Source organism: Lepidothrix coronata, unplaced genomic scaffold, assembly GCF_001604755.1.
Source record: "Lepidothrix coronata isolate B3197 unplaced genomic scaffold, Lepidothrix_coronata-1.0 Scaffold0, whole genome shotgun sequence".
In the NCBI taxonomy this organism is placed as follows: Eukaryota; Metazoa; Chordata; class Aves; order Passeriformes; family Pipridae; genus Lepidothrix; species Lepidothrix coronata.
In genome coordinates this window covers 9,937,032-10,172,832 of record NW_016690180.1, presented here as the reverse complement: position 1 = coordinate 10,172,832, position 235,801 = coordinate 9,937,032, and the positions used below count along the sequence as shown (strand labels likewise).

Here is a 235,801-nt window from a genome sequence, read left to right as displayed (position 1 = left end):
AATGAAGAAATGCCTTTTACATCTGCCCATCCCTATTCATCACTATTGGTCCCCTTTTCCTTCCTTGCAAAAAAAGATAAACTCATGTCCAGGACAAAGTGTAAGATGGTTTGTTCTGCTGAATTGGAGGAGTTACAAGATTTCACAGAAAACCCCTTCACACCAGAGTCCTTGTCTACAGGTTCCTCTGTTGTCATGCAAGCTGGATAAGCCTGCCCCCCCCCAGCTTTTTTTTCTTCAACAGACACAAAAGCCTTTGCCCTTCTGGCAGAGTCATACCTCTCACTTCTCCATCCAACAGCAGGCAAGCCAATTTCTTCATTTTCTTCTCACAATCCTTCAAGAAACAACAAAACTATGCTAGCACATAAAGAGACTGCAGGTGACAACAGACTTGGTCCAGAAGTTAGATCCCTCCTCAGCAGCTCTCTAAGGCATATATTCTGTACTTTCCCTGAAAAGGTTTTTTAATTCTTGAGGATGGAGACCAGTGACAAAAAGAGGTGTTTGGGAGGTGGCCTGTGCCTTTCCCTCAGCACCCCATAGATCTGAGGAAGTACATCTCTACCAGTGTAAAAGTACTAGTGAGTCACTGTCTTGATATCCTTTGAACTGACTGACGTCTCTCTTCTCTTTTCCCCCCCTCCCCCCACCTCCCCGCTCCTTACCCTCCTCCAGCTTAAGAGTGGCTAGTGCTCCTGACCTGATTTGGAGCAGTCTGTTATTTTGTTTCACAAGAAACAGCCTATCTAAGGTAAACTCTTCCAGCCGTCCCAGAGTAGACGTGAATGTCTTCCCAACACAGCACTTGGGAAGAGGCACAGTGTTGTACTAGAGAGTGTATTACAAGAGTCAAGTGCTGCTATTTAAGTCTCACAACCAGTAGTTTAAATCACATGGCTCATCTTGTTTTGTCTTGTGCCTGTTAACCTGAGGGAAGCATTCACTGGATGAAAATGTAAGTAGGTATGTAAGTCCCTATCATGGATCATCCAAGTACTACATCAAAATTAGAATTTATTATTATTAGCTATTACAAGTATTATGCTAAAACATTGCACAGAATGAGGTCCTCTTGAAATGTATATTTTACCTCTCTGGATAAAAGCACTAATCCTAAGAATGCTTAAGTCAACAAAACAAAGACAGAAAAGAAGGAGGAATTGTTCTCTTCTACAGGACTAGAAAGATCAATTTTTCCTGCCTAGACAGTAAAAAGCATGGACTGCTAACATCACCAAAGAAAGCATTTAAGGGAAGGAGACACATGCCAATTGCCCAGGTGCCAATATACTGTCTTTCTTATCCATTGAGACAAGCCTTGCAAGCTTTCATATCTTTAAAACCAGATATCATTTCACTGGAAACTAAGAGATCCTTGACAACAATGCCTGCCTTTCTTTTGAAAAGAGAAAGGATTCGCTCTCTGTTTGTCCTACTTCTACTGTGAAACAAAGCATGTTATCACTGTGCCTCTGATAGATACATCACCATTTGGGTGGACATGATTTTGCAGAGGAATGAAGTGAAGAGTCATAAGCATCCTGCCAGACAGATCTGAAATCAAGAAAACCATGGCCACACTCTTCAGAACTGAGACTCAAGACAAGCCTTCGAAGCTACATTTTAGCAGTTTAACACTTCTACCTACAGACTTCCAGAAGAGTCATTGCATTCTGTAGAGCTTGTTCTTTACATGCTGGTGAACTTGGCTGTAGTTCAGAGCAATTGCAGAGTCACTGCTAGCAGTCAATACACGCAAAGTCAGTCCTTGGCAGAGCAGCCCCTTTTCTCAGCCTGACCCTTTTAACTGCATTGCTTCTGTTACCCCTTTCCAGCTGGTCTTCATCACAGGTCAGACCCTGAGTTCACATCCTTCAACATGTCTCCACCTCAGCAGCCCTTAATTATTACATCTCCTAGCCAAAACATACGCTTCTCGTGGACATGGGAATATAAGAACATAACTTTTCCAACCTTTACATGAAGTAAAGAAAGATTTGGGGTTTTTTCCCCTATTTCCCAACTCAGCTCTGAGCTGCTTTGAATTTCTTTCACTTTCCAGACTCCTGCTTGACATTTGAGATATCAGCCTAGAACTCCTCGCCCATGGACCTGGAGAGCAGCTGCTGACAGGCAGGTGTTGAGTGTGACTGGACTTGGACTGCCCCACATGCTGGGCTGCAGAGTCACCAAAACTCACCAAGATTCCTCACATAAGTATTTCAATTAACCTGGCTGCAGTTCAGAAACAAACACATCTCTCTTCCTGCTCAAATCTTTTATGGACCCAGACCTTCTATAAAAGCACTCACTTGCCTGGCCTATTGATCCCTCTGATCTTCTAACTAAAGGTTGGGGTACTCTCATGCAGGAATTGCTGCTGTGCTCCAGAAAATTTACCAGAAGAGAAGGGGGTATGTTACTGTCTTACACAGATCCCAGATGCCCACTGTCCCTACAGTGGACTCACATGTTTGTCATGTTTTATGTTTGGTATCTTGTGACACAGTGTACAGGTTCTGGCTGGGATGAAGTTAGTTTTCTCCATAGCGCCTGTCATAATACTGTGGTTTGGATCTGTGACAAAAGCAGGGTTAGAGTTAGGATTTGGAGAGCCACAATCCTACAGCTCCAGGGACACATTTGTTCTCTCCATAGTTTTCTCATCTGGGCCTCAACCTCAGCCCAGAGCTGCCTTTAACCCTTAGGGTTGAGAGCCACAAAGCTTACAGCTCCAAGGACACTCACAGCAGGAGGCATGCCAAAGGGAGCGTGGCACCACACCAACATTCTCAAGTGTAGTCCTAGCAACCCTTCAAGGATGCTGCATTTCTGTGTAAGTCAGCCTCTCGAGCACACTGCTATGGTAAAACTGAGCTGTCTAACTTCAGAATTTACCTCCAGCAGGATTTACCCCCAGGCCAGCAGAGGTACTTACAGTAAGTCAGCACAGTTTTCTCAAATACTTTCCACTCACTGTAGGGTAAATGCAAATGGGCAGTTACCAGGAGAATGGTGACATCCAGTAATAGATTCCTGTGGCTCCAGCACCTGCATTGCTGCCGACGGAAAGGAATACACCCAGACAGCAATTCAGTAGGAAAAACACACGCGGCAACTTTATTTACATTAAGCTTAGATTTATATTCTTTTTCTCTGTCCACGCGCAAGCATATTATATTTCATTGGTCAGGTACTTCTGTTCACGCGCCTAAACTCGTCTTTTGATAGGTGGTTGACAGTTCTTCGCGTGCTGGCAAATCTCAAAAACAGCACCTGATATTTACAGCAGTTTTCCTCCTTTTCTACTTTCCCATCCTAGATTGTTTACATTCTTTACAACTTCAGGGCTGCAACTGTTCAAATTCAAGGCCTACCAACCAGTTGTTTCCCACACACCACCATATACCTGCATCCTGCTGCCCTTGGCACCGTCAGCCAGCTATGGACAATAATTGCTTGTTTTGAAGGTAGAGAGTAGGGAATTAAGGAGGTTTCCAGGAATGGGTTTGGAATCCTTCTTTTGGGAAGTGAGTCATTATAAGAAATTTAAGAAAGGCACAGTGTGTTTGCTAGGCAGGTGTGGACACTGCAGAGAAGATGTGGACTTGGAGTGCCTCAGGGATCGGATTTTGGCAGGGCATTAGGAAAATTATTTTCTGAAGAATAGTTTACAACCTCAGCTTCCATTTCAGGAGCTCTGCATTGTCTAAGGCCAGCTTTGCCTCCTTCACTACAGGCTTGTTATAGGTGCTTTTATTAGGAGATCCTCTGAACTCAGGAACATCCCTTACCTATAGGTCTAGTTCTTCCTTATGTAAACCTTCAACTGGAACATGGTGAGAAGTTAAGTACTGACACCAAGTCCTATTAAGAGAAAGAAATCTGCCAAAAGATCATACATATAGCAAAGATTCCTCAGTACACACTTTCTAGATTAAACATCTGAGCAAAACCTTTATCCATCCACAGTGTTGAATACCACAAGTACTACTATTACATTTGGACTGTGCAGAAAGTTTACAAGTATGTCCAGTCACTTTTTCAAGTGAGTTTCAATTTTATTGCAGTAGTAGGAATGAATTAGGTTAAATGTGCTAGGTACACCTATCTGCTCTGAAGAAAGATGTTCCAGAGACTTCATCTTTGCAAGGAGGTACATGGAGACTGCGTAAGACCCAGCATCCACTTTTTATGTAACTTTCTGGAGACAGACATCTTTATGCAACAGTAGCAGTTGTTTAGCAGTGTCATACTGTTACACTTACTGTTAACTTTAAAAGTAATGTATTGATAGATTTGGCAGATTCCCCCATAGAAACACTCCTCACTTCCTGTATGCTGCTCATGGCATGCAGAGACTAAAATTACACTTGCACAACTGTTTGCCATCCTCTCAGAGGAGCTGCATGCCATCTCTCCTGCATATCCAGCATGGACCATTAGCATTAGACCTGTTCATTCAAGTTCCTTTGGTATCCTTGCATCTTACAGTGCATGAAGAGTTGATCATAAAAGGAAAGATAGTGAAAGATACTATATATAAAATATTTCAGGCCATTTATAGCTTGCTTATAGGTGTCAGAGACTGTTTTCAGCTACAGTAAAGGAGAAAAAAGAAATAAATGATATTGTCATTTACTGTGAACCTTCCCCCTGTCTTCCTTGAAAATCTTTGGGTTTGAACAATGTGTACTGCTCTTCCCTTTACTGTGAATCACAGGATCATGGGACACTTCAGGTTGCAACAGCTCTCAGCGTATCTCTGGACCAACCTCCTGCTCAAAGCATGATCAGCTACAAGATCAGCCCAGGTTGCTCAAGGCTTTATTCTGTCTGGACACATCCTAGCTTTGGCCATAAAATACAAAACCCTCCGTGTATCCTGTTTTTTTCTTCACTAAGTCTCGTTACAGGTTGAACTAGTGTGACAACTCATCTTGAGTCTTTTATGGCCATATTTCAAAGATTAAGCTGTAAGCATCTTTCCCAAGGAGTTCATTGTAAACTGAATAATGTTGATGAAGAGATCTCAGTTCAAAAGCGTATGTGTACAACCACTTGATGTGAATGATTCCACACTAACTTACAGTGCAAGAGATCTAAAATTAATTTAAATGTGCTTGAAATCAGGCAGGCACTTATAAATTTGGCTGCACTGGGGTCCAAATCGTTCTGAAACAGGATGGAAAACTAAAGGAAGAAAGTCATCAAAACCAAACAGACTGCAGACATTCAGCTGACTCTTTTGTTCAGTATTTGCATTGTTTGAAAGACAACTGTGAAGCATCTCGCTTATCCACAAGGCTCCCATCCGGCTGTTTACCAGTAAAATCTGAAAGGCTGTTTGGAGTCCACGTGATTTCTAGTATTTTGAGCAGGTTTGGTTTTGTTTCCTTGTTCAGACATGTTCTAGTCCAAAGATATTGTGCGCAGAAACTGTCAGGTCATGAATAAAAGATAAAAAGCCCACTATTTTTTAACCAGCTTCATTGGACTGGTTCAGGGGTTGGTTCGAACCGCAGAGATACAATCAGCAGACAGGAGACTTTCATGATGGTTTTATAATCATACTGAAAATTTAAAAATAAGTGTTTAATGATTTTGTTGAGTATCAAAACCATTGTATACTTCATGCAACACACAGACATCAGGGTCTAATGATCAGGAGCGGTCAGGCACATAACTGTAGACATGGGCATTTGGGATGAGCGGAGCCCAGGGGCTGGGCTGATGGTGGAGGAGAAACCTGTTGCCCCGGGAGATGCCAGCTGCTTGCCCACGCTGCCGGCTTGCTTCTAGCACTTTCTCCACATCAACGTCGGGGGGCCGGGGTCCACTCGCCGCCGGCCGCACCCCGCTCCCTCGGAGGTGACCCGGCTCCCGCACCCCGGCCGGGCTGCCCCCGGCCCCGCACACCGCGGGCCTTCCGCGCCCCCCGCCCCGGCCGTGCCCTGCTCCTCCCTCTCCCCCCGCGGCCGCGCGCAGTGGGCCAGCCCGCCCCTATATAAGAGCCGGGTGGGCGGCTCCGCGCCCCAGCATCGCCAGCGGCTCGGCAGCGCAACTGCCGCGGGGACATCGTCGTGCTTGGGGCGCAGCCTGCCTTCTTCCCGGCTCCCTGCCGCCCTGCAGCCATGGCCTGGCAGCCGATGGAGATCAACCCCGAGGTGCGCGAGGGGCGGCGGAGACGGGGCTGGGACTGCGGGGCGGGTGGTGGGGCGCCGTCTCTCACTGGCACTCACGCTTCTCCCCCCGCATTGTCTTCCAGATGCTGAACAAAGTGAGTTGCCGCCGCCGCAGGACTATCGCGGGCGGGCGGGTGCCGCCCCTTCTTTCTCCATCCCTCGGCATCCCGCCCTCCCTGTGCGGAGCGGTACCGCTGCGCGGGGCGCGGCCGCACCTGCGGAGCGGCGCCTGCCTCCATCCCTTGGCATCTAGTCCTGCTGGGGAGCGGCCGCACCTGCGGAGCGCCGCCTGCCTCCATCCCTCGGCATCCCGCCCTGCCGGGATGGGCGCGGAGCGGCTCCGCTGCGCGGGGCGCGGCCGCACCTGCGGAGCGGCGCCTGCCTCCATCCCTCGGCATTCCGCCCTGCTGGGGAGCGGCCGCACCTGCGGAGCGGCGCCTGCCTCCATCNCGCCTGCCTCCATCCCTCGGCATTCCGCCCTGCTGGGGAGCGGCCGCACCTGCGGAGCGGCGCCTGCCTCCATCCCTCGGCATCCCGCCCTGCCGGGATGGGCGCGGAGCGGCTCCGCTGCGCGGGGCGCGGCCGCACCTGCGGAGCGGCGCTGAGCCCGCGCCCTCGGCAGGGGGCGCCGCGCGTTGTGCTGTGTCACCGGGCGCGGCGGGGCGGGGACGGGGGTGTCGCGGCCGGGCCACCTCTCTCTGTGCCCCGTGCAGGTGCTGTCCCGCCTCGGGGTGGGTCCCGGCTGGCGCTTTGTGGACGTGCTGGGCTTCGAGGATGAGTCGCTTCGCGCCGTGCCGACCCCGGCCTGCGCGCTGCTGCTGCTGTTCCCGCTCACCGAGCAGGTGGGTGTCCCCTCCCGCGCGGGGGAAGGGAGGGGACTGGCCGCGGGTAGCACTGGCTGCTGCCAGGAGTGTGTCTGTGTCATCCACTCAAGCATCAGATGGTTGGGTGTAGATGGGGCTTGCGCTGGGGCTTTAGGTGGACAATGTTGTGCATGGCTCCCGTCTCCAAATTGCCTGAACTATAATGAACTGAGCAACAAAACAAGGCCTCTTATTCTATCCCAATGCTCCTGTGAGACTGCTTTTGTATATCAGACTGAGGAAAAAACATGACCGATCTTGAGCATGAAGAATAGCAATTCCTTTACTGTGCTGACTCATTGGATCTAGAAAGGCCTAAACTACTTCTCTATGGTTAATATATTCAGTCCACTTGATGCTAAGGAAGTGAATCAGAAGATGGGCTTTGAAATAAAGTATATTTAACAGGTTCTTTAAATGAAGGATTATAACATTTCAGTACTAATGGATCTTAGTTGTTTATACATTGTTCTGGTGGGAAGAGGTTCACGAAGGGGAGTAACCTGAAGGTCCAAAGGCACATTATTGCAGAGACATGTCAGTAGTCTTGTTTAGTGAACCAAAGCAATTGAGGGATGATATCGAAGAGCCTATGGTTCCCCACCCCAAGCGATTTCCAGTGTACAGAACAGATGAAGGGCTAAGTACAGTACCTTTGGATATGACTGAGTCACGCAGGTAGTCCATTAAGTGTTGGCCTGAATCCAGTTTAGACATGGTGCTTACTGGACCTATGCCACAAAGATGACTTTCTTGTCCAGTCTTGGTATTGATTCTCCTGCACAACTTATCTGTAGTTTACACAATAAAAAGATACAACTGTAATGAAATGCTTAAAACAGTTACACGTTTACAGCATGAGAACTTCAGGAAGCAACAGACTGAGAAAATAAAGGATCAAGAAATCAGTTCCAAGGTGTATTTCCTGAAGCAAACAGTCAGCAATTCCTGTGGGACAATTGGTCTGATACATGCAGTTGCTAATAACAAGGACAAAGTGAAGCTTGGTGAGTATGAATGTTCTGAAATGCTTGAATTTCCACTTTTACGACAGAAGATTGAATGCATGTGGGCTATTGGGAGGCATGGGGCTTTCATTCAAGGCAAGTTAAGACATGCCATACTGCTTCAGTTGGTAAGTGGGTCTTTCAGCTCTTGGAGGGGGGGCATGTGGACTCAACCTTTGACTTGTGTTTGGTAGCTGCAGAGGTATTGTCCTAGTGAGCAATGCAAGAAGAAAAGGGCACATAGTAGGACTGACCAAAGTCTGTCTGTAATCAGGAAGTACTGTGTTCAGAAGTAGTTGTTGACATTGGTCTTGATGTCAACTGAAGAGATGGAGTTCTTCATGCCACCTATGTCTAATGTAAATAAATGTGCTCAGAGTAGCCTGTAAATCAGTTTAAAACATGTTTTCTTTTTTCTGGAGAAGTTGTAGAGATAATAAGTGTCTGTAATTAGACTTTTCCTGCTGAGATAATAGTTTTGATGGTTTGCTTCCTATAGAAAAGGATTATTTTGTTGTTCAAAGACTGGAGATCTGCAAAATACAACTATCATTATTCCAAGAGAACTTGAACCCTTTGTGTGGTGTGGGATTTTGTCTTATACAAAGAAAACACATGCAGAAGGCATAGTGAACATATGAGCATAGTTTTGCTTCTTGAAAAGATTCTCTGTAATAACACACTCTAGATGAGTGAAGCAATGATGCAGCACATCTTTCATGGAAGACCAGAACTTAGTGCATATTTGTACTGCACTACTAATTTATGTCCTGGAAAACCAAAGTAATCCCACAATGAGCAAGTGCTGCCTTCATTTGAAGGCAGTGAGACAATTTCATCTACCCATATTCTGTTACTCGATACTTATGTGTCCTTACAGCTGGCACCTTTCTTGAATTTCTTCAAAACAGGACTGAACCCTTCTGCCAAATGTGCAGTGGGAAAATCAGAAAAGCTACATCCCATTTGAAAGTGACTTTCAAGACAACCATCCAGAGTACCCTGAAGTGCTACACTCTAGTTGTGTAGATTGTTACTAATAGCTTCTGGATAAATAGCTTACTTCAAGTGGTAGTTAATAATAAGCTTGTGTAGGAGATAGTTACAGGCTGAATGCAATGAGTTGTAGTTGGTGCAACAAGCCCACAAGATTACTGTGGGCTGCATCTCAACTGTGACCAATGCTTTACACATACTGAATAAAATTTTTGATTATCTTTTGCAGATGAGGGGTCTGCCCTGAAGAAGTTTCTTGATGAAACAGCTGATTTGTCTCCTGAAGAGAGAGCTAAGCATTTTGCAAATAATAAGGTATATAAACTATGCAAACTGCTGACAGCTACCAGCACTTAAGGATGTAGTAACCTGTATCTGCTTTATCTTAAGGCTATACAAGAAGTCCACAATTCGGTTGCACAAGAAGGACAATGTCGGGTAAGATGTGAATGTGTAAAATATTGGGGGAAGAGATTAACAAAGGTAGTAGAGCAATAAAATTTTTTTTTATCTGTCAGATGGCTGTTATATTTCATGAAGACAGAGAAATGAGTGACTCGTGGATGACTACTTGTTCAGGGTTTCTTCCTTAAATATAGATTGAAAATTTGGGTCCAGATCCAGATTGAAAACGTGACTCTGCATTAGGATTTCGGGTGCATGACCTTGTAGAGGTCTTGCCACAGATCTCTTCAGCTGAACTTAAGTTTTCAGTCCTTTGCTACTGCTCTGTTGTTGTCTATTTTGTTCTGTAGTCACATGTAGGGTTTGCAGCACTAGCTTCAGCCTAACAAATGTGTCTAATGGTATCTCCAAATGTAACTAATGGTATCTTCTAAGGTTGAGGACAACAGTTTGAACTTCCACTTCATCCTGTTTGTCAATGTGGATGGACACCTGTACGAATTGGGTAAGATCCTGCTAACTCTGCAGTTGGACTGGGCCTACTTCAGGCTTCACAGCAGCGTTGGGGGCTTAGGCAAGATACTCAGTGCTGCTTAAATTGTTTGCTGAGGCTCTCAGAGCCAATACACAGTTTGTACCTTCACTCGAACATTTTAGCTGATGGTGGGTTGCACTCAATTCTTTTGTAAAGCATGTCTTTGCTGGTAGAGCTGAGAATACTCAGTCCCCATCTCAGACTATGTATTGACAATTTGTTCTGACTTCCCAAATATGTATCATCACATGTGTACTTGTTTGGGCCCGCTGTGCTCAGTGCTGCTAATTCTGAAATACTAAGTGTACTGAGTGATAAGGCTTTCTTTCACAGATGGCCGTATGCCATTTCCTGTAAACCATGGCACAAGCTCGGATGACTTGCTGTTGAAGGTAAGACTTCTCCCTTGCTGCTTGTTTCCCTGAAAGCAAGGCCTATAAAAGGGTGAGAAGTGTGCATTTGGTGTATAGTGGCCTGTACCTACTTGCTCTACAAGTCTGTGCTTCTTAAATCTACCAAATTTACAACTACTAAATGTATTGTCCGCCAGAGCTAGATACCTCTTAAATGTATTTATCCACTGGTGCTATAAAGACCTTGTAACTTAGTTGGTGGGACTCAGAGAGGAACAGCAATGACTTGTTCTCTATAGCAAGTCCATTTTCTTAGTCTAAACAGCTGCCTTTTTTTATCCCTAAGGATTCTGCTAAGATCTGCAGACAATTTACAGAACGTGAAAAAGGAGAAGTTCGTTTTTCTGCTGTGGCTTTCTGCAAGTCTGCCTGAGACTCTGAAGAGATGCAAGGAAAACAGTCTAATAGCACACTAGTAAATGCAGTTTAAATTCCAGTGCTTCAGTACTTGTTAAACACCGCTGTTCTGGTAACTATTTCCACCTTTTGCTATACACAAGAGCAACATCAGCTGAGCTTATGTTAAAGGATGAGCTCAAGTTTTAATGTGAACAATTTGGACACATCAGATATCTTTAGACTCTTTTTTCACATGTTAAGTAGAAAATGCTTAACAGGGCTTGTTTGATCTGTGTCATGTTAATTGAGTTGTTGGTTGATATTTCCTTGTCCTTGATGAGAATAAAATGTTCTGCTGGATAAATGGACTAAATTGATCACTAGCTTTCTCTAAAAGAAGTTGTGTGACATTCTCTGTAAACCTTGTTTTCAAAAGACCCTGAAAGATCTCCTCTAAGCAAAAAGTTAATGTTGGCCTCAGGGTAGCAGGACAGTTGATTTTTCTAGGTCTTGAAAGCCTTCAAGGATGAAGGATGTGTTCCAGTGCTGTACTACTGTTCTAGTAAAGTTCTTCCTAATGTCCAGTTTGAAGCTCTTAAGCTGCAATCTGCCACCCTGAATGCATTTATTTTTAGAGGGGTAAGGTGTGATAAATGAACACTCAAATGGCACCTTAATGTGGTCTATATTAGTGCTACAAGCAACAGAATGCCCACTGAGTCAGCTGATGTTGTTTCCTTACAGGAGACAGTATTAGAACAGCTATTCTCCCTATCTGTAGCTAAAACAAATCTGCTGGCAAACACAGAAAAAAATCCTTGGCTACCCCGTGTGCTTACTAACTTGTGGTTGTTACAAAGACCTTGAAAGGGGCTATACTTCTCTGTCCCTTCCAAAATTACCTGAAAAGGAGAAACCCACACTACACAAATTTCTAATAGCAAGATGAATTTTTGGGTTTAAGGGAAAGAGATTTAAACTTTATTACATACTCCTTGGCCTCAGTTGTGACCTGTGGAAACTGTTTTTACCTGAGTGTAGTTGCTGTTTGCTGCTGTTGCGGTTCCTTGCTGATACTTCTGGTAGCTGCAAGAAGGGATAAAACACCCTTCAACCCTTATTTCTAATGCATGAGGTCCCAGTCTGTCCCTGCCAGCCATGTTGTATGGTGCTGGGTAACAGTCTTAGATGGCTGCTGGTGCTCTGTATGCTGCAAGCTGTTCTGGCTTCCAGGCTTTTTTGAAGGGTAAGTAAAGCTGTGTGGGGGCTGAAGTTGCTTTGTATTGGGCCTTGTTACTGCTCATATAATTAATTACCTGATAGCTGAAGCTAGCAGAGGGTTACAATACATTTTAATTCAAAGTCTAAGGCTTTGCTCAAGCTCAGAGTACTTCAATTCTGAACATTAGTGTCTTTTGGTTTCTGTTAGCAGAGAGGTGAAAGCTGAGAAAAGGTCTGTTACATTTCATTGCTCTCTACAACAGCATCTTCTGCCTGTTAGTGGAAGTTGTTGTAGGGTGAAAGGAGGCCTCCTGGGGTATCTCTGCTGCAGCCTTCTGTGCCAGCACAGACTCGGGACTCAGGCTGCTTAGCAACAAAACCTTCAAGAGAAGAAACGGCATAAGCACAGGAGAGTGGAAAGAGCAATAAAAACCAGATACTGACAGAGGAGGGGTATGAGAGCAGAGCCTGGTGAGCTGTATGCCATAACCTGTGGCAGTGTGCTTTAAAGCCACAGAGGACCCTTTCTTTCCCTTAAGGCCATTATGAGGGTATCTGCTGTAACTGCCCATGTAGAGTTACACGGGTGATTAGTCAGTGCTGAAGCAACCTGAAAATGCCTTTGAGATACTACTGTATTTTTTATAGTGATTGCAGCATTCAAATATTTTGGGGTTTTGTTTTTTCTTTTTCTTTCTTTTTGTTTTAATTAGCAATATAAATGGTGCTATGTAAGTTAATTTAGTGTTTCATAAACTTTTTTTCTCTCTTTTGCTCAAGTTTCTGAGTTAAGAATCTACTAAGAGGCAACATTTTAATGATTTTGGCCTCATGAAGAAACAAGAAAAGGATCGTGACAGACTGTTCTAATTTTCTCACATTCTGGTCCAAGGTACAGTTTGAAAGGATGAAAATAAAGAGAACAACTAAGGAATGAATCTTATCCATCCACTTATGTATAACAACCCTAGCAAGACTGTTTTCCCCTTTAGAAATGACCCCAGGGGTCTGCCAAACAGCTGGGCTTTACTTTAAAACACTCTAGGTTCTAAAAAGAGGAAGATAAGTTACTGGGGATCTTGGGAGTTGGGATAGAATTGCTCCAGATGAAGGGGTTTTCAAACAATGGGTAAGGATCTATAAGCTGAATAGATGGAAGATTTTGCAATAATAACAATGCAACTGTTCCAAATGTGTTACTGCATTCACAAGGAAAGTCACAATACATAGAAGCGTGTAGGTGGCAATTTAAAACCATATTGAATAAGTCATAGACAGAAAACAAGGAAGATGTTTTAAAGTCATATTAGGTGTGTACGATCTCAAAATAAATGTGGGGCATTTGCATATTTTCCAGCTAATTTTACCTACTTGGCAGTTTTTGAATTTTAATTTTTGCCCATTGTTTCACACTTTGGTAGAAATGTTTGAGTGAATGTGAGACACTGCCAGTCACTGGACACTGGGAGCACTGCCCCACACCACACCCCAGAGCCCCTAACCCAGCTCCAGAATGGCTGGCACACTGGAAGCCCCATCTGGGGGTGGGGGGTGGCCACAGGGGGACAGAGCAAATAAAACCAGCATCATGCAGCTATTGTGTGGTTGCACCCTACCTTCTGGACATGTGGAAGCTGGACTTGCATGAGACACAAGGTGGTAGCTAAAATTCTTTTTCTGTCTTTACTTCTTCTCTTAATCTCCTTTCTTGATATTTTTGGTAACTTACAAGGTTGGATTTTGCTAAGTTTTATGGGTTAGCATGTGCTAAGTAATTGCTTTGTGAAATGCTTTATTTTGTTTGAATGTTGCCCTTTAAACTTTTGCCAAGTTCCCTTATTTTCTAAAGTTTACCAGTAAAAGCGTGTTATTTCACCTCCCGAGAAACATGTTCAGCATCTTTTCCTGTGAGCTCTCCTAAGGTATTAAAAGAACTGAAGGCCCTTTTAATAAATTCAGCAGGTGAATTTTTTTAAGCCTTGTATATTTTTAAAATAAAACTCCTTCAGTGAGCTCACAGCTCGAGGCCTGGGGTCTTACAGCCAAGAGGTATAAATGTCTGTAGGCTATTGTAGAGTGTTATGTATCAAAACGTTGTTTTCATGAGAAGATGTTCTTTCATAAATTAGTATTTTCTATTGGTCACATTCTCTCTAAAGTGCAGCTCTTTATGTTTCTTGTCTCTCCTTATTTTCTCCTCTTTATTCTTAAATCTGTAGTTCCACATGGAACTCTTATCTTTCCTTGATTTCCTGTGCATCCTTCTTAAGTAAATTAGTTGTTTTGACCCTTTCTAATTCTTATCTAAAGCTCTATATTTTTTCCCAAATTTATCCCTGTCTCAGGTAGGATTTCAGGTTTATCTGTTTAGGCCTGCACATTGGTAATTTAGAACTGTATCCAGGGTTGACTGTGTGCAATCTTGTAATTTTTGTAAGTCTTCTTTGCTCTGTTGAAAACTGTAGTCAACCTATTCTGTAGGTGGCAGCATTGGGAAACTTTGAGCAACAAGTCCAACAGCAGAACAGATCCAGAAGCGATCTCATTTTTTAAATCCACAATTTTTAAATCTACTGCTTTCAGTGAGACCACTCACATGCTTAAGCACACTTCTGATGTGGCCAAATAGCCAATCCTTATTTTAGTCAAAATTTAGAAATAGTGTAATGTCCAAAGCCTCTTACACATTTGAATAGCCTTTGGCTCAGATCCCCAGTTTACTTGAAGCTGATACAGCACCACACCACCTCTTTGTCCGGTATACACTGCTGTACAATATACGCACTACTATTTCCATGCTAAATAGAATACTTTTTTGGGAGAAAAAGGAACAAAAGTGTGAGACTAACTCCAACAGTGTCCTGCCTTTGACGTACAGACCAGCTTATCAATCTCTAAATAATCAAGATGGAGAAGTAATTAGCTGAAAAAGGAACTAGACACACTAGTATCCTCTGCCTTTGATACAAAGGCAGTGGGGAGCTCTATGGGTCAGTGCTGGGCAGTGGGAGGAAACAGACACTGCAATAAACTTTTAAAGTCACGGGATCTCTCTCCTGGTGCTGCCAACAACCAGGAAGAGGCTGATGACAGAACTTCAGCTCAGTGAGACCAAATGGGAACAAACAAGAACTGGGAAAAATGCATCCAGAAGTGGAGTACTAGCATTTAAGTTCCTTTGTGACCAAAGGAATTAAAGTATCACTTGCATTTTGTAATTTTTAAATTCTTGCACAGAATGATATTAAGTTACAAGGAGCGGTTGACATTCCAAATGCTTTGAACCCAAGAAACCTCAACAGATGAGAGGATGGATCTAGAAGAAACCTCATGGAGTTCAAGGTGGTGAGGTGCAGAGCTTGGCACCTGGCTGGAGCCACCACAGGGCCGGGAGGTGATGGGATGAGTTGCAGCCCTGCTGCAACCTGGGGGTTATAGCAGGTGCCAAATTGAATATAAGACCACGTATTGAGTGCTCTCTTTGTGAATAAGGAAATGTTGGGAGTTACATTGGGAGGAGCAAGATCAGCAGATGGAGGGAAATTATTATCCATTATTAATTGGTCCTGGTGAGGCTGCACTTGGAATAGCAGTTCAGTTCTGGGTCTCCCCACCCAGTCCAAGAAGGATGTGGAGGAATCTGGAGAGGGTCTAGCAGCAGGTTACAGAGGTAGAGAGCATGTGGCCTACAAGGAGAGGCTCACGGAGCTAGGTGTTTATAGTCTGGTATAGAGGAGACTAAGGCAGGATCTAATTGTAGGCTACAACTACTTCAAGGGCAGTTGCAAAGATAACAAAGCCATACTTTTTCTTGGTAGTAGGAGATGGTATATTAAAGGGCAGTAACTGGAAATTGCATCTTGGAAGGTTCAATTCGGGACATTTGGAAACTAGAAGAGTACTTCTTCATGGAAGCGTGATATATTGGAACGAGTCATCAGAGAAACGGGAGCATCTCCATCCTTGGAAGTTTGTAAGGGACCAGAATTTAACAACCAGCTTTTGTTAAGCTACCTGAGGTCACCTATTACATATGAAAAATTAAAGCAGCAATCAGTGTTGCTCCAGGCTTGGGAACTGAGATCTGTGCTCCTTGACAAGGAGCTAATTGTGAATCTCCTCTCTGTGCCTTGTGCGGGGGAGCTGTTTCCCCCAGGAAGAGCTGGAGGCTGATGTTGCTGACTGCTGCTTTTCTTCCCAGGCTGGGGTGGAAGGACAAGCATGGCTGCAGAAACAGCAGCTGATGCATCTAGGAGGAGGTGCAGGTTTTGTCACTGATGGGAAGGTTGTCACTTCACAGAGAAAGAAGAAACCAGAGGCCAAGGGAAGATCTGAGGGAGCTCTTCCATGGTCAATAAATCCCTGAGGATGTGTGTAACATCTCCATGGGTACCCTAGTGGGAAAAAGAGCAGTGAGTGATAGGGCAAATGGAAAAAAGAGAGAACTCCTGCGTGTTTTTCAATTATCATCTTTCCAGCACTACCATGAACAACATAAGACTGTTTAGTGGAAGTTTCCCAACCCCTTAAAGAATTCTGTGTCAAAAATGTGTGCTAGATGAAGCTCAATGCACAAGTAATGAGCTATGTAGAACTGATTTGAAACTTTCTTATGTACTTTTTCCCTAGATGAGTTTCACATGTGGTTAGATGATATTGCAAGGCCTGCAGCAACATATAAAAAGTGAGATCTGAATGACATTGGAGGAACAAGACTGAGCAAAGGTATTTCAGTTGCTTTAGCATTTCAAACAGGGTACCATAAAAAACAAGTTCCATTGCTTAAGAACACTCAATACCATACTGAGAGGTATTATTACTTACAATACTGTAGCCAGACTGAATTGCATTTTCTTTTCAAGTCTTTACACATGTGCATGCTAACATCTTAGCAGAACTGCTGCTACTCTTAGTGTGAGGAGGGTGTGAGAAGTGAAGCTTTACTATCCCCATTTTGCAAGTAAGGAATGGAGACATGGGTTCCCTCATTTGCCTAAGGGGATACTTGAAACTGATGGCAGAGTTGGAATTAAAACTAAGTTTATAACTACATATGGATTGTGGGGTTTTTGGTTTTGGTTGGTTTGGGGGGGTTTTGGGTGTTTTTTTGCAGGCAGAGTTTTTATATTTACGCTATGCTGGCTTTGGGCCTGAGTTAATACATCCACCCTCTTAGCTCAGCTAATTAGCTAAAGCTCAGTGCTGACTTGGAGAACAGTCAGGTGAACTCATGTCTGTCTGCAAAAGAGGGTCTGTATTGACATATAGTCCCCAGAGTCCCCTTCTAATGCCTGCAGATATTTCTCCAGTAGACTTCCATTGCATCAACATTCAAGAAATACTGCTTTCTCCCTCTTCTTCCCCTTCCCATCCCACAAATATGTTTAGCAACACGGGGAAGTTGAGGATTATGCATAAACCTAAATTGCAGATGATTACAGAAAAAAGAGTGGTTGCAGTATTCAGGCTTTCTGACATACAGAAGAGTCAGGTGGCAAGGCTGTGGCCATGTTCCTGATGGTTTCATGGAATGCTGTGAAGAAGTATTGATGAAGGAACAAGATGGTTCAGGAAAAAATATAATTATTTGGCTAGCTTGGTATTTCTCTGACCTTACCAACCATTCTTTCTCCTTTCACTGAACAATGGCCCTGACGGTCAAGTTGTATCAATAAACAACATCTTTCTCAGGATCAATTCTTACCGAACAATGTGAGAGAAGGGGTTAGATACTGGATGGTTATTTTTTCCCTACTTCAGAAAGCAGCTGTTGGAGGTCTTTGAGGTAGCCCGATGCTGCGTATGGAATTGGACATGATCTTCCCTAAATACATAGTTCAGAACTTGGTTTTCAATTTTCATGACCCTCTGAGAACAAGTCATAAAGTAATCCCTGCTGCATGTTAGAGATAATGGACACAGGCAGCAGTGACAACAAACTTTCCTGTAAAACATCATGCAAATCTTTTCTCTAAGGTGGCAAAATTCTCTGGTTTGAATCAGTCTGATGCACGTTCATGGCCCTGGATCAGGCTATGAGGGTTTAGGCAAGCTGTTGCTCTTTGAGAAAGTGCAGTGTTTCAGGGCAATGAGAAACTGCTGGTTAAGCAGATGCGGATCTTGTACAACATGTTTTACAGAAGTTGCTTCGTTTCTAGTGCCTGTATGCCACAGCTGCTGCAGGGATCCATGTCAGTCAGGTGATGGACTTTAATCCTCTGCTTAACTGCAGTGTGGATGTGTATAGTTCACAACTGTCGCTCCTGAGGCTTGTAATAGGGGAGAGTCCCAGGAAAGCCGGGACTGCTGCCTGTCTTCCTTCAAGGAATATGCTTGCTATGTTGTAGCCTGAGAATCACACACTCATTGACAGACTGAAAAGATGTGTGAAGAAATTAGCTTAAAATCTCTTTAATTTTCAAAACTTGAGATATTTTTCCCACCAGCCTCAACCAATATGCAAGCAGGGTTTTTTTATCTTATAATTTACCTGGCATTTTTGAAAGGAAAATCCACAAGTGCACTTGAGTTGCTGCACAGTGCAATGAAAAGGAAAAAAATTGAAACATTAGCTCCACAGGAACACTGTTTTTGTTACTGACCCATTTGATACAAGCATGTCAGGAAATGTCCATTAGATTCGGTGGGGCAGGGAAAAGTTCTTTGGTCAAATATGCTAGGTAAATTCAGCTCCTGGGCTGAACAGGAGAACTTATTTTTATTTTCTCTGTACCACTCGGGGTCTGATTTTGCAGAGCACCTCAGCTCATGGTTAGTCCGTGATTTCAACTAAAATCAAACCTTCAGTTAGGCTCGAACACATGGTTGAAATTATGTATAGGCTGAAGTGATTTCCTTAGTCAGACACTTGATGATATTTCCACATCTGTTTAGACTCAGAGCCTGAACCCATCACATTAGGAGGGCAAAAGTCCATTTACTTTTAAGCGGAAGCCCCTTACTTGGTATTTTTCACTCTGGACTGGACAGGGAATTAGCAAACTGCCAATCCTTCTTACAAAATTATACCAATTCTACTACATTGAGTAGGACAGCTTTCCTTAGAATGATTTAACTTTTCCAAGATTTCATATCCTCACTCATCAGACTCCATTTACCACAGGAAATTAGAGTTAAGCTGTACGAAGACTTTCCCTGACTAAATCCAATGTTTATAAATTATAACCAGGCAGAAAATGTGAATCTCAACAATGTAACTATAGTCTGAAGTGTAAGCATTCACAAGTTCAACTTCTTTCCCAAATATTTTTTACTGCAGCAGTAACATGAGTTTGTATAAATAAAGTATAGATTTTTAGCATATTTGCAGACTGCAATATAATAGATAACGTTTGTGTGTATTAAAAGAGCACAGACCTGTGTGGGCTGTCTCTGCCTTCATTTTTAGACAGGAGATTTTTGGACTTTTCAAACAGTGACCACCAACAGAGCAACTTCCTTCTGTTCAGGGTTTTGGTTTTGTGTTTGGGGTTTTTTGGTTTGTTTGGATTTTTTTTTTCCATAAGAATGCTGCTGGAATGCTTCTTAAGAAATAAGTTCTATAAAGCTTCTTAAGAAATAAAAGAATAACAAGTTGGATATGCTTTATCCAGTCCCACATTATTCTTTATGTTTATGCAAGATCTCAATATTTGTCCTTCTAGTCCTTCAGCAGTCAGATCAAGGTATACTTCTTATTACATCCATGTAATAACCTCATACATACAATATAGACCAACAGGTGAAGAAAAGGCTCTCTCCAGAGAACAGAGAATATCTAGCAGCACTGAGGGCCAGAACCGGTCATACACTTCTTTAGATTTTCTTGTGCTGTCCTCAACAAATCACTGACTGGACCCAGATTTGTTATTTTCTCTTATGTACATAACAGATTTAATACCTTATCCACATTGTGTAAAATATGCAACATCCAACATGGATCATCATAATATATATCACAATAGTATCATGGATCATCATAATATAGAGAGTTATTTATAAAACTTTAAATAAGAAATCATAAAACCTAAATGCAGTCAATACATCCTGCATGGTAATTCTTTAAAATGCTTGAAGTAGAGCTACTGCTCACAAACATATTCATGTGTAAGAGGCAGAGGATTAGGAACAAAAATAAGATCAATTACTGCATTGAATTTAAGGAAGTTTATCATACACTGATTTCTGGAATCCACTACGTTTTAAATTTTAGGGTTTGCATTTCTAGGATATAAATTAGGCTCTTAGTACCTAAACTTTGTGCAAAGAGACTGGCTTTAAATATCATAGAATCATCATAGAATTGTAGAATGGCTTGGGTTGGAAGGGGACCTTGAAGATCACCTAGTTCCAATCCACCTGCTGTGGGCAAGAACACCTTCAACTAGTCCAGGTTGCTCAGAGCCCCATCCAACCTGGCCTTGAACATCTCCAGGAATGGGGCATCCACAATTTCCCTGGGCAACCTGTTCCAGTGCCTCACCACCCTCACAGTAAAGAATTTTTTCTTTATATCTAATCTAAACCTATCCTCTTTCAATTTAAACCCATTCCCCCTTGTCCTGTCACGTACATGCTCTTCTAAATAATCTTGCCCCATTTTTCCTGTAAGTTCCCTTCAGGTACTGGAAGGCCACAATTAGGTCAGCCCGCCGGCTTCTCTTTTCCAGGCTGAACAATCCCAATTCTCTCAGCCTTTCCTCAGAGGTGAGGTGCTCCATCCCTCTGATCAACTTGGTGGCCCTCCTTTGGAATCGCTCCAACAGGTCAGTGTCCTTAACTATATTTTGTTGAACAACTTTTCATGGATGACTGCAAGCAACCCCTTCAGGTATCACCCTACAACACTGCCAATGTCACTTAATAAAATCAACAGTGGTGAATATGTGAAGTGTGGAGTATAAATTAGGGAACTTCAATGCCAGGTTTATGCTTGGCCATAGCGGAATGAGTGGCTAGCCCCCGACCTTAATTGTACACAGAACCAAAACAGACAAACCAGGCATGATGCTTAGTATTCCCATTTAGGATCAGCTTTAAAAAGGAAAATAGCTCCACTGTGCATCAACAAATTCAGCTTAATTGAAAATGTTAGCACCCAGGAGAATTCTGGCCCGTGACCTAGATAACACAGAAGCAAACCATCGTGTGACGGCATCTCTTTAGCAAATGTGGTACTGCAGTCAGCAGTCTGCAAAAATACTCATTTTCAAAACAAGGTTTCAGTGAAGCTTTCAGAATGACTTCTGTTTCAGGAGGGAAACACAGATGCAGAAACTGGAAAAGGCTTTCAACACCTGTTTGTTTATTTATTTATATTCATTCTCATCTGAGGCAAAATAAATGTTTGTGCATATTTTACTTGCAAATAAAGCATGAACAGTGAAATCCATAACAACACAAAAGGGTACGCAGTGGTATCCTTTAAGCTTGGCCCAGTGTATATAAGATAACTAGGTGGAGGAAACATCTGCAAATATTAATATGCATATACTTTGTAAGCTGTGAAAAGAAATAAATCATTCATAATGTAGAAAAGTGCTCTGAAACTCATGTCATTTCTTGTAGGGAATTATAGTTGACCTTTCTGCATTTAAAAAGGAAAGGACACCAGAAATTATTAGAATGGAATACTGGAAAAGGCTCCCAAACTACAGCCAGGGCATGCTTATGGTATTCAAATATACAACTGCAGCCCACAGTACAGAAGGCCAGGCCTCTCATGTCATGTCTCATTTAAAATTGTAGCTAATCTGGAATATGTTCAGAGTCTAGAGTGGTCTTTTCATATAGAAAATGTACTGTATTCTAACATACAGATTTTGTACTTGAACTGGTAATGCGTTTCACTTATGTCTTGTGGCCCAGATGTGCTTGTTTTAGTACATCTCTAAGTGTGCTAGTCTGGGAAGCCTTCAGGGTGAGACACAACAGATGGACAGAAGCAGCCCAGGTCTGCATTTCTTCGAAGCAGCCACACAGCATGAGCTATGCTGGAGCTTAACTGGCATGCAATGATGAGGGGATTGTTTCCTAGAATAGTCCTTGTCCTAAGATATCCTCTCTATTTCCACTGTACCTCAAAGTGTGACAGTTTCTCTCCATCGTGCAAAAAAATACCTCTGCCCAAGAGACTCCATCAATTCATCATCATGCCCTTATTCTCATGGAGTATGATCTTACTCTGTGCTACTTTCTACAGCCTGGTGGGCATTTAGAAAAAGGAAGTATTCACTGAGGTGACAGGCAAAGGAAAGTGTCAGTGTTGAAAGAACTACAGTGTTGAAAGAAAAACTGTTTCTGAAATGGCAGCAGCTCATCTCAGCTAGTCAGACTTTGGTTTTAACAGTGATTTTTTTACCTACTTGGATCAAGCAGCATAAACATTACTCCTGTTGGAAGAAAAATTTTAATTCTCCCTGCTCATTAAAAATATTTCCCCCAAACTTGTGTCTAAGGCTTTTGAAAAGATAACACAGCATTTTTCATGAATACCAAATAAATGTGAAGAGCAGTTTTCACTAGTGAAAGACTTTACACTGTTTCTTTTAAAGATGGCTGTGAATTTTTTCCTTTATGTTTTTTGTTTTCATCTTCTCAGATTTGTTTTTGCAAGTAGGTTTTTGCCAGTGTTGAAAATGGATGCACATTGCTGTAGGTAGACACAAGAAATTCAGTTGAACAGTGAAGCCTCGTCTCTTCAGGGTAATAAACCAAACTCCTAAGGCAGCTGAATTTGGTGGCAAAACACCCAGTGATGGTACATGGTAGCACACTAGATGCTGGATCTTCTTTTACTCACCTAACAAAATCTACAGACTTATAAGAGGCAGAAAGCCATTACTGTCCAAAGCAATGGGGATGCTCAGTGATAAGCCACAGTGATGTGGCCAACTGGTAGAAAAAAGCAGGAGGGCTGGGCCGGTCAGACCAGGTCACCGGAGTTTTACATTAAATGCCCTGCTCTGCCACCAGCCTTCTTGAGCAAACTCTTCAGAGCAAAGCTCCACTCCCACACACTTCATCACTCAGGGAAACCTCAGCCTTCAGTTAGGCAGCATGATCCTTACAAAATCAATGGGAGGAACAAGGAGCTTATGGCTGGGGAACACAGAGCTGGAAAACAACAGAGTGGGACATTGCTTAAACCAGCTGGTGGGAAATACTGAGTCTAGGCACAGGTTTACTCCAAATGGAGTTAAACATGTTGTGATGGTAAGAAGGAGGCATTTATCCCTGCTTAATACTCTTCAAGTGAATATTCTCCTAATGTGAGGTGCCCTTTTGAATGAGAGAAAAAGAAGAGGGCTGCCCTGGGTTATGTCACTTCCCTGGTTAGGCATTTTCTCCTGCTCTGCTGCCAAGACATACACTGAAGCCCCCTGCGTTTCATTAAGTTTAACTACTAAGTTATCTGACACTTCTTGCAGTGGTCCTCCACTTCCTTAGCAATGCACTGTCCCTGGAATAGGGACTTGAATATCTTTCACACCAGTTTCTAACCAGTTTCTTCATCATGAAGGCAACATCTTAACATCTTTCCTTGGCTTAATGTATATCCATTTTCTTTATGCAAAATATATTTCAAAGAGCTGTACAACTCACTCTACAATGTAACAACCTGCTGGCAGTATCCAGCTCCTAAAATACAGAAGCATCAGCTGCAGAAACAATAGCAAGCTGGAGGCAGACCCCGTCGTCCCAGTCAGACCCTTTCCCACTCAGTGATAACAGACATGCACTGAGAATTACAAGACTTTCCTCAATTCTGTCTTATGCAAAGCCTCACCCAAGAACCTTCATTAGCCTACTCGTTTGGCAAGGGTAAGCCCAAGTTTAAGAGTGCTCTTGTCCCTAATTGAGACTACCAAGCAGCTCTGTGTTACCAGGAGATGGAGGCCCACCTGAAAAAAACAAATGCAAAACTGGGACAACACTGGCATTAAAATATGGCCTCAGAGAACTAGGGGGGAAAGCTGAACAAGTCTTCTGAGGATTTCAGTAGTACCTAAAGACTGAGTGCAGAGTCTCCTGTTGGATTTAATGTTCAGTTCCACCTAATGGTTAAAACAGTGACCTGGTTGCTGAAGGTAAAAAAATAAGGTTTTTGAAGGCAGTGACCTCAGTTTGCAGGCTGGTGCTGTGTTCCTTCTATAGATGGCACTGTAACTTACTGAATGCTTTGTTTCCCTGCCCGTAGCATTATGCCATCTCAAAAAAAGAACACTGAGGGTGAAAAAAACCCTCAAAACCATCATTAACACTTAGATGCACCTCAGATCACATATGTGATTTCTTGTCTCAAGAGCATTATAGCATTTTACAAGATCTGATCAAAAAGTGTCCTTGTGCAGGATCTGTGAATGGTCAATAGCATGACCTTGGGGTAGAAAGTCAGAGGAGACTAAATTTATAGTGATGTGCCTTTATATGTTGTACCAGCTTGCAGTGAGTTGAGGGGATGCCACACAGGCAGATGTGCTATCTTTACATTTAATACTCCTTGACAGATTTTTCTTCAGTGAATTTCTTCAATTGCTTTTGCATCCATATGAACTTTAAACATCCATAGCAAACCAGAAGGTCCTGGTTGAAACATAACTTCTGACTTTTTTCCAGAGTGAACATAAATCCAAATGCATTATAAGACATTTGAAGCAATTAATGTGCAAATGATTATCATTATAAGCAGGAGCTAACTAAAAACAACTGCTTACACATGACAAGTCATACATGATTTCCTCCATTATCTTTCTCTTTGCACGTAACTTCTTCACAATAAGGGCTCTTTTGTCTCAACACTGCCTTGTAAAAATGGCACTATCGGCATCCTTAGTGCTCATCAGTAGTTTAGCAAACATCAGTGTCAGTTAAACCAGGGAAAATACACCAGTTGAATGAACTCTGTGACCACAAAACATTTCTAAAAATATCTCTGAATGTAAACAACCTCCATAAAAATATCTGTTCATCAAATTTACAGGAGTATCAACAAAGTACCTTGGTTCAGAGTCAAAACACTTTATGAAATCCACAGGGACAGCCCAACAGCTTGGCTTCTCCTCAGGGCGTGGAGTTCACATTACAGCAAAGTAGGCTTTTTAAGTGTTACAGCTGCAGAGCTACCGCAGCACCAACTACCACATCACTGAAAGCAAAGTAAAAAGTAGTTAGTTACACGTCCTAGATCCTACACATCCAACACAACAATAAAAACACACCATTTCTTTTTAAACTCTAATAAAATGCATGCTTCTATCTATATAACACAACTCTTTCAATCATGCCCCCCCAATTTATGTTCTTTCTTCAATAACCTCAACACAAATATACATATTTATCTATATAAAAATTATAAAAGCAGTATCAAATTGTGTTTCCAATCCCAGATGCAACTTTAGTTGCATATGGAATTTTAGGATAAATTGTCATTATATACCTTCCTTTCTGACAGTTCTCCTGCTGTTATCACCCAGACTAGTAACTTGTAAATATCTATGAAAAAAATTAATCCTCCTATCTTTTGGAAATTTACAGCAGTATTCTTCATAATTAAATACACAGATAGTATACAGTGTATACAGTAACTGAGCCAGATTTATGATTATGAAGAATTAGGCCACAGTTTATACCTGATAAGCACAGTGTATTTATTTGGTGGAAGCAAAAGATTTATTATGTGTTTAAGCTTTCATTTCCTTATTTTTGTGCATGTTTTCTGTAAGGGATGTGTTAACTGTGTTACAATCACTTAAACAGGTTTGGAAAGTCAGCCCTAAGTTTCATAATAAGTCGCCATGTTGTAAACTGAAGGTATCTGTTAATCGTAAACATCTCCCTCCCTACTTCTGCATGGTGTTTCTGTAAGAAGAGATCAGTCAGGAGATGGCTTTTGTTTTATCACAAGCTTTTAAATGCAGAATGTTCCAATTAAGTCACTTCAATTCAGGCATAGAGGGCCAGAAGTTTAAGAGGGAGATAAGAGGTAGATCCGGGAAGTTAGGATGTCCTCTTGCCACTGTCCAGCCTCCTCTCTGGCATGGCTGCAGAAACCTCATCTCTCTCTCCTCCCTGGAGACAAACTGGGTTTCACAGTCATGAGCACTGAAAAATATAAATGTATTCAGAAAGTGTATGTGCTCTTGCCAAGTTCACAAGTGGGATGTAGCAGAATTAGTAAAAAACCAAAAAAGGTCCATATCCTACAGACAGAAAAGTAGATTCTATCCCTCCCTCACAGCTCCTTCTCACCTGCCCGAGGTGTCTTGACAGCTTTTTCTTTCCCCTGCATTGCTTCTGGAGGCCCCAGCACTTTCAAGCCCTCAGAAAATAGGAGCCATAGACTCTTTGCAACAAAGGAGCCCTAAGAAGTGGCAGGTTTAATGGAGCATATGTACAGCTCTTACACTTCTCCACAGCACCCCCAGCATGTGCTTATGAATACCATGACGGTTTCCAGCTGGCTTCTTCTATGCTGGGAATGCCTTCAGCCACTTTCAGCACTCTGTACTCAATAGTTTTCACAGCATTTCTGCAGCTGAAAAATTAACTGCTGTAGAAAGTGAAAGGGAAGACTGTAGCCACCTGATGATGCTGGGACATACCCAGAGATTGCCATAGCATGTGCCTTGAAGAACCACTGTTCCTTTAAGATGTCTTACTCTCCACACGAGATTCCATGCCTCCCTCCTCTAAGTTTAGATCATGAATACTTGAGTGCTATGTTGACACCAGCTACCTCAAAATACAATTAGTTTCATGTTAGAAGAGCTCCCACAGCTGATAGCCCAGCCAACCTGCACTGATGGAACATCTTCCAAGCTGTGGAGCCATTTGAGTGACTTCCCTTACACACTGGGATGGAGATCCCACAGGTCTTGATTGTCAGCAAGGCTTGAGAGTCTTTATTCCTGACAGGCTCGTGATTTCCCAGTTTCATTGAGGCATGTAAGATGTTGTCCAGTCTCACAAGGTGCTCCAGAGGCTGATCATCTCTTCCTGCACAATGATCTTTGCTACATTGTGCTTACAAAGTGGTCTATAAAGAGAAGGATTTGCAATGAAGCTTGACTGAACAGTCTGGAAGCAGTGCACAGACACATATTTTGCATCTTCTAATTCAGCACTGAAAACTGATTAAAAATACTCATTTTCAGAAAAACATCATTCTGCACACTGTCTAAAGTTAGCTGAAGGCCCCTTGTCCCTTAAAAGACCTTAATGCAGAAGTCTGTCAAATGATGAATTACCCTAGTGTTCCCTGTGCTGTCTGACCTGAGCTTACAGTCATGACTTCTAAAATGTTTCTTTAATGCTAATGCTCCAGTCTCTTAGAGACACACCATAATTTGATCTTTTCCTCACCTACAAGCAGGCTAAGCAAATATGGTGTCACTGGTGTCTAAGGACTGGAATTTTTTAAGGCATAGATGGGACTTGGGTGCTTGACACCACTAATTTGGATGAGATTTGAGCATCCAATTCCTTTAAAGTCTTATGAAAAATCCCTATCCAGTTTCCTAGGCCTGATTCATCAAGACAATGAGGATGCATTCAATGAATACTGTATTTCAAGAAGAAAAACCACTCAGAAAATATGGCCCTTTTAAAAAGCAATGATTAATGAAAAAACATAGGCATACCACAAAATGCTGGCTTGTATCAGCTACAAGTATGAGAATTCAGCAGCCCATGCCTGTCCTTTCCTCTGTCTAGATCGGGAGCTCCCGTGACAGACAATCCCACCAGCAGCCGAAAAGTGCCTGGGAATAAGAGTTAACACGTATCAGCAGGTATCAGTAACATGGATTATCAGAAAGTATTTTCTGTTCTCTTGAGTGATCAGTTGAGGTTTTCCTGACCTTTGGGCTTCTTTTGGAGGCCCACAGAGGAGTACTGCGGCCTCTAAACTGGGAAAAACTCCAGGCACTTTTGCTGGTCAGACAGAAAGACATAATTAAAGAAGTAATAATAAAAGAAAGTTATGAAAATAACTTTAAAGGAATTTTCCCTCCAATTTTGCTATTTTAAGGGCTGTGCTCATGAACCTTTTTGGCTGTACACTCAATAGCAGTGATTTTTTGGCAATCTTGTTAGCTCCACTTTCATATGTGTGGGCAGCCCTCATATAATAAATCATTTAGGAGTTCAGACAGTGATTCAACAAAGTGTAATATCCTTTTCTTCCTTGACAGCTTGTCAAAATGGACTATGGCCCAACAGGCAGACCTACGTCATTACATCCAGTCCTAAAGCAGGCTGGAAGAGAGCCAACTCTGCTCCAAAATGTCCTCCACAATACTTGGGCTTGAGCGAATAAGCCCAGTTTGTTAAGCCGCCAGAGTCAGTGGTACAGTAATGGTGCTACTGGTTTGGAGCTGGCTCATGTCTGACCAGCTGGGAGCTGAATGAACTTATGTCTGGGTTCAAAAGAGTAGAGTGGAAAACTTACATGAACCCTTCCAGCACTGAGAGGTACAGAAAGCCCTGATGGATTCACATTCTTGCAGGATAGGGTCTTCAACTTCAGAAAAGTTTCTGGGGATTTCAGTGAAGTTTGATCCCCAAGAGATCCAGAAGAAAGCAGAGGAAGTTATTCTCTTGAAGCACTGAAAGGTTTTAGGAAGGTCTAACAGATATTCATAGTACTGCTTGTTTCTTTATCAATAAGTGTCAGAAGAAGAATTCATATCGGTGGTCACACTTAGAGTTACATTTTCCGCCATCAGTTGCTCCAGTGAATGAGTTTTTAGCTGGTAAATGCATGTAAGTGGTGAAATAATATTGCCAAGACATATCAACTTTTTGGTACTTGCAGTTTAAGGAGTTATAAGGTTGCTGCTATCTGGGGAGATGTCCACTGCCCCTCCTAGCTCACAGTTATGTAGGCAAGGTTGCAAATGATACTCCATCCTTTGAAATGATTGGTAGAACAAAATAAAGAAAGCATAATAGACTTCATTTTGAGTTTAGATTGATGGTTGATTTTGACACTTTGACTCTTACAATTATGTGACCATCCATGTCTGTAATGGCATGGCAGATGCCATCTGTCCCAGAAATGGTACTTGTTGCTCCAAAGGACCTTCATAGTCTTTGATCAGTGTCTTGTTCTGCAAGGACTGTCATGCCATGGGAGATCACTGAGCAAAAGAGCCTGCCTTGGGAGAATAAACTCACTTACATCTTACACTACACTGCTTTCTCTTGCTTCTAGTTGAATATAATCCTCTGCTAAATATTATCCTTTAAAAATTCAAAGGAGAACAAAACCATCTCTAATATTCCTGCATCATGGAACTAAATGATAATGTTGTTAAATAAGGTATACTGTTGTCCTACTGCATGGAGGCAGTCTTTTATCATTTTTTCCCCTTGTTTTCTGCCCCTGCTTCTTTCTTTCCTTTCCATTTTCCACTTTTGGTTGCCTATATCCTTATCTCGAGTAAATGAATATTTCAGTTCACTATGAACCAGCTAATACTCCAAACAAATTTGGATGAAGCCCAGTGTTAATTACAGGTACAGATTTTCCCTCCACAGGGATATTAACTAAGAAAAGAAAAGGGAAGATACTGTTCACCAGTTCTTTGCTGGATGATGCAAGTCACTGCTAAAATTAAATGCTGAATGTGATGTAGCTTCTCCCAGATTTCTTAAGCTTTCACAAGCAGCTACCTAGCAAATCGCTGTTCTAACATCAGTGAGAGGGGCTTTTGCTATTGTTTTTTCCCATTTGATAAAAATAATTGTTATAGGTTAGAAATTCAGGAGAATTTTTTCTTTCCCCTGCCCCCCCACTGTAAGAAAGAGGGAGTTTGAATGGAAAGGGGGAAGGGAGTTAATTAGCCTTACAAAAGAACTAGCTAGCAAGGCCCCATTCCTCGCTGATGGCCCATCAGAGGCTGGGGGGAGAGGGGAGGAGTTTTGGGAGGGGGTGGCAGGCTCTACTCGGAGGGGAGAGATTCAGACTGCGGGGTTCTCTTTCGGGGACGGAGACAGGGTCTGTGTTCGGTGCATTTGGAGAGAAGGGCTGGAAGCCTGTCTTTCTGGCTTCCCGTCCTGGTCAGCCCTGACTGCTGGCTTCAACTTGCCCGCGAACCGTCTTTTGTCTCCAGCCCGGACCTGCTGCGTTTTCATCGGAGGGTCTCTGTGCTTGCTGGGAGAAAAGGAGGAGCTTTTGGGGCACCATCAACTGAGAACAACAGTCAGTCCTGTTGGGGGTGAACTGCTTTCCTTTCCCCTTCCTTCCATTGGGGGAAGGGTCCCCCATCTTTTCATCTTCTCCCGCGACCCGAGACCACCCCCCAGACCCCTCTCCCGCGGGGTGACCTCCAGTGATCCAACAGCGCCCCCTGCAGGCCAACACAGAGAACTGCAGGCCCTGCACCTCCAGCGATCCAACAGCGCCCCCTGCCGACCGTGATCAGAACTGCACTAAAGGACAGAGAAGTGTTCATTCAGACTTTCTCTTTTGTTTGAAGGGAACTTCTGGGTACAGAACTGTTGTTTAGCTGTTTTTTATGTTCTGTTACTGTTCTTGCCAATATACATATATCTTTTAATAAAGGGTTGTTATTTCTTCTTTTCTTCCACACTTCCTCGATTAAAGCCCCTTAATTTTTGAATTTACAATTGGTGAGAGAGAGGAGTTTGGTCTGTCTCATAACTCATGCTCTTTAACAAACATTCCAGTCTCTTCAAACTGAGACAATAATGTTTTTTGGTGAACTACATGGTTATGCCACCACTACATAACATTCGTTATACGCTAAAAAAATTAATAGAAGAACCCAGGAATTTACTTTGGAAGCTAGGACTTGTTTCCAAATAATCTTTTTTCCATATATAGTTTTTGATTTTCATCCCATTTTTCACCAGTTTGGCAAAAGTTTCTAACTGACTTTATTGCATTCTGTCACATACATGATAGCCTCTCTCTTCCCCTGAATACCACAATTCTATAGCACTTGTTTGAAGTTGCAGCTTGCTGCAAAGGTTTGTAGACCACTGAAATACTTGCTCTGGCTCTGTGTCTTTTCAGATACTGAGCCTAGACAGGCTCAGCTGCACTTATGGAACTTAGAGCTGGCATGGGCTCTCTGAGCATGTTAGCTGACTTAAAAGACTCCCTTCCTATGACACTATGAAAGAGGTGTTGAGGAACATCTCCCTGAGGGTACTAAAACCACGCTACCGTGTTCCTCACTGAGAAAAATTTGACTAACTCTGTGTGCTTGAAAATTTACTCTGGATGGCGAAATGGGGTAAGATGTATACTGGTTGGGTGGCAGCAGTGGAAGATGCTGCATTTAAATGAGCTGAGTGCAAAATCAGGTGGAAGATTATTGCAGATACAAACTAGAAGTGGAAAGTCCTGCTCTGGACAAGGCTGTGTTTGAAAGAACCCCCACTTTCACTTTGCGTCTTTAATGAAGTAGATTGTAAGAAAGTGAATGAAAAGCAGTCAAGCTCAGAAGAAATCTGTGGGGAAAATACCATTTTGAGCTCCTGTGCCACTTCCAGCTCAGCAGAGAAGTGAAGGCCATTGTTGTCTCTATATTAAAGAAACAAGACGTCATATTGGCAGGTACAAAAACCTATAAGCATCCGCTCCCTACCAGTGCACTTTTGTTTTAATGGGCTAAAAAGATCCTTGGTAACAGCTGGTGAAAAAGCCATTGTCCTGCCACATGGTTTTTACGGCTTGACCCGTCAATAGAATGATGCTGTGCAGCTCTGGGAGTAGAGGGCAAGGTGGAAGAGCCACACATTTCTTCAGAGTACTCTTTCCATTGCTGGTCTGTGCGTGTGGACACTTTCCTCTTGTAATCTGGTATATTATGGGAGACCTAGAAAAAACATGTATGGACCTGGACCTTGCGATGCTTGGTAGCTATGAACACAAAAGGAAAGAATGCTCTTTGGCCTGACAAGTTCACTGGTTTTGTGCCCAGATTTTTTATTTCCTTTACCTTGGTACCTATATATTTCTGGTTGCTTCACTTGCCTTTCACTGCTCCTCCACTTTTTTATGTTACTGCTCATTAGTCAACCCAATTTATGTCTTTTTAATCTTGTGTAACTTGTTATCAAGTACTTGTGATATTTCTCCATTCACTGGCCTTTTTTCTGCTTTTCTTTCCCAGTGGTTTTCATTATTTATATGTATTATGTTTTCTCTCCACCTACTCTGTTTGAACAAGAGGAAGTAAGAAGTACCTGAGACTGAAGAGACAGAGAATGGGGGTGAAAGACAGGAGATTATGGCAGGCTGGGACTAAGTAAAGCAGGCTGGTCAAGAAAAAAGAAATACTTGTTAAAGAGGAGGCTGGATATAGGAATTTCCTATACCAGAGGAAAGGCAGGTCTTGATGAGAACAATATAAAGAAGGAAGGAAATGGTTGTTTGGGTAAGTAGGAGTTTGACCGTGGCTGCAGATTAAAGGAGAAGCTGATCCAAGCTCTGTGCAATTAGCAGAGCTATCAGCCTGGGATCTGGAAGCCTCCAAGAGAGGCAGAAGGAAGTTTCAAACCAGAAAGGAAGGCCAGGCAGGAAAACCTCATAACCAAAGGCATAGTAGCACTTAAAATGAAGAGATATTGTCAGGGATTTGTTACACAGGGAACAGAGAGGATGGTGAAACCCCCCAAAATTATGCCTGTGACATTGAATATTTATATGCATTTATGCATCATGAGCTCTCATTTTGAATCATTCTGATTCATTAGGGTTATAGTTCATTAAATGAACTATATACTACACAACATGAGTAGTGGTATATCCAATCCTGGATAGTCAACAGCTTTTAAAATCTAAAAATTTAATCAAACACAAATACAGGAAAACAGGAAAGTGTCAAATGGTACTCAGCTACTAGATGACAATTGGCTGTACTAGCTTTCAAAAATCAGTACAAAAACCCAAAACAGACAAAAACTGCTTCTCAAAAGAGCTTCACATTCTTCCATGACAGGATGAGAAAGGATAATACTGCTTTCCTCCCAGGAAAGAGCAAATTCAAATGCTCCATCTACTCCTGTAATTCCCAGAACAACACAGAACATCAATGCCAACCCTGACAATATGTTGCTGAATGAGTGGTACCAGAGAGAAAGTGACTATGACAGAAGACAGTATGGCTGGGATAAACAAACAGGTGCTGTCAGCCAAATGCTGAACACTGCAAATGCACCACAGCAGATGCCCTGATTAAATAAAATGTGAAGTCACAACGTTTGTCTGAGTGATTGAATAAAATCAACATGCTTTCCTGGTCACAGATTCATTGATTTTTCATGAGAATTAAAAATAACTAAAGCTCATTTAAAGAGTCATTTTTCAAAATACGGATTTTTTACGTTTTGCTTTGGAGTGGATATCTTTACCAGCCTTCTGCATGGCTGCATGTCATTGAGAGCTGAACTGTCTTTGAGTCTAGTTTTATCAAGGAAGAAAATGCTAAACTCTAGGTAACAGTCTCGTCCGCCTTGATAAAGGCTGCTGTCAGGGCTCCTCCCATCTGCTCTCTCAGCTCACCTGTCAGCTCACTCTTTCACCATGAGAGGCTGTGAAAGTGCACAACCTGCCTTTGGTAGTCAGTAAAAAACCTCCAAATACTCTCCATCAGGATTAATACCTGTTGAAAAGTATTAATACCAATGTCTTTATGTCAGAGCTATCCAACTCCCACAGCATCCCCAGGCAGTCACACTGCTCTTTTTAACAGTGTGAGTTCCATGGCAGCTCAGATGGTGCAGCTCTGAAATAATCTGGAAGTTATACAGAGCTGTGCTGGATGTGCCTATCCCTACCTTATGCTTTAGAAAATGAAGGAATTCCAAGCAGAATTTTTACAGTAAGTACCACACAGCCTCAAGTTCTCAGTGTGGCATTCAGTGGCTTGTTAAATGTACAAAAAAGACAAGCAAAGCAAAGAAATGTATAAATATCCTTGAAAAAACAAGAAAGAAGATATTTAGCCAAAACAGTCCGCTTATGGCTCAGCTAAGATTTCTACAAGATCTGGCCCAGGACTGTGCAACATCCCAAAGTATGACCATTATGGTCTGGGGAAAAAAGAAGCGCTGCTCAGAGAATTTCAGCCAGAACTGGCAGATTGTGAAGGAGATAAGGAGACAGAAAAGCCCTGGTGCCAGCAGGATAACTTCCCTTCTTAACCAGCCCAGAGGCTTTGCTGGTTTAAGGCACATTTATAAAAGCTCAAAAAGAAAAGATTAATAAGCAAGGTAAAATAGAATAGAAATAGGGGATCCTTGGGTGTTTCACCCATTTGCTCTCTGTGCCATGCTTTTTGGTAAAAGTAATTTTTTTCAAATGGAGGATGCATTTGTGTCAAATTGGCTTTGAAGAAAAAGGTTTATCGTCAGGCTAATATAAGCAGAAAAAGTAGTGGGAGCACAAAGATGTCATCTAGGAACAGTTTTGTTGAGAACTTGTCTTGAACACCAGACCTGTTCATTCAAGGAGATAGATCATAGTGGCAGAAACTGTCCAGAACACAGTTTCCTTGATGCAAGCTGTTCATTGCTGCCATGGGGTAAGATCAGGCCTGCCATAACAGCAGTCAGGCCTTCTTAAACCTCTGTTCCTGCTACTCAAGAGGTTCTAATATTTTAAATGTTAGGTTGAAGACAAAAAGGAAGGGAAAGTTCCTCTTCCCAGCAGAGAAAACCAAACTGGGTAGAAGACCAAACCGATTAATACAGATTGAACCAACCCCCTACCTAAAACTGTATCTTCCTAAAAGCATCTATTTTTCCTTTTGTGCACAATAGCAGAAATATCCCTGACAACCAGAGAAGACCCTCTTTCTCTCCTTCTGCCTTCTCCTATAACCACTATATTACGCATTTTTCCACAGTTAGCTTACTTTTACATAGGCACAGTCTGCTTGTGGGAAGCTGCCTGCACCTGGACGCTGATACCTGCACCTCCATAGGTAACAGATGCAAGTACGTTGATAAGGATTGCTGACACTCTAGCTTGAGTTTTACTGGAAAGAAAAGCATAGAAGCTAAACTGAAGCATTCGTTTTAAAACAAGAGAGTTTTGCAGAGAGCTACAAGAAAAAAATCTCCTATTTTGTTGCTGCTATAAATTCCATCACTAAGTTTCTAGTAATGTTTCTGGTCGGGAGCAACAGAGCGACCTTGGCAAAACCTTTCTGGAGTTTCTAACATGCTTGTTTTCATATTTTGTCTCCTGTACCAGTTGCCAGGGTGGTTGTAATAGGGAAAGTAAAACCATTGAAAAACCTATGACTGCTATTCAAGGGACTTAGAGCAAGCCCTGAAACTCCCCAGGCAGATGGTGGTTTAAAAAAAAAAGCAAGCTGGGCTGATGCTAGAAGTGTGTTTCCATGGGAACAGGGAGGTAGGGATGCTGCCTTGTCCTTGACCAAATGGGAAGCTGGTTCAGGATTAGGATTAGGAAACAAGTGGCCAGATTCCTGCTGCCATTCAGGGTGTCTTTTGAACTCCTAAATGCATGACAGGGCTCTTTAAAGATTGCACTAACTCTATATCCATGTGTCTCTGTGAGGATTTAATAAATTTAAAAAGTCGTGTATGCTTGAATATAAGTGTGTGAATAGGAGTGTCCATAAGAGCACACTTTCTTTAGTGATCTATGAAAACTGACTGCATAAATGTGAAATGAATGTCCACCTTTCACTTTAAAATGAGGTCTGGGGTGGTGGTCTTTGTTTTGAACAGCTGCTTTGTGCAATATGATGCTTCCCCCAGCCCAATCCAGCTCTTCTAGTTCTCCGAGAGACGATGTTGAGATCACCAGACAGCAAAATCATACATTTGATTTTGCACAGTAATAAAAAATTAGGTAGGATGATTATTTTAAATTGTTAGTCTTCCACCGCCCCAGGAGAATAAACATAATTGTTGTCTGATAAACATCAAAGTTATTTAAATATTACAAGGATCAGAAAATAGCTTGTGTTAGCATAAGTATTTCAAACTACACTTATTTATCTTTAAATGTTTGAGATTAGATTACAATTCATCTAGATTTTGTCTTGTTGCAGTTCTCAGAAAAATTTCTATAAACCTGTTTTTAGGCCCTTTGTTACTCCCGCAAATTTGAAACAATAAACAAAGATCAAAACAAAAGATAGAGAACAATAAAGGCAAATTCCTAGGATATAGATTCCTGGGAAACAGAAAAAATAAATATATGCACTTTCATGCATATTTGAAGAGTTGGTATTTTTTTCTTGACTATAACAATAAACAAAATTCAAAATCCCAACTGAGGTGAATTCAGGCCTAAATTAAGGGCATGTTGAAAAGTAGATCCTACAGTTTGCTTCTCATCAAAATTTGTTGACAACTGAAAAAGCAGCCAGTTACGACCCCTTTCAAAAAGACCTTAGTAGTAGGAGATTAATGTTCGCACACCTGCATTTCCAGCACAGAGACACCTTTCTATGCTTGCATAAATATAAACAAGTAACTTTGGCTCATCTTTCCAATACTTATGAGTGGAGATTTTTAGGATTTGGCTTTTAAAAGGCCTGGTGAAAAAAATTCCTTCCGTTTCTAGAAACTTCTATGGTTAACCATAGCATCTGTTTGAGCTAGGACTATTCACACCATATAAGTTAGGCTCGTAAATCTCTGCAGGACAGGGTTGGATTTCTTCCTCTGCATATAAAGAAAAAATAAGAGGGTATTCACCCATGGTATATTTTTTTAAGCACACCTTGATGCCTGCTCCACTTTTGAAGGAAAACTAACGCCGTTCTGCTCTGTGCCGGCCCTCACGCATTTTTGCAAGCCCGGGTTGATGTCCGCAGTGCCGTGAGAGGCACCTGCCGTGCTTCACTCCCGGGGCAGAAGCCCCCGGCCCCCGAGCAGGTGGTTGAGGGTTGGCCGAGGAACAGCGCCCTTTCCCACCGCGGGGACTGGAGATTCTTGGGTGCTCCGTGCAGCAACACCGATTAATGAGGTGTTTAAGGCAGCAGCCGCAAACAGCGATTCGACGCGTGCGGCTCGGTGCCCTCTGGGACTGCGGGTGGGAGACTTGCCACCGGCTCCCCCCCGCCCCAGGAGCCTCCTCCCCAAGCAGGGGATGCCTTGCCATCACGGTCCCTGTCCCCCACCCGGGGTTCCCGACTCCCCGCCTGCCCCCCCGCCCCCCCGGTCCGCAGCGCCGCCCGCGATGCGATGCTCGCAGCGGGGAGGCGGCGGCGCGGGTATTTGCATGGGCTGAAGGCAAAGCGGCTTCGCCCGTGTGTTTTATTTTTAGCTGGCAGCTCAGGGCAGCGCAGCACAGCTCCGCCGGCGGGGCGGGCGGGGCGGCAGGCGAGGGAGGACCGAGCCGGCAGGGCGGGCGGGCGGACGGGGCACCGGCGGAGAGAGGTTACCGCAGGCGAGCGGCAGCCAGTCGGGCTGCGGAGCGCCGCCGCCCCCGGCTCCCGCCCCGGCGGCTGCGAGGCAGGGAGAGGCAAGGAGAAGCAGGGAGAGGCAAGGAGAGGTAGGGAGAGGCAGGCAGCGGCCTCCGGCGTTCCCCCGCTGCGGCCGCGGCTCACCCCGGGCCGGCGGCTCGGTGCTTGGCTTCTCCCACGCCGCAGCCGCGGCGCGCCGGGGCCCTGCAGATGGCCAGTCCTGGGCTGGAGCTGGGAGAGGTTCAGCCTCCTCCCGAGCCCCCCCAGCCTGAGCTGGCCTTCACCGAGGCTCAGAAGTGGATCGAGGTAAGCCCGCGGGATGGCAGGGATGACGGCGTCTGTCCCCATCGGGGACACTCCGCGAGACGACCCGGCGTCCTTCCCTCCCCCCAACCCGGGTCGCGGGGACTGTAGGCATTTTATCCCGCGCCGAGCTCCTTCCCGGCCTCCCTGCAGCTCTCTCCAGCTTTCCTCGCTGCGGGGAAAGCAGCCGGGGCTCACCGACGTGTTTAAGCCCCCGCGCACGGTGCGCGCCTTTGGATGGGCCCCTGCCCCCCTCCCGTCTCTTCCAAACTTAATCTGTTAATCGCATTTCCCCTCCCCGCCCCCGGCGTTGGGATGAACGGGCGGCTGTAAACAGGAGCCGGGCAGGTGCGCGGAGGTGCGGAGTGGGCGCTTCCCCGACCCCCAGGGTGCTCCCGGGGGCGGAGGGGCCCCCAGTCCTGCCGGGAAGCACCCGGCCCTGCGTCCCGCCGGCTTCCCGCGCCCGCGGGTGGCGGCGGCGGCCGCGCAGGTACCGCTCCGCAGTGCGCGGAGGGCGGGCCGACACCGCTGCGGGGCCGGGGACAGCCCTGCGGCCCTGCTCCCGTCCCTCAGACGAGCCAAAGAGAGAGATTTGGTCTCGCTCTTCAGGCAGGGCGGAAAAATAGATGTGCTTGCTGTTTGCTCCTGCCGTAAAACGCAAAGATGGGCAGGTGATGGGTGAAATTTAATAGTTAAATATTTTGGCATGTGACAATAGAGACACTTTTAATAGCTCTCAGTCTGATTACCAGTACAGAACACACATGAAGGTGGCATAAACCCAGAAACCAGCATAGCAGCTCCCTTCAGTTGCAGGCTTTGAATTTAATCTGCAGCTTTTAGAAAGCTTCAGTGGATTCTGGTTCCTGACACTGGTTAGGCAAATGGTTGCTAAAATGATTGTGATTTTAAGATTCCCTGAAGCTGTGTGATTTTCAGACTGTGATGGTTTACTCCAATATCAGCCAGAAAGGTAATGCTGTGTCAGACTTCAGGGAATTGGCCCGGACACAGTAATCTGGCTGGTGTAGGACTGGAGGCAAAGGAACAACAAGGAATGTGAAAAGAAGGGCTTTTGTGCCAAGGAAAGGTGAGTATGCAGCCTGGAAGAGGAAAAGTGCAGTGCACATAAACACCATTTGTCTCAGGAAGATGAATACCACATTTTCTGTATAGTCTTCTTTATGATAGTGGATCAAGGGAGACACATGTGACTCCATCGTATGTATGGTATAAAAGTGTTTTGTGACCATGAGTTCTGCTGAGTGCTAATGAAGCCAAGAACTCAATGGTGAAGCAGTTCTCTGTGGGTAATGAAGCTGTGACCGGTCACTTCAGGCATGATTATGATTAAAGGACTATAAATCTTCCTGTATAGAGCAGAAACTTTTGGGTCAGGCAGAAATTTCTCTCTTGGGTAGTTTAGCCCACAGTTCACTGTGACATGAAGTCTCGTGCCTGTATCTTGTGCTACCCAGGACCTGGTGAACAGAGCAGAAGGGCTCTTTAACCTCTTGTGTCCTCCATGCAGGCACAAGGGATCCATGTGTACAAAAGAAGTTGTCTATAACTTCTTGTGCTTCCTCCCCTTTTTAAACTTGCTTGATAGGTGGATGACAAACCTGTAATGTGCTGCTAATGTTGCCACTATTACCTTACGTGTTGGGAGCCTGGAGCATTACCATGGCTGTGGTGTGAGAGGGAAGCATCTGCCTTTCCAGCAGTGCCCAGAGTTGATGCTCCTATGACGAGAAATGAGGAAGAAGCTGCCAGTGAAGCAAATGTGGCTTAATTTGCCTAACATTATATTTCCTTTTAATCCCCGTTTGGCTTAAGCTCTGGAGCATGAGGGTTATTATCTCTTCGGAAAATCTGATCAGTATTCACTGTTCTAAGTCTGGATGATTTGGACTGAGTGAATTATGCTTGACATGTTAGTGCAAAATTATTGAAAAGCATCGTCAATCTTAAAAAGAAATTAAATAAAAAATTGAGGAATGATACAGGTATCAACATTCAGTGTGCCAAGCCCTGTTGATTTGGGTGAAAGCAGAAATGGGGGTCATGTTGTGTCTGGCTGCTAGATCCATCTGCTTCAGCTGGCTTTGTACTTGTCTCTCACCAATTTATTCTTTGGCCTAGAGATGTTAACAAATGTCCAGTGTGTTGTGTCTTCCAGCTCCCTTCTGACCATTTAAAATGATATCTCTCTCAAATGAAAATAAATCATTATGGTTGCAAGCAGTGCTGGTGGACCCATAGTAGGGAGAAGACAAGCTAGTGAGGATGTTAACAGGGTGAGACAGCTTAAAACCTGTCTTAAGCTGTAAAATAATGCCATACAAGGAAATTGAAGTAGAAATGGACAGATTGAAAACTCTGAGCTTGCTGTGCGTTTTTATTTTTGACAATTAAGTTGTGTGACTTGCTTGTTGAATTCTCATCTGGTTTAAATCCTTGCATGAGTCCTGTCACCATTGTGTAGGGCTGACAGGAATCCACCCTGCGGTCTGTAGTGCAATTCTCCTCTGGTGGGGCTGGAAAGGGAGGCTGTCCTCTTTTTACAGATAGAGAGACAAAACATGAAGTAATGAATGTTTAGATCTGCAAGGATCAAGGTACTTCCCTTCCTCTGGTCCAGAGGTCTTAGGGGTCTTGTGTTTGCTCCTTGGGTTTGTGACCTTTCACCAGAGCTTGTCTTCTGGGTGCCAGAAGCCTTCTTTTTCCTCTGCCAGCATTACTTTAATCTGGCTGCTACAGGGTAGGGTAGTCTAAGTTGCAGTGAAGTTTGGGTGGATCCTTGTAATAATCTTGTCTCTCCCTGGAGCTCTGACCTGACCCAGTAGCACTGAGAAGTGCCTGAGCAGGAAAAAAGGCCAGAGCTCTCTTACTGCCAAGGCTGTTTATATATTTAACAATCTGTGTTTTGCAAGAGAGTATTTTAAGTGGTGATAGATTTGGTCTCCTCTGTGTGTTGCAGAAGATGGGATTTTGGAATTCTGTGGTCTTTCAGCTTTGATCATGAGTCTACTTCAGAAAGGAAACCAGCATTTGGGCTTGCTTAATTTTGCATAAATATCAACTGTGCATCACACTGTGTAACAGTAAACCAGTCCTATCATTTTAATTTAGCTTGGCATGTGCTACTTAAATGAAGAATGCCCTCTTAGTGATAAAATGCACCATGTTAGTGGCACACAGAGGAATTAAAATAAAGGCACTGAATGAAAAACCCTGTGAGAGAGCTACATCAGTCTGCATTATTAAAGGTGTGGTATCTCATTTCAATTAAAGCATCTCAGTTTCACTGAAAGAATATATCAGCCTTGTAAAGCCTAGAAGGTTACAGAAAAATAACAAATCTAATTTAATCTAATGGCCTGTAATCTTAAAATGTTAAGGGTTCCCCTTATGTATGTTTAAACTAGAATAACTGATGGTAGAAAGACCATCTGTATAAACAGAGTTATTCTCGCCATAAAGATTCATAGGAGAGTAATACAGTAATAAAGTTGCATTTAATGCCAGTGTAATTCCTAAGGGTATTGTTATCTCCTCATCGCACCTCCTAGCCTTGCCTCATTAATATGCTTTCTCCTCATTGCCGAGACTTGGTTCAATTAGGGATGGCTTTTCCAAAGACTTATATTCCTTAGAAACTTTGCCAGCTGATAAGAATGCATTCTTTATAGTTGTGTGGTAATAATAAACAGGTCATGTTTTTCTGTCCTGTATGACCAGCATTTGACTTTGCTGTTCCCTCTAGATGTGTGGAGGCTAAACCCCATCAACTTCTAATAAGTATGCTCCTTTTTTCCTGTATATATTCTCTTCCTAAGGAGAAATTTATCAGCAGGAGAGGCTTGTTGGGTGTTTGTGGGTTATCTTCTTTTTTCCCTCTAGCAAAACACTTACCTCTGTTAGATTTCCGTATTGAAGGTGGCAGTTTTAAGTTGGTAACAGTGCTGCTGATTCTAGGAGAAGCCATGGAGCCGTGTGCATTCCTTAGTGTTTCTGGATGTGTCAAATCATACAGCAGAATATGCACGCCACTTCTGCTCCACCTTCTCTATGGAAGAGTAAGAGGGGCATAAATCCAGGAAATTGACTCAGGCAAATAAATGTCATGTGACTTGTCTTGTGCCACCAGTCTGGAAACAAGGTTTTTATAGAGTGTCTATCTTTGTTGCGGGTAAAGTGCTGGAGAGCTGAGGCTCCCACTGCAAAAATGTAACTTAAAGGCAGTTGAAGGTAGTTCATTGACAAAATCTTTCCTAAGTGGTGAAGAACTTTTTTGGAGTATTTGCAGTGGGGGCCTGGAACTTGAGTAATGCACAAGTTTGTTTGTATGACCTTCAGAATGTGGTATGACATTTGAGGAACATCAGTGATAAAGCTCTTTTGATGAAAAGTATTGGGTAAGTTAACTGATTCACTGAGTATGTGAGTGACCTGTGTCCCGTAGGAGTATTTCTATTTTCAAATATGTGTAGACAACTACTCTTCCTTTGCTGTGAAGCTGATTTTAAGATCCTTGAATAGGGGCTCCAGTTCCTTTGAACATTAATACAGTACTTAGAACAGTGGTGCCTCTAGCCAGATTGGGACGTTTGGGAGCCACTGCAGTCTTGCTGTTATTTGGATAGGAATGGATCAAATCCAACAAATATCCAACAAGCATTTCCAGAGAATTCAGTTTTGACTGCCTTATGAGTGTATTTGAATACAACTATTTAAGTGTAGAATGTTGCACCAAGCTCTAAAGACTGCATGGTTTTATTAACCAAGTATTGTAGAAAAGCTGTTGAATGAGTCTCCAACCAGTGTCTGCAGTTAAAATTTCTCAGCATTTAGCCTTTCTTTTCTTATTTTGTTCTTCTTCTACTGCTGGAAAAGTGTCTTACCTGTATACTTTACATAATGTAATGGGAATGAATTGATTAAAGTGAGCCAGTGTATTGTCAGACTAGAAGAAACCTATGCAGAAGGGTTAGACAAGTTGCCTGCTTTGTGGACAAGCTGAAGTGAATCCTTTCTGCAGTGTCTGTAAGGCCACCATGAAGAGTCAAAATGTGTGTGGATGGTGCCTGGTCCTAGATGGATGTGAATGCAAAATAACTTTACTGTGCTTATAGTGACTGGACTTGGACAGGAATTCTTCACTGCTATCTCTACATCTCCTCCTGGGCAGTATTTAGAGGCTGCAGGCAGGACAGATGGGATGCTCTTCATTCTGGCTAAGTTAGTCATTTCAGTGGAAAGAAAAACTAAATAGATTTAAAGAGGGTGGAAGAGGTCACCCAAACTCCCTGACCCTGTTTGGGAGGAGGGCAGGGAAATTTTTTCTGCTCTCAGTTGCCTGCTAGCCAACCTTCTGTCCTGTATACATGAACCCAGTTCCCTTATCATGAGATCCGTTTAAGCCAAGTAGCGCTTGGCTCTAGAGTAAGAATAATCAGAACAACAATACTATTGATAAAGGGATAATGTCAGGAAATGCAGGACTGAGCTCTTAATTGTCTTAAAACTGAGTTAATTTCTACTTTCAGTACCAACATTTTAAAATAAGAGAAATATCTGCCCTTAAGTCTGTGATGCCACTATGCAATTGATGGTGGAGGTCAGTTAGTGCAGATATATAACCTCATTACATTTGTTCCGCTAGTGTCAACTACATTTTTTAATTATTTTTTTTTTAAGGCAAGCATTGGTCCTCTAGAAAGGAAGGTGGAATCTGGAGAATAAATAGTAGGTTGATACAGCAGAATTGTTTTCTAGCTTCTAAAATGTGTTGGCTGATCTGGGAAGTGGTGTTTAATGACAGGTTATAAAAACTGCATTATCTTTTGTTTGGAAAATCTACCAGCCTAGAAGCTTTTCGTCCATGGATGTAAACTTCTGTGCATTGGTTCTCTGCAAACTTCCTAACAAGAACATTTTTTTAGTGATGTTTTGGGAAAAGCCATTTACAGGGGTGAAAATTTCACTTAAAAGGGCAGCTGCATGGGGGAAGATATGAACATTTTGGCATGCAGACTGTGAAGATCTAAGCTTTCCCCTCTTTCTCCTTCTAGGATATCATTTAAAGAAGAAAGTACTGTCTTCTCTTGCCTCGCTCAGTCTCTTAGATCACAATGAGTGCAACAGCTACCATGGCACTAGTACCATGACATCAAAATTGATCACTGAAACTTCTCCCAGCTATGTTAATCACTGTCTTGGGCCTGTGTCCTTGAAACAGCCTTGTCAGAATGTGAGGAACAGTAACATGCCCCAGCTTAAAATGAAGAAATCCATGCCTATTACTGCCTTTATTTTAGAAACAGCATAAATGTTGTTTACTCTCTGTACCTGGGACAGGGTGGGGAGTGACTGCTGGGGCAGCAGCTCTGCTGGAAAGGACCATGGGAACCTGTGGGACAACAGGCTGCGGTGTCCCAGCAGCAGGAGAGGTTACCCCTTGGTGATTTTCTGGAACAGGTAGTGATGGAAGTGCTTGTTTGCTTCTGCTTGGCACTTGCTATGTCACACCTGGAATACTGCATTCAATTTTGGGGCCCAGAGCATGGGGGGGACATTGGTAAGCTGGAGGGAACTGAGCAGAGAGTCCCCAGGCTGGATGGGGCTGGAGGACTTGCTGTGAGAGAGTGGGTGGTGCAGCTGGGCTTCTTCAGGAGAGGCGGATTTGTGGGGATATGGCAGCAGCCCCCCAGTATACCTGTGGGCAGGTTTTTGAGAAGACAGAGCAAGGCACTTCACAGAGGTATATGGCAGTAGAGTGAGATGGTTGTCATAAACTAAAATAGGAAAGGTTATGCCTTGGCATAAGGAAAAATTTCTTCGCTACAAGGCCAGTTGAACATTGGTACAGGTTGCCCAGAGAGGCTAGGAGAACACCATCCCTGGAATGCTTCATTCCTGTCTGGACAAAGCTGGGAATGGCCTGGTCAGACCCAAGAGCTGCCCTTGCATGGAGCTGGAGGTTGGAGGAAGAGCCTTCTGAGGTCCCTGCCAACTTGGTTATTCCATGCATCTATGACTGCTTGACAGTGAGTGAGTGAACATCACTTAATTTTATTTTTAATGCCACTTTATTGGTTGCTTGTATTATTGTAGCGCTGAAGAGCCTGTTTATATAAGCAAGATCCTTCTCTATACAAAAGCAAAACTCCTACGGCTTATGGCAGGCATCTTCAGGGTATGCTGCTGAGTTTCCTTTGTAGAAACTCCTCAAGGCAGTGTAAAATGTGTTTGGCTTCCAGTCTAACTATTTTTGCTAAACCTGTTTTATTTTAGAAATCTGTAAGTATGGCTGATTTCCTTGGCTTGGTGAATTTTTTTTGTTGTTACTTAATTCACTGTGCACTGCTATAATTGACCCATAAGGAATTTAAATTATTTCCCTTCCTTTTTAGATCTTGAGAAGATGACATCCAGGCTTAATTATTGAGAATTTAGATGCTAAGTCCTTAAGAAGCTTTTTGTTCGTGGTATTAGTTGTTTATAAGAATCCTTTACCTGGATAGTCACTGCACAGTTCTAATATAACTTGCTACTGTTAACTAGTTTGGGTTTTTTAAATTGTGTGTGTATATAATGATTATTGCTAGCAGTCCTTACCTTAGCAAAATGTCTAGCTTAACAATAGAGTTTAGTAATAGAGCTTGCATCTGATATTAAAATTGACTTAAAATAATCTAGTGAATTCTCGATTGGTGAGGAAAGAAGAAAATCTGCTTCATTTGCCTATTTTAAGAGAAACCCTATTTTGCTGGTTTTTGCTGTTCTGAGGGCTCATGCCTATTATTAAAGACAACTTCATGTTGAAATCAACTTTGACAAGCTAAGATTCTGAAAAATAATACTGCTGTGGCTTCTTGGCTCTGGTATCATTGTCAGTGATTCACAGAGCACTTCACAGGCTAAGGTAAAGTGTGGTGGAGGCAGAGGAAGCAGTTTTTTAATTCTGCTTTAAACAGATGGATGAGTAAGGTAAGAGAGAAATGCTCTTCATTAATTGCTCCTTCCTTCACAATCCGTGGTCTGTGATGGAAATATGACAGGGATTTCTGTGATGTGTGATCCCACAGTGAGTTTCAGGAAGAACATGAAAGGATGTCTTTTCCTTATGCTGTTCCAGCATCCGAATTCTCCCTACCTCCATCTGACCTTTCCACAGTCTTCAGAGGAACCCCAGCCCTCTGGTTATCTACAAGCTATATGGCCAGTGGCTGCATATACTCTATGTAATGTACAAAACCCAGGATTTCTCATCCTGATACTGTAAATACATTCCCTATTGTTTTCTTTCCCATAGGTGTTGGTAGATCTCCATACAGTGTTGCAGTTGTGAGCATCGAAGTTCCTGGCTGGATTGCAGTATCATTTAAAAGACAAATTAAACTGTTACCTGCCTGCTATTCCTTAGACAATACATTGCTGTGATTCAGGTTTTTCTCACCAACGTCGAGGACTTGAAATCTGTGAAAAGATTAATACACAAGGGTTCCCAAAATTTATTTTAGCTCTGATACATTCAGCAAAACGTGCAGGTCAAGGGCTTTAACATAGGGTATTTATAATGCCTCAATAGCACTGTGTCATGCGAATTCCCTTACATGGGATGGGACTCTTGGAAGGAGAATTTGTGAACTGAAGATGAAGAAAAGTGTGGTCTTCTACTTCTGGAACTTTGCATTTCCAGAGTGGCAGAAAAAAGCTCCAAATGGCCTTTCCACCAAAACCAGAAGACCAAGAAACTCAAATGAAGTTTGTGGTTCAAGATCAGGTCACAGACTGGCACAGAGAGTTGTAACTGTTGCTCTGACTTGAGAAGCACTGCCTTGCTTTTGTGTAAGCAGAGGCCAATGCCCATAAATAACTGATTTCACTTGGGAGCAGAATGCTTGCATGGCTACAGAGAACAGGAGGCTGAGGTTAAAAATTTCTTTGTGGTGCTTTTCAAGCACCGTTTTCCATGAAACGCACAGGGTTACTTTATGCTGTCATATCGCAGTGGAGATTTTGACTCCAGTGGAGTTTAGAGGTCCCAAATCCAAACCTATCACTTTAGTCTTCATCTGCTTATAAATATTTGAGGAGATTATGGAACTCATAATGATTTAATTTCTTGAATATCAGTGGTGCATGTTTTATACCTGATATGGGTGTACTGGACACTCCCTTCCAACTCCACTTCCAACAAACACTGAAAAGCTTTCATCAAAATGTCTACTTTATTAATCTAGAAAATTCTGAAATATATTTTTCTTAAGTCTGCTGTCAGAGAAGGGAAGTTTCAGTGCCTAAGGAAAAACACTGATGTCTTTTCCTCCCAGTTCTTTTTTTTGTAATTCTTTGATTTAAATATTAACTGCATGCCTTTGATGACAATTTTTCTTGTATTTTCCAAACTGTTTTTTTTCCAGTTTAAAAAGGAGCCATGGTGTGTTAGCGAAGGTCTGCTGTTTGTCAGTGAGCATTTTCTGACTGGGTTTGGGAAAAGGGACGGAGGAATGAGAAGAGGCAGAAGTGACTGCCTTGTCTCTGTCAGACTGGCGTGGGCAGGGATGCCCAGTGGTCCAGTGCGTTCAGCACTGAATCCCTTGGCTTTGTTTCTGTGCGATTGTTGTGATTCATTTCAGTGGGCTAATTCACATACATTGTTGCAACAAAAGCAATTCTGGAATTTTTTTCAGTCCAGAAGCATAAATGTAACTATGTAATCTAAACAGGAAAAAAGAAAATGATGACAACTATGTAAGTAGGGGGTTTTTTTTCTGTTTGTCCTTTTCCTGATTCTGATCAATTGTTTTTTAAAGCTGTAGTTTGAAAAAAGAAAGGTCCTGATTTGGGAGCATGCATGTACGATGTCTTGGCTTCTGCCGGTGTTTGGATTAATTAAAGATAGTGAAGAAAATAAACTGTTTTCCAGAAAAGATTATACTGGCAAGGAATAGGAGGTGTCATAATCAGCGAGTCATAAAGGTGAGTCTTGCCTGAGTTCAAAGAAATTATATAAAAGCTTAGCCTAACATCCTACCCCTCCCAAAACCAGTTTTTACTTCAACAAGGGGGACTTCAGTTTTGGAATAACATGGAAAAAAACAGTAAATCAACAAAGTTTAGGCGACTCAAATGATCCTTTATTAGAAACAGCTTGCCTCTTCTAAAGAGAAACAAAAGTACCCTCTAAACATTTTAATTATGAACATGCAGATCTTCAGTCTTGCTGGAGCCTTGTTTTCTCCTTCCATCAGATTAGTGCCACTCTGCCCACGTCGATTTGCTGCTGAGGGTGCTGGGCTGATGGGCACTTTCTGTCAGGGCAGGTACTACTTCCCACTGGTGGTGTGGACTGTAGGCAGTGCTACACTGTTCTCTCGGGATGGCCCAGGCACATGGCCACTGCTGAAAGCGGAGGTGGTGCCTGTTGTGTGGTGGCTTCAGCATAGGCAGCTGTTGCATTGCAGTTCCTGGTATCCAGAGCCTCTTAGATTGGCACAGCACAGCTGAGGGTGAGATATGTCCTGTGAGGAGATCAGCTTAAAGGGAGCAGAGGGTGTTAAAAATAAAGCTGGTGAAGCTGCAAAGTAATTTCTTCTCCCTTGCTTATCTTTCAATGATTATTTTCTCCTGGGAAGCAGTCCTCAGTTAGATTTGCAGGTGTTCATTTGCTATGGGTGCTCTTCAAAGATGAACATCAAACTGGATTTATTGCTGCCTCACATATGAAAGATGCACTGCAGCTGATGGGAGAACCTTCTTGGAATGTCCTAAACAGAAAAGGATCCTTATTTTTATTTAAAAAGGCAGCTCAGGAATAAATGCTTTGTTACTTCATTCCTTTCCCTCATTTTGCTTCTTATTAGTAGCTTCACGGGAGAAAGTAAGCAAAACTGTTAGAGATAGCTGTGGGATAACTTAATGAAAATTCACAGGGGTAGCTCTGAGGTGACGTTCCAGTATGATATAGTAAATAACTCATCTACTAGTGCTTGTGGGATTTTATCCGCTAATTTCCAGTCGTTGTAGTTCACTAGTGTCTCTGATGTTGCACTGCTGAATAATAGCTTTGATTCTTTACTTTTTATTTTTGGATTTCAACCAAGACTCTTGAGTGCATATTTTGGTTATAGGCAGATCTGATTTTTTTTTTTTTTTGGTTGTTTGATTGTTTGGGGGTTTTTTTTGGTTTTGGTGTTTGGGGTTTTTTTCTTTTTTTTTTCTTTTTGTTTTAAAATTGTCTGGAGAAAACTCGCATTTCAGCTTCCCACATTAAGGGCCTTGAAATCAATAGATCAAAGCCAATGCAGACTTCTTGGAAGTGATGCAATCTCAAACTGTGTTGAAAGCTTTTGTTCTTTGCCTTTTTCCTGTCTCTTGGTATCTCCCAAGAGAAGGAAGAGCATAAGGGGGGATCTCTGTGTTGGGAAAGGAAAATATCCCGTCATTCTATGCTTATAGTACCAGGGCTATGTGACTAGAAGGAGCAGATTTCTAGAAGTAGCAGTGATGGCAACCTTTGCACAGGATGAGGAGTTCCAATATGAAGCATCAAAATGACAGTTTCCCATGGGAAACTGTGCTCCAGTATAGCCAGGAAATAGGTGCTATTGGAAAAACTGCTGTTGGAGAAAGGGCTGTCAGTGTTAGGTATGGGCATGCAACATCAACCAGGTTGAAGTTTTCTTTTAGGATTGAGGAGGAAAAGTTGGGCATCTCATACACAAAAAAAGTGGAAGAGCAAAACATAAGCTCCTCTTTTTCTGTTTGGTGGAGAAAGAGAGTGCATTAGACTCAGAACAGTCTCTAGAACTGCTTTAGACTCAGAACTGCAATAGCATGCAAGCTGCAAGTGATTGGTGAAGCAGATGTGATAGAGTCGACAAAGTTGAGATGTCTGCACGTGTCCAAAACTCTTGCTGGTGCTCTGTTGAGGATAAACTTTCATTTCTTCAACAAAAAGCGAATTGGAAGAATGGCTCTTCTTACAATGTAGAAAGCTGCTCTGCTGGCAGGGGGAGAAGGTCACTCCAAATGTGCTCACTTGTGTCCTTTGTTGTCCAGAGGTGTATCATGGCAGATTTCCTTAGGACAGTGGCATGAGAGGAAAAGAGCTTCTGTTTGACAATTCCTCCACAACCAATTACATTATGGGTTGCCGTGAAAGTATTTTGTAAACAACTGAGCTCATCCTGAACTGAGCTTGTCCTACTCCTCAGAGCTATGATTTCTTCCTGGCAGAAGTCTAATGACCTGTTGGAGGGAAAGAGCATGTTTGGGAATTTCTAGAGTGTAGTAACTATAGCTCTTTCACTCCCAGTGCAGTGACAGAATATTTGGAATAATACAAGTAGGAGAATTACAACTTTGTTTTTGTTAATAAAGCAAAATGCCTCTTTCTTGCTCATCAACAACCTCTCTGACTTCAAATATGATTTTTTACTGAATGGCTTTGGACCATTTTACCTGCTGTTTGTGTGGGCAAGGTTGGGGATTTTTTTATCTGTAAGTGACTGTCCAGTAATCCATCTGTTATTGCACAGCAGTATGGGTAGCAAAAGGCACTCACTTGAGGCATCTGTCACATGGATGCTGCCAGCTGTCTGCATCCTATATGCCTTAAGGGCTTTAAATATCTTTATGTAAGATAATGATTATTGCAAGCTCACTTGAATAATTTTTGTGTGATTGGTCATCCATGCTCCTGGTGTCTTCATATCCTGGTGCAAATAGCTTCGAGGTTTTTCTCCTAAACTTGCACAGGAAAAAAGAAGTTAAATTTAGTTGAGAGAAGGAAAGAGATGAGGAGGAGCAGAGTGTGGATAAAGAGCTTCAAGAGAATACACCCTGTAACAGGCACTTCAGAGAATATGAGCTAGATCAGGCATTTCTAATCCACTGTGAAAATCTCTTTTTCCTCTGGGAAGTCCTGGTTGGAGTGGGGATTTCAGGCCTGATCATGATGCAGGGACGATGCAGCTCTTTCTACTGGAAATATTTGATAGCAGTTCTGACTAGAGTAAGCTGCTCAGTAAAGCTTAATAGAGCTTCTCTGGTACATTGTTTCTGTGAAGTTGTTTCTGTGAAGTTGTTTCTTCAACATTTCTGTGCTAGCATTTAGTATTCCTTTCCACCTCAGTAGAAAGTAAAGAAGCATGAGTACAGACAGGGATCAATTTACCAGATCATCTCTTTGGAAGACACTTGGACTTGACTCTCAAATTCATTCCAATTACCCTGCTGTGTTTCTGAAGAGAATAGTTGCTTCTTTCCCTCTCTAATTCTGTCTTTCTCCTGCATAAGTCTTGTTTTTCAGGTAGAAGGTAGAGGCAGATTTTAGTTAAACTGTGGTGTCAGCACCTGCTTTTGCTTTGAGGTTAGTCTGAACAGCTCTAGGCAGTTGTTCCTCTAGTCAACTTGAACAGCATTTTATCCTCACAGCTGTTTTGCTGACATTATTCCCAGTTAATTATTCACTGGGATTAAGAGCTTTCTGCAGCCAGAACTCTTTGCTGGGAGTGTGCTATCATTTGGCAGACCCATTAAATCAGTAATTCTACAGTGCTTAAAAATTTTAATTTGCCCCATATCCTTCATATTTGGAGTTCCAGCTTAATTGCCTTGTGGGCAAAGAGTAAAGATTTACTGTAAATACCCTCATTTTTCTACCTTTTCCCCTCCTCCACAATATTTTCAAGCCAAAACCTTAAGAACCACACTTTGCTAAGCTTTGCTTCTTCTTGAGGTACCACAGATACGATGTATGTGCTTGAGACTCTGTATACAACTGTTTCTTGAACACTGAGTGAAGTCTATAAGCAACAAGAAGGTCACTCACCATTTGTTTGCATTGTTCACTCCCTGAAGATGATTATTGTAATTTCCAGATTTGGCCCCATGGGTAACATGATCCTGGGAAGAGAGTTATTGTAATGGTGGTGATGCTGCCACTGGTGCTATGACCTGCCAGTGCTCGGTGGTACAGGTGGTGTCCTTTCAAACCGATGTCTTCCTCCTTCTTGTAGGCAACAGCAGTTCTTGCCAGCACAGCTGGGCTGGGTATAACTAGAGGAGAGTGCTTTGTGTTTTGGACACACCTGATGCTTGAATGGCCATTTCTCTCACTTCTCTGCTGCTTGGCAGTCACCTGTATGTATGTCACTTGTGTCTTATGCTTTGGGAGCTCCGGTTTTAAGCTAATGTGTAAGTGTTCCTCCTGTAATTAAAATCAGTTATATTTTAGATCTGTAGCATAGTTTATCCTGGCACTGGTCCAGGCTGGATGGAGAAGCTTTGTTCCCCTATGCAGGCTGTTTTACCGCTGCTAAGCAGGTAAAAGGAAGAACTCTGATTGGGGTGTGTGCTCTTGAAACATCTGTTTCTTTACTAATATGTTTCTCACTGTCATTGGATCTCGTGCATAATGAAGAGACTGTATTAGTCTCTCATGATCTGCATTTGATTTCAGTTCTAGTGCCACTTACACACTGAGTGTAGTTTGGTGTAGTTCTAGAAAGAATCATGATAACCTCTTAATTTTTATCACAATTTTTACCTTTTCCCTTGGCTCATTTTATTTCTCCTGCTACCAGAGTGCATTGAATGAATTTGATATGCTTCTGATGGGCAGTACTCTTGTGGGCTAACCATGGGCATGGAAGGACAAAAAGGAAGGAGGTTTTCATTATTAAAAAGAGCAAAGTCTTAAATAATTAAGGGCAAAAGAACTGATGTCCCTTTTTACAGGAGGTAAATTTCCAACACCCTGTTCAGCTGATGTGTGTTGTATTTTCAGACTTAACTGACTTTGGTTTAAGACACTACTAATTTCAAATACCAGCCCAATTTATATTTGGAAAATATTTGGCAAAGCAGGTGATTTCACGCGTATGATCTGGCACAACAGAATTCTGTCTCTGGAAGCATAGAATAATATTAAATAGTATTATGAAAGGATAAAATTCCTTGATAATATGTCTGTAATCAAAATGTTCATCTTCTTAAAACTCAAAACTATGAAAACTGACTAGCTTACTTTAATGTCATCAGCAGAAAGATTTACTAGCTAAGTTTTGAGAAATAATTTTTTCTTAAGTAGGAGAATCAATTTATGTGTCCATCTTTCCCTCAAAGACCAAATAATTTAAATCCCAATCCTTCTGTTTCTACTGTTGTCTGCTAGGCTACCCCAAGGATAGGTTTAGGGCCAAATTGCAGACCAAGCAGGTGATTCAGCTAAGCTTGTTGGAAGTGGGAGTGGAATATGGCTTTCTGGGCCTTTGTTGTTTGTGCAATTAAAGTAAAAACTGCCAGCCCTGCCCTACAAAGCCAAAGACAATTGGTGCCCAAAAGCCCACCAACTTGCTTCCATTTTCATTTTTATGAAGTAGCCTATAGAGATTCCTTTGTAATACTTCTGTTACTAATATTGCTTGGAGTTTGACAGCTTTTGAAAGTGGCCAAGACTGGATTCAAGACTGTAGCTCAAGATGATCTCTTTATTTAGTCCCTGCTTGGGAGATTTTGTAAGTTTGTGTCTTGAAAGACCATATTTTGTGTATTTCCACTGTTGATGTCTCATTTCTATATTGAATCCAGATGTTTACTAGTTTTGTTCTCTAGCACTGATTTTAGGGTAAGTTTTGTAACTTTAGATAGAGTGAATCCTTCTGGTTTCTTGGTAGTTGTTATATTAAGATTATACACCTGAATTTTTACAGGAGACTTATAATTTTACCTTAGAAATTTAGCATGCTAAGAGTAACTTGGTATTAGCCAGTTTGCTGTGTTTTGTTGTGGCTTTATGCTAGAGTAGCAAAAGTACATTATATAACCGAAATGGGAAACAAAATTATTTGCATTTTTTAAGTACACTGATGATTTTTTAAGAATCTATTATGATGGCTTCCTATACCATAGAGGTCAGTTGATATAATATTGCAGAGAGCTGAGGAAGGCTTTGTTTATTACTCCAAGAATACCTGACTTCCTACACCAATAGAGCTTTCATGTATACAGTACCAGAAAATCCAGCTTCACACCCTCATGAGCAGCAGAGATTGGAAAAAGACAAGTGAACACTAGTGCAAATGATAGTTTCCTGTATACATAAGATATGTGTGGGCTAATGCGGGAGTTTTAGCCTTCGCTAAAGCCCAGACAAACTCTTTGACTTGAGGACAGCACAACAAACCTTCCTCATTTGGACTTTTAAATTTTTTTCTTTACTGTTTTTCATTTCAACATTTACTTTGTCTGACTGTTCACTCTTTTGGCACTTCATCTCCTGGCCTCTACTTGCAGCATTTGTTAGACTGAATTGCATGTACAAACTTAAAAATGTTAAATTATGAAGAGGTGTGATGTGTTCTCCCTGGGAAAAGATAGATAGGTTTTTACTTTACTCATACAGTACCTAGCATCTCAGAGCCTGATTTCCCTGAAGACTGCTAAATGCAAGTGAAATAAGAATTATCTGAGTGATATGTTTCTGTCTTCAGTCTTGGAGAACGTGATGAAATTTGCAAGGTCAGGCCTGCTAAAATAATACAATAGTGTTGTTTCTGCAAGCTCAGTTCTCCTTCATGGGCATGCATATTAAATACATGGTCACTGCTGTGTTTCTTCTGAGTATCTCTTTAGTGCGCAGAATGAATAGCGCAGCTCTCAATGAACAGCTATTCAGTGTTTCATTTTCTCCTTACTGTTCAACATGCAGTCCTATGCCATGTTCTTTGTGTGTAGTTCAAATCAAATTCCAAGGACAGAATTACTTTCTCAGACTTTAGTGGTGCTCATCACTAAAGTATCTTTGCAAAAAAGTTCTTTGCAAACATGAATCTTATTTCATGCCTTCACTGTAAGTACCAGGACTGTGGTACAGAGAAATTGATTCAAGACTGTATGCTAATTTGAGACTCTTAAAACCTTGTATTCTTTGCCATGTACTTAGCATTCTGTAGCATTATAGAGGCACAGCTATGGCTCTCTTCCGTGTGCTGGGATGCCAGGCACTCATAGCAAATGAGCAACGTGTGACTACTAATCAACTATCAAAAGCTTGGTATCAGTGACTGGACTAGTAACACCACTGAGGACAGTGGCACAAGCCAGGACAGTATTCAAATCTCAGATCGAGCATGTAGCTGGCTGAAATATAAGATCATCTCTTCAACTCCCTGCAATTCTGTCCTGCTTTGGCTGCCTACATACAAATTATACGGGCAAGAAAATATCTTTGTCCTTGCCTGAAATGTTGGTTTCTATGGCTTTCAATCTGTCTCCTGTGATATGAATGATGTAATGAATTTGTCTTGTTTTAATACCAGTTCTTTATTATTAATCATTCTCAGGCAGTTTCCTCTTCTTCTGTCTTCTCATTTCTCTTCCTCTCATACCGCACTGGACTGTGTGCTTTAAAGTTAGCACCAGCCTAAGAGAGAGAGAAGCGCTGGTGCTGTTGAATCACAAGATTTGGGACTCTTCCAACAGGAAAAAAGCAGGGCTGAAATGCCCTTAGCAAGGAAACCTTTGTTTTATTCTATCAGGATACAGTTCTAGTGACTTATTTCCCTTGCTAATAGATGATAAACTACTTTAATTGTTAATACTTTCCTGATTAGCATAGCAGACCTTCTGTCTTCACCTCCCTGGATAAAGACAATTAAAGGCTGTGTCCAACACAAATTTTTTGGCTTATTATACACATTTCAACTGGAATATAATATTTTTCATGCTTATGATCGCTTTTTGGAAATAAGAAGTCGTAATGAATTAGGAGTCCATACATTCAAAGTTTTGAAATGACATGTGGTAGGAGAAAGGGCTGGGCAGGCCAGCTCGTAACATCTCTCCTGCTGTTTGGACATCATCTGTTCCTTGGTATTCTGGTTGTCTGAATTTTTTGGCTGAAATTTAGCATGTGAAGGTTACTAGATCAAAATTTGTCTGTCATAAAGGCTGTGGAAGCTATCACTATCACTATGCTCTTTTAAATCTGCTTTATCTCAATAATATCTTCAGTAGCTTCTGTAATTAGAATGAAAAGTCAAACTAAGATGATTCATTTAATACCCACTGTGCCCATTATTATCACACCATAGTATTAATTTGTAATTCTCTGACATCTTAAATGTCTTGTGGCAGATTCAAAGTAGGCATCTATTTTTTTTAAGTTTAAAAATCTAAACATTTCATTTTCCTCTTTTGATCAAGCTGTAAGGTGTAAAAACTGCATAAGGCAGTTAGGTACATTTATAAATAGATGCACATAATTTTTATAGTGGTGAAAGGGGAAATTAATTAATTTTTCTGTAACAAGGGGAATTGCACAGTAAGAAAGGATCCATAATAAATTTGACTAGGAACTGCAATAAATTTTACTTCATCTTGGTAATCAATAAATCAATTCAGTGTCATGGAAGTAGGATGACTCAGAGTCCAAGTGGTATGTCTGATGTGACCCACAAGATAACAATGCTTTGAGCATAACATGCTAAATGTTCACAGGTAGTGGGCATTTGAAAAAATGAAGGATCCTTAAAGAAATATTGTGTAAAATAATCCAAACAGGTATAGTTGGCTTTTATGCCCTTCTGTCCCCATAGGACTTCTGTGGGCATGTATGAGTCCTATTGCGACCCAGAATAGTCAGTGCAGTTGTAGGAACAGTCCTGTCTCAAGATACAACCCTTCAGTTGTAAAATATGCGAGTATTTTTGAGGCCAACTGTTGATAAACACAGGTCCTACCAGCTCCTGATTTGTCATGAAACTGGAAGGCCTAAAGAGAAGGTTTGTGTTAAGTGTGCACAGAGGAACACCAACTATGCATTTAAAGTGATGTCATGTTTCCCTGTAGATAATTCTTGGAAGGCTCTGGGGACAGCCAAGTGCAGTATCGCATTCAGGTAGAAAGGAAATTTCTGGCTCATCTTGGTGAATCATGGTTGAATCTGAAGAATGAATGCCTTGGAGATCGTTCAGGTTTAAAAAAAATATTTTCTATTTGCAAAGTACATGGTGATCTTTTAAAAGTAATGGTAAAAGTCTGGGCTTTGTATCTGTTTTTTGTGCTGTGACTGTAACATGAACTGCTTCATCTCATGTAAAAGCTTCAGGGAATTAGAAAGCTATATATTTAAGTTAAGTTTTAGGATGCCATTGTAAGACTTGTGTTACCATTTTCACTAGATAAGTGTTGATCAGAAAGGAAACCTTATCTGTCTGACTTTGAAGCACAGGGTCGACAACATACGAGTCTCTTTTGGTGTGTTGGCATGAAATCATCTCTCAGAACAATAGCTGCACTATGACAGTGCGTAGAAGTAGAGGACAGGCTCCCAAAAGGAGTCACCAGTAAGCAGAATAAAAGTTTTGGCTGGAACCCTGGGAAAATGCTTTCAGCTAGTGTCTCTTGTGGAAAAAGAGGAGAAACTTGAGATTTTAGCACAAGGTAGCTTTGTGCAGTTTTCTGTTGATGGCAAAGAGAACGTGGAAAGTTGCATGGCCGACACTTGATAACCAGGCACCAGGAAAAATACCTTTTTATGTTATATCCTCTAGGTCCAGGTGGCTTCTGAAAAACTGAAAATATACCCTTTTTTCCAAAGTAGCTGACCTTGAAGTAATGGGAGGAGCTGGCAAAATTAACCCAAAAGGGAATTTTTGAAGCTGGAGTGTGCCTGTTGCACTAATTTGAACCAGACATTATCTTGTGTGGGCTCTAGAAAAAGCCCCAAATAAAGTAAAGAAGGTACTTGTGTCATGCTGGCTAGAGTGTGGTCATCATATCTGGGTCTTGTTTATTCTTCCTATTCCTTCGTTATGTGTGAGCACCATCAGTTTACCATCTCTAAAAATCAGAGTTTGTATTCTGCAAAGGGTGGAAGAAGGCAGCTGGCTTACTCCCCAGGTGCTTTCTTGGTTGCTCTTGCAGAAAGCCTTATAGAAGACAGCCACAATTTACCAGTCTTTATCTTGTCACTCTAAAACTTGTGGGTTGAGGTTTTGGGCAGTGGAATATGTTTTTGTAGACTCATTAGAAGCTGTTTTCCTCTGATTTCTCTGACTAGGGTCTCGCAGGATTTTCCTGAAACTCTTCTATGTCTTCTTGTGGTTTTAGGACAACATCTTAGTTCACTCATCAGATGTTACTGAAAACCCAAATTCTGAATACAAATATATACAAATATACTTTTTATGACAAGGTAACCCACCCAGCTGATCAAGGGAAGCCAGTTGATCTTTTTGAATTTCAGTAAAGCTTTAGGTACTGTCTCTCACAGGATCCTTCTGGACAAACTGTCCAGCACAGAGCTGGATAAACACATCATGTGGTGGGTGAGCAATTGGCTCATGGGTCGAGCACAGAGGGTAACGGTGAATGGGGTAACATCAGACCGGTGACCTGTCACTAGTGGGGTTCCACAGGGCTCCATCGTGTGCCCTGTGCTCTTCAACATCTTCATAAATGACTTGGACACAGGACTGGAAGGGATACTAAGCAAGTTTGCAGATGACACAAAAGCTGGGAGGAACTGTGGACTCCCTTGAAGGCAGGGAAGCCCTGCAGAGAGACCTCAACAAATTGGAGCACCAACCATAGGAAGTTCAACAAGGGGAAGTGCCGGATACTGCACCTGGGGTGGGGCAACCCCGGATGTACATACAGACTGGGGAATGAGATGCTGGAAAGCAGTGCCATGGAAAGGGACCTGGGGGTCCTGGTTGATGGCAAGTTGAATATGAGTCAGCAGTGCCCTGGCAGCCAGGAGAGCCAACCATGTCCTGGGGGGGCATCAGGCAAAGCATCGCCAGCCCATTGAGGGAGGGGATTGTCCCGCTCTGCTCTGCACTGGGGTGGCCTCACCTGGAATACTGTGTGCAGTTTTGGGCACCACAATATAGGAGAATATAAAGCTATTAGAGAGTGTCCACAGGAGGGCAACGAAGATGGTGAAGGGCCTTGAGGGGAAGCCGTATGAGGAGAGGCTGAGGTCACTTGGTCTGTTCAGCCTGCAGAAGAGGAGACTGAGGGGAGACCTCATGGCAGTCACAACTCCCTTGTGAGGGGAAGAGGAGGGGCAGGCACTGATCTCTTCTCTGTGGTGACCGGTGACAGGACCTGAGGGAATGACCTGAAGTTGTGTCCGGGGAGGTTTAGGTTGGAGATCAGAAAAAGATTTTTCCCCCAGAGGGTGACTGGGTGTTGGAACAGGCTCCCCAGGAAAGTGGTCACAGCACCAAGCCTGACAGAGTTCAAGAAGCGTTTGGATGATACTCTCAATCACATGGTGTGACTCTTGGGGATGATCCTGTGCAGGGCCAGGAGTTGGACTCAGTGATCCTTGTGGGTCCCTGGGTCCCTTCCAACTCAGCATATTCTATGATTCTGTGAAATTGGGGAGAAAATAAACAAGCAGACAAATACACAAGGGGAAAAAAAAAGATTTGCAGAGGAACTCTTAATGACAGATTTGAATAAACAAAGTTGTTTCACAACTTTGTCATGTCTTATCACCTCTTAAGGAACGTGATAACTTTTCTTCCAGTACTCAAGTAAAGGTGGCGAGTGAAAATTCTAAAGCTAGAATTTTTCTTAATTGGTTTTGTCAAAAAGTAGATTATTTTCTCACATGAGCTAAATATCTGAGCTCTATGTAAACTGTTTGCTTGACATATTAAGTTTTGACTGGGAAAGATAGTGTTGAAGCTTAAATTTATTCTGCAAATTCAGTTTCTGTGAAGATTATTGTGACTGCCAATGTAAAAAGCATCACCATCTTTATTTCAGGAGAAAGTGAATTTCAACATAGCAATGTTATGACATACTAAGTTGAAATTCCTTTTACAACTGTTCACATGCATCTATGAATCAAAGCAGGATGACACGCAGAGACTGAAGTATTTTGATTGTCAGTCTTCAGCTGGCTTTTATTCCATCTAGCCATGTATACAGTGTTGAATATATGTAGCTGCAGGACACCTGACCATTTCATCCCTCCCCCTTAGATTCAGTTAAGGGATTGCTGTTAGGGGGACGAAGATGGTGACCAGCTTCACACACTTGGAGGTAGCTCATGCCACCTGCTCTAAGCTGGCCCTTAGCTCTAGCCAAAGACCACCCATCTCTCTGAGGGCTGGCCTCAGAAATGGACTTCACTATGAGGTGATGCTGTCTGAGCACAGCCAGCATCCTTTTCCATTGTACTTGGCTGGCATGCTGGAAAATAGCTTGTTTGTGGATTTTCTTTTTTAATTGTGAGGGTTTAACACTGTAACACAGATCTCCTCATCATTGCTGAACCTAGGAATATGCTTATCTAGTGATGCCAGAATTCTGACCTAATTTGGCTTTCAGAGATCCCCATGTGCTGTTCTTGCATGGCACATTTAAGAGCCTTGATGCTTCAATAAAGTTAAGAATCTGTTGTATGCAGCCCTTCCACCTTAGCCACAGAGTCCCTGTGGCAGTATTTCCCCTTTATTTTCCTCCTGCTGCTACTTCCATACAGTTGGTTTCTTGGCCTTGTGATTGTGACCCCAAGTGTATTATTAGGCAGGTTCCTCTGGGAGGTAATTCTCTCTGGTGTGAGAATTGTCCCTCTTTCCCTCCTTTTCCTTATCTCTTGCTTTGTAGATTTTTGCTCATATTAGAGTAAAACCAAGACCTAGTGCACAGCAAAGTAGATGAGTCATTTGAATACTTGATAGCTGTTATCCCATGGTATATATACACAGAATCTAAACAGCTAATCAGTACGAAACACGTGTTGACATTCTCCAACCAGCACTAATAGCATCATATATGAGAACAGCTGTACTTCTCCAACACTAAGGAGCAAAATCTGCCTCTAGGACAGCCATGCATGTAAGTGGGCATTGTCTCCAGCTGGACCCAGGAATTTTGATCTTAGACATCTGAGGTGAGACAGAGTATTGTTAGACAGGTTTGGTGCCCAGACAATGTTCTGTAAATAAATGTGGACATCTGAGTGCCTTCAGTAAGGCACCTTGCCTGTCACTTTCGTGACAGGACTCATCCAGATGTATCACTGATGCAACTCAATGGGGAATCCTCCAGAAGGGGAAGGCTGTAACCAGAACACAGCTTAAATGATGCCTGTGGCCATCTTTAAGCATGCCATTCCTTTTCTAAAACATACACTGAAACCAAATATCCCTGTCATGTCCAGCTGTTCCTGGAATTCTCTCCTCCTCCTCCCTCTTCCCCCCAGATCTGATTCTTTCCCTCCTATTCTGTCTTGACCAAATGGTTTGCTGGCCTCAAAAAAAGACTACTCCTAACCTGGTGTCTGCCGCTCTTCCTGGCTGTGAGACTTGCAGCATTTCCCCTCTGTTTTTAAGTGCTGTTGCCACTCTGCCAGCAGAAGCAATACCATGGAGATGGCTTGCTAAGTTAGGTACCTTTTTAGCCCAGCCAAAATCCATTCTAGAGATGGGCTGACCCACTCAAATGCTAAGCAGGTCCTTCAAGAGCCTTTAGGCAGGGCTTTATCAGGGAAGAAGTGTCAACTGGAAATGTAATAGGTCAAAATATAGCAGAATGTGGGTTTAATGTCTGATTTCATCGCAGCTGATATATGGGTAGATTGTTACCACTGCCGTAATGCCATCCATCAAGGAGAGAACATGGTGGACAGGATTATTGACCAAGCCTCTAGCTTTCCCAGGGACAATGGGCTCAAAGAAAGGGCACATAAATTTGTATTTTTAAAGTGTTGTTGTGTCTAAGTTAAGCCAGAAAAATGGCATGTCCTTACTGTTCTCAGAGCTATGAGGTGAAGGCTGTGCTGAGGCAGCTGTCTGGTTAAAAGGAGAATGACTGCTCTTAAAAGTGCCATAAGGTGATGCTTCATCCCAGCTTCTCATTGCCTGAGGTTAACCTCAGACCGCAGCTGGAGTGCTCAGCTCCAGTGCAGGGCTCCTGGGGTCAAAAGTGTGCTCACATGATTTTTCTGTTTAGTTCAAAGATAAGAAAAAATTAGTTGGGTGGAAAAAATAAAACCCAAACTCAGAACTTAAAGGACTGCAGGGTGATGATTGATATACATAGATTTTAAGGAAAATGTAGTTTGAAAACTGCAGCTTTGTCTTCACGAAATAACCCAAGTTCTTTCAGGGAAGGTAAAGGCAGCTCCATTCTTTTCTTCTGCACATCGGTCATTTAGAGGTGATGTATGTTCAGGGAATCAAATTACGCAATGAAGTGCAAAGCTCTTTTAATGGACTCGAGATGCTCTGCAGGGTAAGAGCATTTTGGAATTCTTGGATTTGGTTTTGTGCTTTGCCCCCATTTTCTTAATCAACACCCTTCCCTCCCCTGCCTTCTGGAAGCTGTATTTTTGTATTTGTGTGTGACTTTTTCAAGTTGTTTTTGCATGTGGCTTTGTCTTTCTTTTTTTTTTCTTCTCCTTTCTTTTCTCCCCTTTAAGGGGCAATTATGAAACTCCTGGCATTTCTGGGTGTTCCTCCTTGCAGTTGATGTTCATGGTTCATTTTCATCACTGAATGGGAAAGAAGAGGAATAGGATAGTGTTCCTGTAGTCTGCCTACACTTGCTGCAGAAAAAAAACAGCTTTGCTTGTCTTTGATTTTCTATGGGTAGAATAAAAGGATCTCAGATCTCTTTTGACTGCCTGTTGCTTGTTGGCACATATAGATATATATATATGTTCACTAAACTATCTTGGCAGTCCCAGGGAGGGCAGCTGAGGTAGTGCTGCCTTGTGCCAAGCTCAGTGAAGCTCAGTGATGTGCTCTTGTTGTGACATTGCTTACAGCTGCTGGGCTGAACTGTGTCAATTAGTTGTGGAATTAATCTGGTGGCAAAAGGCATTGTTCATCTTTTGCCAGGGAGGTCTTCAAAATAGTTCAGGTCTGAACTCTATTGTTGGGGGGGTGGTGTCTGTCCTCTATCCTTAAACTTTTGCAACAAGTCCAAATAGCTGCTTCTTTTTGGACAAATTTAGAAACTACTATCATGTTGCTTGTAGCTTGTGGCATGCAGTAGAACTGGGAACAAATGTCTGCACAATGATATACTTGATACCATTTGATCTATGGAATGCCACACTCCACCCCCATCCCCCAATTTTTTTCTCCATTTTTCAACCCCCTCACTCCTGTGGAGCTGCCTAGTGGTTTAAAATTCTGTCAGCTCTTAAAAACAACTAAATCATCCATGTAGTGTACTGAAAGACTGAGATAACAAAAGTTTTCTATTTGCAGAACATGATGCTAAAGGTTTTATTACCCTCCCCCCCAAAAAAAATCCTTCAAAAAGTAAAACCTCTGGGTGTAAATCAGGCTTTTGAAGCAAAGTGGTATTCTTAGTGGGCGTGTGTGTTGAGTCTGTGATGCAAAAAACTGCTCTCAAGCTGCAGTTGTTTAAACCTTCCTGCGTTATCCTGGCTTGCTTTCTTGTGGGATGTTGAAAGCTTTCATTGCTATGCAGTTTCTCCATCTGTGGCTGATGTTTGATCCTTCCGCTTTCTAACTCTTGTTACTTAAGAAGTAACAAGAAATGAAAGCTCTTGTTCACAGGTTTACTGTCCCAAAAAATTCATTTTAGCAAGGGGGCTTTCTGGTTTTTGTGTGGTTGGTTCCCTCTCCCCCCCCTTTTTTTTCCTTGACTGTTTAGTGTTAGCAATTTATTGGAAGAGTGCTTCTAACTTATAGCCATAGGAAATACAGGTGTCAGCTGTCTCACACAAGAGTTGTCACTGATTAATTTAGAGATTAGTAGACTCATTTAGAAAGTGCGGTTTTCCCACTCAGCTTTACATGGCTCATCAATTAAGGGGTATTCCTGGCAACCAAATTTTTTCAAACCATAGCGTTAATGCATTTGCATTATTAATGAAGGTTGGATGAGCTTTGGGACAGCCCTGTTGCTGCTGAATTTTCTCCTTTTTTAAAGCTGAAGGTTGCTGTTTATTAAACAGATGCTACCTGGCAACCTTGCTCCTGGCATTGGCTCCCACTGTACAGATCAGCGTTACAGTGTTCACAGTGGTGAGTAGGTGATCCAGCTCACGTGTGGCACCCAATAGGCAGTGCCAAGTCCCTGGCATTTCTGGTTGCCTCACATGGATCATGGTGACTTCTGTTCTGTATTACAGTGACCAAAGATATAGCAGTAAGCCAGCAGCAGGTGGAAGGTCGTTGATTTGAGAAGCAGGTGTCTGCTAACACCAGGTAAGGCTTTGAGTGGCTTTTCAAAGTGTTGTCGACAAAAATTGGATTTGTTACCCAGTGTGCGACAAGCCAGTAGTTACACACTCAAGAGAGACACTGGTTATTTATTTCAGAGTTGTAAAAGCATGGGTGCTTGGTGGTATTTTACAAGTCAAGCACACCAACTATCAAAACTTTTTACTATTTATACATTTTAGCAAACAAAGGAATTAATGTTCATTGGCTACTCTCTTCTCATGCTAATTAGTCCACATGCTTGGTCTTTCTCTTCTTTTGAGTTGGTGGGTTTCTTGGGTAAGTGGTCCGTGAGTTAGTGGTCACGATTTCCCCCTGCTGGAATTACCTTTTACCCAGTGGGAGCTGATTCAGCACAGTTGCTGAGTTGGCTTTATTAGTTTCTTCCTTATCTTGGGAGTTCTGCCAAATGTCCTTGTGGCCCATAAATTCTGCATTCTTTGTGTCCACTCTCAGTAGTTCATCCTTCTTCCCAAGCTTTGTTAACCTCCCCCTAGGTCTGAGATCATTGAAGCATATCAAGCCCTAAACCTTAACAAGGCAATTCTACCAGTAAGTATTTCTTTTTCTAGCACCTGGACATCACTTAGAGCTTGTTAGCTGCTCTTTGTTTCACGGATTAAATCTCCCTTCCAGGAGAGTCTTCCCTTCCCGGAGAGTCTTCCCTTCCCTTCTCTGGCCCGAAAGCACACAAACATGAAACATCAAAAAAATATCCTTTCTCAAGAAAATTTTACATATTCCGCATTTTGAAACAAAGTCAGTAGTCTCCAAGGGAAGGAGACCTTGGAAATTTAATGAAAAGTATCCATTCTCCTTCAGAGACATCTTCACTGTCAAGCACACTGAGAAGACACAGTTTGAGAATTACTGTTCTGCAGATAGTTCCTGTGAACCCTTATGGATCTGTCTCTCTCTCTTTTTTTTTTTTTCCTTTTTTTTTAGTGCTTTACTTGCTCTTCTTGGCCCTGCCATGAATGGTCTCTTGCAGTGCACTGTACATTTTCCTGCTGTGGAAAGGGCAGCCAAACAATAAACAATAGATTTATGTTTGGTCTCTGATTGTAAATTAAAACGAATTTTTTAAGTTGGAGGTTTGACTTTTGATAAATTATATCTCATCAGTATCTGTTGTTAGATGTAACACAATGGTTTAAATCCTCTGGAACAGAATTAGGAGGCCTTATGTACTTGGATACTCCCATCTGTTAGTGACTGCTAAGAAATGCCATCATCAAATCTACACTGGTGTGTTAGTTTTGCTCAGCCCTACAGGTCAGAGTACACATTGTCAGGAAGGGTCCCAGGTTTCGGGGAGGGACAGGAAATTACAGTGGACAGGAAAAATGGCACTGCTGATAAACATGTGATTTTGGCGTAGGTTGTGGTTGCCAAGCATCAAGATTGGAAAGGTAGCTTTTGGTTTGTGTTGAATGATGTTATGATAGAGGACCTAGACAAGATTATCCCATTTAGAGTAGTCAAGCAAAATAACTTCCCTGAAGTGTTGATTTGAATATTCTGTGTGACATTTCAAGTGGTAAGTTAAAATTAGTCACTTCTTATTCCTTACTATAAAATCACTCTTATTCGCACACTTCTAAAATATCTGTACTACAGTAAGTACATACAAATGTATAGATTTTTTTGCTCCTGTTCCTTGTTTGTAATATTGATTAGCATCTTCAAGCCATAAGTGGAAATAAAGGTAAAAAAAATTATTTTGATTGCGCTAAACAAAACACTGTGATATGAAAAAAAGTAACAGCTTCTTATCGAGATAATGTTTCTTAGATGATATCTCTGTCTGCAAATAAACTACTAACAGTGTGTAAAGAAGATAATGGCAATTATTCAGTTTTCAGCAGCTTTACAATGTTTCTCCTTTAGCATTTTAAGTGTGCTGTATGAAAGTATATCTGCATATTGAAAATTGTTTGGAAAAATACAAAAGAAAACACAGTGGCAAATAACTAGCATGATCACCTGACTCTCAGAATTTCATATACACTGATGATTTATAGTTGTTGTAGTTACTGTCCTGAAAGACTTATGTGAGACATGAAAACATCTAGAGGAGGAGTGTTGTTCTGCCAGGAAAATTTTAATAATTAAAGCTATTTCACAAGAGCAAATGACTGAGGAGATGTTTGTACGAAGATTGTTTTGTGCTTGTAGAATTCTAGTAGCTTTGAAAATGTCTACTGTTCCTTACTTGGTTTTATAAATTCCCTCCCAAGTAGTTTATGATGTTCACTAAATTAATCTTGGGGTTGAGCTGGCGCAGAAGCTCTCTACAAGGAACTGCAAATGTGGAAAGATTTGGCTGTGCTAAATACACAGTTAGTGTAAGAAACAACTAGCTAAGAGACACGTGGATATCCACAGATACAGGTTACTGGTTTTGTAGAATCCCATTATTTGTCTTTTAAACTTCCCCCCTCCATTATTTAAAATATCACTTGTATATGTTGTTTAAACCATTCTTCAGACCCGTGGGTGCTGCTTCAAAACCAGAACCGGGGCAGAAATGCCAAGGTCCGTTAAGTGTACATAAAGCTAGGAGAGCTCTCTGACCCTCTACTCACTACAAAATTACATTGTGTAGAGACATAGCTAAGGAGGAGTCCTCCCTTTTATATGACTTCCAAAGAGATGAAAGTGCCTATGTCTTTCAGTATATCTACCCAAACTCTTTTGTAAGAATTGTAGATAGGATGCTCTTGCAGCCAAGGTTGGGACTGAAATTACAGAAACACAGAATCACAGAATATGCTGAGTTGGAAGGGACCCACAAGGATCACTGAGTCCAACTCCTGGCCCTGCACAGGATCATCCCCAAGAGTCACACCATGTGACTGAGAGTATCATCCAAACGCTTCTTGAACTCTGTCAGGCTTGGTGCTGTGACCACTTTCCTGGGGAGCCTGTTCCAACACCCAGTCACCCTCTGGGGGAAAAATCTTTTTCTAATCTCCAACCTAAACCTCCCTGGACACAATTTCAGGTCTTTCCCTCAGGTCCTGTCACCGGTCACCACAGAGAAGAGATCAGTGCCTGCCCCTCCTCTTCCCCTCACAAGGGAGTTGTGACTGCCATGAGGTCTCCCCTCAGTCTCCTCTTCTGCAGGCTGAACAGACCAAGTGACCTCAGCCTCTCCTCATATGGCTTCCCCTCAAGGCCCTTCACCATCTTTGTTGCCCTCCTGTGGACACTCTCTAATAGCTTTATATTCTCCTATATTGTGGTGCCCAAAACTGCACACAATATTCCAGGTGAGGCCACCCCAGTGAAGAGCATAGTGGGGCAATCCCCTCTCTCAACAGGCTGGCAATGCTTTTCCTGGTTCCCCCCCAAGACATGGTTGGCCCTCCTGACTTCCAGGGCACTGCTGACTCATATTCAACTTGCCATCTGCTTGTGATCAAAGTAGATATTTCTTTTGCTGTCTGGTGTTAAAGACAACATTTATAGGCACTGTTTTGGCCTTGTTCATTTAGTAGTTGTTTGAATCAGAATGACTTAGTGCCTCTGTTGGAGCTTCATGTAGAGCAGAGAATCCTGCCAGGTGGATCGGAACTGGGAACTACTTTTCAGCTAAGGGAAGTAGTTCATTACTTCTTCATTAGGTCCTTGGGTACTTGCCACTTGAACTTGAATTGGCCCATTACATGACAGGAGGTTCAGTGAATGGAGAACACAGAGAGTACTTTGGAACTTTTTTTAGGCCTTAACATTTGGAGCTCTGTAGTTGGCTTCTCCCACTCCCTACACCTTCTGTTTGCTTATTATAGTCACAGCTGAATATAGAAAATAAAATCTTGCTTATTGCAGTGGAACATAGTGTCACATGTCACACTTGTCTTCACTGGAGACTTGGTTAATAGAACTGAGCTTCCTTTGAGTCATTTCTCAAGAAGCTGGTATGATACGGGTTGGTAATTCCTACTAAAAAAGCAACCTATCTTTTGTATACTTCATCCGAACGTACTGGTATCAATCCCTAAACCAAAATTTTACTGACCCTTTAGTAGAAGTGCAAAACAATCTTGGTATGTAGTGGCTCATTTTTGTAGCTCAGTTCTCCTTTGGGAAGGAAAAAATTCTCCCTCTCTTACATTCTTTCTGTCTCTTTCACACTTTGGTACAGGTCGTAAAGACATTTCATGTGTCTACTGTGTAGCATTTCCTGTGTAACGATTGAAAGCAGATGTGTGAATATGCACATGCACACTCTCCCATAGTCACATACAGTCATATGGAGCTAATGAATTTTGACTGAGCCACAGATGATGCAATAAATTTATGTGGCAGGTTTGGGAGTCTTGCCACTTGTAGATATATGCATATGGTATGTTCACTTTCCTTTTTGCTCTCTCCTTCTTCAGTATTACATGTATTTAAACAAAAGACATCAGGATGACACTTGAGAATGCTAGTATGAATATATTTTGTAAATTTTGTGACTCTTAAAAAAGTTTAGAGCAATTCTGTCTCAATTTTTTGAATTTTTTTTTTCTTCAAAAATTATGAAAGATGCTGACTGACTTTTTTTCCATTAGCATTGCCTTTCCACATTTCATTGTGGTCCAAAATGAGACCAATGTCTAGGTTTTGGTGGGTGGCATTATTTTGTTTCTAATGTGGAGGACTTCAGCAGAGTAATGTTTGGAATTAATGCTCTGATAGAGTGGAGTTATTGGAGTTCTGTATGGAAACAAAATCAGCCTCCCTAACAGTAAAGCTTAAAGATGACATAATCTGTATCGGTCGTTTCTATCAGGTTCATCCTTTATATAGTGCTTTTCCTGTTGACAAAATAATTGGGGGCTACGTTGGGATAGCAAACAGTACTCTCCTATTGAGCACAGAGAGGAAAACCTAGCTGCTTTCTTGACTTTTAAGGCATTTGCTTTCTAATTTTTAAGGCATTTGCTACTGCAGTTCTTCATGAGCTCCGGAGTCCATGCCAGGCTCTGTTAGAAATGCATACCCATACCTCCTGAAGAACCTTTATCCTTTAAAAAGCAAGTAGGTTTTGCCCTGCATTCCCACCCCAGGCTCCTTGCCATGTTTAAGTAGCACAGTATCTGTCCTGCTCTCGCTCTGTGTGCGTTGTGCTCTTCTTCGCCAGTAGTGGTGCCTCTGTGAAGCAGAGGAAGGAAACTGCAAGCCAAGAAAATACTGATTGAAAACTGACGTGGGACTTTGTTGTGAGTGATGACCATGACAAATGGTTTGGCTGTTTGGGCATGTTTTAAATTAGTCATACCACATAGGGTCCCCTCACTAACTCCCACCTACAAGATGACAGGAGAAACCCACTGCAGTTAGGTATGACAAATCCAGCAATATTTATTGCAAAGCTGCTGTCCGTTGCTAGTCAGCATTGACTGAGGGATATCAAGGGGTAGAGGTGTCAGTTTATTGCTGCTGCTTCTATAGTAATGAACCCTGAGCTTTCGTTTTAACCCGTGAGCTCTAGAGAGTTTAGAACTTGTTTTCTCTTGACTTTTAATCATGAGTACACCTTAAAGTACAGTTGAATTTGCAGCTTAAGGGAGACAAAGTACAATTAAGAGCATGAAAAGCTGTCATAGGTTTTACTTGAGCTTTTGTGGATCTTTACTGAAGTTGTCTCTTTAGAGACTTACCGAAGTCCTCTAACAGGCCAACAACAAGTGAGCAATTTAAAGTGTGTTTGAGCGTTAGAGACCACTTTATGTTCTGCACCGGCTGCTTACAAGCTGCAAAATTCTAAGAATTGCTTCTCTTGCTGTAAAGACAGCACTCTGGTAGTACCAGAGTTTGATGCTACCTGGAAGTTCAAAATGGTTTGTACGTGGGAGTGAATGACCTGTAGCTGTTGGAATATGACTTAGAGAGTATTTTAAATTTATTTTGCTGATCAGTTTGAGGTTTTCCCTGCTGTACTCCAAATTCAGTAGACTATGTCAAGTTTTGAATAAACAGTTTTTCAGAGTTGATTTTTTTAGTGATTATTTCAAACTAAGATTTTTTGATATCTACAGTGTTGGACTTGAGTCATAGTGCATAAAATAGAGTATGCTTTTAGCCTTTAATAAAACACAATTGGTGATGTCTAGTGTAATGAACATGGTTGAGAGGTTTAGTAACATATTAAGACTATAAAGATCACCCCCTAATGCAAATGTAGTCTTGAGCTGACTGAGCAAAAAACGGTTAAAGGAACAATTTAGCCACAAAGCCAATAATGTCATAACATAAACTTGAGTATCTAAAATTGTTTCACCTTTCCCACTTGTTAGATCATGACTGTTGATGGACATTTGTGTGGAGTTCTCAAGAAGGTGTTTGTGGTACAAGATTCAAATAGGTAGCTAAATATGTGGTTTCAAGTCTCACAACACACCAGGAGGGTAATATGAACAAATTAATATGCTTCTTGTGAAACTAATATGAGCGAATTAAGAAAGATTTAAAGAACTCCACCCAGATTTGCTCTCAGTGGCTGATGGCAGGAAAAAACCATCTAGCTTGTTGAACGTTTGACTAACAGCAAACTTTCTGTTGGAGGAGATCAAAGACAGGTATGCTAGAAAATGGTACAGGAATTGCTACAACTGTAGGTGGGAACAACTCTTATTTTTCTTTTTTTTTTTTTTTAAAGCCAGGTTTTTTTAACAGAAAACTGAGTAGATCTTACAAATTATCTTAATGTTACTTCAGTTTCTGCTTCATGTCTAGTGCTACCTGGTAGAGCTTATAAAGAACAAAAACTTCAGAAGGAATTACTCTCAGGGCTGTTCCGACCAGTGTTTGCTGGTTACAGTGTGTGTAATACTGTAATCATGCCTTGAACAAATGCCTTTTCTAGTCATATAGCAAGGTAGTCCTCTGCCCTGAAGAACCCTGCCCACACACTGCATGGTCTAGTTTTTCTTGTTTCCCTACTGACCTGCAGTACTAAAATACTCTAAGCTTAATGCAACCGGACAAGTCAGTAGTGAGAACAGTGCAAAAACTCTTGATAAACCGTCTCAACCCTAAATCTCACTAATATTGTTGGCTGCATCATGTGAGCAGCAAATACATGTCCACTGCTGAAACTTCATTTTTGATCCCTGTGCCTTCTGTGGTGGGTAGCTTTGTACTTAGAGAAAGGAGAAAACCTGAATCTCATTGAATTTCAGACAGACTTACATATGCATCCCTGGCTTGGAGCCTGCACCTGTGGTTTTGGAGCCTGTCTGGACATTCAGATATGGCCAAGTTTTCTCCAGAACAGCTGTTCTTAGAAGATTTAGAACAAGAAGAGGAAATCTCCCAAGAACTGCTGATTGTTGTGGAACTCCTTGCCATTTTGGCAGAAAACTTGCTTTAAAAATCGAGGACAGATCTTAAAGTGCTTAAGTGCATAAGTAACTTTACACACCCAAGTAGTTCTGCTGCACTCAGAGGACTTCTGTCTCTATGTGGAAAACTGCTGATGCACTTCAGTCCTTCCAGATTCAGGCTTAAGTACTAGTTTGTAGATGAGCCTCATGTTCTTTAAACTCAGATCCACAGATGGGAAGAAGACGTGTAGGCAGGAGTTCTGAAGTCATGGGAAAGGCAGAGGCTGAAGTACAAACAATGTAAAACTAGATCTTGAGCGTATTTATGCACATAGAAATATGGGCATCAGTAGTGTCAGGTCTTAAACTTGGGGAGGGAAGACTGAAAGCTAAGTAATATTAGATGCCTCAAATTATAATGAGCATCAAGAAAAGAAAGTAATTGGCTTTCTTAGGAGCCTATAAGTCAATGGAGTTGGGCTCCATAAGTTGAGTTCTTGGTGGAAAAACCCTTAAAGTTAGGTGACAAGGTTGGTAAGGAATCACCTTCCTTGACAAGTGTCAAAACACAGCCAGTGTAGTCAACACTAAGAGGATGCAACTTCCAAGGATGGCAAACCCCAAGTTCAGTAATTTTTTTTAAACGGCTGTACAACAAAGTAACCAGTAATTGTCCATAAACATGAGCAAAAGTGGGGAGGTAACTTCTTATGCAAGATGATCATACTCAATTAAGTGTAAAAAGTAGAAGCTTTTCATGGGAGGTGAAATGCAATGGGAAAGGCAGCTAGGATCAGGTGCATATGGTGGTGCTGAGAAAGGGGCTTTCTTCTGTTTCTTTTGAAAATGGTAAACCTAGCTAGCTTTCTTCTTTGTGATGTATACATAGATGTGTGCAAGTAGGGGTGTCCATACTTGTGTCAATCTAAATAAAGATGCCAAAGGAAAGCAAACAAGTCAACAATATGCTGAAGGCATATAGTACATATGCTTTTTTTCAGGAGATATATGACATATGATCAAGTTGTAATTGTGCTACCAGTTACTCTGATGCTTGAGGTCATCTGTTTTGTGTAAAAACTCATAAGGGGAATTCCTGTGATAATTTTTGCTGATGCTGAGATGTTAGGATAGACCAGCTTGGGGCAATTTTTCTCTGTCTCTGTCTTTTTTTTTTTTTAAATGAAAGATCTTTCCTCCTCCCCACACAATGTATAGGCACATTTCCAAAACACTGTACTAATGAATGCACTAATTTAACAGCATGCAGTCTGTAGCGCCGGATTTGAGAACTTTCAATGCACAGATGGAATTTTTTCCCCACTACAATGAACAGATGAAGTGAGAGACAAGACAGGCTTCTTGGATTTCCCAAGGGATTTCTTTGGGAAGACACTGAAGCCCTTCTTTTGTAGGGGTAGACTGTACTTTCCATGTTTTGGTTCAGAGTAGTCTGGTCAAGTCTGTGACTTGCTTTCAGAGTTCACTTTCTGAATATGTGTGGCTTCCTATTGCAGGCTCACGTTAAAAAAACCCAACACTTCTTAAAATGTGGAATGCTTATAGCTAAAGCCAGCTTGTGGAATTGCTTTGAAATGAGACAGCTTAACGGCTCAGAGCTGGGAGATGGAGTCAGTACTTTTGTGCAACTCCTTGAAGTCATTTCGGGACTGCTTTAGTCCAAGATATTTAATTTTCCAAGCCAGTGAAATTTACTGCAAGAGTTACAGGTTATTCGTGCTTTGTTTGGCTGCCCCAGTCACATCTGAGTTACTTAATTTTGTAGAGGTGTCAACAGAGAATCTCATGGGAAGAAGGCATGGTTTGATGGATGCAGTGGGAATGTTTAACCAGTTTTAGTAGAGTGGGGTCTAAACTAATTAGACAGTAGCAAAGGTAGGAGGAGCCTTTTCAGGGACAATGCTGTGTTAAAACAAAGGGATAAAACTTTTACATTAGTACACAGGAACTATGAACTAGTGGGAATCACTTTATATCATTGCTGCAGTTACTCTGCAGATGTGGTTCATTGGGATTTTGCAAGTTTCTTTCCAAAATGAATCTGGCTGCTTTGGCTTTTAAAGAATTTTTTCTTTTGTCTATGAAAACATGTGGTATCAACTCATTTAAAAAAAAAAAAAGGAAAACCTCAACAAAAACCCCTTTACTGCATATTGCTTTTAGCAGTAAATGGTTACCAACTGTATAAACAATGAAAAACTTTATGAAAGTCTCAGTTCGCATATGTCTCAGTGTGTAGCATGTCTTCAAGTCTCTGAGCTTTGACTTAGCATGAACTGAGATTGTTATATGGGCATCAGGAAATGATAGTCGCGGGGAAACATTTTCATTTTGTTGGCCCAGTTAATTTTGTAAAGTTTACAACATAACTGAGGCAAACATATTTTCTCTGAAACTTGCCCAGTGTTTTTGCATATGATTTGGGCAGACCTTTGTCCACGCTTGAATCCTGTGTTTTGGTGTCAGATGTTTTTTGAAAGCATAGTTTGTTAATCTTAAATCAAGTTTTAGCATATGTTTTGTGTAGTCATTTTGAATTCAGTAGGCCATCCCATTTTTGGGGCAATAGGGATCTTGGGGGTTCATTAGAACGCCTTTCCTGAGTTGTTTTTAATCTGCAATGCACACCTGCTGATTCTTGAGCATATTTTACCTCAGTGAAGTGGAACAAAAGCAGGGAACAGCCATCTTCTCATTTGAGTACAGCTTGTGTAGCTGGACCAAGTGAGATTGGTTGCAGTGCTGGATCTGCTGGATGGAGCAAAAAGCACAGGTGTTCTCTGGAGCTGTGGGCCAAACAAGAGCTTTTGTTGGGTAGAGAGTGCTTGTCAAGAAAAGGAAATTATCACTAGCATGCCAAAACCATTTCCTGGAAAAACTTTATGAAGAGATTAGTTTTCTGGGATCCGTCAACCTGCATGAATGTTGTTGCAAAAGATTTGTGCCATGGCCATAGCAGGAGCAGAAGGGACATGGGAGCAAAGGTCTCACTGACAGCACTTTTCGTTTTGGTTTTTTCAGTCATCTTACATTTTCACAGGGGGTAAAAATAAGGAACTGTGTTTTACTGTAAAGTGGATGTTTTAGTCTTCTCCTATTCAATCCAAATTAATATGTTCTATTTTGACTTTCCATTGTGATTTGAACCTAGGCTGTTTGAAGATGGGCAGATGTTGGCATAGCTTGTTTCTGCGATTTTATACAAGTCATTATGTCTATGAGACAGATATGTTGTTTGCATTGCTAGATAGCCATCAAAATATTTTTAACATTTTCTCTATATAGCGTACGTAATTTAATGAGTAGAGCTCAGGTGGTTTTCAAGTTCTGCATTCCGTGACTTACCGTGTTTGAGCTTTGGTGTTTTATTTTTGTCCCTTATACTGATGGCTTAGGAACTAGGAGATTATTAACTTTGTTTTCTTCTGACACTTATTTAGATTTTTCATTTCTGAATTGCCTGAATTTCTGAACTATTAATTATTTTAATTTTCTTGCAATCTTACTGCATACACATGAAGCCTTCTCTTGTGCCATGTGTGCATTTTCGTAATGTAAGAACGTCAAGACATTTTGGTTGGTTTTAACAAAATGAAAAAAAACCAGGCAGCTGGCTGTGTGATGACATCAGAATGCCTATATAAGCCAGGAAAATGTTACAGTCACAGCTAAATTGAAAAGATGCTCTCAGAAAATTTTATTCTTATGCAAGAAGCAATCCTTTCACTTAGTAAAGGAAACTGCAGTGTTGTTGGTTCTTTTTTAAAGTCTCGAGTCCTAGTAGGCTTTCCACAATAATGGAAAGAGTTTTCAATATCATGTAGCTTAAATAGAACTGCTTCCCTTTCTCCGAGTTGTGAACGCTTACTTTGGCCCAAAGGTATAAGTGGTTTAATGCTACAGAGTGAATGCAGATGAAGTTGGGCAGATAGAACATAATTTTAAAGATGAAATACCATAAATATGTTATTTATCTTTCAGTAATTAGTGATAACAGCTGTTGATTATCGGTTGCAAAAGTCCTCCCTGTTTTTACAGCAAGGGAAACTTTTTTCTTGAGTTCCTTTCTTTTTGGTAGCCTTTCTACTCCTTTTGATGCCTTTGTATCAATCCCTTCATACCACATTCTCTGTGAGTGTTATGACTGCACATTTATAGCTATTTTTTATGCATATTTTTACTTGTAAATGGGTCTAGAAAGTCACAAACTGTTTCCTAATACTGAATGCTAGAGGTGGGTGTGAGATAAGGGATGAAGAACCATCACTGGGTAGAAGTAAGCCCATGTCTTTCCATCCCTCCTTGTGCAGGATGCTATTGAGGAAAATGTGTGAGGGATGTTACATATTTTTTGGATAGAATTGTGTCCTCTTGATTATAGATGGACCTTCATAGAGGTACATCTTTATCTCTTGTAATCTATGACTTTAATGACCAAGTATTCCCACGTGCAGTATTGGAAGAGGAAGGGGGAGTATAAATTACAAACTTACTCTGTCTGTAAGGAAAGTATTATTTGTTTCACAGAGCAAAGAGGAAGGGCATGTAGAACTGCTGTCATATGCTGGGGGTGTGTAAGGTGTCTGCATGAAAAATATTGCCAACTCTGCTCAATAATTATGTTGCTGCAGGGCTCTGCTAAAACTTAGCTGAATTATTGAGCATTATTGAGCTTTACAGTCCTTCCTTCTGTTCATTCAGTGTTCCTCCTTCCTATACTTCTTTTCCTGAGCTGCACCCAAACTGTAGCAATTCTGTGGGCCTGATACAACTCTTACAATGCTATAGTATGCATTGTGAGGACAGAAAACAGGGAAAACCATGTTATTCCCACAGCAATTTTGCAAATGCACATCAGATGACTAAAGTTCCTTATTTATTTGTTTTTTAAGCCTCTTTGGGAAGGATTTCTATGTCTTAGCATTTACAACTCTTTTGCCAGGTGTCAGTAGAGATTATGCATTTTTGAAATTCTCAGTAATTGTCACTGCTATCTGTGCAGTCTGCTTTCAACTTCCAGTTGGACCTTAACTGTGGAGTGACTTTAAGTAGCAGGACGGTAGCTTAGGAAATACTAAGGAATGTTTCTGTGTGTAGCTTTTCCAGAAGTCCTCTTGGAGGGGTGCATGCATGTGTTGGGTCTACTTCTTCAAGCTAGAGGATTCAGTGTTTTCATACTGTGTTTCATACTGAGTATGGTATGAATTTTCATTTCTCACCTTTGACTCATACAGCTCTCTTGCTTGGAAAGTAAGCTCAAAATATGGCTAGAGTTGCCAGCATTTAGTTGGGAAAGGTATTGATTGAAAAATAATATGGCAAACTTCTCTCTTTAGCTGAATGGTCTGTACTGCAGACTAGCAGAAGAGCAGACATGAAGCCACTTTGAAAAAGGAGTGTGCATGGCTTCTGACAGTCTGCTCCTAAGAATAAAATCACTTTGCAGGAAGCAGAGCCCTAAGAAGCTGAAACATGCTGTCTACAAAGGCCCAAACCAACTAACTATCTAAAATGCTGCAGCCTTCTGCAGGGTCTTTGAACCATGACTGTGTGACCCATGTCAGTATGAGTGTCCGTCCAAATAGGAGGAGATGGCCTACTAAGCGATTTCAGAACTCTGCCACTTAAAAAGCCCAAGGAAAGGATTCCTGATGAAGATCTTCTCATGGAAGATGACCTCCGTATTTTATCCTTCCTTGATCCACACTTGACCTTAAAAAACAAAAAAGAAGTGCTTGAACATTAGTCTAGACATAGTGCAGTTTTTTAGCAGTCTCCAGTTTTTGAGAGTCCTTCCTTCTGCTGTCAAAATCTAAACCTTCATTCAGCTTTTTCATCAGACAATCATATTTTAATACTCAAACAGAACATAAATATGCCAGACTTCTTTCACTCTGTCTCCCCAGCAACTGTACAGTGGCTCTGTTATTTGAGTACTGGACATCTGGACTCTGTTTCCCTTCTCGACAGTCAAATCCTTCAAAAATTCCATGTATGCTGGAGATTCAGATCTTCAAAATGATAAACAAAGACTGTGTTGTCAAATTCCATGACTGCCTCTTTCATTTCTTCTTTTTCCATTTTCTTAATACTGAAAAGCTAGACTGACATCAGTGCATGTTCTTGATGCACTTAAATGAAGTCTTCAGCCTCCAAAGAATTCAGATGGTTGCTAAAGGTATATTGTAACCCTTATGGAAGTCATGCCTGAAGTTGTGCAATGGAAATGTGCTGTGTTGGATCCTCTGTATTCCATACATCTGGTTCTTCTATGCATCATGGGAGACAAGCAGAGGCAGAGCATTGATTTTTGGTTGTGCTTTCTAACTGTTAGCTGACTAGATCTTATGCAAAACAAACGTAATCCTGTGGTTTTCCATAAGATGAAACTTTGTTTCCTGGAAGCTACATCCCATACCCCTGGTAATTGTTCCTGAGTCTTTTGACACAGGTGCTGCACAAGCAGAGCTGTCCTGTCAGACCTGCTACTCATGAATAATGAAGAATGGATTTGGGCTTGATGATGGATGTGGCAGCTGCAACTGTGAAATGGTGACATTTAAAACTGTCAGTGAGGAGAAAGATTATAATGGAACTGCCATATTGGACTTATTTGACTTCAGGAGAGCAGACTTCAGTTTGGTCAGGGAACTGGTAGGAGTGATCCTGTAAGAGATTGATCTGAAGGAGAGGGACCCAGGGGGACTGGCTGGTCTCCAAGGACAATCTCCTCAACAGGAATGAACAGATTGTCTGGTAGGGATCAGAAACTTTACCTGGGCATGGAGGGAGTGAACTGAAAAGGCCAAAATTCAGCCTGATTTGAGGTCTATGGGGGATGTAAATAGCAACAAAAGGGTCTTACACAGTAAGTACAAGGCAGACTAAGGAAAATGTGGACCTTCCGCTGAATGAAGCAGAGGATGTAGTTATGAAGGATATGGAAAACACTGACCTGTTCATTGTCTTGTTTGCTTTAGATAAGGTCTTCTCTTGGGCCTGGATTCAGTTTCCTTTGCTTAGTGACAGTATTTGAAGGAGTGAAATACTATCCCTGATGGGAGAAGATCTAGTGAGGGACTTGTTAAATAAAACTGTACATGTACAAGTCCAGGGAATGTGATGGGGTGCATCTGAGATCCTAAGGGAAATGGCTGATATCAGTGGAGTGCTGCTGCAATGTCTGTCATTGGAAGCTCATGGCGATTGGGTGAGTTTCACCATGGATGGATTTGGGTGAACATGAGACTTCTCTTCACAAAGAGGCCAACAGGAGCCCAGGGGGATCAGCCTAACCTTAGTCCACAGGAAGATTATGGCAAAATAGATTATCCCGGAAGCTGTTCAAAGCTGTATGAAGAACAAGGAGGTGATTTGGAATAGTCTGCTTGAATTTTTGAAGGGTAAATTTTGGCTGACCAACATGTTTGCCTTATGTGGTGACATAACTGGCTCAGTGGCTGAGAGGAGTGCAGTGAATGTCCTTTGCCTTGATTTTTGATGTTGTCTTCCATAGTGTTCTTTAAGACAAATTGGAAAGCAATCAACTGAGGTCTGCCAGATAGGTGGAAAACAGACTGGATGCAAAGACTGGTGATTAATAACTGTTGAGCTGGTGGCCATTTACTACTGGTTTCCTGCAGATCCATATTGTCACCAAGGCTAGTCCTTCCATTCTTTGTGTCTTTCTGTAGGTATCTGCCTGAGAAATTTATGGCTATGTATCTTTCTGTCAGGAAGTTTGGGGACCTTTTGGCTGATGCATCAGTATCTGTCTAGTGACATACAAGTACCCTGTTTCATCTGAGATTCCATGCTTGCTCTTCTTTCCTGACTACTGCTGGCAGTCATCCCGATTCTTCTACATAGGCCATGCTAATGCTTTGGACTTTGCTTTCTGCTTCACTGTACATCTTGCAGTTGTCCAGAGCCCTCTGCTTGGCAGTGGCTTTACATTGCATTTTAATCCTTACACACACTGACAGGACCTAGTATGTTTTGCTGACCTCAGTGTGGTTGTGTGATATAATTTTATTTTTTTTTAATGCAGGGGAAGATGTACATAATGCATCTGATTGATGTGTCATGCTATATGGAAAGCCAAAAGGAGTTGCATCCTGACTCTCTTCAGTCACTGGCTTCATGTATTGTTATCATTAGCTGGGCTTGTATAGGTTCACAGCTACTTCACACATGTTGGTTCTGTTAGGGACACCTGTTTTGTGAGGCAAAAGGGGATGATAAGAAAGACTGTAAAGACCAGAACATGATTTCTCTGGCTTCTGTCCACAAGCACCCTTTAGTAGGAATTGAGAGTGAGGTGCCTAAAGATGTCAAGTGCAGATAATTGTCTGTTAGGTATTCAATAGAACCCCAGAAAAAAGAAATGGGAAAAGAATGCTTTCCTTTTAAGGAGGATTATTGCTTCCTCATGAAAAACAAAACAAAACAATCCCAACTCTCTGTTTAGGGTTAATACTATTTTTGGATAATGTTTTAGTCAGGTCTGCAACACAGGGATGAGAAGTCTTACATGTAGAAAACTGGGAAGTATTTCTGTGTTCAATATGTGTCTTAAGAGGCATAAATGCCAGAGTTCAGGCTGGGTTCTGTGCTTAGACTTCTTTGATGCCTGACATGTAAAACCATTATTGGTTCCATATCAGGTGAGCTGTGATGGCCAGTAATGGTTTTCATTACAAATCAAAAGAAATCTTTATGTTCAGTGCAAACCTCTGTTTATTCAGCTGCTGCACGTGTTGACTGATGACTAGTGCATGAAGCCCGAACTAGTGAAATATGCAAGATTTTTTTAACAGTCTTCAAACAGCAGAGCAGGGCATTCAGTTTGTCAACTTCAGCATCTGAGAGATGAGGCCAAGAGTCCTTGTGTGAGCTGGATTTTGAAGCTTTGTAACAGAGACTTTAGATTGTCCAATTGCTTGATCAGGAGCTTTTTGGTCTATGTAATTATCTTCATGTAAAAATTTTCTGGAGGTTGTGATCCTCCACTCCTCTCTACTGTGAATAAGAACCAAAGCATGTAAATCAGAGGGAATGTGGTGCCTACTGTATTCTGTTTTGATAGAGCATAAAAGTGATTTCATATACTAACTGATCCACAAAGTGGTTTCTTACAAAATGGGACATAAAAATGCATTGAAGGTATGTATGAACTTCCTTAGCTGTTCTATCTACTGCCGCTTACCCGAAGCACAACTTTGTTTTTTCTGACTAGTAAAGCTATTTGAGGTTCATTATTTGTGTATAACATTTCTAATCCTTTTACCTAAAACCTAAAGTCAACTTTTAGAGTTGCCTTTAGCAGGATTTGTCTAAACCACCTGTTATAAAAAAAGTGGTATCTAAGTTCTGGCAATCCAGACTGTGTTTTCACATCCTCTTCCAAGTAACACTTTTGTCCTTCATGAAGCAAAACAATTGTAGAATTGATGATTTCTTTGGTAGCTCATATATAGTTTTCTAAATATCTATTTTAGACAAGAGCGACTCTTGGAAATGTGTGCTTGTGTCTGAAGGTTTTTCTTAGACTTAGGAGCACTTAATACAGAATAATTTGTGAGGGTCTGTGTTTGCATGTAGGAACTGCTGTCAAAGGCAGTACAAAGAATTAATCATTTGCCTAATTTAGCTTGCAGGTTTTAGGGCTTATCGAATTTCTTGGAGTTGTCAGGGCTTATTGAATACTTCACATTTCTGCATTCAAATTCTGCCATGGTTCAAACAAGATCTAGCAATATTCACTTATGGACATTCTAATAAGATATCATAGATATTACATTCATCAGAGGCTTTTACATTTATAGTCAATATTTGTACATGACTTGCATTGCTGTAGTAAAAAAAGTAGAGTAAATTTAAAGGTAAGCACTCAGAATTTCATGTTAGTATTTATACCTCATCTCTGGTCTTACTTCTAACATGCAGCATAAGTTGTGATCTTTACCTACATGATCACAGGCTGTCTTTGTTCAGCAGTCTTTTTTTCTTTCAATGTATAAGAGGCATAGAGCTAGGGCAGCTGGTCAATATTGATCTTCTTTATTTGGTGTGTGTCTTCACTCCAGGCTTACTGCATATCATCTAAACATGGTGCTGAAAACAGCTTTGTTAATTTATTGGTTTGAGTTTTCATCCTTGTCTTTTGAATTATATTTCAACTCCAAGCAGTTATGTGAGTTCAGATAGAAGAAAAATAACTACTTGCCTGTCCTATTGGTCCCATTCTGAGATTATGTAACCTGTTTGATCTTTCTCTCCAGTTGAGTTGACTGCGTTTCACAACCTAATTCTAGCACAAGTGTATCTTCCTTCACTTATGGAGAACCTAATCCCAGCACAAGTGTATTTCAGCCTTCAAATAACACCGATCAGTGCCTTGCAGTTCAGAGTTTCCACACACATTTGTAGCAGAAAGATGAGTAAGATATGAAAAAACCCCCACCATGAATTCAGCTGAAATGGACGCACAGAAGAGTACTGGACAAAGTCATGAGTCTACAGGACTTGTAAGAGGAAATTTGGTATATAAGGATGTGGCAAAAATCTTGGCTGATGTCAGCACTAGGATAATTTTGAAAAGAGACCTCAGAATGCAGGACTAGAGAGGATGAAACATTCTAATTTTCAACATATCAGTCACTGCATCTACGTCTGCCTATTCCCTGTGCCAGTGTTGTCCTTTGTCCTAATTCTTCTGGGTCCAAATGCACCTCGTTCTTTTAACAATCATGTAGCTCAACAGTTTCAAGGACAGGAGGTTGAATGAGTTAAGAGTAAAAACAATTTCTCTGGGTGAGTTGGTAGTTAAAAATGAGTACAAAACAGGATTCATGAGTGTTTGTATAGTTATTATCATGCAATGTATTCCATGTAGGAAGAGGTGATGTCTCAGCCCCAGGCTTGTTGGAGCATTATTAACACAGGTTGTAATGGGAAACCAGAAATAGGCCATCTCTGAAATATAATTGGAAATAGACTGCTATTAAAGACTTCATATATATGTAAAAAATTGATTACACACTCAATTCCAATTCAGAATATAATTTTCTTGTCTTGTTAAACTGTATTTCAAGGGGGTTTGCTTTTCAGTTTTATCTTGCTTGTGGATAAAAACCTCTTCACTTCCTGACTCTTCATACAGCAAGACTTTTCATCAGCCAGTGAACTGGCTTTTGAATTGTTGAGGGGTGAAGTTATCTTTGCCTTTATGTTTACTCATAGTGCAAATTGTAAAAAAACAGTGTTTATTGCCTTGCAACTCTGCTTTTGACTGTTAAGAGGCTGATGCTCCCACGTGTAGTTGAGAACAGAGAACTTTCTTCCCTTTTGTTTCCCTAGTAGGCAGGCTGCTTAGTTACTTGATGAGCCAATTTGCTCTCACTGTGGATAAGAAGGACCTGTCTGAAGCTCTGTGCAGGGGAGCTTGCTTCTTAAGGGGTTAATTATCTGGAATTTCACACATAATAAAAATGATTATGCTGTATGCATTCTCTGTGAATTATCTCATTGATCACAAAAGACTTTTGTTTGGTGTGCTAGAATAGTCCATAGACTAAACATACCCTGTTCTTTTAATTGGGTGGAAATAACTCTGCTAATTGGAGAAAACTGAATAAAGCAGTTGGTGCTAGATGTCAAATGACAGATTTTGTACAGGACATATACCTTGTGTATTAACAGAGTTGTAGAATAAACGTGTGATACAACATGAAGCTGACTTACTCAGAATCAATTCTATCATTTTTCAGAGATTTGAAAGTTTTAGATGGCATCCTTACCTGAGATGTGTTTAGTGTTTATTTTGCAAGCTAAAGCAGGTGTAGAAAATTGAATTTGCCTGAGAGAAGGATGTGACTGAGAACTTGATGAGAGCGGTAGTGTTTGTTTAGCATTCTTCCAGTAGAACAGCCAGTAATGCAGAAGAAAAGAGCAACACATTCCCCCCACAGCCCCCAGTCTGTGTGGGGAAGGGAAGACTTAGTTGTTATTAAAAGGGCATTCTCTTGGTGTGGAGGATCACAGATTTTTAAGATCAAGACACACATTGACAAGAGCAGTTTGCATTCATTAGCAAGTTACTATTCAGGATGATTAATTTCATTAATAAAGGAGGCTCAGAAGGATGAAAGGATGAAAGATGAAAACACACACACCCAGCATAGCTTTAGTCCTTTTATACTGCTGCTGATGATTCCTAGGTAAACATCTCAGCATCCTGGTGAAATCCCCTAATCGTTTTAGTGTGGCTCCGTTGTGTGAAAAGTAGGTTGAAGGTGCCAGAGTACATTTTACAACATTGCCTTCTAAATAAAACACTTTGGAGAATCTTGGATGTGCCTAGCCATGTGCCTAGGCTGAGACACTGCAGGACAATTTGAAATTCAGAAATGTTTTTTACTGCCCCTCAAGTAACAGAAGAAAAGGATGTTAGTGATGTACAAATTGTGTAAAATTATTTGCAAAATGTGAAATCTACTAACCTGATAGTTTTTTAATGCTGTAGTTGAAATGCATGAGTTTTGATCCTGTGGCTTAATGGCCATAGCATTTTGCTGAGAGCTGTCCTTGAGTGTAACACCTGTTTTAGATGGCTGGTAATTTTTCATTCACGCATATAGCAGACTAAATTCTTTATTGCCTAACAATAAATTCCTATAAAAGAAGCTCATTTAGTTCAGTGTGAGATTTTCAAGTAGAATAAAAGCGAATTCTTACTAGAGTCAATAATAAATCCATATGTAATGTAGATACAGAAAGAGGCTGTTTATTGGCTTCCATATCACTGGGCATGCATGCAGTGGTCTGTGCTTGCTATGTATCCTCCTGTGATCTCCTTCAAAGACAGTGTAACAGGTGATTTCATTCTGCATCAGTATAACTGCTTGTGTGGGTTTTCTGGGTTGATAAAACAAAGCATCAATATATGTCAGAGCTGAGAGTATTGGAGCTTAGAGCAGAATTACAGAAAAAGTTGCATAACTTATTTCCTTGTTTTTCAAATTATTATTTTTGGAGTGCTTTTCTTTGGTTTTACTAAGGGATGAATGACTGTTGCTGTCAAGGGTTTTTCTTGGCAATGGTTAAAATGAAAATATTTGAATTTTATTGAATTTGATTTTAAATAAACTTCAAATATTTTGAATTTGAAATATTTGTTTCAACTTTGAGACAGAGATGATTTGGCCTCTAAGGGCCTTTCTGAACTTGAGGGATTTTTTCCAGTAGAGCCTCTAAATGAAACAAATGGCCACCAGGCAATAATGCAAGATAAAGCACCACTGCCGTCATAGTGGAGGAGGCAATGCTTATATTTATCTTCTTTCTTACTCCTCGGGAGGAAATTTACTTCAAAGTTAATGTGCAGACTGTCATTACATCTCTTGGTTCCAGATTACTGCACTTTGAGTAATAGGTGAACCAGAATATTCTTTATATTAAGACACACTAGGATACATAAGGTGCTCTAGTCAGCTGTGATTTGATCTAAGTATCTACTGAATTGAATTCTGTGTAGCTTTGTGAAGGACTGAAAAGTGCTATTGCAGAAGGTGAGAATTATTCTGGGAAGGGAGAGAAAGAAAAATGTGAGAAATGAAGCTGGTCATTGGTGTCTCTGATTTGATACGTAGAGAAAAGCTTATCTCCAGAGACAGTAACTGAGATGGCAAATGCAAATTGGTACATGAAATGTATTTTACATTGCTTACACACCTATTTTTTTAGCTGCACAACTAGTGGGATCCTCAGCAACTGAGAGTAGTTTGTTTTAAATCATAGATTATTTTATTACAACAAAATGATCATTGTATCGTATGTAGGAAAAGAAATTTTAGCTCCTAACTGTAGAGAAGAAAGCTTTCTGTTTGCTTCTGTAGTTTTAGGGAACTTCCAGATAAATACTCAAATTTCACAAGTTGCTTATTTTTAATGAATAACACATTTGAGGAGATTTATCATCTGTTTTTACAGAACTATTAGTCCAAGATTCTTACATTCCTTTCTCTGTGTGTCCTACTTAGTCTGACAGATTTGAACAGGTTATTTTATCGTCGAGAGTGCCTCCATCTCTAATATATAAGTGCTTATACCTGCCAATTGGGTGGCCTGATTTGTGCAAAGTAACTGTGTTCCGGGAGAGACTGATCTAGAAAAATAATTAGATTTTAAACAGTGGTGAGAGGTGCATTGTTTTGTAAAACAATATACTGATTAAATAGCTGACCTCAAATATAATATTATAAAACCTCAAAATATGTCTGCATGCAAAGAGAGATTGAAAATCCTGGCCAGGAAGCTGGGTTTGTATAAAGCTATTGATACACTGAGATTTTTGTCTAAGCCAAGCAGCTTGTGGCTGAGGCACAAACTGGACCTGGATACCTGTGTCTTAGGCATCATAACTCCAGAACAAATTGTTTTGGCAGTAATGTCTGCCCTCCGTCAGCGAAGTTCCAGTTTTCTCTAGGATTCACTGCACAGTCAGCCTGGGAGTGGCTGCAAAGTTCCTTTCAGCACCTGGTGGTGGCATTGGGAAGGGAGCATCAGCAGGAGGTGATGGTGGTGGGAGGTGGCATGACAGGGGCCCCCAGAGGTCTCCAGCAGAGCTCAGGGTGGTGCTGGGCTGGGCTGATCTGGCAGTGGCTGAGGAAGCTGCTGGAATGCAGGCTCAAGCATCTGGTTTGGCCTTGGAGTGTAAGGGGAATTGACTGACTTTTGGATCAGATAACTGCTTTTATCTCACGCCTTGGTCATATGAGTAACTAGCATATGGGAGGGGGGATGACCTCTCCAAAGCATGCGTATGTTTGGTGTGGCTCTGTGTAGTTCAGAAGTTGTACATCTGGATGCTTCTAAACTTACAGTTTTAAAAAAAAAATCATTCTTGCCTTCTGTCCCAATAGCAAAAAGACTGAATTTTGAGCCCAGTGGGAAATGTAGAAAATGTTTTAATTGCAGGAAGCACTGTTTTGATCTGAGTTTCATAGATATGTGTGTTTAACAAGCCTAACCTTTGGCTGAGTTTTGTTTCTGAGCCTTTTTTCTGAATAAGAGATATTTAAAACCTATTAGCTCCTTTTCAAAAATAAATTAAACTCTTAAACGGAATTTTGAGATGAAGCTTTGGCATCTGTTCATTGAATCAAATGAGTATTAAAAATTCCTAGCTAAACCACAAATAGTTACATGTGAAATATGAGAAAGAAAAGCAGCTGAAATGTTTCCAAACACATTTCTAAAATTTAAATTTGTTTTTATTTCGCAGCTTCCTTCAAAAATCTTCAGTACAGGTTATACTCAATGTTCAAAACCAGTGAAGTTCCTCAGACTTTTTAAATTTGCTACTTGGTTTTTAAAGATTTTAGGAATATAAAAATAGGATTGAACATTTGTAATACTATTATTTAACACAGCTTAGATGTGTCAACCACTGATACTGATGAGACTGACGTTTCTGATTTGAGTCAGCTGCCTACCATCGTGCATCAGGACCTATTTAGTCACGCACACATCGCAGACACGGACACAAGCTGCAAACAGTTTGTTAGCAGCATAATCTCATGGGTTCACTAATGTGTATAGATGCTCTGCAAACAAAAGTCTTGGAAGGGGCTAGGGAACCATTGCCCTGTCGCTTTCCACTTCCTCTCCTTTCTCACACCCTCAGCCTTAATGCTGGGAGGCTCTGCCAATATTTCTCAGCTGTCTCCTACTCTCTGGGGTTGCAATCAGCCTAAGAGCTGGCAGGTTTATTGCTGATGTTTCTTTTTTCCAAGCTAATTACAAACAGCCTCATAGGTATCTTGTTCTGTGACTATGTCAAATTGCTGGTTTTTTATTCAGAAAGGTACTGGTTCAGAGTCCTTTTTTAAGGGCTGATCTCCCAGCATTAAGATGACAGAGCAGAGATTCAGGTTGTGTTGTGTTCCTGAGAATCTGGAAATAGTCCTGACTTCTAAAGTATGGGAAAAGAAATTATTTGAGTGGTATTTGTTTATGCTAATGCTGCAGTCAGCATACACCTCGTTTTGTTTACTAAGTATCGTCTGAGGGCTGTAGATGTTTTGTTTTGATTGTGAGACATGTAAGTGTTGGTCCCTGAGAGGCTGCTCTGTGAATTTGCAAACTGATAAAACCTGTAAAATGTGTTACTTGGAGAGATCATCTTGTCTGTTAAATTGTTAGTTGTATTTAACTGTTGAATGAATGCAAACCAACAATATGAAGACTTAAAAGCCTTTTATGTAGATAGATATAAAAATGGTTATTGGTAAACTTTTGTGCTTAAGGCCATCAAGAAACTGTGTAAGATCTAGCAATGACTTTGAGAAAACCAGCTGTTTATAATGAAATGGATATAATCAGGAAAACCTTTGTTTGATTTTTCCCATCTGGTCACTCCTGTTACTACAAGGGGAAGGAAAAAAGGGTTTGTTTATTTTAGGGCACTTGAAAGAAATAGCAAATCTCAGCCTTCTTGCTCCGCGTGGGAGTTACTAGCTGCAGACGGTAGCACCTTCTCTAACTCTGCTACAGGAATGATCTCCAGATAGCTAAACTGGTTAAGACACAGTTCTCTGTTGAGAACTGAACGGCTTAGTTTTCAGTAGCATTAATAGAAGCTGGGATGGTTGTTATTACCTTGGGATCAAATACCACATGCCTAACTTAAAATTAACAAGAAACCAAAGTGGAAGCTCGAGGGATATTTAACTAGACATTAGTTTCCTCTCCTGAGTGGAAATATTTATTTTCTATTCTTAGTGTAGAAAACTGGATAAACTAGAGCCAGTGTTATTGCGACTGTAATAGCAAGAGTGAAATTATCAAAAATGGTACATGCATGGCAGCAGCAAACCAGAGGGGTTTCAAGAGGATGACAATGTCAGTGAAGGTAAAGGGGTCATGAGCTAGCATTAGGAACAGGCTGAAATAAGCTTTGCATTTTCAGTTTTAGGTTCATCTCCTCAGCACAGTATTGTGACAGCTCATCTACATGCATCAGCTTGAATTTCTGATCTTTCTATTTGCTGAGGTTTTCCTCATTATCTGCATGGGATTTATTTAATAAGAATAAATCACAAGAGTAATGGGTGCTATGTGATCATGTGGATCACTTGACTTGCCCTGGACAAGTCTGGAAAAAGATCTTGAGTTTCACCTTGGTTAACATTTTTGCTCAGCTTTACAAGTGTTATCTTGCAAAGTGTTATAGAAGACACAAATGGCAGATTTGTGCATCTAGATGTTGTGACCTGCTTCTACTTACAGGGTCTGCAAAGGACATCACTGTTGATGATGTAGCAAGAGTCAGTATATTTGTTATTGAATTTGCCTGTTCGATACCACTCTTTGGTTTTGATTTTAGAGGACCATTCCATTTTCCCTTGCTATCTGAAGCACAAAAGAATGCTACTAAAATGTGAAAGGTCATTTAATATGAAGCTTGTCTCTAGATAATCCTGCTTCAGTTGCTCTAATAAGTGGCCAAAAAGGGTTCTATTGGATGGAGTTATGCTGGAGAGGAGGTGGGAGAAAATGGCATGACTGAATCAGGGAGAAAATGTGCTTTTGCAGAATGGCTCAAGAGGCAGTTCAGATCTCAGTGCTGAAGGTGCTGAACAGTGTTCAAAATGCAGTATCAGACGTCTAAATGTTCATTTGCGTTTGCCGTCTGGTTTAAATTGTAAACCCTGTTACGTAAAGACAAAAGTTTTAAAGCAGCGTATCTGGTTTTAACCCGGTAACCAAAGACCACAAAGTAACTTAACTTTTATTAGTCTTGGAAAAAATTCTAGTGCTTGCTGGCTTGTGGTTTGGATGCGAAACATACAAAAACAGTGTTATTTTTTCTGATGTTGAATCTGGTTTTTTTCATATTAACAGACATCCAATTTTGTTCCCTTATATCATGATTCTTTAGACAGACAGAAAGAAGATACAATTAACTCTTGAGACATAGTTTATTTAACTTGATAATTTTGTGCTAATACATTATATGGTGTCAGCTCATCAAGATAAAACTGAAATCATTAGAGTAAGTGTTTGATGCCTCTTCTGCTAGAGTTTGGATGAACATGGATTTTGTAACTTTTGGAGACAGCAGCTGTGCTTTTCTGTAGGAGTTAACCTGCATCAAAAGGACTTGCATGTAGCTCCTAATGCATAAAGTACTTTCTGTCTGCAACTTTATTTTTATCCTCATGTGTCTTCTCTTTGTTTTGCCCAAGTGAAAACTTTCAGAAAGCAGAGAGATTCATCAGACTTCATCTGAAAGTGATATGAACAAAATTTATGGGATGCAATTAAGGCATCTAGCACTACTTGCTCTTCTCTTCCTCCTGCTCCCTTGCCTCTGCCACCCACCATTTGTTGAGGCAGGAGGAAAATTAACTTTCTCTTTTTAAACATAAAAATACTTTGGTTTAGTGCTAAGGGGTAAAAATCAGTGATGTTTTGAAAGGTAGAGAATGACAAGTATAAACAAGTATTACTTCAAAGTAATTGGGAGAAAATTTCTAGCAGTTTTTTAAAATGTGGAATCAGAGTGCAGAGTCTAGAAAACACTACAAAAGCACTGGACTTAAAATTATTTGGCCAACTTTGCAGTGTATGGTAAAAACAGATGGTTGGAGAGTGTACTGATATTTCTGTTCTGGCTAAAATGAGCCAGCTCATACTCAGATACCTGGTGCCTCTCATCATGTACAAAATCAGCAATGGTAGGCTTGATACCAGAAGAAAATCTAACTTTAAGATAGATGAACTGGCATAGCTAAATCATGTGGTGGTCACAAATGTCTCAGCAGTTCAGTGTTGGCAAAAGAACACTGGGTTTCCAGCGGCCTCTCCAACTCAATATAAACCTTTTCGTATTCTGCTGAGCAATCTGCCCCTAATCATGGAGTGAAAAATGAGGAAACATTCAGAAACCGGATTGACTGTTAAGATGAAGCTGTCCAAATTTCGGTGAGGTGTCAACTGATGCTTTCATAGCAAATAAACCTGTGTCAGTTTCTTTTCTATGTTTTTCCTTTTCTTTTTCCCCTCTCATGGGAAGTCCTAAACACTTCCCCTTAATTCTAGATGACAGGTTGTTGTCAGACAGCTGTTCCTGGTAGCTTGCTATAGGTGACTGTTGCTTCCAGCCTAAGCTGGGCAATATTTAGCATGAGAGGTTTAGAATTTGCACCTAATAGAGTCAGCTGATTGCAAGAGACACTTTTAATTTTAGCCAGAGAAAGAAGCTTTGGGTTCTTCCTGATCTTTCCCTTCTAAAACATCACAGGGGTTATCTTAGCTTTTAATATGGCTTTGGTGAACTTGCAGACTGTCAGGATGGAAAAACTGTATGAGCACGTGAACTCAGCAACAAAACTCCTGCTGTCATGCAGATACCTTGTCTCATTAAAAAACAAGGGGAGAGAAATACAAATCCTATAAGTTAATTCCCTCTCAAAGGAGTCTTCTGGTAGATGCACAGAATATCTGTATTATTTAAATAAATTGTTGACCTGGTTTGCTTTTTTTTTTTGAGTGGGGGTGGTGGTGTGGAGTGTGTATTTTTTTCAGTTGGGGTGTGTGTAGTTTTGTTAGTTTGTTTTTGGTGAGTTTGTTTGTTTATTTGTGTATAATTTTGCTTGTAGATTAGGCAGATATTCCTGTTCTGACAGTTCTGGTTCATTTTCCAGTTTGTGTGACAGCAGTGCTCCTCCATGCCTGCATGTTCAGTATTACTGATGAGTGCCACATAACATTGTCAGTACTATATGCTTTTTAAATGGAACAGAGAAATTTTTGATATTTATTTGCCTTTAATTTTATCTGAATAATATGTGAAATATGAAAACAATTTAGGAAAGTAACTTAAACTATTTCCCTTTTTTATATAGTTCTATGATTAATGACAAGTTTCAAGATCCATGGATTTTTTTTAATTTCAGATTTGAAGAAGGTCGCTGATCAGTATACATGAGTGTCAGGAGGTACATGCAAAACTGATGTGCTGATAAAGAACTTCAGTCAGGCATACTTTTTCCTCTCATTTTGACAGCTGAAAGTTGTCAATTAATCAACTAATTCTTAAAGGTGCTTTGCAATCCAACTCTGATAATATTTAAAGATGCTTTTCAGCGTTGATTCCTGCCAGTGCTTCATGTTTAATGTAGCATTTGAGTTACCCTTGTGACATGAGTGAATTACTCTGGATTGGAAAGGGTGAAAATGTCACTGGGACAGGTCTGATTGTGTCAGGGAAGTGGCCAGCTCAAAAGATTTCTTGGAATTGTAGAACTGTAGCAAGTGTTTTGAAACTTGCAGTTCTTATTGTTTAGATTGGAAATGTTAGGCATATTTTAATAGTCTTCTTTTCCACTCTTAAAGCATTATGGAGAAATAATTACATTCCTTTCCATCCATTTTAGATCTTACATGATTTCTGTTAAGAGTGAAAATAAAAGTAACAGTAGTTAAAGTAATTGTCAGGTTTTCTTCTCTCTTCAGGAATTTATTTTCTATAGGGCTAAATTGATAAATTTTGTTGAGGGCAAATTTCTTTTATTCCTCTGACTATATTTGAACAAGGTACTTAATCTAGTTGCTCCTAGTTCTTGTTTCACCCACCAATAAACAGGGCAGAGAATGAATGCCCATGCAACTCATTGATTTGATAATGAGAGATGCTCATTCTCTGCCTTGCTCCTTGGTCAGGTCTGTCATGTGTTCAGAGCTGGTGCTTCTGGAGCTGTTGAAGCTGGTGTGCTGCATAATGGATGAGCCTGAACTGATGGAGGCAGCAGGTGTTCTAGTAATAGAAAAGAGCAGTGTTTATTATTGTTGTATGCATCATCAATCCTTCTCCCTTTCTCCCTCTGCTTTCTGTGTCCTCCAAACAAAGGCTCCCTGTATCAACAGCAGCAGGGGAGAAAAGAGCAACAACTTACCCTGTGTAACATTGTAGGGTTTTGTCTCAGGGGCAACCTTGTAAATAGCTCTTGATTTGATGCTCTGGATCTTTGAGTGGCATGTTTATCATTGCAAGGGACAACCATACTGATTTATTAATTCCATTTAGCAGAAAACTCTTGTTGGTTAGTATGTGTAACTGCCCTATTCCATCTAAATTGGATGACTGAAAAATGACTTTCAATAATCTAGTACTCATTATGCACTGCAAGATCCCTAGCTCCTATGGGAGCAATCTGTTGAAAGATGGGTCTAAACATTCTTTAGTTGGGGAAAATTGTGATTTTTGGGAGGAGGAGGAGGAGGAGAGGAAGTAAATAGAGGTTCTTAGTTCTGTTTAAGCTGATGACGGCTCTTTAAAGTGTCTTTTCAAGAGTCAGCTGTGTTTTGAAATCTTAGAGAAGTACTTCCTTTTCTATTTATAGCCAGTCAAATCTACCAACATTTCATGTTCACTTGCTCTAAGACATCAGTTGATTCTAGCTATTCTGCAGTGTTTCTCTTGTCTGGAGCATTAATGGCAGCCATTATTTCCTTCTGCAGGGCTATTGCCCATCCTTCAGGATCTGGAACAAAGGAGTCATGGAGTAGAGTGGGGGAGAACAGAAGACCAGTTTACTCCAGTAGAGGCTGCAGTGGGCTTTCTATCTGCTTGTAATGTCATCATAATTTAGAAAGAAATAGTTGTTCTGTTTCACCACACATTCCTGTTTACTTTCTGGTTTTTGTTTCTTCCCTTATGACAGCATTCTCTTTGTGGCTGTGTTGTGTTTTAATACCAGCTAGCAGCTAAGCACGACACAGCTGCTCACTCACTCCCCCTCTCCAGGAAAACTGGGGGAAGAGAATTGGAAAAGCAAAAATGAGAACTCATGGGCTGAGATAAGAATAGTTTAATAATTGAAATGGAATAATAATACATTGTAACGAAAAGGAAAATAACGAAGAGAGATAAATAAAATGCAAAAAAGACAAAGAGTTGCAATAGAAAACAATTTCTCACCAACAACCAAACAATACCCAGCCAGTCCTGCAGCAGCAGCTCCTCCACCAACCTTCCTGCTGGCCACTTCTGTTGCCATGCAGCAGAACGCTGTAGGTACCTTGTTTCCTGGATGGTCTCCAGAACCATGTTGTAGCCTTGTTTCCAGTCCTGTCTCTGACCCTGTCTTTTTTAGCTCCTGACTGGACTCCTTGGACAGACCCTAGACACAGTTCATCGCTTTGCCAGCTCTGATGCCATGGATGGACTGTGTTATCAGTACCAGGTTTTATCTATCAGTTGCTGCCCTGTGTGATTGTGTCCCATCGGTGAGGATGCAGCCTATGTGGGGCCACCTTCTTCTCCTGGCTTGACTGCCCTTCAAGAGCAGATGGCCCTTGCTGCTCCCTGACAGCATTATAAGTCTAGCTCCACCCAAGGTTGGTGGCCAAATGTAATTTAAAAACTGGCTTAGCTGGAAAAGCATTCGGAGTGTGAATGCTTTTCCTTAACTCTGTCTCTATAGAGGCAGGAACAAAGTAGATCTGCTTCCAAAGAGTTATTAATGAAGGTCTCAAGAGTTTATGACTGAATTGAGGTTAGCCCTCTTTCTGCAAGAAGGTGGATCGTTTTTCTTCAATCTGTAATTTTTGAAATGCACATTTTTTCCTGTTTAGAGGTGTTAGTAATTCTATGGTTTTTTGGCAAGTGGCTGCAAACCTGTGGCACATGGCTCTGTTCCTGCTGAAGAATGTGCCAGGTGATGATCCAGAGTTCAGAAAGAACATCCAAGAAGCTCTCAAAAGGGTTCTGTTTTATCTCTCTCCATTTTATTTGAAAGGAGCATAATTTTGCAGAGCTATATTGACAGCACATAGAATTATGCTTTTCAGCAGTTTCTGTATGACATATCTCTATTCCCCATAGACTGTTTCCTGCTTTGCTTGCTCTGGGCTTCCAGGCTTATTGTCTGGAAAATCAGGTCTTAAAATGCCTTGCTGAGCTATTTTTTTTTTTTTTAGAGAGAGAGAGAGATGTGTATATATATATTTAAATTGCACAGACTGTAAATGGGACACTTTCCATATGAACTTGCCTTGATAAAACTTGACGACATTAAATTTAAAGGCTTCAAGGTAGACTGGTGCCTACTGATGCTCATCATTGGCATTTCAGAGCCTTCACTGAGACCTGAAGACACGAAGTGTCATCTTTAAATGGCTGGTTAAATTTAGTAATGATTTGCTCAAGTGAACACCTGATTTCTTCAAAAAGGAAAGCTGATGTCTCCTAGCAGACATTTTTCATTGGAAGAGTTCAGTAATTGTACTGAGCTTTGGTAGTCTCTCTAACAGAGGTTAGTGACAGGCTGAAGTGCTTCTACTGTTGTGCCTCTAAACTGGAGCATCTTGTATGTTTGTGTTCCTGTCTCTGTGAAGCTTTAAATGTGTGCAGTTCTAAAGCTGGTTGCCAAGATGAATGTTCCTGCCAAAAAGCAACACACTGGTGTCAAAAACTTACTTGTCCAAGAAGTAGCACAGTAGTCTTGTAAAATATAAATGCAGCGATTAATGCAAAATAGGTTAAAGCAGTGTAATGGGGATTAACAACTCTAGATACTGCAGTGATCCCATCACCTCCTACAGAGCTGTTGATCTCTTCATTGCTTTGAGGGTGAGACGACATTGAGTTCAACGAAGTCTGCTGCCTACGTTGTGTTCTGCTCTGCCTCTGCAGCTGTAATTAGTTGTCAGAGCTTTAAACAGTTCTGATTCAGGGCTGTCTAAACTTTCTAAAGCTGGAGGAGAGAAAATAGAGGGTTGTTTTAGCAGATGCTTCAGTTTCAACATATAGATGATGCAACATAGCATATATTTTGGAGGGGCAGTTTTTCAAGACTGGGGAATACTGCAACTAGGAAAAGGAGTTAAATGATAAAACAATGTCTGTTTTGATCCTTTGCTCTTTTAGAGATGGCTAGAAACTCGGTTTCCTGTTCTGCTGGATAGTTGCTAGTGTAATCAACTTGAGACAAAGGAAAAAAATTCTCCTGGCTTTAGCTAAAAAAATCTTTGGCTTGGTGATAAAATGTGAGGCAGACATATATTGGCATGACAGCTACTCTGAGTTCAGTAGCCAGAGCTGCTTGAGTTATCTCCTTCCATCAGTACTGATTCCAGCTTCAAGAAGGATCATGTTAGGTTAAAAATAAGGGCTAAATCAACAATTTCTGCTTTTGAGACTAGTTCCCTGAATACACTTTTCTTTCTGTATGTAACCGAAGAGGCACAATAGAAAGCAGTGCAGATGTTTGTCTGTCCATGGCAAGCCCCAGGGAATCACTCAAAAAGAGGTTGGAAAATTCATAATAACTTTTATCAGCCTTTCATTTTTCAGGGAGCAGACTGCTTGTTAGCCTGGTTGGGTAAGGAAATAAGACCTTGGGAAAGGGTGTTCATGATAGCTAGTAATTACTAGTCATCTTTTCCTCTTCCCTTCAAAGATGCAGGAACTGCCATTATGTACTGCTTCACCCTGAAGTGGGATAGGTTATGTAGTAGTAAAAGCGACAACTGAACAGGGAACTTTGTCCAGACAATGTAGAGAGGCCAGACTCTCCAGACAGCCAGGACTAGATTAAATGAGGGCCTTGAACTGAGAAGGTGCATTCTTGTCTTCTGGTCTGTTGTACTTGTTGGACTCAGGTCATACATGCTAATCCTGATTTCTGCTCCTCTGACCGTCTGCATGGGGTCTTGTTTTTACATAAAAGAGTATGGAGCTAAAGAGTGTATCGTTATCTATCAAATACAAGTTATTTTCCTGAAATAATGCTTCATCCTCCTTCTCCACAGTCAAGAAGGAGGATGAACACTTTACTGATAATTCTATGGCAAAAGCCTACACCCTGCCCCCATTTTAATTCCCATTAAAACTAAGAAAGAGATGATGGATCCCACAGTATAGAAGTAAGTTAGTTTGGGTGGATTTTTTTGTTTCTTTTGGTTTTTTTAGCAATAAAAAGAACCCTAAATTAAACAACTGATTGAAACTAGTTATCCTAGGGTGATCTATCATGTCTATCATCTGGTACTTAATTTTGATAATACTGCTTGAAATACAGGTAAGAACTTGGTTACCCATAAAACAATGGTGCAGCGCAAATCTACTGACTGTCAAATACAAATTGGATGTAACATATGACCTTCTGCTAGGTGAAGCTTACAGCTTGTGCTGCAGCCAAGAGAAGTCTGACAGAAGTCGCTTTTAAGTTCTCTTGCTGCTCTTTGGTCTCTTTCTCCAGAAAATGTTCAACCTTGAATGAAATGTTTTGTGCCGCACCCACCCCAAGGGGAAGGCGGCAATGTCTGGCAATGCACCTGGGAATGTATACAAACAGCATTAGGGAAGGCAGATGAAAAAGGAGGCTGGTTTTACTCTATCATGAAATTTTAACACTCTTTAGCAGCTTGCCAGCCAAACGGGATTATACTACCAGATGTCCTGGCAGAAACGTGCACAGCTCGGCAAGATCATAAATCCAAACAACGTATGGCAAGCCTGCATGTATAATACCACTGTTAGCAGTGCAGAATTTTAGTGTGGAAAGCTCTGGTGATGGGCAGGATTAGTAAGGAAAAAACATTTCCAGACTTAGGTTTAAAGCCTTAGGTAGGGTAAAACTCTCAGATTAGCTCAATTGTTTAAAGCGTGGTGCTAATAACAGCAAGGTTGTGGGTTTGATTCCCTTATGGGCCATTCACAGAAGAGTTGGACATGATGATCCTTGTATGTCCCTTCCAACTCAGAATATACTGTGATTCTGTGAATAGCTGCTGATTGTGGTGGTCAGTTAACTGGAAAATGGAGGAGCACAATGATGCATGTGCCTTATCAGCAGCAATAAGCCTCGTTTGCTTGCAATTGTCTTCTATCATGTCTTGGCCTTTCAGCAGGCAGAACTGCAGTGCAGCTGCTCCAGGGTTGATCTCTTTACCAAAGACCTGCTAAACTCAAGGCCTAAGTCAATGGAGTAGTGTTGCTCTGTAGCAGTTCAGAGTTGGCTTGTGGTCTTGAGCATAAGTGGAACTCTCTTGCTTTTCTCTTCGTAAATTCTTGTTTAGTAGGAGAACAGGGATGGTGGAGGCCTGGAGTGGAAACCTGTGTCCAGTGGTGCATTTGTTTTACTATTCTTTCAATATTTCTTATGTTGTATTTCCTAAATAGAGTACTAACTAAATCTCTTCTTTTAGTCTACACATTAAATACAGGTATCCATTCACAGGATCATGCTCTCACTAATCTATGCAAAGGATCACAAAAAGCCCCAGCTGTTGTGGTTATTTTAGTTGTTGCTCCCTTCTTGGAAAAGGCACTGACTAGCATCCATTAGTAAATATATTATTCCTTTAGTGAGGACTTAGAATTGGGCCCACCAAAGGGGTTGGGAGTATGTTTGTATCAGTGAGTATGTTTTTCCCATGCTATATGTGGACACCAAACTGTCAGCTAACCCAACAGGCAGTGTGGCAGAAAGGAATTGAAAGCAAAAGGGGGAGAATATGCTGTCCCTATTTTGTTCTATTGCTGCTAGAAACAGTGGAGTTTCTATGAAGAGTAAAAAGAGCAAGTCAGCTCTCTGTCTCATTAAAGAATAATATGAGGGTGAACAGTCAGAGGAAAAGAACAAAAGGAACTTCAGCACAGGTAGTTTGCAAATTGCAGTTAAACCTAAGTGACCAGGAAGTGAAAGATCTAAAAATAAATAATGTTAAGTGTTTTCTTTGCAGATTAATCTTGCTACCCAAGTGGGAAATTGCCCCACATCCTCCCATACATTCTTTAATTTTTCAAGTTCCATACCACAGAATTTCAGATGATTCATTGCTGGCCACATTAGTCATTCAGAGCTCATACTGGTTTTGTCCTTGAAAATAGAATTACACACTACAGATACTTGTTTGCACTTTTATTGATTTCAATAATGAATTACCTCAGTACTATAAAGTCTTGGAAGGCTTTGTGCAGAGTGCTTGTCATCATTCAGCTTTCCTGGAAGACAGGTATGCTTAGACGTGTTGTTTGTTGCTTCTGGATAGCTCCATTCATGCAATCTTCAAGTTTCTCTGTACTAAGTCAACCAGCTTCCTAATATGTGTAATAAAGCTGTTAAAGACTGGCTTGTATTGCTATGATTTTAGCTAATTTGAATCCCTCTGTAAGAGAGAGGGAACTCCTACCTAGATGTTGTGTCCCCTTTTGCAGACAGAGACATTGTGTGATCAGTACATGGCTGAACCAGAAGCTGGTGAAGGATCTCCAAGTCCCATTGACCCCACTAATGTTGTACAATTCTGGGCTGCAAATATGAAGCTGACTTTAACTGGTCAGGGTTGTTTAGTACAGAAATCTCTTGCCTCTGTTATGTAAAAATGGAATTTAACTTGCATGTTCATGTTATTAGCTCAGATTATGTCTCAGAAATGGGGAAGTAGGAATTCATTGCTCTAGAGGAGCCAAATCCTGATGTCCTAAAAGCTGTCATGCTTCTTTTGGTCATTTGTGTTCCCTGATGCTTATACAGTTCAATGCTTTCTATTTACATACCTGTTATTATTACAATTTAAGCCTTACTTTTATAGCTCCCTAGTTAAGTAGCAGGGCTGGCTTTTTTAATTTAAGTAAAAAATTATGTAGAGGGAAATAATGGTTGTGCAAAATAGAAAAGCAGCATGCCCAGATACAAAGAAATAGCCAGCCTACGAAACTTTTTGAAAATCTTTCTCTCTTTACTGTCATGCTTCACAAGCTCTCCAAAAGGCATAATGAGGAACAAAGACCTCTCTTTGCTGTGTCTCTAATTTTTTTCTCTGCATAACATGCCATTTTCAGATGTGCACGTAGAAAATGAAGCTATTTTCACTGTGTTGTCCCTGATGACCTAGTGTTTATTCAACTACTTATATCTTGTTGGCCGAGATAAATTTCACCTGAGGCCAGCATCTGCTCGGTAATTTGTCACCTTTTCTTTTTCATACCCCTAAGCTGTTTTGACAGGAGAGGCTTTGCAAGCTCCATCTCAGGAAGCACCACCAGCAATATAAAATGCAAGGAAAACAATGTAAACCGAAGCTTTGTGAAAATAAAGTTGTGTAATATGGCACTGGTTAGAGGCTGGATGACAGCCATCCTTGATGGCATAAATTTAGTGGCACGTGTAACTGCAAAGAACAAAGGAGTTAATCAGCAATAATACCGTATATAAGAAGCCTTACTGTGTGCAAATACGTATTAAAGTTGTTGCCATGAAAAACTTCTATTACTCATTTTAGGTTCATTTTCTGTTGTTAAGTGGCAGGGAAACTGAGAAATGCATCTGACACTCAAATAATTGCCCTGGTTGCAATACTTGCAGCTTTTTACGGAGAAGAAAATAACATCCAGATGATAAATAAAAACAACTCCTCCTCACATTAATGAAGCACGCAATTATAAATTATGCTGTTTTGCTTCTGTTGTCTATTCTTAATTTACAGTATGACATGACAATGCATTTTTTTTTCTTTTCAGCTTTATAGAATTTGTTGAAGATGTGGGAGGCTTTTCTAGTAATCATTAGCAGGATACAGCTTGTTTTACCTTTAAGGTACTTCGTTCTAACTTTGGTACCCCTGCACTGCAGAGAATGACAGTGTTCTGTCATTACAAAGTGGATTGGGAGCTCTTCAATGTATCCTGCATCCTGCTGTACTGCCGATGTGCGCTGGTCTGTACCAGAGAGGTGGAGACAGTGTGAGGTAGCAGATGAGTTGTGTCTTCAAAACATATAAGATGTGGTGGTCTGGAAACCCAGCCTTACAAGAAAGGCCAGGTCTCAATGTTCTCTCAGTTAATATCTTGGGGTTTGGTGTTACTTTTCTTTTTTCCTTTCCTGAAGGCAGCAGTCCAGGATACGTACTGCCTTGCATTTGTTCATGACTGGTTTTGTACAGGTTCAGTTCTGAACACCAGTTCTCTGTAATATGACAGTTGATGGGCTAAAGATCTCTTCCTCCACTTTCCAGTTTTCTGTACCTGTTTGGAGATGGACAATTTCCTTTTGTCCAGTAAAGCTCAGTAGAAGCACTGTAAATGCTACCCTCTAGTCCTTGTGTCAGCATTTTCAGAGTTTCATCCAGCCAACTGGAGGCTTTTTTTTCCAGAGATGGAAGATAAGCTAGTAGGAACAGATGACTGCTTAGATTAGTAACATGAGTGTGGTCCTGTGATGTGTGCAGCAGTTTTGTGGCACAGTGGCTAACGTACTGCTTTCCTTTTTACAGGGGTTTGGGCAAAGTATGCACCTTTCTATGTGGGACTCTTGTGTTTGCAAATGTGAGAGTGCCAATCCTTTTGCTTGCAGTCCCTTTAAATGCTCTCTCTGCCTGCTCTCAGTGTGCTAAGCAGAGGTTATCTCAGCAATGTGCAGCAGGATGGCCTGTGGGCCTGCAGTAGTTGTTCATGAGGGTATGGCCCAAAGTTGCCCCTGCAGAGAGGGAGGTCAGTGTGTGTGTATATGCCAAGAAACTGAGCTCTCATTTCCTCTGGAAAAGGTGGATCCAGTTTCTTGCTCCTCTCAACCCCATTTTGAGTTTATCTTTGTCATTTATAATGTCATCTTCATGCTTATTTTTAGTTTCTAACCTTTCTCTATTGAACTGTTTTTACATTTTAATTGGCTATATCAGGAGACTTGTAGCTGATTAATGTTTTCCCTCTGCAGCTGGATCATCTAGAACAGGCATAAACCTTTCCATGCCTCATTTACTTCCAGTTCCTTTTCAAACAGACATGCACTGTTCCTGGACCTTCCTGTCTTTCCTCACCTCCTGTCAGTGTCTGTTTTAGCTATTGCTGGATGAATTCATGTGCCAGTCGTGCATCTGCATGTCATGCTTTTATTTGTGCAGCCAGAAGTTATGTATGAACCCTTCCTGCATCATCAGTAATGACAACAATACTCAGGTGACAGCTTTTGGCAGGTAGATTCTTACCTGAATTGTGGTAACAGTTTCAGTACTGCTTCCTGCTAAATAAGGGTCTTCAAAAAATGCCTAAGAAGACATTTCCATAGCTGGAACATTTGGTGTTGAGCAGTGAAATAAGATGACTGTATTTTTTCTTTAATTTTTTTTCTGCATAGATGAAAAAGCCACTTAGAGTCAAGCTCTTACAAACTAGCTCTTCCTACTCCTTTCTGTACTTGTTTTTCTGTACTCCTTTTTTTATGGATGAAACAGAAGTCAGTTTTGATATGCTCTGCCTGTCATCCATCCCAAATACTAATGGTTTTATTGTCATAATTTCCATCTGTCTCAGCAGATCAAGACTAGAGATGATTTACTATGATTAGATATAGTTTTAATTATTAGAGATCATTTACTACTGGCAAGTTACATGTGGTTTCTTCAGAGGTATGAAGGCAACACAGTACCTTGTTCTAATTCATGTGTTTGCACAAGACATGACTGTCAGCTGATGCGCTTATGATACACTTTTCAGGGTATGGGGATTTCAAGTTTGTGCACTGTCATGCCAGGTTGCTGGAGAAGTTCCTTTACATTGAACGAAACTATATGTTTATAATTTAGTGGAGTATTAGGTTTTAGGCTTTGCATTTGCATTTCAATTAAAAAAAAGTGTTATTCTCTGTCTAACACTGCATAGCTATAACCAACATTTCTGAAGCTGTTGCATTTGCTAATCCCGTGGGAAAGTGCCAAACTTGTCAGTTTTTATAAATTGCTGTCTTTATGACAGGAAACTGGGAAGGGAAGGGTCTTATATCTGAATGTAACAGCAAGGAGAAAACAGGGACGTAAGGACAGATATGTCCCCAAGTCACTATTCTCTATGGCGGAAGCAACGCCCAGAGCAAGCGTCTTACTGAAAGATTGGATGCAAGCCATGAGAACTCTATAAGTATCCGGTAAATGTTTTGGCGGGGGAAAGAGAAGACCTCCGGGAGGACAATTAAAAACTTTTTTTGCTTTGTATTGTTTCTTTTCAGTGCTCTCTAAACATAGCAACTATTTTTATATCCTTCGTGGTGGTAATAAAAAGTGTTCTTTTAACTGAACACGTCATCTGTTGAGAATGATATGAGGATGAATGGCAAGCCATTGTCAACATGGTAGTGAGTCATAAATGGGGGTTCAGTCATGCTTGTAGCATCTGGCACCTTAGGTGAGATTGAGGTTCCTAAAAGGTTTCAAGATGGTCCATCCCTGAGCAGCACAAACTGGTCTAAGAGCCTGTGATGCAGAATGTACCTCCTGGTCTAAGCGTCCATGACGGGACTGTGAGAAGGTGCCTAAACCTTAGCTTCCACTGAGGTTGTATTCACGCTCATAGTTGACCTGCTGATGTGTATTATCGTTTAATATGACCAGGAGTATTGAGGCATGTGTCTGAAGGGTCATACCAGTGCTTCCAATTGCCTTTGCTTATTCTATAAAGATGATAGGTTAAGGACCAAAGTTCAATCCCGGTACAAAATTTTTAATGTGGAGCAAAAAAAAAAAAAGTCATAAAAATACGTAGTTTGTCTAAATACAGTAGTTTTAAAATTCAAAGCACTATGAAATAAAATTTTTAAAATATTCTGAAGACTGCGTTGTAGTTTTTGGTTTGCCATTTTTGGTTTTTACTTCTGGAAAACAGTTCTGTTATAATCTGTAATTGCACTGGCCACAGCGAATACTTTGTTCTATATGTTAAATAGCTTGATGAAATGGGAAGGAGAAATGGGCATGACTTAGTCCTTTAGCAAGGCTTGTAAAGCTCAGATGTTCCTTATGCGGCAGGTGCTTTAACTGAATATTATGAATTGTTCTTGTAAAGCTCACTTTCTAATAGATGTCACACTTTTGTTTCCCCCTACTCTTTTGCAGCAAGTAACAGGCAGAAGTTTTGGTGAGAAAGATTTTCGTTCCGGATTAGAAAATGGCATTCTTCTGTGTGAGTAAGTAACCCTTACAGTTTTGAGCCTTGAATATAATCATGACTATGTCCAATTGTTGGTTTCCTTTTGAGAGTTTTAACATTGTGCACACTGCACTATCATATCAATGCCAAAGCTGTTGTTATGGTGAGGACTGAAATGTGGCTTAAAGAATACAGGTTTTGTGAAGTGCTTCCCTCATTCCACCCCAGCTCCTTAGCTGAGTTATGTAAAGAAAAATTTGTTTGCTTTTTGGTTTTCTTTTATTAAAAGATTGTAACCACGGATTGGCAAATAATGTTCCACACCTGCCTGCAGATGTCTCTGCTACAGTGAGGTGTTTTGGACCAACTCCAAATCTGAATGCTGTCAGGAGTTAGCCATCTGAATGCCATCAATACACAGCTGCTTTTATAGTTTCTGGAAAGGTTAGGCATCCTCTAAATTTTACCTAAAGGTGTGTTTTGAATGATGTGTTTTGTAATTTTTGGACAAGAAACAGAAGTTAGCTTTTGCATATTTCTCTCTGTGGTTTTACTAGTGAGGTTTTAGGCAGAGTCTTCCAAAACCATGTTATAGGCTTAGATGCCAAAACTGGTGACTTTTAAGAGCAATTTGGAAATGTGCCGTGATGCTCTTAGTCCTTTGAAAATCAGGTTGTCAGGCATTTGGGAGAATCTGCTGGTCTGAATCACCTGTATGGACTGGTTTCTTTCCCTGGATATGCATAGTTGTCACTGAAGTTGATAAAAGCTGTCTTTGCACACCAGAAGGATGAAGCTTGTGCAGAGCTGAATTCATATTGAAATTCATAAGGGAGATCTTCTGAGACATTTAGCTGGACCATTGCAGCTATTGGATAAGTTCTATACTATGAAAGGTACTGAACTTGGAAACTGTTTCCAGCAGTAGAGTTGAGCTAATATCCTGTAACTCAACTCTAGGTAGCTTACCATAGATTTGAAACCTTCTTGTGTAAACACTGTTGTATATCTCACTAGTGTCATTAATCAGACAGCTTGAACTTTAGGTGTTAAAGGGGAAAAAAATATAAACAAAATTATATGATTATTTTGATTGTAGTTGCGTGTCTTTGCTGAGGAGTGGTTTTGGTTCTGTGTAACTCAGAAGGATCATGTAGTTTACTTTGTATTTAAGGGTTGCCTCTTGCACAAGATCTCTCTCCTCTGTGTGTTGAAGGGAAGTGCTGTGTGCTGAATCACTTCACAGTGCTCTTTAAATGTTAAGGTTGAATTGTGTTGCATGAAAAGCAAGGGATATGGATTTCAAGATTAGATTGAAATCTTATCTACAAGTAAGCAGAGGTAGTCTGATTTAAATGCTGTAAATCTTTAAGATGGAAAGCATAACTGACTAATGTGTTGCTAATGAAACTAATAAATATGTATTTCTTAGGAGGTTGTGAGCTCCAGTAATAAGCAGGTCAGGGGACAACACTTGGTTATACTACTAAATTGTTCTGTGATATTGGGCAAATTGCTCGTCCTCATTTACCACCTGTGGATCAGTGCAAATCAGCCTGAAGGGATCTATCTCCTCAAATCTGAGAGGCCGTGATGTTTGCATTGTATCCCACTCTTTGTTGGTGAGCTGTGGTTAGTGAGTAGAACTGTATTAGGCTACAGAGCATCAACCAGAGAGCTATCAGTTTGGCCTTCAAGTTTGGATTTCTGATAATTGACAAACCGTGGCACCAGCAATAAAAGTGTGCTCCTCACTGGTTCATGTGTGAAATGGCACAGGGAGAATCTCCATCTCTGTCTATAGCAGGGTTGTTGGAGCCTTATGCACAGTAATACCAGGCCCCCCTCCAATTGATCCCAATCTCTATGTCCTACACAGCTTACAGACTCAAGCAGACATCACTACACTGATTATAAATGATTCATTCACATCTGGCAACAATCCATATATTTTAATAAATGAAAACGAATACAACTGTGTAATGCCAAAAGCTCAGACTGTTGGGATGAATGTGTTGTGGGCCACCATCCTGACTAGCGGAGCAGTCCTGGATGCGTATGCTTGCCACAGGCAACCACAAGCCTCGCACCTGGCTCTCTTGTAGTGGTTATGCTGTGGCTGGCACCTCAATCTGGCCTCACTATAACACTGTATAGTCATATATATAATAATGGCCGGTCTTCGCGAGCGAAGATTTGGGAAAGGTCATTAACCCTTCGAGCCTGCGCAGTGGATTTTTAGGTGAGACACAGCGTGCGCTGAACTGAGCCCACCCTTTAATCCTGAGGTTCATCTGCCGGGGCCAAGCAAGCTTGGACAGTGGCAGTGAGGTCCCCAGGACGTAGGTTTGTTTAGAGTGACCTTCTCTTAGATGGATTGCCTTACAAGGCTGACGAGCTCCATCTGCCCGGGGGGCTGGGAATTGAACCCGGGTCGCAGCGGTGAGAGTCCTGCACCCTAACCACTAGACCACTATTATTACATAGTCATATATATAGTCATATATATGACATGCATTCAACTGAGGAGCTGAGGAGCATACTTAAATAGTGCAGAATGCCGTAAAGCAACAAGTCAACTGATGAGAGCAACACAAGCCCTTTCTTCTTTCTGGCTATTTAAAAGCCCACTTGTATAGTTGCCCAGACAGTGCCGGCTCTAATTGTTCACCCAGCTGTGCTGAGAAGCCAGTGACTACGACTTCTGTTTGTCTGAAATGACTTCATAGTTTTTTAGCATAGCTGTCTGACCATCAATGCAGATTGTGATTTCAGCAAGGAGCATCACAGTGAGGGGGAGGCACTTCTTGCTCTGTTCTTGCTTTGTGTATTATCTTCTTATGTGCAAAAATTGAGGAGTTTCCTGCCTATGTTTCTGCATGGATGGGCAAAAGGGGTCATGGTGGAAAGCTACACGATGCAGTAATACAACACCAGTAGCAGGAAATATCACTGGAAATTTCATCCCCAATTTCTACTCCAGCACATGTTCAATTCTTTTTTTTTTTTTCCCTTGTTACATAGCTTTAACATTTAGGTTTGACCCAGATATAAGAAGCTAGAGGACTAATCAGGAATAAATTAGATCTGGTTGTTGCAATGCTTAGGTGTTCCTATTCTATGGACTCAGGCATCTGAATGAAGGTTAATTGCAAAAGAAAAAGCATATGTTGCCTCTATCTACCTGGCCTGCTGGTTTGAGTGGTTCTGTTGGGTTTTTTGAAACAGCAGATAGGGAAGTTGAAGTTGCTTTTATTTCTAACTATGCACTATTACTAAGTTTAAAAACTATTAAAAAAAAAAAAATCTTACATCTTCCTGCAGATTTGCCCGATTGTTAAGTTATTACTGTTCCAGTATCCTTGTACGTGCATTTTTAAGGTTTTCCCCTTCTTCTAGCTGCCCACCTCCCCTTGTCCAGCTCTGCTGCTGCAGGATTCCTTCCTTCATATTGGGCATTCAGCAGTTAAGAGAGGTCTCTGTAGGGATGTCACTTCAAAAATCTGAGTTAATGACTTGCTTTGATATTACTATCCAAGGGGGATATATATATGTATCCAATATATCTGTAAGAACTTCTGACACGGAATTTGGATGGTATTTTCTCTCAAGCTTTCTCTGGAATCTAGCAGTCCTGCCACCCTGAAAGTTTCTATTAGTGGTAATGAGATTCTTATGTCAGGAATAGGACCAGACCATAAAGATGAATAACAACAACAGCAATTGGGATATGGATCCTGGGCAAAAGACCTTAAACAACGAACTCAAACTGACTCCAGTTTTGGTACTAGCAGAAATTATTTGGCTTTGCAGTGGAGTCCAGCAGCATCTTGACTGTGTGTAACACCTTGGATTCTGTATGTAGAACAGTTTAGCTGCATGTCTGGTTTATGTATGTATGAAAATCAATTTATAGCAGTACATGCAGGCATAATAAATCTTCGATTTTTCGCAAGCATGAAAATTCTAACAAATATTTAACTGCGTACTTTGAGAAGTAATGGCATAAACATATAAAAGTGAAAGAGGACCAACAGTAGGTGGTTAAAGATGGATGTCACTTTCATATGCAGCACTGGATACCAACTTATGAGCACTTTCCCAAACTTTTCTTTGTTTCTTAGAGACACTTATTTTGTATATTAGCACATGGTGTTATGTAGCTTAGTAAGATGTGCAGAAACTATGCTTATTCTTTGTAACTGGGACTCTCTGACTGATAACTTTTTTGAAAGAGCAGATACAAAGATATTTTACTGCTTTTAAGTAAACATGGTAAAATTGGGTATGTACAGTAAACTAAGGAAAAAGGTTTACACCTTTTCCCATGTAGGACAATATATAGGAAAGGCAGTTCTCTTCAGCTGTTCACATTAGGAATATATGCTCTTAAAAAGTACAAGAAAGTTTTTAGGTTTGACTTTTAAATAAAAAAAGAAGGTGAGAAGTTAGTCATGCACATAGATTATTTTATTAGTATTTAAAGAAAATGTGAAGTATGACTATAAATCTGAGTGAGCTGAAAGTGATTGTGATCAAGAATTACCTAATGGAATTTATCATTTACTCTGTCATAAGAATAATATTCTTCTGTAAATAAGAAATTCCCTTAGCTTGTGTTCTTCCTGTCACTGGTGATGAATGAGCTGCTTTTCCTCACAGAGCAGTTTCTTTAGAAGTGCATCATCTAGTGCATCTGATGAAGCCTTGGGCTGACATGAATGCTGTTTTCAGCAAGGACTGGATATGTGCCAGATCAGTACTAGTGTAATACTGTGGAATGATAAATCTTTTGTGTTCTGAGTCAGTGATACTTAGAGGTATGGAGAGCAGCCTTCACTGTATATATGGTGTTTCAGTTTTTCTTGCAAGTTAATGTCACTTATGTCACCTGGTAGGGGAAAACAAATAGTCATCTTTGTAGGATTTTTCAGATATGTCATTCTACTTGTCTGTCAGTGGCATGGGCCTGGCATCAGTTCAGCACTTGGCTGTGTAGTGTACAGCGGAGAAGTTAGTGGATGCCCTCGTGCTTAATAATTACTGTTTTGCTTGACTTTCCTATTCCTGGAAACTAAGAAGGTATTTGAGTTTCATAGGCATATTTGAAGTGTTGGATGTGACCCATGCCTTGAGGTGAGAAGGAATTGGTGTTCTTCTGCGGTTTTAAGGCTCTGTGTTGTAAAGCCAAAACATTATCAGCATTGTGAATTTGGCATGTCTCCAGTTTTGAGAGACGGGCCCCAAGGCTCATTAAGCATTAAGATTTAGGTTCATGTGAGGACATTTGAAACAGTTTTATATGAATACAGGCTTCTTAAAGTTTTAGTGCTGTGTTATAATGAAGAGCTATTTATTAGTATGGTTTAGGTGAGAGGTCAAACATAATGTAAACCCTAATGCTCAGCCATGTGCATGAGAAGAGGGGCATAGCCACTGAGGGACATGCTTGAGTACAGGCAGAATTGCCTGTCTTTATATTTACATTTTTTAAAAATGTATTTCAGCAGACTAAACAGTAGAGTTTTTTCAGTGGTGCTTGGTAATTGATAGGGCGGGAGACTGTGGAACACTGGCCCATTTGAATGGTGTGTTGCTCAAATGCAAGGCAAGGCAATCCTGTGAGAGATTTCAGCTTTCCAAGAATGTATGTTTAAGAAATTGTAGATATTATGTACTTTGGGCAATTATCCATGACCATTGCTATTCAGTGTAAAACTGTGTATGAATGGTAAATGTACAGGTGCATGGGATGCTCTTTATGTCATCACTTCTTGTGATGGTAAGTTCTGTATGAATAACTTGTGAAGTTTTTTATACATAATCTTCCCTTTTGCCTTTCTTGAGCTGTTTTGCAAGGCCTCTGTCTTGTTAATATTTTTAGTCTTTGGCAGAGTAAGACCCATGCAAGACCCATGTTCGGCATATTGTTTTCTCAGCGCTGCATATTTACATAGATCTTTATTCACTTTGTACTTATCAGACTGGATTAGTGGACAAACTGTGTTCTGCTCTGCTTGTTAAAAAAGCAGGTTGTTCATCTAATTCTACATAAATGGTGTCAGGAGCATCATTCACTCAAGAATGTTTTCCCAAAAATATTTTTGTGACCTCCAGGTCATCTCTATATTTTGAAACTTCTTTGCCTCTTCTTTTGCAACAAAATATTTTGACTTTTCATTGTTCACTGTTTCAATGTGATTTGTTTATCTTTAAGATTAGTAGTGGATTTTTCTCTTCTTTTCAACTATTTGGCAACATTTTGGAGCTGCCATGAGAGCATGAGTTTAAAAAGTGTGGACACCGAAGCTGTCTGGGCTAATAATTATCAAATGCTTAAAGGCTGCTTCTTAGAATGTAAGTCTGTAAAACTCAATTTGAACAGCAAAATGTCTCCATGAAGGTTTACTGTGGATAGAATTTCCTAAACTCTCAAATATGAAATGCCCTTTTACTTGAAGATCAGATCATTAGTCAGCTTTTCTTTTTATGAATATGATCGGTTACTTGAGCAAAGACCTCTGTTGGATACCTCTCCTTCCAGGCTGGATTTATCTGTGAGCACATATCACTTCAACTTTTCTTTTTTCTGTTTCTGAAGTTAATTCTCTGAAAGTGCTTCTCTTCTGTTTCTTCTTAAAAACAAGATCTTTTTGCAGGCTGGGTCTTGGCAGCCATCCTCTGAATATTTTCTTGACTGACGCTTTCTTGCAAGAATTTCATGGGCAGTTTATTGGTGCTTTCCATTAGATCTTTTATCAACTGTTGCCTGAAACGCCTTCTCTTCCTGGCAGAAGTTTTTCAAATTCTTAACTTGTGATAAACAACCCCAGGAAGGTCTAATAAGTTAGTCACACAGTGGCTAGTACTGATTTCAGCTTGTCTGTCCAGCTGTGGAGATACCTTATCTCCTGGAAAGCCAAACCTTGGGACAACATCAAATAGAGCAATTGATTCTTCCCATACCTATCAGAGCTGGTTTTTATCGGGGGAAGGAAGTGACCTAGCTTCTCCCTACGAGTGGGGATAGCGCAGCTTTCCATTTCCATTGTGCCCTTTGGTTTCTGTAAGGTAAGGCAGGTAAGGTTTTAGCTTCTATGCAGTGTCTTACTGTGCTTCATTTAACAGCTAGTTACTGGAGTGTCCAAGCCAGCACCTGGCACAGGGAAAAGGGAGAATGAGTGTGTGGTTGCACCAGGGTAGATTTGGATTGGATATTAGAAAAAAATATTCTCATCTAAAGGGTTGTCAGGCATTCGAACAGGCTGCCCAGGGAAGTGGTGGAGTCACCATCCCTGGAGGTATTTAAAAGATACGTACTTAGGGACTTGGTTTGGTGGTGGACTTGGCAGTGCTGGGTTAACAGTTAGATGTGATGATCTTTGAGGTCTTTTCCAACCTGTATGATTCTATGTTGGACTGAAAGTGGCAGGAGAACTTTGAGAAGTGAAGAACAGAGGATTGTCCTGACTCAGGACAGGTACATACATGATAGGGGTGGTGAGCAGAAATCCTCACAGAGTGCCTGAAGTCTTTGAGAATAATAAAATAATGGCCAGTCTTCGCGAGCGAAGATTTGGGAAAGGTCATTAACCCTTCGAGCCTGCGCAGTGGATTTTTTAGGTGAGACACAGTGTGCGCTGAACTGAGCCCACCCTTTAATCCTGAGGTTCATCTGCCGGGGCCAAGCAAAGGTTTGTTTAGAGTGACCTTCTCTTAGATGGATTGCCTTACAGGGCTAACGGGCTCCATCTGCCCGGGGGGCTGGGAATCGAACCCGGGTCGCAGCGGTGAGAGTCCTGTCACTAGACCACTAGAGGCCCCTCTTTGAGAATAGGTCACATGTTTATGTAGAGACTCAGGTTTTGTGGATGGAGCCTGAAGATGTTTAGTTTTATCCTGGTTTGGGTTCTTGTCTTTTGGGTGTTTGGTGGGATTGGGGTTGATTAGTTGGGTGTTTTTTCCTTCATCATATTTTTTGATTCTTTTAATACCTATTTCAGCTACATTGCTTTTTGTCTTTTCTTTACTCCTTTTATTGTTAAAAAGTTACTTGAGATTTCATTATCATATCTTCCCTCTGGTCATATCAGAGAAACACTGGTCATATCAGGTAGCAGAAAGACTCAATGGAAGAAGGATTACAGTCTTTATCTTTCTGTTCTTTCATTTTTCCTTCTTGTGCCATTTAACTTCTTGCATAAGTAGCTGTTAATGCTCCAGAATGATTTCTGTGAGAAAAAAGTTGGCTGAAAGCCAGAGTTTTAAAAAGTTTTAGTTTTGTTTTGCCATTTATCTCCAAAATGTCTTCTGGTCCCCAGCTACTAAACTCCAAAGCCCAGCTACTAAAACAGGCTTGCAGAATGTATCTACATTCTCCTTTTGAAAACAGTATGGAAGGAAATTGTTTTATGTTTTTTTTCAACCAGTATTCCCTCACCATGTGCTATCAGACTTTACATTAGCGACATCTTACTGAAAGGGAAGGAAAAAGGAGAAAATAATGGAATATTTAAAATCATCCTATTTTGTTATCTCTTAGGACTGCTTAGTCGAACCTTGTCCCATTCACATCTCTTTTTCTAGATGCAGGAGTATGGAAATAGTACTAATACCTTAAAAACAAAACCAAACCACCCCACTCCCCACAAAGCTTCCACACAAAAAACCCTGACAAAATGAACACTTTTATCTAACTTCAACAGTTCCACTCTGACTATTTGTACAATAGTTCACCAGCCTTGGCATAGCAGAATGTGGTACACAGTAATACAAAGGGTTTGTATTGTTCTTTAGAAGATGCACATCCACTTGAGGATTTTCTATGTTTGAAGAACACAGCTGTACGAAAACCTGAACTAAATTTGTGCTTGGGAAAATTTGGACTTGCAACTAGTGGTTGCTTGGGGGCAAGACTGGTGTCTTGCATTTAGATTAGGAGTGAGCAATGTGTCTGCCCTAGATGCCTTTGTGAGGAAGAATATACTTGAGCTCGGATGATTTTTACTGTACAAGAAAAAGGACTGCTTCCTTGGAAGAAAGAGTATCAGACAGGGTCAGCAGGAGCTGGAAGGTACTCAGAGAAGCAAGTTATCTTTCAAAGTACCTCAACTCAGGACCTTTAGGCTTCAACTCTATCTGAAACTGCCCAAAGGGACTGTAGTATCTTCCTTAGACTAAGCAGTATTGCTAAACTGGCCAGACAGATCAGATGTCTGAGGCAGAGGATCTTACTATACCGTCAGCTAAGTGTGTTTTTTGAGAAAGTGCCTTCCTGCTGCAAGAATGGGTGATAAAAGTAACTTGTCTAACATGATCTGTGAATAGGGCCTTAAATGTATGTTGTAGCAAGGCTTACATTGATTGCCTGTCCTCTGTGACTCATTATCAAAGTGATATAATTAAGTTTTATAATGTAAGTAAATGTTGGGAAAGTAAGGCACCAAACAATGTGTGTGTGTTTCAGCTGATATAGAAGCTGATGGATTCTACATTGCTCCTATGACACTTGTCTTGCCATTGCTTTTTTCCATACCTTTCTCAGGGATTGCTGAAATACAAATAGATTTTTAAAGATTTGATTTAATGCCCTAGAACAATCCATTCAGAAAGATTTCTCATGCTTTTTTAAGTTAACAAAATTGTGATTCCAGAAGTATTTAAAGTTGGTGAGGTTTCTTTGTTTTTTGTGGTAGAGGGAGTAATGTGATGCCATAAAATATTTTCAGAGCTAACCATGAGACTGGACAACAGATGGTGGAGTTCTTCGCTGTCCATAGTTGCGTACAGTGCAGGTATCTAGACTTGCTGTGCAGCTAAATGCAGAAAAATAGGTGGCTCTGGTTACGGTGGTGTTGATGATCACTTAATGTCTGACTCCGCTGCTGCCTGCAGTGCAGCGAGCTGGGCAGCACTGCCATGTACTGGTTGCCTACAGCTATAGCTGAAGTGGGGCCAGTGTTGTGGGGTCGGGGGAAGGTTTAACTGCAAATGTTTTTTTCTCCCTGAACTTGGTTGCTGTTATCATGTCTGAGTGTCTTCACCTTAGAATGAGTCAAAGATTAGGACTGGGGGAGGGACACAGGCTGGAGCTGCAGATGCAGTTGGGGTGCCAGAGGAAGGTGTGTGTTGCAGGTTTTCTCTCATGAAAACTCTTTAAACTAGGACATGGTTAGAGACGGAAAGCCTAGAGCAGCCAAGTCCTTTGGTTAGGACTGGTAGGGCAAGAAAGCATGGGACTGCAGTTGTCAGAGGCTGCCAGGGGAAGGTGTGTGATAGTGTTTTTTTCTCACTTGCAAAGTCTTTCTGTTGGACCGTGGCCACGGGCCTTGTGCCACGTCCCCAGTGCAAAATGGGGAAGGGTCTTCTTTGCCCCATATTTCAACACAAACCTACCGGAGCTGGTAAAGCTTTACATATCAAGGTGCATACTCTATGTGAGTCTAAATCAGCACAGGAAATTTAGTTTCCTACAGAGCTATGTAGGAAGAGGTGTAGTTAGGGGCTTTTTTGAAGCAGGGATGGACAGTAACTGTGAGTAAAGGTGACCACTGAGGCGCTCTGCATAAACAGTGCAACATTTCAGCTGGGTTGGTAGCAGAGCAAGCTTAAACCACTCAATGTCTTGGCATCTGAATTGTCACTCTAGATGAGGCAATAATTCAGAAGTAGTCTGTCTGCTCTGGAAGAAACCTCCATTTGACATGTTCTGCAGTGAGCAGGTCCAGAGGGGTTTGGTGCCAGACTTTGTTTCCAACAGGGTTTTCCATCTTGCCCCATCCCATTTCCTTCCTCTTCAGACTCCAAACAGTGATCAAAAATGTTGGTTGTTCCCTGCTCCTTTTCTTCCTCTCAATATATCCTTCTCCTGTATTTCACAGAGAAGTCTGTACAAGCCATTTTGAAGATTTATTCAGAATGGGGTTTGGCATTTGAGGTTTCCATTAAGATCTCTTTATTTTACTTTCTGCTATTGTCTGTGACTTTTGATCTGCACCTGCAATATTTGTTATGGTACCTGATAGATTTGTGTTTCAGTAATAAAGAAATAATAAAGAAATAATAAAGAAATACATTAGATTTAGCTAATATGTTTTTTCCTGAGACAGAATAGGCAGACTGAGGATTGGAATCACAAGAGACTTACAGTATTTGGAAAGAAATCCTCTGACAAAACAAAACAAAACAAAACAACAAAAAAAAAAAAAGAAACAAAACAAATTGAATTGTACGTGTAGCAGCTAAATGGAAAATAATAGTTTTATAAGATTGCTGCTGTATGAGGCCAAAAAATAATATAGCGTCTTTTGTGGAAAAAACAAGTCATTTTTTTCGATCTGTGAAATAAAATAATGGTTATAGAAGAAGTGCAGTTCTTTTCTTGCCATTCTCTGCATCTAGGGGGGAAAAGTGAATTGTTTGTATATAAAAGTGTATTCATTCATTTGTTCTTAGGACATTAGTGTTAGATTCTACCTTAAGCAGAAGGCAGGAATAGTACAGCAATCTGTATGAGCTTAGGTTACAGGGTTTTTAACTTCAAGATCAAAAAAATCCCCCCAACTCCCAAAAATGTCATTCACGTTGGCTTTGTTGCCACTCCTGATATATGATGGTGTTGGAGATGTGGGGACTTAAAGTGTGTAATAACACGAGTACAATTTAGGACAGGTTTACTAACTACAATCATAGAGAATATTGAGAATAGCATCTCCTGCTCTGCTTCCCTGTTGTGCCCATGTGATCGCAGACACCCCACCTATATATCGTTTCAGGGAGACAGAAAAAGCAAGATATGAAGAAAAACAATAATTTCAATGTTCACAAAGCCAGATGTCTACCCTGGGAGGGATGAACTCCCTCATGAGCTTGCAAACTGCCCCAGCCCTATGGAATCAAACAGCAAATAACGTGTCACTATGGAGAGATGGCTCTTGGTGGAGCTTTGAGGAGTGGCACACCCTGTGTTATCCTGGCTCAGAAGTAGGGAGTTGGAAACAATCACAGACTGTTAGCTTTTAATTGAAAGGAATATTCTTTTAGTTAGGATTTAAAGTTCTTAGCAAGATTTCTCAAATATTAAATATTAATGACTTTACTACCACAGTAAGCTGTCAGAAGAGTCTGCTCTTGTGTAGAGACCATGTCAGCACAAAATGAGGTTCCTCTCTTCCATAGTGGCTATTCTCATTTTTAGAGAGTTTTAAATTTAAATAGACATCTTTGTTTCTCTTCAGAGATCTTGAATTTGAAGTCAGTGTCTTGACCTGATGATTTTCTTCCCGATGGATGGAAATGGTTGAATTTTTTCTTTTGATAAAAGGCGTAAGGGTTTTCTCCTAGGTGAAGGGTGGTGAAGACACAGTGTTTGTTGCAACAGGATTTTTAATTAAAATTCCTCACTTTTAGAGGCTTGGTCAGTTTTTTGAGTATTCTAGCAATGAACTGTCAGCACATGCGTGTTCATGGGTGGTGAGGAACTTGGTTTTGGGGGGTTGCTAATCTTTGAACACTAAACAGTGTTCAGCTGTGGTATCACTGGCGTAATGGTGTTTTCGTGATGAGGTGGGGGTTTTCTGGACTCCCTTTTTATTTGTCTTCTCACATCTGTGATTTATGAGGACCTCCATTCTACACAATATATGCAAGGATGGCATTTAATGTCAAGTAAAGATTCAGAAAAATATACAGGCCACCATAAAGTGTGCATCCTTTCTCAGTTTCCTACCAGACCTGAATGCCGCCTTGGTTTCTGCTCTCAGGCTCTTCCAGGTGTGATCTGTCTGTAGGCAGTGAAGGCAGGCTGACATGACAAAATTCACCCAGTCTGTCTGGGTCACTGATGTGATCTAGATCAATTTAGAATACAAAATAAATACTCTTGAGATACTGTGCTGTGGATATTTTCCATTCTAGTCTTTCTTCATTTCAATGATGGAATTTGGGTGCCCATGAGTGTTTTCAGGAGGGGAGAAAGGGGAGACTTTTCCAGCCATACTGAAATCCTTATGTGCTGGGAAAAGTGTTTGATAATTTGAAATTTTGTGACTTGCCACTCACAAATACTCCTTTCTCATAACAGGTTGTTGAATGCAATAAAGCCGGGATTGGTAAAAAAGATCAATAGACTACCGACTCCCATTGCAGGTTTGGTGAGTATATTGAATAGAGGAAAATATTTCAGTGCTGCTTTTTGCACCTTGACTTTATGACTGTGTGATTCAGATAGCAATTATTTTTGTAATTTGAACTCTTCTAACCTAGTAAACTCAGGCAGTCCCTCTGAAATCCGAACACTCTGTGTAGTCACCTTAAGACCTTTCAGTCTTTTTTTTTTTTGCAAGTGGGCAGTGTTCAAGAGGCAGAGTATATTTTTAGAGGAAGAAAATCTTCTTGTTTATATGTAATTTTCCAGTTGTGGTGCTAGCTTTAGAAAAACTGGAATGCATGCATTAGAAGCCATCACCACAAAAAGATAGTTTTTCAAAAGGAAGAAAACTGTACTTGTGTATTTTGTCTCATTTTCCCTTTCCCCAAAAATACCACAGTCTGCAGATAACATTCATTGCAGGACTATCTAGGGAACTGTTTCATGTTGACCTTAAGAGCAGTGAAAACGTTGGTCATAATCTGTTATAAGCAAAGAAGACCACAGAGGATCTGCTGACAGCTCATGGGCTGTCAGGAGCACTGGGTGCTCAGGACATCACCTCAAGTGGTGGCACAGTCTTGTGGTTGCTGTTGGGGCAGAAAGGGGGGGTATTGAGTGGGTGTTGTGTCTAACAGGATTTGCTGCATAGAAATATGGCTGTATTGATTTTATCTTCAATTCTAACTGGGAATAAGAGGGTCCTTGAGCAGGTGGCCGTCCTTGATTTAGACATGGCTCCTTTCTGTTCTGGCACTGCTCACATTGTAACTTAGTTGTGCATGATTCAGAACTTGTTGATAGCTGAAGTTAACATTCCCTTTTATAAACTGCATTAAAAAGTTTCAGTGTATTAGAGACCATGTTACATTTCATTTTAAATTGGTTCTGTGTTATTATATAGCCTTTGAGACTGACATATTTCTGCACGACTACTGCCTTGCCTCGTTTTAGGATCTAATTTTTGATCCCCACCACCCTTTCTCTAAAGTTTCCTTGTGTGCCTTTCTTTTGCNCTCTAAAACCCATCTAGTTTTATTCCTTTGCAGTCCTCTTTGAAAGGAATATTTGATATAAACAGCTGCAAAAAGTACCAGTAGTGCAGTTTTCTTTTCCTTGGCTCCCTTTCAGGAAAGACTCAATTTTTGTTATGACTGTTTTAAGAAGATGATATTGAATTACATTGAGTTTTTTCCTTATTCATATGTAAAATCCCAAAGGTAAGGTGGTTGTAGCAGGAGGGACATAGCAAAAAGTCATTATATGTGTGTATTTTCTTGTTCCTTGAGATAAATATCTCTTGCAAGATGTATTTCTTCAAAGCATTATGAAAAACAGCAGTTTTCTTGCTATTAATGATACAGCAGATCTTTTTTGTATTGTACGGTGACTTTATTACCTCTGTAGTTGTGTCCTCTGATTCCCTTTAGTAACTACTTTTCTAAATATTTTTCCTAATAAATAATTAGGCTATTAAAAAAAGTTCACTGCTTCTGAGTTCTTGAACATTACCAATGGATGTTATGTGAATTCACTGTTATGTGAATAAATTGGTCCAAACAAAACAAGCCATCAGAATTTCCCCTAGCTTTCCAAAGTGTCTGGTTCCATACCTGCTAACTTTTGTTGCCATTTTTAGTTACAGTGGTGAGTAAGTGGCTGTTTTAAGGATTGCATGTGAATTTAAATGATCAAGTGTTCTAGTCTGTTATGCTTAGTTATGGTGTATTATTTTAAAGTACAGACATCAGGAGTATATTTGATCACAGGGTGAATCTTTTTCTGTTCACTTACACATGCCATGTCTGTGTGTCTGAAAAAGAATTAAAATATTGACACTGTAGCCCAGAAGCTGTTATACCTCCTAGTAAGCTGACCATATATGAGAGACATTATTTTTTGCCAATTTTTCTTTATTATCTTAGTTTTGGTTGGCTTGACATAGTAAATAGTTACTTCTTGCCAGTTATTTCACCCCAGTGAATGTAATTTCCTCCAGTAGAAGTGGAAATGCTTTGAAAGCTTCAGTACCTTTTCTGCATAGCGTGAGATATGTGCTTTTGAACTCCTAGATACTGTTTCTGCCTAAAAAGTGTAACCTAATTGTTGTAACAGAATTAATTTTTCCCTGGTAGCTGATAGAATAAGTATTTAGTTCAGAAGTAGAGACAATACATACATTTTTTTTTTTAGAGTTGGAGCTAAAACTTATGAGTAATTGTGAAGTACTCAAAGTGCCTTTTGTTTCATCTTTAACCTCCAGAGACACAAACAGTCATATATTATGTAGCTCTACAAAATGCCTACTTGAGTCTAATTCTCCAGACGATGGTCTATTTTTCTCCTTTGTTATTGTAAGGAAAAATTAAGAAGTATCCTTTATCGAAGGAAAGTAACAGTGAACTTGAAGCCCATAACAGAGAATGCTGAGGTGTCCATCTGGGATTATGATCGGGTGTAAAAATTTTGCCTAGATTTCATATTTGAGTGACTTCTCATAACACTGCTGTGAAGTAATATGTATAACCGGTCTGGTGTTGACAGATTAAATTCTTCAAACTTTTCCTGGCATTTAAAATTAGATGAATCTGCAGTTACTCTGAAATTCTCACCAGTGACTTCCTCATGTGGTTTAAGAGGGAATGGTTTATTTGCAGGTCTTGTATACCAGAACACAAATCATGTAAGTAAAATTTATTGGTTATAGTGTTGTAGTGTTAAAGTAAGAACTGAAGGATCTGCACACCACCAAACAAAGCACGCAGGCCATATAAATACACAAAGATGATCTTTGTCTAGTTGCTAGTCTGAGTCAGGATGTAGATTGTATGCAGCATTACATATGGAATTACATATGTTCAGCTTGGCAGGCTTGTTTGTAATTTTCTTTGATCTCCGGAAGTGCCGACTGCTTCTGTTATCACAGCAGAAATGATACATTGCTTTAATGAAAGAAAATGTAGGACCCATGGTTTGGTATTCAGACTTACAGTATTAAATTTGATGAAACGTTTTCTCATTCCTGTTCAGAATTCATTAATCCTGAAAGCCAATGCTCCAACCAAAAAGCAAATTCACAAAACATTCAAAGAACATATTAGGCCTAGGTAGGAGTAACAGAATTTGCTGAAAGCCTTGTTGCCGGAAGAAATTTTCTCATGTGAGAAATTGATACTGAGCATCTTTGTTTTAAGACTGTCAGCTTTCCAGCAGCATCCTTTCATGTATTTAATTGTAAAAGGCTGGAAAAGTATTTTGGCTGAGCTATTAATTAAAAGACCATATGAAGCTGCAGAAGGCTTACAAAGATGGATTATTAGAGTGCAATGAATATAATTAAGTGATTTTTACAAAACCAGTGATTTTTTTCAGTGGATTGCTGTTGGTTTCTTTCATTTCATATGATGTTCTATGTGAACACAACTAATTTTTAAAGTTTCTCCTAATTGCAGTTTTGTACAGCTACGCTTATTAACTCTTCTCCAGAAATAAAAAATTACCAGCATCACTGTAGATAAGCTTTGCTCTACAGTGCTAACCACTGTATGTTGACTATCATTTTCCCTTAAAAAAGATTCTGGTTTTTGCTTCCTGTCCCTGAATAATGTCACTCCGTGAGAAAAGAAAAGGTTTCTGCCTTATCTTTTGTTTGACAGGGTTTAGGGGAGTTTATAGCATTACTTCAGTTCCTTGAACAATCCCCACAGGAGCTCAGACACTTACTTCAGAGGCTGTGTGAGAGATTCTCACATATAATAGTAGGAAGTAGTCAAGACAAAGATGGAGACATGAACTCTAGCTTGGATCTTGGCTCACATTTCAGCACTACTGAATAAAAATCTGTTTACTGTGGCATCCAGTGTTCAGTTTGTGTATGGTCTTCCACTTTGTGACATCTGTATGATTTAGCACTGGAAAAAATAGCTCTGCAAAAGTCACCTGGTTGCATGGTTATTGCACCCAGATGAACAGAACTGTAACGTGCTGTTTAAGAAAGCTTGTTCCTTTGAAAACAAGATTGTTTTTTTTTCTCTGATTATTTTCCTAGGAAGTTTCTCTTGGCAAAGTGTTCTCTGGGAACTTGTTACTAACCTTATTAAGAACAGCTACCTGTCTGCTGGTATTGGTAGATTCCTCTTATGCTGTAATATTGCATAAATTATAGATTTGAGGGGTTTTATGTCATATGTTATCTCAAAGACATTTCATCATTCTATTAGCTTCCAGGAGTTTGTGCTACTAATTAAGTTCAGCAAATGAGATCTTGTTTCTTCATGCAGATATAAACCTCAAAATAAAATTACAAGACCCAAATAAAGTCTAGTGTATTACACACAGTTAAAAATAATTAGTGAAGATAGAGAAATACAAAGAACTTAATCTGATGTGCATTATTTTTATCACTTTTTCCATTCATACTTCCTTGTTACTAATTTTTTTCTTCAAAAACCATCTTCTTGTTTTTTTCTTAAATTTATCACTTTCCCTTTAATTCTAGCACTTTCTAGAAAGAGCCTGCTCCTATTGTAATATATAGATTCATAATACATTAAATTTCTGTTTCGTTGTTTTGTACTACTACTCACTGCTGGACATATTCATTTCCCAGAACAATTGTATTCATAAAAACGTCTTGCTATGTAAATTGTGGTACTTGTGAAGTAAACGGAAACCAAATTTCCTAACTATCTAAAAACAATAAGTTCTTGGCACTTGCATCCCAAAAGCATTTTTGTGAATGTTGATGGAAAGCCAGCATAGCAAAATGCTGTGCAAACCATTCTGCCGCGGTGTCTGTGAATCTTCCTTGCTAAATGGTAATTGGTTTTTCTACACCTCTTGTGTCTGCCTTCAGTTCTGAAATCTGAATATTTGACTAAAGCAGTATTTAGGGTCTGGCCAGTGGTTTGGAGCAGCCCTGTGTGCCTTGTCTCACCACATAATGGAATATATATTGAATCTTTTCACTAAAGCAGTAGTATCCTTAAAAAAATAAATGGTTTGCATCATTGTCTTTTTATGCTTATGTTGTATGGTTTTTTTACTTCCCAGGCTTTTTAGACCCTGCCTTTAAATTCATTTTTCATTTAGATTTTCCTGCCTATTTGTTTTGATGTCATCTAAGCTGGACAGAGCTACCTTATAAAATTCCTCTTTAATGAATTTAGCTCTACGTTATGTACTCATAAACATTTCTATGTTACATGAAGAATACAAACGTAAACTAACAGGTGTTTCTTAACCACACTGTTTGTAAAGAGTCTGTGTGGAACAATCTGCAGTGAAGCTGTAGTTAATTCATCGCAGAAGAGGAAAACAGCCATCAGTTCAAATTTGGCAGGAAACACAGAAGAAACAGCATTGGGGGGAAAATGAAATGCAAACCAATAAAACCTAAAACTTTACATGGAAATTCAGCCATTTTCTTTTTATACCGGATTGAAGGGTTTTATTGCTTCCAATTAGTCATACAAATGCTGTCCAGAAAGCATTGCTCTCTTCTCATTTAGAGATAAACGAGTAAGCCAAATGCAAAACACTATGCTGGCATCTCATTTAGTATTTTATTGATTGAAATGGGTATGCTTACTCTGCTGGTTTGGGTTTGGCTCCAAAACCCTCATACTTTTGATGCTGGGAACTAATCATTGATCTGACAGCAAATGTGCTAGAGACGTATTCCACTACTGCATTGGGTTCAGCCTGTGTTGTCCAGGCTTCCAAGTTTATACTTTAATCTGATGTAAGAGAGCCTGAAACAATAGGAAATTGATAGAAGACATAAACTATAGAAAAACAGACAAAACACCTTGTTTATTTGCTTTTGATGGTCTGAGTTGTGTTTAGCTGTAATGCACGTCCTCAGAGAAGTGAGTTTAGCCAGCTCCTAGTAGTCTTCACATTCCTTATCCCTCGGTGGCTCATGAGCTGTCCCTAACATCCATGAGCAGTCCCTTCTGTCCTCAGCTACCAGCTGGAGTGTTGCATTTATGATGTCTGGAGGTGAAACTTGAAGTGAAGGCACCTCGTTTGCTTCCAAATTGCCCATTACTGATCCCTTACAGGTTTTCATGTGCTTCCTGCACCACTGGCCTCAGCCAGAACTCAGCTGGGACTTTGGAAGACCAACCTCACTGTTGGCCCTGAAGTCCCTTCTTCTGGATTTTTCCTTAGGTGGAGTGCTTACAGTGTGCTCAATAAGCTAAGCTGTTTGTTGGCTGGGACCACTCCTTGTCATGCTATGGATTACTGGCCTTTTCTGCCAATGTCAAGGAATTTTTCCCTTGTTATAAGCTGAAACCTCTCATTTAGCAGAGTGCCCTGAACAATTTCCTTGTTGGGTGAGGATGGCACCAGCCAAGATAGGTAAGGTTTTGCAGTACACAGATGAAGGATGGCTGTGATCCATAGCTGCTGGGTGTGTATGCAAACTTCACCGTGTTGTTGAGACCCATTCTCAAACTGGACTGGTTAGGATTCAAAGGTGTAGCAGTTTCACAGTCAGCTTAAGCTGTACCCTGAGCCTGCTGAGCTCTGCTGCTGAGAATGTCAGGACTTGGTTTAGCCAAATGCTAATAATATGTGTAAGCTCTTTGTGGCAAGGATCATCTGCTAGTCTGTTTTTGTCTAACACCTCACCCCATGAGTCCTGCTCTGTAGCCAGGACTCCTAGACAGTATGTTAGTACAAATAATAAATAACTGTTACAAAAATATCACAGGCATTCCTGTGTCATTCTCAGTCTGGTTTTAGACTGCTCTCCCAACAACCATGAATTTAATCAGTAGGTTTATAATTAGCTTTATACACATTGAATAATTTAAAATGTTAATATGCAAATATAGAGGTAAAGGGGAGCCTTCTCTGTGTTAAGACCAAGAGAGGATGGCCACTGCAGTGGATCTCCTTATTTGGAACTTCTGTTTGTTTTACGGAGACACCCTTTTCTTGCCCAGCCTTAGCATGCTTTAGGAAAAAGTCTTTGATTAAAAGCAAAGAGTCTACCTGTTTTGGGGCTGTCAAGTGACTCACAAAGCTGTTATTTATAAAAGGATATAAATAAAGGCTTAGTGTAATGATTATTTACTTTTTTTTTGACATAGGAAGTTCAATAAAGTGAAGGATTCCAGGGATAACATTTGAAAATAGCAAAAAGAAAAACATTACTGCTGAAGCTATAATGCTAGGCAGCTGAAACATGAACCTGCTCTTATCATGGCATTAACCTTTACTATAAATGACAGAGTCTTTCCTTGGGTTGGGGAGGTCAGCTGGAGCTCATTTTGTACCCGTGAAAAATGTAGGTTGCCCACTGGATTAATTGTTAGATTTACTTTCAGATGCTAAAGAGTCCTTCTACAAGTTCAGCCATGATTTGCCTTATGTTGGTTTAATGAGTCTGAGTGAATATTTCAGAAATGGCAAACTTTTGAAGAATAATCTCTAAGCATCTGTAAGTATCAAAAAATGATAGTTTAACAAACAAAATGCCATTTGCCATGTAGCTTAAGTCTTCATTAAACGAAGTGAACAGTCCAGTGCCTTCCTTGAGCTGTTGTCCTAGAAACAAAAGGCCTTCTGAACAATGATTTATACTCTTCAGAACAAATCCTGCTGTTGAAGCTTATGACTCCTCTTAATAGCTGGGCCAATACCACATGCTCCGGAGCATCTTCAGGAATTTTCAGTGAAGGTGTTGGATGCCCTGAGTCTGTGAATGTGTCACCTGTGTCCTATGATGAATGTGGCACTGTTGCAGTTGTAGCCAGGCACCTAGGATTTTTAGGTGTCTTCCATTGCAAAATTGATTAGTTTAACAATGAGGATGTAAAAAGAAGCACTTAGCTGGTGTACTGCATCTGTTCAGGACAACATATTTAAAATAAGCAGAGCTATAACCATTCATGCCTTGACATTAAATAAGTATCGGCTTTTGTCCTCAACAATAAAAACTGGACTTGAGCTTATGGTTGCTTTCAACTGCTCTGAATTTGGCTTTCGTACACCTTCTACCATGACAGCACTACCACTCATATGGTTATCAGCTGAAGTGGGCAGCTGATCTGGCTGAAAAATACCCTTCATCTTACAGTATGAGCAGAACGCAGGCAGGAGAGAAGGAAGAGGCTCACCAAGTTGGGAAAGGAGGTGTCATTTGATCAGTTTAAAGTAGTTCTGAAACTGCAGCTAGAGAGTTTAAACTTAGATGCACTCCTTAAGGCATTGGCAAAAGCAAAGGACACAGGAACCTGTGAAAGTCTCAAACCTTACTTACATCCTTGATTTAAAGGTTGTCTGTATTTAAAACTATACTTAGTAGTACTCTCACACCCTAATTCTGGAAAGCCTCTCACAGGTTGGAGTCTGTAGGTCTGCGCTATAAATACTGTCTCTGATCCCCAACTGTCTTTTTCAGTGACATCTAGCATCTGCTGCAGGGAAGAGCTAGGTCCATGTGATATGATCTGGAGAATGTTGATAACTGGATAACAGTAGCACTGGAAGTGTGAAAAGGGAGGGTGTCTTCCCAATAGCTCTTAATCTGACGAGTCCCTGGGAGGCAAGCAAGTACAGTTTTCACAGTGTGGTCAGAGCAACAGATCTGCCACCTCAAAATGGTCCAGGGAAGCTCAAGCTTCCTTTGACTCCTCTTGTGAAAAGGAAGCAAGCAACGGTCAGTTGTGACCCCAGCCCTTGAGCTGAAGATGGTAGCAGAAAAATGCCGTCTCTAATCCCCTCCCTGGCTGCAAATCAACTTGGTGAAGTCTGTTGCAATTAATGTCTGCTAGCAACTGTTCATAGGGTTTCTATGCTGAAAACCTTTCCAGGCACTCTGGATTTCTGTCAGATGATGTGCATGTCGCTAGAAGGAGCCTACGTGCTGAATGCAGATGATGGAACATGTCTCGCTCCAAAGATCACATTGCAGTTGTTTCCCTGAATTAAAACAAACAAGCAGAAAGGCAAACTAGTGGAAAAACAGTGCCTTAAAGATCTGTGGACAGTGATTTCTTTGGTTTAAGAGCCCAGTAAAATTCTGTAGTCTGGTGCTGTGTTCAAGAGTTCACAGAGGTTGAAATATCTGACACTGAATTCTCCTTGTCTTCTGCATTCCTCAGTGCTCCTGGATGAAAGCCACTTGCTTCCTGCTTGGCATGGTACTTTCCAATTGTAGTGCACTTCCTCTTAAATGTCCAGAGGTCTAATGGTACTATTGTAAACCTGTTAAAATTAATGCTGCAGAGGAAACAGCTTAGTTAACTGCTTGTGGAAAATACAGTGGTAGGCTGAATTATCTGACTGAGGGACACCAAAACCATTAACTATCAACCTCTTGAAAGCTGAAAAGCCTTGTGATACAGTGTGGAAATCTGTCCCACAGCTTAGTAAGAGAATTACAATTCATTTATGGACAAGCAATATAACTAATGGTCTAGAAAATTAATATTGCAATACAGAGGCAATCCTCAGATCTTTGGAGTGGTGTCATTCTGTTGAAGTCCTCACTATTGCCACATATTTTTTTGTTTCTGCCTTTTCATCTTCATGTGGGAAGCACTGTTACTTAGACCGCGAATGTCTGTTTTATTTTGGGGCAATGGTGCACGCTGATTTATTACTGTGTGATGTGTGAAAGGGAGTTTTCAGGCTTTTCAATAAGGGGAGGGTATTGAACTTGCTAAATGTGTGCATGCGTCCAAGTGTGTACTGCGTTCAACTCAGCTTTTTTCAGTCCATTCTGTATGCTACTTCATGATCTCGGCTTTTCTTTTTGAATTGTACTAGTTCTCATGCACAATTTAGAATCAAGCCTGTGTTTACCCATAAGGCCAATGGTAAACATGATGCTTTCCCCCTTCCCCTTTCTTTTCTTTTTTAGTCATGATTTTGGTATTATTTGGTCTCTTTTTATTGCAAAAGAGATGTTACTTGACTTGATGTGTTGCAAAATTGTATCGGTGTGTTGGGAGGCACATTGGACTGAATGCCAAATTGTGACCCTCAACCTTTGCACCTGTTGTGAAGCAGCAAATTTCAGGCCTTAAACCGATTGCCTGGGCTGATGATGCTCTTGCTTCTTGCCTTTTATAACTGTTGGGTTGGTTGGTGCAGTGTAGCTTGGCTGCACAACCAACAAATCCTATGGGTGTTACTAAGAGTTCCTGGATATTTCTCATACTTTCTCTTAAAGAAAGCTGCCTCTTTGCTGTTGTCCTCTGAATACTGTTTCTAGTTTGGTTGGAAGGAGGCTTGCTGTTTTTTTAAAAAACAGCCCTAACTTTACCACTCCTGCCTAGCAACAGCATTAGTGATCTTAGAGCTAATGCCTGCTGTTGGCTAAATACATGAGCTGCCAGTAGGTCTTTGCATTCTTATCTTTGCATTCATGCCCCGATATAATGCAGTTGTAGAGGTTCCTCTGAAGCTGCTTGGTGAGTGCCTTCAGGGAGAAGCTGCAGGCCTGATTGCCTAGTGATGGGCAAAAGAAGGTGAAGTACAGTAACCACAACTGTAAAAGCCTAAGTGTCAGTGGGACAGACTTAACGTACAGGAAGCACTTACTCTTTGGCTGACCAAGGGAGGGATTCACGGTCATTTTGGCAACTAAGGAGAGCTGACCTGTGAAGCAGCTCTGTTTCCTTGGCCAGCAGTGCATGGATCAAGAATGCTGGTCGGTGGTTTTTTGGTTTTAAACTTCCTGTCCTTCGTATCTCCTCCTGTTCTGCAGCCCACAGCAGCGAGCAGGGTCACAGTATAAATGTCCTCTACCTCTCAAGCCTGGTTTTCAGACCAAAGCTGACAGACCTGCTAGATAAGAAGTGTGACGTTTATGTATTAATTTCTGGAGTTACAGGGATCACCCACAAAGTATTAGCACCACTTTACAGCATGTCCTCTGTTATTTAAAAGGGAGGATAATGAATAGGTTCAGTTATTTGAGGTTTCAAGTAATCCAAGGCAATTTTCAGTGTAATTAATATGTGTCAGGAATTTGACCCTTGTGGGGATAACAAGAAGTTTTGGATAACTGAGGTGATACTGTAAAAAAGTAGTGAAAACTGTGCCAGAAAACCATCTGCACAGGTCAGTAGCACCAGCTAATAAAATCTCTAAATTTCTGATCTAGAAAAATACTTTATACAACTTTCACTTGGAATACAGAGAAGCAGAAAAAACCCTTTCTTTTTGTACAGTTCTGGGATGTTTCATTAAGTTTCTCCTGTTATCCTTAAAGAGGTCAAGCAGTAGTTGCTTCTTAAACTGTGCCAACTGCATGAACAGGATAACTTGAAATGTCCTGAGAGTGCCACATTCACTGGACATACACTGTTCTGCTTTCCTGAACATGTTTATTTTTGAAGAAAATACAAGCAGATTAAAAGGAAATAATGACTACTACTACGGGCTTGATACTATGTATTGGAAACTGTATATTTTGATATTTCATTAGAAAATTATGAAAAAATGCAGGAATTGCATCAATAATTGCAAAAACTAGTTGCAAACTGGTAAATAAAACAGAATGATTCCCAGAGACTGCTGTCAGAACTTTTACAAAAGCCTTCTTTAGAGAGGAGTACATAAATACATGTTGTGGGCCAAAAGAACACCCAAAATTCGTGACTAAAAGCGATGTTTAGTGACAGACATGTAAAAAAGAAACATGACATAAAGTTTATCATAGGAGGCTGGGTTTTGTTTTGTTCTGTTTTTTCTGAGAAGCAGTCAGGCTAGATTGATGCTCCTCCTTAGTGTACATGCCTGTATTTTATTTTTGCACTACTGAATAAGTGACTGGGTGGAATCTGGTATGTCAGTGGACTAGGATTTTAGACAAGGAAGATGCAAAATAATTACATCCTCTTGGAGAAGAGTTGCAGTCCAACAAAAATTTGAGTAAGCAAGGTATTAGCAGAATTATTTTAGAATGGGTGATACTTTATCTTCAGAAATATTGCACCAGTTTTTACTTGTTTTTTCATTCTGTCTGCAACAACCCAAACAGCAAAATTCAATCCAATATTATGATTAGTTTGAAGGGAGTTTAGGAGCTATATCTTCAGGCATGCCTGGCCTCCATTTTCAGGCATCTCTGATTTTTGCATGATGCAATCAGCAGTGATCAAAATCTGTTTTCCTGCAAAGTATCGACTTACTGGTATGAATCCCCTCATCCCTTTTAAGCTAAATGCTATATGGCATCTCAAGTCTCTGCCTTCAGGAATTTGTAACTAAGAAACACCGCACTGACACAGTTAAAAAAGGAGAGAAACAAGGTATTTGTCAGCACAGTGTTATCAGCAAACCTGGTATCTCTCTGCCGTCAGCTCTTCATAGGCGCAACTGTAATGCAGAATTTTGGGGAGGATGATGGAATCGTTCTAGTGAAATTTAGAGGAGGCTACTCATAAGCATGATGACTGTGCGTGAGAAAATCCAAAATCTGCCTAGAGTCAGCATCCACAGTATTAGACTACGTTGGCTAGTTCCCAGAGATGTTTGAGACCTTAAATGCTCTTTAGTCCTTACCCTGTGGTTGATCAGAGATTAATCACTTGCTTTTTTAAATACTATTTTAAAATCTCTTGAGCCACCCAATCCTGACTAAAATTTACTTTCTACAATATGATCCTAGAGAACTGAAACTCCTTGAATTCCAGACTTTTACGTAATTTTTGAATAACTGAGAGTTCTTGGTGTTCTCATACTTGCATCAAAAATTCTTGCAGATAGTTCATCATCCCAAGAGTAGTTCACCTGGCTTATTCTATTTTGTTTGGCTGAAATTTGATGAGCAATATTAGAGATCCAACACTTAAATCTTAATACAAACTATTAAGTAAGCAAATTACACACCAAGAACTTCAAAGATTGTGGTCAGTATTCTTCGTCGCAGCTTCCAATATAATTTATTCTCTTCTTATAGCAGCATACAAATATTCTTGTCCTTTATAACTATGCAGGTTGGAGAAATAAGAATGCCAGACTGAGGTTAGGAAGCAAATGGGAAGCAAATAAGAGGAAAATAAGTCAACTACTCTATTCAGGATAATGGAAGGTGGAGTTTGGGATATGCCAAAGAATGGAGAACCCTGGATAACCTCTGTGTTGTGGGTGTGGGCAACTCACTGAACAGCCTGCTTGGGTTTGGCAGCAGCATCTATCACCCTGGCTCGGGACCGCCACAGAACAGCTCTTGCGGGAGAGCAACTTGACGCCAGTGCCTTTTCCATTCGGGGGCAAGCGGCCCAAAGGCATGAGATCAGCTTAGCAGTGCAGCACAGCACATTTGGGGATTTCCAGGTTGCCAAAAAGCCCCAGAAAGTAGGTGCTGCTCAGATGCTAGCTGACTTTCCAGGCTCTCTGCAGTCACACACAGAGCACAGGGAACGCTGAAGCCCTTGTGCAGCTCTGGACTGGCTGGCATGTACGTGAATGGGCATGTGTGACCAGTACCTCCTGGTACCTCCTGGGCGGGTGAGACCCCTGTGCTGCAGTTTGGGCAGTGTTCCTGCATCACCTAAGGTTGTTGCATAGCTCTGTAGCCCCTGTGTTTGTATCGGGCTACATCTGTTGACCTTGTAAACCCCAGGTAGCTCTCAACAGGGGCTCCAGATTTAAGGGTTGATTGGCTTCAGCACAGTGCTGAGCATCAGCTGGGTCTGTGCATTCAAGCAAGGCAGTACTGTGTGATGAATATTCCCCTGTTGCTAGGAAGGGCAGTGTAGAGGTGCTTGCCAAAGCCAGTAAGTCCTGCTGGCCTTGAGCTGATTTTGGGTAGCCATGTGTAACATTTGCATTCTCCAGAAATCTGTGCCTCTGGGAGTGGTTTGGAGCTGGCTGGGGACTGGAGCTCTGCAGTGCTTTAAATCAGCTAATTTGCTGGCAGCTTCTTATTGATGCTAGAGCTAGTACACCTACACCTGCTTTCATGGCCTCTGAAGCCTGGCCTAATAATCTTGCTGGACTCTACTGATTCTGTTGTCTAGATACACCTCTCTCTGTTGAACTCTGAGTCCCACCCCTCTGTTGAGAAAAGGAAAAAATCATATTTACTTTAAATTTACTATTTTCCTTTATAAAGTATCATCAGCTAAGTTTTACTAAGATTTTAATGTGGCTTTAAATTGTAAAGGTTTTCAGAAGTAGCAGTGAGGAGTTGGAAGCTTGTTGTTTGATGGTACATGAACATCTCTGCTGGCCTTATTTGTGAGTGTTCTGAGCAGGAGCCACTGGTTATACCCAGGTAAGCTGAATTGACTATTTTCCTCTAACAAACGAAAGGTTATCTCAAGACTGTCAAGGACAGAGGGTAGGGTATAAACTGAAGTTTTAAGAATAAATTTAAGAATAACTGATTTGTTTCCCCTTTCCGTTCCCATCATCAACAAGTGAGACAAGATATTTCTGCCATCTCCACTGCTTAGTTCCTGATCCTAAAGACCTGGTGTGATGCGTGTGTTCATCTTTCTACCCTTGTTGCCTTTATGCATTCCAAGGGAAGAGAGTACACCTCTAATGTGTTGAAGAAAATTGACCAACAGGAACATCTATCCTGTAGGAGAAGAGATCATTTCTGTCCTCTGTTTTGCTGTCCAGAGGAACCAGAACCAAGACATTGTAAAAGAGCTGGAAAAAAGCCTTACAACAGGAATACACCGTATTAAAGAAGCGGTCCTTTCATTTTCTCTTGTTTTAAACATTGATTTTATGTACATTAATGTGATGAAATTCTGCTTCTTAAATATGGTATATTATTGTACTACTTTTTATTCCTCCTGAAAGCTTAGTCTTCACAACTGCAAATTACTCTGGCATCCAGATGTAATCCACGAATCCTGCTTTCCAAATGGCCCTTCAAAAGCATATTTGCATGACCTCTATAGACTTAACAAACAGTAGTAATTTGAGTTGGCTATTCTGCTCAATGCATCTAGGTTTGCAGCTACTATAGCTTCATGAATAGTTGTGCTAATTCTTGAATTATGCTTAGGGAATGCTTTACTGATGATTGAAAAGGGAGGCGAAACAAATCACTGCCAGACTATTGGGTAGTTCATCTTCCCTTGAATATTTACCACAAAAAAACCACCAAAGATGCAGATATTCAAGATGACTGACAATTATGGCCAAATCTGGGAAAAAAACAACAGATACATGGATTAGTATTGGGGTATTCAGTAATTCAAGCTGTTACATTGTATACAGTCAAAGCTACAAACTGGCACTGATTTACTTAGCATAGTTTTGCACAGATATTTTGATTGTCTGTAAAATTCACTTGCAGCAAATTGAAAATTATTCATTTTCTTCCCCTTCCTTTTCCTCACCAAAATCATTCTAGACTTCTAAATATGAAAGCTTCCTATTTATTTTTTTAGTATAAGTAAAAACAATAAAGGTAGGTTTTGCAAGTCAAATGTACTGGAACTTCATTCAGCAGAAAAAGCCAATTAAAAAAATAGTGTTTTTTGGACTTGAACAGCTTCTTTTAGAAGTATTTGCAAGGGGACCCCAACCTGTACATTAAAGAAGTCCAGTATGTTTTATGTAATGTTGGCATGAAAATGCAAAGTTATGAGTGGGGGAAAATGTATGTCAGGTATCATGTAACAGCAGCAAAGAGATTTCTGATTTTTATCAAACCTTGACCACCACAGATTATTAAAACATATTCCTTGGCAATAAAGAATAGATGTTTAATTTGAAAGAAGAAGTGGAATTTGTTGCTCTTCTTGCAGAGGTCACGAACTGAACAGGAATGAGTCCTCCCTGGCAGTTTCATTATTTTGCTGTTTGCCTTGGGGAATAGAGATTTGGTCTGATTTTAAAAGCTACTGCCAGGCCTCCAGCCCCCACAGGCAGCTTTCTTGCATCTTTCAAGGCCCACCTACAGCAGTTGTACTTGGACATGGAGATGCAGAGGCCCTCCAACAGCTTGGGCTGCATAGTGTCCTGATTCCTGCAGTGGATTGCTGTCTGCTGAGAGAAGTCCAAGTATTGGCAACTATAACTACTTTTTTGCTTTAAAAGGAAGATAACTTTGCTTAATATACCAAGCAAAAGAGAACATACCATGGAAAAGAACGGGGAAAGAAAGTACAGTCATGGTAGTAGTGAGTAGTTACTGCAATTAGAAGTGTTATGAAGCTGGCAGGCAGTGGTCATACATTCAGTTTTAGAGGTTTGATGTCAAATCAATTTTAATTTTAGGTACTAATTTCTTTTGTACCTTTACAGTTTCAAACCTTAAAAATAACCTTTAGAAATTTTCAGCTGTTCTGTGGCTGTGAATGTTCAAAGTTTTGTGCTTAGCTGGTTCAATACAGCTGGATGTTGCAAAACTTTGAATTAAATTTGTTATGCACAAGTTTTCATTAAAATTCCATATTTTTGGGGCTTATACAACTGTGATGAAATTTGCTTCTGTGCCTGAGTGGGAAGACAGCTGATAAATGACATTGGGAAGGTATGCATTGAGACTATAACTCCAATACAGTTTTGTGTCTCTAATTAATCAGGTTCTTGTGTATCAGAAAAGCATTATGTGTAATTCTCACTATTGCTCATTTCTATTTCCTTTTTTTTTTTGGTCCTTGCCGTCTGCTTTAGATGTAGCGAGAGAGAAAAACGAAAAGCAATTGGTAGTGATCGCAGGCTGAGTAGTATTTTTTCATATAGTCATCTCTGAATGTGCATGCAGATGCACTGATTATGCTTTACATTACCTATACTGGTTTATAACAGATGATGCTGGTCAGATAGTTAATGACACTCAGACACACCTTTTCAGGTGGACAGAATTTTTCTTCATTTTCTTCTCTGCTAGACCCACTCCATCCCAAAGGTCCTGGTTGCAAGTTTCCTGGAGCTGAGTCCCTTCAGTAGTCAACAGTGCTCTTCCTGGAAAACAAGGTTATTTTCCCTACAGTCAGGTCAAAATATAGAAAGCAGGTGTTGGGTATCAGTGCCCTGAGATATCAAATGTGATCAAAGGGATCCCATGGGGTTTGGACTCTGCAAGCAGAAAGAGGAAGGCAGGGTATGTGAAAAGAAGTGTATTATCTTTTAGCAGACCTGCTAATATAATTAAAGAAAACATGGAATAAATTTTAGCACATAGATTTACTTTGCATAGGTAATCATCTTTACCATTAAAGTACACTATCTTAGCCAGAACACAGAAGTAGTTTTTAAAAAATATCTGTTGTGCCATGGCTTAACACACAATTGCCCTGATAGCAGTCTGGAAAGGCACAGGTTTATTCAGCAGTGCTTGGTTTTAGTTGACACATGAAGGACTTACTTGTGTTGGAGCTTAAGCTAGTTGTGGTGTTCCTTTGGACTACCCTAGGGCTGTACCTTTTGGGTATATTGCTCAGGAGGTAATTCAGCTGTATTTAATCTATTTATCTGTTTTGGTATGCAGAGTGATAAGCTTTAACACTATGTCTATGAAAAAAACACACTCTCTTATATTTAATGCTCAGGTTAGTTTCTTTGATGGTCTCCTTTACTTATAGACTGGTTTTGTTTTCACAATATCTGATGTAGTAGTTCTTATGACTCACAACTCTAGATTTAAAGTTTATGTATTTTTGTTTTCTTTAAGCAGTTTGTTTGGGATGGGTGTCTTCTGAGGTCTAAATCCATAGTCAGACTCTGTACTTTCCTTAATGCTTCATTGTGTCCAGATAATCACACACAAATAAACCAAACATAGAAAACAGCACATTCTCCTTAGCTGCGAATTTCTTGCCCATTTTTATATTTTGCCATAGAACCCATTTGTGGGGGCAGCAGCTGCAAGGATGTGCTGAGAAAGGAAAGTGTCCTGTTTCCCCAGCAGGATGTCCTGAGGGAAGCATTGTGGCACTAGCTGTGGTTTCAGGGTTGAAACACTTGAAGTCTATGTTTCAGTTAGTAGTCATATTCCTGCATTCATAATGTGAGTGCAAATAGAGGTCAAATTTGTCTTCATGATGGTTTCTCCCCTCCTTCAGGTAGACAGCACAACTATTGCCAAGAGGATGGATAAGAAGGAGTAGATGCCACAAATGCAAGCTTCGGTTGCCTTGAGAGCACTGCCGTTGTGATGTTTCTTTCCTTCTTGTTTCTTTTGTAGCTCTTCGACACACTCTGCCACAGTTTTTGTATTGACCCTCTCTGTAGCCCAACCAACAAAGCAGAGGAAATAAATAACAATCTTTCCATCACAGCAAAAGGAGCCATGCCTTACTTTTTTAGTAATTTTGTGTTTTTAGCCATCTGGTTCTGGATTTTACCCATCTGGCAAGGTGAATTCCCAGCAGCTTCTAGGAGTGCTTGACTACAATTCACTGTACAGAAGCTTGTTTTTAACCCTGCTCTTGGTGAGCCTTATTCATAAAAAAATAAAGTGAAAAGTGGGTAACAGAAGAAGTCATAGAACTGAGGCCCAAACCCAAGCCAAGCACTGTCATCTGGTACTAACAAGATAGTGAGAGAGTGACACTGAGAGATTGAGCTGCGGAGAGGGAGTGGAAAGGAAATGTTGTCGTCTTCCTTGGCCATAGCGTGGCTGTTACTATAGAATATGGCATCAGATAAGCACTCCCTCTCCAAGACCCTGACATCTCATTGACATCTGGCTGTGATTTCATCAGCATCAGAGCCAGTGAATAGACTTGAAATGCTTTGGGGGTTTTCCCTGCCTGCCTATGTTCTGTCTTCATTGCTGTAAACAAAGCCATCTTACTCAGGGTGTATCTTGGGTTTGGCAAATCTGAGGGAATTCACATCATCTGATTGCTCTCTCCCCCAAAGACATGGATGTTGACTGAGCCCCCATTTGTTTAAATGTTTTATTTGTGCCTTCAGGGATAATGACCTGATGTAGCAAAGAGTAATATCAGGACCTACTTAACTAGTGAAGTCATAGGGTCAGCCTTGTGCTCATGCTGTGTGCACTCCTCCCACCCCCCCGTGGTTTGCTTTTGCCTGTTGAGTTGAAGGCTACTCTTGCTCATGTTCTTTCCTGTGGTCTCCTCCCATTATTTTGTTCTTTCTTTTCCTGTTATCCTTCTCCTTTCTTGTCCACAGTGTTTCTTCTTTTATATCATATCATGCTGCAGGGACTTTAAACTCTTTTAAAAAATTGCAGAAATAAGATACGTCATCCATTCTGTACCGAGCATGAAATTTTCACTACCTGCACGGGACATACAGTGCCATTTTATATCCCGAGCTACTTGCATTTGCCTTGCATTATATACAATATGGTCATTCCTGTTTGGGGGTTTTAGTTATAACGATCATACAAATGGTAGTAATACACTGCATTGCATAAGGAGCTTATAAAGGTGGCTGAAATTTGTTACAGGACAAAGATCTTAAAAAGCAAATAATCTGGTGGTGAAGGACAGATGTAGGAAAACATCAAGACAATTTCTTGAGTAGTGCTGCTGTGCTTCTGATTTTCTCAAAGAATTGCAAGCTTTTAATTTTAAATTTGCTTTTTAGTTTCTTGAGGACAAATGTACTCAAAATTTGCTTTGCTTAACACATTTCATTTATTTTTAGCTTGCTTTTTATAGCCCCCCCTGCCTTCCCCCCATCTTCTTGCTCTAGGCACTTGCAGCACCTAGTGAACCTGGTTGGGAGCAGCAGTATCTAAACACCTTGGCACTTCCAGCGAGATCTTTGGGGAAGGGTACTGAGCAACACAGAGGGAGCTGGGTTTGATTAGTCTAGAGAAGAAGAGGCTCCACGGGGACCTCATTTGTCTCTACAACTGTCTGAAAAGAGGTTTGTTGCAGTGAGGTGGTGGTCAGTTTCTTCCATCCTGCCTGCAGGGAGAGGACTAGAGGAAATGGCCTTAAGCTGAGACAGGGGAGATTCAACTTAGGTATTAGAAAAAAATTTTCACTGTAGGGTGGTCAGGCATTGGTATAGGTTGCCCAGGGAGGTGGTGGAGTCGCCATCCCTGGAGGTGTTCAAGAGGTGTCTGGTTCTGGTGCTGGGTGATGTGGTTTAGTGGTTTAGGGGCTGCAGTGGTAATGCTGTGTGGACAGCATGATCTTGAAGGTCTCTTCTAACCTTGATGATTCTATAAATCTATGATTCTATCTTCAGGCAGCCTTAGATGTTACCTGAAGGTTGCTTAGAGTTGGGGTTTCTGGTGTGTTTTGTGCAGTTGCAGTATGGTACCAACCGGCCCATTTCTCCATGCAGTTTTAAGGTGGGTTTTGCCTTTTTGTTAAGGGAGCAGGGCTGTTGTTGGAGGCACATCTTTTCCTTGTTGACTGGGCAAAAAGAAGCAGACAAAGGCTGGGCTTTCTTGGCAAAGATAGTCTTCGTCAGCTTCTTCCAGCGACGTGCTGAAAGGCCCTGCCTACGGAGCCGGCATTGCCCGCCCGGTGTGCCCTACTCCTGCTGGTTCAGTCTGATCATCGCTGTGTTTATTCTCTGGACCTGCTTTCTACCTTCGCGGCTCACAGGATCCCACGCTCGCTAACTTTCGTGCTTTGCCCTCCAGCCGTGCCGTGCCCGGGCGGGTGCCGGGAAGCGGCGCTGCGGTGGGTGGAGTTGGGGCTGCAGCCGCAGCTGTGCCGCTCCCGCCCGGCCCGGCTGCCGCTGGGGGACAAGAGGATCGGTCCGGCTGGCGGGCTGGTAAGTCCTGCTTTCCCTCCATGCTCCCGGGGTCCATCTGTTTCTGTTTTTCCCCAGTAGCGTTTAATTTTCGTGGGTGAGGCTATTGTGTGACAGAATCTTTTGGGGATGTAAGCAGCCCTGACTCCCCTTGCTGTTCTGGGGGGTTAGTTGCCTTCAGTTCTGGTGTGCTGTCAGCCTTCCTCTTCTGGAGATTAAACATCTCAGCTTCTAAGTGAATGTGTCCCAGCTGCGATCGAGTTCCTCCCAAATTCAGTGATTTTGAATCTGCCATAGAAAACTATGTTTTGTGAAGTGTTATTATATATACAGTGAAGCATATTGTATAAACAGTAAACCACACATGTATATACTGAAACATACATATATATAGTTAAACATATATGTATAGTTAAACACATATATAGTGAAACATATACAGTAAAGCATATTGGATAAATAGTAATACATATACATACTTATATGTATGTATGTATACACATATATATATACATACACACACACACACACACACACACATATGTAAAAAGTTCCCAGCCTTTCTCATAAAAAGTTTTTTCCTGGTATGCTTGAACAGAGTATTTCAATATTTCTGTGAGCCTGTGAATCAGACAAGATCCATTGCTTTTATGTAGATAAATTACCACCACTAATTACTTAAATAAAATGGAAAAATAAGAGAATTTGGAAGATATGTTGAGAGCAAACAAAAGGCTTTAAAGAGTCTGAATTGGAAATTGCTCAGAAAAGCAGTTTGGAAATTTTTCTTAAGAGATCTTCCAATTTATTCTGGAGCAGGGAAAATATCAGCATTCCAGAAATGAAAAAGGCCACCTGTTTGTCTGCAGCTGTCCTGCAAAACAGAGCAGTGCTACTGGCAACTAATAATATCTCCAACTCACAGAAGTGGCATGTATTTGGCATTTTATGCAGTGTTCCGTGCAGACATACAGCTAGGCTAGCTTTTATTTTCCCCAGGTTTATCTGTATATCTCATCCAGGCCATGCAGTAGCACATTGACAAATGATGGCTCCACAGTGATAAGCTGTAGGACCGATTTGCAGTGCGAATACAGTGAGAATGTTTTGTATACTATTGTGGCAGATGAAAGGAATGGAAGTGGGCCAAATTCAAGCTGTTTGCCATTGCATCTGATCAGCAGATCCTATGGAGAGAATTTGCCTGCTGTGAATATTTGATTCTCACTAGCTTGAGCTATCTTGTGTGTTGGCTGTGCTACTGTGTGAATTTGCAGTGACTTTCCAGGGTGTCTGTCCTGCTCAACTGCCAATTTCTGGGGTTTTTTACAGGAGTCAGGATTTTGTGCACCACTTTGTGCATGAGGAAAATGACTTAATGCTATACAGTGAACATTTTCTCATATTTGTAATACAGAGGTTAAAACCAACCAAACAAAAAATGATTACAAGTGAGCAGTGCATTATTTTTTCCTCCCTGCACTTTCACGAAGGTGTAACCCCTCTACCACCTACTCTCTCTGCGTTACCTGCAGGTGGTTTTCCTGGCAAAGTGATTTTGTAGAGGTAAGTCTGTCGATTACACACCAGAAAGGATGAAAAGGTGATGGTGTTGAAATGAAGTTGTGAGTGCAGGAGCATTTTTCCCTTCCCTTTTCCCTTTCTGCACTCTTATCTGTCCATGACCCTTCTTACTGGTTCATGGCTGACTTTGCCTGGGAGTTCGTAGTTTTGTGTGTTGGTTAATTTTTTGTTTCTGAAATTTGGTAAAGCAAAACATTTACATTAATAATTGTTGGTTTTCTATACTGACAAGTAAATGACATTGCTTATAGTGCTGATCTAACAAGAACTCTCAGGACTCTGCTGACGAAAGCAGAAAAGGGTTGGGATTTAATCTGTCAGTGTATCCTATGCTTGTGTCCTGTGTCTGTCACCACACTGAAGTGTTTGTCTTCTGTAAGCAGCCTATTTAGACTTTCTGTCATCTTATCAATTAAGCATAGTTAAAATTTTATAGCTATCTGTAGATATCTCTAGATTATAGATTTATAATTTATAGATCTGTATAAATAGATTTATAGATAGAAAATTTTATATTTTAAAAGAATAGAGAAAATTCGCAAAATAAATTTAGACTGGAACCTGTCAACTTGCTTTTCCTCTGTGTGTATGAAGGACAAAAGCCAGAAGATTTTTGATTGTAATGCTGACCAAGAGGAGTCAGCATGAGACAGTTGCAGCAAGTAATAGCTGAGAAAAGGCAATATCATCTCCATCTAATGTATTGATGAAATTGTGTGTTAGTGCCTTGTAGGGACTGCCAAAGAGACCAAATTCTGGTCATGTGTCTTCTGAGACCACTGTAAAAGATAACACCCCGTTAGCTGAGGCACAGCAGCTGGCCACGCTGCAATCCTTGCCATTGCAGCGTGACCCATTTGCATGACCTATTTAACTCTGTCAAGTTGTAAGGAGCTGGGCAGGCACATTAAATGCGTCTTTTCAGTCACTTATTTAAAGTAAGGATGTTTCATATACATTGCTACTTGTAAACCTGGGGTCTTTTTCTTTTATAGTTTCTTCAGCAATTACAGAAAGGAGGACTTCAGGTGACTACAAAACATGCATAGTTGCAGCTAACAGACACTGAACAAAAAATCCTCTCAAAAGATGTAAAAAAATTTTTTTGAAAACTGAAGAAGACAGGACCTGATCAATGCGAAGTGTAGTAATCCTGAGAGAAAGCTTTACTGGGAGCTAGGTCTTAATGTTAAGACTCCTTTCTCCTTTTAGTGGCTTATGACTGCTTTTCTCCAGTGTCTCAGTGGTACTAACATGTGAATTTCATCTGTACTAGAGCAAACTAGGAAAAGTTTAGTTTTGCACTAGAATGAGCTACGTTTTTGGCTTGGGCTTAAGCAGCCTAGGCAGGTGTTCCTGAATAAATGTGACACCTGAAAACATCTTTTTTGTTGGCCTTTTTTTTTTCAATCTGTTTAAACAAATGGCCATTTTTAGTACCATTGGGAAATAAAAATTACGAGATTGTTAGCAAAAGTAAAAACTTCTTTCTGTGCTCACTGATTGCATCTTGTTGTTATGTGTGATTCTTTGTGCCCATACAAGATACTAGCTTTCTGAGGAATTGTTTGGGTGATGATGTTAGTGACTGTTGGCGAGTGTTTTTCCTATGATGACCATCAAAATAAAAGCATGTATGCAAACAGGCATAGGGTGGTGACACTGTTTTTTTGAGAAGTGGGCATTTGTTCATCAACAGAACTGAGTTTCCAAACTACATGGCTGCCGAATGGACTGGTGTTTTTGTTACTGCTTATCATAACTTGGTTGTGAACTTTTGGCATAAAGATGGATGCAATTAGTTATCTCCCGCGTTCCTCCTCCTTTGCTTGTTTTCTAAACCTATTAGGTTACTATGTCCTCTGTGTCCTATATATTTTTGTTAAATCTGGAAATACTGTTTGGAACATTTTTTGAATGCTTTTGCATTTTCATTAGATTTACACATTGATCTGCCCAGTGTTTGAAAGTGACCAGAACTGTCCTCCATCAAAGACCAAACACAAGAGTTATTCACAATGCAGTTGGAAAAATTATAATGCAAACAGTAAGCCAGATGGAGAATTTTACAAGCATCTTTTCGTGGCATGAATGATGCTGTCTCCCTGGGTTATGGGCACTCTGCTCTCTCAACTGCTGTTCCTTTACCCCTGGCTCCCCTCCAGAGCTGTTAAATTTCAGCCAGGGAAGAAAGGGAGATTTGGACTCTTCTGAATTTCCAAGTCTTTATTTTTTGCGGTGTGGCTGGCGAGCTTTGTGTGCGAGAGTGTTGGCATGCTGAGAGCTGCAGTGATTAGCATTCTGATTGCTGTCCCGAAACAGAACAAACAGGGCTGCTCTCGAGGAGCCATGGCCTCCCACCCAAACAAAGGCCTGGGAGCAGATGTGGGGAGAGCCCTGCTCACGAATCCTGCTCTGTCACGAAGGGTGGGTAAGAGCTAAACACTACCCAGGCTCCTCTGGTTCCTAGGTTTTACAAAAACAGAGTTCTCTGCCACACTCTGTGGTTCTGCTCCTTTGTAACTCTTCACGTGGCAGCTTAAATTTAGTTGGAGATTTAAGATGAGAGACCTCAGAGAATATCAAGCTGTACATTATGTCTTTACTTCTTCACACATCTAGCGTTGCAGTTGCTGATCTAGAAATATGCATATCTAAACACTTGTTCTCTACTGACCTTCAAGCTGTATCCATGTAAGAAATATTCACTGGTTCTGTTAAAGGGAGCAGTGTACCTACATGTGTGTAAGTGTAAAACATATATTAACTGTAAAGGTGCATATACAAATTTAATCCCCTGTGTGCAAACCTATGTGTCATCACTAGCATTTGGTTTGAAAGAGGATTATATCAGTTTGTGCTTAGTCTCTCTTAGTTATAGGTTTTTAATTTCTACCCTTTGAAAAGTGTAAATCCTTCATAAAAAGTGTTACACAATTGGTGTTGTTTCTTCTTACAGACAGTGGTCACATTAAGTGTAGCTTCAAGGTTTTTATTTCAGAAGAAGCCACTCTTTTTTCAGTGGCTTCTGACTGGCTAAGGCTTGAGAGGCAAGAGAGCAGTTGTGTTAACTGGCTTGCTCATATTGACGTGGAAAATCTTTTCTGAACAAGCTGCTTGCTTAAATGGTGGTGGGCTGTTTCATATCTACTCTTCCTGCTTCCTTCAGAAATCCTACCTTTTCTACCCTGTAACATGCTGAGATTGTGTTGGCAGCCTACATCAGTAGGTGGGGAAATTAGCAGGGCTTTTTCAGTTAAAAAAGTTGCCAACATCTGAGTTTGAAAAGAAGCAAGTCAATAAGCTTGTTGTAGTTACATATTTTGGGGGGAAAAATAAAAAGAAAAGGAAAGAAGTTTAATATCTATCAGGTTTCCAAACAAAATCTATACTGACTTCTTAAATTATGTGACTGGAAATGTCTTTGGTTCTTCATTTAACTGGTGGTATGACTGTTCACGAACAGATACTGAGTTAGAAAGAGGTTGGTTTCATAAGATATATTTTTAAATGAAGGAGAGTTAAAAGTGTTGGGGTTTTTTTTGTGTCTCTTTTCAGGATAATATCATATTATTCTTAAGAGGCTGCAAAGAGCTGGGACTTAAGGAATCTCAGCTTTTTGATCCCGGTGATCTGCAGGACACATCAAACAGAGTAACCATCAAGTAAGTACAAAAGCAGTTTGTGATTAGCATGTTATAGCCTCAGATGCATGTGATGCAATAGTAAATATTTAAGGATAAGCAAAAAGGCTATAGAACTGTCACTTGTATAAAGCAAATAGGAAGCTGAGGTTTGGGAAACCTTCAGTGCTGGGAAGAATAGATTGTTCCATTCAACAGGTTTTGTCTACGGGCTGTTATTTTTCCCACAGAGATCAACTGCAGCTCTTTAAAATAGGACAATGTTTGGACAATACTCTCGGGCACATGGTGTGACTCTTGAGGATGGTCCTGTGCAGGGCTAAGAGTTGGACTTGATGATCCTTGTGGGTCCCTTCCAACTCAGCATAATCTGTGATTCTGTGAAAATACTGTTTTAGTTACGTGATGAGATTCTGAGGGACTTGGGGGTTTTCCTGAGTCTAAATTTAGTCTGTCCAACTAATGAACTATTGTAGTCTGGGGAAAAAAAATCAAAGCTCGGATTAAAGTGTTCTGATTTTGCAATATAGGGCATTTATAGGCCTCTAAAACTCTATGAGGTGCAGACATGAGCACATTCTCTTTATTTCCCTACAAGAACTATAGATTGGGAAGCAGTAGTTGGGCTGAAGATGTCTGTGTGGACTGGAAATGCCACAGTTTAGATACTTTCTCACCAAAGCCACACACCTAGTACCACACAAATTGCACAAATTGCTCCAAAAGCAAGAGCACCCCACAGTCTCATAAAATTAACAAAATTTGTGATTGGTGTTATTTAAAAGTTTTCCTGGAAGTCTTGGGTCTATCATGTGTGATATTACAGTTATAACAGAAGTTATTGGTCTACAGAGCAGAAAATGCTGCTGAGTTGATTGAATGGCCTCGTTTCATTTGGCCAAAAAGATCACTAATAAAATCCTAGTCAGACATACCCATTTTAGAAAAGTATATGGAAACAATTTACTAAATTTCAGCAGCTTTTTTTTTTAATTCTTTTCTGGCAATGGAAGCTGGGCGAGTTTTCATGGTTTTCAAGCATTGTCTGGGAAAATTCGAAGGCTTTGAAAATCAAATTGGCCACTTTCCTTGTCTGAAGGAATAGTCTCCCATTTTTTACTCCTTTCCAAGGTTCTGACTCTACTATGAGGTTTTCTTGCCTATACATACCGGTGAGAGGGGTCAATGTGACATGTCTTCTAAATCTGATAATACTGTAATGGAAAAGGTTTTTCATGACGTCCTATAAAATCATTACAGTGAGTTGCTGGAGAGAGTTGCAAAGCAATCCCTAATCTCCATTTAAAACCCTAATCTTCATATGACATTAGAAAGAAAGGGTTTTTCTGATAAGCACCTTGATCTTTTGGGTTTGAGGATGGATGGAGTACCTTAATGGAGGCAGGCTGAGATGCTGGGACTAGGGTGGAGCTCCAAGGAGAGCTGTCCAGCATGTCACCAAGTTAAACACATAAACTCTGACATCATAAACTCTGCAGAGCTGGCCTGGCCCTCTGCTGAATATGATGCTAGATAGATGTGAAGCATCTCATTGGCATGACTTTTTTTTCCCCCCATCAACATTTCAGAGAAAGCAGCTGTGGAAATGAGCCAAATGTTTTCCTAGCACTGGCCAAGATCATGCTGAGTAACTGAGTTGAGCTGTACAAGCCAAGTCCATGACTCTTGTAGAGAAATATGTTGAAGACATGTCTTCTGCTAGCTAGTTCCCAAAGCATGAAGGTGATTTTCCCCCCTTTTTGTAGACTTTTGGGTTATTTTTTAAACATGGTGAAAATGTTACTTGTTTTGTGGTAGAGGATGAATATGACATTATTGCACATGATTAACATAATGAAATGCTAACTTTTTTTTCATATAGGTGTTAATTGAGGTATGCATCAGATCTATTTTTTTGGATCATTCTGCTTATAAAAGTTATGAGCTAATGCTGTAAAGAATTTCTTACTGACTTGTTAAACAACACTCTTTTCCACTGTTATTTTATTAAGAAAAAAACCAGGACTGTTCTATTTTTCTTAGTATGTGGGTATTGGTGGACAAAATTTTGGCTTAAAAAGATGTTATCAAAAAATACTTGGTTTTACCATTGCCTATATTTAGGCTTTTGTTGTTCTAACAGATTTAAGTACATTTACTTCTGGTTTTGTCAGGTAACCTTTCATGCTGGAGTGGTCTTACCATTATAGCAGAAGACAATAATCAGGAGACAATCTTTACTAAATCTGAAGTAGTTTTATTTATTTTTCAGCACTTAAATGTCATACACATTTCCTCCAATTTTTTTAATGCTTTCTTTGCTAAATTTTGAAATGTTCAGGTTTGCACAAACTTTGTGCCTTGTTGTTTCTAACAGAAAAATTCCACTGTTTCAGGAACATTGGAGAAAAAAAAATTAATTGAGAAGGATGCCAATGTTCAGTCTGAGCACTCAAGTATACATTCAAAAAATAAATGTTTTCCACAGCAGGTTCTGTTTTAAGTGGCAGGATCTTTGTTGCTTCACCCATCTACTTTGTTCTTTGTGAGTCTTGTTTCCACAGAAGCTCCTGCAATATTTCCTTAATGTTTGGTGATATCTCCTGTGCATGTTCAGTTGCTTCCACAATCTGTATGGGTTGCATGATTTATCACAGAGCAGAACCTGTAATAACAGCAAAATGTATTTTAGCAGTGAGGACCTTTGTCTTCTTTTTGTAAGAAATCAGCAACTCTATTTAAAGGAAATATTTTTGGCACTGTTCTACTTTAATGTTGGACCATTATAAACACATTTTATTTTTGTGCTTCCAGAGTTCTAATTTAATGATTGAAATAATGGTGACAAAATAATCCCATGTTAAGAAAAATGAATGTGTGAACTACATCTTCTTAGCTTTCATGTGTTTTCACCCAGCAGAAGCATTCTGCAGGATTTTTTAGGGAAAATGTGATTTGCTGCATACAGGCTCTTGGAAAGTGTGTCTACTTTCTGATTTTTTCCCCTCTCTCTTTTTCCGCTGCAAAGTGTATATTTAAATAGATTATTTCTCAACATCGTGCAGAAAACACTTTTTTTTTTTTTGGTGTGTGTGTTTGTGTGTGCAACCAGGAACATTGACTATAGTAGGAAGCTGAAAAATGTAAGTACATCACTTGGAGTTTGTTGAGTTTTTTTATCTGGTTAATCCTGTATTTGGCCTGAGCAAGAATTATGTTAGTAAAAACTGAGTACAGATAAGTATTGCTGAAAAGCCCTTCTGAATACAAACCTAACTAGGTTCTGCTGGAAATTTAGGTAGAGCTGCTATGGCAAAGCAGCCTTACAATAGAAATAAGGTAGAGAACGTTTGTTTCTTCTTGGATAAGTGATAAATAATGTGATTTCTGTGCTGTCCAGTGTGCAGTGTACTGGGAACGGTCTGACTCGCCCATGAAGTGACACTTTTGTAACCCTTCATGAATATATTGGCATAAAGTGCATTTGCACAAAGCATTTAAAATTAAGCAAAATGATCATCAGATCTGGATGCAAGTCTTTACTATCCGGTTTGCTAGTTTTCTCATGGTTCTTCCAAATAAATTAGTGTTTCCCAAGAAAGATTATTTCCATTTAACTTAACTGTCTTGTTAATTTAAACTAATTGCAATCCTGTAATTGTTAAGTGGAAAAGAAAATGTCTAAACTTTGCTGGTCTCAGAGTTAGTTATTCTCTTAAAGCCTAGCAAGCTGTCTGTCCTTAGTCGGCTGTAAACTGGTAGAAATTTGATTTTGTATTTGGCTTACATCCCTATAAAGTGATGGGAAATGCCAAGATCTTTTCCTAGTAACATTGCAAGCCAGTAATCATGGCTGTGGGTAAAAAAACCCCAAACAAAACAAAAACACCCCCTCCCCCAAATTATTTCATGCTGTCTTTCCCATCATCACCATCATCAGTAGAGTAGTATCTTCTGCACCCAGCACACAAAGTTTTAGGGGAGGAGTTCACCTTTGGTATTTTAGCACTGTTGTGGGCACTGGCTAAATATCTTTGTACATATGTATTGTTTTAAAGGTAAAGTTTCGAAAATGTCTTCCGTGATGTGGTTCTAGGCAATATATGCTTTCCAGGTGCATGATCCTGCAACCTTGGCTGGCAGCCAGTTGGAATTGCTTGCAAATGTGAAATTATCCACTTTTTTTCCCCTCTCAAATAAAGAAAGGAAGAAGAGAGAAAGTGATTAAATGCTAGCATAAATAAATAAAAATACCACGTCCTTCATCAGTGAACTAAATGGCAAAATGAATTGGACAGTTTCCTGGTTGCCAGAAATACTATATTTGCAAGTGTTATCATTTAACTTGGGAACATATACTGTAAGAATTCTTTGCATAAATTTATCAAGTAGTACTGGTTGAAGGATAAAAGCTCAGATAAAGGTTGTTTCAAGATAAAAAAAAATCAGTACTAGCGAAACCACCTCCTTTCACTCAGCACAGTATTGATTTGGATGTAATTTTAAAACAAGGGGAAAATTTTTGAACTTTATTGAAAGTGTTACTCAGATATTTTATGGCATGTGCACTATTTATAAACTAAAGAAAAATATAAACTATATTTATATATAAAATACATATTTTACATTATGCACCACTTTTGTTTTTAAATTGAGGATCTGTATGACATACACAGTATCCTTTTCTGGCAGGGCCTCACCTGTAGTGCTGCATAATTTTGGACATCACACTTAAATGAAAAATGGGAATGCTAGAGCAAGTTGATGAGAAAAGTCCAGCATATATTGCTGAGGAGGAAGCACTGGAGGAATATGGGTGCATGTTTTAGGGAAGAAGAGTCTGAAGGATGCCTGTTCCAAATACCCCCTTGGGATTTTTGCTAATCTTGTTTTCTTTAGTTCACTATATAGTATGAAGTATATGGCCCTGTCCCATCAGAACATAAAGTTAATGTAACTTTTTTGATAGAGTTAATGGCAACTATTATTTATTATTGGTTGCACATCTTTTCCACATCAAAATATTTCCTGTTTGTTCTGCAGTTAAATGCTTTGCACTGTCACAGAATATGCAAAAATAATGATCATTAAATGAGAAAAAGCCCTAAGTTCTGAGGTGATGGTTTGTCGTTTTTATCCAGTGCAAAACACTGAACTGAATTGCTTTTGATGATCAGTTTCCAGTCCAAATTGCTGCTGCACAGGTGCCATTAAAGACATTGCTTTAAGTGGAGGCATATGTGGGTGCAGAGAAGGACTTTCTCTGTATGGTGTAAACAGCAGCATTTTTGGAGTTGTTGGATTTGACCATCCTAAGCATCTTAATTTCTCCTTTCCTAAAACACATGCAACACCAGCAGTGTCAGGGCAGATTTCTTTGCTACTTAAAGGAGTGAAAGGGTATATAAACACTTGCAAGAGCAATTCTTGGCCTTTTCCCCTCACTAGTTTTGAAATGACTTTTGAGTTATGAAGAAGCAGCAAGTCAGAACTTGAATGAAACCACTAACTCTTTCCCCTGTGGTCTGATAGAAATGACCAGATGCTCATGGCTTTTGATTAATCTTTATTTATTCATCTTCTTTATTAAGCATTTCTTAAGCTGTTATAACAAGTTGTTATCAGAAGCCTAGAAGTAAATGTTCCTGTATCATCTGGTTGATTGCATTAGGATGATTAAAAATGAGACTTCCTTTTCTGTCCTTGAAATAGAAAGGCACACATATGAGATGTTTTTAGGCAGGCACTCATTCAAGATGTTTTGTTTATTCCCTTGGTCTTAACGGTTTTAATTAACGACTTCTAGTATCAGTACTCTTTAGGGATTTTTTCTTTTTGGGTTTACAAACAGATATATTTATGTGTCTTCTAGACAGTTTCAGATATATTTGTCTAGTTTTTCTATTCAGATTAATTTTTTCTGTTTCTTTTCCAGGCAGACATGACAGTTGTATTATTTTTATTAAAAATACCAGGGAGATAGTGTGTTAAGTTAGATATTGTGTAGGACTGTTTAAATTTTCACAGTTACTTGATATATTTATGTTTAACCTTTGACAGACACTTCCCTTTAAATTCTGATTTATAGCAAAATCTTGTGCCACTGTGCAGTTTAGAATAAATCAGGAATGCTGAAAGGAAGTAAATTTAGCTAAGTGACTGTGTAGATGGCTTAAATTAATTCTTCTTAACTTCTGCAGGTATTAGTCACCATTTATTGGCTAGGGAAAGCGGCAAACAGCTGCACGTCATATAGCGGATCAACCCTGAACCTGAAGGAATTTGAAGGTTTCCTGGCACAAATGAGAAAGGTATCTTTTTGTTATGTTTTGGGAATGGAAATTTATCTCAAATTATTAGTCCCATAAATAAACTGTTTGTTGCTAAATATGAGGGGGGTGTAGAGTTTCCATATGTTTTGGTGTGAATTTTTTCATTTATGACACCAAGTTTCAGCTAGAAGAGCTGAGACTCAAAAGAAAAGTGTCAGACTTGCAAGAGCAGAGTTTTTCCTCTTTAAAACATTCACTCTCATGGGCAACTTTTTTGGTTTTATGTTGCAACATAAAGCATCAAACCGAAGTGTCTAAATAAAGCTGAAGGGGAAGAGAAGGAGATTATGTGTCACCGAGGATATAGTTATGATAAATCTGTGTTTTGCCAAGCTCTAAATTCTGGCTGAAATCATATTTGGTGGTTTATGAGCTGAGCTGTTGGAAAGGAAAAATTGTGATTGCTCTAGGGTGGTTTGGGGACTTTTGGTTGAGCATTCCAGCATGCCCTGAATCTTGAATCAGGTTGCTTAGCATCGATTACCAAGAATGCATTTCTTGGGGACGGAAGGGGCAAGGAGCAGGCTTGTAAGAAGATGGCAGCACCACATGTTAGCATTGAATGTGTTGGATGTAGTGCTCATGAAAGGCCACGTAGATACCTTCTCCAGTCCGCAGAGAGCTTCACGCCTGCTGTTTCCTCCCCATGTCATGTAACGACCATGTCGCCACAGGCAGTAGAGTTTGGGGACTGTGGGAGAATCTCTGGACTTCACTCTCCTCGAGCTCTGTGTTACTGCATCTGCATCAGCTGCAGCTCTCCATTCTGGGATCCCATAGGGCCAGCACCAGATTGCCACTGGAGAAGAAATACTTGTCTGATAGCAGCTTCTATATTCTGGTGACACCAGAGAACCTTAACTAGATGGGTAAAATCCCTGTTTGTGAGCCCAGTTCCTGTGAAAACTCAAGCAAAAATGGAGAGGAAGAGAGAACATCTTGCTTCTCTGGAGAAATTTATTTTAGTCTTCATTTTAATGACCTGCGCTAGTTACTTGGGACTTTGGCACTCGTGAGCGATGTGACTGAAACTAAGCAATAAAAAAATGAAGTTAATACTTGAGTTGTTTACAAATAGAAGATGCAGGGAAGGAGCAGTCTGCACTCCAAAGAGTCAGAAAGGTGAAACAAAACCAAACAAGGGGGCTAGCACAGAAAAATTGGCAAAGTACAGGTTGTTATAATGTTAGTGCTGCATGGTATTGTGGTTTATTTTTTAATGTTTAATCTTGCACCACGAGGCTCCTCTTTTTCCAGGTGATAATTACCTGTGAAACTTATCATCAGAGCACTTTAGAGGTCTTATCTTGAGCCCTTTTGTGGGATGAAGTAGGCTGGAGCTTAAAGGCAGTGTTCTCTAGGGAGCTGATGGTAATGGAGTGCCTGGCTGGGCGTTGCGGAGCACTGTGAATCAAGGCCAAAGGCAAGAGGCTGAGACTTGACTTGTTGCAGATTTGGAGCTGGGAGAAGAGTAGAGATCTCATAAAAGCTGAAAGCTATATATTCTTTTAATGCATAAACAGAGCACTTTGCAGTCCTGAAAAGTCTTGTTTAGGTGATTCTGTTATGAGGGCCGTTGTGACTTGTTTTGGGATCACCTCCCTACTCCTATGTCCCTGCAGTATTTCCCACTGGCAATTGTGGGTTTGTCTGTTACTGCATTTGAAGAAGATTTGGTTGTAAAATAGAACATGTTAATCATGCTGTGCAACACTCTGATGTTCTTTATAGCTGAGCTCGAGTGATGAAAAGACACTTTATCACATTCTCTACTGGTATTTTTCCACAGAATTTAGTAAGTAAATCGACCATAAATTCAGTCTGGTTTAGTCTTTCTGTTGTAAATCCTCTTCTGCTCTCCTTTTTTAATAAGCAAATCAAAAGACAGCTCCAATGTAAGTTGTCTCAGACTCATCTTTTTTTCTTCTCGTATTGAAGGGGCTATTCATTTCTAATTTTATTCATGCAACTCTGTTTTTAATTTCTTTAACTATTTGAGTACTCATTTTTCTTTTAAACTAGAAATTCACAACGACAAAAGATCCATGGCTTTTTGATTATATTTAGTGGGTGGAACTTCCTGGAGAAATGCATCTTATATTTGGCAGTCATGCTTCTACTGCCACTCGGTGACATACTGTGTTTTTAATTAGATAATATGAAAGACTGATGTGCTGGTTTGTGTCATGCTATGGTGTTATCAGTCCCACAGATAACCACTTTCCCATTGATAATGTTTGGGAAATAACATTTGTTCAAGGCAGGACAAGTACCCATCTGTGTGGCGGCATTGTGTTTGCCAAGGGAAAGGCTGTAAAGAACATGTTTACAGAAGTCTAGGATCCTATCCTAGTGCCTGCCTCCTAATTCGTAGTGAGCGACATGCAAAATTAACATCAACAGGCCTTTGAAAGTAAGGTCTGCAGAACTCATTAGTTTACAATTGGACTGTTTTCAAACTCTGATAGATAGTGAATGCAGGCTGGGGCTTTTTGCCCAAGTTTAAGTCCCTGTAGCTGCTGAGCAGTTCTGTGTCATTCAAATACAGCAATTTAGGAAAATGGAAATGTGCCTAAAGGTTGAGAATAGCTGATTTGGTATGAAGGGATGAGTGGATTTAGGGAATTTGGATTTTTTAAAAGATTTTTGGATCATGTCACAAACAGGATTTTGATAGGATTTTTAGATTTGTTCTTGGATGTGTGTAATTCATGAAAATTTCAGGGAGACTGGTCTTTGTCGTGTGTTGTTTCTATCAATATTTTACTTCACTAAGCAGAACTGAAGAAGAGAATTCGGTTACAACTTAGATGCATTTTATTTGTTTTTAGAAAATATTTTCTCTTCTATTTGCAGTGAGGTTACTTAATGGCATTACCACAGTTTAGCTTGGCCTTAGGCGACCTTTGCCGCTGCCCTTAATGTGGTATTTTGGCAGATTAGTAGCGAGTGGCACTAATTAAGCTTTCTTCCTGAAAAGTCTGCAGAACGTTTGGTCTGATCTCTCAATCTCGCTTCAAGCCTCCCTCTTTTTCAGCGTGGGAGTGTTGGTGTATTATTGTAGGGCTCTCCTCCCTCCATCACTTTTCCAGCAAACACTGTGATATTCCTGGCTGATCTTCTCCTTAGTGATCTTAGTGATGGGTAAACCCTTAGCAGTTAAGGACAGTGGGAGCTGTGCTCAACATAGCCATTGTGCTTCAGCTAATGGTAAGCAGGGGGTGCTTCTTAATTAGGAATTAATATTCAAATGCTTCTGGGAAAAAAAAAAATCACATTCCAGCCTCTTTGGGTCACAAAATGTCAGTCTGATAATGGCACCCACGTCTCTGACTTTACTTACTGTCGGGGGAGAAAAAAACAGATTTATCTTTGAATAAACTTAGTTATTTTTGTTTTTTCTCAGTCTGTATGATTTTAATTAATGTTAGGATGCTCTCTAAAACAAGGGATTTATTATAATTCAAGGGTGAGGATGGCTTCTATTGACCTTTCCCTCTGCTGGAGTTTCAGTGTTTTAGTATGTGCTGCTTGCACTGGAAAGAATTTATAATCACAGGGCTGTCAAAGACAACCATTGTTCTCCCTGCTCTGAACATGTGGGTCAGCTACAAGTGCTTTCATATCCCCCAGAGCCAGGAGCTGGCAAAGAGTAAAGAGCACAACTGAATTCTTCTGAGGCATCGGGAAAAGCATTTTGCATATTTTTCATTGCTGATTGCTTGAGAAAGACATCCCTCTTTCATAACAGGAATTTCTCTTCAAGGTAGAGGGAGGCTGGGGCACACTGCTTTATTATTTTGCTGAGCTGAAGCAGCAACAACAAATGCTGTCTGCTGGTGTCCTGGCCAGATACAATAGATGGGCAATGGGAGGAGGGGAATCTTTTGGAAAGCAGCAGACTTAAACCTGATGCAGGCATGATGTTAAAATTGTAGTGCCTTTGCCTGTGCCATGGACTGTGGATGACAAGTCAAGGTTCAGGTTACTTTCATTTTTGATCGGTTTATTAACTGGCCTATTGGAACTTTTTCTCAGTTCACTGTACTAATCCAGTGAGAGTGATTTCTTCTTAATCAGCATAAAATTGGGATTTATTGCAAGCTTGCACTTTTGTTTTGAAGGGAAGAAGGGGCAAAAATCAAGGAAACCCTTTTTTCTGGAGAGGAGATTTTTAGTATTTGGGAAGATGCTTTGCTGTCTGATGTGTAATGGATATTTCCACGTAGGAAACAGAGGATATTGAGAGCCCAAAGCGCAGCATTCGTGACAGTGGTTACATAGACTGCTGGGACTCTGAACGCAGTGATTCCCTCTCCCCACCTCGCCACGGCAGAGATGATTCCTTTGACAGTCTGGACTCCTTTGGCTCCCGCTCGCAGCAGACACCATCTCCAGATGTAGTGCTCAGAGGGAGCAGTGATGGTGAGTACCAGTCACAGTGCGGCACGTGAATAATGTTGTGACATAGAGGCAAAGTTTCTGGAATAAATGTGCCATTCAGAAGCTGGATACTGCCTCTGAACCGGGCTAATCCAGTGGGAAAACTTTTCTATGAGTGCTGATTCGTGCTCCCTGAGTTGTAGATGACTTTGCCAACAACTTACCTGAAATCTGACTCAGGATAGCGTAGCATTGGAAAATGAGTTACATCATTGCACTGTAACTTTATGATGGGAAGAGTGTTTTTCTGGGTTACAGTGTAAGAGGATGTTATGCAGATTCATTTTAGCTTATAAACTAGGCTAAAGTAAGAAATAAAATTGCAGGAACAAGGAAAATATTGTAGTGAATAAAATGTTTGCTTAGGTAAACTCCGGGCAGATAAATGACATAGAAATATCTTGGGAATGTCTGATACTTGACAAAGTTTTGAAGTCTGATGTACAGTGCTTTACCAAATGTTGTATTTGTTTTCATGGTATTTAGGAAATTGAATAAATTAATAGCTCCCAGCATCAGAGCTGTGGCCATCTTTGTACACATTCGTGCGAGAACATGCAGCTCTAGGAGTACAGAAGGGGTGCTGCTTTTCTGCCTTTCTTTTCTGATTCCCAGAGCTTTCCAGAAGCTTGTAAACACAGCATGCTGGATGAAGAAGGATTTGCTTAGGGTAGGTGTAGAGCATGCTCTTAGGTTACCTGTCATGAGCAGGATTCTGGTTCAGGACAAAAGGATGCATGATTGAGGCTCTCTCAGCGCAGTTACATTCCTGCTGAACTGATAAATAAGTCAAATTTTATCATCAGATGAAGCTGTGTTGCACACACGAATCACTTCTCCTTAGTAATGTTACTTATTTAATACAAAAATGGAAAGGCAGAAGGACCTTTTCGTAGGAACCAGATGTTCATACTGCTTTTGGCACTGTGAAAGAAACTGGTGCTAATCATAACCGGACACATGAGAGATTGCCTGAGATGATGGGGAACCCCTTAGAACTGGAAAGCTGGCAGGGAGAGCTGGCATCACAGTAGAATTATGAAAGAGCTGTGGGAAAATCAGAGCTAAGATCTGCTCTGAGTGGCCTGTGGTATTTGGGCTGTTATTGGTTTACCATCCAGAACCAGCTACTGGGGCTGATTCCCTGAAACAGCCTCATGGCCCTTCAAAGGACAGGTTCCACATTATAATATGTTTTTCTGCCTTCCCAAATGAGACAAGTGTGGTGTTGGCAATTAGGAACACCTCACAAGTCCTAATCAAGAAGTCTTGCTCTGTCCTGGGTGCTTGATGGGTGTCCTGTGTCCGTGCTTACTTGGAGCTGGTAGGCAGCCAGTTACGTATGTCCTGTAGCTGCTTCCTATCAACTTCTGCTGTATTAGCAGATTTTAGAAAGGTTTTGTGTTTTTTTGCCACAGTTAAGACATATTGTCTTGTCACATTCTTGAGTCTGTAACAAACACAAAAGAAGATAAAAGCATACAAAGTTTGTTCTTAAAAATTAGTATTTAACTATATCCAGGATGCGAGCAGATGCTGTGTGCACATGTATGACTTGTCCAGCCAGCACTTTCTGTGTCCCATTTTCCCTGCTTGCTGCTGACATAACTTCACAGCTGTCTCCTCCAACAGTTGCAGGTGGAGTGTAACTTGGCTGACCTCTTTTATGTTGAACCTCTTCCTGTGGCCCCAGCAGGCTAGTGTATCACTCAGCTGTGTGTAGTTTTTGATAGAAATAATTTATGTTGGACTTGATGATCTTAGAGGTCTTTTCCAACCTAAATGATTCTATGATTCTTTATGCAAAGCTGGATGGAGGAAAAGGTTCTGCTTTCATTACTTCTTTCTCCATTCAAATGGGAGCTTTATAAACCAAATAATATTGTAGTGAACTAAAACTATAATTCCTTCCACTTCTAGGAGAAAAAGAACGAATGTAGATCATTTAAGTGATCCTAAAGTCATGATTAGTTTAGATGGAAGCAGTGAGAAATGCCATCACAAATGCCATCTGTGATGAGTCTCACTGTTGAGGAACTGCTCTGGTGTCATATGCAGATCCTACCCCTTGGAAAAAAGCAAACAAAACCAGTGGTAGAATAGAGCACTTTATTTAAAACACAGTAGAATTGCAGGCTGACCTGCCTCTAGAGTTGCCAATGAATAAATCCTCTGCTTGGCCAACAGTTGTGCATGGATCCTTGTACGAAGGACCTATACTTGTCTGTGGTGTATAACTGCTTGTTACTGGTTGTGGAAACTCTGTGGTGCTGCTTCTACTTGGAAATGCAGAAAAACAAATTTAAGGTTATAAATGTAGAGCACAGCTGCATCTTCCATTTGTTACTTTGGCTTCCAGTGCTTTTTTTGCAAATTTGAGCTGAAAATAATTTCGTGAGTAAAATATGAATAATTAAAGAAGCTATTTGTCTTTGAAGTACTCAGCTTGGGGATACTTATAGGCACATCAGTAATGAGGGAGAGGAATGTGTTCTAATTCCTCTGCTACTGTGATTATCTATTCCAGCATTTCTGTCTGCCAGATCAAGACTGGTTTTCATGTGATACAAAAATAGACACCAGAACAAACTCAAAAGCAAACAGAATAGCAAATAACATTTGCTAATATATTGCTAAATGAAATAAAATTTTATTTTATTTTAGTTCCTCTGTGCCTTGCTCAGGCTAATGGTACTGCAGCTCTTCAAACCTCAGCTATCCTCAGATACCTATGATTCTGTGATCATATCTCTCCTTTTTCTTTCGACATAGACTCAGTTTACCAATCACGGTGCTAGTTATCGTAAGTTCTTAAAGAAAATTGTTCAAGCAAAAGGATCCTGGCAAAAAAAAAGGGCATTGTGATTTTTGTCTTAACTAGTTCATTTTCCATTTTGTCATATCTTTTCTTACTGTTCCCTTTCACTCTTCTTCATCTCTCTCCAAGCAAACAATTAATTACTCAATCTGCTGCAAAACCTCATTGCAAATAACATTCCTAGCATATTTAGATCTCTTTTCCTTCCCCCACTTTGAGTTATACACAAGCTACTTGTGATTTTTATGACTTCATTGTTTTCAGTTGTTCATTGGGTAGCCCAGTAAATTAGCTAGTAATTTACTAGTGTGTTGAATTAGCAAGAGGACAGAACCTGTGTGGCTTCCCCTCACCCTGGAGAGGGGAAACAGCTATTGCACATGCAAGTGTTGCAAAGGGGCCAAGGACCAGAGCCATCCAATACTCCAACGCTCAGAGAAGATATGAATGCTGGTGGGACGAACGTGCTCCATTTCACTCTTCAAACCAGGGCCTATGATGATGTTACACTGCTGAGAGAGAACTATTTGCATAGCTTCTTTGTGAATTGCTTTAAAAGGCTTGTGATGGTGCAAGGAATCCAGTGAATGTCTATGAAGTGGCTTCCAAGATGGCTACGAGGGCAATTCCACACTGCAAATGCTCTTTAGGGTATTTGTCCTACCATTTGGGAGTTTAGTTTTCAAGTCAGAAAAGTCTTTCCTAAATTTCAGTGTTTTAAATGGCTTGTAAATATCAGGAGGCTTAGTTCATTTGAACAAAATCAAGTAGTCACCCAGCTCTGTTGTCTCACATCTTGTTTTCTGTAACTCTTGATTTTTCTCTCTCACCTTATTTCTTCACCAGTAAGGATTTTTCAGTCTTTGCTGTACTGACCTAACCACTAAATCCTAAGGTCCCTTCCCTGTCTCCTTGCACATTTCCATTTGGGGATCAAGTCTCTGTCTGTTCTGCAGTGTGCTAGAATGATTGACCAGGCAACTGATAAGGGAGACCATCCGAGTTTTCTGGTTTATAGCAGCTGATGCCATTCTTAGATCTTGACCATAGCTGATGCTGTGTGTGTCCAAATTGCTGTGTGTAGAAACACCCACATATCCCTGCCATTCTGTAGCTATATAACATGCAGCCCTTTTTTGCTTCTGCTTGTGCTAGGCAGATATAAGAATGCAAATCAGATCAGGCATACTCATATGAACAACTAGGAGTCATTTGGGCTATAGTCAGGTAAGCTTCTGTGTCTGTCCTTTGTGACTGACAAGTCTGGCTTAGTCTGACCCTGAGATTTTTTGATGTGACCTGTGGCTGAAGATGAGTTTTTCAGAGATTGATGGAAAAAAGTGTTTATTGTCTGTGTAGATGTTATGGCTACTACCTTCAGTGACTGACTTTAAAATACAAATGCAAGTAAGAGTGGTTAAATGTAATTTTTTGGTGGTGTCTTCTCTGAGTTATAATTTTAAAAAAACCCAAACAATTGGATGAAAGTGAAAATAAGGGGATTTTTTTTTTTCTCCTTCCTCACTAGGGAGAGGAAGTGACTCGGAAACTGACCTGCCACACAGAAAAATGCCAGATGTGAAAAAAGATGATATGTTGGCGAGGCGGACCTCACACGGTGAACCTAAATCAGCTGTGCCTTTTAACCAGTACCTTCCGAACAAGAGTAATCAGACTTTCTATGTACCTGCTCCACTTCGGAAAAAGAAAGCTGAGCGAGAAGAATACCGAAAGAGCTGGAGCACAGCGACCTCACCGCTAGGAGACAGACCTTTCAGGTAAGACTGGCCTGTCCAGCTTCTCCCTCAGTGATGAGGATAACAGTTGCCCAATTTTCATTCTTTTCACAAGGCATATGATAACTGTAATAAATCTCTTGCTGATATGGTACTAATAAATAGTTTGTAACAATTGGTAGGAAAAAAGCAATGAGTAGAAAATCACTGTCTTGATGTTATTTACCATGCAGTGCAATGTATAACTTGTGTTTGACAAGATGTCAGTTAATACAAGTACCATGGATGTCGACTCAAACCCAAGGCTGGAAAAAATTGTTCTGAATGATCTGTTTCAGTTCTCAAGACAGTTACTCACTGACAAATGATACTTACAAGTAATGTTTGATGTATTTAATCAAAATAGATAATATTTTTGCTCTGTTTTTTGTAAAATCGGTTTATTTATGTGTTGTGTTCTATACACTAGTATGGTTTATATAGTTGTGACTATGTGTTTCTGCATGTTGGCTTTGTCAGCTGATACTTAGCTTGTGGTTTGGCCTAAGAAGCAACTCCCATTAAAGAGCATAATTATTTTCCCTGATTATTCATTAGAATTCCTACTTTGGTATCTTGATATCAGCAAAATGTGCTTACAAGTGTATATGTTTTAGATACAGTCTGTATTAAACTAACTTGTATAATTCAATAGTAAATCCCACCCTGAAACCATAGAAGAAGAACTGAATGAAACATCGGGACTGTGTGAAAAGGAGAAAGTGTGCTCTGTGGCTCCTGAGGCAAGCTCCCTTAAAAATCAATTAGGTTTGAATCAAAGTGAAGAAAACTCCATAGACCAATCTCCTTCATGTAGTGCAAAAGAAACATCAGCACCCAAGGGGAAAGATACGGAAGAGATCAGAAAGCTAAGAAGACTGGAACAAGCTGGCATTAAGGTCATGTCAGCAGCCCAGCGCTACGGCAGGTTAGCCCAGCGGTGTGGGAAATTGTGCACGCTTCACGTTTTTAGGATTGGCTGAAGTGTGGGCTTCCTTGATCCGCTGTGATTTCACATCTCCTAACAAAAACCCGGTTGCTAAGCACTCACAATTGCTAGTGAAAGTCTTGGTCTGAAAAACCTTGTCATGTGGCAGCTGTGGATTGCAGAGTTATATGATGCTAACTGCATTTATGTTGAGAAATTGTATTATCTTACAGCATAATGTAAACAGACTCCAGGAAGACTACTACCCAGACTACTTGTCACCTTCCATCTAATGCTTTCTTGTATTTAATAAAAATATATATAAATATTCATTAAAAATGCCTTGTTTAGGTAAAAGTTTCAGAAATTTATGTTACTTGTTGCTGGTGAGGCGGTGAACCATACTTTTTAGGTGGTTAATATTTTTAGCTGTGTTAATAAATGATATATTTATTTTTAATGGCAGGAACTATAAAAGTACAGTGCTTGTTAACACGCATACCAGTAGAGGCATAGTTCAGCAGTCATAATTTGACTGACTTTGGCATGGAATATCTGTAGTTACTCACTTATTATCTGTGTTATTTATTTTTGGATGTTGTTCAGTTTGGTTATTTCCCATTCTTTAACTGGAGAGCTGAATGATGGCTAGGCTCATCACCCATGCCTTTCCATCATCTGATATTGGATCCTCATGAAAAATCTCTTCTAGTCATGGGGATGATCTCCAAAGCCGAGTTTTAGCCAATATGTTGGAAGACTAGGGTCTTATAAGGGATCAAAATGGTTTGGCTAAAGGCTAAGTGTCCAAATGTCCTCCTGTCCAAAACATTTAGTTTTGGATTGTGGGATGAAATCTTAACAGTGAGTAGTTTAGCAGATGCAGATCTGCAGTCTGGGCTTTGAAATATAGTAGTAAGAAGTACAGCTCATATGTGGTGCGGTTCATTCATAGGTACAGTGATGCTTGTCTGCGGCCACATACAGATGTGCCATATGCAGATGACACAGTCACAGTATATATGCTGTCATTTGTCCTCTTCTCAGGTCTGCTTTGCTGTTGTCAAGCTGCACTGAACCAATGCTTGTGTGTGTTTGTGGAGTATTACTTTTAACAAAGTCAGATACTAATGTAGGTGAACTATCTGGCATAAATTAGTCCTTCAGTCTCAATTAGTGCTAGTCGATTGAGAATCCATAAACAGGAGGGGTATTAGCATAATCCCATTCCAAGTCCCAAGGCTGAGGAATTAATAGTAGTAATATAGTAATATGGAGTACAATGTACCAATAGCTTGTGTTTATCAGTGCAGTGCACAACAAATAGCTCTGTTTGCATTTGGAGGATGCTCACCACAGTGAGAGTCCATTTTCCAACCCTGTGCTTGATCTGCGGGCTTTATGTCTATGAAAGAAGCATGTGTGATCAAATGTGTGATTCTTTGGCAGGAATTCAGGTCTTCTCTTTCCTTAGACAATCTGTTGTCCTGACAGGACTAAAGGAGAAGGGAGGAGAAATAACAAGTCATTTTTCTTCCTTACTCTCAGTGGAAGCAACTTGTGGAATTTGGCAGCTGGAAGAAGGAGGAGCTGATGGTTTTCTGTCCCAGCTAAGGGTGAAAGAGCAGAGCTTTGTAACCCAAGCTTCACTGTAGTGAAGTAGGAGTCTGCTTCTGGGGATTGAAGAAAGACACAGCAGAAAAGGCACTGGAGTCAGGGGTCTGTAAGGAAAATTATTTTTGTGTGTAAGTGGAAGAATAGTGGGTAAGGAGAAGGGAAGAATTTAGTAGTAACACTTTTGGATACAGGGCAGCATTTAATCATCTTTCTTAATGTTGTCTTACTCTTCCCTGTTCTTTGAACCTCTCAATTTTTTCTCACTTCTTGGCATCGAGTTCAAATTTCCATGCAGTAATGATACTGAGCAATTCTCAGTCTCGTTTCTGTATTCTGATTTTTTGTTTCCACTTCTCTTACTCCCTGATCTTTTTAAGATGCCAGACTCTCTTTTTTTCACCTGAGATTGTTAGTTTTCTTCCAGTTCCTCTGAGAAGGCTGTTTCATCTCGACATATTGACCTCTGGAGGACAGCCACTGTGACTTTTGCATTCTACAAGGCATCTAATTGTTCCTAAAGCTGAAATTCAGTAGGGGACCTTTCTGAGTCCTGAACAAGAATGATTTGAGCTTGTAGGCAAATGTATTTTTTGCTTGGAGTCTAAGTACTTATCTCCATTGCTCTAGTGTGTTCTATTGAACTGGAGGCTATAAAAATGCATGGTATTCTCCTTCCCAAAGAAGTGTATTATCTCTATTGCATGTTGTTTTATTGATATGTGATCCTTCTTGCTTGCTTATTGCCTGCATCTGTCTCTTACTTACTTTATTGTATTTGAAAGGTAAGGATCAGATTCATGGAGGCACCCTAAAAAGAAAATAATTAAGTGTGTTGTAAGAGATGATGGAGAGGGAATGTAAGAGGGAAATGTGAGCAAGCATTTATGATATGTTTGTTGCAAAAGGGATGTGGACTCGTACCTTGACAGAGCATAAGCATGCAAAACCCTTTCATTGTTCTGAAATGCAGTATAAGGATCCACAAACCTGTGTAAGACTTTGCTTCAGGGAGCGCAAATGCCTGCAGTCTGACACTTTGAAAGCACCTGTTGTACTAGCAAAGACCCCTGGGCTGAGGCAGGGTGTGCAAGAACAATTTTCGACTAGATCTAGAGTCTTTGCTGTCTCCATGGTAAACTGGCCTTAAAAAACACTTTTGAGACCATCACAAACTGATTCAGGAGACCTCAAAATGTCACAGCTAATCTTTGATTCCATTAAAAACAAAATGTAAATGAATGGAAAATACTCTCAACCTAGAAACTGATTACTGAAGTCTAGTTACATACTAAAAGTTGTAAGTTTTTCATTACAATGACTCCTAGTTGCACTTTTGAATATTAAAACTCAATATTTCTTTGTTTCCAAAAACACTGCTCTCAGAAATGCTGCATTTGATGCTCTCAAACTTCAGTAGCACTGGTGGGCATGAGACTGAAAAATCCAGCAGTTTTTACTGAATAATCATGTGGTGAGCCAGCTGTTTCTGAAGCTGTTGTGGACAGAGATGCTCATGAGGAAGAGGGACAATGGTTCCATTTGAAGTGCCATCGGCCAGTGTTGTCTGTTGCCTTAAATGAAATCATGATCTTTCAGAGAGATCTAAGGAAAAAGTTTCCTTTAGCTAATTTGAGACCATGCTCTCCACATCACTAACAGATCCTGTGTGTTGCAGCATAACAAGGCAAAGGCAGGCGGTTTTTTATGTCCTCTGAGCCTGAGCCAAGCTGGCCTGTCAGGGACGGTTTATGGCTTCTCCATAAGTTTCTCCAGCAACTTTGTTGAGCAGTACTTTGAAAGGGCATCTGGAGATGTAAAATAGGTGGCATATGCAGTGGGCTCGCAGGGATTTAAAATGTTTGAAATGTTTTTAAAAACCAGCTAATTATAACACTCTTGATATTTAAAATAGCAGAGAAACTCAAAGCAACCCCTGAGCTGTTTAGATTTGATTTCTTAATGACAGTCTGTTTAATCCTTTGTGATCCCCTCTTTTTTGCTTTGTATAGCAAGGTGTGCTACATGAAAGAGCAAATGCCTACAAAAGTACTGCAAGGAGCATTCTACTACTTACTGCCCAACTTCCTAAAATATCAATACATACAATTGGATTTTTACATGTCAGAGTCGCCTATCTCTTGCCATTTGTCTTTTCAGTTTGCATAAAAGTATTGACCATTACAAGTTAAAATAAGCTTAATCTTTATGGGTACCAGCTGTCAAGGGTCTTTATTGTTGTAATCTTCAGTAACAGCAAGGCCATGTTTATAGCAGTTGCATTTCTGATGAAGGCAGGTTTCAGTGTTTTCCAGCATGCCAGTATCATTGGTGTACTGGTGCTATTATTGTAGCTACTATATGTCAGCATTGGCATAAAGGGGTTATTCTGGGGAAAGGGATGGTTAATAAGGAAAAGAATCAAGCATGGATGCGTGTGAGAAGAAAAGCAGTTAAGAATAGTAGAGCAGATAGCCTTAGTGATTACTCAAGAGGGTTTTTTTTTAAATAAAGCTATTAAGAAGAAATGTCTGATATTTCAGGACTCAGCAGTGTTTTCTAGGCATCAAGTATTTGCATCAAATCTCTTTCTTTGTTTGAAGTGTTCAAGAAGTTTAATACTGCCATTTACAGTGCTACATTCACTGCATCTAGTATGTTAAAACTAGTTCTTACTGGTTCTTCCAACAATAGCTAAAATAAGTAAAGGTCCAACATGCTGATTTTTTTGTGTAAAGTCCTTGTGTATTTGTTACTAGTCTATAAGTTTTATTTCTAGCAAGGCTTTGCCCAATCTAACAGCTGCCTGAAGCATATTTGATTAATTGTGCTTGTTTTTTGACCTGGAGATGAGTGTTGCACTGCCCTCTTCTCCCCTGGTGCATCAAGAGCTTTGTTTAATTTTGCTCTGTGTCAGTAAAAAGCTGATATGTGAAGACACCGGAAGCATCCCAGACATCATCCTTCGCAAGGACAATCCCTTCATGACACATTATCAAGGAAAGGATTCTGGTTCAGAAGATGAAGCAACCAGCAGAGTTCCTGATTTAGAAAAGGATGACTTTGCCACTCGGAGAGCCAGATTGAATCAACCCAAACATATAGTTCCATTTAACTCCTTTTTAGTTGGATCCTATACAAGTAAAGATAAAGGTAAACTGGAGGATGTTAGAAAGCCATTGCAGATGGAAAAAAAGGAACACGCAAGGTGTGCATTCATGGTCTTATTCTTTCAGTTATAACGCCTAATTTCACCATGGTCTGTTGCTGTGTAGGACTAAAGCTATCTTGGCTACAAAAAATCTTACAGGGTACAGTAAATGCAAATGCTTTATCATAAGGTGAATCAAACTGGGATTTTTTGTTAGAGTACGAGGACCAGAAGTTTAAATTGGCTTTGAATGTAAACAAGATAAAGGCAGGACACTTTTGTTATCTAAGCTCACAAGACAGCTCATGAGCCTGAGTAGCAGAGAATAAACTTAAAATATATGTTTTGTATCTCAGCTCTTTTTCTGAGCGCTTTCACTACATGTTTTTTTGGATGCATTTGTTTCACGAAAAAGTTCTTTTTTGGGAAGCAAGGATATTTGTTTTATTTGTGCAAACAGAAGTGACTCTAGATAAAACCACTATATACACATTACAGTGAATGACTGTAGTAACTGATACATTCAGAAAACTTCTTTCAATATTTAGTAGCTTTTTTCAGTAATGTCAAATGTGCCTTTCAGTTGCCAGTAATTTGATTATATTAATATTTTCTAATGACTAATTTGACAGGACATCTGAAGAGCACCTAACCAAATTTTAATAGTCCAATGCTGTTGACATGACTCTAAGATCAAAGAAATTACATAGAATGTTTGAGAGCAAAACTTAAATTCACTGTGTGAATGATATGCAAATGAGATATTTGTAACTATTTAAGAGAAAGCTTATTGCAGAAATGTTTATTACAGTAATAACATAAAGATTTTTCTTGCTTGAGCTAGGAATAGAAGTTCACATAAAGGAGTGGTCTCAGTAGTGCATGAGCGGGATAGCATAGATAAGAGGTTTGAACTTCAAACGATTCATTCCATGTTTACTTCCTAAAATTAATGTAAAATTAATATTATAAATTCAGTTTTATCTTCTTGTTCTCTGAACTTCTTTTGACACTGATTTATAATTGCTCCCTCAAAATATCTTTTCTTACTGAACTGGAATGTGCATAAAATTAGAAGAAGACGGGTGCAATTGACATCAGTAGGGCAAGTAGTGACAAGCGAAGAGAACCCACTGCTGCAAAATGAGAAGACTGAATCAGAGAGGAAACAGCAGGTGAAAGAGGCTGATACTGATAAAGATGATTTGGCTAAACAGAAATCTCAAAGCACCCTTCCTCAGCTACAAGAAGATGGGATTTTTGTGAATGCCTCAATAACAAAAGCAGATCTGGAGACCTGGAAAAGATTGAAATTGTCAGTGGAGCCCAGGTACGGTTTCTGCTTGTGGACAGGATTGGCACTCTGAAAAGCATGTTTAGTTTGTCGCAATCTGCTGTGTGTGCTTGTGGTTTTAAAGTTGAAGAATGCCTTGATGACAACCAGTGCTTCAAATCAGTTTTCAGGAGGAATCCAAAAATCTGTACAGGAATGCTATCTATCATGAAATGAAAATGTGTCCATCATTTAGAGCACTGTAGTAGTTTCACAGTCACTTTCCTGGTGGACACTCTTAATGCAATATCAGAAAAGTCCCTCTTGTATTGTGGCTCAGTCTGCTTTGAAGTTGAACGGCACAAAGGTCCAAGTGGCACCGCTAATATAGTAGCACTACACTCCTAACTAAGCTGTCTTCAGGACTTGGGGCATTACACCTTGGGGTATTACCTGAGGAAGTAAGTAAGTAAGGGGCCTCTGGTAGTCTAGTGGTTAGGGTGCAGGACTCTCACCGCTGCGACCCGGGTTCGATTCCCAGCCCCCCGGGCAGATGGAGCTCGTCAGCCCTGTGTGGCAATCCATCTAAGAGAAGGTCACTCTAAACAAACCTACGTCCTGAGACCCTCACTGCCACTGTCCAAGCTTGCTCGGCCCCGGCAGATGAACCTCAGGATTAAAGGGTGGGCTCAGTTCAGCGCACGCTGGGTCTCACCTAAAAAATCCACTGCGCAGGCTCGAAGGGTCAATGACCTTTCCCAGATCTTCGCTCGCGAAGACTGGCCATTATTATTACCTGAGGATCTGCATCTCTTTGCGTACAGTTTTTGAGACATAACTGATATGTCAGCATAGCATTGTACTCCACTGCTGGGTAAATAGAAGCAGCACTGTTTCTCACTGCAGCAAGGCTTTTAGGAGCCTCATTGTATGGTGTATGTATGCTCTTGTTGTAAACAAAACCTCTGCTAAGGGAGCCAGTATAAAGCAGTTATTCTAAGCTATTTCCCCATGGAGATGGACTATAAGATTAGGCAGGTGATTTGTGACTCCAGTAAGAAAGGATAACAATTCCTAGCCTTCCTGTTTAGGTGCATGCCATTTTCCAATTAAAGGTGGCCATCTGTCCTGGTATTCTTCTAAGAATGTGGTTACTGTATGTAATTTTAGCTCTAATACAATGAAAACTCAATCGTTCTTTCATCCTAATGATATTAGTAGTCTCTCCGTTACTTTTGAGGTGATTTATTTAAATCAAGATTTAGTCCCCTTGCTTTAGGGTAAGTAAATTGCCCTTGCTAGTGCTCTCATGCCACTGTAAGTCCTCCATGCCAGAGTGAGTTCTGGTGCTGTGCAGTCATGTATAGTGTGTGGCCTGGGTCTGTGTGAGCAGATAAGGGAACTCTGGCTTTTTAAGGTTTTTTAAGGCTTTTTTAAGCATGTACTAGAAGAAACTGAGTTTGGAATGGGCCACATGCTATGTTCCTTGCCCTTAGGAAGAGCTTCTGTGGGGGCGCTCCCAGAGTTTCCCCCACAAGTCTGCAGTATCTTTGGATTTTATCTGTCATTTGGACCTCATTATGCCACAGCTGTTTGCACCTGGGTTTTTGAATTTCAAAATAAAACCCATCAAAACCTTAGAAGCATTTAATTTGTTTAGTTCTGAGGTTCTCATGTTGGGGGCATTCTTTTATTCCTCCTTATGACCAGTGAAGAAGATTTCAAATGTCCCAGCAAAACTCTGCCACCAACTGATACCACGGTGAAAGCAGTAGCCCATGATGATTTTGCTGTCCGCAAAGCCAAAGCAAACAAAAAAGCTGGTAGCCCCAAGCAGAAGTTTGTGCATTTTGGGCCAGTAACTGAGATTGATCAACAGAAATGGGACAGGCTTGTTATTGGCAGAGCTTCATCTAAAATCGGAACAGAAGAGGAAAGCAAGAAGGACTATGTGGAGAGTCACTCTGGTGTTGAAAACTCTCCTTCAGCCACTGTTGTCAGTCTTGGGTTTGCTGAACACAGCGATGAAGTATCTGAGCCAGAGAATGAGTCCAGGTATTTGGTGTGGCTTAGGAAGTGCTGCTGAGCTGGAAATGAGACCTGTTCTTGCCAGATGCTGATCTGCATGGGAGTGAACTGCAGCATTGACTTAAGAGCTGTTTGTGTGCACAGCCTTGTTCAGAAGTCATCTGATGTCTTCACAGTACCTTAACATGTTTAGGGTTGTGTAAAACAATGCTGCAGAAAGGTCTTCTGAGCACTTGCTCAAAATTTCTGGTGGGCAGTGACATCCCTGGTATCTCAGAGTCTGAGCTATTGTTTGTGCTTTTTCTGCTGCTTGAGTTCCAGCAGCTTTGCTGGAATTCTGCCTGCTTTCAGCACATAAGGAATTTGTCGTTCAGCTTGGTGGCTTTGCTGATCTTCAAAAAAAGCTTTTTTCAAACCTGATGGATTTACTTTCTTTTCGAAGAGGGTGTATTGCTGCTCTGAGTTTCTGGCATTTATCCGGAGAAGAATTACAGCTCTGAATCATTAACACATTAACAGATCTTATATTTCTTTGACTTTAATTACTTAGTCTGTGGCCGTAAAAAGAATTTTGAATGAATGCTTTTATTAAGTAATTCATTCAGTTAATTTTGTGTGTTTATAAAAACATTTGCAAACTGAGTTGGAGGACTCCTTTTCTTACCTTTCATTTGACCTGAGAATATTTTTTCTGTTCTCACCCCTCTTCTCATTCTGATCACTAGTGAGGTGGTCAAGTCAGGTATAGATGACTCTTGCAGGAGAATTGCATCAGCTGTACTGGCTTCTGACATCGTCTCTGAAAAACAAACCCCATGCAGTTTGAGCAAACAGCAAGAAAGCACCGAGGAAGAATGCCACAGGCATGTACCAGATATTGAGAGAGATGATATGTTGGTTAGAAGGATGGGAACTTTTCAGAGGCGTACCACTAGCTCCGTTCCCATACGTTGTTGTACTCTGTCAGTAGCTCCTCATGTGCTGCAGCAGCAGCAAGAGGAGACAGTAGCTCTTGAGAAGGATTTGAAGACTCCGCAGGAAGGAGAAAGGTCAGAGAACAGAAGCAGATCCCTCTGAGCTTCATGCCTGGTTTGTGTGTGGTGTTAGCTTGGATCTGTCAGCAGTGTTGTTCCATTCTTCACGTGGCCTTTAAAGATGTGTTTTACTCATTCGTCATGGCATGTGTTCTGTTTTATGAAACTACTTGCAAGTATGTATCTATGAACATAAAACAGTCTATTTTCTTTCATAATATTTAAGTACTTCAGTTGTTAATTGCCGTTCAGCATGAAAACAGTCTTTCATCTTTTGGGGGGATTTCTTTTGCAATCCATGGTGCTTCGTCTAGGTTTTTATGCCAGCTTCCAAGTGACTAATTCATCTCATAGATTTTTATGCAATTCCCAACTTCTAACGAATCACCTAAGTAAGTGTGGGGTTCAGCATTGTTTCCTCTTGTTCTCACTCCCTGTGCTGTAGCTAAAGATGCCTAGTTTGCCTAGTTGTCCATCACTCAGTTTTGTTTTGAGTAACAGCACGCCACATTGCCTGAGCAGCCACTTGCTTAGAAGTGAGCATTATCATGGAACAGTGTCACTTGTCTCTCTGAGCAGTACTGTAACACGAGAAGAGAGCCAAGAACAGCTTGAAATCCCTCAGTTGCAGAGCGATGGAGCAGAAAACATGAAATTTCCAGACCCACAAAGAGATGACATGTTGGCTAGAAGAACTGGAGCTTTTCTAAAACAGCCTGGGCCCAATGTTAAGCAATTCCTTCCCATGCCATTTTCAAAGCATCAGAATAAGCAGGGCACAACTACAGAACTTGAGAAGAAAACGACGAGGTAAGAAAGTTGTGCTTTTCTCTGTCTCTTGTAGCTGTTTGTTAGGATCTCTGTGGGCTGTTTGTCAGGATCTCTTGATCTGGAAGGTTTGCTGGTGTCCAGCAGTGGTTTTCCATGCTTGCCCTCAGTTCTGTGCCATTTCTTTCTGCTCAGAAGGCGGCAATACAGAGTTTCTGGCCCTTTTAGTAGAGCCCTGTAGAGACTCAGAGCAGAGCTCTACCAGATGCAAAATTCTAACAGTGTGTGGAAGCAGGTATACATAGCAATTACATTTGCACTACATTTGCAGAGGTTTCTGGTAAAACTATGAGGTAGTCATTACAAATGTTTCCAGCTAGAAATAGAGATGCTGGATGTAGTAGGTTAGATGCTTGTGAATGGCCTAAGTGGTGCCAGTTAGATTTCCGAACAGGAAACCTAGAGATCCCGGGATCCCTCCTGATAATGCTCGCTGTTTTTCTGAGCACCTTTGTTCAGATGTTTGAGGCTGTGTGGGGAAGCTGGCAGTTGAAGCCTCTGAACAGAGTTATTGTTGGATGGTTGAGCCACATGCAAACAAGAGTGGAAAGGTGTTTGCTCATCAACCTCTTCAAAGTACACGAGAAGAAGGATATGCATGCACCTGGATGAAAAACTAGCATATGGCTCAGCCAGGAGAAAAAACCTGTCATCTACTATAGAATTCAACAGTGGTTTGGTGTTGAAAAGACATTAAATCGAATCGCTTAATTAAAATATGGACTCAATACTTTAATCTTCTGCGGTGTCCCAGGCAGTTTATTTTCTGACTTAGAGGAATGTTATGAGTATTTGACTCTATTAAAAATGTGTTTTCTGCACCTGCCTCACCTAGTTTGTCACCTGTCAGCTATTTGGGTTTGTAGGGGGTTTTTTTTGTTAACTTACGGTTATGCTTTTCATTATGTATGTGTGATTTTTCAAATGTTGCTTAATGCATCCCTTTGCACTGCCGCCTTTGGCTCACTCAGGCCTGAAAAATGTCCACAAGTCTGCATTAATATCTCTGAAAAACATGCAATACAACCGCCGCAAGAACAGCAGCAAGGGCAGGAAAAAGACAGTCTCCCTCCTACAGGACAAGATGAGATTATTTGTACAGCCCAAGTGGGCGAAAATGGCCATAATGAAGTCCACCTTGGTCAAACGTCTAAGCTCCAGGAGATTCCTGAGGAAAACAAGATGGAAACACTGTCATCCAAGGATGAGCATCTGCAAATGTGAGCTTTCTGGTGTGAATCACGCCGTTTGTATGCCCCTGTGTGCACACTTCAGAATTCTGATTGTGCATTGCCTGTCCAGACTAAAACACTGTATGACAGTAATACACGTTTTAGAAACAAATAGAATGGTTGTGTAATGCGTTTCCTTCTGAATTTCTTTAAATATTTAATTGAAAGCTAAATGAAAGGAATATTTATTACAGTATAAATGTTGAATTGCAAAAAGAATTTATGAATAGGAGAAGCTAAAATGGACTTTGCTTACTAAGAGATGTTCATCCTATTTCTCCATGGTTAGAAATGTTGCAGTGTTGACTTTTGAATGTGGTGTTCTTTTGTGATAAGTCCCAGATATAAATACCATATATACCCAGATATAAAGACCATCACTTTAGTGAATGACACTTGCTTCTGTATTACCAGTAACTTTTTTCAGCAACACCCTCCTATCCCAAGGGAAAAAAAACAACCAACCAACCAAGCAAACAAACAGAACAAAAAACCCAAAACCAACAAAAAGGAAAAGGAAATCATGTGACTCACTTTCTGACTGTATTAATTGTCTCCTTCATACTTCAGTAATGGTGATTCTGAGTGCTGCTTTGGAATGTAACCGTTACGTTTCATCTCCATTTGTCACATGTATGGCACTTAATGTAACTGTTAATATGTTGTCTATTTTCAATAACTATTTTCTACACACATTTTAGGTATACTTCAGCAGATTTTTATAATGGGGGGCATTAGTATGGGTTTAGGGAGGGATGGGTGGTGTTCTCATGTAGTTTGACCTCCAGATGATCAGGTAAGTCTTGTTTGCTGAATACATAATCCCTAAACAGCATGGTTCTGTTTTGGTCAGATTTACTAGCGCAAGTGACAGTTGCACAAATTGTATGGGTCCAGTTGCAATTACTACTTAATGTGTTTATCCACGATCTAATTTTATATTTGGTCTTGTAGATTCGGCCCCAGAACTGCTGTGTCTGATGACGCAGAGTAAGTTGTCTTGTGTTCACAAGATTTTGTTTTAAACAACTTACACTGCATGCTCTCCCATCTTTCTACTAATTTAAAATGCAGTTGATGCCTCCTCATTATTTTGCAGTGTTTTGGCAAATAAATTTTTCAGAACGCACTGAAAAATGGAATGTAATATGGCTTACTTTGCAGTTAAAAATAATTTTTATATAAAGGCCCATAAAAACTAAGCATAATACTAATGTCCAGCTGTTGCTTGAAGTATTGTTTCTTCTTTTTTTTATTTTCTCTTGGTTTTCTTCTGAATTTCCATTACCTCTAATCAGCTACAGGTAAAGGGAGTTGGGTTGAATCTGGATGTTGAATCAAAAAATGAAGTAAGACCAGGAAGGGGAAGAAAAAAAGAAATCCCAAAGCAAAATAAAATCTATTGTGATCTTCAGAATAATTACCAGAAAAATGCATATTTAGCTGATCCTTTATTCTCTTAAAAACTTTATATTGAATACGTTATAGGTTAGGTTTAATTTAGTAATGTACTAAACTTCATTTTTAAGCGCTTCACCTCAATGTTTTACTTTTGACAGGAGTAGAAGTGACATTTATTACACTCAAAAATTTTAACTGTGTGTGTATGCATGTAAACTGTAGTACAGAATAGTATGCAATGTCATTTAGAAAGTTCTGTGAAATTATTAGCTATTTTTACAAAGTGCTGGCATTTAGAAGCAAACAAATGTTTGAGAACTACCCAAGTAAAAATAATAAACTAATAAACCCACATAATAATATCCATGAAATTAATGTTCACAGAAATGCACGTGACCTTCTCTGTCTCCCAGATTAAATCCCCAAATAGAAAACAGCATAAAGAGTTGTGGGGGTTTTGTCATGAGTATATAGGGGTTTTATCATGAGTATATGCAGAGACTCATATGTAATTTTTCACCCTTTTTTCTAATGATAATGCTTAGAATCATGAACTGAATGCTCTTTACAAGTTCTGTAATACCTTTATGCTGAGCAAAGCCTGTGTCCTCTGACCACAGAGTAAATATGAACATTTTCAAGCAGCAGAAATCTGTCCAATCAAATGAAGGGATGAGACAAACAAAGCAAAATAACACAGAAATGTTATACTTAACAATGGGGACTTCCCTGCCATTTCAGAAAACCTACTTGTGTGATTGATTTTTTCATTTTTGCATGTCTGTATTAAATGCAAACGTAAGAGAAGGTACATGGAGATGCCTTCAAAGGCATTGCAATGGGGTTGGTGGTATAATGGGAGAATAGCAAAGATTAATAATCATATTGCTTATTCCACATTGATTCTGATTTTGTTTTAAAGGGCAAAACAATAAATGTTCAAACCTCATTGTCATCCTTTCCAGATGTGCAACAGTTTACAGAGCAACTGTTTTCCTAAACTGTCTTTGAAGTTCTTATAAATGTAAGATTGTGTTTTTCCATCTGAAGACAAAGTACTTATGAAGAATCTAATAAAACTTGGCTCTCAAGTAGAAGAAATAAATTGAACTGACATTTAAAATACTTCCAAAATGTTTGTCAAGTCTCCATTGAAAACTGCAACTTGAATTCAGTCTTAGATTAGACGCACTTTATTCCAGCAGCAAAACTAGGAGCAGCAGTATTAGACTGACAAAGTTCCCTTACCTAGTGAGGAGGACACTAGATGTTGTCATCAGCCCTTGTCTGTCTCAGGGTCTAGAATAATCTAAATACTGAATTCCTTGAGAATTTTTTTATCCAACACTTGTTCAGACCTGATAAAAAAAAATAAAAGGAATTGCTGCATGATATCACTGACAAGAACAACTGTAATTTGTGAGAATAAAGCAGTATAACTTTAAAATCCCAACATCTCAAAAATCTAGCTCTTCAAAATACACTGTTGGTCTGTACAGTGTTTTTTTCCAGATCATTGTTAGAATCTCAGGTCTGGTACACTGGTCAGCAGAAAGGCCTCTTGCTTCTAGGCAGAGTTTATATACAATCTCCAGAGCTGTGCAAATGGCAGAAAATTAATAAACTCTAATTTGGTGCAGTTACATCTTCCCTGTCTACTTGAGTGCTGTGTGCCTGATGGTCCAGCGCACAGTTAAAGGAAGGAGTTAATCTAGTTCTGTTCATACAGGTGTTAGTGATGATCTGGAGCCATTTGTAGTTTATACAAGAAAGAAATAGGATGAAATTATATGGGACTCATCGTGAAAGTGTCTTTTGGCCAAAGCTTGGAGTTTTGGCCTCTCTGATTCTTTTCTAAGGATGAACTTGTCAGGCAGAGAAGCTGATGTAGACATTTCAGTTGGGCTTGTCCATGTACTCAGGAAAGTAGGTTGTTCTCCTTAATGGTTACTACATGTTGGTCAGAGCAGAGCACAGTGCTTTGAGAGGTGACTTCTTCAGATTGCTCTCTTGGGAAGATACTGTTGAGGCATGTTGGTGCAGAGTTGATGTTTGAACCAACCTGGTTGCTTGTCCATGGCAATGAAGGCCCAGCAGCAGGGAGGTGACACCTGGAGAAGGAAGTGTATGTGGGGTCGTAGTGTATATTTTGACTCCTGGCCAAGGCTGAAGCCTTTTCCAGAGTACCTTTTTTATTGCATTGTTAATAGCCATAAAACCTTTTGCTGTCTCTCTGCACCCTGTGAGACCTGAATGAATTCAGGGAATGTATACTAGCCTTTCGTTAGGACATCTGGGGACTCCTGCTAGAAAATATTTTTATTCTTTCATCCCAAATGGCAGAGGGTGAGTACTCGTGCACTCTACTAGCACCAGTTGCCACCATTTAAGGTCTTATGTTTTCTTCTACTGCATGTGAATGAAAAATTCTCTGACACAAGGAAAAGGTACAGGAGAGGAGCTACGCAACCAGTTTGACCCAGTAGGCACAAGGTGGCAAATACTGAACACTAAAAGCTTTTCTTAGTGTGAGTTTCAAAAGCTGGAATAAAACCTGTAAGGGTGACTTTATTGCAAGTTATGCATCTCCCAACCTACCTCACCAAATGTTAATACCTCCAAAATATGACTGATATTTAAATTTTCTTAGTAGGTGATATGCCTTTAGTTTTAAAAACAACAAAGCTACCCATCTCTTTAGATTCTGTTATTTAGGAGTGCTCCAATCCCATCCTGAACAATGCAATCCTTAAACTACCCACAGAAAAACCCAAATTAGTGTACTCCTCAGCACTCTGTTTAAAGGGTGAAGCACAGTAATACATTAACTTCACTGTTGATCCTTAAAGGCAATATTCTGTTCTTCATTTCTTAGTAAATACCTCCTGAATAGGATGGGATCTGTGCATGTCCTTTTCCGTCCACTGTCCAGACCTTTCAAGTTTTCCCTTGAGAGTGGCATTCCCATCTTTGCTTGCCTGAATACAAATGTTGGCTCAAAAAATATATGCACGGCTTTCCGTGTCTATTCAGTTTGGTAACTGTGGACACAGTCAGCTACAATTTTATCTTCATTGGGTGCTCCTCCTGCTAGTTGGCTCATTGGCTCACCTAAAGCTACAGGTGATCATTTGAGGACTGCTGTGAAATCACTTCATGTGGAACTGCATGACTTTCTTTTAACTTTTTTTTGCTTTGAATGGCACAACTGAGGTCGTTTTACTAATAATAGGTAGTAGTAAGCACATTACTTTTCTGTGAAGATCTTTATATAATACAAAGGGATGTATATCAAACCATAACCTTTTTTTTTCCTTTAATTCTCCAAAGGTCAGGGACAGAAACAGAAAGAAACTTTTTTGTCCTGAACATCATCTTTTCCTTGTTAGGTTAGCTGTACTGATGAGTTGGTGCTGATAGCATTGGATTTCTTTGAGGCAGGGAGGGGAGAAAGTACCATACAGTTTGAACTGTGTGTACTTCTCTGGGCAGGCTCTCCCTGGTTTTGCAGCAATAGCATTTAGCCAGCCATGCTCCCACTGACGCACTTCTCAAGCCTCTCTTATTTTACACTGAAATGGAAACTTCTGTCTGTGTTGTTAATTGGAGGGGTCTTGAAAACTCACTGGGCACAGATCTTCAGGAAGTAAAATGTTCTGAATGATAGAATGATTTTAAAAAGAGCTACTGATGGAAGTGTAACGTTAGTAACACTTAGTGAGAGACAAAGTTGCAGTCAACTAACAAAATCAAGAGAAAGTTGAAGATTATAATGCCTGAAGTACTATGTGGGAGCCACAAGAATGCTAACGGGTCTTTCTAGGGGACTGCTGCTTTTGGGAGCTTCATAACAGTGCACGTGGCTGATTCTGCTGTAGCACCCTCATGTGGCTTGAGCTCTTGCAATCTGAAGGAATATAAGCCTCCAAATAGCACTACACTTGTTGTTTTCCCTTTCTTTAGGAGTATGAGCATGTTTGACATGAGATGCGAAGAAGAAGCTGTGACTCAGCCTCATAGCAAAGCTCGCCATGAGAAACTGCAGAATATACACAACCAGCTGAAAGAGGACGAGACCAGATGGCAAGATGTGAGTATACAACATGGCAATGCTGGCAGGCACCGAGGACAGCTTGCTAAATCTACAGTTGCTGTTTGGTGCTTCAAATAATTAGCAGTGCTTCTTTTTTCCTCAGTGTATTGTTGCTAAAAGCTTAGAAGTTCATAATTTGATGTGAATTACAGAATACGTCGTCTTCTGGTGCCTCTGCCTTTGCACCAGGTATTTTGCTTTTTTAAAAAAAGCTAATTAAACTTTAATTAGGTAAAAATGAAGGCAGAACAACTTCTGAGTGCTGCCTTCTCTAACTTTTCTAATTAGTAAATGTCTAAAGTGACAAAATACAAGACTAGGTAAGACAGTGAATAAATAGGTTGGACTTGTCTTTAATAAATTAGCATAGATACAGAAAATGCTAATGTTTTCCAACTTGTCCAAGCAAACGAATTACCCTTCCAGTTAGCTACACCCTGCCTGGGGGCTTTCCAAACCCTCTTCCCTTGATGCATTTCTGTAAGCTGTCTTGGCATTTGTTAAATTGGCAAGGACAGAAAATCATCATATGCAGGTAAGTTAGTATCAGGAGTTGTAGTTTCAATTCTGTTCATTCCTGAAGATTGATTTTACGTGAGGTATTTTGGACATTTTTTTTTATTACAAAAAAACCCACAACAAAAAGCACATCGCTTCAAGTATGGTAGTTCCCCATTACAAGGACAGCTACTGTGAAACACCTCAGAGAGGTTTGGGGTAGAAAATTCAAGGAAAAGTGAAAAAAAAAAGTATGTACAGCTAAGAAGTAACTTTTTGTAGTAGAACAACAAAGGACTTCGGCTGAAAAGTCTCTATGTGTGGGAAGCCATGGTTTCCCAGCAGAGATAAGAATGAGTCCAAAGGCATTCAAGAAGTTTGAGAACTTACTGTTGAATTGAAAATCGTCTGAGGTAAAGGGCCTAAGTATTCCAGGCCCTCAGCACCTTCTACACTGAACTAAAAGTTTTGAAGAGGTACTGAAAATGCCTTTATTGGAATGTCCTTGGCATGTTGAGGGCTTTATAGAGACAACAGCTCTTTCATGGTCTGATATTTTTATGTGCCTGTGCTGTATATTTGCCAACAATTAACAGTTTCAGGGCTTTTTTTAATTATTGTTATTGTAAAGCACCAGGAGTGGAAAAGATAAGCATATCTGGGTTTTAATTACAAAAAAAGGAGGAAGGGTTATGTTACAAAATTTCCTAATGAAAAACTAATTTTCAAACAATAGGCAATAGTGGGGGTAGCTGAATAAAGAAATGCTTTGGTGCTTCAATGAGAATAATTAGTAACTGAGGAAAATGAAAGGCCTATGTTACATGAAGGGGATTATACACTGATATATAGGTCATGTGAAGAAATACTTTAATGAGCATTCCCTTAAGCGTAACATCAATAATATGTGCTTTTAAGATAAATTAAAAGTGACAAGGTTTGTTCCTGGTTTAATAAAATAAGTTGTGCTTGCAGTACCTTCTGCTGTTTACCAATAAAAATGCAATTAAAGTATTTGGAAAACCAGGTAATTAAATAGCCTTTGAACTGAGTATGTATACTGAATATCTGTTTTACTAAAGCCAGAATTTATTAGAGTGTATGAAATATAATCTGTATAGTAATCTCCTGATGTTGTACAGTTAATGACAATGTGCCCGTACAGTTTCCTACAAAGTTATTTTTCTTTGCAGAAGTGCTGCAGTGGTTATTTTTTACATGTAAAACTTTGTTCCTTTAATAGTTGGCTGCAAAGTAATTTTATAGCTTAGGAGACTTCTTTACTGTAATACTTGTACTATGAAGAAGATCTTGCTCCTATACCTTCCAGGATTTGTGAATTCATAACCGAAGCAGGATGCAAGACATAGGGGCCCATAACAGATATTTGCCATGACTCTCTGGTTTAGTGTCAGGCTAGTTTTTCAGCCTGACCAGAATCAGTCAATCTACTGCACAATTTCAGGCAGGCAGGTTCCAAAAAGCGTAAGTTTGTTACTTCAACAAGGACCTCTCTCTATAGCTGAATACAGAGCATAGGCTTTTTGCTCTGTCGCAGGTGTGAGCCACTTGGGTCGCTAACCTGTGTTGCTCACATCTGGATCCAAAATATTGCAGAGTGCCCATGAGGAAGAATTTAAATTTGGATGCTGCACTGGATTTTTCTATCAAAAAACCTCATCATGGGTCAACCATGCTTGCATGTAGTTGACTGATAGCATGGACACAGTACAGAACTATCAGCTCTCCAAGGCAGACTATCAGTGCCGTTGTAGCTCATGGTGAAACAACATCCATTCTTCCAATGACGCCCGCCTCCCGTATATCTGATTATTAAAATTCTTCACCAAACATAATTTTTCTACTTAACGTTCTTGGGGGATTGGCTTTTGTCCCTAATGTTGGCACAAGTGAAAATGAGTGCCCTGACTTTTCCTTTTAGGCCAAATTTCCTGCCAGAAATAAAGTAAATCAGTGAAGCTATGAAATCCTTACTGGATCCTGCTATTCGGAGAAAAATCAGTCAGGCAACATTTTCATTTTATGGTGTAGTCTCCTTTTCTCATTAAAATAAACATTGATGCTTGCAGGTGGTGAGAGCCTGGTCCACAGCAAGAACAAGCATTGCAAAGTGGCTGGTTGGGTTCATTGTTGTCTGGGACTAGTTTTTAGCTATTTGAAGTTCTGCATTCAGGTGCCTTCCTTCTCTCACAGGACCTGGCTCGGTGGAAGAGTCGTCGAAGGAGCGCTTCACAGGATTTGATAAAAAAGGAAGCTGAGAGAAAGAAAATGGAAAGATTATTGTCTGGAGACGGAACGAATGAGCGCAGAAAAAGCATCAAAACCTACCGAGAAATTGTGGAAGAGAAGTATGTTGTTTTACTGAGGTGTAGTGGTATGTCTCAAAATACCATGTGCTCCATAGGTAACTGTGGGCAGCTGTGCCTGCAGGCCTGAGGGAGGGAGGGAAGGTTGTTGTTGGAGCAGAGGAAGTAGGTGTGATTTTCAGTGTTAATTTTAATGCAGTGGTCTCTTGTGTTGTCTCCCTTGCAGAGAGAGAAGAGAACGGGAGCTTCATGAGGCATACAAGAATGCAAAGACACAGGAGGAGGCTGAGAGCATCCTCCAGCAGTACATTGAAAGATTCACTATCAGCGAAGCTGTCCTTGAGCGTTTGCAGATGCCAAAAATTCTGGAAAGAAGCCATTCAGTGGAGCCAAATTCCCCACTGAAAGACCCAAATCCTCTGAGATATTTAAGGCAACAGTCACTTCCTGCTCCAAAATTCACTGCCACCATTGAAGCAACCATTGTTCCCACCACTGAACTAGAGCCCAGTGGTTCGACGGGTCACACATCTCCCAGCAAAAGCACCCCCAAGGCTGTGCCTATGTTGACACCCAAGCCTTACTCACAACCCAAAAATACACAGGAAGTTTTAAAGAACTTTAAGGTAGGATACATCACACTCCCCCAAGTCAATCAGGAGGCAGAGATCCTAATTAAATAATCTGAACATATGAATGTTTATTGTAATTAAGTGGAAAAGAGTTGCAGCACTCCGATGTTATAAAACTCAGCTTCGTGCTCTGTGCTGCCTGGTTCAGTGATCTCTTCTTGGTTACCAGTCTGCTTAGAAACTTGACCTGTTCGGACTGCACTGGTCATTTTTCCTCAGGCTTAATTTGGTTGGGGAAAGGAGGACTTCAAGAAAAAAGCAAGCCATTTCCTCAGATTTTGTAAAAGAGTATGTGGTCATGTTTTTTGTTTTTAAACAACATGTAAGGGACGGGGAGTGTGGAGGCCCTGACTTTTGAAGCAAGATCTGAACTGACTTTTGCGTCAGGGATCTGATTTTTGCCATGCCCATACAAGCCTGTCCCATTCAGCCGAGTCGTAACCCTTGGGAACACTGAAGTATGCCTGGATTCAGTGCAAAGTGTCCCTACTCCTGCACTGTCAAGAGCCAGCTTCCCATAGATATTCTCTGTCTTAAACATGCTTCTCACGAAAGATGAATGGGGAGAGCTGCTTCACCAATGTAAAGAGAGGGTTTAGGTTGTCCGTGCAGGTTTAGGGAAACAGATTGATACTGGGGCAGCAGAGTAACTGGAGACTGATGGTGAGAGAAGGGGAGTGGCTGCACTGAATTGCTAGAACTGTGCTAAAATTATGGGAATAAAAGAAGTGAGAACTTGAATGAAAGCAGGGCTGCTGGGAATAAGGAGCCAGCTATGAGATTTGTGGGAGAAGAGGATAGGAGAAGAAACTGAAGCCAGGATATGGAATGTGAGGAGTGTATCTTTGGACTGGGTGGTTGTGGAGAATTGGAGTAAGATACTGAACCAATGATGGAGAAAGCAAAGAACTGGGATGTGTTAGAGAGAACAGACCAGAATAAGTCAAGTTTGAAAATGTCTGCTGTTCACAGTGCCTGTACCAGAACTGGAGTTTACCCAAGTCTTGTTGGGTAGCCATGTTGTGAGCAGCGTATAGGCATGGGTGCCCCCAACCTGTAGAATTTGGATTCCCTTGCTGATACTTTGCTAGTGATATTCAAGGATCCCTGAAGCCCAGTAGCATTGCTACCATGTATATTCAGGTTGTTTACTTTTAAAAAAATAAGTCAGCTTTTTACAGATAGTGAAAAAAACGTGGTGTCTGTCCCACCTCTTGTGGAAACCGCACCCCACCCCCACCATGTTTCCTAGTTGAAGTGTGAAACTGGTAATTCCTGTTTCTCCTATACCTCAGTTGGTATGCCCCTAGAGTTTACCTTTTAGACATCAGTGAATCTTGAATCTTTGGGTTTTTTCTGATCCCTGACACTTTTTTCCTCAGAACACGAAGATATGTGTGTGTATCACTGTCACGTTATTGCATATATAATTCACATAAGTTGGGAGAAACTAATCCATTGATGCTTCTACCCCCACCAACGACCACTAAAAATCTGTCTGGAGCTTGTTCACATGATGTGGAAGAATGTGATTTGTCTCAGTAGGAATTACTCCCTGGCACATATAGCTGTAGCATTATTTTCCCTTGAAACACTAGTCTGTCGATGATTCTTGGCTCTGGTGACAATGTGTTGACTTCCTCCAGATCAGAGGGAAGGAGTATGTTTGTTTAACTCTGCAGCCAGGGCATCTGTCCTGATCATTCAAACATTTGGTTTTCCTCCTTAATATAAATAAAGAAATGTCTTAGTCTAAACAGAGACACTGAAATGGATGGTGTGGCCTGCCAGTGTTTTCCTGGCTTTCTTATTTCTGTGATCTTTCATAACCTGCCTCTCTAGTAGATAATCCAACACACAGTCCCAGAAGACTTGGGGCTCAGTATCTGCTCACTCTTGTGTTTGGAAATAAACCCTAAGAGAGGTACTATGTTAAGTGAATGATAGCAACAAGGAAAGGGAGGGAACCTTTTCATCTGAAAAACAGTCAGAAGGGGCACAACAGCTTGTGGAGCTGATTGCGCAAGGTGCTACTGCCTTCACATCCTCACACATCTGGCAGAACTGAGGATGCCCATCAGCATGGAGATGGCCCCTTAGTTAATCATGCTCATTGAGAACAGGCCTCTGGATGCATATGTACAAGAAGTCAATGGGAGGAGTGCGCCCTCAGCTTGGTACTGATGGTGTATACCAAGTTGGAGTGCCACTCTTGAGGTATCCAAGCTGTTTACTCAGTAAGTAGGGAAGGATTGCTGTGCACAGAGTAACAAAGCCCTCCTCACAAGACTATAAACATCTGTGCTGTAGCTAGACAGGAGCAGTGTGGTGGTACTGATAACCTGGTCCACTCCTGGTCTCTCTCCACCTGAGTCCTCTTACGGTGAATGGCCAGTGAGGTCTTTGTAGCAAGACTTTTTTCCTGTATACTTCTACAAACAGCCCTCTAAACTGAAGGAATTCTTTACATGCCACCTCCATTCAGGAATTACTAAGTATTAAAGTCTGAGAAGAAACTGTATTACTGCAGAGGAAGAAGCCAAAGCATATTTTGTATTTTCTTCCTTGCTTAAGGGTTCCTTAGTAAGAATATATGGCCACCAAGGAGCTAGCTTGACCCTGAAAAAAAAGGTGGTTAAACTCCTTCTGTGCTCTCCTTTTCAAGGAGGTTGCCCAAAGTCAATTTATTTTATCACCTCATGGAGAGGGTGGAATGCCTAGTTTCATTTGTTGGTGCTTTGTTTCCCTATTGTGAACAATAAAGAAACAAGTGGATAAACTCTGCTGCTCCTGACCCTTCAAAGTTCACACGACAGTGCTTCAGAAAGCACGGTCTACTAATACTGTGATGAGGTCATTGGGGTACAGAAGCAGTTCATTAGCATAACCTGCTTGCACGAAGCAATGCAAAGCCGAGCAGTTTTGTCTACATTTAACATAAAACTTTCGATTTTTGGAAAAAATCCTTTGATCTGTGTACACAAAGGTTGTCTGTATGTTTCTGGGAGAACGGAATGTGGAAAACCAGGAAATCCAGAAAAATTATTACTTTGTTCCTGTATTTTGTTTATGACCACCCTAGGGTCACAGGGTCTTCTTCTGTTTTGGTCCATTGAATGAAATGTGTGCTTAGCTCCCTCCTTCACTGATAACACAGACTGTATTAATGATTATAATATCATGTTGATGTCCTAATTTCCTAAAATCCTTTTAATGCTAATTGCCTTAGCATATTTATTTAACTGTGTTCTGCAGGTAGATGGAAAAGTCAACATGAATGGAGAAAATGTCAACGGCACAGAAGAGAAGGATAAAGAGTGTTCAACAGTAATATTTACTCCTTCGCCAAGCAGATCTCTGAAATTTGATGGAGTAGCCAGAGGGGACAGGCCCCCAGTAGAGTTGAAGAAGGACCCCCCAAGTGTTGAGCTCAGTTTACAGAGGCCTGCCACTCAGAGTGTGCACAAAGAGCCAACAGTAAGACCAACACGAACAAACCAGCCTTACTTTCTTTGCCAGTTTTCTGTCTCATGATGTATTTAATCACGAACTAATGATACCCGAGTGCTTATGTTTGCCTTATTTCAAGAGGGTGTGCCCAGATCAGGAAAAAAAAACAAAAACCAAAATCCTTTGTAAATTAAAGGCTTCTTCCTTTTGTATGTGGGTAGAGAAATAGGAGGGTAAGATTCAAAACACTTTTTGCAGCCAGCTTTTCTTCTTTTTTTCTTTTTTTTTGGGGGGGACATCATTCAGCTGATAACCATGCTTTAGATGTCCTAGGCCAGGGAGAAATTGATTTAGTGTCCCAGCCATTGTGCAGGTTTATTCCACACTTCTCCAAATGTAAGCTGATTAGATCAGCAACATAACTGGACTGTGTGAACCATTATAATTAGTCTCAGTTTTCAATTTTCAAAGAAGAGGATGTGGATGTGCTGGCAGTTTTGAACATTTGGTTTTCATTCCCCTCTCAGAAATATTAGAAAAGGGAATAAGCTATTGAAATGCTCAGAGAGGCCAACGTGCTTCTTAACTGCCTTATCAGAGAAACAAATTAATTTTACCTTTTCATCTTTCTCTCCCCCTCTTCCCCAGAGAAAAAGGCAGGAGTAAAACTAGAGCATATCACAGCAGGCATCTAGATGCTACAAAACTGTAATGAAAGTAGATAGTAAAAACAAAACAAGAAATAAGGGCAGGATTGCAAATAAAACATTTAAAAGGGTTGCAAACAACTGACAGGAGAGGGAATTCTCACCATGTTTTTCTGTGTAACAACAAAGAGAATTGGAGATGTGGTGAGAGTTGGAGTATGATAATTTTTTTCTTTCATCTCAGATTTCATCCAAGCATTGGCCAAATGGATAACAGGGAGCAGACAGGGGTCTGTCCTGGCATGTGATGGTTCATTCATGAGAAAGGGTTTGTGTCTTACTACCCTGCTTAATGCCAGTCTCTAGCAACGGGCAACAAAACCATGGAGCCTGCAGCAATCATGGGAACTGGGGTGTGCTGTGAACACAGACTTGATCCTGTGAAAGGGAACTCGTATAGAGTCAAAAGTGAATGATTTGCAGGGAAGGCAGAGTTGGGGCTGCCCCTTTCAGAACAATTTGGCTGTGAGGGAAAAGCCAGGCAAGCATTGCATGTGATATGGAAAAGCAGATAATGGGAGTATTTGGAGAATAGAGAAGAACCTCAGCTTGCTGAAGATTAGAAGCACAATGACAATCAGAAAAGTAGCCAGTTGAAAGTGCTACTGTCTCCTTTTTTAGGATTTCCAGGCCTAATTAGAGTTATGAGGAAATTCAGCAACAGAAGGCACTGTTAGTTCTTGAGTGTACTCATATCTGCTTGGTGTTACCTCATCCTTTCTACAGCTTTGAGGATGATAAGGCCAGTTGAACACAGATTTTTGTATGTCTGATTTCTGCTTCCAGCTCTTAGCCCTTGTGGTGATACTGGCAAAGGAGGCAAAGAGTTTTCTTCCTCAGATTCCTTGTGAGTCTTGACATTTGCAAAATAGCTCCTGGTTTGTAAGCTTGAGTGCACTTAATGATGAAGCCTTCAAGAGAGAATGAGTGTGCACTCAAATGGTGCTATTGACAAAGTGTCTCTGCTCTAACTACAGATTTTATATCATTAGCTTCATGATTCCATCAATAATGTGACTGGGTAGTGCACGTCATTATAATTACTCCTGGCGCTTCATCTTCAAGCAAAGGTATGTGTGTTAAGCATGTCCAGGACAGAGCAAGGACAGCAGACTGCTTTCAGGGGGATCTTCCATGGGAAAACAAGTTGGAATGCACCGAGCATGATGAGGGAAAGGAGGAGACCTGCCTCCTGTAAGGGAGGAAGGGAATTGCCCAGCCTAAAATAAGATTTCAGGTTTTGTTCCTTCTAGATGTTTACTTCTCTTTGCCCAGATGCTTCTTGCTAATTTTCCAGGTCTGAATGCCTCAGACTAAGGCATGGGCAGTAATTTAGCTGTTGAGCATATAGTAGGGCCCTGATTTGTGGATGGAAAGGCCTTAGATGTCAGGTTACAGAGATGAGGTATGGGACTGGTGCTTGGCTTCTTCACTGTGTATGTTGGGACACAGACCAGCACTGCTATAGGCAGCTTGATATAGATGTGATTGGTCTGGGCCCTTATCTGCAAGAGTCGGGCAGCTACACTGGACTCACTTCACTCAGCCTTCTCCCTGTGCCAATTTTACTTCAGTCTTTTGACAACACAACGTCAGCCTCATCTCCAGAGCCTGAAATGCTAAACTCCTCTCTGAAGGTATAATCCCTCCTAGGAAGATTGGGAATCCAAATTAGTAAAGATAAGATCTTCGTGGGCTTGTCCCACTCCCCGTAAAACATGGCCTCTTGCTGGGTAGAATGCTGGATCTAGCTGTCACTGTCAGCCCTCCAGAAGGGAAGAAGAGGTTTGGTTTTGTCCCCACCAGTGGGGCTTCCAAACTACACATTCCTAGAAGGAAAAGCCTTCTGAAAGCCTCCACTGTATCACCTCCCACAATGAGAAAACAAGGTTATAGTTTTTGTGTGATGCTTAACCTTTCTGAATTTTTGGAAGAGGAGGAGAAGACAACAGAAAAGGCATAGAAAAGCAGCTGAGATGAAGAACAGCTGCCTGGAGTGGAAGAAATTACTGAAGTTCTTTTGTCTTGAGAAAACTTTTACAAATGAAGCATGTTTTCAAAGCCATTTCGAAACGTGCTTTTGCTACATTTATTTGTATACTTTATTGATGTAGTGCTTGTTAGCTGTGTCCTTCCCAGGCTTTGAATAAGATTCACAGGCAGTAATTCCTCTGTTAAGAGATGCTGATTCAGGATTTGATTTTTCCCCTCTAGTTACTCGTAGATTTGGTTTAGTTTTGTGTTTTATTAAGTCATTTTCTGCCCCAAGTTTATTTCATGAAACATATATTCCTCTTCATATATACCTTACCTTTGGGCCTCCTGTCCTCCCCTTCTGATTCCCTTCCTGTTTTTACATGTCCCTTCCTCCTCCTCCATCCGTCTTAGGGCTACTCCTCTGCTGTTTCAGTTCATTTGTTAAATGGACTAGTTTCTGTCTTCTCTCTGCCTGGCAGGCTTCCCTTTGAAGCTCTGTAGTCCTGCTTTAAATCTGTCTGGCTGCCCTCAGGCGCTGTCTGCAATGGGGGAAGATGCTGTGCAACTGTACTTCAGCAGCTTTTTTGGCCTGAAGTTTAGTCAAGTTGCACCACTTAAAACACATACTGTTGAGGTTTTTGAGGAGCTAGGGAAGTGCAGGAATCATTTCCTATGGGAGAGACCTCAGTGTCACTTGTCTTTTTTGACAATCTATATGCAAATCAAATAATGTTTGGCAATCAGAGACTGATTGGGAAACATATTCATCCTGCCTAAATCTACTGTGAAATGAAATGCAAAAAACTGCAAGAGGTGGGCAGGATAGTAAAGAAAAATATTATCAGGAAACTATACTTGTATCTGTAGTTTATAGGTAGAGTATTATGTATAAGTAGTGTATTGGGAATTTTACAAGAGACTTACCTTTACTTAAAGTAGCTTATGAAATTTTGCCAGTGATTCAAGGCTAGAAGGATAAAGCTGGCCTACGAACAGGATGGGAATATTCCACTGGTGTTTGTGGAGCGATGTAATGCTAAGAGGGGTAGTAGGTAAAGCACACCTCTCTTAATGCAGTTTTTAAAACTGGGACCAAGGCCCAAAGACTGATCAGTCAGTGGCAATGCCAGCAATAACATGAGAATCATCTGCTCATCCTGTCAGCCACTTAGGTTGTGTTTTCTTTCCGTTATACAGAACAGTAATGCACATTACAAACACTGAGAAGTTCTGTCCTCTAGCTCTTTGAATCAGAAGTTGGCAAAGTAACTCTTTTGTTTTAAAACAATATTTGTGCAGATTTTAGTGTAGGGAGATTAATTTGTCACCAAGTAACATCACTTTATTTTATCCAATCTTATAAAAAGAGCATTTAGAAATTATTGGCTTGTTATAGCTCTAATTATAACTTTACTCTGATCAACCAAAAAATAGTAAATATAGGCAGCAATTTAAATAAAGATCAGGGTGAGGTGGTGATGGTGAGGAGATAGCTTTCTTTTAATTTTTCTCTAGCTAGCTTAAACTTGTCCATTTCTACTCACTGCATGCTTGGCACAAAATAAACTTTTTTTTCTATATCCACGTAACACTCTCCTTCATCTTCAAAAATCCACTGATTGAACTGAGATTAAAGTACAAGCTTTCTTGTGGTTCAGGATTGTTGGCCGAGCTACAGGAGAGCAGGGCTGATTTGTGCAGATCTGGTAAGACAAGTCTTTGTTTTTTGATTCATTGCAAGAAACACTCGTAGAGTAAGTATGCCTGTTCCAGATTGACAGCTTTGCCTTGAACCACACATAAAAAGGTGTATGGAGGGCTGGACTACCTGAAGGGAAAAAGGTTTAGGATGAGAAGTGAGAGCAGCAAAGCTTCAAAGCAGCTAGAAGGGAACTCTGCTCAGTGTTTGGTTATGAATATAACATGCCTGTCTCCTGTCCACCAGACAGCCATGCCCTTTTCAGTGTCTGTGAGTGACAGGAGCTTATTTTACATCCCAGTTGAGCATTAATAACTGTAATGACTATCAGGAATACTTCACACTATTTCTTGCAACATTTTCAAGGCTTCTCGGTCAATTACTGATTACCCTGATCTTTGGTTGTAATAGATGGCCTGGGTATAGCATTATATAGCTGGCAGATGGCTTAACCTGTCAAAGCAGTGTTCTGGCTGTAGTAATATACTAACATAGGATGCAAGAAACTTAGTGGTGGCAACCCAAAGTCATGCCACCATTACTACTCACAACAACTGAAAACACTAATTTTGGTGAGGAAATCATCGTATGAAAATTTTAAAGTCAATGATATGTGTAGAATTCGAATCACAGAAGTTTAAAAGATGTATCAGGCAATTTTTACATGTGGCTATTGATACCACAACCAATTTCATTCCTGAATGATTTTACAGAATTTAAATTGTAGTTCTAACCTGCTTCTTCCTGATATCTCTGCATTCTCACTCTTTCCAGACAACTTATTTTGTCATGTTTTCATAGCAAATACAGTAACAATATTTCACGTGTTTTTGTGTGCAAGCAGTGTTAACTGAGCTATGTTTCAATTTAATTTGCAATAAGGGCTAATAAAGTTATACTATAACTTCCTTTGGAGTTTGTATTCTTGTAGAAGTTGTGATATTATGTGTGTTAGGTGTTCCGGGTACTGTACTTTTAGGGTTTTATAAGGGTGTATGATTCTACCACAACAGTAGGCAATATGGCTATTTCTGGCTTGTATGATCTTAATTAAAGAAATACTTGGACTGATATCCTAGTTTATGTGGTAAAAATCCTATCTGTCACAGGCTGAACTAATTTATTTTCATGCCTAATACGTGTTTGGTAACACTGTATGTGCAGCTGTGCTTGTGTCTTTGTTAAATGGATACCTTGTTTAGCAGAACCCAGGTGTTGCTTTGTCCTCTGTTACTGATCTGCTCATAACCACAACTGCAACCGTGATTTTTAATTTCCCATCATTGACTAAGGCTTCTAAATTGTAAATGGCAAAGCTACCAGGAAACTCCTGGGTAGCTAGACGCACAGGGTACTGAAAACACCGATCCAAGTAGACAGCAGTCTTCAGTTTTCAGGGGTTAATAGGACAGAGTCTTCACGCCAGCCTGGATCAGTGAGCAGACATAATCACAGACCCTACGCACCAAGGTTTTTCCTACTTCCCTTGAAGGCTTCATTGCCTGTGGTGGTGGACAAGCAGGTGTTGTATGACCTTCCCTCAGAGGCACCTGCAGCAGAGCCAAGGTGTGGAATTGCTCTGCCACCCTGCAGAGTGAGAGCTCTGCCCACACAAATGCATATGGCTGCAGCAGAGAGGTGCTGAGAGGCCATGTGAGGCCTTCATCCCAAAGTATGAGAGCTCCTCTGTATTACCTCAGAAACGTCACTCAGCAGGTTATCCAGTTTTTCAGTGTCCACATCAAAATATGATCCCCTTAGGTATAATAAAATGCTTGTATGTGTTTTTTTCATGTTCAGTGATAACATCATCATTTATTTACAAAATATTTATGAAATGTGAAGGGTGATAGTCTGTGGTAGTAAAGATATTTTATGAACTGTATGAGCACAAGAAAGTGTACCATATACCTGTGGATAAAATACTAGATAACATTACATTAACTTGGTATTATAAATAGAGTTAGATTTAGTGGAAATGAGAGAGTTCCCCAGTGAAGTTGACTTAAATTTTTTATAAATTACTTACTAATCAGTTTTATATTTTTAGCTGTATGTCACTAGTGTTTAATTGCTTACCAGAGGGAGGAGAAGTAGTCAAGTCTCGTGAGCAGGAACAGAACTTCTGCAGCATGCCATTGTAAAAATCCATTTTCCTACAGCAAGTAGTTGCTCTTTCTTTTTTCTATAAATAACATTTATGTCGATACCTCATTCAACCTCCTGGATATAGGTTATGGGTAGATTTAGTTATTACACTTTTGCAGGATAGCTACATGACAGCACCGTGTTTAGGTTCATGAGGTGATTCTAGGCCCAGAGGTGATAAAAGTGCATCATGTCTGTGCATCATGCATCATCTCAGTATTCACTGAGCATTTTAGCCCCGCTGAGAGGCCAGTGTGGCTGTGCTCTTTCTCCAGCCCCAGCTGACATCAGCAGTTGCCCTTCCTGAGTGTATGTAACACTTTAACACTTTTTCTGTTGGCCTGTGGTTATTGCTGTTTATGGCTTTAAAGCCTCCAAGGTTGAAATTAAAGTTGAATTTCTTTATTTATTTTAATTTTTCAATTTGGACAGTTGCTTTTTGAGAGTGGAGGGGGAATTCCACTGTTTCACCAAAAATAATAACAATCTAAACATTAATAATTGAAACTTGCAACAATTTCTTTGGAAGGGCACAAGGTTTGCAGCAGTAGGTTTGGAGCCTCTTGCTTTTCCAGGTGAAATCTACCTTGTTTAGGGCAAATCCTGAGCTCTCAATAATAGCTATTTGTTTAGGTTTAACAAAGTTTTGTAGGTTTTAGAATGATATAGAATAATTCAAGTTGTAGGTCTCTAGCTGAGTCTACTGCTCAAAGCAGGATCAGGCATGAGATCAGAACAGGTCGCTAAGGGCTTGATCATTTAAGTCTTGAAAATCTCTGAGGGCAGAGATGGCATGACCTATTCTGGCCAGCCTGTTACACTGGCCTGGCTGTCCTCATGCAGAAAAAAAATACTTGTTTCTGCCTTGAGTAAGGTTGGGAAGAATTTCCAGTAGCCTCTCTGCTGGCTGCTGTTGTACCTGGAGCCAGAGGCTGAGGCTGAAGGAGAAATTTTGTTTAGTTGCAGTAGTGTTCTGCTGGGACTTTTAGTGTAAAAGCTCTCAGTGAAACACAGGCTGGTATCAAGATGGGCTGGGGGAAAGTAAGGTGGGTTATATGAGAGAAAAGAGCAACTAGATGGCAAGAGGCAAACCTCTGGGGCACAAGACTTGCAGTCTTTGGAGCATTTCTCTGAGGCCTGTGTTTTAGCCTGTGCCTCATCTCCAGTGACTGTCCCTCTTTGGAGTGTGGGCAACATGGAGGGAGAGGTCTGTGCCTTGTTTGCTCTTGGTGTAGATGCATTCACAGATGGACATGGTGGAGAGGAGGTCCTGAAACTTCCATATTATCTTTTTGGAGACTGTATTTCTCTATCTGCCTCATCCAGTTTGAGAACAGCTTTTAGACAAGTGGGGGATGTGTCTCCATGTCTTGCCTGGGGCAGAGGGCGAGGGTGGGCAGAGGTGAGGGTGTGTTGGAAAGCACCAGACAGTGGGGAGGATGGCAGGCAGCCAGCTCCAGCAAGTGCTGGATGAGACATGCTGCCGCTTCTAGAGACCCCTTGGTGTGATGTGGTGCCTGTCCTACTGAGAGGTGGCAGCACAGCCCTTGGCAGCTTCAGGCTCCTTTTGTTTCCTAGCACTGCTGAATTCCTGCTGGGCTTGACCAGGTTGCTGGCCCTGGCCCCACACCATCTTCGCAGACATGTACTCTGCCCCTCTTCAAAGCATGTCCCCCTCCAGAGAGAAGGAGAGGCAGGGATTTGTAAGCTCTGCCAGCAGCAAAATTCTCTGGAGCTTTGTGGTGTGTCCACAGGTATTACCATCCTGTTGGCACTGCCAGATGTTCCCAGTGACTGAGCTGTGAGAGGCCAGGTCTGCTTTTCATGGGGCATGTTTGGATAAGGAGCCACAGGCTCATGTGGACCTGCAGGGATAGGAAACAGGATCTGTGCACATGGTGGAAGTCTGATTCCTGCCTTCAGAAAAGAGAAAATTTCATCTGATTTCCTCCTTTGCATCTATTAATAAGATGAAGTGGGAGCAGGAGGACAGGAAAGAGAGTCTACAACAGACTACTTCTGAAATATGTTACTTTTTATTTCTAAAAGTAGTCTTTTTTTATTTTCCCCTGTTGAATGTGCCATTTTCTAGATCTTCTTGGTGTTAGAAGCACTGGGAAATGGCTGATCACTTTGCTGCAGATTTTTCTTTATTTGCCTGCTGGAAAAGTGGATGTATGGCGGAAGCTGCTGAATAGATCAGCTGAAGTGTTACCCTTGTTTTGACAGTGTGGTTTTAACTCTGTAACAACCCTGCCCCGGGTCAGGAAGCTTGCTTTTCAAAGGCATTTGAATTATTGGCTTGACATGGTCTCACCATATTTTTTCATTCCTCTCAGTAGTGTTTCAAGTATTGCATTACCTTTAATACCAACTCTGGCTTTTCCCTTCAGATAACAGATTGTTTAGACAACCGTGAAATAGAGGAAGTATTTAATTACTTTGCCACTTTTCGAACCCTAGTATGTGCTAGGTATTCACTAATGCATACATTTTTGTGTTACTCTGGAAGAGGAAACTGGGGGTGAAATGTATGCTTATCTCCAGCTAACACAATCCAAGATACACTACAATTTTAAAAGCTTGTAGGAGCTATTCCAAACCAACCACATTAATGGCTGATGATGAGTGATTTGAAAAGGAGATTAAAGCCCAGTGATTCAACACCCGACTGGCACATACTGCTCTGAAACGTACTCCTCAGTGCCCTGCTGAGCTACAAACTGATCTGTTTAGAACGCACTACAAAGCAGAGCAGCAAGCATTGTCTTGAGGAATTAGCACATACTTTTATTTCCACTGCACTTACTCTGTCTGTGCTGTGTTCCTCTCTCCAGGCCTCCCCGGTGGAAGCGGATGGAGCTGCCAGCCCGCAGGCCGAGCCCAGCCCCAACGGTACAGCCCCTGCTTGCCCGGTGTGCCCGTCCCCAGGTGGGTGTGCTGCAGATGTCAGAAACCTCGACATAAAATGAAATTGCATGCAGTCAGAGCAGTCATTCACTGCAGCAACCTCCCAAGGGATGTGGTGGAGTCCCCATGGCAGGAGTTTTTTTGGGTGCAGCTGGGCAGGGTGCTAGACAATCTCCTCTAGGCTCCCTTTCCCTTGAAAGGTGGGAGTAGATGGTCTGTCAAGGCCCCTTCCAGCCTGGGCTGGATGACAGGCCCCTGTCATTCTGTGGTTGAAATGACACACCTGACTGCACAATACTCAGGGTGCAAGTTGCCCACTTTGCTGTTTGTGCAAGTGAAAAGCCGGTGCCACAGTGTGCTGTAACTAGAAAGCAGCAAGGGTAGAAGCTATCAGTCAGGAATAGCTTCTGTTTAACACCTCCCTCCCCCCACCAAGACATTAAGAAATGGAGAAAAAGAGTAGGAAGGGGCACTTCAGTTGTCATAGGGGCTTTAAATGGACAGTATTGTGGAAACTCACAGTTTTCTGCTTTAAAGCCTTTATGCATGATTCCTAATCTGGAGAAAGGAATTTTCTGGTAGAATTTTAATCTGTTTTCCTCAAAAGTGTGTTTCTGAAACATTTTCTTTGAGTAGGCACTTTATCTGCTGTCTGCTACCATACTAAGTTCATGGTCTTTTTTTTTTTGGCTCATTTTTTAAAATGGGTCTATCAAAGTTCAGCTTGGCATGGGTAAGTAAAAAGTACTATATCAAGTATGTATTTAAATGAGATCTCTGGCTGTAATTGTTATGTAAGCATAATGCTCCTGTTTGTTGAGGATAAATGTGACTTAAACGATTGAGCTTTGCCTGTGAACATCGATGAAGTACCATTCCCCAAAGATTAACAAGGGCTCATTCCCCTGTTAGGAAGGGCTCATTAGCTGACTTAATTGCTTCAGCTAGTAGATGCCAAAGTACATAGGGTGACAATCTTGAATTGCACTTGGCAGGTAATGTAGAAAGTGCAATCTTGTGATGAACCAAACAAATTCTCCTCTCTAGAGTCAACAGTGATGAGCTGGTGTTGTCTACAAATCACAAAGTTACCTTGTCTCCAGCTCCACAGCTGTGAGAAATGCTGAACATTAAGTATTGACCACAAAGTTTAATATTGGCTGGAAAGGAAAACTGAGATAGCATTGCAAAAATTGAAATGGTAAAGTAACAAGGGGTTTTTATTATGTCTGCTTTGGAGGGATAGATGTGGTCCAAACTGTGTGAACTTCTTGTAGAGTAAGCGACTTCCTCTGCTGTTCAATAAAAGACAGATCATTCCATGCAGTGCTGGTTTGAAAGTAAACAGGCAGGAGAAATGAACCCAACTCGAGAGAGATTATAAATCAGAGTTACGATTTACTAAAAATAAATTACAATAGATACAATGATAGAGAGAAAAACTGGTTTTAACCCACAAAGACAGATGTATAATCCAGCCCCCTGGGACAAGAACAGAACAATGTTCGTTGGCCCCTGTACTGAGCACCACGTGTTCCCCTGGGTGCAAAGTAAAAGGAAAGGAAAACCTGTTGGTTCAGATATGGTGGCAGTGTTGAGATAATGATTGCAGTCTTGTTGAGAGTGGCAGTGGCAGTCTTGTTGGAGTTCTGGTCCTCCTCTCATTCTGATGAGTGATACCAGAAGTCCCAAAACCCCAAAATTATATATGCTCAGTTTCAGGTGGGAATGTCCAGTACCTCCCCCAGGGCAGGGAGTTTCACAATGGGTGATTTAACTCTGTGAGTCAGGATATTTTTGGAGTCTTTGATGGTCTAGGTGTTGCAGCTGCCTATTGTGCCAGTCCAGTATGACCCATTAGCAGAGATGACCCCTCAGGCTGGGTATGAAGGTGCTAATGTCTCCCTGGAGGGGAGTTATCATAGCTGAGTCATTAGGTGTGCCCTGGGCAGCTGCTGCAAGTGATCCGTTATTAACAGTCTATCAGAAATGACATATAGGGTGACGAATACACAGTTTTGGTTATACCCACATAGTAATAAACTGGTCCTGGCCCATGTAACTAGAACACATGCTATGGCCCCTATGCCTCTAATGATGTGGGAACTGCTCCAATTCAGGGTGCATCTGCCTGGCAGCAGGAGCAGCCCTTGTCTCTGCTTGTGTGCAGGTTCTTGGTGGAGCCTTAGGGTGCACCACTTCCTTAACTCACTCTCCTAGCCCATCAAAGAGGTACATTCAGAAGCTGCCTTTGCTGCTGTGATTGAAAAGGGGACAGGATCTGAAGCTTCTGCTTTAGGAGGTTGGAGAGATATCTGGGTGCTTATGGAGTGCCTGCTATGCTGGCAACTGCTGTGCTTCCAGTGGTGGTATCAGCTGTCAGCAGTCTAGGTGTCACGGTTCTCAGCTGTAGACTTGTGTGCTCATGGTCCCTTCTCCCGTAACCCAGCACCAGCTTGTGTTTTCTTAAGAATTGAATGACAACGAGGTTATTTCAGTCTAGGACTTCCTGTTAGGACAGTTATTTGCTGTCTGATGCTTAACTGATGTGATTTAGTGGAAATAGCCAAGCTGAAATATCCTCCAGTGCTGACAGTGAGATCATATTCAATGTGGTATAGCTACTTTTCTGTGTAGCATCTTAGGATAGGATTCATCACACAACTTCAGTGAAGAGATCTTAGCTCAGAAGGCACATTGTAGGCTACAACTCAGCCAAAGAGGAGTGTCTGAAACAGTTTGTGTGACTCTTTCCCAAGGACTACTTCTCTGTTTTTATTGACCATGAAGGGTGTTCCATGATGTCTAAGTCAAGTGTAAGCACCTACATTTTGACAGGTGAATTTTTCTCTTAAAACCTTGTCTTCTCTGAGAGGTTAATTTTGCCTGTGTTGAAGAAAAAAGATTGTTTTTTCAAAACAGACTGTAAATGGGCTTAAATATAAGTAAGAAAGTGGACTGTAAGAAATAGGCCTACATTTTATGTCAAAAAGTGCCTTAACCTTGCAATATTATCTCTTATATGTATGGATTAGGTTCAGATCAAAAGCAATTCAAGTCAACTGCAGCTTGTGCCAGCCCTGTTGTGAAGAGATTAGAATTCCTTCCCAGTCCTGTCCCTTTGGAGGAAGCTGCTTCAAGCAACAAAGATGTGAAAAAAGCTGAAATGGAACAGCAGAAGGAAGCAGAGCTCCCTCCTACACCAGAGGTACGTATGGGCAAGGAAGAGAGGGAGTGGAAAACAAAACAAAACAAAAAAGGAGAAGGATCTCACATGGAAATGTTTATTGTGCAAATTGATATTTTTCTCTACATAATGTCACTTCTAGAGTTCATTCAAAACAATCCGCCAAGGAATTACCTTGGAGTATGGTTTCTATTGCCAAATCCTGTGGTCATCAGAGAGTTCCCTCTCAAAAGGAACTCCACAGTGTCTGCTTGTAGCATTTGAACTTGTAAAACTGGAAACTAGCTGGACCAGAAATGAGAACTAAACCTACAAACTCCAGTCCCACCCCCTGTTAGGGGGACAGAGTATCCAGGAGGTGTGGACAGTGGAGCTTACCCTTTTGAAGTGCTGAACAAGTGCAGGTAGTGGCAGAGGGAACAAATGGCTGTGACCATACTGCTCTGTCAGGTAAGTTAGATATTGGTTAGTTAGATGTTGTTAGAGGATCAGCCTTGGTGTGCAGGGCAGTGTGAATGTCAACAGCAAACAGCTACCAGTTACTCACAGGACATTAGTACTGCAACTCCATGTTGTAATTCTGGAGATAGAGGCTTCATCTTTTATAATGTTATTTCAGAAAATAAGTAGGAAAGGTTTAAATTAACCTTTGAACTTGTTGGTTTTTTAATGCTATTTTCTGCTCCAAAATGTCTGAACAGGTGATGAAAGCAAAAACCCTGGAACAAAAGGGGAGTGTAGTGTTGCCGTTTATAAAGAAACTACCGGAGACCAGCCAAGTTACTCTGCATAATTCTGTTCTACAAGGTGAGCAAAAAGCATTTGGAGAACTCAGGCAGACCGTAGCTGATATGTGCATGTGGTGTTCAGGGTGAAGTGCCTAATCAATGGCCTAGAGGGTTTGGGAGCTAAAATATTATAGTTATTTTCTAGTTCCATTGACTGATATTGGTAGTGTGGCTTCTGTGATGCAAAGGACTCTTCTGGCTGTCCCCCTTAAACACAACAGCAGAAATATGACACAGTGGAGGGGGGCAGAGAAAGACCTATCTTGCATTTACTTGGCCTAGCAATAAAAGCTGTATTATGCCAGTGAGTATTACTTACTGCTGCTCACAGATGAAAATGGCTTAGCAATTGATTTTATCTTACTATAACATTTTCTGGAGATCTGCATTCTGCACTCGACTGCTCATGTGGAGCTCCTTTTCACAGGTGAACAATACACATATCTGGGCACATCCTTGAATTTGACTGCTGCCCAACACAACAACACAAGTTCTTTCGAAACAGAACCTTTTTTTTTTCCCTCACCTTCATGACAAAGTTTTGCTTGAGATTGATAATGTTTAGTAGTTTGATTTTATATTTATTTTAGAGATGTCTAGATGTAGGTTGTGAAAGAAAGAAAAATCATCTAAGGTTTTCTTACTCCTGAGAACTTCCTAAATTGTTAGTTTATGTATAGGTAATATACTGATTAGCCCAATGTTTTCGAGGTTGAAACTCCTGAAGGTGATCCGTTGAGGAAAGATTGGAGAGGGACTTTTTACAAGGCAACGTAGTGATAGGACAAGGAGCAAAGGCTTTAACCTGAAGGAGGGTAGATTTAGGTTAGATATTAGGAAGAAATTCATTACTCTGTGTGTGGCGAAGCACTGTAACAGGTTGCCTAGAGAAGTTGTGGATGCCCCATCCCTGGAAGTGTTCAAGGCCAGGTTGGATGGAGCTTTGAGAAACCTGTTCTAGTGGAAAGTGTCCCCCTCCATGACAGGGGGGAGTTGAAAATAGGTAATCTTCAAGGTTCAGTCCAGCCCACACCACTCTATGATTGTTTGAAAAGGAATAGAATTCTCACTTGTTTTCAGTGTGGAAGTGCTACCCAAACAGACTTTGAGAACGACACCATTTTATGTTAGGCACGAATCAGTCCAAACATCAAGTAACAGAGTGTAGTCTCTTGCCTGTTTTCTGAGTGGTGCTGAAAGACTCGGCTGCACTCTAGTGTTCACAGCGCATGGAGCACTGAAAGAATCACAAAATCCTGTATCTGCAATAGGAATGAATGCAAGCACCATGCAAAGACTTGAAAGGGTGGCTGCCCTTGACTAGCATTAGTTGTTAGAGCTCTCATGTAAGTTCAGGTGCCATGTTGCAAAAGTAGCATTTAAATACAGACAGTCCATGTGATCTTCAGGTCCATTGTAAACCAGCAGGGGCCGACTGGGCCAAAGCGACTGTAGTCAGAATCCCTCTTGTGGCCAAGGTGGCTCAGGTCTCAGAGTCTGTCATTGCTTTTTGACCGCACTGTTTCTTGTTTTGTCTCCGTGCCGTTGCCTGCAGAGCCGCCCCGCGGGGCCGCGGTTCCGCTTAGGGTTCGCAACAACTGGCGGCGCTCACAGTTTTTCTCACAGTCAGGTAAATGCGGCGCAAGGACCAACTTCAGCCCTTCTGCTGCCTCCAGTTGTAGGTGTCTTCGGACGCGGGGCTGGGGTGAAGACTGATGATCATGGGGACTTGTTCTACCTCTTGCTTTCGTAGAAAGTATCTATTCCTGCTGCACAGTTGACAAAGAGCTGTTGGGTTGCACATTGTTGTGATGCTCTGTTCTCGGGCACCCAAAAGAAATCCCTTGCCTATAAATACCTTTTTCTTAATTTCTTTAAATCAGCCTAATTTTTAAAGACATTTGGGTAGAAAATGGCAATGGTTCTCTTCGTAACTGTGGCTCTTGAATAGTGTAGTCCCATCCTTTTAGCTTTGCTGTACTTTTTCCTTCCTTGCACTGAATCATGAAGGGAAAAGTAGATCAAGGTAGGTAACACTCAGTGTCTGAACACTGCTAACATCTGTGGCCAGAAGTAGATGGCATTAGCTAGTGGTAGAGTAGAACCTGGTAGTTAATATTGTGCTCCTCTATACCCAGATAAAAAGTAGTTTTGTCGGTGATGGGTGTAATCTGGTTTTCTGATTTATTTGCTTGCAATTCGTTCTTGCATTTGGTTGTGGGAGTCAATAGGAAACTAACAAGAAGCTTTCCTATACAGATATGATGTAGATTTAATTGCAGGCTAAGCACATTTTGCTATCTTAGATTTAATGTTTCCTTGTTCTGTTTTTTTTAATAGCTGAATCTGATAGTGGTGACAAATCAAATGTGAGTACCTGTTTTGCATCATTGTTTGGTTTAGAGATTTGTGTTTAGCAAAAATTAATTTTTTGTGCAAACGATCCTGTAACATCCATAAATCAGAATGAGAATTTTTTTCTCATGGACATGTGAGAGAAAAAGTACAACCCACGTCAAGGCATAGTCTGAATCTGAAATTCATGCATTCTCTTGTTCTCTGGAGAGAATGGTAGCTATACAGTACTCGGTTGCTGGAGCCACTAAAACATCACAATCTTGAAATAATATCTAATTGTATCCATTCTGTTTTAAATGCATAGAAATTAAAGGACTCTACAATTTTACTGTCCTCTCAATGAAAACGAAAGAACCCAACACACCACAAATCTTACTCTAAAGTACACAGTATTTTATATTCTCTTTGTCACATAGACATAATCTCTTCCTATCCGATTCAAATTCTCCTCTTAGTGGAAAGGGATATGACAGCAAGTGTCTAAAATTGCCCTCGATTATAAGGATTTTAAATGTATCACAGAATAATAATAGAATCCTTAGTGAAGCTTGAGGTTTTATTTCATTATGGATAAAAATTCAAAGGAAGGCTATAGGCTGTTATACTGGCAGACCTCTAAAATGAGAGAATATTTTTTACAACATGAAATTGCTTTTCATGTTGCACAGAAGATAGAGAAACAAAATAGGTATGTTCTTTAAATTTGAGTACTCGCAAGTGGCTCTGTTCAGTGCTGCTTAGAGCTTTCTTTAAGAAAATTTTCCTTTTTCCCCTCCAGTTGAAGTTTCCTGAGCCTTTCTTTGCAATCCAAATTATTGTTTTTATCATTTGGATACCTGTGGGCAATCCCAAGTATCAGTGAAGCTAAGAATATTGTCTGCTAACTCGGAGAACCATTATCTAGTTCTCAATTTCCCATTGTAACTTCATTGGCAGGGCTAGGTCAGGCGAAGTGCAGCTTTCTCTGGTGTCCTTGAGAAGTGTAGTGTCACAGTCTAATAGATTGGTTTTCCTTCATGTAAGCGTTTCAATTTTTGGTCCTGGGATCCAGAAGAAGAGCGAAAGCGCCAGGAAAGATGGCAACATGAGCAAGAACGCTTGCTTCAGGTAGGGAAGAAACTGTATGTCTTCCACTGTGTCATTCAGCTGTTGAGTTGTCCCTTTGGACCAAAGTTGGACATTTAATGTCATGTTCTCCATGTCCTCTGTGGATTCTTGAGTGAATTCTGTGGCAGATGAGTGATCAAGTGAGCATACACACGTTGTCTGTGGTTTAGGCACTCTCATGTCTCCCTTCCTCACTTCATGGAAAGACCAAAAGGACTCAGTCCTGCATTCCAGTGCAGAGTTAAATCAGATGTGTTAGTCCTCCATTATAGTTAAAGTATGTTAGCATAGACTGCAAGTCACTTAATTACTTGGAGCCTCCTTGTCAAGACTGACAATCTGCTGACTCTGATGCCTAGGCAACCCTTCTTTAAAATTATGGTCTTAATAGATTTTTGTAGACTTCTTCTTTGTTCACAGGTTCTTCTTGGAAAATATCAAGCTAAATCTGGACATGAAAGGACTTGGGTTTGGGGTTTTTTTGTGAGGGAGGGAAGCATCCTCAAGACAACCACTAGTTCTGCCTAGTGGTATGGTAAGGTCTAAAAGTGCTGGGTTTGTGTCCTAGTTGGAAGAAGTGCAGTGGCCCTGAACACTTGAATTTCCCAGTCAGTCGGCAGTGTCTTTTGAAACTATGATTAGGTTTGATCCCAAAGAAATAATATCTTTCTTCCACGAAACAGAAGAGCAAACAACTGTCAAAGGATGGAGAATAATAAAATGGGTTTTTTTAAGAATGACTTGTATGTCTCTACAGCTTTCTTGAGATTATTTTCTTTTAGCTAATATTGTTGTTTCCTCTTAAAATGCTGTAAAATTCTTATAATAATTTTTCTGACATATGAGGGTGTTCTCTCAATAGTAAATGCATCTCTTCTGGATTAGGCAGATGTTGTTTCTAATTTGAACAGAAGTTGGAACTGGTGTAAAATAGAAATGGTCGTCACCATTGTTCTCCATATTCAAACCGGTTCTGGCAAACAATTTTAAACACCTCTTTGAGATAATTTTTCGTGTGAAAATAATTCTCAAGAAATCATTCCATCAAGGAAGAAAGTAAACTACTTAGCTGATTAGAAGCTTACTCTCTTCAAACCTTTACACACTATTCATTTATCTTTTAAACTTGCAGAGGTATTCATTACTCATTAAATTTTATTGGCATCTCTCTTAAATTAGTACCAGTATCTGCAAAACCTGCTTGTTTATATGCTCATTTGCTGAAGTTTTTAATGTAAAATTCATGTTTTGGTGTTTTGGGGTGTGCAATAGCTTTTTGAAACTTAATCCTGTATGATAAACAAGGGATTATTGAAATTGTTGAGCATAGATTTAATTTCTGACTAAAAATTTTAAAAATTCTAACAAACTTCTTCTAATGTATCAAAAGTTCCTTGTAGTTTGAAGAGGTTAAATATAAGTGCTAGAAACAAGTAGAAGAGTGAAAAATAAGCTTTTTTTCGATACCCATGGATGTTTCAAATTTTTACCTTCCTATTTCATCCTATTTCTGATTAAACCAGTCTTGGCAGGTTCATTTTCACTGTGGAGATAATACAGAATTTACTCCTAGTACAGAATTCTCTGAATTTACCTGCATTTGTATTCATGTACAGGAGAAGTATCAGAAGGAGCAGGATAAGCTGAAAGAGGAATGGGAAAAGGCCCAGAGAGAAGTTGAAGAGGAGGAGCGTAGATACTACGAGGAGGTATAAGACTCTGAGGAGGAGGTTGTTTATTGACTTTTTTTTTGCATTTAAATGCACCCACTTACGTAACTAAAAAACAAATCCTATCCCTGGATTAATTAATGCAAGACTTCTCAAGGCTAAATTCTCAGGAGGATGGCATCTCTTAAACAATGCCATAGATGGTGAGAAAAAAATACTTAAACGTTTGGACAGGTATCTCCAGAATGTCTGCGTAGGTGGAGGTGTCTAATTGCTGTGCAAGTGTGTCTGGGGAGGTGCAGGTGTGTCTGGACCCACTCAGACTTCCCTCTCGAGGCAGAGCCTTGTGTGCTTTGGCATATACTTGGTGCCTAGACTTGGTGGAACTTCAGATGAAATTGTTGTCTGCCTTGGGCTTGATCATGTAGATATTTTGTAACTAGCCTTTTTTTAAAATAAAAAAAAAAATCCAGAGGAGATGTTCAAAGCTTGCAGTTGTAGAATATTAACAATACATAAGATAGTGGTTGTTCATGGCTCATTATCGGAACAAATTGGAAAATATTAATGTTTTCAATTTGTCTAGTATGTTACACAAATTGAAGTTTTGTCCTCTTTGCTTGAGAAACATACTTGTGATCTGAAAAAGAAATTTTTTTTCAACTTTCAGAATAAGTTTCTCATGTACCAAGGGTAATTTCATATTTTTATATTAAATTAATAGACTGGTGCTATGTGAAACAGTGGTGCCATTCCAAGTGGAATAATCTTTCCAGTTTTGGAAATTCCATGTCAAAGATGGTAATGGTGAAAAGAAAGGAAGTGCAAAACCTTGAAGCAAATTAAAAGTTGAGGTGTTACCACTATTCTTGGTACCTCAGGTCCTTACCTAGCTGTCTAAATATGGCACACAGCCAAACCTTATGCTTCTACTTCATAAGCTCATAGTGTACATTCTGCATTTTTAACTCTCTCTCTCTCTCCCGATCCTCTTTCCTTAGGAACGCAAGATAATTGAGGATACTGTAGTTCCATTCATTGTTTCTTCAAACTCTGCTGAGCTCCTCTCCTCTTCTTCCTCTACCACTGACGGAAACAAGACAGTGGTGAGTTTCTCATGGAGTAATAAGGCAGTAAAGGTTAAGCCATCTTCAGTGCTAGGTTTAATCCTTTGCCAAAGGCTATCGAAGTCTGGGAGCAGTAAGAGTAAGGAAATTCCCTAGGTCCTTTCTGTAACTGGTGATACCTCAGAGTGCTGTAACTTGTGTATTTGCACAACTGAAGAACCACAGTCCCAAGCAAACTGCTACCATCCGATTTTCAACTAGAGCAGAGAGTGGTACTTTCTCTCTGCAGCTGCTTCTCTTCTTTAACTGGTGCCATGAAAAAACAATTAGCTCTTTCTGTTTCTTTTAACTACCTTCTCAAAGCCAAAAAAATCTTAAGTGGTTTCCCTGAATCCAAAATCTTGAGCGTAAGATAGTGCTTTAAGCATATCTCAGTTGAGACTGAATCCTGCATACCCAGTTTTCCTCCTTTTCTCTCCCATCATCCCTCCTAGAAAGCAGCAAAACAGAGGAATGTTCACTCTCTCTGGGTTTTTTTATTCATGCAGGACAGAATCTTTAATTAAATGCATCTAGCATATAATTAAATAAGTTTTTGCCAGAGATCAGAGAATAACACCTGAGGTGAGATCACAGTAGAGTAAATGTGGGATTCCCAGACATAATTTGCTCCTGCCTGAGGCACCTGTGCCCAGTCATCTTCCTTTTTCCATTCAACTTCAGGATTAGGAGTACTGTATCATTTGGTTTTCCTCTCCCCCTTCCTGCCCCCTCTTATCACTCATCCCTTTGCAAGGGCATAAGCCAGGGCCCATTTTCCATATAGCTGTGTAGAAACAACTTCCTGGGTGGAGTTGCTTGTGCCATAGTCAGGGCACCGCCTGCACCCAGAAGTGAAGGATCTTACGCCATGGCTTACTCACAAGCTCCACCAGTCAGATATGAACCACTCCAGTACCATTTTGGACAACTGGTTGTTGTCCTTTGAGGGTGCCCAGTGCATATGAGCAAATACTTCGCCCCTAGGCATAGACAACAAGCTGAAGTCACTCACAAAGTCCTTGCAAGTCCAGTGGGAGACTGTTTAGACTCTCAAAGTAATTAAAGGATTTCTGCCAAAAATCGGTTGGTCCCTTACTTTTTTTGTGGTCAGTTTGGTCCGATTAGTTGATTGTTTCAGCTAAAGTCTTAATTAAGTCGAAAGTTAGCCTTAACACATTCAACAGTATAAATGTGAGGTGTTCTTTTTGATAATTAGATGTGTCCAAACAAGGTATCTAGGGGCTACCTGTACTTTTCCCATGTGTGTGCTGATGCCAAATTCAAAGGGAACTCCTTGTTCATTCTTCTTCTGTCTTTTAGAACTCAGCTGATTCAAACAGCTGTCCAGAGGAAGGCAAACAAAAAGAAGTTACAAGGCAGAAAAAGCTGCTCTGGGAGCAGGACAGTATGCCATCTCTGAAAAGCAATGAAAATGAGCTCTGGCAAGAAAAGAGGAGGTATGTATCAAGCCTAAGCATTTTATAGCCCTGTGGAGCTTTGTGTGCTGTAGATTCCTGGGATGTCCCATCTGTCCATGATTGATGCTGGAGCATCAGCATCTAGTGGCCTGGTGATAGATGCAATATATGAATATTCCCTTGCCCCGCACGGTTATGCACATGTGGCAATGCAAGGTGCTGGTTGTGCATATCAGAAGGCTGGTTTTGTTGGTGTATGGCTTTGCTGAGAGGCTGTCGCACCAACCAGATCAGACCTTAGACAGCTCAGACATCTCTCTCTGTATGTCACTGCACTGTCTCGTGTACATTGCACAAGCCTTTTGAACGAATAAAGGAGCAGTAGCTGTTTTCACTCAGAATCTGAGTGAAATTGCCCGGCTATCTCAGAAGTGCTGTCCCCAAACTTGCCAGGTGGTGTTCAAAGTCCTGGACTTTGCCCAACTGCTAATTAGCAGGTTTCACAAAGAGGAGAGACATCTGATGATGCTGAGCACTGTATAGAGAACATGGATAAAAGCTTTTTCTCTGTCTAAGAAGGCATTTTTCATAAATCCAAAATGATCTTCAGCACATCTAAGTGGCAGTTTGAGGTAAGCAGGAGGATTGGCCTATTTGGAGACAAACTTGTTAATTCATGAAAGTTATCCTCATTGCTTTGTCACTGCTGATACAATAATAAAACTCTTTTTGCAAAAAATAGACTGATATTCAAAAGTCTGATTTTGCCTTTATATTCTAGGTAAAATTTTTCCTGGCTTTATTTATACAATGTGACTTATTTTTATTGTCAGTGGAAATAAAGTGCTCTCAGGATACCCAGAGACAGGTATCTTGAAAGGAGGAAGTGAACAGGAGCACCACATCCCGATGATGGAGCACAGCTCACCTGCCAGACTGAATCTGCCGTTGACTCAGGGTGAGAATAAGACTCTTAATATGCATATATTCTTTTCCAGGTAGGAATCTAGTGGAAATCTAACTCAAAGAATTTTGGAAGTTGACAGTACACATGTATCTTCAAAATGGGAATGTCTCAGACTCAGAAGCTTTTTTTGTTAGCAAAGATAAATGTGTTAAGGTGAAATTTAAACTCTTCTTGTTTTTATCACAGATGATGGTTTTAGCAGCAGGTAGGGGTCCTGTTTGTATGCCCCCATATTCACAGTAGCAGTTAAAAACAGTTATCTTCCGTCTTTTACATAATCTTACATAAATAGGGCTTATCTTTATACAAAGAGCGTATTTCCAACACTTACTTTGTGTTTTGATATATAATTAGATTCTTTATGTCCAGTAAAAATCACTTCATGTGATATGTAACCTTTTCAAGACAAGCCTAAATTGCCACCTGCTTCAATTTTGTCATTAAAAATGTCTGATGACATTTCAAGTTAATTGATTTTTTTACGCTCCCATAAGTATTGGTGTTTTTAGAATGAAGGAATTTCCCCAAAAAATTGCTGTCAAGAGGGTCACCGTAAAAAAAAGAGTTAAATTCACTAATTTAGCATCATTATCTAATACAAGTGAACAGTGGAAAGTAAATAATTAGGGCTAAAACCAGAAAGTGAATGTAGATTTTGAAATAAAGTTTTAGATTTTTTGTTTTCAATCCAGCGTAAAAATTCATGATTGTAAAAAATGAAGCATCTATGGATGGAAAAGTTTTCAGTGTTATTACTTGCTCCAAATGCAAATTCAGTTTATTAAACTTAGTAGGTTTACTTTCCTTGTCTCAGTTTTATTTTATCCTTAGTGCTTTGATAAGGGTTGCTCAAAAAAAAAAAGCAGAATGTATTACCCAGCAATATATCCCTGTGGATTTGTAGTAGTGATTAAGTAAACTTCACAGGTTTGACAGTTTTTAACTACTTCTGCTAATCAGGGTTTTTCTAGGTTCTTTTCCACGATTTGGTCCCCTGCAAGTATTCTGGCAGTTCCTTTCTTGCCTCTTAAATCATCCCATCTTTACTCTCTCCTTAAGCCCTTAAATAGTCAGGACTGTGGTTTTATTGTCTTGACATCAAAATTAGGTAACAGGCCTTTTATAGGCCCCAGCAAAGTTTTTATTTTCTAAACCAGCTGGTTGGTGCATGGCAGGGTAAGGCTTCTCCCCAGCCTGTGAGCCACAAAATTCATCTTGAAGGATCCAGGTGGTGCACTGTTTCTCAAAGATGGGATGATTGGCTGCCTGGGCATCACACAGATCACTGCATATTACTGGGAGGCTGTTATTGTCACTGAGCCTTGGGCAACCATCTGAAGCAGAGAAGGAAATTAGAAGGGAATTACTGTTTGTCAGTGGTGATTACACTACCGTCCCCTTAACTCTTGTTTTGAGAAATTTGGATCCCCCGGCACCACAGAAGTTTCAGTGTTTCTGGTGCTTCCTTCATTATGACAACAATACTTTATTTTCCCGAGTGTTATTCATGAATGGCTGTTTGACCTTGCCCTTTCCCCCTTCAGAAACTGAGATTCAGCAGCAGGGTAGGTCAAGTGTATGTGAAGGTAATGCAAAGGAACATTGTTCTGTAGAGGACTTCTGATGTAGCAGAGCCTGTCTCTGACTTTGTGGGGGGGTTCTCAAAGCTTGGTTTTAAGTAACAGTACATCTCGTCTTCTTTATGGTGTGTCCACAAGCTATGCTGGTCCATAAATATTGACAAAAGCAATAAAATAACAATAATAAAACCAAATTTGCCTCAAATACTGAGTTTTCCTCACCTCTCCTTGTAGATGTCTCCTGGAATCAGCAGTTGCTGACAAAGCAATCTCCACATCGCACAGAGGACATTCGGCAGAGACCATTCTCAGGCCAGATTGCGGGACAGCAGCCAAGCTCTGCAGGGGAAGCAAGGAGGTGAGAAAGTAAAGGTTATTGGAGAGACTAGAAGTCCTCCTTGCTCTGTTCTCCCTTGTATTCCTGCTCAGCATTCTTTAGGTTAAGTTTCGTTAGTCCTGCAGTGTGAAGACCCATTTGATTCCTGGCTTTCCCACCAAGACTGCTAACATTTATCTACTTTGTTTCTCATTACAGGCACCCCCATAAATAATTTAAAGAGGGAGCACACCCTCTGCTTGCTTCACTCTTCTTTCTCTTTCGCTCTTTAAGCACTCATCTGCATTACTTTCCATGTGCTTACTTTGTTAAATTCCTGAGACAAACATTTATAGCTAGTAAGTGGCTAAATATCAGGGTGGGATTGTCAGGTTAAGTTTGCCTCTTTGAAGTTGATATCCAAGAACTTCATTCCCCAGCTTCCAAATGCACACTGATTGCTACTTGTGAGTCCTTTAGGGATTATAGCTTTTAAAAGAAGATACATAAAGATTAGTATTTTCTTTCTGCTGTAAATTTTGGTGAGATCTTTGCCTTGTGCTTTTGAGTAAGCCTTACTGAATGGTACCACCAGTTCTTTTGGTAAATGAGGGATCTGCTTGCCTAATATTTACAAAAAGCTCAACTATGTATTGAGAAAGGAACATCTGTTTTCATTAGCATATATATGAGCACAGTCTTCTGCAGAACCTGTTACCTCTCAGAAGCTTGTATCCAGTCAAAACAAATGTAGATTGAGATTTGATTACCTATTCCTCAGAACAAACTGCATGTAGTTCAGTTTGAGAAAACTGTTTTTTAATCTGTAAACAGTTTTAAGCAGTGAGAATTTGAATCAATCCTACGATTTCTGATAACAAAAACCATTCATTATTTTTCTCAGCAGACTTGCAGAGTAGAATGCATACAAATTAACCATTATCCAAATAAACCACCTTTCAGTGTTGGTAGCTGCCTTTTTACTCAGTAAAGGGCCAACAGACAGTACAGTGTGGTGTGGCTTGGCTTAACCCTCCTTCACCATGATGGTTGCTATGTTGGGTTGATGGAGTGGACAGGAGTCTCCACATGGCTCGTCACCTTGTGAGTTACCTGACTGACCAGTAGCAAGCAGGCTACCAAAAATTGTGTGCTATTTTTCATTGTATCAAAATGGCAATGGACAAATATTTATAACTTTTTTATCTCAGATAAAATCTTTAGACTGGGAATCCTGATATTCACCAGCTGGAATTTCTCCATACAAAACCTGGTTTTAATTGTTCTTCAGCTGTAGTAATGCATCTTCTCTCCTGTGTTTCAGGGCAGGCTATCATGAGAACTTCCGATCTGGGCCATCATCTCCCTGCTCTCCTGCTGCTCTGAGTCAGTCACCCAACAGGTACTAAAGGTCAATAAGGAATTTTGCAGACCAAACGCATCTTGTAGTCACTGGTGAACTGCTGCAGTGTAAATCACATTAGTATTATCTGGAGACACTATTAATTCTTCCAAATGTTGCAATTCATAACCATCCATGGGATAACCATGTAGCTCCTCTTCTTGCCTGCTTCAGCACTATTGTTATGTTTTCAAATAACACGGTTCAGAAAGCAGCTGTAGGACTCTTGCATGTCAGTGAAATTGAAATGAAACAGTATAAGCCTCAGTCAAAGGAAGCAGTTAAGTGTGAGTTCAGAGCACTTTAGCCAAAGGATGTCTTAATTGTGAATAGTCACATGCTCAGGAGTAAGGTATGTTCTAAACATTTCAACACTTGCTGATTTAAAAAGAAATTCTTCCTTTAACTTCCAAGCTTGAAACACATTTTGCTTTATTCGCTGATTTTATCTGCATTCATGCTAGTCTCCTAGAGATTTAAATCTCTCAAGCAATCTATGCAGCTTTTAGTGAGTTATGTGTACCAACTCTAAATAAATGTTAACTGTAGCCTGATTGAATCACTGATAATTTGGGGTATATTAAAATCAGTTGACTTATTAAATAGGATAAATTAATACAACACAGAACAGAACAAGTTTTTGTTCTATTTAAATTACATTTTTCTTCACATTTCATAGCAAAGTCCCCCTTCTGATGTCACTTTCATTGACATGAAACTATTGAAATTTTTTTCTGTGAACAATTATGTTTTTCTAATTTTAGCTGCAGTTTTGGTGAAATAGCAGATAATTTCCTGTTATAGGTAGCTAGTTGTGATAGCTATTTCATATTATTTAGCAGCTATATTCTGATCTGAGACTCTTTTTCAAGATCTTTTCCTGAAATAAATCTTAGTTTTGAAAACAATGGATAGAACGTAACTAGTTATTCCACTAAAACATTAGAAGACTCTTAAAAATTTCCCAAAGTGCTGTATGCTTTGATCCAACACTTTAACTTGTTATTATGACTCTGATAGTGGAGAAGTGAAAACAGAGGTGGACTTAAGAATGACATAGAAGCAGAATGCTTAAGGTTGTAGGAGGGGAGTAAAAAAACCAGAAAAGTTATTCTAAAAGGAATAATGATAAAGACAATGATGTGTCTGTGCTGTCTGTGTACATGGTGGACTCAGGAGTGACAGGGATTAAATGGAAGCAAGGACAATTCTCTAATTATGATGAGTCTTTCTGCTGCTTCTATTTCTCTTTCTCTCTCTTTTTTTTATTTTGTAAAATGGCTTTTTTGTCATGCTGCAGTCCAGATCTGTGTCTGTTAATGGCTTATTATGTTGCTGCATCAAAGCCTTAAAGCAAGACATTGTAAACTTGCTTATCTGTGTACAATTTCATCAAACCATCTTTTCAAAACTCATGAGGTATCGCAAAGTTTCTCTCCTGGTTTCAACTCTGGATGACTAAAGCATGGATTACACATAATGACAAGGGATCCCTTTTGGTCTCAGGTTCATCTCACAAGACCAATCATCAGTTCTGGCAGGGTGACAGGCAGGTGAGAAGAGAAGAGCGTGAAACACATAGAAGTGTGCACCTGCACTGCTATTAAAACCATTATGAAAAAGGCTACCAGTTGTTTGTGGGGCTCTGAACTTTCACCCAACTGTCACCCAACAGCAGATTGACTGGAAAGGTCTAGATGGGACTGCTGAAGGAACAAGTTGAAGTAATTTTTGTATTGTAAATGGAGATCTAATTTCAGCTTTTCTCTAGCTAGTTGTAATACTAACTGACATGTAGCTGCAGCAGCACAGACTGAAAATAGTTAGCCAGTGTCTGGTCTGTGCTACTGCAGTTACACTGCACTGCTGACTTCGCCAGCTTGTTTAGGTACAAGAGCAGCATCCCTATTTTCTGACTTGCAGGGAGCAAGTCCATTTACAAACAAATTGGTGGATTTCCAGGCTAAGAGTCTGACTTGGGTAATTTGTGTGAACATCTGCTTTGATTCCTGTGGCACTGACTAAGTCTAGGTACTCTTTACTATAAGAGTGGTGAGGCACTGGAACAGGTTGCCCATTAAGGTTGTGGGCTTCCTGTTGCTAGGGGTGTAGACCTAGTTGCATGAGGCTCTGAGTAACCTGGTCTAGTGGAAGGTTTCCTGCCAATGGCAGGGGAGGTTAGAACTAAATGATCTTTAAGGTCCCTTCCAACCCTCACCATTCTGTGAGTCTATGAGTCCACAAGTATGGTTCCCCGCCACACGGGCCTCTGTTAAGAGGCTGCATGTTCCTTGATCTAGCACAACAGACTGGCAGGGAAATGTGTCTAAGCTGCTGTGCATTCAAGCATTTTAAATCCTTTGCTTGCTTGTCTGCAAGGCAGACTCAGTAACATGGCTGAAGGCTCAGAATGTATTCACATGAACCCCCTGCCCCAGTGCTTCTTCTTCCCGTCCTGTCCCTCTCCATAAACCTGTCTAAACATTTGGCTCCATTTTAGCATCAGTTGCTGTTTTCTTAAAGCCATGTTTGTCTCCTAGGTCTGTCAGTGGAAAGAAGCTTTGTTCTACCTGTGGGCTCCCTCTTGGAAAAGGAGCTGCCATGATTATTGAAACACTCGGTCTTTATTTCCATATTCAGTGCTTCAGGGTATGTCTCTTGCTTTATTAAGAAAAATCTCAAGTCATGCACAGTGCAAGTAGAAAGTATATTGAGGGCTGTAGATGTGAAATTAAAAATGAGAGGACCAGCAGATTTACATATTTCTTATGTAGGTCTGTTTGTGTTTGTTTGTAAAGAAGTGGAAATAACACAACTAATATGTTATTTTGTGGTCAGATGTTAATTGGACTAAAACCTCTGATCAAGCAAGCAAACTTAGCTTCCACGCTTACAGAGGGAAGCATCATATAATTTCCCTATTGTAATTTGTTGTTGTTGTTGGGTTTTTTCCTTCCAAAACCAAGGTCAGTCCCAAAGCCATCTTTGATCTGACCCATGGTTGGAAAGCTTTGACTGGAATGAATGATGTATTCGGGCTTTCACTGGACTTCTCAACAGAAATACTTCTTGATTGTTCTTGAGTGTTTCAGTTTGGAAATAACTCAAAGTGTTCTCTAGAGAACTCAGAAAGTCCATTTCCATTATCTCTGGCCCAAGTGGTACTAGACATTTGTGAAACCTTTTTTGGTTTTAGACATTTACCCAAACTAAACCTCTGGTGTCTCTAAGCTTTATCCATTACAACTGGGCTGACTCCAAAATGCAACCTTAAAATCAGATGTCCCTTAGAATCACTAGACTTCACTTCTATATAAGTGGAGGCTGCTGAAATCAAGTCGTAAACACTTTTGACTGTAAAAAACCCCTCTCACTGATTTGCAGTGTACCCCAGGAGTATGGGCTGGGTTCTGGGAGGGTGTTTTTTCCCACTTTTCCAAGAACTACTGAAACAAAAGTAAAAAGTTGGGAAGAGTTATGACATTAGGTCATGGTCTCTCTTACTTTCTTTGTTCTTCAACTGACAGTGTGGCATTTGCAAGGGACAGCTGGGAGACGCAGCGAGTGGGACAGATGTCAGGATTAGAAATGGTCTTCTTAACTGCAATGATTGTTATATCCGATCCAGAAGTAAGTACCAAATCCTGTCCGAAGGACAGGGAACTGTAAAACTACTGTTGCCATGATTTTAACTGGTGGATTTGTCTCCTCCTGGCTTTGACACTCAGACATAACTTTGCCATGGGAATAGAAAGCTTCCCATACCATTTTAATTGTTTTCTCTTATCAGAAAAGGTTTCCATGCCCATTAAATTTTGCCCAGAGGATCTCTGCTCAGCAGTATTAGACTTAAAGGCTGTTTCTGTGCATAAATATAAACTCCTACACTATGTGCATGCATTGCATGACCTGGAGGCTTGGATCTCTCACATCATTTGAGAAAATATAGATAATTTTACTAGATGTAGGACCCTTGGCTGTGTTTGGAGAAGTTCCTGTTTTTTATGTCTTCAGGCCTCCCTTTTGCAGACAAAATGGTCATGTAAAATATTAAGAACATTCTGTAACTCATAGTAAATCCTTGTAGTGGCATCCCCAGACATGTTCTAAATAGTGTTGAATGCCATAGATTTTGAAGAATGAGACAGACAATTGCTTGTCAGAAAAAGACTTGATGCATTTTTCTGCCTCAGAGCAGCTCATCTGAATGTCCTTCTGAGTCCTGGATTTCTGTGACTGATACCAAATTACTAGAGCATTTCAGCTTCACACTGATGTCACAGTGATATAAGATGGGCAGTGCTCATGCTGGCTTCCACTTTGTGGAAAACAGTAAGATGCAAGAAAAAACAACAGGAGTAATTGTTGTCTTCCTGTTAAATACTATTGAGTATATTCACTGCCTTCAGTTCCAACTGATAAGTGAAAATATAGAGGTCTTTTCGCTTAATATTTCCCTTCACCTCTCTCAAAAGCAGTGGCTGTAAAAATCCAGGAGTAGGAAAGGTACCTCCGTACGCTGTGCAGAATAAGAATGGGTACGTTTTCTCTAATGCTTCAGGAAAGAGATATTTCCCCATCAGCAGAGCTAGAGGGTGCTATTGTATAACCATTTGTTTGGTGATATTTTATTTTTTTTTAAATTCTGCTAAGAAATTTAGCAAGTTTTTATTAGTTATTTAACCTGACATATTTAGAAATAGCTTTTCTCCTTCAGGCTTGATACTGTAAACCTTCCTCATGTGGATGAGATCCTGACTGTAAAATGCAGGTTTGCACCTCCATCTTTACACAAAAAAGAGGTGAAGGTGGTAAAAGTCATAATTTCCTTTTCTTCTTAATCCTTTTTGCTTAAAAAAAAAAAAATGAGGTCCCTTAAGGATAGATGAAGGCTCAAATAAATTATTTATCATCTTATATTCTGTAGAAATCACCGTCTCCATCATCATTTGTACAGCAGTGTTGCTAGAAAATGCATTACGGAGCTGTGTACAGTGTTTCATGCAGTAATGTTTTGCATTTTATGTACCTAGCAGAATGGTAAGCAGGTCCATGACAGAGGGAATAGGTTTTGAGGAAATGTATAGTTCCTGAAGAATAATAATGGCAAGGGGTCCGTCTTTTTTACTACAAATTGCCTCTTCCTTATGTGTTCACTCCTCATGCAAAAATCTCAAAATTTAATTGGTTGAATTTAAGTTACATTGACTGTTGTTGACAATTCAAAGGGATTCTGTGTGATTTTGATAGAACTGCATATATGACTAGTTTCTAATTTTTAACTAAAATTTGATGGACTGCACACCTGAAACGCAGAACAAATTGGTGCAATGCCAGTGTTTTGCCTTTGAGTTCTGTGAAGAGTGATGCAAAATGTAAAATCAGTTGGTTGATTGCATGGCTTGTACCTTCATGCCCACATGGCTGCGTCTGAAAACCTGTGCAGCAATGTGCACAACTGACAGTCTGATTAATCCGTATTGGTTTGAGATGCTTATGGACTCAGTGAAATATTTTGGCTGCCAGAAACTTATTTGAAAATATGGATTATTCTTTTCAAAATAAATCATCAGAAATCTTGAGAAATATATTAAAGATTATGTAGTGGTCCAGGGTTCAAAATATTTCTCTTTTTCAGATAAAAGTGGGTGGGGTTTTACTGGTACGTTGTTTCTGTACAACAGAACCTCACAAGGAAGGAAACTCAGTATTCAGTGTCAAATACCGGGAATAGTTACGAGTTTGTGAGTGTCAAAGTCAAATGCAAAAAGTAAATTCGTGAGATTCCCTATATGGCCAATTAACACAAGGGGTCTATATTACCATGTGACACAAACTAGGCATAGCTGAAGATGACTCATCAGCCCTTTGCTTGACTATTTTGCCACTGCAGAGCCTGAAATGAAACAAATAAACCCACAAGTACTTTGGGAGTAAAATAAAATAAAAGTTTCTGCAGAATGCATTCATCACATGGCAAGGAAAATATATTTCCATTGGAGTTATGCTGAATCCTTCTTTGTAGTTAGTGCCCCAACTCTGCAGGAGGAAGAAAAAGAAGGGCACAAATAATACATAATTCCAGGTGCAATTTTTTGAATTGTAGAGATCATGTGAGGAAAAATCTATGTTTGTTTGTTAAAATTTGTCAACAAATGACTTGTTTTGGTTTTGTTTTACCCAGCTGCTGGACAGCCAACTACATTGTGACATGACTTTCAGTCCTAATAACTTTCAAGAAGGAACTCTCTTCTCGTATGTATCGGCTGCCTCCAGACAATCACTTATAAAAGCTTGAATCCATGGACATGATGGCTCTCATCTCGTTTTTAAAAACTCACAAAAAAGCTGCACCTGCTCCTTTGAAATGCAATATGTTGGTTTTTGCTTTCTTAAGAAATTTGCAAATTATGTATGACCATGTTTGGGAAGGCAATACCTAAGTAGTACAAAAAAAAAAATCTCACCTTTCAGGTATGCTCATGATTTCCAGTCTGTTACCTTGTCCTTTTGAAAGTAATAAGAAAATAAACATGCAATAAAGCTGTTTTGTTTTAATATTTCTAGGAATTAAAAAGTTTAAGTTTACAGAACCTTTATAGAATATGCCAATTCAAACTGAGAAGTAATTTTAAGATAGTATCTAATCAGTGCATTTGAAAAACAACTAAACATCACAGCACGACCTCTCTGTTATAACTGAAGCTATAACTTTTTTTATACAGAGACTAGTTTGATAATACACCCTGTAATTCTGAAGCATTTTGTGTTTATATTACCTTCAGTGGAGGGTAGGAGTTATACAAATAAATTATTGCACCTTTAGCGATAGGATTTTTTGTTTGTGTACCTCAAGTAATGTTCATGACTATAGCTTAATATTCGCTCAAATAAAGATTCCTTCATTAAACCTAAAGACTGCATACCATTAACGATGGCAAGATTCCCATCAGGAGCAATCCTTCTTACTAAGTTCAGCAGCCTGTGTTGTTGCTAAACTCAATGAAAGATGATGTGGGGGAGACCCAGCTAAGTTGTGAGTCTCCGAGCTGCAGTTTGATACTATGGTGAAGCTTTTCTCTTTGGCATGTAAATTGCTAATCAAGGGTTCACCTTGGTTTGAGGTCTGCTCATTCACTTGCAAATATTGCACTTGGTTGAAATCTCGTGCAGAGAAACACATGTGGTTTGGGTTCTCCCCAGAGCAGAGAATTAGACAGCCTTGAGCCATCCACCCAAAATAAGTCAGCAAAAGCCAAGAGTGTGGAAAGCAGGCAGGGAGGAGGCTGACAGCAACAGGCAGAAAAACTACCTTGCCTGTATTTGAGACAGTTTTCCTTTGTGCTCTTTGATTAGGCATGTGCTCCTTACTAAAGTGATCCAGCAGCTCATTGAAACAGCAGTTCAGCAGTTATCTACAATAAAATAAAAAAGTTAGGGAACATATTTCATCTGTGAAATATCCTAGCACTTTTTGGTAAACAGTTACTGGAAATATCCCATTTTAGCTCTTCATTATACATCTTAAAATGGAGGGAAAAAATTTACTTGTTCTGCCTTAAAACTGTGATAAATCTAAATGGAGGTTTCTTTTATCTATGTGCATATCTGTTGTCCTTTGATGTGTTGGTAAATGGAAATTAAGTAGTTATTAGGGAAGCAATAATTTTGAGGTTTTCTCTAGGTAGCAATTATTTATTCAAATGCTAGACAGTTGCTTGCATATGAGTTACATAACCATGCAAAACTGCGTGTCATTGAATACCCACATGCGATGTTATTGTTGGAGGACATTGTGACTATCTGCTGGAAAGTTACATGTTACTTCCTTACTATTGTGCCTTAGAAAATGCGAAGCTGTTGCACACAGTCAGCGATGACTTAGGGATGCAATAAATCCAACAAGCTGAAGTCCTTTATGGAATTCACCCGGGGAATATTTTTAAGTAAAAATAGAATAAGTCAGACAAATGTTTTGGAACTAAAAGTGATATCCAATATTTTGATCAACAACCTGCATGACTTACTGTTAAAGGATTTTAATAATGAAGATGCTTACTTTTTGCATGTGGTCATTGTAACATTTTCCCGCAAAGAATGTGTAACATGAAAATTCGAGAAACAGATTTTGTAACTGACTTGGTACGTCTCTATAACTCCATGCGCTGCATTAAGGATATGTGAATATATGATGTCTGAACCTAATTTTTAAACAAGAACATGCATGCTTGTGTGTCTGTTTGGTATGAGTCACTACCGCTGCTTCACCCATGTGATAGAGTTAGATGTGCAAATCGGTCCCCAAGTGTATAAAAAGGGCCTGTTGTCACAGAGGTTAGATCTGCTTCTCATTCACATAGGGGTAAAGTGCCCAAAAGGCTTAGAACCATGGTTGGCATAAAGTGCATGGGCAAGGGGTGGGGTGGGGGTTTGTGTCACACTGCAGACACACCAGTGGGTCTCTGGAGTTGCTTAGAAATTGATCCCAGTGTCTATCAATTAGTTTTGTATATGCATGTTTTAGCGAAGTTGATTGTATGTAAAGCAAAATGAAGCAGCGTTCGATGACGAAGATTTTTCCCAATAATGAACATCTGTTCACCAGCACAGAATAATTTCAACAGTTTTCTAAATTGTGCTTGCCAACAGCTTATGTTTAATTTTATATTCCCTTCCGAATCTTCAGAATACATGGTAAATTCATTCAGGCTAAGATTTTTTTTCCTTTTTTTTCCAGTTTAAACACATAAATGTGATACATTGCTAATCAGGAACTGTGAGCACAGAAAAGAATAACACTTTCCTACATTTGAATCACAATGTAAATGTATTTGTTGCATAAATGATTTATTATTAATAAGCAAATACAATATATGTAATGGGTTTTAGATCTTTTGGAATTTATTTAGCCTCTTACTATTTCAGAAAACCTGAACAGGTGTCATACCCCATCTGTATTTTACAAGCCCATTTTCCATGGTGTATTTTTTCCTTACTCTTGCTATGTAGTATTATTGATGCAGTACGTCTGTAGTTCTCAATGAATGTCCTAAAGGTTGGTGAACCAGAAGGGGACCATCCTTATCTGCATGTCCTTTCAGGGACAAGGATTGCTGTCCTAGCTGAGGTTAATGTTGAATACCAATTATGCTAATCTTTATTTTATTTATTCTAAAATGCCTCTGGAAATTAGGAAATCTTGTCTAAAATGCAACAGCTTTTATAGTGAATGTATGTTTATAAATAAAATGTTGATTACCTTTGATGGAATTGATTTTACTTACTGTAACTAACTTCTATTGCATGAAATGTGTCTGTGAATTTGAATTGCAGAGTTGAGGCTTCTGCGTGGTTGGGGTAGGCTGAGCCAAGCTATGTTCGCCCGGACTTAGTATATGAGATGAGACAATAAAAAAAGACATGGTTGAAATGAGAAAATACACTGTGGGTTGCCACTGTAAGCTGTAGTCCAGTATTCACAAGAGCACATGTGCCTATCATGACAAAAGGTGAGCAGAGAAGGCTTTCTGTGAGTCAAACCCAAAGTTCTCAGAAGAACTTTGATCAGTGTTGGACTGTAGTTCAGACTTTCCCTCAACAAAGCATTTTATATATGGCAATGCTAAATATATGAGTGGTTTATTCCATTTCCACATAGCAAAGATCCTTGAGTTTGTGCTTAGTTTTGCATGTGCTGAGGTGTCTCACTAATTCTTGAACATCAACAAGTGTGTGACTTGTTCTGTCAGAAGCAGAAAGTTCATACAAAACTTTAAACTAATAACTGCCTCTTCTTCTTCCTTTTAATTGGGTCTTAAGTGGATGATGGGTTTGGGTTTGTGCCAGGAGTGCATCTTGGCGTTTAGATGAGTCATGGGGAAGTACTGACAATTTAATTTGTTTTATTAATTAATTTTTAATCTGATGTCTTAGTAGCGATGGTAGTGGTCGTACATTATTTCTGTATGTCCATCTCTGGACAGAAGGCCAGCATTCTCTGTGGCGGCAAAGGCATGCTGGGATTCTCAGCAGTGCCATTGGTGCCCTGTCTGCGGGAACAGCTCACTGCCACTGGAGGTTGCTCTGAGGCTGGATTTGGAGGCAGTCAGGCAGCTGTTTCTGCTCCAGCAGCTCTGCACCAAGGTTCCTGGGCACCCAGACAAGCGCTGCTTGTGACCCTTAAAAGCCAAGAAAAATGGTGGAAATCCTGTTTTGATTTTTTGTAATATTATTGTTTTCTGGTGAATGTGACCCAGCAGCTCCGATCTGCATAGAATCATTTATGATCCTAAAAGGGCACCAATGGGGGTGCATCCTTCCAGCACTGATCTAATGCCAAAATAATTTCACAAACCTTATAAAAGGGGGTTTGTGTCACCTGTTCACTTTTGTCTTCAGGTAGCAAAGGCTCCTAGGAGAGCCCCGAGAGAAACTGTGCTGACAGGGCCTTGGCATGCCCAAGGAGAGGACACTGGCTTGTCGAGCAGTGGGATGAAGCTGAGGGCATATGGAAGAAATAGGAGGTGTTGGGGGAGAGGAGTGGACTGTTACAAATGGTGTTCAGACACTGGAGCAGAGGATACTCCAGGCAAAAAGGAATGTGTGCCAGCTCCCTCAGGAGACCTCTGTGCACCTCCACACCCTGTCCAGATGTGATGCCTCCATCCCTCCCCTTTCTCCTACCATGGTCTGTCTTATTGCTTATTTTGTGAGCACTGATCCTTATCCAGAGAACTCTTCTGGGGGATAGTTGAAAGCAGGCAGCTACCACTTTGTTTAGAAAATTAGCTTTAGGTACAGTTATTGCTGCCCGATTCAGCAAAGATTTGGTCTCAGATATATCCCCTTCCTGATACTGGGAAGCTGGTTAAGTAGTTACTTAATAAACTTTGCAGAGTGGGGCTCACCCTGCTTTACTTCCCCTTACCAGCTGGGTAACTGGGGAACAAGATGACAAAATACTCATGTTCAGAGACACGCTTGCAATGAAAATGAGAAGGGGTTGTGGGCACTGGAAGTGAGCAAATGGCACCAATGGGCTGGGAAAAAAAGATGCCAGTAAAATATATCTCCTGTAAAGGCAAACAGGACACATCTATACTTTTAAAAGCCTCCGGTAGGAATGTAATTTTATCTGAATTTCCTGATAAGGGGAAATGACTAAACTGGAAGCTGCTCAAGTTTTGCAAGCAATAAGAGCCCAAAAAAAGAGATTGAAGGTACAGGGTGGGATGTGACTTTTCCCATAATACATGGGAGAGGGAGGGTGGTGGTGGTGTCTATTTTCTTGTTCATCTTTGTTATAAATGTACCATGAGTTAAACATGTAAGAAGGATGCTTACCTTTCTGAAAGGCTGTAGCTGCTGCTCTGTAGACCTTATGGAATATTCCATGCTCTGCAAGAGTAGCTAGTGGAGCTAGCTAAACCCCAAAGCATATGGGGTTTTGAGCCATTTAGGAAAAAAAAAAATTCCATTCTTTAAGACAATCTTATAAGTCACTGTTGACTCATCCATAGAGTTTATCTGCTTCACTGCATGTGATGCACTGCAAATTCTCTTAGCTAATTCCACATCCATAGTTCACAAATGCATTTTTTCCTAAGCAGATAACCTGCTGTTTAAAACCTACAGAAGCCTGCACAGGTCTAGAAACTAAACCAAAAGCTACCGAACTGCAAATCTTTCTTTGGAATAACAGAATTTATCAAACAGAAGAAGAAAGCAAGATTTTAAAAATTCCTTTTGTCTACCACATCCATTAGACAAAACCACTCCAGTGACAAGCACATGAACAGAGACGTGCCATCCACATCTCTAGAAACTACCTGTAGTAATGCCAGATCTGTTGTTCCAGGGACCTGGACTCAGACCTGGACTTTCAGAGACCTTTCTTGTCATGGGTGTCCCCTCTTCTCAATGGCCAAGTGCTCTTTGGTTGCCTTTGGAGTGATTCATAAAACTCTGTGAAAGTGCACAACTCCAAGGAGGTGTTACAGTAGTCTTCAATATAACAATATGTCCTTACCGCTCAGATTGAAGGTGTTACCTCCAAATGCACTTTCCTGCCATGTGAGAACAAAGGAGTTATTTTTCCAAAGGATGTTAAATGTAAATGGGTTCAATGGGTTTTAGTCTAATTACAAACTTCTCTTAGAAAAAAATGAGTTCTGGTGAATGATTTGGCATCTGTATGGTCTATTGTAATACTAATGTATTAAACTGCATTAGATTGCAGCATGGGCTTTCTGTGTTGAAGTTTGTGCTACTCAAGTCTTAGTTTTAAGTTTTTCCTGACTAACATGATAACATCACCAACCTGAGAGTGAAACTGAGCTCTCTGACCTGTTTCATGAACTGACATTTTTAAGGGATTTTAGAAAATATTTGATGCTTTTTGGTGCCCTTTCTGGTCCTGTGGGTTTAAACTGAAAGAGAGCAGTGCTCATGGTGTGCCCTCCCTGTCCTCGGAGGAAGGCCAAGCTCTGTGGCTCCCGGGGTGTGGACCCACTTGTAAGCAGGGTTTGGATCTGGGAGCCTTTGTGCTCCCTCAGCTGGCAGCCTGTGCGGGGCAACCGTCCAGGTAGCAGGGAGTGGGTCAGGTGGCCCCGAATCAGAGAGAAGGAGCCTCTGTGGGCCTTTGGGCCCAGGGTCCCCCTGTAAGTCAGGGCCAGTGCATTTCTTTATATATACTGTTCAGATTTATGTAGGTGGTACAATAATTTCAAAGCTGTATTTTTTCACATGGGGCTGCTTGTCAAGTAGACAAAATAACTGAATGAGGTATAGATAAAGATAAACAGTTTGTGACGGAAAATTATCACTCAGTACTTGGTTTTCTCAATATCTCTCTTTATCTTGAATGCTTAAAATCTGCTTACAGCAGGAATACAATTAAACACATAAATATGTTTCTCTTTACTGCATTAAGGCTTTTCAATCATGTGGCTATTTTCACACGCTTTCAGTTGATGATAACCCTCACATGTTGTTACCCCAGAAGCCGAAGACTTACATTGTACATGGTAAACTTTGATGCAAAAAGTGATCAACTTTAGCTCCTACCACCTATAGGCAAGGTAAAATGAAAAAGGTGAATAAATTACTGGGTGCAGAAGAGGTGTGCATCCTACATTACAGTAACTGTGTACCTGTGCTGGAAAAAGTACTTCAACAGGATATCAAGCTCTCAAAGAGTAAACGGTGGAGTTGCAGCACTTCTCCCCTATTGTTCTCAACCTAGGTCATAGCCAGTTTCTCAGCCTTGTTCTGCACACAAGTGAAATCCAGCTGTGCTCCCATGACACATCCCAGCTTGCCAAGAACCACATTTGGTTGGAGCTGGCTCTGCACACCTGCCCACAGCTGCAGCATAGCCTAGCCCAACTCAGAGCCACACTGCTCCCTCTGCTTGTTGACTGAACATCTACTGCAGGCAGTTGCAGTTTTTTCCCTCATATGCCAGAGATTTTGCTTTTTAGCCAGAAATTCTTCTCATTTGATCCATATAGCATTTCTCAGCTGCTTGCTGTCCACTTGCAGTTAGAATGAAGGGCTGCAAATAACCAGTGTTGCTGCCTGGTGGGCTTTGGAAAGACACATGCAAACAGGGTAGCACTGCCTGCTGGGGGGGCTGCAGCAGAAATAGGTAAGTAAGAAGATGGTTGGAGCAGCCCAGGGATGGCAAAGCTGTGTGCATGCAGCACTGAGATTCTTTATTAAATCCTTGTGGCTAGCGAGGCAAATGTAAGACATGTCTCTCCACAGGCTGCCATAGTACTTTTCATTATGGAAAGAAAATAAATTCTACAATACCATTTTATTTTTTACAGTCTTAAGGCAAGATATACCTCTTTTGACAGTACTGAGCTCAAGCTTGAATACAAATATCACTTACTTCCTTTGTATTTCAGGAATATAAAATAACTTGCACTAGATTTGAATAATTTTGAATGTCACTATACCTGAGCACCCAATGTCAGAGATTTGGAAACAATCAGATTTTCAAGGATACCTGTTTGCACAATCCCAGATAATCAGACATCATTAACAGGCCTCAAGTCGGGCAGTGTCGCTGGCCTTGTGTGAAACCATAGTTACCTAGACTTGGTTTTTCCAGTTTTCACTGACATTTTGAGTAGCTGAAAAAGAAGAGAGACTAAAGTCCGTGAGATGCTCCCTGGCCCATGCACTCAATGACTGGTGCTTACAAAGCCCATCATCACCAGAAAACAGTGAGGCCCTTTGCAACTGTTAGTTGAATAAGATTTAAAAACACCACTGTGAGACAGAAAAACACTATTATATCTGTGTTTCCAAATGGATAAATGGGTCACAGACCTATTCAATTTGTGCAGAGAAAGAATGTCTTCACTAGTGGATTTAATTTAGGCTACAATCTGACAATAAATGTGCGAAACTCAGAGGGAAAACAAAACAAAACGAAACATTTTAAAAAGCATGCATCTACCAGCTACTGTGACTACAGCATAGTGACTGTGGAGTTCAGAAAGACCAGGCTGTCTGAGTACTGCAGTAAAAGTCACCAGAGCAAGAAGCCCATCAGCGTGGAGTCAGCCTGTCTAGAAACATGGCACATGAAGCAGCAGCATGCTTTGCACTGCCTACACCAGACAACCAGAAGCAGCAGGCTGGGCTGAAGCCAGCTCAGCATCTCCGTGCAGACTGCTGTTATTTAGCACACAGACCTGTTGGTGTTGGCAGATCATTTCCTATACATGGACCTGAGTGAGGCAAGCTGAATCCTTCTGGGGAAATGCCCTTTTGAGAGGAAAACATGGCAAAAGGTGGGTTTTTTTTCTGGAAGAAAGGAGATTTAAAAACTGTAAGTAGGTTGTTTTCATTAGTGAGGCCTGCCACAGTGGGGCAAGCATGCATAGTTTATTTCTCTGGTCTTCTTAACAGGATGGACTTCTTTGCTAGCTGATGTTAGCTTGGCTTCATGTGTCTCACCTATGGAGACTACCCCTGCCAAGAGCAGGCAGCAGCCTCTGAGAGCAGATGTTTGTGGTCATCTATTGTTTTTCTTGCCAGTTCTGCAGGGATTTGTGATGTGAAGTGCCACTTCGTGTGGTCCTCACATGTCAAAAACCTAATTTCCCAGGAAAATGATGGCCCACACAAGGTTGGGACTGGCCTATAGCTGAACCAGTGGTCCTGCAGGCTCAGCAGTGACCTGCAGCTGTATGTATGATAAGCACCCGGAAAGCAGCCTGAGATTACTGCTGGAGAGAAGTAGTCCAAAGCTAGATTGGGCTAGAAAGAGAACATGGAATTGAAAATATGTCTACATTAACTGTTAGAGCAAACTCATCCAAAACAAATAGGATAAAAAAACCTGCACGGATGCTACCTGTGTTCTGCACCAAGACTTTCAAAACAAAAAAGTCCATCCTTTCCTTTGAAGTGTGGCAGACATTGCATGGCAGTATTTTCTGGGTTGAGTTTATAGATGGATGAAGACATGAAATAGTTAAAAGAATTTTTTTATCTTAGTAAATCCTCCACTAGGAGAAAATAAACAAACAAGGAAAAACTGCCCAGACTGTGCTCCTACTTCAAGTCATGACGAGTGTTGTGATGGTGACTGCTGCCACACAGCTAAAGGACTGAGGCACTTTGTAAATCAAATTTCAAGTAAAGAGATTGGTTTGCGAAACCTCCTCGGTGTGGAGTCACGAGCTGTCAGAGCATATTAGCATTATGTTACTGGAGTAAAAAGCAAAACAAATTAAGATGTTTAACAGCTGAAATCTGAAACAAAATTGTGTTTAATGCTGAAAATCTTGTTAACGTATTTTCAGGCTTCCCTTTCCCCAGATATTAAATCTTGGTGTGTGCTTGCAAGCATCTTTTTATCACACATAGAAACCTTCTGTGGGAGAATAAGAACTCTACACAACATATGGTAAGGACGGGTGGTTCACCCTGCATGCAAAAGCCTCTTCAGCATTGCCACAGTGTACAGCAGCACATTGGAAGATTTTAAGGACCAGGGGAGAAGCACAGCTGGAATTCCCTATGTGCCCGGGATGACAGAAAGCATTGCATCAACAGCGATGGGCCCAAACTGAAAATTGCATATGTTGTAGCATTTAATGTGAGGGGTAATTTGAACTCCCAAACTGGTTTTTCTTTCATATTGGCTCCCACAATGAAAGAACCATTAACGGTTTTAGTGATCTTCTAAGACTCTGCTTCCAGCAGAAAATTGGCTCCTTCTCCTTGGACACAAGACCAATTTTTAATTTAATTTCAAGAGATGATGGATGTTGTACTTTATTCCAAGTCTATATGCTAAATTAACAAGGCTGTCTGCTTAGTTTCCTCTTTTGAAACCACATTGAGATGAGTTTTTGCTAATTCTCTTACACAGAGCATTAGACATGTGAATCAAGTCCTTATTCAAGAGTTGAAATAGAAGACATTTTTGCCAAGGTTATTATTTGGGATAATAATTTAAGCTGTGAGGCAGCAACAGTAACTGGCTTTCTGAAAAAGATTTACCAGTTGAATTATTTCAAATGGAATAAAACTAAGCATGTAATATATTTTCATCGAAGTATTTGAAAATTATTAATTAACTCTTAAAAGTGTATCTTAGAGCAGGGACCATTCCATTAATTCTGCACATCTAGCATTTGTTTTTTCCTCATGCTCCCTCTAGTCACTTCAAAGATAACAGTCCCTCAGGAGTACTCCATGCTACAGAATATGTTTAGCCTGAATTAAGTTTGTTACTTGTTAACAGATGCCATTGACAAGTTAGATATTTGGTTTTTTGAAACACAGGAAAAAATGGCATGGAAGTGAAGGTTTTTGTTAACTCTGGCCCCTGCAGTAGTATTTACGTAGTGCTGTACATAAAGAAGATGCCTCACAGAGATAAGCCATCGAGAAGGCCATTTGGAATGAAATTTTGGGCTGAACATAGAAAATTTGACAGCAAAACTCTGACCAAGTTGGGCAAAATCAGCAACCAGAGCTATTAGGTGTATGTATAGTGTTCTACCAGTAGAATCTGGGTCATTTCCTGGAAATATTGGAGTGGGCATTGTCCTTCTTCCAGGACAATTGATGGAATTCCTTGAACAGCAGTGAGCCTACAGCTAGGAACACCTTTGCATGTATGCTTATTCTTTCTAAGTGGGAATGTTCAAAAGCAATTGTGTTTGTAATTGTGAAGTGGCCCAGGATGGCAAGGAACAGTCTTAATTGTTTCCTTTTGAAAGCACAGACTTAGCTGACCTTACCTCGCAAGAAGCTTTTGAGATGGATTGAACAAACTGGCCACATGGACTGGGGTTTGCACTTCATTTATCGCAAAATTGTGGTTCTCAAGTGGAAAACAGAAGTCAATGTGAAAATACAGAGGTCAGTGTCTTCATCAAGAGGAAGTCAAAAACAGAGAGATAATGGAGGATATCAACTAATTAAAGCAACAGACTGAAAGAGTGTGGTTTAAATAGCAGAGTAATTTTAACACGGAATAAATAGAATAATATAACACATTTAGCATAACTGAATAATAGCCTTCCCACAGGTGACACAGGGTGGAAAAGCATATTCAAGTCTTTATTCAGCTGTGGTTATGCTTCCAAACAGTTGCTAATTAAATAAAATAGTAATAAAATGCCAATTCTTTTTCATAGCTTTGTATTTCAAAAATATTCCAGTCCTAACCTGTGTCAAACACCAGTCTCATTGTAGTGCTCCCTTGCACTGCCAAAGATTCCCTTTTTGTTAATGTTTTGTATCGCAACAGAATGACTCAGAACCAGTTTTAATTATGGCTGCAGCCTGAATGATCCTGCAGAGCTCATCATTAGATCCCGGGAGAAGCTAATGGCTTATCTGTTCTGTATAATTGTTCAAATCTTCTTTTCCATCAGTTTTCCATCAGTGACATATCATCTGTTTGAGTCGTATACTGATGAGTCAACCATCCAGCCAATGACTCTGAAAAATTAAAAAATATGCTGTGGCAACTAAACAAGGAACATTTCAAAGTTATTTCCTTAGAATGTTAAGTTGGTGTGGGTTTTGAAATACTGTATCCTCATGGAGCTGCCCTGATTAGCAGTATCTGATATGTTTTTATAGCTATTGTTTGTCTAACTCCATGACACAAGTGATTAAGTGATTTGTGCCTCCTGACAGTAAGAGAAAACCTATTTCTCAATTCTCTTGCCACTGACAGTAAGCAATAATTTTAATATCTTTCTTCAACACCCAGCAGCGTGATTAATATCCAGTTTGTTAAACTCACAAATCCCAGTTTAATGATGCTGAATGGACAAATAGAAGCCCTTCCTCTAAAAGCAAATTTTTCTTTCATAGCTACTTGAAGCATGAGTGAGTGGTTCTGTCAGCAGTGCAGGTTTGTCAGTATTAGTGGGAACACCTGGGCATTTTGAGACCTGTCATTGCAACTCTCTAAATTGTGTGGCTCTTTAGTGCCAGGGTGGAAGGGGAGGGTTCTGGTGTGGGAATAAGCTGAGTTACTCTGCACCTGCGTTTAGTTAATTGGAATCAAAAGGGAGGATCGACCTTGGCTCAGTGCTTTAAGAGAGAAAATGTTATGTCTCAAAGTGTAAAACCACTTTAAACAGCCTGCATGACAAGTGTGTGTTTCTCTCGTGGCTGAACACAGCCACAAAATGATGCGAGTGTGAATGTGTGGGATCAAGGCACTGGTTTGGGATGATCCTGGGAATTCCGTTTAACTAAAAGAAAAATACTGGGTGCTGTTTATGAGGGAATATGAATAAAAGGGAAACACTGAAAAGGGTGGGTGGACAAGTCCTAAAATAGAACTCTGTGTGTGCAGCCTCATTTTCTCCTTCAGCATCCATATCAAGATGCACACAAAAAAGAGATCTGAATGGCTTTCATGAGGAAAAACTGTTTGGGAGGAATTCGTAACCTGAATGAGCCAAGAAGTGACATATAAAAGCAAGCTGGGGCGGTGTGTGGCACTGGGCTGGACATCCCCTGGAGCCTCACGGCCGTTTATGGGTGAATGGAAACTATGATTGCTGTGAGAGAAGAAATAGTTGTTATGGAGGGGAATAAATTGCATTTCTAGTGCCCCTGTCCCTGCGAAAAATTCAATACACCTCAAGAGACACTTGTCTGAGCTTTTCCCTTTGTGCAGAAATATCTGGGAGGCAGGACTCCCCCTTGGATAGCAGGATACTCCTAGCTGAAATCTGGGTTGTTCTCTGCCTGAAACTGCCATGCTGAAGGAGCCTAAGGTCTATGTGACCTTCTGTTTTCCTCTTCAGAAAATACATCCCTTGTGGCTAATTTATCATCAGGAGGAAAAGGAGATCACACAATCTAAACTTCTCTGGGAAATGCAAAAGGAACACACAGAGGAGTTTCTGAGCCCAGATTCATAGGCTATGGAGAGGTTTCAGTACATCCGAGTTTGGTGGGATTGCAGCCCTCTTGACACACATAGCAGCATGCCTCCCCTTTACCTTCTTCTCTGCCCAAGGACTGTGAAAGGAGAGTCTTTAAAGGCCTTTCACCCTTTCTGCCCACAGCAGGTATAATTTTGCTGGGGACTTTTGGGGAATTAATCTATCATATCCATCTCTCTTCCCTACTACCCCAACTAAAAACCTATAAGAGAGCTTTTCTCCTCTCAAGGCATTTCAGCTTCAAGATAAACTAATTGACTCCCAATATATGGCTTTATTCTTAAAAGTAATATGCTGAGTAGATCCCATTGAAACCAATATTGGCTGAAGCTTCTCAATAGCTGTAGGTCCAGAAAAATCTCCTGGGTTCAAATATGGCACAAGGCTCTTCACACTGTGCTGGGACTACTTTCATTTCAGAACACCGCTGTGGCTTTGGTTCAATTGGTCTTTAATCCTCATATACTGACAATACTGGCATGTATTGCCATTTTGGGGTATTTGCCCAACAGATTTTTCTTCTTTAAAATTATATATTAAGATGATTTGTGTATTACAGATATTTTCATTCCTTTATGGGAGTGCCAGCATCAACACAGAGCTCCTCTTGTCTTTCTTATCTATTGCCTGCTCATGAAGACTCTTCAGCTGCACCAACAGTTTTCACTTAGACAAGCCTGAAAGAGCAGTGACCTCAGCACTGGCAGGGAATTAACTCTATAATCTAATAGGGTATCTTTTTCCATTTCTAAATAATGGGATTCTATTAGACCAAAGTGTAGTTGCACCATAACGATAATTTATTGTATAGCATATCAGAATTTTGCCTTTTATAATTCATAGAGAATTACAATGCACAGTTATATAATTGAATCTTCTCCTGTAACATTAATATTTTTCTTTGTTTGGAGAAAACCCTTTTTGTTTAGAATACACATGTAACTGGGTTTTGAAATTACAGGGGTTTAATATGCCTAATTTTAAATTATTAAATCTTTTCATTTTTTGTAAAAAAATTCTTTAAAAGTAAAATACTTCAAAAGCATTTTATACTTAAGAAGTTTTATTCAGATTATTCAGGAAAATTTTAAGACAAATATGGCCATAAATTTGTCTGTATATATCCTAAAATCTTGACAACAGCAAAATGTCATGATCTTTGGAAGGAAATAATTGAGGTTAATTAATTCCCACATTGACATTTAAATGTATTAGTGGCATGCACCAGTGAAATCAATGAAAGTAATCAGCAATAATAGGAAAAATTAATCACTTTTGAAGATGCATTTTACTTCAGCTGTGGAATGTACTTTGGCCAGGATTGAAGTTGACCCCATGAATATAACAGGGACTACTACCAAACAAAAAAGACAATGAAACATGTAAATGAGGGAAATCTGGGAGGGCATGCTTTAATTTTCTATTAATTTTCTATTAGAATGTTGAAATAGAGACTGGCATACATCTTAAAACTTGTGATCTACAGTTTGTAAACCAATTTCTGAAATGGAACAACAACAGGTGATTTAGAAGAACACATAAGAAATTCGTTGGTAGAAAATTTTTGTAGAAGGTCTCATCTTCAGTAAGTGGAGGTTGACTTACACTGAAATGGGTGGGTTTATGTCAGAAATCTTTCAGAATATTTTATTAACTGCAGCTGTACTGGCTGGATATTCTTACTTGAGAGCTCAAGTTTTTTTAGAATTCAGTTAAAATCTTGACATCAACCCAGTCTTGTGGCAATGAGTCTCAGTTTGATTATTTAGAGACTGGAAGTATCTCCATTTACTGATTCTAAACTTGCTTCAGCAGGAATCAAATGATTACACTGTTATATGTTATCCTACTTTTTTTTCTCCTAACTAACATTAGGAGAGAGGTTGAGTGATGCAGTGACTGAAAGGTGAGATTAAATGGGTAAAAACCTAAAGTCCTAATCTAACTTCCCCAGTTTTGTCAGTGTTTTTGTATTCATACTTAATATTATACAGTAGCACTGTAAAAATACAAATTATTAATACGAGTAACTTTTCACACCTCTCTTGAATGATATGTGTCCTTGATCCTTCTTGCCACCTTTCTGTGAATGCCACCAGATTTGATAGTCAGTGAATGAGCCCAGAAATACTTTAGGAGTGCTACATTCCCAGTAGGAATTAAATGTGATGGGAGTGAAGGACTTAGATGTCCATTTAGAGCATCCTCTTCCTGCAACTTGACAAAACCGCCCACACCATGTTTATCTAACTTTTTATCTCCATGTAGATAAAGTGATAATTAGATCTCTGTGTTTAAAGCATCACTGTTTTAAAATAGGCTGTCACGTAATGCATTACAAGTGCATGCAGTAGCAGCAGATAGAGTTTAAACTACCTCTTCTTCTTCTTCCAGATGTAAGAAGACTTTGTTATTAAAAATGGAGAGACACGCAGTTTTTAAAGAAAGTGTGTAATTTTTGAATTAAAGTGAGAGGGATTTCCTCAGATGTTTGCGTCCTAGTTGTGGTGGCATTTTGTTTACAGTATTTCCCCTGGAGATTCCTGAACTGCTTATTTTCAGAGCTCATTGCTTTTGGTAAACTTTTTGAAGATAATATGCAAGAATATTTTGGTAGCTGTTTTTAAACAGTTTTATATTGTGAATTGAATACAGGGCCAAGAGCTTTTGAATTCTCCTGACAGTACTGCTTTAAGATTATTTTGTGATGAACTGTGATGTCAGACTCCTTAAGTTAAAAAAAAAAAAATAAAGGCAGGAATAACCTGCAGCTTGTGACAGCCTGTGGAATATATCTGTGTAACTACATCGCACTGAACTCCACTGATACAGTGATAATAAACCTCAATGAGAATTTAAGTTTCCACCTTGCAGCAAGTCTGCTGTCTCTCCCCCTGCTCTCTCATACTGTCTGCGGAGCTGAGCCAAAGCACCCAAGGACTCACTGAAGCTGAATTGTCTTCTTGCTTCTCTGGAAGAGAGTCCTACAAGTCCACAGTGGTGGAAAACTGCACAGACCACCACAGAAGAAAGGCAGGCCAACGTTGAGCCCTATCCAGCCTGTTCATGGCAACACACAAAGAGGCAGGTGGAGAGAAGAGGTTATTCCTGGCTCTGCTTGGAAATGAGCCCCAGAAGGTAACTAACTTCTGGGTGCCACAGCTGGCTGTCAGTGGCTCAGCTCCCTTGTCATTGGGGAAGGGAGCAGGCAGGGAGAGTGCTGACAGCTGCTGCGGCTGCATGAACGCCCTAGTTCCTGTCATGTCTTGGGATGAATGAGCCTCCTCCCTTGCTCTTCAATGCATAGGTGGGTAATAACAGACCTGAAAGCACAGGACTTTGTGGCTATATCTTTGAGCAGGGACTGCTGCAGGCACTGTTTTAGGAGGTTTCAAGAAGTAAATTGACTTTCAAAGGTATGGAGTATCCACAGCTCTATCTGGGCTCTTTGGGTGATGCATGCCTCTGAAAGGACCAAACCAAGCTTTCCCAAAATACCATGTTCGTCCCAGATGACCAATTCTCTTAAGTAATTGGTTTCACTCCAGTCACTTTTTTCCTGAACCAAATAACCACATAAATTCATAAAATGTATGCTTTGTTCCCTGGACAGATTTTCCTCTTGGTGGAAATTAATATATTGATTCTATTTCTATAAACATCTTTCTGTGAAACAATTCTGAAGTGAATGCTCCTGAAGACCACATCCATATGTTAAGCCTCTTGATAGAGGCCTTAATGCTGACACTAGATTTCAGACTGCTGGAAAGACAGTCGCTCTCACTTGTACTTCCCAAGAGTGCATAGAACTTTTATCTAATACTGTTGATAGAATTTATATGTAATTTAAACACTCTTTGAAGCAGCAAGAGATGTGATTGGCATTCCTTTACTACCTCTCTTTCAGAAAGGAATTGGAAGAAGTATGGCCTCAGCCTGCCATAATAGTATGAAATAATACTTCTTTTCAAGGCAAAATATTTTAATTTCCTCTCGATATGATAGCCATGACAAGGATCAGCCCAAAAGATGATTTCCTGTCTCCAAAGGAAATTTCCAACCGAAAATATGAAAGCATGAGCTTTATTTTCACAGCTAAAGTTTCTTGAGCTGTTTCTGGATGAATTCCCCACAAATCAAGAAGATGGTTTTCCTCTCAGATCATTCCTTGGCATACTTGATGAGCTCTTGCCTAAAGTACAAGGCACAAAGTTGTTTTTCTAAGATGGAGATGGATTTTAGTAGCACCTGGGATGAAGCCACCAGTTTATTTCATAACAGTCATTGGGTGATAGCTGGTAAAAGACCAAATGAAACTGATAGCAGAAACAGGAGGCTTCATCTCCCATTGTTGTATGGCCTTCATAGCACTGATCTGCTTAACAGGTGAGATAAATATTTGACTCTTAATGATTCATGCTAAATGTGCAGCAAGAGTTACAGACAGGTACTAGTTTAGTAGGTATCTTGGAATTACTAGTGATCTTCATGTCTTGTTCCCCCTCTGTGCAGTGGGGATCCTTCCCATGTAAAGAAACCCAAGATTTTGACTTCAGAAAGAGCTCACACTTCAGCCTGCAGCAGTAAGTTTGCTGGCCTTGATTGGAGACTGGCTCATTCAGGGGACTCCTGCTAGGTACACTTCAATGATGTCAAAAAAAGGTGGGAGGAAAAGAGAATTTAAAAATATATTCTAATAGACCACAGGCACTTTTCATGACATCTCCTTTTCCCACTGGTTGGTAATAGTTTCAGAACTTCACTAAATAAGTTCAATATATAAAGATTAAACAATTTAGAGACATTTACTTGTAAGTGAGATTGTTTTTATTAATTGTATTTTTACTGTATGCTGGCTTCATATTCTTTAGTAGCAAAATTAATGTTTGCACTGTCATGCATCCATCTAAGAGATTCATATTGCAATCAGGAATTACTCTTTCTGTTCATGTGTTGGAGAGAAAAAAGTGAAAGTGTGTGCAAAAGCCAAATTGAACATTAGACCTGAATTCTAAGTCTTGGTATTTAAAAGAGCAGACAATGAAACACTCAAGTTGCTTCAAAAATACAATGTGAATTTACCTCTGAACTCTTCAGAACACAACATGTGTTCATACCGAATTTGAGTTGGATCATAAAACAATTCTTTATTTGAACTATGGGAGGGGGTAAAACCAACAAAAATAACAAAATCTCAATTCTTTACTGCAGCATCTTTTGGCTTCTTAGGTCCTTTTGCCCAGACCTCCTCACCTTGTGAGCCCCAAAGCACCTCTTGATGTTATTGATTAGCTTGCCCATTTGACTTTCACCGGTACCACTGGAGAGCAGCTTTTTGGCATCCTCTTCATGCCTGGACTCCTGCTGAGTACCCCATGGGCCTCATCTAGCTTCTGTGCTTGTAAAGGTCAGCAGCAATCCTATAGGTTATTTATTTAACTAATACTTCTTTTTAAACTCCTGCCTTTGCAGGGAGCGAAAGTAAATTTCACATATTTTCAAACAATCCATTTCTTCCTGACTGAACAATTATGAAGTCTGATGAATTAACCATTCCAACTGGTCTGCCATGGGCACGCTGTTCCTTACAAATGGTTTGTGCCACATATCTCAGGCCTGCAATGGTTCCCTTTACTGTGTGGGTGACCAGAACATGAAAAGCAGCAGCTCAGGAAAGGATTTATGGGTCAGTGGCAAAGCAGAAGTTACCAAAAAGGACTAATGAGAAGTTTAGATACCTAAGTGGAAAATTGTGATCAGAAAGAGAGAGGTGATCTTAGCTCTGTATGAACCATTACTGAGAGAGACACAGCAGTGCTTGGTACTATCCCAGTATCTCTTCTGCAAGGCATCTTCAGAAACAGGAGAGTGTGGTTCTGGCTCTGGAAAAGTTCTATAAGTTTGAACCTTAGGAGTGTGGGAGATGTAAATGACACAGCCTATTTAGTTTAGCGGGAAGAAAATAGATCAAAATGCAAATCGGTTTGCAGTGTAGTAAAATCAAAAGAGAGAAAAGGCCTAGCTGACATGCAGCTATATCCACTGTTGGAAACTGAAGCCTTCGTATTAGAAATAAAGCCCAAGTTTTAGCAGACAAAATAGCCAACTTGGCAAAAAATACCCAAAGAAATAGTGTGTTGTCATCTCTTAATGTTTTCAAACCAAAACTGCACGTCATAAAATGAAAGCTGATCATCTTCATACAGCAAGGCCTGACCAGGAGAGATATCTTTAAATTACCTTTGGTTGCTTGCTTGCTTTACTGGTGATACAGGTCTCACCTTCTATAAAAGCTTAGAGGTCACTTCAGCCATGGTCTACAGCTGCGTAATTCCTAGAGAAAGTCCATTTACTTTTAACAAAGATATTCTTAGGTCATGGAATGACTTTTGGATGAAAAAATAAAATGGCAAAATCTGCCCACATTACAACAAAACATATATTCAAGAAATGCATTCAGATTTTTTTCTCCAGAAAATACTCTGCATATTTTATTAGAGCATTTTAAAACTGATAATTGAAGTATTTTATTAGTGAAACAGCACTTGTCCCATTTGCCATATTTTTAATGGTGCTCTCCCCAGCCCTCCAGCCATGCAGATGTTGCACATTTCAGATGACAACGCCTTTGCCAAGTTTGCTTCCCTGCCAAACCCACAGACTTTTTTTTCCTTTTTTTTTTTTTAGCACTGTGTCAGAGTCAGATAGAGTTCATTGCCCCGGCGTCCCTGCAGCTAACCCACGAGTGCCCGGCTGCAGGGACAGCTCCGGGAGGCAGCACCGGGATGCTCCGCGACCCCGGCTCTTCTCTGGGGAGGGGGCTCACCCTTGCCTGAGGTGTTTCGAGGGGAGCGGGGTGCCGGCTCGGCTCGGAGAGACGGGTGTGCTCAGCTACCCGGTGCCCGCGGGGGCCCGGCACGTCGGTCCCGGCTCCCGCTGACGGGCTCTGCAAGCAGCACGGGTCCCTGGATGTGAGGCCGCTGGCCCACTCCTGGCCCGGATGGGAGCCAAGCCCGTAGCCGCGCAGTCTCCGCGGGCGGCCCCTCTCTCTGCCCTCTGCGCCCGCATTCTACAGCAGAAGCGTTTGCGGAAAGCTGCAGAGCTGCGAAGCCGATTTGACCTTCCACTTGGGTATGTAAGGGCTGGCGAAGGTTCTCCGCCGGCCGGCGGGATGCTGCGCCCAATGGCAAACCGGGCCTGTGGTTTGTGCCACTTTTGTTTTCGCTTAATATTGACCATCTCCAATTTTCGAGGTAGTGACGAAAGGTCAGATCTGACGCATGTTCCTCCCCCTAATCAGCCTGTTTGCAAATAATTAATAAGGGCACAATTAGCCAGTAATGATGGGACCCGCAGTTACGGTCTTCCTGATGGTAACAGGAGATTGATGCTGCTGAGCACATCTCCTTTTCATGACTCAGTCGAGGTTCTGCGATGTGCGCTTTTGATCTCTGTCAGAAATAACCCCAAGACCTCCCTCCAAATAAAGCCCTAACAAGAAGTCGGAAGAGCACCGTAGCTATGTTTGCTTTTGGTTTTTATTATCAACAATCAATTAATGGTACACTCTTGGAAAACTATATGCACATGTAGAAATATTTCCCCTTTTAAATAGAAGCATTCATTTGAACCACATATAAATAAATCTGAAAACCCTGAACATAATTTATGACGATTATGCTCACAAACATATTCCAACAGGTAGGGAAAAGAAAAAATGAGACGACATGCAACCGATAACAAAAATATATATAATTGCCTGAACCTGGTGTCTCTAAACGCAAAGGTAACCGAACCCGTGAGAACCTTATTTCTCCATAAAGACACGCCATAGAGACTACGAGAAGGGAAAACATTATTTATACGGTCAACTAGACAAGTCTGTACTGATATTAACACTATACAGTTGAGTCACAGAACACAGTTGTAGAAAGACACGGAAAAAGAGAAAGCATACCTGGCGACATTCAACTAAGAGCTATAGTTTGTGCCTTTTAAAATAAAATTAGAAAACCCTAACGGAGATGCCTAAAAACTGCGTGGACTGTGTAATAATAATAATTAATAATAATTAATTAATTAATAATAAATACAGGCCGCCGGCCGTGAGAGGCGCGGGCCCTGCAGGGTCCGGATCCGCGGTGCGGAGGCGGCGGCTGTCGCCGGGTCAGGGCCGAACCCGGCGGGGCACCGGTGGCGGGGGTAACGGAGAGACCCAGGACCCAACGGAGGGACAGTGACATCGGACGGCGGAGGAAGAACCGCCCACAGGCGCGGGCCGGGGGCGGCGGGAGGGCGGCGTGGGAAGAGGGGAGGAGGGAAAGAAGACACTTTGTCCCTCCGGCTGACCGTGAAAAGGAACTTAAAAAACTCCACGGGCGAGCAGGGTGTGCCCCCTCGCCGCCGGGCCGCCCGCGGGCAGAGTCGCCGCGGCCCCGCCGCCGCCGCCGCGCCCGCGCAGCGCCCCCCGCGCAGCCGCCCCCCCGCCCCGCCCCGGCGGAGGCGCTGCGGGACCGGCCCCGCCGCCGGGCCGGGGGCGAGAGAAGCCGGGCGCGGCCCCCCAGGGGGACGCGGGGTCCCTGCCCCGCGGAGCCCGGCGCAGCCCGGGCCCCTGGTCATTGCTACGGGCGGGCGGCGGGTACTAATGAGCGGGAGGGGCCGCCGCCGCTGCCGCCGCCGCCGCTCAGAACATGCCGCTCTTGACGAGGCTGCCTTTGGTGCCGCCGGGCCGCTGCAGCGAGGAGAGGACGCTGGCGAAGGGGCCGCCTAACGAGTCGGGGATAGAGGTGATGGGCCCGGGCCCCGGCGCCCAGCCCTGCCCCGGCCCCGCCGCCGCCAGCCCGCCGGGCCCCGCCGCTCCCTTGCCCGGCTCGCCCCCCGGCCCTCCGGGCCCCGCCGCTCCCTTGCCCGGCTCGCCCCCCGGCCCTCCGGGCCCCGCCG

At 40.7% G+C, this 235,801-nt stretch overlaps 2 protein-coding genes and 1 long non-coding RNA gene across 6 annotated transcripts; all 3 read left to right on the top strand.

Moving 5' to 3' along the window:
* Positions 1-6,037: 6,037 nt before the first annotated feature.
* UCHL1 (ubiquitin C-terminal hydrolase L1) lies at positions 6,038-11,114 on the top strand. The gene is made up of 9 exons (XM_017804845.1): positions 6,038-6,170; positions 6,272-6,283; positions 6,902-7,030; positions 7,908-8,058; positions 9,284-9,369; positions 9,445-9,492; positions 9,895-9,964; positions 10,328-10,386; positions 10,694-11,114. The coding sequence occupies exons 1-9, from the start codon at positions 6,138-6,140 to the stop codon at positions 10,778-10,780; spliced, it is 675 nt and encodes a 224-aa protein (XP_017660334.1). The 5' UTR covers positions 6,038-6,137; the 3' UTR covers positions 10,781-11,114.
* A 26,487-nt stretch (positions 11,115-37,601) lies between these two features.
* On the top strand, positions 37,602-216,678 carry LIMCH1 (LIM and calponin homology domains 1). Of its 3 annotated transcripts, XM_017833120.1 has the most exons (34): positions 37,602-37,697; positions 103,174-103,244; positions 116,289-116,358; positions 142,128-142,234; positions 145,326-145,356; positions 148,414-148,524; positions 152,775-152,970; positions 157,335-157,584; positions 158,237-158,509; positions 163,041-163,331; positions 164,350-164,604; positions 166,258-166,602; positions 167,301-167,624; positions 168,189-168,419; positions 169,409-169,657; positions 170,624-170,659; positions 175,034-175,160; positions 177,876-178,030; positions 178,215-178,614; positions 181,876-182,097; positions 191,439-191,532; positions 194,547-194,719; positions 195,400-195,505; positions 197,827-197,855; positions 198,868-198,951; positions 200,568-200,660; positions 201,623-201,727; positions 203,051-203,187; positions 203,982-204,106; positions 205,930-206,053; positions 207,336-207,413; positions 209,954-210,062; positions 210,941-211,043; positions 213,598-216,678. In XM_017833120.1, exons 1-34 carry the CDS (start codon positions 37,602-37,604, stop codon positions 213,621-213,623), a joined length of 5,226 nt encoding a protein of 1,741 aa, XP_017688609.1. In that variant the 3' UTR covers positions 213,624-216,678. The 3 variants fall into 3 exon arrangements, with proteins under 3 accessions (XP_017688609.1, XP_017688694.1, XP_017688784.1); XM_017833205.1 differs by lacking the exon at positions 37,602-37,697 and having other exon boundaries at positions 103,223-103,240; XM_017833295.1 differs by lacking the exons at positions 37,602-37,697; positions 103,174-103,244; positions 116,289-116,358 and adding an exon at positions 136,925-137,006.
* LOC108506408 lies at positions 43,904-46,131 on the top strand. Of its 2 annotated transcripts, none has more exons than XR_001877766.1 (3): positions 43,904-44,174; positions 44,566-44,743; positions 46,012-46,131. It is a non-coding gene; the product is annotated as an uncharacterized LOC108506408 (long non-coding RNA). The 2 variants fall into 2 exon arrangements; XR_001877763.1 differs by having other exon boundaries at positions 44,566-44,747.
* Positions 216,679-235,801: the final 19,123 nt, after the last annotated feature.

Excerpts from the sequence above, each read along its gene's own strand:
- UCHL1 (XM_017804845.1), top strand. The coding sequence starts at position 6,138 with ATGGCCTGGCAGCCGATGGAGATCAACCCCGAG. Across the intron at positions 7,031-7,907 it reads TGTTCCCGCTCACCGAGCAG|CATGAGAACTTCAGGAAGCA; the intron begins GTGGGTGTCCCC and ends ACACGTTTACAG. Across the intron at positions 9,370-9,444 it reads AGCATTTTGCAAATAATAAG|GCTATACAAGAAGTCCACAA; the intron begins GTATATAAACTA and ends CTTTATCTTAAG.
- LIMCH1 (XM_017833120.1), top strand. The coding sequence starts at position 37,602 with ATGGCCAGTCCTGGGCTGGAGCTGGGAGAGGTTCAGCCTCCTCCCGAG. Across the intron at positions 167,625-168,188 it reads ACTCCGCAGGAAGGAGAAAG|TACTGTAACACGAGAAGAGA; the intron begins GTCAGAGAACAG and ends CTCTCTGAGCAG. Across the intron at positions 194,720-195,399 it reads AGCTCCCTCCTACACCAGAG|GTGATGAAAGCAAAAACCCT; the intron begins GTACGTATGGGC and ends ATGTCTGAACAG.